This window comes from Macaca mulatta, chromosome 11, assembly GCF_049350105.2.
Source record: "Macaca mulatta isolate MMU2019108-1 chromosome 11, T2T-MMU8v2.0, whole genome shotgun sequence".
In the NCBI taxonomy this organism is placed as follows: domain Eukaryota; kingdom Metazoa; phylum Chordata; class Mammalia; order Primates; family Cercopithecidae; genus Macaca; species Macaca mulatta.
In genome coordinates, this window is record NC_133416.1 from 118,715,608 (window position 1) to 118,959,400 (window position 243,793).

Below are 243,793 nucleotides of genomic sequence, written 5' to 3' on the forward strand. Positions count from 1 at the left end.
CAAAATGTCACCTCCTCAGTGAGGTTTTCTCTGACTCTATAGGTTATGCTAGCTCCTCCTCATTCTGTATGTTCCTAGTGTACTTTGAACATGCCTTTAACCAAGCAAATCATATTGTACTGCTGTGATTGTTACACGTATCCCCTACCAGACCACTATTTTAACAAGCTCTTCAAGACCTTGGATTGCTCACCGTGATATACCACAAAGCTTACTCTCAAAAGCATATTTTCCAAGATTACCATAACCTTCTCTCTAACAGATCTTAAACCAATTCTACTTGCATTCTCTACCTAAGCTATATTAAAGGAAGAGGAAATATAGTAACAATACACCGTCTCACACAGACCTTGAGTTGTGTATCCAAAATACTGCATCATGATTTCCTTTAAATACCTAGTGTTTATGCTGTGCCCCTCACGTTCACTGGAATTTCTCTGAACTGCTGTGTATTTTTCTTCCTCACTCCTATCATCATTTTCCAGGGCCACTCGAGCTTTGTACTGGGCACTTGACTCAATTTCTTCTGCTAACTGGTTTGCCCTTGCTTCCCGTTTTAAAAATTCTTCTGAGTTATCTCTTTCTAAGGGCACCCTGAAACATGAGGAAAAGAAAAGCAAAATGAGTACTTTAAAGCCACAGTTTATATATCTGTCATAATCAACTACTAAGAAAGTTTAGAGTTTAGAATACTGGTTAAAAAACAAACAAACAAAAAAAAAACACTAAAACTAAAAGTTATAGTGATCTGTTTATTTATAAAACAAAATTCTAACCTTTTTTCTGTAACTTTTTCTCCAGAGGAACATATTTTAAAAACTAGTTCAACTGTTCATCATAATCTCTGCCCTTGCAAATTTTGTGTTTTTTAACAACTTAAAAGACAAAACCAGCCAGGCACAGTGGCTCACACCTGCAATCCCAGCACTTTGGGAGGCCAAGGTGGGTGGATCACGAGGTCAAGAGATCGAGATCATCCTGGCTAACATGGTGAAACCCCGTCTCTACTAAAAATACAGAAATTGGCTGGGCATGGTGGCGCACGCCTGTAGTCCCATCTACTCGGGAGGCTGAGGCAGGAGAATCACTTGAACCCGGGATGCAGAGGTTGCAGTGAGCTGAGATTGTGCCACTGCACTCCAGCCTGGCAACAGAGCGAGATTCCGTCTCAAAAGAAAAGGAAAAAAAAAAAAACCAAAATTTGTTTAGAGGATAAAAATAGGGTATAAGCAAACTACATTTATTCCCTTTTTTTAATGGAAATTTATCACACGTGGTAATAAGAGAAAAATTATTTCACGTAATTGTTTAACTTAAAAACTAATGGAAACATTTATTCATCATAAATTAAGTTGATGAAAATCAAAGACAAATGCACTAAAATAAAAACAAACTTTTTAAACTTACGTATATGAAGATAAACTGCTATCATATGTAGACACTACACCATAATTTTCTTCATTATATCGAAACATATCATTGGGATCCCATCCATTAGACTAGAAGAAAATGAAGCTTGTTTTTCAAAATGACAAAGTATTTGTTCCCTTTCATTCAGTTATAACCAACATCTATATTAACAATATCTAACAAGCTACTTGAGCAAAATTAGCAAATTAGAAAACAGGAAAAAATTTCCTTGAAAATGTTTTAGAAAAATACTTACCAGCCCTTACAGTTGATAAATAACTATACAACACAATTATTTGAGCAGTTATTTTTAAAGTTTAGAACATTTTAATCACTTCATAAAATAGCCTTCAGATCAGGGTTCTCTCTTTAACCTGTAAAAGCCATCTTTCAGTAGAGACATCTGCGTTTACCTGTAACCTTGAGATCACTGGTCCTCAGGTCTGTGGAGGACAGGAGGTACATATTTTACTTCTTTTAAACAAAGGATTCCACATGGAACAAGGGGTGCTATTTAATAGCCAAAAATATTTCCAATATTTGGGAGAAAAAAGGGAGAAGCCAATGCTTTCCCCCATGTTCAACGATTCCAAGGTGGGACCACGGTACTAGGTCCCTGGCAACCTCCCCTTCCTCCTGGGAATTCTCAAATGGGAAGGCAGCATGAAACGGTGAACAGGCAATCACTGGACAAAGTCACAAGAACTGGGCTTTAGAACTGGTTTTACCATTAGCAGTTGTGAGACCTCAGAAGTGGCAACTCTGGATCTCAATACCCTAACCTATAACCTCAGCATAGGTAACTCCACAATTCTACGAGGAAACTATAGGAAATTACCATTTGCAAAAGGGAGGCTGCCTTCTTTTTATGGTGGCGGGGAGCCGGGGGCAAGCAAGTTTATTAAGAAAGTAAAGAAATAAAAGAAATCTACTCCGTAGGCACAGCAGCTGAGGCCGCATTCTTAAAAGTAAAAGAATCAACCAGTTGAGCCACAGGCTGGAAGATTATTTACCAGTGAATATTAATGTCTGGAAAATCACTTCTCTAATGTTTCAACTCCTTTTTTAAAGCCTTACTGGTGAAAACTATAAAGTCCAGTAAAGGTTGTAATCCATCCCAGAAGAACGAACACAACAACCAAGCAATGCTGATGGCAACCTCAATGCTAAGGCTTGCCTCAAAGTTCACCTATTAACCTTCGGTCCTCCTGTGCTACTCCAAATAAGACTATAATGTAAGTCTACCACCAACACAATTCCTTTTGCCAAACACATGGGCAGGAAATTACAATTACTTATGGAGGCTTTAAAATTACTTACGTAATGTATGCCCTACATAAAAAAAAAGCACACAATACAGAAAGACATCCAGTAAAAAGTAAATGTCTTCCAATCCCACTACTACTAACAGTTCCGGCTGGGCACAGTGGCTCGCGCCTGTAATTCCAGAACTTTCGGAGGCCAAGGCAGGCAGATCACGAGGTCAGGAGATCGAGACCATCCTGGCTAACAAGGTGAAATCCCGTCTCTACTAAAAATACAAAAATACAAAAAATTAGCCAGGCGTGGTGGCGGGCACCTATAGTCCCAGCTACTCCTGCTGAGGCAGGAGAATGGCGTGAATCCAGGAGGCAGAGCTTGCAGTGAGCTGAGATGGCGCCACTGCACTCAAGCCTGGGCGACAGAGCGAGACTCTGTCTCGAAAGACAAAAAAAAAAAAAAAGAATTTCAGCGGGGGGCAGTGACTCACGACTGTAATCCCAGCACTTTGGGAGGCCGAGGTGGGCAGATCACCTGAGATTAGGAGTTCGGGACCAGCCTGGCCAACATAGTGAAACCCCATCTCTACTAAAAATACAAAAATTAGCCAGACGTGGTGGCGGGAACTTGTAGTCTCAGCTACTCAGGAGGCTGAGGCAGGAGAATTGCTTGAACAAGGGAGGCGGAGGTGGCAGTGAGCTGAGATCATGCCATTGCACTCCAGCCTGGGCAACAGAGTGAGACTCTGTCTCAAAAAGAGTTTATCGGCCGGGCGCGGTGGCTCAAGCCTGTAATTCCAGCACTTTGGGAGGCCGAGACGGGCGGATCACGAGGTCAGGAGATCGAGACCATCCTGGCTAACCCGGTGAAACCCCGTCTCTACTAAAAAAAATACAAAAAACTAGCCGGGCGAGATGGTGGGCGCCTGTAGTCCCAGCTACTCGGGAGGCTGAGGCAGGAGAATGGCGTAAACCCGGAAGGCGGAGCTTGCAGTGAGCTGAGATCCGTTCACTGCACTCCAGCCCGGGCGACAGAGCGAGACTCCGTCTCAAAAAAAAAAAAAAAAAAAAAAAAAGAGTTTATTGGGTGTAATTTCAGACATCTTCTATGCAATAAGAATATGAACAGCTCTTTTTAAAAAATACATTCATGGCCAGGAGAGGTGGCTCATGCCAGTAATCGCAGCACTCTGGGAAGCCGAGACGGGCAGATCATGAGGTCAGGAGTTCAAGATCAGCCTGAACCAACATGGTGAAACCCCATCTCCACTAAAAACACAAAAATTAGCCAGGCATCGAGACAGTTACTCAGGAGGCTGAGGCAGGAGAATCGCTTCAATCCAGGAGGCGGAGGTTGCAGTGTGACAGAGCGAGACTCTGTCTCAAAAAAAAAAATCAAATAGGATCCAAGTGTTCTGCAATGTGCTTTTTCTTTCAGTAAATCTTAGATATCTTTCCCTATTGGAACGCCATTCTTTTTGGGAGATGTGTAGTGTTTCAACTGAATGGTAACATCAGAAATCTAACTCATGGTATACTGATAGACACTTAGAATGTTTCCAGTTTTCACTATTAGAAATAATGCTATGGCCAGGCATGGTGGCTGACACCTATAATCTCAGCACTTTGGGAGGCCAAGGCAGGCAGATCACCTGAGGTCAGGAGTTCAAGACAAGTCTGGCCAACATATAGTGAAACCTCGTCTCTACTGAAAATACAAAAATTAGCTGGGTGTGGTGGCACACACCTGTAGTCCCAGCTACTTAGGAAGCTAATGCAGGAAAATCACTTGAACCCAGGAGGCGGAGGTTACAGGGAGCTGAGATCACACCACTGCACTCCAGCCTGGGTGACAGAGTAAGACTCCATCTCTCAAAACAACAACAACAACAAAAGAAATAATGCTGCAAAAAATTAATTAATTAATTTAATTAAATCCTGGTTGGGCATGATGGCTCACACCTGTAATCCCAGCACTTTGGGAGGCTGAGGTGGGTGGATTACCTGAGCCCAGGAGTTCCAGATCACCCTGGGCAACATGGTAAAACCTCGTCTCTGCAGGAAAAAAAAAAAAATATTCTCACATATAATTATTTGCATGTCTTATGGATATATGAGGGCAAAAATAAATTACTAGAGGTAGAACTGCTGGAACAAAGTGTATGTGCATTTTAAATTTTGATGAGCATTGCCAGATTCTCTCCAGAAAGCCTCTATCAATTTATCCACCTCACCAATAGTGTAAAAGAAGTCTCTGTTTCCTCACATTTTTCATACAGGTGATGTGATATACACACTTGAGAACCATTATATTTGGTTATATATGATTCGTTAAAGTTTGAAAATTAATGACATGTTGCCTGTGTATGTCCAGTTTTATTACTAGACTTGAGGTCAAAGTAGGACATTTTAGGCTTCTTGTCTGAGGAAGAGTGTCATTATTAAGCTGATTAAGTTTGATGCCTTAAACATCAAACACAGATATGTTACAAATTCTCTTTCTACTCAATGGAAGGTTCTTCATTCTACTCAAATTTTGCTACCATAACTCTCATTTTTGGCAAAAGACTGCTTTGCATCTCTATGCTCTCTATCCTAAAGATAGAGTCTTTATTAAGCATTTGTTTTTATTTTTATTTCGTAGAGAAGGGGTCTCATGGCCGGGCGCGGTGGCTCAAGCCTGTAATCCCAGCACTTTGGGAGGCTGAGATGGGTGGATCACGAGGTCAGGAGATCGAGACCATCCTGGATAACACGGTGAAACCCCGTCTCTACTAAAAACACAAAAAACTAGCCGGGCGAGGTGGCGGGCACCTGTAGTCCCAGCTACTCCGGAGGCTGAGGCAGGAGAATGGCGTAAACCTGGGAGGCGGAGCTTGCAGTGAGCTGAGATCCGGTCACTGCACTCCAGCCCGGGCGACAGAGCAAGACTCCGTCTCAAAAAAAAAAAAGAGAAGGGGTCTCATTATGTCGTTCAGGCTGGACTCCAAATCCTGGGCTCAAGTGATCCTCCTGCCTCAGCCCCCTAAGTAGCTGGGACTACAAGCATGTGCCAGCATACCCAGCTAAGCACTTCAAGTACAGATAATGCATTAAAGAGAGAAGCAAAACTAGTATGTGACAAGAAGCATTTTAGAAATAAGAGTTCTGTTGAGAACAATCCCAATTTAAGACCAATAAATTTATGTAATGCTTTAATTCCAATGTAACCTAATTATCTTAATAATGACAACCTTTTCTTCAGACAAGAAGCTTAAAATGTCCTACTTCAACCTCATCTCTAGGTGAAGTCAACAATTAAGACACCACTTTCCTTAGGCTACCTTATTTGGCAGGGTGTTAAAGCAAAACACACTGGCATTTCCTATGATTTCTAATTTTAACTTAAGTTGCTTATTATTACTTAGTTTAATCACAAAGAAGTAATTCATGAGCATCCACGAGAACAGACAGTACTCCTGCTTAATCCCTACAAGTAAAATAACAAACATTTTTCTTTATATACTGCTTGGGAGAAAGTCTCTAGTTATACAACAAACTTGCTGCTCTAAATACACTCACTACAATAACAACAACAACAAAAACACACTTCAATTACAACCAAGTGATAGGATGTCATATGCATACCACACTGACCACAGAGTCTAGCACTAATTACAAAGATCTTACTTACTACGTCATTTTCCAAAGCCTCAAGTTCCTCATTGGCTGTGAGTTCGCCTGCATCCCAGGGCTCCAGGTCCTTCTCTTTGTGTTCGCCGTTCACTTTAGCACTGATAGCAGAGTCAGTAAAAGCATCTGGAAAGAATGGTTTTGGTTGAAAGTTCATATAGTCAGGCAATCAGCTACACTCACACATATGAATCACCAACAAAGACATATGTTAAAAAACAATTACAGGCCGGGCGCGGTGGCTCACGCCTGTAATCCCAGCACTTTGGGAGGCCGAGGCGGGCGGATCACAAGGTCAGGAGATCGAGACCACGGTGAAACCCCGTCTCTACTAAAAATACAAAAAATTAGCCGGGCGCGGTTGTGGGCGCCTGTAGTCCCAGCTACTCGGGAGGCTGAGGCAGGAGAATGGCGTGAACCCGGGAGGCGGAGCTTGCAGTGAGCCGAGATTGCGCCACTGCACTCCAGCCTGGGCGACAGAGCGAGACTCCGTCTCAAAAAAAAAAAAAAAAAACAATTACAAAAAATGAATTTCACATAATTGTTTAACTTAGAATCTAACAGAAACATTTATTCAACATAATTTAGGTTGATGAAAACAAAAGACAAATGCACTATAATAAAGGTAAACTTAAAACGTACGTATGTGAAGATAAACTGCTATCTAAACTGATACGGAATATATAACATTCAGTAAGAGTATGCTTTCACATTTAATCTAGCAAATGGAATCATAGATGACTATCAGTAAAGGTATTTTCTTCTCATAATGCCACATGAAGTCTTTTTTTTTTTTTTTGAGATGGAGTCACATTCTGTTGCCCAGGCTGGAATGCAGTGGCACGATCTCGGCTCACTGCAACCTCCACCTCCCGGGTTCAAGCGATTCTCCTGCCTCGGCCTCCCAAGTAGCTGGGACTACAGGTACGTGCCACCACGCCCAGTTAATTTTTTGTATTTTTAGTAGATGTGGTTTCACCATGTTAGCCAGGCTGGTCTTGATCTCCTGACCTTGTGATATCCCCACCTCGGCTTCCCAAAGTGCTGGGATTACAGGCATGAGCCACCGTTCCCAGTCCACATGAAGCGTATTTTAATGTATTGACATAATTTATTAAATTATATTACAGATAATTACTCTGTGTGTCTCAGAAGTGATCAAGAAAATTTCTGGCCAGATGCGGTGGCTCATGCCTGTAATCCCAGCACTGTGGGAGGTCGAGGCAGGTGGATCACTAGGTTAAGAGATCGAGACCATCCTGGCCAACATGGTGAAACCCCGTCTCTACTAAAAGTATAAAAATTAGCTGGGCATCGTGGCGCACGCCTGTAGTCTCAGCTACTCGGGAGGCTGAGGCAGGAGAATCGCTTGAACCCGGGAAGTGGAGGTTGCAGTGAGTGGAGATCACACCACTGCACTCCAGACTGGCAACAGGCTGAGACCCCATCTCAAAAAAAAAAAAAAAAAAAGAAAAGAAAAAAGAAAATTTCTATCAATACATCAGAAATAACTCTTTTTTTTTTCTTTTTTGAGATGGAATCTTGTTCTTTCACCCAGATTGGAGTCCAGTGGCACCATCTCAGCTCCCTGTAACCTCCACCTTCCAGGTTCAAGCAATTCTCCTGCCCCAGCCTCCCGAGTAGCTAAGATTACAGGCGCTCACCAACAAGCCAAGCTAATTTTTGTATTTTTAGCAGAGACAGGGTTTCACCATGTTGGCCAGGCTGGTCTCGAACTCCTGACCTCAGGTGATCCACCCACCTCGGCCTCCCAAAGTGCTGGGATTACAGGTGTGAGCCACCACGCCTGGCCTAAAATATCTCTTTTGTTTAATGGATGTACTAATTAGATATATCTTCAAAATACTTGCGGCCAAATATATGTGGATTTTGTTTTTAACTTTCCATATTCATGTCTATGTGCAATGGTCAATATCCAAGCAAACTCTTGCCATTATTAAAGTAAAGCCATTCTAAGTGGTTTTAACCCCTCCCAGAACCCACTTCTTCATATATAACCACTCTGCTAAAAGTTCAGGCCCTACAGTATTACCTGTCTCAGAAAGTTCAGGTGGCAGGCGTATCTGGACTTCCTATTAACACACTCTCACTTTGTGTCCTCTTCTCTTCTACTAATGTTACTGAAGAGTACTGACTTACGAAAGCAAATGTACCATCCACATGTTTAGCTGACCATACTGCTGTCTGGCAAAGGAAATTTTCTCTAGTTGGGAGTTAGACTCAGCTAAATAAAGGACCACTGGGCAATGACGGCATTAGGAAATGCTCTGTAGATATAGGTTTGCATTTAAATGACTGGACCCATAGGGTACCACCTACTACGAACTAAGGAGTAATACTTCTGCTGATCTGGCTCTGCTGAGGAAATTAAGCTCCCAGCCACTGTTTCCTCCCAGTACTGCAAGTTGCCACTAAGAGGAGGAAGGGACGAATCAACAACTAAACACACAATACTCCTAACAAGAGGTTACTCCAGAGGAATTTTTTATTTGGCAATGCTTCTATAACTGTCATTGTCTCCCTAATGGGCAAAGTGATGCCAAAATAAGAAATTTGAGCCAGCAAATGTAAGCACGGAACTTCAAGCCTAACTAATTCTAACCTCTTCTTATCCCAAACTAGGTGTGGGTAGGTATGAGTGTGTGTACCTGTACATCAGGAAATAAAAGCATCAATCCACCTCTGGGCTTAGCTGCCAGCTCCACCAGCAGCACTACTCCCACTGCTAGCAATTCTAAGAGCCAAGAGTGTGCTGAGGGAGTTCCCCAGAGTAGCAGGACTCAGATGGGGGTGGAATGGAGCATTCACTAGAAATGGCTGAATTTTGGAAAATCTCCGTAAGAGATTCCAAGAGACTAATGCTATCTTACCAACACCTCATCTTTGCTGAAAGCTACTGATGGCACTAAAAATATGATCTTATTTGATACTAACCTGAATCAAGTCCTACTCTACACTATCTTAAAGTTATGTGGATTGTTGGCAAAAATTAATTTAGCCACGTGTATTTTCAAGAATGTAAAATGTTCCAAGAAAACATCAAATAATAACCTACTTTAAGATCCTGAAATTCCTTTAATTCTTACAACACTAGACAAAAAACTATACTACAGGAAAATTTCAAACCAGTCATATTATCTTCTGGAAGAAGCAACAGGACTGTTCCTTTACATGTAAGATCCTGTTAATGTTTTAATCTTACTAGTTTTTGAAAAGCACACATTTAAGTAAATAAAGCATTTATTTAGATAGAAGCTCAGCATCAAAGACAATACACTTTTGATTCAAGAAATTAAAGCTCAAAGCAGTTAGAGATTTTTATAGAACCATATAAATAGATGAATTTTTCTCACTACAGGGTATGTATGTGTGTGAAAATATTTAGAAAATCTTGAGTCAAGCTATCTTCAAATCAAAAGACACCAAATTTACACACAAAGTAGCTTAAATATGTTTTTATGATATTATTATAAACGAATTTCTAAAAGGATCCCCAAGTAAGAACCAGTGTGGAAAAGCAAGTAAGCATCTAAAACTTCAGTGGCCCAGGCTTTATTCCACTGACCAGAATTTAAGCTGTGTTAAGAGGACATTATTAATAAATCTATTTTTCTCAATGCTACATTTTAATCTTAAATTTTCTGTTAACAATACCAAACTTAAAAAAAAAGTATTCACAGGTTATGGAGCAGTCTGGTCTGGTTTCGAGGCAGAAATGGGGAAGGGGAAACACATAAGTGTGATTCTATAAAGAATATTCCTTGATTTTAAAATTTCACCAAAAGTAGCTCTTTTTAAAGATGAGTAAAGACTTAGGGGAAGATGTGCAGAAGTGGAGAGTTAGTACAAAATGAGGCTGTAGCATCAGGATGCTGAGGAAAACCCTGGCTATATAAGTAATGCATTTCAGGTCAACATTGCATCATCAGCTAGAAAGGAAGCAAGATCTGGGTATCCAGGCCGGGCGCGGCGGCTCAAGCCTGTAATCCCAGCACTTTGGGAGGCCGAGACGGGCGGATCACAAGGTCAGGAGATTGAGACCATCCTGGCTAACACGGCGAAACCCCGTCTCTACTAAAAACACAAAAAATTAGCCGGGCGAGGTGGCGGCGCCTGTGGTCCCAGCTACTCGGGAGGCTGAGGCAGGAGAATGGCGGGAACCCGGGAGGCGGAGCTTGCAGTGAGCTGAGATCTGGCCACTGCACTCCAGCCTGGGTGACAGAGCGAGACTCTGTCTCAAAAAAAAAAAAAAAAAAAAAAAAAAAAAAGATCTGGGTATCCATTCTGCACTATTACCAATATCCACTATCGTAAATTCTGATTTATTTTACAATGGTTACAAGTCTGGATTTTTGTTTCTATTTCTTAAATTTTTTTTTAAGAGATGGGATCTTGCTCTGTCACTCATGCTGGAGTGCAGTGCCTCAATCACTGCAGCCCTAAACTCCTGGGCTCAAGCAATCCTCCCATCTCAGCCTCCCAAGTCACTGAGATTACAGGCATGAGCTGCCATGCCCAGCAAGTCTGGATTTTAAAAAAAACATTGTTGGCAGTAAATAGTACAATGTTGTAACCAGGATTCCTGCAAAGTTCAGAAAAAACAACTGGCTCTAATCTACAGGTAACTGTGGGAATTTGCATGCAGATTTTACCAATGCCCTAAGTCAAAGTATATTAATTTTCCATCATCCCCTATGGTGAGAAACAAAAGCACTGTAAGAACAAGATGCAAGAATACAAAGTGACTATTAGAAACGTGTTACCTGTTTCTGAAGAAACTACAGGCATAGAGAGAAAAAAGGAAAAACATAAAAACCATCAGATGAGATGATAAAAGAATTAGTTTTTCAATTTATAAAAGCCTCTAGACTAGCAGGCGACGTTGGAGGAAAGAACGAAATTGTATCACCTCCACCCCCTGTATCCTACCTCCATGCTACCCCCATAGCAGCGGGCTCTCAACACCTTCCCTTCTGATTCTGGGCAGAAACCCAGTCATTTTGGGCCAGTGGTGCCACCTGGTGGTGGTCGTAAAGAAATGTCTGAACCAATGTGTGAAACTCTTCTGAGTATCCCCAGCCCCATACCCAGGAAACAAGAGTACGTATTCAGCTTCTCAATCTTCCCTCTTTTACCTCTGAGCCAATAATGCCTCTGAAAAACCATTCAAACTTGTCTGAGCATCTCTTAAAGGGCCAGAATAATGGTCAAATAACTAAAATGCTAGTGTTTAAACATTAGAAATAAATATAAACTTAAATGTATAAAAACTATAAAATGACATAAAACTGGATGAAATAATCATTAACATCAGATTTAACATCAGAAACCCTCAAATGTGCTTCCAGAGAAGTCATCAAAATCCTCAGCTACCCATTTCAATTCAATTAAATCAGCCTTTTCTCAAACATCAAAATTCTAGATAAACCTAAAAAAATCATATTGTTTTGATCAATTACTATTCTTGTGGCATTTTCAACAACTTTTTAAGACAGTTTCTCATTATGTGTCATCAGTTATATGTGGACCAATCTATATACTATATAAAGTATCAGTATATAGATTGGTATCAGTGGGTGACAACCTGGCAACTGGGACTACTTACTCATTTTTAGCACTTACTGAGTACCTACAATGCACTCATAAGTCTGGACAAGGCGGGGATTCACATTTGACTGATACAATTCCCAGCATTTCCTGTAGGAGCTCCTGGGTGTGACAGATTAGTTACAGAAACAAAGCAAATCTTTTAGAATCGAATACAGTGAATGCTACCATACAATTAAGAACAAAGTTCTGAGGAACAAAAGGCTCTGGCTTTCTAAAGTGACAGTGACAGCCTAGCAGCAGCAGCTGATCCAGGCCTTCAAGAATACAAGAAGAAAATAAGGGGAAGTAAAATGAGTCCAACACAGACTGGAGTGGCATTAAAAATATGTGTATAGGCGGGGGCGCAGTGGCTTACACTTGTAATCCCAGCACTTTGGGAGGCCGAGGCGGGCGGATCACCTGAGGTCGGGAGTTCGAGACCAGCCTGACCAACATGGAGAAACCCCCATCTCTACTAAAAATAGCTGGGCATAGTGGCGCATGCCTGTTATCCCAGCTACTCGGGAGGCTGAGGGCAGGAGAATCACTTGAATCCGGGAGGCGGAGGTTGCAGTGAGCTGAGACTGCGCCATTGCACTCCAGCCTGAACAACAAGAGGGAAGCTCCATTTAAAAATTAAATAAATAGGCCGGGCGTGGTGGCTCACACCTGTAATGCCAGCACTTTGGGAGAATGAGGCAGGCGGATCATGAGGTAAAGAGATCGAGACCATCCTGGTCAACACGGTGAAATTCTGTCTTTACTAAAAATACAAAAATTAGGCAGGCATGGTGGTACATGCCTGTAGTCCCAGCTACTCGAGAGGCTGAGGCAGGAGAACTGCTTGAACCTTGAATTGCTTGAACTACTAGGAAGGCGGAGGTTGCAGTGAGCCAAGATCGTGCCACTGCACTCCAGCCTGGCGACAGAGTGAGACTCTATCTCAAAAAATAAATAAATAAATAAATAAATAAATAATATGTGTATAAACATTTTCTGAATTGTACACAAGACCACAGGCTTCCCAGGGAAGTGGGACTGGGGATTAGAGGGGAGATTATTTTTTCATTGTATACTCATCTGTTCTAACTGCATTGTATACTACGAGCATATACTACATCACGTATTATACAGATTATATTAAAGACTATAATACTGAAGAATAACATAAACAAGTTGGGGATAAGAAACACAGTAAGGGTGCAGGATGTATGAACTGGAAAAACAAAACCAAGGGCACAGGATGTATGAACTGGAAAAACAAAACCAAGGGCACAGGTGGAGCCATGCTCCTCAGGCTAGAATGGGGTACGGGTATGACGACAAAACAGGACTGTGGGGAGCCTCCAGATTAGGAATTCTCAGCCTTTTTCTTAATACATGGGCCCTTTGACATTTTAGGGAAGCCTATGTAACCGTATTCAGAATGTACTTAAATTCATAAAATACACAGGAAATCAAATGAGAACAATTAACAATGAAATGCAGTTATCAAAAACTAAAAAAATCTGTTGGCATAGTAACATACATGCTTCTTAATTAAAGCATTAAATATTAAGATCCAGTAACAGGTTTAATAACTACTATAAATTTAAAGAGGTGATGAACATACATAATTATTTGAAGCCGGGTGCAGTGGCACATGCCTATAATCCCAGCTGCTCGGGAGGCTGAAGTGGGAGGACTGCTTGAGCCCACAAGTTCAAGGCCAGAGTGGATAACATAGCAAGATTCTGTTTCTAAAAATAACTTGAGGCCGGGTGCGGTGGCTCACACCTGTAATCCCAGCACTTTGGAAGCTAAGGCAGGTGGATCACTTGAGGTCAGGAGTTGGTGACCAGCCTGGCCAACATGGTGAAACCCCATCTCTACTGAAAATACAAACATTAGCTAGGCATGGTGGTGCGCGCCTGTAATCCCAGCTACTCAGGAGGCAGAGGCAAGAGAATCGTTTGAACCCAGGAGGCAGAGGTTGCAATGGACTGAGACTGCACCACTGCACCTCCAGCCTGAGAGACAGAGCGAGACTCCATCTCAAATATATATATATATAAAAAATAATAATTTGAGATATCCATAACATCAAGCAATATGGAATTAACTGAGTTCTATACGTGCTTAAGTCATAAATACTGTTAACACTAGTTGTTTGTTGCCTATATTTTTAAATGGGAAAAAATGCTAAATTTCACTCGAAGGTTAGTGTAAATAAAGATGTAAATTCCTCTTCATCCAAGGTCATCAATGCCCTGAATTCTCTCCACAAATTCCTTGAGAATCCACAGATCCAGGTTAAAAATCCTGCCTCTTTGTACTGACAAGCAGGAAGAAAGAGCCTCTGCCATGAATAAAGCAAATAGGTGAGGGACTAGAAGGAGTGGTCATCAAGGTTGCAGAAACAGGTTTAAGGGAGAAAAAAAAAAAGTCTGCTGAGCTCTCCTGAGGCAAGAGCTGGAAACTAATCAGCCCTCCAGTGGGACTTTCTCCAGCCACACCCAGCAGGCTGGATTAGGAGTAGACAGAGTTTAAGATCTCAGAGGAACAGAGAGCGCTGTGAGGGGCAAGAAGAGAATAGAAGTGTAGTTTACAGCTGTGGTCAGAGTAGATCTTGGAAGGCATTCTGGAAGAGAAGCAGTCCCTTCCGAGTGATGACACAGTCATGAAAGCAGGATGCTACAACGCCATGGAGGTGAAAGGGACGGATGGAACAGAACTTAGGAGGCTATGTTTCCTAAAGAATAGTGTTCTCCAAATGATCCATTTGAAAATAAATTATTGCAACACACACTACAGTCGTCTTTCAGTATCTATGGGCGATTGGTTCTAATACCCCCTGGGGATACCAAAATCCATGGATGCTTAAGTCCCTGATACAAAATAGTATATAATATTTGCATACTCTCGCATACTTTAAATCTCTAAGTTACCTATAATACCTAATACAAAGTAAATGCTATGGAAATAGCAGTTGTACTACATTGTTTAGGGAATAATGACAAGAAAAAAAGTCTGTACATGTTCAGTATAGATGCTTTTCATTTCCCATATAATTTTCTTTCCTTTTTTTTTTTTTGAGACAGAGTCTCACACTCTGTTGCCCAGGCTGGAGTGCAGAGGCACAATTTCAGCTCATGGAAACCTCTACTTCACAGAATCAAGCAAATTTCTTGTCTCAACCTCTCGAGTAGCTGGGATTACAGATGTGCACTACCATGCCCAGCTAATTTTTTGTACTTATAGTAGAGCTACGGTTTTGCCATGTTGGCCAGGCTGGTCTTGAACTCCTGACCTCAGGTGATCCATCCACCTCAGCCTCCCCAAGTGCTGGAATTACAGGTGTGACCCACAGCCCCAGCATATTTCCCATATTATTTTGGATCCATGGTTGGTTGAATTCACAGTATGTAACACATGGATAGAGAGGGCTGACTGTATCTGCAAACTAACATTTGAAGACATCAGGGTCCCAGCCACAAAACTAAGAAATGAATGATAATTACAATTTTAATCATTGTCTATGGTACCATGCCTATGTAAGAGAAAAAAAAAAGTTCTTCCCTGGTTTAGGAGTATAAAATTGGGTCTAGTGAGTATAAAAATATATTTTAAAAAATTAAAAACATAAAAATATAGTAAATATAAGTAAATTAAGTTTAAAAATATAAATATTTCAGTGGTGGCTCACACTTGTAATCTCAGCACTGGGAGGCCATGGCGGGTGGACTGCCTGAGCTCAGCAGTTCGAAACCAGCCTGGACAACACAGCAAAATCCTGTCTCTACCAAAAATATAAAAAATTAGCCAGGTGTGGTGATGCGCACCTGTGGTCCCAGCCACTCGGGAGGCTGGGGTGGGAGAATCACTTGAGCCTGGGAGGAGGAGGTTGCAGTGAGCCAAGATCTGTATTACCACACTCCAACCTCAGTGACAGAGTGAGACCCTGTATATAAAAAATATATATATGTAAAGTTTTCAAAAATCAATCAAAGGAATACATGTATGTTGAACACCTAGTAACTGTAAGTCACTGTATATATACTAGACACCATGGTTGGGGGGACATTTCCTTAATTCTATAAATTTGTTTTCTAAACTCCAGAAAAGTTTAATGCATTGGGAGAGATAAAATATACTGGCAAAAAGATACTACACACTGCTTCGTAAAGATGAGTGTTTGATACATGACGGAAAGCACTGGTTCTCCAACTGTACTTCATGACATCCTATGATGTCTTCAGGACACCCCAGAAGACAAGGGAAAACTGAGTACGTAGGGAGCTAGGACACCACTAGCTCTTCTTCCAACCACGCTTGTTTTAACTAAGAGTCAGCATGGGATCTCATCAGAGGGAAAAAACTGACCTATTCTATGCTAAAAAGAAAATGTTAAAGTCTGGGCATAGTGACTCACACGTGTAATGCCAGCACTTGGGAAGGCTGAGATGGGAGGATCACTGGAGCCCAGGAGTTCAAGATTAGCCTGTGCAACACAGTGAGATATCTGTCTCTACAAAAGCTAAACTAAAAAAACAAACAAAAAAATTAGCCAGGTAGGGTGGTACATGTACTTGGGAGGCTGAAATGGGAGAACAGCTTGAGCTCACGAAGCAGTAACCCATGATGGCAATACTGCATTCTAGTAGGGGTGACAGAGAGAGACCCTTTCCCAACAAATAAATACATACAAACATAAATTAATTTAAAATGTAAAGTTTAACAGCCATTGTTATAGGCAATAAAAACAAACCACAATGAGCAGGGAATGTGAGAGAAGACTCTAAAAAGGACAGATGTGGGCTTGGTTTTGAAAAAGTATCTAAAACTCCAGTTAATAAGGTAGGTTCTTGAAGTTAGGATTAAATCCAGGAGTAAAAGAAGAAGGCACAGGCTGGCCACGGTGGCTCACGCCTGTAATCCCAGCAACTTGGGAGCCCAAGGCACGTGGATCACAAGGTCAGGAGTTCGAGACCAGCCTGGGAAACAGTGAAATCCGTCTCTACTAAAAATACAAAAATTAGCAGGGCATGGTAGCACGCGCCTGTTGTCCCAGCTTTTTGGGAGGCTCAGGCAGGAAAATCACTTGACTTGAACCCAGGAGGCGGAGGTTGTGGTGAGCCAAGATTGCGCCACTGCACTCCAGCCTGGGCAACAGAGCGAGACTCTATCTCCAAAAAAAAAAAAAGAAGGCACAAAGTTGGTGATGTCTAACACACAGAACATGCCACAGTAGGTCAGTAAGTGGATTAACATTGGGAAATAATGAGAGGTAAGGTTGAAAAAGAGAAGTTCCACTGGGAAGAGTCCTGTATAGCATCCCAACTTTATTCTGTAAGCAATAGTGGCCACTGAAGATTTTGAGCAAGGGATGAGATGATCTAATAAAAGCAATGTCTAATAATTTCTTTACGTCAATGCCCAGGACTGACTGAAAATGAGAAATCTGGCAGACAAGTTGTTTAGAAGATTATAACAATATTTGCCTTGGTGGAAGAAAACAGGGACCACCCTTATTTTCTATTTTCACTGTTAAATCTTTTGGTATACACTTTTTGAAATTTTTACCACGTGTGCATATATAATTTTTTAAAGTAAAGTTGTAAACAGAAAAAAAATCTACAATGAGATACTACTTCTTACTCTCCCACGAGGATGGCTATAATCAAAGAGACAGACAATAACAAATGCTGGTGGGGATGTGAAAAACGTAAGAAACCTCATACACTGCTAGTAGGATTGTAAAATGATACAGCTATGTTGGAAACAGCTATGTGGGATTGTAAAATGATACAGCTACCATGCCCAGGAGACCAGCCTGTGCAACACAGTGAGACCTCACCTCCATTTTCAAAAAAATAATAAAAAGGAAAGAAACAGCCCAACAGTTACATAAAAGCTTCAACACAGATTTAGCATATGAGCCAGCAATTATCTTGCAGGTATGTGTGTGTATGTATGTATGTATGTATGAGTATGCATACACACACATCCCCATGAAAATTGAAAACCTATGTCTACACACAATTTTTTTTTTTTTTTGAGATGAAGTCTCACTCTGTCACCCAGGCCGGAGTGCAGTGGCATGATCTTGGCTCACTGTAGCCTCAGCCTCCTAGCTTCAAGTGATTCTCTGCCTCAGCCTACCTAGTAGCTGAGATTACAGGTGCACGCCACCACACCCAGTTAATTTTTATATTTTTAGTAGAGATGGGGTTTCGCCATGTTGGGCAGGCTAGTCTCAAACTCATGGTCTCAAGTGATCTGCCGGCCTCAGCCTCCCAAAAAGCTTGGATTACAGGCATGAGCCACCACACCCGGCCCACACAAAAACTTTAAAAGTCAATGTTAATAGCAGCATTACTCATAAGTCAAAAAGGTGGAAATAATGAAAATATCCACCAACTGATGAATAAACAAAACGTAATGCGCCTGTGTACCTGTACAATGGAATATTTGGCCATGAAAAAGAAGTACTAATACATGCCACAACACGGAAGAAACATACCAAGTGAAACAAGCCTATCATAATATATATGGCCAGGTGCGGTAGCTCATGGCTGCAATCTCAGCACTTTGGGAGGCCGAGGGGGGCAGATCACTTGAGGTCAGGAAATCAAGACCAGCCTGGCCAACACAGTGCAACCCCGTCTTTACTAAAAATACAAAATTAGCCAGGTGTAGTGGCAGGAGCCTATAGTCCCAGCTACTCAAGAGGCTGAGGCGGGAGAATCGCTTCAACCTGGGAGGTAGAGGTTGCGGTGAGCCGCGATCATGCCACTGCACTCCAGCCTGGGCAACAGAGTGAGGCTCTGTTTCAAAAAAAAAAAAGAAAAAAGAAAAAAAAAAAGAGGCTATATATGATTCCATTAATATGCAATGTCCAGAATGGGAAAACCTATGAAGACAATAGATCAATAGTTGCCTAGAGCTGGGGAAAATTGAAACAAACAGAGAGGAACTGCTAAGGGGTTCAGAGTTTCTTTTCAGAGTGATGAAAATGTAAATTGATTGTAGTGATGGTTGCACAATGCTGTGAATATATTTAAAAAAAAAAATGGGCTGGGAGCAGGGTTCACGCCTGTAATCCCAGCATTTTGGGAGGCTGGGGCAGGAGGATCATTTGAGGCCCAGAGTTTTGAGACCAGCCTGGGCAACATAATGAGACCTCATCAGTACAAAAAATAACAAAAATTAGCCAGGAGTGGTGATGCATATCTGCAGTCCCAGCTTAATCAGGAGGCTGAGGTGAGAGAATCGCCTGAACCCATGAGTTTGAGGTTATGGTGAGCTATGATGGCGCCACTGCACTCCAGCCTGGACAACAAAATGAGACCCTGTCTCAAAATAGAACGGAAAAAAAAAACAAACCTAATTTTCTCCCTATCTCAAATGAATGATTAAATATTCTAGCACTATGATAAAGTGAGATAAAAGGAAAAAAAAAATCCGTAAGAGAAAAATATATCCTGTTTAAGTAATAAAAACCAGTATTTATTTTCCTTACTAATAAATTGTTTGTGAGAGGTACACATTGGATTCTTCAGTTAAAATTCAAGGGAAAACATTTATAAGATAAAATACATCATCTTAGTTTGACTAAGCCCACTACATAAGAAAAAAGGCACTACAATTAGTAACTTTTCTTCTTGTTGTTGAGACAGGGTCTCACTTGGCTCACCACAGCCTCAATCTCCCTGGGCTCAGGTGATCCTCTCACCTCAGCCACCTGAGTAGCTGGGACTACAGGTGCACAACACCATGTCTGGCTACTTTTTGTATTTTTTTGTAAAAACGGGGTTTCACCATATTGCCCAGGATGGTCTTGAACTACTGGGCTCAAGCAATTCATCTGCCTTTGCCTCCCAAAGTGCTGAGATTACAGGAATGAGCCACTATACCCAGCTGGTAATTTTATGTTTTTATAGCAATTTTCTTAAGCTCTAAATTAGCTAACTTAAAATTTGAACTAAAAATTGTTTAGAAATGGTATCACTTAAAATGGTGCTGCATTTTACTTCAAAATCAACTAAAAAATAAAAATAAAAAATTCAAACTTACTAATGAGGTTCCTCTGAAAGCTGAGTGAAGATCAATAGCCCACGCTCTACAGAATCAAAAATACATCAAATTCTACAGCAAAGCGTGAGTGGTGCAAAACAAGAACAAGACAAAATACGGAAATTCACTTCATGAGGTTTGCTGTATTTAAAAAAATAAGGTGATAGATTCCATGTATGTAATACTAGATTGCTGATTCCCACACTATCTCCTAAAAAGATCAAAATAAGTTTTAGAAAAGATTCCAATATAAAGATACTGCTGTTTTCATTTTCTCCATTAGGCTTCTGGATCAGGATCTATTTTAAGTGGGGAGGAGGAGGAAAAGCCACCTGAAAGAAATTTCTGCCATCTCAAAATATGAAATTAGCCTAGGCCTGGTGTGATAGCTTAAGCCAGTAATCCCAGCACTTTGGGAGGCTGAGGCAAGAGGATCACTTGGGCTCAGGAGTTCAAGACAGCCTGAGCAACACAGTGGGACCTTGTCTCTATTTTAAAAAGAAGAATTCTAAAAATAGAGAGTAAAAGAGACAAAGAGAAAGAGAGAAACAAGGAGAAATTAGTCCAATCATTGTTTGAGCACTTCTTTATAAAAAGTACTATTTTCAGCTCAAAAATTAAAGAAAAAAAAAAAAAAGAAAGTGATTCTGTAGAAGAGCTAAGACAAAAAAAGTAAATTTAGAAATGCTCAAGAATCAAAAAAACAGAATTTAGGAACTGAAATGTCCATACTATTAGCGAAGAATAGTAGTCTTTTTATAACAACTTATTCTCAAACCTATGGCAAAAGTGTTCAGAATTAGGTTAAGGAAAAGTCAGTAAAATGAAATGAATTCCAATTCTTACAGCTATACAAGTATCTTGTTTCCCTGGCAAATATGTAAAACATTTTATAGATTCGGATTCTTTTCTAATAAAAAACAGAACAACTATTCAAGTACATATGCCCACTTAATATTCTTTCCCAGGAGTATGAAATAGAAATAGAACAAAGTAGAAATTAAACTGAGATAATTTATTCACATTCCTTCTCTTGCTTTATTACTAGTTTTAATATATCTGCTATGCATAAGACTCCACTGAGACCATCCAAGGCAAGAGAAAAAAATAATACTAAAACCAGACAGTAAGTATATTAGCATTACACAACCCTGCCAGTAAAGTCTTACTGAAAATGTCCTGAAAACATGAGTTACTTACCTAAAAAAGAGTTTAAGAATGCTACTTGTTTTACTTAAACTATCCCACTAGCAGAGTGTTAAGTGTTTTTGCAACTCCCTCAGTACCACTAAGTAGTATTAATCTTTCTCACATTTACCATTCAGCACCAGCTGATAGACAATCTGAATTTCTTAAAAATAAAATAAAAATAAACTACACTTCTCAAATCATTACAAGTGAGGAGGGCCACCTTTTCTTATGTTCACTGGCTATTTTAAAAACTTTTCTTCTACTTTTCCCAGTTTGTGGCAGGTCTTTTTAAATGTACGGTTACTTTTGGACACATCTAAGTATTTCTGTTTTTGTTTTTTTGAGATGGAGTCTTGCTCTGTCACCCAAGCTGGAGTGAAGTGGCACAATCTTGGCTCACTGCAACCTCCCCTTCCCAGATTCAAGCAATTCTCCTGCCTTAGCCTCCTGAGTAGCTGGGATTACAGGCATGTGTCACCACGCCTGACTAATTTTTTTCTATTTTTAGTAGATACGGGGTTTCACCACATTGACCAGGTTGGTCTCAAACTCCTGACCTCAAGTGATCCACCCGCCTTGGCCTCCCAAAGTGCTGGGATTACAAGCGTGAGCCACCACACCCAGCCTAAATCTTTACTTTTTTAATAATCAAATATATCAATCTTTTATGTTTTTTTTTTTTTTTGCTCTGGTAGTCATGCTTATAAAGTCCTTCTCCACTCAAAATTATACAGATTCACAGATCTGCTCCAGTGTAGTTTGAGTGTTGTTTTGTTTAATTATAGTTCTCTCATTAATCTATTTGATTTTATTTTAGTTATCAGTGTGAAGTAGGAATCTAATTGTCCCAGAATCATTTACTGAATAATCCACCTTTCCTCCAGAATTAAAGTGCTATGTTTATTGTATATTAACAAAATACCACATAAACTCAGTTTTGGATTCTCCATATGTAGCCACTATGACAGTTATGTTTTAATTCTTTTTTTTTTTTTTTTTTTTAAAAACAAGAGTTTTGCTCTTGTTGCCCAGGCTGGAGTGCAATGGCGCAATTTTGGCTCACTGCAACCTCCGCCTCCCGGGTTCAAGCAATTCTCCTGCCTCAGCCTCCCGAGTAGCTGGGACTACAGGCATGTGCCACCATGCCTAACTAATTTTGTATTTTTAGTAGAGACGGGGTTTCTCCATGTTGGTCACGCTGGCCGTGATCTACGCACCTCAGCCTCCCAAAGTGTTGGAATTACAGGCATGAGCACTGCGCCCAGCTGACAGTTATGTTTTAATTCTGACATATTTTAATATTTGGTAGGGCAAGTCCTCCTTTATGACTCTTGTCGAAAGAAATTTCCAAAATTCTTCTGTTACTACACATAATCTAATAAACTTTAGAATTATTTTGTCAGTTTCTACAAAAACAGAGATATGTATGTGTGTGTGTGTGTGTGTGTATATATAAATATATTGCGGCCGGGCGCGGTGGCTCAAGCCTGTAATCCCAGCACTTTGGGAGGCCGAGACGGGTGGATCACGAGGTCAAGAGATCGAGACCATCCTGGATAACACGGTGAAACCCCGTCTCTACTAAGAAATACAAAAAACTAGCCGGGCGAGGTGGCGGGCGCCTGTAGTCCCAGCTACTTGGGAGGCTGAGGCCGGAGAATGGCGTGAACCCGGGAGGCGGAGCTTGCAGTGAGCTGAGATCCGGCCACTGCACTCCAGCCTGGGCTACAGAGCGAGACTCCGTCTCAAAAATAAATAAATAAATAAATAAATAAATAAATAAATAAATAAATAAAATAAAATTCTTTAAATAAATAAATAAATAAATATATAATTTTCTTTTTTTTTTTTTTTTTTGAGATGGAGTCTCGCTCTGTCACCTGGCTGGAGTGCAATGGCGCAATCTCAGCTCACTGCAATCTTCACCTACAGGGTTCAAGTAATTCTCCTGCCTCAGCTTCCTGACTGGCTGGTACCCGCCACCATGCCCAGCTGATTTTTGTATTTTTAGTACAGACGAGGTTTCACCATGTTGACCAGGCTGATCTCAACCTCCTGTCCTCAAGTGATCAGCCCACCTCGGCCTTCCAAAGTGCTGGGATTACAGACGTGAGCCAACACACCCAGCCAAAACTGAATATATTTAAAGATTTCTTTGAGGAAAACTGATAACGTTGTAGTATTAAATAATTCCATTCAAAGTATGGCATGTTTCTCCATTTAGCCAAACCTACTTTTATTTCTCCTTCAGTAGTGTCTTCATAAATCTTCAGTTTATCCCCATGTCCTATGCTTATTTGTTTTTGTTTTTGAGACACAGTCTCGCTCTGTCACCCAGGGTGGAGTGCAACACGGCCATCTCGGCTCATTGCAACCTCCGTCTCCTGGATTCAAGCGATTCTCCTGCCTCAGCCTCCCAAGTGGCTAGGATTACAGGTGACCGCCACCCCACCCAGCTAATTTTTGTATTTTTAGTAGAGCCATGTCGGCCAGGCTGGTCTCCAACTCCTTAACTCAGGTGATCCGCCACACCAGGGTGCTTTGTTTTTGAGACAAGGTCTTGCTTGTCACCCAGGCTGGAGTGCCGTGGTACAACCACAGCTCACTGCAGCCTTGACTTCCTGGCTGCAAGTGATCCTCTTACCTCAGCCTCCCAAGTAGCTGAGTCTACAAATATACACCACCACACCCGGCTAATTTTTGTACTTTTTGTAGAGACGGGGTTTCGCCAAGTTGCCGAGGCGGGTCTTGAACTCCTGAACTCATCCTATGGCCTCAGCCTCCAAAAGTGTTACAGGCATGAGCCACTGCACCTGGCCTATTTCTACACTTTGGATTCTGCTCCCATGTATCTTGAATCAACCTTACTCTTATTAGGACCAAACAATATTTTTTTATTGTCTAAATAAAATTCTATTTTATGTTAGAGGTTTTTCTTTTTTATATTTAATAAATGAAGTTATTGTTTTGACTTTGGCAAACGTGATAGGGCAGAGAATTTCTATATACTCTAAAAAATATAAAACATAACTTGAATAAATGGAAGATGACCATATCTTCATAAACAAGTAATACTATCTACTGTGTACCACCAACTATTCTGTTTAGCTTTCCATCACATAGTTCCATTCCACCTATTTCTTTCTTTTATCTCAGTAATCTCTGTACTGCCTCCATACTGGCCTCAATAAATGCCACTCTCCATTTACTGCTTGGCCCCCGAATGAACACATATCTGTGTCTTAATAAACCACAGCAAAGTCGAGGCTGTAAACTTTCTAATGGGTCAGTTTTAAGAGAAGAATATTGTACCACTGAGAGTTCTAGCTAGCTCACTAGAATGACAACTCCCAAAGTCCATGGCCCCAACTCAACCTCCTTTCCTGCCCACTGATCTGGACCAACCTAGCTACAAGACTACCTGTGTATCCATTATTTCATCTGTCTATGTACCACAGGGCACCTCAAAGGAGAGACTATCCATCCTGATCACTTGCCCAGCTTTAGTGCTGCCTGCCTGCCTGCCACATCTAAAGCCTACTGCATGCACTCCTAGCTACAAGGATATGCCTACTTAGCTGCAGGGCTGTGGCCTACCTGCCCTAGCCCTAGTAAAGCATCATCCATGAATGAACTTGAAACACATTTAGACTTCTCAGGCCCCAAGGCTTCCTAGGTCATATCCTGCTCTGCGATCTGCCTCTTCATTACATGACTGATACAGCATTTCTAATGTCACACCCTTCTGAAGAGATCTCTGTTTGTTACTCGTATTCTGTTACTTAACACAAAGAGCTATCAGACCAAAAAGACAACCATATGAGAACACAACAGCACAACACCAGAATAAAACAATCTGTAGAATTTCTCACTGTTCTATAATTACACATTCATACTCCAACTTCTTCCAACTACTAAAATCTACACAATTCTTTTATTTTTTTTTTTTTATTTTTGAGATGGAGTCTCGCTCTGTCGCTCAGACTGGAGTGCAGTGGCATGATGTCAGTTCACTGCAACCTCCGCCTTCTGGGTTCAAATGATTCTCCTGTCTCAGCCTCCTGAGTAGCTGGGATTAGAGGTGCACGCCACCATACCAGGTTAATTTTTTTTGTAAAATCTACAGAATTATTTGCATCGCTGACTCCATTTGTTATTCAATGTCACGTAGTTCAGTATTCCATTTTTCTTGAATTCATTCACATGCTTTTGTATCTCTAACTCTAAAAATGCTTAGAATAGAGTACGTGGCGTATATGAACTCCCTGAAGAAACCGTGAACACCATGAAATTACATATAGTGTGGGCACGGTGGCTTGCACCTATAATCCCATCACTTCTGAAGGCCAAGGTAGAGGACTGCTTGAACCCAGGAGGTAAAGGCCAGCCTGGGAAACATAGTGAAAACCAGTGTCTAAAAAATATTTTAAAAATTAGCCGGGCATAGTGGTGCGCACCTGTAGTCCCAGCTACTTGGGAGGCTGAAGTGGGAGAGTTGCTTGAGCCAGGAGGTTGAGGCTACAGTAAGCCATGATCACACCACTGCATTCCAGCCTGAGTGACAGAGCATGACCCTGTTTCTTTAAAAAAAAAAAAAAAAAAAAATTAATTTTTAAAAGACTTACATTACATGTAAAATCTACATGTGTGGTGTAAATTTTTCTAGGGTGAGGATATACAGATTCACTAGGTATACAGTTTCACAAGGTTCTCAAAAGGGACCCAAAATAGATGCTTATATTTCTCTGTACTGTCCATAGCAACAAGCACAGCAAGGAACACATCCCAGAGCTCTCTAAGTATCTGTTGGATGACTATATATGTAAGACCACTTACAATTTTTTCATTCTTTCCATAAAATAATGCTTCTACAAAAGTGTATTAAGGCACTGAATTTCATTTATTCAAACACATTTATATTGAGCCTGTACTATGTGCCAAAGCACTATACCAAACCATGAGAATAAATAATACAGTATCACTGTCTTACTTTGAGCACAAGGAACTCAAAGTGTAACAGGGGAGACAAGCACATAATTTTAATACAACATGGAATAAGGGCAATGATATACACATGATAGGAGGGAACTTGTGTGTGGTAGCTGGCAGTGTGTAAGTGTCATGTGGCAAAAGCAGCAGGCAAAGAAACAGACACTGGGGACACACATCTAAGGGGGGTGTGAAGGAAAAGCAGCCCAGGAATGAGAAAGGGAAGGAATGATCAATAAACATAAAAAATACAGAAGAGCAAATTCTGAAGGAGGGTGAAACGAACATTTAAGTGCAGCAATAAAGACAGAAAAAGATTCCACAGGACCTGGCAGTTAGAGGTTAACGGTAGCCTTAGGCAGGATAATGGCTAGAAGAATTCAGGATTAAAAAGAATCCTTTTGGGCCGGGCACAGTGGCTCACGCCTATAATCCCAGCACTTTGGGAGGCTGAGGCAAGCAGATCAGGAGGTCAGGAGATCGAGACCATCCTGGCTAACACGGATGGTCTCTACTAAAAATACAAAAAATTGGCCGGGCAAGGTGGCGGGTACCTATAGTCCCAGCTACTCGGGAGGCTGGGGCAGGAGAATGGCGCAAATCCATGAGGCGGAGCTTGCAGTGAGCCGAGATGGCGACGTTGCACTCCAGCTTGGGTGATAGAGTGAGACTCTGTCTTTTAAAAAAAAAAAAAAAAAAAAAAAAGAATCCTTTTTAGGATGAGCAGGAAGCGAATAGGTTTTCAGGCTAAAAGGAAAGATTAAGTAGAAAGGAGGATGTTGAAGAGTCCAGAAACAGAGAAGTGGTATAAAAGAACAAGGAGAAAATAAGATGGCCGGGCATGGTGGCTCACGCCTGTAATCTCAGCACTTTGGGAGGCCAAGGCAGGTGATCACTTGAGGTCAGGAGTCCGAGACCAGCCTGGCCAACATGGTGACACCCCGTCTCTACTAAAAATACAAAAATTAGCCGGGCATGGTGGCAGATGCCTATAGCCCCAGCTACTCAGGAGGTTGAGGGGGGAGAATCCCTTGCACCTGGGAGGTGGAGACTGCAGTAAGCTGAAATTGCACCACTGCACTCCAGCCTGGGTGACAGACGGAGACTCTATCTTTAAAAAAAAGAGCGAGGAGGTAGGTAGAAGGGAGAGCGTCAAGGACATGATTGAAGAAGTTGGCTTAAAAATCGTCTCTACTAAAAACAGAGGAAAAACAATAACGAGGCCAGGTGTGGTGACTCATGTCTGTAATCCCAGGATTTTGGGAGGCCAAGTCTTTTGGAAGACTCTTAGGCCCAGCAGTTTGAGACCACCCTGTGCAACATGGGGAAACTCCATCTCTACAAAAAATATAAATATAAAAAATTAGCTAGGCATAGTAATATGCATATATAGTCTTAGCTATGTAGGAGGTTGAGGTGAGAGGATCACCTGAGCCTGGGAAGTCGAGGCTGCAGTGAGCTGTGATTGCATCACTGCACTCCAGCCTGGGCAACAGAGCAAGAGCATCTCAAAAAAAAAAAAAAAAAAGATGGCACGGAGGAGGAAGATAAATTTGTAGATAAGGAAGGGAGTGGTCAGCTGATGGAGATCTTTTCCATTAACCAACCTTTTCCTTACATGATTTTTCACTAAATGTGACAAAGAATCTGTTAAGCGAAAGTAATTCTTCAGACTAAATCCAATTAGAATGGTCATGAATAAGGAATCGCAGGATATTATATAGTATTAGAATCAAAGCATGCAATTAGTTATAAGTTTAAAGGACAGAACATGTTCTGTGTTACTTCACCAAAGCCAGTATAGCATGTATTTTTGATCAGTCCTAAATAGCCCTAAATGCAGTGGAAAATATGATTTAGGCCAAGGGCTGGCAAACTTTTCTGTAAAGAGACAGTCAAATTTTCTGGCTCTGCAAGCCCTACAGTCAGCTACAACTATTCAACTCTACGGCTACAGCCATGAAAACAGCCATAGATAATGCACAAATGCATGGGCATAGCTATGCTACAATAAAATTTATTTACTGATGGGTAGATCTGCTGACCCCTATCATCTAGGCTGAGAATCCTACTAAGAAAATGAAGCAGTAGGAAAAAGTATGAGGAACAATGGAATAAGAAAACAGAAGTAAAGCCATAGTTGAGTTGGAGTCAAGAGAAAAACATGAATAATAGTGCAACAGGAAGAGCAGAAAGAAAATGAAGGAAAAAAAATAGAGGAGAAAGGAATACTGGAAATGGATGGAAAATCAAGTAAAAAACAAGCAGAGATAACAGGACAATTCCAAAGGTACACGAACACAGAGCGAAAAGCGGCTGATAAGAAGTTTTGGCAAAATGAAGAGAATCTCAGATCTGTCTACACTGGAATTCAAATAAAGGATAAATAAAAACTGATTTTCCAATGATAATCTGATGGTCTCCTCTAATTATGAATGTGCCAAGGGGACTCACAGCTCATAAGATGTAAAGCTACTTTCAGTTTGTCAGTAAATCAACTGGAACATGTATAACATTCAAGAGACCAAATGAAATTTATTCATCATACCATAAGAAGTCACTATTTCTAAGCCTTTTACTCATTTGCATATATGCATGAGTATAACTTTTAAACTTTATTGAAATCAATGATGTTAGCATCAAGAACTTAAAAGTCACACTGACCTTACTTATGTTAAAAGGTTTCCCCAGCAGTGGCTCACGCCTGTAATCCCAGCACTTTGGGAGGCCCAGACGGGTGGATCATGAGGTCAGATCAAGACCAACCTGGCTAACACGGTGAAACTCTGCCTCTACTAAAAATACAAAAAAATTAGCCAGGCGTGGTGGCGGGCGCCTGTAGTCCCAGCTACTGGGGAGGCTGAGGCAGGAGAATGGCATGAACCTAGGAGGCGGAGCTTGCAGTGAGATGCAATCGCGCCACTGCACTCCAGCCTGGGCAACAGAGCGAGACTCCATCTCAAAAAAAAAAAAAAGAAAGAAAGAAAGAAAGAAAAGGTTTCCCCAGCAGCTGGGTGCAGTGGCTCACACCTGTAATCCCAGCACTTTGGGAGGCCAAGGTCGGGGGAATCAAAAGGTCAGGAGTTTGAGACCAGCCTGGCCAATATGGTGAAACCCCGACTCCACTAAAAATACAAAAATTAGCCTGGCATGGTGGCAGGCGCCTATAATCCCAGCTACTCCAGAGGCTCAGGCAGAAGAATCGCTTGAACCTGGGAGGCAGAGGTTTCAGTGAGCCAAGATCATGCCACTGCACTCCAGCCTGGGCGACAGAGCAATACTCCGTCTCAAAATAAAGGTTTCCCTGGCCGGGCACGGTGGCTCATACTTGTAATCCCAGCACTTTGGGAGGCCTAGGCAGGTGGATCACCTGAAGTCAGGAGTTCAAGACCAGCCTGACCAACATGGAGAAACCCTGTCTCTACTAAAAATACAAAATTAGCTGGGCATGGTGGCACATGCCTATAATCCCAGCTACTCGGGAGGCTAAAGTAGGAGAATCGCTTGAACCCAGAAGGCGGAGGTTGCGGTGAGCGAAGATTGCATCATTGCACTCCAGCCTGGGCAACAAGAGAGAAACTCTGTCCCAAGGAAAAGGAAACAAAAAGGTTTCCCCAAAAATAAAGTCAAAGATTTAAAACACACACACACACACAATCTTGAAAAACATAATAGTCTGCATCTTGTATTTCTTGAGGTTTTTTTTTTTTTTTTTTACTTTTAGTTTTAATTTGTGGAAAAATCCTTTAACAACCATGCAACTTACTTGGCTGGGCACAGTGGTTCACGCCTATAATCCCAGTAATTTGGGAAGCCCAGGCAGGCGGATCACTTAAGGTCAGGAGTTTGAGACAAGTCTGGCCAACATGGTGAAACCCCATCTCTACTAAAAATACAAAAATTACCCAGGTGTGGGTGGTGTGTGCCTGTAATCCCAGCTACTAAGGAGGCTGAAGCAAGATAATCACTTGAACCCGGGAGGCGGAGGTTGCAGTGGGCCAAGATCATGCCACTGTACCCACCCTAGGCAACAGAGCAAGACTCCGTCTCAAAACAAACAAACAACTGAGATAAACAACAAACCACATAACTTATGTCACTGCAGTATAATGTTAAGAACATGAGTTAGAGTGGAAAAGCTAGATTTGTGTCCTCACTTTAGCAAGTTTCCTAAATATGCCTCTGTTTCCTCATTTATGATGTGGATAATAGCTGTACCTGCTACGGAAACAAGTTGTGATGATTACGTGAACAAGTGTAGGCAAATCTGTTAGCACAGAGTCTGGCACATAGAATATGCACTCAAATTGTAGTAATATTATCAACCTTAAGAATCTAACAGCACTATTACAGAAGAGAATTATAAGATAAAAGCTCAGAAACGAAATCAATTCCTAACTTTTAGGAAACTACAATGTCATATTAGTATACTCTAATCATTCACCCACTTCTATTATAAAAAACACTCAATCCATCTATCCATTCAAGATGTAGAAAAGTACTACCAAATGATAACAGCAGAGACTATTTCAGGCAGTTGCCGATTCTGAGACAGAAAGGGGACTGTGAGGCAAGAAAAAAAAGCACAAATTCTTTTTTTATTCTGTTGCCTGGGCTGGAGTGCAGTGGCGCGATCTCACAATCTCTGCCTCCCAGGTTCAAGCAATTCTTCTGCCACAGCCTGCCCCTGAGTAGCTGGGATTATAGACATGTGCCATCATGCCCAGCTAATTTTTTAATTTTTTAGTAGAGATGGGGTTTCACCACGTTGGCCAGGCTGGTCTCGAACTCCTGACCTCAAATGATCTGCCCACCTTGGCCTCCCAAAGTGAGATACAGGCGTGAGCCACCGCACATGGCCTAGAAAGCACAAATTCTCAAGGCCACAAAACAGAGCCACTCCTGGGATCTCATCACATGAAGGCCATAGCTCACACCCTTGACTGCCCAGAGCCTCATCCAGGCTAATTATAATTAAACCAAGATCTTTAGAAGTGAAAACATTTTTAAAAACTCCCCACGTGACTAAACGTGAACCTAGCATTAAGAAGCATTGATTAAGCCATACCTTCCTTTACTTTGGGAGTAATCTGAGTAAGTCTCTAACACAAAATAATAAAAATCCAGATGCAGTACTAAATGCCTTAATTTTGTTATTAATGAAACCATGCAGCCTGGCCAACATGGCAAAACCCTGTCTGTACTAAGAACACACACACACACACAAAAATTAGCAGGGCGTGGTGGCATGTGCCTATAATCCCAGCTACTTGGGAGGCTGAGGCAGGAGAATCGCTTAAACCCAGGAGGCAGAGGTTGCAGTGAGCCGAGATTGCGCCACTGCACTCCAGCCTGGGCAACAGAATAAGATTCCATCTCGAAAAAAAAAAAAGAGACAGAGAAAATCATGCCAATTAATAACTCTAAAACGGATTTATCCATACTGATTGTACTTCCAAATTAATACTTTTCTTCTTTTATAGAAGAGAGCAATTTCTGCCTGGATAGTCTTAACTTAGCTTAAGAGACCTGAAAAGTCCTAAACACATGACTTAATACTATTTTCAGGATACTATACACTGGACACAACTGTATAATTCACTAAAGCACTCTAAGTTTTGAAATAAGATACCTGGCCAGGCGTGGTGGTTCACACCTGTAATCCCAGCACTTTGGGAGGCCAAGGCAGGTGGATCTCGAGGTCAGGAGTTCAAGACCAGCCTGGCCAACATAGTGAAACCCCCTCTCTATTAAAAATACAAAAATTAGCTAGGCACGGTGGCACACACCTCTAGTACCAGCTACTTGGGAGGCTGAGGCAGGAGAATCGCTTGAACCTGGGAGGTGGAGGTTGTGGTGAGTTGAGATTAGGCCACTGCACTCCAGCCTAGGCAACAGAGCGAAACTCCATCTCAAAAAAAAAAAAAAAGAAAAGAAAGAAAGAAAAGAAGAAATAAAATACCTGAAATTACTCCAATAGTAGATGTCCTCATCAAGAAAACTAATTCTGTAATATATGGCAAAATATACCCATCCCCTTATGAGTATAGTGAGATTTTCTAAGTTGTCACTCTGATCTGTATTTTCTTGCCTTTCTATAATGAACTAAAATTATCTGAAAAATAAAGACATAAAGTAATAAAAATTTAATGACATTAATTTTGAAGAGGAGCAAGGAATGGACCATCACAAACATCTCAAAGTAATATTCAGTCTTCCACATTTGGGAAATGCCAATTCATCATAAAAACAAAAAGACAATGCATACTGTAAATGGCTATTAAATGACCTGATACCCAACAGAGTAAGGAACCTTTTTTTTTGTTGTGGCCAATACTCTTTCTAGAGTGTTATGTATTAAATTCAACTAAAATTTTATCTTCCAAAATCAATTTTTGAATTTATAACAGTGGAATATTTCAATAGTATAAGTATAAATAATTTAGTACTCATAGGCATAAACAAAAATCAACTCCAAAGGTAGCTGCTAAAAAAAGACTTGTTTATTTGTATAGGATGCTGAAGGCCTCTTAAAACAAAGAGTTGTGAATCAAAGACAAGGACATTTGAGAAGATTCAAAAACAGAACACTGTGCTTTCATCAGCATATCAAGACAGTTAAAGAATACCCAGTACTGTTAGCCTCTGAAAAAGCAAGCCAAGAGAAAGACTCCTAAGTCTAAGAAAAAGAATCCTGGTATATTATTATTTCCATGTAACAGTGTAGAAGAATCAGCCCAACAAAAAACAGCTCTTGGTATAGATTTGAATACTGAAAATCAAATTGCACTGAATTACAATTTACAACAGAATTACATATTTCACTACAGAATTTGGCATATACAAATAAATAAAAGAATTTTAGAACCGGCTGGGTGCAGTGGCTCATGCCTGTAATTCCAGCACTTTGGAAGGCCGAGACGGGCGGATCATGAGGTCAAGCGATCGAGACCATCCTGGCCAACATGGTGAAACCCCGTCTCTAAAAAAAATACAAAAATTAGCTTGGTGTGGTGGCACACTCCTGTAGTCCCAACTACTCAGGAGGTTGAGGCAGAAGAATCGCTTGAACCCGGGAGGCAGAGATTGCAGTGAGCTGAGATCGCGCCACTGCACTCCAACCTGGGGACAGAGCAAGACTCCGTCTCAAAAAAAAAAAAAAGAATTTGAGAACCAAGTTCAGGATTGCCCAGAAGTGCCTTGCAATATGTTACTGAACATTCAATAATGCTCTGCAAATGAGTAACAGGAATTCCCACTTTGTTCGTCAATGGACACTTAAAAAAGAGACTAAATTTTTAATATAACCACATAATCGCTTTTAAATTCTCAAAATTTTGCCTCATATTCTATTTTTTAAATATACATGTTCTACTTCTTTACCCTTTTTCATTTTCATTAGACAACTGTTTTCTACCAGCCGTTCTCTACCTTTCTTCCTTAGCTCTATGCTTTGATTTCTTTCCAGATTTGCCACATGCCCACTTATAAACGAAAGCATTGTAGGACAAATGGGACAAAAAATTTTCAGTTGAATATAATCAGTAGCATTCTTGACCACAAAACTGTAGAAAATGCTTTACAAACTTAATTTTTTAAGAGATCACAAAAACTCTATTTTTCTCTAAAGTACTAAAAGTTTTTCCAACAAAAATGCATTAAAATTCCCATTTTTCGGCCGGGCGCAGTGGCTCAAGCCTGTAATCCCAGCACTTTGGGAGGCTGAGACGGGCGGATCACGAGGTCAGGAGATCGAGACCATCCTGGCTAACACGGTGAAACCCTGTCTCTACTAAAAAATACAAAAAACTAGCCGGGCGAGGTGGTGGGCGCCTGTTGTCCCAGCTACTCGGGAGGCTGAGGCAGGAGAATGGCGTGAACCCGAGAGACGGAGCTTGCAGTGAGCTGAGATCCGGCCACTGCACTCCAGCCTGGGCGACAGAGCAAGACTCCGTCTCAAAAAAAAAAAAATAAAATCCCATTTTTCTAAAAAATTGCCTTACTTGGGTTATTCCAGAAAGCAGATATTTCTTTTTTCTTTTTTTTTGAAACGGAGTCTCACTCTGTCACCCAGGCTGGAATGCAGTGGTGTGATATCAGCTCACTACAACCTCTGCCTCCTGGGTTCAAGCAATTCTGTCTCAGCCTCCCTAGAAGCTAGGACTACAGGTGCACGCTACCACTCCCAGCTAATTTTTATATTTTTAGTATGTTGGCCAGGCTGGTCTTGAACTCCTGACCTCAGGTGATCCACCTGCCTCAGCCTCCCTAAGTGCTGAGATTACAGGAATGAGCCACCATACCCGGCCCAGATATTTCTTTTAAAAAAGTTTGTAATCCCAGCACTTTGGGAGGCCGAGGCGGGCGGATCACAAGGTCAGGAGATCGAGACCACGGTGAAACCCCGTCTCTACTAAAAATACAAAAAATTAGCCGGGCGCGGTTGTGGGCGCCTGTAGTCCCAGCTATTCGGGAGGCTGAGGCAGGAGAATGGCGTGAACCCGGGAGGCGGAGCTTGCAGTGAGCCGAGATCGCGCCACTGCACTCCAGCCTGGGCGACAGAGCGAGACTCCGTCTCAAAAAAAAAAAAAAAAATAAAAAAGTTTGTAACATCACTGTGGAAATCTATGCTTGAATAAATTTAGTAAACCATGAGGCATATTTAGGAAATCAAAACCCACCTCTTTTTGCATAACTGGAGTCCATATCTTTAAACTGTACCACAACAAAGTCTGAACATTTGAACAAGATACTCTCCATTATTTCTTCACGTTTTGGCCCCGAACTGGATTCTGTACTTTTCTCATGTGCAGCATCAAGTACCAAATCACACTAAAATGAAAAACACAAGTAAGTATTCAAAACATTTACAAAATAACATTTGTTAGGAATTCTTTAGCTCATCAAGGTACCAGTTCTTATATGCCTTTGACAAAAATAATCTCAAGAGAACCTGATAATCACATCCTTTTTCCAACGAATATGATTTATTATCCATCATTTTAAAAATCCTCACTTCTAAATGTTTTTTGTTGCTATGGTTTGTCTTAAGTACATTAATAATAATTTTTTAAGAGGAAAAAATAAACCACTACATCCCTCTATTAGATCACAATGCTTAAAAGTGATTGAAATATTTTAATAAGCACACACATCAAGAAGTCTTTCTGATTACACAAAGCAGTCTATAAAATAATCAGTATTTGAAACTGAGGAGTAAAATCATTCAAAGTGGCTTTAAAAACTAGGTAAAGCACTGACTATGAATATGTTCTTTTACTTTGTAAGAAAAAGAAAAAAAAGTAAAAATTACCTTCGGACTGTAGGTTTTAAAAACTCCTTCATATATACCTCCATTTTTCACTTGTACTTCACATTTGGAGCCCTAAAAACACATAATTAATTTATCAAAGAAACAGTATATTATCTGGTCACCAGGGATAATTGTTTTCATTTTACTTTTTATACCTCATCAGGCTTCCTTCAATATTAGGTATTCACTAACAAAACAATACAAAAATTTCAAAACATTAACAATACACTGAACTCTCGAAATTCTTCAGGAGGCTCTACTCAGAGCTTGCAGTACGAATTTTAATACTGAAGCCAAACATGTCTGACCCCAGCTATTTTGACAAAATAATGTACAAAAGACAATCAACTACTAATACTATTTTACACACACCGCAGGGTTAACAAGAATACAGTTGTCTGTTGTTATTGGTAGGGGAATGGTTCCAGGACCTCCTTCAGATACCGAATTACATTATACTTAAGTCACTTACATAAAATGTAATAGTATTTGCATATAACTAAGCACATTCTCCCAAATACTTTATCCCTATATTACTTATAATATCTAATATAATATAAATGATATGTAAATTGTCATACTGTATTGTTTTGGGAATAATGACAAGAAAAACGTCTGTACATCTTTGGTTCAGATGCGACCTTGCATCTTTTTTCTCAAAAAAAGAAAAAAAAATTTATTTATTTATTTTTTTTTTTTTTGAGAAGGAATCTGGCACTGTTGCTCAGGCTGAGTGCAGGGGCATGATCTGAGCTCACTGAAACCTCCATCTCCCAGGCTCAAACAATCCTCCCACGTCAGCCTCCCAAGTCACAGGGACTACAGGCACGCACCACCAAGCTCGGCTAGTTTTTTTACTTTTTGTAGAGATGGAGTTCTGCCGTGTTGCCCAGGCTGGTCTTAAACTCCTGAGCTCAAGCGATCTGCCCACCTCGAACTCCCGAAGTGCTGGGATTATAGGCGTGAGTCACTGTGCCTGGCCTTTTTATCAAATATTTTTGATCCAAGGTTGGCTGAATTCATAAATATGGAACTCACAGATGCAGAGGACCAACTGTACTGTTACAATGATTAGACTGGATAAAGGGAGTTCTAACCTATTTCTCTAAATCATCCTGACTAAACATGATCTAAGCAATGTTGCTTTGACAATCATTTATCCATATTTTAACTTCATGGAATTACTTTATTCTACCCCCAAGGCAGTTTATCCCCAATAATCTAATAACTTACAACAACTGATGTAAGTATATGAACCATCCTCATATTTGCATAGATTCCGTCAAAAGAAATCTGGAATATTAAAAAAAAAAAAAAAAGACTATTAGAAATTAGTACAAATTGAATCTCCCTTATCTAAAATGCTTGGGACCAGAAGTATTTCAAACTGTGGATTTTTTCGGATTTGGGGATACTGCATTATACTTAGTGCTTGAACATCCCTAATTCAAAATGTGAAATTCTAGAGCATTTCTGATTAGGGATATTCAGCCTGTATTTACACTTGCATATAAAGTTAATGTTTATTTTGTTGCAAAATGTTTAGTTAGGTTTATGATATCTTACGTGTATTAAAGGAAGATTCTGTTTATTTAATACTCTGCTTCTGTAGAGAACAGAAGGAACAGAAGGTCAGGTTTTCAAGTGTTATCAGTCATACCAACTAACGATATTTTGACTAAACGTGATATAAAAAAGCAAAAGTCAACTTCCATAAAGGAGGAAGGACACAAACCATAAGGATGGAAGACAAATCAATGGTTGGAGAGGAGGGTTCACTAAAAAGTGATTTGAGGGATTTTGGTGGGCAATGAAACTGTTCTATTATCTTGATTGTGGTGGTAGTTACACTGATTGTATGGATTTGTTAAAACTCACAGAAATATACCCTAAGAAGGGTAAAGTATAAATAAACGGGGTAGGAAGCCAGGTCATACCTTCACAGAAAAACCCTGACTAGGTTCTCCCAGCATATCTGCATCAATGACAGTGCTTAAGTCTGATCAACCACACTATTCCATATTACTACTATATACGTGTGTATCTTCCTGACTCTTGTAAAACAATCTGTCTAATAAAGGCAACGTCTCAAAAATGTGTAATAGCTTCTCATTTATTTCTTCCATTACATGGAACTTATACCGTCTGCCCTTTAGGTCCAGTTCAATTTCATTGGTAACATTCCAAAATTTAGGACCAGAAAGCCAAAGTAGAAAAATGAAAGCAGCAGAAAAAAAGCACATTAATTCAAAATAAAAAGCATAAAGAACTCTGCAGACTCCACTCTTGGTGTTCATAACATGTATCTTGGAGGTTTTTCACTTAGATTTGCACTTAGTCATTTAGAAAAGAACAAATGACTTGTTCTTATTATTACGCATGAAAAAAATACTATTTACAAATGATATGGTTTGGTTCTGTGTCCCCACCCAAATCTTATCTTGAATTTTAATAATTCTCATGTGTCAAGGGCAGGACCAGGTGGAGATAACTGAATCATGGGAGCAGTTTCCCCTATGCTGCTCTCATGATAGTGAGTTCTCAGGAGATCTGATGGTTTTATAAGGGGCTTTCCCTGCTTTGCTCAGCACTTCTCTCTCTTCCCGCTATGTGAAGAAGGATGTGTTTGCTTCCCCTTCCACCATGATTGTAAGCTTCCTGAGGCCTCCCCAGCAATGCAGAGCATGAGTCAATTAAACCTCTTTCCTTTATAAGTTACCCAGTCTTGGGTATATCTTTATTAGCACTGTGAGAATGGACTAATACAACAAATAATTTTACATTTTATGCATAGAATCATTAAAAAAAAAAAAACACATGTAGGCTAATAATCATATACTTAAACAGTCAAGTTATCTGTGATAAAATTCAAGAGAAGGGAATTTTTTGCCTTGGCATTTGGTCTGTGGTTAGAGATCATGTTTTAGCTACTAATTTTCCCCAATAAGTAACATTAAAGTTACTCACCGTAGACTGAGGCAGTCCTTTGTTACTGTTTCGACCTCTGAAAAGATTAAATATTATTTTTATTAAATTCAACAGGCTAAATAAGCTGAAAAATATTTCCAAACTTAAAATATAATTCCATTCAAATAAAGGAGAGGCTATCTGTGGGAAGAGCTCACCTAATATTAAGTCTAAAGGTTACCTAAGGATGGCTCTACCTGTGCACTGCTTGTCTGGAGACCCAGAATGGGTAGGGGTCATAGAAGGAAGGAAACTAGAAATAATCAAACTTTATCAAAATCAAATAAATAAAGTAAAATAGCCTACTGGAAGAAAAAAACTAATGTTAAACGCAAATTAATAATAATCATAGCCAGGCATGGTGACATGCACCTCTAGTCCTAGCTACTCAGGAGGCTGAGGCAGGAACACCAGAGTCCAGGAGTTTGAGGCTGCAGTGGGCTATGATCATTCCACTGCAGTCTAGCCTGGGCAACAAAGCAAGACCCTGTCTCTAAATAATAATCTTTACTCCCAAAGTAGCCAATCACTGTTATAAAGAGCTACTCCGAAGCAAAATACAGATTATATTTTTGATTTAACTAACACAGATGACTGACACCAAGCCACTTCCCATATTTCTCCCCCATCTATAAAAGAGAAACAGGTCATATGGGCTGGGCACGGTGGCTCATGCCTGTAATCCCAGTACTTTGGGAGGCCAAGATGGGCAGATCACGAGGTCGGGAGTTCAAGACCATCCTGGCTAACACAGTGAAATCCCATCTTTACTAAAATTTAAAAATTAGCTGGGTGTGGTGGCATGTGCCTGTAGTTCCAGCTACTAGGGAGGCTGAGGCAGAAGAATCACTTGAACCTGGGAGGCAGAGGTTGCAGTGAGCTGAGACCGCCCCATTGCACTCCAGCCTGGGTGACAGAGCAAGACTGTGTCTCAAAAAAAAAAAAAAAAAAAAAAAAACCCATAACAAGAAAAACAGGTCATATGATTACAACCGCAGGGAAAAAAAAAAAAAAACTGAAAATAAGCTAAATCATTCAAAGCACTTTCATTTCTAAATAATATGTGTCTATATGTGTGGATTGTTATAACAAGTGCCTTTCCTTGCCAACTCTCTCCCTCAGAAAAGATGCAGTACACAAAATTCGGCTGTCAAGTAAAGATGAACTCTATTTTTATGTGAATTACAGAATATAATACAACCTAAAGCTTATTCCACTGAAAAAGATTAGGGCCCTTAGAATAATTTTAAAACACCGTTAAAGTGAAATGTTACATTTCTCATAAACATTAGTCATGACAATAGGACTGGAATCTTGTTTTAATAAAATAATCACAGCACTCAAACCAAAATTCAAAACATTCAAGGAAAAGCACAATTCAGGGTCCAAAAAGTCTAGTAATATGACTGGTCCATTCCTAGAAGAGTACTCTAAACATTCTGAAGGCCAGTCCCAGCTTGGTCTCCAACTCTGTCACTTTCCTTACTTTCTTCTCTCATCCAGAAAACAATGACTTGAATCAAATGATATCTAGGATTCCTTTCATTTCTAACGTTCTAATTCTGTAACTGTTTGCCTCAAACATGGCACAGAGATAAACTTCTGAAGTCTAAGGAACACGACTAATAATTTATCTTTCATAGATCTCACTACAAAAAAAGACACCATACTAAGTACCTCACATGGAACATGTCTAATCTATCACCTCTACCTTACAGGTGAGGAAACTGAGCCTTACCAATCAAATATCTTGACCAAAATCATCCAATTCATGCGCAGTAGAGCTGGTATTTAAACCAGGTATATCTGATTCCATGTCTAAGTTTTTCATTTCTAGGTTATGCTGCCTCTTTGAAACTGTATCACAAGGAATAAACTACCTCATCTAACAGAAATTCTGTACTTTTTCAAACATCATTTGAATTCATGGCTTTAGTGGGGGGTAGCGGGTGGTTACTTATAGCCTGTACATGAAGGCAAAAATGCCTAAATCTTACTTAGAAGGATGATCTGGTATCCTGGTGGTTGCTGAGATGCCAAGTTACAAAACCTTGAACAAATGCCACGAACTGTCCTTAAATTCATATGGCCTCCCTACAAAGCTATATAAAAGACTTAAAAACATAATCCCCTTTAAATAAGTCACATTGTTCTTTTTAGTGATTATGTGGTTACATCTTTAACTAATAAAAAGTAATTGTTTGACCATGGAGTTTACTCAACAGAACATATCATTCAACCAGGAAAGTATTATCATATAAAAAACAGTACAGAATACAGAAACCACTGATTTCCACTGATCTATGACATGGTTGGACACCCAAGAAGAATGTTAGCATATCGAAGCAGTATTCTCTGAAATCCATTAAAGTCTAAATTCTTGTTTCTTTTTGTATCCCTTCAAGTTATGCTTCACTTTTAATCTTTTCATTAATATCTCAAACCAAGTATTTTACTATTTAATAGAGAAACAAATACTGAATTGCAATAAAAAAAGGCCAAGAGCACATTTTAGACCTAAGTATATTTATGGTTAGATAGATCAAGTTTAACAAAACACTAATATCCAGGACTCTATGCTTTCAATAGTTGCCGAATATGAAATTCAAGTGTCACTTAAAATGTCAGTCAAATTAATATAAAGAAATTTACATGCTGAATGTGGTAGCTCATGCTTGTAATCCCAGGACTTTGGGAGGCTGAGGCAGGAGGATTACTTGAGTGCAGGAGTTTGAGATCAGTCTGGGCAACAAAGCAAGACCCCGTTTCTACAAAAAATAAAAAATTAGCCATGTGTGGTGGCACAAGCCTGTGGTCCCCGCTACTCGGTAGGGAGAGGTGGGAGGATCACTTGAGCCCAGGAGGTCAAGACTGCAGTGAGCTGTGATCATGCCACTGCACTCCAGCATGGGTGACAGAGCAAAACCCTGTCTCAAAAAATAAGTAACTAAATAATAATAATACAGAAGGGAGAAATCAATGGGGTTGTAAATCAAACAAGAATGGTATGAGCTCATAACTATTAAAGCTGGGTGATAGGTGTTCAGGGGTTCACTTTACCATTCTACTTTCAAACAATTTCCCTTAAAAAAAAAAAGAAAAGAAAAAAAACCCACCTTCTGATGTGATACAATAGGATAGACCTAATCAAGTTTACGGATCTACTACCAGTTTACGAGAAACATTAAGATGGAAGGATATATTAACTGATACCATGAGGTTACTCACAGTTTAAATCCAGAATGTAGTAAATGCAACATAAAAAATGACAGTTTTTCTTTTTTTTTTTTTTTTTTTATTTTCTGAGACAGAGTCTCACTCTGTTGCCAGGCTGGAGTGCAGTAGCACAATTTGGCTCACTGCAACCTCCGCCTCCTGGGTTCAAGCGATTCTCCTGCCTCAGCCTCCAAGTAGCTATGACTACAGGCGAGCGCCACCATGCCCAGATATTTTTGTATTTTTAGTAGAGACAGGGTTTCACCATGTTGGCCAGGATGGTCTCGATCTCTTAACCTTGTGGTCCACTCGTCTCAGCCTCCCAAAGTGCTGGGATTACAGGCATGAGCTACCACGCCCGGCCAAAAATGACAGTTTAACAAATAAATCGGCCGGGCGCGGTGGCTCAAGCCTGTAATCCCAGCACTTTGGGAGGCCGAGACAGGTGGATCACGAGGTCAGGAGATCGAGACCATCCTGGCTAACACGGTGAAACCCCGTCTCTACAAAAAAATACAAAAAACTAGCCGGGCGATGTGGCGGACGCCTGTAGTCCCAGCTACTCGGGAGGCTGAGGCAGGAGAATGGCGTGAACCCGGGAGGCGGAGCTTGCAGTGAGCTGAGATCTGGCCACTGCACTCCAGCCTGGGCGACAGAGCGAGACTCCATCTCAAAAAAAAAAAAAAAAAAACAAAAAAAAACAACAACAACAAATAAATCACGTAGTACAAAAACACCATAGGAGGAGAACTTATAAATTTTAAAATACATATAAAAGCAATACATAAGCTGGGCGTCATGGCTCAGGCCTGTAATCCCAGCACTTTGGAAAGCCGAGGTGGGTGGATCACAAGGTCAGGAGTTCGAGACCAGCCTGACCAACATGGTGAAACCCCGTTTCTACTAAAAACACAAAAATTAGCTGGGCGTGGTGGCACGCACCTGTAATCCCAGATACTTGGGGAGGCTGAGACAGGAGAATCACTTTAACCTGGGAAGTGGAGGTTCCAGTGAGCCAAGATTAGGCCACTGAACTCCAGCCTGGGCGACAGAGCGAGACTCCATCTCAAAAAAAAAAAAAACAACTTAATGCGCTTAAAATTGTTGAAATGGTGTATTACATATATTGTACCAAAATTTAGGAGAAAAAAACTCACAACCTCTTCCCAAAGAAATTTCATTTGCAACAAGGTATGAAAGAGTTCATGATGCTTTCAAAGGCACTTGGTAGGAGGAGATTGGTAGAATCACTGGAGATAAGTGCTAAATTGTAGCTTGCCAAAACTAGGGAAAGAGAGCTGGGAGGACTCCTCCGTGGATCAGAACAAATTTAAAACACTGATCTCAGAAACTATCCCTTCAAAGAAGCTAAAATTTGATCAGATCAGTCTGTGGAGCAGTTTATGCCCCAAAGCATCACTGAAAAACAATGCAGGCCCTCCACATCTGAGGATCTCACACCCTCAGATTCAACCACTCGAGATGAAAAACACTTAAAAATAAATACGATAAAAACAAACACATAAAAAATATATAACAACTATTTACCTAGTATTTACACCATATTAGGTACTACAAGTAATCTAAAAATGACAAAGTATACAGGAGGATGTGCACAGGTATATGCAAATACTGTGCCATTTTATGAGGGACTAGAGCATCCATAAATTTTTATATCCAACAGGGGGGTCCTGGGACCAATCCCCCAAGGACACCAAGAAATGACTCTATAGCATCATCTAGTAATTAGTGTAGCTTAACAGCTGGGTACAGTCGGGAAAAGAGACAAAGCCATGCCAAAATCACTGTGATTCCAGAATGATGGTAGGCATACCCAAGGCTGCATCCCAAGAAAAGCAGCATCAGATGCGTCACACTGTACGGGGAGGGAAGAAGGATAGAACACTAAAATCATTCAGCCAGTCATTAGACAAATAACCAAATAACAGTAACAACCACCCCCCCCAACCATAGGCTAATGAGGACCAGTATCCAGAGTTACTACATTATTCAAAATGTCCAGTTTTCAACAAAAAATGACAAGACAAGCTAAGACACAGGAAAGTATAACCCCACCCACTGGAAAAAAAAGTAGGCAATAGAAATTGCTTGTATAACCAGATGTCTGATTTAGTAAGAACTTCAAAAGTGGTCACTATAAACAGGTTTAAAGAACGAAAGAAAACCATAATTAATGCAGTAAAAGAAGGTATGATTGGCCAGGCACAGTGACTCATGCCTGTAATCCCAGCACGCTGGAAGGTCAAGGTGGGCTGATCACAAGGTCAGGAGATCGAGACCATCTTGGCTAACACGGTGAAACCCAGTCTCTACTAAAAATACAAAAATTAGCTGGGTGTGGTGACATGCACCTGTTGTCCCAGCTACTTGGGAGGCTGAGGCAGGAGAATCGCTTGAATCCACGAAGCAGAGGTTGCAGGGAGCCAAGATCCAGCCTGGATGACAGAGCAAGACTCCATCCAAAAAAAAAAAAAAGATATGATTATCATATTGCATCAAATAAAGAATATTAATAAAGAGAAATTATTTTAAAGAAACCAAATGGAAGTCAAGTTGAAAATACAGTAACTAAAATGAAAAATTCACTAGAGAACTAAACAGATTTGAACTGACGAAATAACAATTTTGCAGACTGAGACAGATTATGCAATCCAAAGAACAGAGGGAATAAAGTATGAATAAAAATGAACAGTCTCGGTCGGGTGCAGAGGCTCACGCCTGTAATCCTAGCACCTTGGGAGGCCAAGACGGGTGGATCACGAGGTCAGGAGATGGAGACCATCCTGGCTAACATGGTGAAACCTCATCTCTACTAAAAACACAAAAACAAAATTAGCCAGGCGTGGTGGTGGGCACCTGTAGCCCCAGCTACTTGGGAGGCTAAGGCAGGAGAATGGTGTGAAAACAGGAAGCGGAGCTTGCAGTGAGTCGAGATCACGCCACTGCACTCCAGCCTGGGCAACAGAGCGAGACTCTGCCTTCAAAGAAAAAAAAAAAAGAACAGTCTCTGGCCGGGCATGGTGGCTCACGCCTTAATCCCAGCACTTTGGAAGGCCAAGGCAGGTGGATCACCTGAGGTCAGGAGTTCAAGACCAGCCTGGCCAACATGTTGAAACTCCATCATTACTAAAAATACAAAAACTTAGCCAGGTGTGGTAGCAGACGCCTGTAATCCCAACTATTCAGGAGGCTGAGGCAGGAGAACTGTTGAACCCAGGAGGTGGAGGTTGCAGTGAGCCAAGGTCGTGCCACTGCACTCCAGCCTGGGCAACAGAGCGAGACTCTGCCTCAAAAGAAAAAAAAAAAAAAGAACAGTCTCTGGTCGGGCATGGTGGCTCATGCCTTAATCCCAGCACTTTGGGAGGCCAAGGCAGGTGGATCACCTGAGGTCAGGAGTTCAAGACCAGCCTGGCCAACATGCTGAAACTCCATCATTACTAAAAATACAAAAACAGCCAGGTGTGGTAGCGGACGCCTGTAATCCCAACTATTCGGGAGGCTGAGGCAGGAGAACTGTTGAACCCAGGAGGTGGAGGTTGCAGTGAGCCAAGGTCGTGCCACTGCACTCCAGCCTGGGCAACAAGAGCAAAACTCCATCTCAAAAAAAAAAAAAAAAAAAAAAAAAAAAAAAAAAATCATAAAAAATGCTACATTAGCAAATATTCACTTGGCCAGGCGCAGTGGCTCACATCTGTAATCCCAGCACTTCAAGAGGCCAAGGCAGGTGGATCACCTAAGGTCAGGAGTTCTAGACCAGCCTGACCAACATGGAGAAATCTCATCTCTACTAAAAATACAAAATTAGCCGGGCGAGGTGGCACATGCTTGTAATCCCAGCTACTCAGGAGGCTGACGCAGAATTGCTTGAACCTGGTGGGGCAGAGGTTGCAATGAGCTGAGATTGCGCCACTGCACTCCAGCCTGGGCAATAAGAGGGAAACTCCGTCTCAAAAAAAAAAAAATGTACACAGAGTGATGGAAGAAAGGGGCATCACCACTTGGTAACACCATAGTAAATAACTGTTTCAGGCAAAGTGTTCATAGACGCTAAATATAGTAAGGGAAAGTAGAAACAGAGTATTTATATAACCACAAAGTAACTCCCCACAAGATACTGATGAAATGACAAAGTGAAAAATAACTTTATAGTGAAGAAACTTAGTAGACACAACCCTAACCAAGTGATCAAAGTTAACAACCCCAGTAATGGGACAAATATATATAATGCACTTTCTGATATCATGCAATGAGAAAAACACACAAATCATTTCTGTTGTATTCCTGCCAAAAATAAATATCTGAATCTAATGATAAGGAAACCTAAAATAAACCCTAATTGAGAGACAGTCTACAAAATAACCTATAATCTTCAAAAGTGTCAAGTCATAAAAGACAAAGGAACTGCTATGGATTAAAGGAGACCAAAGATACACGATAACTGAAGGTAACAATCCTGGATTGGTTCTTGGACAGGGGGAGTAAATATATATATTCTACATATATATAGGTACATATATATGTAAAATACAGATATATAGAATACATACATATGTACACATAGCGCATATACATATATGTAGAATATATGTATTTACTGGTTCTCGGACCAGAAAAAAATGTTGATTTGTTGACTGTTTTAAAGGACATTAGAAGAAAAGGTCTGTAAACAGCATAACAGTTTGACACATATTAATCTCCTTAAACTGTACTGTGGTTTTGAAATAGAATGCCCTTGTTATTAGGAAATACAATTTGAAGTATTTAGGGCTAAAGAAGCATCATGTCTCTCATATGTTTAATAAGGTAATTTTTATTTTACATTAAACCTTATATATACAAATACCAATAAAGAGAAAACGTAAAGGTGAATATGGTAAAATGTTACTTGAAGAATGTAGGTGAAATATATGAGAATTATTTGTAGTATCTTTGCAATTTTTCTAAAAGTCTAAAATTATGTGTAAGCAAAATATTTTTAATTGGAAACTGTAAGTGATATGACTTGTTAACTCTACTTAGTGCACTGTCCAACACATTTTTTAAGTAATAATACTTAATCCTACTCAGCCTTGAAACTCAAATGCCATCTTTTCAGGAAGCCTTCCTTAGATTATCTCAATCAAATACACAATGCTGTTTTCAACTCTCCAGTTTAGATCTGTATTATAATTACCAGTGTATCTGTCATATGCCCACTACTCAGGACCATCACCTGACCGTATTATGCTTCTGTGAAAATCAGAAAATGATGCCTCTTCCAGGGGGTCATAGCCTCACATTAGGGAAAACAGTGTGGTTGGCAAGCACTGTCTTTGTGAAAATTAAAAGGAGGCACCAGAAGCACATAGATATAGCCACAAAGGCACATTGTGTGGCCAAAGAAACAACTTGATTTCAACATCCATTTACACTTGGTCAGGAACTCTTGGACAAATGAAAACCTGAACAACCAAGCTTGGCGAAAAGTATCTTTCTACCACTACCAAAATTAGCAGAGGAATCATGCCTCATATGATATACACTCAGTAAATATCCAATGAATTAACAGCCCAATCAGAACAGGGGAAAGAAAAAAAGAAGAAAGTTAAAAACTTTCCATTTCAGGCCAGGCGTGGTGGTTCACGCCTGTAATCCCAGCACTTTGGGAGGCTGAAGCGGGTGGATCACGAAGTCAGGAGATTGAGACCATCCTGGGTAACATAGTGAAACCCCGTCTCTACTAAAAAAACAAAAAATTAGCCGGGCGTGGTGGCAGATGCCTGTAGTCCCAGCTACTTGGGAGGCTGAGGTAGGAGAATGGCGTGAACCCAAGAGGCAGAGCTTGCAGTGAGCCGAGATCATGCCACTGCACTCCAGCCTGGGCGACAGAGTGAGACTTCATCTCAAAAAAACCCCCACAACTTTCCATTTCAAAGCAATCAATCTTTAAGTCAGGGGTCAGGAAACTACAGCCCACAACCTGTTTTGGTCTGGCTTCTGGACTAAGAATGATTTTTAAGTTATTCAAGAGTTGCTTATGGTAAAAGGAATTTGAGGGGAAATGGAAGAAAAAAAATAGTAAGGATTGTTTAAAGAAAAAAGGATATGCAACAGAGAAGTTATATGGCCTTAAAGCCTAAAATACTTATTATCTGAGACTTTACATAAAAAGTTTGCCCATCCTTGCACTGAAGAAAAAAAAAAAAAAGAAACCATAGCTGCAACAGCAACACAACAATTAAAAATCAAGCAGAGCCAGGTGCAGTAGTGCAGCCTGTAGTCTCAGCTACTCACAAGGCTCAGATGAGAGGATCGCTTGAGCCCAGGAATTAAAGGCCAGTCTGGGCAACATTACAAGACCCTTTTTTTAAAAAAATGAAAGATAAAGTTGTTTATTATTTTACATGAATCAGTATTTACTACTTCTGCATGGGGGCATTTCTGGTAAAGACTGGAAAACCTGCTAGACAAACTCTGTAAGAGCTGTAACACTCTAGTACTTCTTTTCTCTTTTGTAGAGACAGGGTCGCACTACATTGCCCAAGCTGGTCTCCAGCTCCTGAACTCACGTGATCCTCCTACCTCAGCCTCCCAAAGTGCTGGGATTACAGGCATGAGCCACCATGCCTAGCCTCCAGTACTTACTTCTAAAATAAACTGCTGGATAGCATTAAATTATTTTCATGGAAATTTTATGCACACACAAGTAAGAAATGTCATGAAAGTCCCCATGTTCTCATTTAAGTAATGCTTCATGGCCGGGCGCGGTGGCTCAAGCCTGTAATCCCAGCACTTTGGGAGGCCGAGACGGGCGGATCACAAGGTTAGGAGATCGACACCATCCTGGCTAACAGGATGAAACCCCGTCTCTACTAAAAAATACAGAAAGCTAGCCGGGCGAGGTGGCGGGCGCCTGTAGTCTCAGCTACTCGGGAGGCTGAGGCAGGAGAATGGCATGAACCCGAGAGACGGAGCTTGCAGTGAGCTGAGATCCTGCCACTGCACTCCAGCCTGGGCGACAGAGCGAGACTCCGTCTCAAAAAAAAAAAAAAAAAAAGTAATGCTTCATATTAAAATTTGAGGTTGATCCACCTACTGAAGAAAAAACGGTATTTTACTAGTGTACATATGATGGCAATACATGCACACCTCATTTTATTCTGCTTTGCTTTATTGAAATTCACAGATGCTGCATTTTTGACAAGCTGAAAGTCTGTGGAAACCTAGAGTCGGGCAAGTCCATTAGTGCCGTATTTCCAGTAACATGTGCCTTCTTTGCGACTGTGCCACATTTTCATAAATCTCACAATATTATCAAACTTTGCCCAATTGTAACACTTTACAATTGTACCTGTTAGAATACAGATTGTATTTTACAATAATTGTAAATAATAATTTACAATTATTATTGTATCTGTTATAGTAATCTCTAATCTGCAATCAGTAATCGTTGACATTACCCTGATTTGTTTTAAGGCACCACAAACTGTCCATATAAGACAGCAATCTTAATAAATGCTGTGTGTTATGACTACTCCACGAACCAGCAGTCAGCTTGTCTCTCTCCTTTCTCCTCGTGCCTCTCTATTCCCTGAGACTCAACAATATTGAAATTAGGTCAATTAGGCCAGGCGTAGTGGCTCACACATATAATCCCAGCACTTTGGGAGGCCAAGGCAGGTGGATCACTTGAGGCCAGGAGTTCAAGACCAGCCTGGCCCACATCGTGAAACCCCATCTCTACTAAAAATACAAAAATTAGCCAGAAGTGGTGGTGGGCGCCTGTAATCCCAGCTACTCCCAAGTCACTTGAGCCCAAGAGGCGGAGGTTGCAGTGAGCTGAGATCATGCCACCGCACTCCAGTATGGACAACAGAGAGTGAGATGCTGCCTCAAAAAGAAGGGGAGGGGGCCGGGCGTGGTGGCTCACACCTGTAATCCCAGCACTTTGGGAGGCCGAGGCGGGCGGATCACGAGGTCAGGAGATCGAGACCACCCTGGCTAACAGAGTGAAACCCCGTCTCTACTAAAAATACAAAAACTTAGCTGGGCATGGTGGCGGGCACCTGTAGTCCCAGCTACTCGGGAGGCTGAGGCAGAAGAATGGTGTGAACCCGGGAGGCAGAGCTTACAGTGAGCTGAGATGGCGTCACTGCACTCCAGCCTGGGGGACAGAGCGAGACTCCGTCTCAAAAAAAGGGGGGCGGAGGGGAGGAGAGAAAGAGAGAAAGAGAGACAGAGAGAGAGAGGGACAGAAAGAGAGAGGGAGAAAGAGAAAGAGAGAAAGACAGAAAGATATTCTGTAAGGTTACTGTTGCCATTCATAGTCATTCTCTGATGGATCTGGGCAAAATAAATTGAAAACTTTCTGAAAAGTATTCACCATTCTAGATGCCATGGAAAATGCCATCCATGAGCATGGGAGGAGGTTAAAACATCAATATTAGCAGAGTTTTAGAGGAAATTGTTTGTTTGTTTGTTTGTTTTTTTAAAGGTGGAGTTTCGCTCCTGTTGCCCAGGCTGGAGTGCAACCTCCGCCTCTCAGGTTTAAGCGATTCTCCTGCCTCAGTCTCCCGAGTAGCTGGGATTATAGGTTCCCGCCACCATGCCTGCCTAATTTTTGTATTCTTAGTAGAGACGGGGTTTCATGACGTTTGTCTGACTGGTCTTGAACTCCTAACTTCAGCTGATCTGCCCTCCTTGGCCTCCCAAAGTACTGGGATTACAGACGTGAGCCACTGTGCCCAGCCAGGAAATTGCTTATAATCCTCATGAATGATTTTGCGGGGTTCAAGACGTCAGTAGAGCAAGTAACCGCAGATATGGTAAAAAAAAAAAAGCAAGAGAACTAAAATTAGAAGTGGGGTCAGAAGATATAACTGAATTGCTGCAATCTCATGATAAAACTTGAATAGATGAGGAGTTGCTTCTTATGGATAAGCAAAGAAAGTGGTTTCTTAAGATGGAATCTACACCTGTTGAAGCTGCTGTGAGCACTGTTGAAATGACAACAAGATTATTAACATTCCAGAAACAGGCCAGGTGCGGTGGCTCACGCTTGTAATCCCAGCACTTCGGGAGGTTGGGGCAGGCAAATCACGAAGTCAGGAGTTCAAGACCAGCTTCACCAATATGGTGAAACCCCATTTCTACTAAAAATACAAAAATTAGCCTGGCATGGTGGCATGTGCCTGTAGTCCCAGCTACTCAGGAGGCTGAGGCAGGAGAATCACTTGAACCCAGAAGGCAGAGGTTGCAGTAAGCTGAGATTTCGCCATTGCACTCCAGCCTGGGAGACAGAGCGAGACCCCATCTCAAAAAAAAAAAAAAAAAAAAAAAAGAACTTGAGGTCAGGAATTCAAGACCAGCCTGGCCAACATGGTGAAACCCCATCTCTACTAAAAAGACAAAAATTAGCTGGGTATGGTGGCGTGCACTCGTGGCTCCAGCTACTCGAGAGGCTGACACAGGAGAATCGCTTGAACTTGGGAGGCAGAGGTTGCAGTGCGCCGAGATTGTGCCATTGCACTCTAGCCTACGCAACAGACTCTGTCTCAAAAAATAAACGTACATTTTCATATGTTTGTCTGTCTTATTCACTGTGTTAATTAACAAGCAAAACAATATATACAAACAATCTAATGCATCCTGATAACTGACAAACATTAAATAATCTAAGAATAAAATTACCTTCCATTATTGTTTCAACAACTGGGGGAGGCCAGACGTAGTGGTTCACACCTGTAATTCCAGCACTTTGGGAGGCTAAGGCAGGTGGATTGCCTGAGGTCAGGAGTTCAAGACCAGCCTTGCCAACATGATGAAATCCCCTCTCTACTAAAAATACAAAAATTAGCCGGGCGTGGTGGCACACGCGTGTAATCCCAGCTACTTGGGAGGCTGAGGCAGGACAATCGCTTGAACCCGGGAGGCGGAGGTTGCTGTAAGCCAATATTATGACAATGTACTCCAGCCTGAGTGACACGGCAAGACTCCATCTCAAAAAAAAACCAAACAAAAAAAAAATTGGGGGGAAAAAACGCTGCAATTTCTACTGGTGCTGTCACCATACAATATAAGTATAGAGCTTCATGTCTTTTTATTTTTCACCATTCTGCTCATCCATCACCATTTTTCAACACTACTCCTCTATATGTCCTTCAGTAGTTTCTAATGCTATTTCAACAAGGTCTGGGTAACAGATTTTTTTATATAATCAAAATATTTCATTGATCCAGGTTTCTAGAATCACACTGGTTGTATAGAAGTAACTAATTTTCTTTGGCATAAGGGTACTACATACCTCTAACCCCCTTCCAGTAAAACTGTAAGAATGCTCTTCCCTCCAGCTATTCACACGGTTGCCCCTTTCTTGTTAGTTACCAACTTAAATGTCACCTCCTGAGAGAGGCCTTCTCAAACTATCCCATCTACAGCAGCTCCCCAACTACTATTATGTCTACCTGCTTTAATACTTAAGTAACTAATATTTAGTACATCAATTAGACAATTAACTAAAATCTAGAAATCAAGTTCCACCTCTCAAGGTTAACTCACTTAGATGAGTCATTTTGTTCTTCCCATTTCAGGCTTCTTGTTGTTGCTGTTTAAATTATTATTAGAAAGGGAAATCCTATACCACTTATTGAATATTTTCTCCCTAAAAAGATGAGTCAAATGAAGTGGCAGCAGGGGGTGGGCCATGACAACCCAAACATAGTAAAGCTAGAGGTTTTTTGTTTTTTTTAAGCAAACTGAGGTGGGAAGGCAACTCTAAATTCACACAGAACTGCCAGATTATAATCATTTAGGATCATTGTTTCAAAACAATTACCATTCACACAAGAACTAATATCAGCATTAATTGCTTGGGTTCAAATTCCGACCCCATCACTTCTCAGCTCTGTGGCCTTAATCCTGTGACTTCAGCTCTCCGTGTTTCAATTTCAACATCTACGAAATGAAGATAAAAATAGTACCTTCTCAAAAGAAAAAAAAATAGTATCTTCTCATAAGGTTGTGGAAATTAAGTAATATTCCATACAGACAGCATAGCTTAAAACAGTGCCTGGTACGTTAAGTGCTTAATAACTGCTAGCTAATATAATTATTTTCCTCATATTCCAGCATAAACTAGAGTAGTAAAGGAGAAAAAAAGGCCAGTTGCAGTGGCTCACACCTGCAATCCCTCTGGGAGGTCAAGGTGAGTCCAGGAGTTTAAGACCAGCCTGGGCAACATGGCGAAACCTCGTCTCTACAGAAAAATTTAAAAATTAGGCAGATGTGGTGGATCATGCCTACAGTCCCAGTTATTTGGGAGCTGAGGTGGGAGGATCACTAAGCCCAGAATGTCGAGGCTACAGTGAACCAGGATCACACCACTGAACTCCAGCCTGAGTGACGGAGCAAGACCCTGTCTTAAAACACCACCACCACCACCACCCACACCCTCTTTATATGAAGTTTTACCCCTTCAGTGCCTTTACCCCTTGAGTCCCTCTAGAGAAAGGGATAAGAGGCTTAGTCATGAAGCCATGAACAATTAGATCTACCTAGACACACCAAAAAATCCAAACAACTCCAGTAGAAAAGGATCTTAGGGCTCTAGTCCCATGCTGTCCAACAGAACTTTGTGCAATGATGAAAATGTCCTATGTCATGTTCTCCAATATTGTAGCCATTAGGCATATGTGGCAGCTAAGCACTTGAAATGTGGCTAGTATGGCTGAGGAACTGAAATATTTAAATTTTACTCAACATAATTTTAAATTTAAAGAACCATGTGTGGAAGTAGCCACAGTACTGGACAGTGCCCATTCCCATTTTCTCAAGTTCTCCAGATAGCAAGCCACCCACCTTCCACGGCATTCATATCACCTCTGACTTACACACCAACAATGCTTCCTGACAGGAAACTCAAGTCTCTCCCAATGATCTACCCATTGCTCATAAATGTATCCCTTCCTGGAGGCCACAAAACAACTGTATTCCCCTTCAAAAGACTATCAGTGGAGGAGAGGAGAGTATAGCTGACACAAGGTTGGCCATTTACTGATAATTGCTAAAGCTGAGTGACAGGTACATAAGATTCATCCAACTGTTCTCTTTTTAAATACATTGAAATTTTTTATTTTAAAAACCTTATTAGTGTTTACTTCAAGCTCATTTCATTTTCTAACTGAAACATATTCTTTCAAATTTGTTTCCTTACTTTTAGTGAGGACCCCCTCCAATTCTTTTATCACACTATGAACCAAATTTTTTCTACATACACCAAGTATATAGCATCCCCGTGGTTTAGCACAAACTCTTCCCTGCCTGAACTTCCTCCTCTCTTACATGGCCTCACTGAAAACTGCTTATCATCCTTGAAGATCCTTCTCAACTCTCACCATTTTGAAGCCCTTTTTCTTCACTGCCCACCCATGGCAGTCCCCTCCCAGTGCTACCAGTTTAAACTATCTGCACACCTGCCTTCTCTACATTGGGTAACCTGGAAGCACAGATAATGTTTCATTCATCTTTGTCTCTGTACTAGTCTGACAGCGTCAACTGTGTAATGAATTAATGAATATACAAACTCAATGAAATGCTAAACTGCATCCATTCATACTGTACTACCCCAAGCCCATCAATACCACTTTTCAACCTTAACTTGCTGGTGTAGTTACTACTGGTTTCCAAACACGCTAATAAGAACAGCTAAAAGTTACTGAGCACTTATTATTTGCCAGACACTGATTTAAGCGTGTTACACGTTTAATTCATTTAATCCTCTTCCATCCCCTTTTTACAGGGGAAGAAACTTAAGCTAAGTGAAAATAACTCGCCTTACATCACCAAATATGAAGCAGCAGGGATGCGAATACTAGTTGTAAAGTCCCTGCTCCTGTGTACAATAAAGAAGTCAAATCATAACGATCTCAAACACAAGCTTCCAATCCCAAAATTCAGATTTGGGAAAAGGAATTAGGATGCGAAATAGGAATACTGACCTGTAAAAAGAAAAAATAACTTTAGGCATTCTCCATAAAACAGTGTGAGGGAAAATGATAATCTTTTTATTCTTGTAATTTATAGTAAGCTACTATTGAATAAGAAAGCTAACTTGTACCAGACAAGGTTAAGTTCTACAGGAACTTTTTTTTTTTTTTTTTTGAGACGGAGTCTCGCTCTGTAGCCCAGGCTGGAGTGCAGTGGCCAGATCTCAGCTCACTGCAAGCTCCGCCTCCTGGGTTCCCGCCATTCTCCTGCCTCAGCCTCCCGAGTAGCTGGGACCACAGGCGCCGCCACCTCTCCCGGCTAATTTTTTGTGTTTTTAGTAGAGACGGGGTTTCACCGTGTTAGCCAGGATGGTCTCGATCTCCTGACCTTGTGATCCGCCCGTCTCGGCCTCCCAAAGTGCTGGGATTACAGGCTTGAGCCACCGCGCCCAGCCAGGAACTCTTTTTTAATTATTAGAATTAGTTTCATGGAAGATTTGGGCTAGATCTTAAAGGGTAAGTATGAGGATCTCGAATGGCAGAACAAGGATGGAGAAGCAAGCAAGAGGCAGACGCTGGGCACTGAACCTCCACAAGCAGTGAGGAAGGAGACCATCTTGATTTAAATGGAGGTCTTATTTTTGAAGAGTTAATGGGAAACATGATCAGAAAGGTAAAATGGAGTTCTACCAGGGGTCAGCAAATGCCCATGGGCCTATGGCCTATTTTTATATGGCTTAAAGCTCAGAACATTTTTTACACTGTAAAGAGCTTTTAGGTCAGGCGCGGTGGCTCACGCCTGTAATCCCAGTACTTTGGGAAGTGGAGGTGGGCAGATTACCTGAGATCAGGAGACTAGCCTGGCCAACATGGCAAAACCCCATCTTTACTAAAAATACAAAAATTAGCCGGGCATGGTAGCATGCACCTGTAATCCCAGCTACTCAGGAAGCTGAGACAGGAGAATCGCCTGACCCCAGGAGGCAGAGGCTGCAGTGAGTCAAGATTGTACCACTGCACTCCAGCTTGGGCAACAGAGCAAGATACTGTCTCCAAAAAAAAAAGAGCTTTTAAAGTATGTAAAGAAAAACATGCAAACACTCACAAAAAGGGGACTATATATGGCCTGCAAAGCCTAAAATATTAACTATCGGGCTGGGCACGGTGGTTCACACCTGTAATCCCAGCACTTTGGGAGGCTGAGGCAGGTGGATCATCTGAGGTCAGGAGTTTGAGACCAGCCTGACCAAAATGGTGAATCAACCCCATCTCTATTAAATACAAAAAAAAATCAGTCGAGCATGGTGGCACATGCCTATAACCCCAGCTACTTGAGAGGCTGAGGCAGGAGAATCGCTTGAACCCGGGAGGCAGAGGCTGCAGTGGGCCAAGATGGCACCAATGCACTCCAGCCTAGGCAACAAGAGCAAAACTCCATCTCAAAACAACACAAAACAAAACAAAACACAAATTTACTATCTGGCCCTTTATGAAGTTTGCCAGGCCTTGGATTAGGTCATAGAAAGCTGTGGAGAAGACTCCCTCAGGCTTGGGAATAGGGTGATTTTTAAGCAGAGGGGTTACCCAACACAAGTAGAGTTGAAGCCTAACAGCAAAAGGTAGGCTAGGCTAAACCCATGGATAAAATCAATGTATCGTAGTAATTAACAATAAAATGTACAACCACCTGATATTATTGTTTGGCCCAAATAAATAACAGTATAGCCAGGAATTTGCATAAAGCCACAAAGGAAAGAAATTATTTCCTCAACTATTACATTCATTCCCTCTGGAAGACTAACACGTACTGCTGAAGTCTTGTTCAGTGTCCTTCTAGCCCCAGACTTTGCAGCCTACCAAAATGGACTGAGACAGGGAAAGCATGGGCAAGTGAGTTCCATACTCTAATTTTCCTACAAAAACATCCTAAGTGGTGTGTGGGTTCTTAGATCAAGTCGCAAACACATTCACAGCCCATGATATCGTACAACACTACTTTTAGTTCAAATTAATTATGAGTAACAATGGACTATCTGCCAAAATAGGCAGCTGCAGAAAACTAACCATCATTTATGATGCTGTTTCCAAATTTCAAAATTAAAAAAAAAAAAAAAAAGAATTATAAATAAACTTTTTGACTGAAACTCACTGGCAGAGAACTGCCAGGACTAAAGCATGGTTGACAGAAGAAATTTTATGGTGGACAATATTGACTGGATTGTTTTCTTCATTGTTTTTTTTTGAGATGGAGTCTTGCTTTGTCGCCCAGGCTGGAGTGCAATGGAGCAATCTCAGCTCACTGCAACCTTCACCTCCCAGGTTCAAGCGATTCTCCTTGCCTCAGTCTGCCAAGTAGCTGAGATTACAGGTGCCTGCCACCACGCCTGGCTAATTTTTTTGTATTTTTAGTAGAGATGGGGTTTAGTCATGTTGGCCAGGCTGGTCTCAAATTCCTGACCTCAGGTGATCCACCCGCCTCAGCCCCTCGAAGTGCTGGGATTACAGGCGTAAGCGACTGCTCTCAGTCTTCTTCACTAATTTTTAGTGGCTTTTGTCATATCTCTATATTACAGGCAGTGGAACAGTTATTAAAAAGCAAAGACTTTGAAATCTCACAAGGTTAAAAATCTCAGCTTTGTCACTTCCTATCTCTTTGACCTAAGGGCAATTTCCTTAATTTCTCATATCCATCACTTCCTCATCTGTAAAAAGGATATGGCACTACCAGTCTGACAGGCTGGGCTGTTATAAGACTTAAAAGATATACAAGTAATGCTCTTGGCACAGCTCTCCTGAAACCTAATAGGCACACAATAAATGGTATTTATTTTATTACATAACATTTATTACATAAATAAAATGTTCATCATCTCTTTTCACATCATAGATAGCTAAATGTGGTTTTTTTCTTCAGAAAAAATGGCCACTACTACCACTTGGCTCAGAAATGCTAGTTTTTTTCTAAAATGTTTTATATAGAAAAAATTTTAATAATCAATAGACATTCTTATATATTTCCTCACCCTTTTAGATTGGGTTAAAAAGTATGGAGACTTCCAGCCGGGTGCGGTGGTTCACGCCTGTAATCCCAGCACTTTGGGAGGCCAAGGCAGGCAGATCACGAGGTCAGAAGATCGAGACCACGGTGAAACCCCACCTCTACTAAAAATACAAAAAATTAGCTGGGTGCGGTGGCGGGCGCCTGTAGTCCCAGCTACTCGGGAGGCGGAGGCAGGAGAATGGCGTGAACCCGAGAGACAGGGCTTGTAGTGAGCCGAGATCGCACCACTGCACTCTAGCCTGGGCAACAGAGCAAGACTCTGTCTCCAAAAAAAAAAAAAGTATGGAGACTTCCTATAGCATTTATAGACTATGAATAACTAAATTCCCTATCTGTCACAAATGTAAATTCCTCGTTTTCTTTATTTCTTCCCTTTTTTTTGGCAGTGGGGGGATAGGGTCTCTGTCACCTGGGATGGTAAACAGTGGCTCAATCATAGCTCACTGCAACCTCGAATTCCTGGGTTCAAGTGACCCTCCTGACTCAGCCTCCCAAGTAGCTGAGACTATAGACATCCACCACCATGCCCAGCTAATTTATTTTTGTAGAGATGGGACCTCACTATGTTGCCTAGGCTGGTCTTGAATTCCTGAGCTCAAACAGTCCTCTTCCCTTGGCCTCCCAAAGTGCTAGAATTATAGGTGTGAGCCACTGCATCTAGCGAAAATTCCTCATTTCTTTCCATTTTTCACATTGTTGAAGTATAGTCCTTCACCCAGAGAAGCTAGTGACTCAAGTTCCTGACTGATTAAAAGAAACTAATCATAACATTTTTTAATACCATCACTAGTTTTCTTGTCCTGTTCTCACTTGCATATACCTTTCAGAGATCCAAAACACAATGATAGTAACTCATTCATTCCATCTCTGCCACTTTCTGAGTGAATCTGAATAGGTCACTTAACCTCTCTGGGCCTTCATTTCCTCATGGGTAAAATGGGGACAGGATAACGGATGATCTAACAGGGCTATGTGGTAATCACATGAGATTATGTATGTCCTGGGAGAATAAACTCAGGGTAGGGCCTGGTCCACTCAATCCTGTTTCCCTCCTTTTTAATTATGACCCTAATCAATTTTTACAAGCTGAGGTCAGAAAGCTTCTCAAACATACTTATTTTTGTGCCTAGCCAGTGGCTGTCCCTGAAGCACTAAAAAGAACAAGACCCTTAGCAACATACCAGACTGCTGATGAGAGGGGCTGGAACGCAGTGATGTGACCATAGCTTCTGCAATCTTGAACTCCTGGGCTCAAACAATCCTCTCGCTTCAGCCTCGTGAGTAGCTGAAATTACAGGTGTGTGCTGCCATCCCCCATTAATTAAAAAATATTTTTTGTAGAGATGGGGTCTTGTTATGTTTCTCAGCCTGATCTTGAACTCCTGACCCTTCCCACTTCAGTCTCCCCATGGCGTGGGGAGGTTTACAGACATGACCCAGACCCATTCTTCAGATGGTTTTTCTTTTTTCTGGTTTTGTTTTGTTTTGTTTTTCTCTTCATCTAAAAGAACTCCTTTTAAGATTTTATGAGGCAGAAGTAAACAGTACCATCTCAAACACCTCAATACCATAAGGTGGCAGGGGTAATGTGAACTTTCTGTCTAGTCTATACTATCACATAAGCTCCAGAAAGAGAGAGACCTCATCTGGCTTATTCACTACTGTATTCCCAAGCCTCACAAGCAGGAGGTATACCAAAAATAAAAAAAAGGGTAGGGAATTAAACGTGGTATGCCTCTAAATGCCATGCTTTCTACATGACAGCTTTTTCTTGACAGGGTCAACTCCTACTGCCTAATAATAAAACCAACAGCCGGGCACGATGGCTCACGCCCGTAATCCCAGCACTTTGGGAGGCCGAGGTGGGTGGATCACTAGGTCAGGAGTTTGAGAACAGTCTGGCCAAGATGGTGAAACCCCATTTCTACTGAAAATACAAAAATTAGCAAGGCACGGTGGTGGGTGCCTGTAATCCCAGCTACTTAGGAGGCTGAGGCAGGAGAATCGCTTGAACCTGGGAGGCGGAGGTTGCAGTAAGCTGAGATCATGCCACTGCACTCCAGCCTGGGCGACAAGAGAGAAACAAACTCCATCTTAAAATAAATAAAGTAAAATAAAATAAAGTAAAACAAAACAAAACCAATAGTCTGGCTGGGCACCATGGCTCACACCTATAATCCCACCTCTTTGGAAGGTCGAGGTAGGCAGATCACTTGAGACTAGGAGTTCGAGACAAGGCTGACCAACATGGTGAAACCCCATTTCTACTAAAAATACAAAAATTAGTCAGGCACAGGAGTGCATGCCTGTAGTCTCAGCTACTCGGGAGGCTGAAACAGAAGAATCACCTGAACCCAGGAGGCAGAGGTTGCAGTGAGCTAAGATTGCACCACTGCACACCACTGTACTTCAGCCTGGGCAACACAGCGAGACTCCAGCTCAAAAAATAAAAATAAAACCAATAGTCACATATTCAACAAATTATTATTATTATTTTGAGACGCAGTCTCGTTCTGTCGCCCAGGCTGAAGTCCCCTGGCACGATCTCTGCTCACTGCCTCCTGGGTTCAAGAGAATCTCCTGGCCGGGCGTGGTGGCTCACGCCTGTAATCCCAGCACTTTGGGAGGCCGAGGTGGGCGGATCACAAGGTCAGGAGATCGAGACCATGGTGAAACCCCGTCTCTACTAAAAATAGAAAAAATTAGCCGGGCGCAGGGGCGGGCGCCTGTAGTCCCAGCTACTCGGGAGGCTGAGGCAGGAGAATGGCGTGAACCCGGGAGGCGGAGCTTGCAGTGAGCCGAGATTGCGCCACTGCACTCCAGCCTGGGCGACAGCGAGACTCCGTCTCAAAAAAAAAAAAAAAAAAGAGAATCTCCTGCCTCAACCTTCTGAGTCACTGAGACTATAGGTGTGCCACCACAAATAGCCAATTTCTGTATTTTTAATAAACACAGGGTAGGCCAGGCGCAGTGGCTCATGCCTGTAATTTCAGCACTTCGGGAGGCCGAGGCGGGTGGATCACAAGGTCAGGAGATTGAGACCATCCTGGCTAACACAGTGAAACCCAGTCTCTACTAAAAATACAAAAAATTAGCCAGGCGTGGTGGCAGGTGGCTGTAGTCCCACTCCTGCTGAGGCAGGAGATGGCGTGAAACCAGGAGTCGGAAGTTGCAGTGAGCCGAGATTGCGCCACTGCACTCCAGCCTGGGCGACAGAGTGAACTCCATCTCAAAAATAAATAAATAAACAAACAAACAAACACGGGGTTTCACCATGTTGGCCACGCTGGTCTTGAACTCCTGACCTCAGGGGATCTGCCCGCCTCGGCCTCCCAAAGTGCTGGGATTATTAAAGGCGTGAGCCACTGCACCTGGCCACAGCAAATTGATAACTTACTAAGCATACAAAGTTGTACAAGGCACTTGTTCCTACTGTCAAGATGCTCTAAATCTAGAAGGAAGATAATGCAAATACTTCCACATAAGTCAGATCCCAAATAAAGACATGCACTGCATGTTTCAGTTAACAACAGACCTATATACAATGATCAACTAGTAAGTTAAATTAAATTTATTCTTAAAGAAAGGTATTTTTGACCAGGCACAGTGGCTCACACCTGTAATCCCAGCACTTTGGGAGGTCAAGGTGGGTAGCTCACTTGAAGTCAGAGGTTACAAGTCTTAACTCCTAACCACACTGAACTTTCTGTCTGCAGAGAGTACTGGTCAAGAGTTCACAAAACGGCTAGGCATGATGGTGTGCACCCACAGTCCCAGCTTCTTGAGAAGCTGAGGTGGAAGGATTGCTGGAGCCCAGGAGTTCAATGCCCTGGGCAACACAGCAAGACCTCATCTCTGGCCAGGTGCGGTGGCTCACATCTGTAATCCCAGCACTTTGGGAGGCCGCAGCAGGTGGATCACCTGAGGTCAGAAGTTCGAGACCAGCCTGGCCAACATGGTGAAACCCCATCTCTACTAAAAACACAAAAATTAGTCGGGTGTGGTGGCACACACCTGTAATCCCAGCTATTCAGGAGGCTGAGGCAGAATAGTCGCTTGAATCTGGGAGGCCAAGACTGCAGTGAGCGGAGATAATGCCACTGCATTCCAGCCTGGGCGACAGAGCAAGACTCTGTCTCAAAAAACAAACTAAGAAAGATATTTATCAATTTAGTGTATCCTAACTGTACAGTGTTCATCTATGGTAGTATACAGTAATGTCCTAGGCCTGCACATTCACACACCACTCATACAATGACTCATCCCAAGCAACTTCCTGTCCCGCAAGCTCCATTCATGGTAAGTGACCTATTCAGATATACCACTTCTATCTTCTATGCTGTATTTTTACTTACCTTTTCTATGTTTAGATATGTTTAGATACATAAATACTTAACATTATGTTACCACTGCCAACAATATTCAGTACAGTAACATGCTATATAGATTTGTAGCCTAAGAGTAATACTGTGTACCACAGCCTATGTGTGTAGTAGGTATACCATCTAGGCTTGTGTAAGTATACTCTATATTTGCACAATGATGTGATCACCTAAAAAATTTCTCACAACACATCCCCATCATTAAGCAATGCATAAACACAGTTTCTCATCACCAAAGATGGTATGAATGTCAAATAAACACATGAAAAGATGCTCAATATCACTTTGCATTAGGGAAATGCAAAAGAAACCCACAATGAGGCCAGGCACAGTGGTTAACTCGTGTAATCCCAGCACTTTGGGAGGCTGAGGTAGACGAATCACTTGAGCCCAAGAGTTCAACACCAGTCAGGGCAACATAGTGAGACCTCTTCTCTACTAAAAATCAAAGCAAATTACCAGGTGTGGTGGTACACACCTGTGGTCCCAGCCAGGAGGCTGAGGCAGGAGGATCATTTGAGCCCAGGAGGTCAATGTTGCAGTAAGACAATATCGCACCACTGCACTCCACCCTGGATGACAGAGCAAGACCCTGTCTCAAAAAAAAAAAAAAAAAAAAATTAATACACTGTTAGGGGAAGAAAATATAGTACAGTCACTTTAGCAAACAGTTTAGCAATTACTTTTAAAATTAAATAAACACTCACAGGATTATATGTACCCTGGAAAAATAAACACTTTCCACAAAACCCAGCAATCTCATTTCCATGCATGCCAACCAAGAGAAATAAAATCGTATGTTCACACAAAACTTGTACATAAATATTCACACCAGCTTTATTTTTGTCTTTCTTTTTTTTTTTTGAGACAAGAGTTTCGCTCTTGTTGCCCAGGCTGGAGTGTGCAATGGTGCAATCTCAGCTGACTGCAACCTCCACCTCCCGGGTTCAAGCAATTCTATTGCCTCAGCCTCCTGACTGGGTTTACAGGCATGCGCCACCACGCCTGGCTAACTTCATATTTTTAGTAGAGATGGGGTTTCTCCATGTCAGTCAGGCTGGTCTCAAACTCCCAACCTTAGATGATCCGCCTGCCTCGGCCTCCCAAAGTGCTGGGACTATAGGCGTGAGACATCGCACCTGGCCTCCAGCTTTATTTTTAATAGCCAAAACCTGCTAACTCAATGTCCACCAGTAGATGAACAAACTGGTACATGCATATAATAGACTACTACTCAACAATAAAGAGAAAGAAACTACTGAGTAACATGCAATAGTACAGATGACTTCCTTTTATTTTGAGACAGAGTCTCACTATGTCACCCAGGCTGGAGTGCAGTGGCTCCATCTTGGCTCACTGCAACCTCTGCCTCCTGGGTTCAAGCGATTCTCCTGTCTCAGCCCCCTCGAGTAGCTGGGATTACAGGAGCGCGCCACTGTGCCCAGCTAATTTTTGTATTTTTAGTAGACATGGGGGTCTCACCATGTTGGCCAGGCTGGTCTTGAACTCCTGACCTCCGGTGATCCACCCACCTCAGCCTCCCAAAGTGCTGGGATTACAGGTGTGAGCCACCAGGCCCGGCCAGAGATGACATCTTGCTGTGTTGCCCAGCGCCTTGAACTCCCAGGCTCCAGCGATCCTCCCACCTCAGCTCCCCAAGTAGCTGGGACTATGGGTGCACGCCATCATGCCTAGCCATTTTGTGAACTGTTGACCAATGCTCCTCTCTGCAGACAGAAAGTTCGGTGTGGTTAGGAGTTAAATGGGAAGAAAGAGGAGGCTGGGTGCAGTGGCTTATGCCTGTAATCCCTTCCAACACTTTGGAAAGCCAAGGTAGGAGGTTCACTTGAGCCCAGGAGTTCGACACCAGCCTGGGCAACAGAGCAAGATCCTGTCGGGGGGGGGGTGCGGGGGAAGAAATTAGCTGGACATGGTGATACACACCTGTAGCCCCAGGCCAGGTACTCAGCAAGCTGAGGTGGGATGAATGCTTGAGCCCAAGAATTCGAGGTTACACAGTTACAGTAAGCTATGATCGTGCCACTACACTCCACCCTGAGCAACAGAGAAAGACTCTGTCTCCAAAAAAACAAAAGATGACAATGGGAGGTGGGTGTAGTCCCAGCTACTCAGGAGGCAGAATCATCTGGGCTCAGGAGTTAAAGGTCAGCCTGAGCAACATAATAAGACCCTGTCTCTTAGGAACAAAACGGCAGGGGGAGAGAGTAGGTGGGGGGTGGGGGAGAGAGGAAGGGGTGGGAGAGACAGAGAAAGAAAAATAAAAGAAGAAATAAAAAGAGGTAGAGAAAGGAAGGAAGGGGGGGAGGGAGTGAGGGGAGGAGGCAGCAGGGAGGGGAGAAAAGAAGAAAGGAAAGGAAGGATGAAGAAAAAGAAAAATGACAGTGAAAGGCCAGGCGTGGTGGCTGATGACTGTAATCCCAGCACTTTGGGAGGCCGAGGCAGGTGGATCACCTAAGGTCATGAGTTCGAGACCAGCCTGGCCAACATGTTGATACCCCGTCTCTACTAAAATATAAAACTTAGCTGACCATGGTGGCAGGTGCCTGTAGTACCAGCTACTTGGGAGGCTAAGACAGGGGAATAGCTTGAACCTGGGAGAGGGAGGTTGCAATGAGTCAAGATTGCACCACGGCACTCCAGTCTCGGCAACAGAGCGAGACTCCATCTCAAAAAAAAAAAAAAAAAAAAAAAAAGCAATGTATTAGAAATAGAAGTACATCAGATTCTAATGTCAGTTATGCAGCCAATGATGAGATACTCTGGCAAATAACCCTCTTGGTCTCAATTTATTCACCTGTAAATAGAATGAGTACTAAAAAACCACCAGAGCCAGAGAAATCCAAACTATCAGGCAAAGGGAGGGGCCCACTGAGAACCAGCCCAGCAACCCGACCACAGCTGGTCTTCCCTGGACACCATGAACCACACTGTCCAAACCTCTTCACTCCCACCAACATCGGCCATCCCCCTAACTATGAGATGCTCAAGGAGGAGCAAGAGGTGGCTGTGCTGGGGGTGCCCCACAACCATGCTCCCCTGATGTCCACCATGATCTACATCCACAGCAAGAACTCCATGCCCGACCATGTTGTCTGGTCCCTGTTCAACACCTACTTCATGAACTCCTGCTGCCTGGGCTTCATAGCACTGGTCTACTCTGTGAAGTCTAGGGACAGGAAAATGGTTGGCGACCTGACCAGGGCCCAGGCCTACACCTCCACCGCCAAGTGCCTGAACATCTGGGACCTGACTGTGCACATCATCATGACCATTCTGCTCATCATCATCCTAGTGTTGATCTTTCATGTCTATCAATAGATCAGGAGGCATCATCTAGGCCAGGAGCTCTGCCCATGATCTGAATCCCACATACTCCACCTTCCATTCCTCGCCCTGCCCCCAAAGCCAAGTCCTGTATCAGCCCTTTATCCTCACACACTTTTCTACAATGGCATTCAATAAAGTGCTCGTGTTTCTGGTTAAAAAAAAAAAACAAAACAAACACTAGAGTCATTTCAACTCCAAATGTGTTTGACTCTACATTGTTGAACATCTACTATGTGCCAAGAACAGAACATAAGAATAATCTAGGCTGAGTGTGCTGGCTCACAGCCTTAACCCCAACACTTTGGGAGGCCAAGGCAAGAGGACTACTTGAGGGCAGAAGTTCAAAACCAGCCTGGGTAACAGTGAGACTGTCTCTACAAAAAATTTTTTAAATTGTAGGGAGCAGCACTTTGGGAGGCCAAGGCAGGCAGATCACTTGAGCTCAAGAGTTTGAGGCCAACCTGGGCAACATGGTAAGACCCTGTCTCTACTAAAAATACAAAAAATTAACCAGGCATGATGGTGCACGCATGTGTTACCAAGCTACTCAGGAGGATGAAGCATGAGAACTGCTTGAACTCGGGAGGTGGAGGTTGGAGTGAGCAGAAATTGCACCACCGCACTCCAGCCTGGGTGACAGAGCGAGACAGTGTCTCCAAAACAAAACAAGAAAACAAAAAAAAAAATTGAAGGGTGTAATGGTGCATGTGCCTGTGGTCCCAGCTACTCAGGAGGCTGAGACGGGAGGATCACTTGAGGCTGCAATAAGCCATGATCGCAATACTGTACTCCAACCTGGGCAATAATGCAAGATCCCATCTCAAAAAATGAATACATAAAAACAGAAAATATTAAGACTTTAGTATCTCACTTTATAAAGAAGGTATTGTTTCCCTTTTTTTTTTTCCGAGACAGAGACACGCTCTGTCACCCAGGCTGGAGTGCAGTGGCGCGATCTCGGCTCACTGCAACCTCCACCTCCTGGGTTCAAGCGATTCCCCTGCCTCAGCCTCCCAAGTAGCCGGGACTACAGATGCATACCACCACGCCCAGCTAATTTTTTGTATTTTAGTAGAGATGAGTTTTCACCATGTTGGCCAGGTTGGTCTTGATCTCCTGACCTCATGATCCGCCCGCCACGGCCTCCCAAAGTGCTGGGATTACAGGCATGAGCCACCATGCCCAGCCAAGGAAGGAATTCTTTCTCTTTTAATAAATAAACTAAGCCTGAGAGCGGCTGAGTAACTTGCCCAAACTTCTGACCAAGTAGTAAGTGCCAACCATCCAAGAAACAGGGATACAATCAATAGTGAATAAAACAAAGTTCCTGCTTTCATAGAACTTAAATTTAATTACTAAAGAGTGAACCATGGCCGGGAGCGGTAGCTGATGCCTGTAATCCCAACACGTTGGGAGGCCGAGGCGGGCGGACCACCTGAGGTCAGGAGTTCAAGACCAGCCTGAACAACATGGCAAAACCCTGTCTCTACTAAAAACACAAAAATTAGCTGGGCATGGTGGTGGGTCCTTGTAATCCCAACTATTTGGGAGACTGAGGCAGGAGAATCACTTGAACCCAGGAGGCTGAGGTTGCAGTGAGCCAAGATCACACCATTGCACTCCAGCCTGGGCAACACAGCAAGACTACGACTGGAAAAAAAAAAAAAAAAAGAGTGAGCCATGATTCCAGCTTAGACTGGAGCTGCCAGATAAAATACAAGATGCTCAGTTAAATTTCAACTTTAGATAAGTAACTTTCTTCTATGCAATTTGATACACAATTATACTAAAAAATTAGTCAATGTTCATCAAAAATTCAAATTTAACTGAGTGTCTTGTATTTTTATTTGCCAAATCTGACAACCCTAGCTTAGATATAACCTCAAAACTCTTCCTCAAACCTTTAACTGCATTTCTGTAGCTCTAAAGCAGTAACTTTCTGACTGTATCAATAAAAAATTACTTTAAAAAATTTTGGGCTAGGTGCGGTGGCACATCCCTGTAATCCCAGCATTTCTGAATGCCAAGGTGGGTGGATCACCTGAGCTCCAGAGTTCAAGACCAGCCTGAACAACATGGCAAAACCCCATCTCTACAAAAAATACAAAAATTAGCCAGGCATGGGGGCGTGCTCCTGTAGTCCCAGTCACTCAGGAGGCTGAGGTGGGAGGATCGCTTGAGCCCAGGAGACAGAGGTTGCAGTGAGCCGAGACTGCACCACTGCATTCTAGCCTTGGTGACAAAGACCCTGTCTCAAAAAAAGGAAAAAAAAAAAAAAATTAATTGAACCACTGCTGCTCAAGGCAGAGCAGGACTAGTCCATAGGCAATGTGCCTAGAGTTGGCCAAAAACTACATTTTGAATTACAATGCAGTATATATACATTAACTCAAACCAAAGCTTAAAACAATTCTTGGCAGCTGGGCGCAGTGGCTCACACCTGTAATCCCAGCACTTTGGGAAGCTGAGGCAGGTGGATTCCAAGGTCAAGAGATCAAGACCATCCTGGCCAACATGGTGAAACCCCATCTCTACTAAAAATACAAAAATTAGGTCAGGCATGATAGCTCACGCCTGTAATCCCAGCACTTTGGAAGGCCGAGGAAGGTGGATCACCTGAGGTCAGGAGTTCGAGACCAGCCTGACCAACAAGGAGAAACCCTGTCTCTACTAAACTACAAAATTAGCCAGGCGTGGTGGCCCATGTCTGTAATCCCAGCTAATCAGGAGGCTGAGGCAGGAGAACTGCTTGAATCCAGGAGGCAGACTGGGCCACTGCACTCCAGCCTCGGCAACTAAGAGTGAAACGCCATCTCAAAAACAATTATTTCAATAATGCAGTGTGTCCTAACACTTCCTATTCATTTTTCTAAAAATGCTTGTCATAATCCACTAATGTAATTTCACAATCTACTAAGGGGTCATGACCCGCCGATTGAAAAATACTTCTCTGGGAGATATAAAAAAATCATTTAACCTGGCGTTATGAGTCACCATTATGAGCACATTAATTAACTACATTGTGCTATAAAACAGTAGTGCCCTTAGGGCCTAAAGTATACAGCTACAAACTTAGTCAAAACTCCCAGGCCAGGAGTGATGGCTCATGCCTGTAATCCCAGCACTTTGGGAGGCCTAGGTGGGTGGATCACCTGAGGTCAGGAGTTCAAGACCAGACTGTCCAAAATGGCAAAACCCCATCTCTACCAAAAATACAAAAATTAGCCGTGTGTGGTGGCGGGCACCTGTAATCCCAGCTACTCAGGAGGCAGAGGCAGGAGAATCGCTTGAAGCTGGGAGGCAGAGGTTGCAGTGAGCCAAGATTGTACTACTGCACTCCAGCCTGGGCAACAGAGCAAGATTCTATGTCAAAAAAAAAGCCAGGTGTTGGCCGGGCACGGTGGCTCAAGCCTGTAATCCCAGCACTTTGGGAGGCTGAGGCGGGTGGATCACGAGGTCAGGAGATCGAGACCAACCTGGCTAACATGGTGAAACCCCGTCTCTACCAAAAATACAAAAAACTAGCCTGGCGTGGTGGTGGGCGCCTGTAGTCCCAGCTACTCGGAGGCTGAGGCGGGAGAATGGCGTGAACCCGGGAGGTGGAGCTTGCAATGAGCCGAGATCGCGCCACTGCACCCCAGTCTGGGCGACACAGCGAGACTCTGTCTCAAAAAAAAAAAAAAAAAAGCCAGGTGCATTGGCTCACGCCTGTGGTCCCAGCATTTTGGGAGGCTGAGGCAGGCAGATCACCTGAGATCAGGAGTTCAAGACCAGCCTGGCCAATGTGGGGAAACCCCGTCTCTACTAAAAATACAAAAATTAGCCGGGCATGGTGACCAACGTCTGTAATCTCAGCTACTCAGAAGTCTGAGGCAGGAGAACTGCTTGAACCCGGAAGGCAGAGCTACAGTGAGAGGAGATGGTGCCACTGCACTCTAGCCTGGGTGACAAGAGCGAAACTCCATCTCAAAAACAACAACAAAAAAAAACCTCCCAGAATGGTGTATTTTTTGAGCTCTTGTGTCCTTTTTTTAGTAATTCTCCAGTCTCTTTGTTTTGTTTTTTGAGACAGGGTCTCATTTTAATGCCCAGGCTGGAGTGCACTGGTGCAATCACGGCTCACTTCAACATCCAGACTCAAGTGAACCACTCGCCTCGGCCTCCCAAGTAGCTGAGACTACAGACGTGCATGACCACGCCCAGCTAAATTTTTAGTATAAATATTTTTTGTTGAGACGGGGATTGCCTTTGTTGCCCAGGCTGGACCTGCACTCCTGGGCTCAGGTAATCTGCCTGCTTCAGCCTCCCAAAGTGTTGGAATTACAGGTGTGAGACACAATGCCCAGCCATCAGTCTTCCAAATGTGTTTTTTGTATTTTTCAGAGAGTCTCGCTCTGTCACCCAGGCTGGGACACAGTGACACAATCTGAATCTGAGCTCACTGCAACCTTCGACTCTGAGGTTCAAGCGATTCTCCTGCTTCAACCTCCCAAGTAGCTGGGATTACAGGCGCACGTCCTGCCCCACGCCCAGCTTTATTCTTTTTTTTTTTTTTTTTTGAGACAGAGTCTCCCTCTGTCGCTAGGCTAGAGTACAGTGGCCCAATCTCGGCTCACTGCAACCTCTGCCTCCTGGGTTCAAGCAATTCTCCTGCCTCAGCCTCCTGAGTAGCTGGGATTATAGACATGCACCACTACGCCCAGCTAATTTTTTTGTATTTTTAGTAGAGATGGGGTTTCACCCTGTTGGCCAGGATGGTCTCAACCTCTTGACCTTGTGATGTGCCCTCCTCAGCCTCCCAAAGTGCTGGAATTACAGGGGTGAGCCACCAAGCCCAGCCCTTTTTCTGTTTTTTAGTAGAGTCAGGGTTTCACCACATTGGCCAGACTGGTCTCAAACTCCTGACCTCAAGTGATCCACCGTGCCCAGCCAAGTCTTTCAACTTTCTATCACGCTACTGTTATTTCTCATTGTGGTTAATATATCTGCCTCTGAAAATATTACTTTTCTACTTGCTGCCAATATGTATATCACAAAAGAAAGCTAGATAGAATCATGTGTAAAGTAAAAGTAAGTTCTCAAAGAGGCCATAAAGAACTCTCCAGACCAGAGGCTGAAGCAGGAGGAGTTTAGGCCCAGGAGTTGGAGGCCAGTCTGAGCAACATAACAAGACCCCCATTTCTACCAAAAAAAAAAAACAAAAAAAACAAAAAAAAAAAACCTCTCCTTTCTATAATTTGCTCAAGCTTCAGTGAAAAGACATTTAGTCTTTAATTCCTGATTTCCAAATGCGTTTCAGGAATGAAAATAGTTAACTGCACAAAGTCCACAATAAATGTTTATAAACCCGAAAAGAAAAATGCAGTCAGTACGTGTTTCAAAACCAGCCCTTTATAAAAAACTAAAATTATAATCAAGATTAATTCCACTTAGAAAAATTATTAAGAACATTTTAACATGACTTTAAAAAGCAATATGAAAAATGTCAACGAAAAATATTTGACCTGGCTAGCCACGGTGCCTCACGCATGTAATTAAAGCACTTTGGGAAAACTAGGTGGATGGATCACTTGAATTTAAGAGTTTGAGACCAGCCTGGGCAACACGGCTAAACCCTGTCTCTCCAAAATATACAAAAACCGGGCATGGCTGCATGTACCTGTAGTTCCAGCTACTCAGGAGACTGAGGTAGGAGGACTGCTTGAGCCCAGGATGTTGAGGCTGCAAATGAGCCATGACCATACCACTATACTCCAACCTGGCCAACAGGGTAAGATCCAGTCTCAAAAAAAGAAAAAAAAAAAAATTTTGATCATTGGCAACACAGTTCAATAAAGCCTCTCAAGGCAATGGCTTCAGGAGACCAATATTCTAAAGCTCTGATACAGTTAATAAAAATAAACCATGTTCACTTATATTGCCAACAAGCCTCATACCACAACTAATGAGTTTTAAAAAGACTTCATTACAGAATGACATTTTATTCCATTCCCAAAATGTAGTTAGCTATTAATCATGGCACAAAACTGACATTTTCGGGCTGGACACAGTGGCTCACGCCTGTAACACCAGCATGTTAGGAGGCCTAGGTGGGTGGATCACTCGAGGCTATGATTTCAAGATCAACATGTCAAAACTCCACATCTACTGAAAATACAAAAAAACCAGGCAGGCACTGTGGGGCACACCAGTAGTTCCAACTACTCAGGAGGCTGAGGTGGGAGGATGGCTTGAACCCGGGAGACAGAGGTTGCAGTGAGCCATATTTGCAGCACTGCACTCCGGCCTTAGCAACAGAGTCAGATCCTGTCACGAAAATAAATAAATAAATAAATAAATAAAAGAAATTGACATTTTATAGTCACTTGACACAACTTCAGGGTTTAAATTACAAGCAATCTATGTAAGTATCGTTAAACGTTAATGAGAATTTCAAATTTTCACATGAATGCAAACACAGATAATTACCAGCAAATAAAAAGTCAAGGTTGCCAGGCGTGGGAGGCTGAGGCAGGTGGATCACTCGAGGCCAGGAGTTTGAGACCAACCTGGCCAATATGGTGAAACCCAGTCTCTACTAAAATACAAAAATTAGCTGGGCGAGATGGCGCATGCCTGTAGTCCCAGCTACTCAGGAGGCTGAGGCAGAAAAATGTCTTTAACCCAGGAGGCAGAGACTGTAGTGAGCCGAGATGGCGCCACTGCACTCCAGCCTGGGCGACAAAGCGAGACTCCGTCTCAAAAAAAATAAAAATAAAAAATAAAAAGTTAAGGTTAACAGCTGTGACAAGTTTTAATTAACAACCCAGACTCATAAAAATACTAAACCAGGCCAGGCATGGTGGCTCATGCCTGTAATCCCAGCACTTTGGGAAGCCGAGGCAGGCGGATCATGAGGTCAGGAGATCAAGACCATCCTGGCTAACACAGTGAAACCCCGTCTCTACTAAAAATACACAAAAAAAAATTAGCCAAGCATGGTGGCGGGCACCTGTAGTCCCAGCTACTCGGGACGCTGAGGCAGAAGGATGGCATGAACTTGGGGGGCGGAGCTTGCAGTGAGCCAAGATGGCACCACTGCACTCCAGCCTGGGTGACAGAGCGAGACTCCGTCTCAAAAAAAACAATAAAAACAAAAACTAAACCAAGCCGGTCACGGTGGCTCACTCCTGTAATCCCAGCACTTTGGAAGGCCGAGGCAGTTGGATCACCTAAGGTCAGGAGTCCAAGACCAGCCTGGCCAACATGATGAAACCCCATCTCTACTAAAAATACAAAAATTAGCCAGGCGTGGTGGCACACACCTATAATCCCAGCTACTCGGGAGGCTGAGGCAGGACAATCACTTGAACTATGGAGGCAGAGGTTGCAGTGAGCCGAGATCACACCACTGCATTCCGGCCTGGGTGACAGGATGACACCCCGCAACACACGCACACACAAATAATAATAATAATTTAAATCAGCCAGGCATAGTGGCTCACACCTGTAATCCCAGCACCTTGGGAAGCCAAGGAGGGCAAATTGTTTGAGGTCAGGAATTCAAGGCCATCCTGGGCAACAAGTTAAAACCTCTGTCCCTACAAAAAAAAAAAAAAAAAAAAAAAAAAGCCACGCGCAGGGGCTTACGCCTGTAATTCCAACACTTTGGGAGGCCAAGGTAGGTGGATCACCTGAGGTCGGGGTTGAAGACCAGACTGACCAACATGATGAAACCCCATCTCTACCAATAACAAAAAAAATTAGCCAGGTGTGGGGGTACATGCCTATAATCCCAGCTACTCAGGAGGCTGAGGCATGAGAATCACTTGAACCCAGGAGGCAGAGATTGCAGTGAGCCGAGATCCTGCCACTGCACTTCAGCCTGGGCAACAGAGTCAAACAAAAATTTTGCTGGGCATGGTGGCACATGCCTGTGGTCTCAGATACTCAGGAGGCTGAGATGGGAGAGGATCACCTGGGCCTGAGAACTTGAGGTTGCAATGAGCCATGATGATGCCACTGCACTCCCTCCTGGGCGACAGAGCTAGACCCCGTCTCAAAAAATAAATAAGGCCGGGCCCAGTGGCTCAAGCCTGTAATCCCAAAACTTTGGGAGGCCAAGACAGGCAGATCACCTAAGGTCAGGAGTTCAAGACCAGCCTGGCCAACATGGTGAAACCCCATCTCTACTAAACAAAACAAAAAAATACAAAACTTTGCCAGGTGTGGTGGTGCACGCCTGTAATACCAGCTACTCAGAAGGCTGAGGCAGGAGAATCACTTGAACCTGGGAGGCAGAGGTTACAGTGAGCCGAGATCATGCCACTGCTTTCCAGCCTGGGTGACAGAGTGAGACTCTGTCTCAAAATAAATAAATATCCGAGGATTTAACATTTAAGTAGATTTCACACCACATAAGTACAGAACTACATACATTAAAAACAAAGATAAGAAAATAGACCTCCTATTTTAGCAAGCCAAAATCAAGGTTACAAAAAGATATCCTGAAGGTCAAGGACCGTCCGTGACTGTATTCTTAAAACAAGACTGTTAGGGGGCCGGGCACAGTGGCTCACGCCTGTAATCCCAGCACTGGGCAGATCACAAGGTCAGGAGATCGAGACCATCCTGCCCAATATGGTGAAACCCCGTCTCTACTAAAAATACAAAAATTAACTGGGCATCGTGGCATGCGCCTATAGTCCCAGCTACATGGGAGGCTAAGGCAGGAGAATCACTTGAACCTGGGAAGCGGAGGTTGCAGTGAGCTGAGATGGCATCACTGTACTCCAGTCTGGTGACAGTGAGACTCCGTCTGGAAAAAAAAAAAAAAGAAAGAAAAAAAAAAGAAAGCCTGTTAGGAACCAGACTGCACAACACGAGCTGTGTGAGCATTAGCACCTGAGCCCCACCTGTCAGATCAGGTGCAGTGTTAGGCTCTCACAGGAGCACAAACTCTACTGGGAACTGCGCATGGCGAAGGATGTAGGTTGTGTGCTCTTAATGAGAATGAACCTAACAAATGCGTAATGATCTGAGGTGGAACAGTTTCTTTTTTTGTTTTTGTTTTTTTTTGAGACGGGGTCTCACTTTGTCCCCCAGGCTGGAGTGCAGTAGCTCGATCTCGGCTCACTCCAAGCTCCGCCTCCCGAGTTTCATGCCATTCTCTGGCCTCAGCCTCCCCAGTAGCTGGGACTACTGGCGCCCTCCAACATGCCCAGCTAACTTTTTTGTATTTTTAGTAGAGACAGGGTTTCACCGTGTTAACCAGGATGGTCTCGAACTCCTGACCTCATGATCCGCCCGCCTCAGCCTCCCAAAGTGCTGGGATTACAGGCGTGAGCCACCGCACCTGGCCGGTAGAACAGTTTCATCTCAAAATCATCCCCTGCCCCTGTGGAAAAACCATCTTCCATAAAACTGGTCCCTAGTGTCAAAAAGGTTGGGGACCATTGCCTTAAAATACACAGCAGGATCTTGTGTATATATTATGTCTCCATTTATTTCAAGGGAGGGGCCCTGGAACTTAAAATTTAAAAATAAAAATAAAAATAAAGAGGGGGGCACTGTGCAGTGGCTCACACCTGTAATCTCAGCACTTTGGGAAACTGAGACAGGAGGACTGCTTGAGTCCAGGAGTTTGAGACCAATCTGGGCAACACGGCAGGACCCTGTCTCTACAAAAAATTTAAATGTTAGCCAGCTGGTGTGTACCTGTAGTCCCAGCCACGCAGGAGGCTAAGGCAGGAGAAATGCTTGAGCCCCGAAGATTGAGGCTGCACTCCAGCCTGGGTGACAGAGGGAGACCTTGACTCTAAAAGAAAAATAATAAATGGAGAGGTGTAATAAAATCCTACAAATGTTGCTTTGGGCAAGTTCCCTAATCTCTCAAAGCTTAGGGTTTTTGCCTTCCATTTTTAAGATTTAGGAATTTTTGTTGTTGATGTTACTGTTCTTTGAGAAACAGAGTAGGCCGCGCACAATGGCTCACGGCTGTAACCCCAGCACTTTGGGAGGCCAAGGCGGTGGACCACCCAAGGTCAGGAGTTCGAGACAAGCCTGACCAACATGGTGAAACCCCATCTCTACTAAAAATGCAAAAATTAGCTGCGCGGGGTGGCAGGCACCTGTAATCTCAGCTACTCAGAAGGCTAAGGCAGGAGAATCACTTGAACCCGGGAAACAAAGGTTGCAATGAGCTGAGATTGCGCCATTGCACTCCAAACTGGGAAAGAGCAAAACTCTGTCTCAAAAAAAAAAAAAAAAAAAACACCTTAGCTCACGAGGCTGGGTGGGGAGGCTCACGCCTGTAATCCCAGCACTTTGGGAATCACCTGAGGCCAGGAGTTCAAGACCAGCCTGGCCAACATGAGTGAAACCCCGTAACTACTAAAAATGCAAAAATTAGCCGGGCATGGTGTTGGGTGCCTGTAATCCCAGCTATTCGGGAGGGCTAAGGCAGGAGAATTGCTTCAACCCCGGAGGCGGAGGCGGAGGTTGCAGTGAGCCAAGGTCACACCACTGCACTCCAGCCGGGCGACAAAGACTCTGTCTCAAACAAAAAAACCCTTAGATGGGTCGATTGTGGGCTCACGCCTGTAATCCTAGCACTTTGGGAGGCCGAGGCGGGAAGATCATGAGGTCAGGAGATCAAGACCATCCTGGCTAACATGGTGAAACCCCATCTCTACTAAAAATACAAAAAATTAGCCAGGCGTGGTGGTGGGCGCCCATAGTCGCAGCTACTCAGGAGGCTGAGGCAGGAAAATGGCGTGAAACTGGGAGGCGGAGGTTGCAGTGAGCCAAGATGGCACCACTGTACTCCAGCCTGGGCGACAGAGCGAGACTCCGTCTAGAAAAAAAAGAAAAAAAAAAACCCTGAGATGGTAACAGTCACGTCATAGATGACCCAGATAATCTTAGAAAAAAAAACAAAAAAAAATAAAACCCAAGTACTTTCATTTAAAAAGATACAGTAGCAGCCAGGCATGGTGGCTCACCCCTGTAATCCCAGCACTTTGGGAGGCCGAGGTGGGTGGATCACCTGAGGTCAGGAGTTTGAGACCATCCTGGCCAACATGGTGAAACCCAATCTCTACTAAAAATACAAAAATTAGCCAGGCGTGGTGGCGTGCACATGTAGTCCTAGCTACTTAGGAGGCTGAGGCAGGAGAATCACTTGAACCCAGGAGACAGAGGTTGCGGTAAGCAGAGATCGTGCCACTGCACTCCAGCCTGGGCAACAGAGCAAGACTCCACCTCAAAAAAAAAAAAAGACAGTAGCAGGTGTGCCTTTAACAAACTGTTTACATCTCCATTGAAGTTGTCACAATTACTTGAAATACCTAAAAAAAAAAAGTAGGGTTTTGTTCATGCTTAACTTTTACACAACATCAAAATACTATCACTATCTAGTCAAAATAGAAAATTGTAATTCTCGCCGGGCGCGGTGGCTCACGCCTGTAATCCCAGCACTTTGGGAGGCCGAGACGGGCGGATCACGAGGTCAGGAGATCGAGACCATCCTGGCTAACACGGTGAAACCCCATCTCTACTAAAAAATACAAAAAACTAGCCGGGCGCGGTGGTGGGCGCCTGTAGTCCCAGCTACTCGGGAGGCTGAGGCAGGAGAATGGCGTGAACCCGGGAGGCGGAGCTTCCAGTGAGCTGAGATCCGGCCACTGCACTCCAGCCTGGGCGACAGAGCGAGTCTCCGTCTCAAAAAAAAAAAAAAAAAAAAAGAAAATTGTAATTCTCGAGGACAATCTTCTAAAATGTTAAAATTCCTTTCAAAGCAAAAAACTGTACTTTGCTAAGGTGACAGTTTTAACACAGCTGTAGCTATTTAGGACAAAGAAAATGAGATCCTCCTTTGTTTTTTTCTTGTTTGTTTTGAGACAGAGTCTCACTCTGTTGCCCAGGCTGGAGTGCAATGGCATGATTTCGGCTCACTGCAACCTCCACCTCCTGGGTTCAAGCAATTCTCCTACCTCAGCCTCCCAAGAAGCTGGGATTACAGGCACCCACCACCATGCCTGGCTAATTTTTTTATTTTTAGTAGAGACGGGGTTTCACCATGTTGGCCAGGCTAGTCTCGAACTCCTGACTCCAGATGATCCACCTGCCTCTGTCTCTTAAAGTGCTGGGATTACAGGTGTGAGCCACCGCACCTGGCCTTGAGATCCTCCTTTAAGTCAAAACATACAGCTACTATATAGCTACAATATGAGTTAATATCCCTTATGTAAAATTATATACCATCGCTAGAGTAACACTGAAAATACAAGTTTACATTTAACCAAAAAAAGGAACACCATGACTGATCCCATAAATGTTTTCACTGTTTCAGAATGTGAAATCTTTAAGCAACTACAGACTTACTTTTTTCTCTTAAAAAAAAAGAAAAAGAAAACCAATGCAAGTTTTGGCAACTTAAAAAGTTTATTTTTTCCACATACTTGAAACAAAAACTAAACTAATTAGGTAAAATATATAAGCCCAAAAGAAAAACAAAACATGCCTCTTTGGTTAGTAATAGCCATCTACAATTTACCTCTAATGACCCTCAATGTCAATTAACTTTTTTGGTCTAACTTCAGAGATGGTTAGTATCAATATGCACATAAAAGAATAACAAAGGATGATGCCATTTAAACCTTATAAATTACTAATGAGGCCACAAGACTAATTAATCTAGATAAAAAGCAAATGGCTAAATACCTGACCTTCAAATCTTTGCTCAAATGTTAGCTCCTCAATGAAGCTCCCCCTAATCCATTTAAAATTGTAACTCATTCCCCTTCCCACACTCCCTATACCTTTAATCTGCTTTCTTCTAATCCCATAGCTCTTATACACTATTATACACAGGCTGGTAATTTAATGTCTCATTGTCTACCTAGTCACATTAGAATGTAAACTCCAAAAGGACAATATACTTGCTTTGTTCACTGATTAATCCCAAAAACCCTGTGTACATAGATGCTTCACTAGAGCTATGTTCAATGTAGATATTTTAGGTCCTTCTACAAGATATTTAACTGCAAAAGATGAACGGTCTCATTGAAATTTAAATGGAAGCATGATGAACAACTACATTAAACCACAGCACACTTTTTTTTTTTTTTTTTTTTGAGACAGAACTCACTCTGTCTCCCAGGCTGGAGTGCAGCGGTGCGATCTCAGCTGACTGCAACCTCCTCCGCCTCCTGGGCTCAAGTGATTCTCCTGCCTCAGCCTCCGAGTAACTGGGATTACAGGCGCCTGGCTAAACAGCACAATTTTTAAGTTGCAATGCTTCAAGAGAAAGAAGCAGTAAAAATACTAAGCTGAAAATCACTAAAAGAAAAATATTTTATTCACACTGAATCCTGTATCCCAAGCAATTCTAATGTCATATTATTTAGGTTTAGGAATAGAGTAACAGAATTGTAAATCCCTATTTTTATTTTTAATGGGGAAGGGAATGTAGAAGAAGGAGAAGATGAGTTAACCAGTGAAAATTCCCAACAGTGCCATGAAATTACATGAAAGTTACCAAAAATAACTTGGTCATAGGCTAGCAGCTAATAAAAAACACTTTCAGATGAAAAAGAGAGGTTAACAACAACAACAAAGCTTTAGAACAGTTCCTCAGGAATTTCATTCCTGCACTTAACTCAGTACTATAACAATAGATAAACCAAGTATTCTCATTAATAACAGTGGTTACAGGTTTCAAAACATCTTCACATATATTACCTTATAAAATCCTCAGAGGAACCAAATTAAACTCAAACATAAATAATCCAGTAACAAAAGCACTTAATAATGTATGCACTTGACAGTAAAAACGCAATTTTTCCTTTGAAAATTCCCCACAATATTTGAGAAACTACAAAGAAACCATTCTATGGACGAGCAACCTTCTTGGCACTGGAAGTAATACAAGTCTTCTAAAGAATAATAGAGCACCGTGGACGGGCGCAGTGGCTCACACCTGTAATCCCAGCACTTTGGGAGGCCGAGGCGGGAGGATCATGACGTCAGGAGATCGAGACCATCCTGGCCAACATGGTGAAACCCCGTCTCTACTAAAAAATGCAAAAAATTAGCTGGGCATGGTGGCAGGCTCCTGTAGTCCCAGTTACTTGGGAGGCTGAGGCAGGAGAATGGCGTGAACCCAGGAGGAGGTTGCAGTGAGCCAAGATCCAAGATCGCGCCACTGCACTCTAGGCTTGGTGACAGAGCAAGACTCTGTCTCTTAAAAAAAAAAAAAAGAAGAAGAATAGAGCACTGCTAGCAAAAGCCATCAAAATCCTGAAACCCTTTGACCTAGTAAAACCACTCTTGGGAACTTTCTCTAAGGAAATAATTACACTGAAGCAAAAAGCTATTTAAAAATGTTCACTGCACCACTATCTATAACAAAAAAGTGGAAACCCAATTCCCAACAATAGAATGGTTAAGTAAAAACCTTACAGCCAGGCGCAGTGGCTCACACCTGTAATCCCAGCACTTTGAGAGGCAAGGGCGGGTGGATCACCTAAGGTTGGGAGTTTGAGGCCAACATGGCGAAACCCTGTCTCTACTAAAAATACAAAAATTAGTCAAGCATGGTGGCATGTTCCTGTAGACCCAGCTACTCAGGAAGCTGAGGTGGGAGAATCGCTTCAACCTAGGAGTCAGAGGCTGCAGTGAGCTGAGATCATACCGCTGCACTCCAGACTGGGCAACAGACTCCGTCTCAAAAAAAAAAAAAAAAAAAATTTACATTTACAATACAATGTTCAGGAGAAAAAAGCTAACTACAAAATAACATACACAATCACCTCTACTACATAAAAACAAAAAGGTAAAAAACAAAAATAAGAATTAGACGGATGGTTGGGGGCAGTGGCTCATGTCTGCCTGTAATCCTGGCACTTTGGGAGGCCAAGGCTGGCAGACCACTTGAGGTCAGGAGGAGTTGAGACCAGCCTGGCCAACAAGGTGAAACCCCGTCTCTACTAAAAATACAAAAATTGGCCAGGGGCAGTAGCTGACACCTGTAATCCCAGCACTTTGGGAGGCCAAGGCAGGTGGATGACTTGAGATCAGGAGTTCGAGACCAGCCTGGCCAACATGGCAAAATCCCGTCCTCACTAAAAATACAAAAAAATTAGCCAGGTGTGGTGGCACAAACCTGTAATCCCAGCTACTCGGGAAGCTGAGGCCGGAGAATCACTTGAATGAACCCAGGAAGCAGAGACTGCAGTGAGCTGAGATCAGGCCACTGCACTCCAGTCTGGGCTGTAACAGAGTGAGATTCCATCTCAAAAAAAAAAAAAAAAAAAGAATTATATTGAAGTAAAATTATGTTCTAATATTGTGCTTACATTATCTTTCCTAAAACAGCCACCTTCAAACATGTGTATAACAAAGATAGAAGAAATCACTTTTTTTTTTTTTTTTTTTTTTTTGAGACGGAGTCTTGCTCTGTAGCCCGGGCTGGAGTGCCGTGGCCGGATCTCAGCTCACTGCAAGCTCCGCCTCCCGGGTTTACGCCATTCTCCTGCCTCAGCCTCCCGAGTAGCTGGGACTACAGGCGCCCGCCACCTCGCCCCGCTAGTTTTTTGTATTTTTTAGTAGAGATGGGGTTTCACCGTGTTAGCCAGGATGGTCTCAATCTCCTGACCTCGTGATCCGCCCGTCTCGGCCTCCCAAAGTGCTGGGATTACAGGCTTGAGCCACCGCGCCCGGCCAGAATAAATCACTTCTGAAAGTCATGAAAAACTATTCACACACACAAGAAGTCAAATTATGAGATGTTTCTTAAAGCAGATGTGAATTTCCAGACTTTCAAGAATATTTTGCTATCTCGAAACTTGTCAAATCCAATGCTGCGTTTTCTTTTTTCACCCTTGCTCTCAGAAACTTATTTTCACTGTTGATACACACAAACATAAGTCAGAAGATTCTAGAAGCTGAAACTTATTTATAAGGAACGGAGGAAAGTGATTCAAATTCAAAGTAATACTACATTAACGATCTGTACAAGAATAAAATTTCACATTATGCAAATCCAACTCAGTAAACAAAATTTCACCTATTCATCAAAAAGAATAAGGGCTACCATTTAGGTCTCAAGTAAAGGAACTTAAAGCAAGGAAAAATCTTTTTTTTTTTTTTTTTTTTTTTTTTTTTTTTTTTTTGAGACGGAGTCTCGCTCTGTCACCCAGGCTGGAGTGCAGTGGCCGGATCTCAGCTCACTGCAAGCTCCGCCTCCCGGGTTCACGCCATTCTCCTGCCTCAGCCTCCCGAGTAGCTGGGACTACAGGCGCCTGCCACCTCGCCCGGCTAAGTTTTTGTATTTTTAGTAGAGACGGGGTTTCACTGTGTTAGCCAGGATGGTCTCGATCTCCTGACCTCGTGATCCGCCCGTCTCGGCCTCCCAAAGTGCTGGGATTACAGGCTTGAGCCACCGCGCCCGGCCGGAAAAATCTAAATTAACCTTAAACTGTTGTAAAGCCTCAAGGAACAGAAAAAAAGACCTTGTAGTACTAAAATATTCCAAATATCTTTGATCACTCCAACTACTCAGGTGCAAATTCTATTATAGTCTAATTTTTAAGCCTCATAGTCAATGCAACTTAACGACGTTAGTTTTAACGTTTATATATTTGAACATGTTGAATATATCTGCCAAATCTCTTGCTAATACCTAAGAAAGTAAAAACAGAATGCATCCTTTTCTATAAACATTGTATTTTAAATTTTTTTGCTAGATGCCAACGAAAAAAGGAAACTGAATTTACCCTCTACCTGGGGAAATGATCACTTCATCTGAACTAGTTTGGCTAAGCAGTGTTTGGGATGCTTCAGACTCACAGAAGGGGAAGGGTGGGCGGGGCGTGTAAAGTCAAACAACCGACTGTTTCCGCCCCCTTTGAAGGCAGCAGAATTCCTTAAAAACCAGCTGATTCCTCTTGATGGGGAATTTCTGCTGTAAATAAAAATTCTTTGGAAAGGGGTTGCTGAAAATGTGTTTTCAAAAAGAATACTCAGGTGAATGAAAAATCCTCTTATTCCACCTTCCAAAGCCCAAGATGCCTATTTAAGGAGGACGCCGGTCACCGGCCCTGTCAAGACGGCGGCCTAGGCCTAAGGAAGGCACAGCAGTGCCTGCAACACGGATGGACTTGAGGCACAGGGGAAATGGACTTGCGTGCCCTTGGTAAGCTCTGGCGGCTCTCCCGAAGTTAAGGACACCGGCCACAATGGAATGGAGTCTATTGACGTTTGCTTCTCCCTTTGAACACTAAGCATTTTCTTAGTTCGCGAAATACGAACTGACAACCACCCGCCACCCCCAACAGGCGCTCCTGCACAAACACACCCTCGAGTCAAACCCAGCTAGCCGGGACAACACTGAGCCCCCAGTCCCTACCACAACCCCAGCTTAGGAGGAAAAAAGACGCCAGTAAACACCCGCATTTCTGCCTTCAGGATCCCCACCACGTCCCCTGCTGCAATCTCTCTCTCCTAGCATTTCCGAAATTGGGGCGGGGGTTGGGATAACTGCGCAGGGTGCCCGCCCCCTGCCACCAGCACTGCCGCCCCGGATCTCCCCGGTCCAGCCTGGGTCCGGCCCTCGCCCACCGCTGTTCAGAGGCGCCTTCTCCACCGTGGCCTCGAACAGCAATGCGGATTGGCCACCACCCGCGCGCCGGAGAGGCCTGGCGGGGGAAGGAGGAAGGCCGGGAGGGGGCCGGGCACTCCCCACCCCTTCCCTTCCCCAAGTGGGGGAGGGCGGAACGTTGCAGGAGGCCACACGGAGCCCCACGATTCCAAGAGAGTTCGGGAGCCCCCGCCGCGCCCTCGGACTCGAACGCGGAGAGGTGCGGGGGCCAAGGCCCACCTGTCTCCACCTGGTCCTCCAATCTTTCCCAGGACTGGGAGGGGGCGGGGAGAGAGCCCAGACAGACCCTGATGATTCCGGAGAAGCCCGGTGCCTACCCCTTTAACAGGCACGAGGGACGCAGACCTAACTTCTCCCCTCCCGAGATGTCTCCCATGGCGGGTGAGGGGGGAGACACATGTTCCAGAAAACGACATCAAAGCCTCTAGACCCCTCCAACGTTCACATCTGAACTGGTAGTGGGGGCGCTGCCCGAGCATCCCCACGCTGCGGTCGGAGGATCGTGGGGAAGGGGGATCCGGGGCTGACCATCGCCGCTACCCGAAAACCCCTCCCAACACGCGTGGGGAGGGGAGGCCGCCCGCTCCCTCCATCTTGACCGCTGGGGGAGGGGGCGCGGATGCTGCGGGAGGCTGGACAAGCCTGACAATCCTAGAGGACCCCGGCTGCGCCCCCCGGCAGAGCCTCGGGGCTCAGGCCCAAGCGAGTCCCCCTCGCGCTGCCGGCCCCCGGCCCACCCCGGGCAGCCCGGCGGGTCACGGGGCGGGGACGGCGGCGCGGGCCGCGGGGGAGGGGACGCCGGGACCGGAGCGGAGGGGGCTGGCGTGCCGACACCCACCTGCCCAGGCCGGGCCTACCGCCGCCGGAGGTCGCCGCGGCCGCCGAGGAGGGAGTCGTGGCCGAGGACGAGGAGACCGAGGACGACGACGGCGAAGGCGAGGCGGCGGGCGACGCTAGAAGGCCGCTGCCGCCGGGCTTGCGGACATTGGCAGCCGCAGGCGGCTGCTGCTGCTGCTGCTGCTGCTGTTGCTGCTGCTGCTGCTGCTGCTGGGGCTTCAGCGACATGGTGAGGGGCCCATACACCGGCTCGCACGCCGGGCGGGGACAGCCGGGAGCCGGGCGCGCCGAGGAGACGCCGGAGCGCGGCGGGGACGCGCGGGCGCCGAGCAGGGAGGCGCGGGTTGGCGCGGCCGGGGGGGCACCCGGGCTGCCGCGGGGGAGAAGGAGGACGACGAAGGGGCGGGGAGGCCCGCCGAGACCGAGGAGCTGCGGGGAGCCGGGCCGGAACGCGCCACCGCCGTTGCCGTTGCAACCAAAACAGTCTGAGGCGGAGGGAGGCGAGCGCTGCCGGGAGGGAGGGGGGCCAGGGCCGGGCGGGGGAGGGGCGGCGGAGGGATACTGTCCAGAGGCCGCGCCACCGCCGCCCCGCCCGTTCCGCTGCGCCGGCCGCTGGAGCGAGCGCCACCCGGGCCAGTTGGCTGCGGCGAAGGGGCGAGACTGGGTGCCCGCCGCGGGACTCCGAGGAGCTGCGGCCACTGAGCGCATCGGAGGCCGGGCGCGCCGAGGCGCCGGGGGAGCGCGGAGGTGCGGTAGGGACTCTTTACCGGAAGTCGGAGGGGTCGGGCGGAAGCAGAACGTGAGTGGCCCCGGGGCCGGGAGGGACACGTGAGGGCGCCGCGCTGGGCCGCTTTCGCGGGGGTCGGCTGAGGGCCCGGCCGCGGGCCCTACCCGGATCCGCCCTCTTCGAGGCGGGTCTGCCCTTCGGGGAGGGCGTGTCGGTCTTAGCCTCTGGGGCCTGCCTGGTGTGTAGGACGAGAGGGAAGCATTTCTTTCCCCTACTGTATTCCTTCAGCGTCCTCACTTCTGCGGGGACCTGGTTTGCCCCCACCTGATGCAACCCAGAAAACGGACTGCGAGTGCCTTGAGGCGGAGAATGTGTCTTGCTACGTGTAAAGCACCTAGAACCCTGCCAGACTCAGGGGACACAGCATCCCGCCGTTTTCCTGCCGTCCCCACCTGGCACATAGTAGGCGCTCCAGTGGCTCTGGGCATCTCCCAGGCAGGCCGCGCTCTCCTGCCCTTGCCGGGGCTGGAGTGGAGCAACCCTCCGGGGCCACCCACATCTGGGTACCTTTTCCCCACTTTTTCCACCCCAGCCGCACACAGTCACCAGAAAACTCTTTTAGGTATCTGACCTTCATTTGAACCTACGTTCCCTCGTTTGAACTTCTTTTTCCTCATTCGTGACATTCTAAAGGAAATATATGGGACTGGGACTGCTAGCACCACGGATAATAGGATCTCCCTCGGTAGAGCCAGAGCCGACCTCACAAGAATGTGTGAACTTTAGACCTTGCACCCTTTAGAAGTTTTAATTTAACTTACCAGCCAGCACAGTAGACCCTTTTAAAAATGTGTTGCAATTAAGCTGGAAGCAAGTAGAAAGTAGATAACTTTTTATTTTTTTAGCAGTGAATCTATTGTTTTTTTAAAGTGAAAGGACTTCAGGAAATAATAGGGGAAGAAACACCAAAATTCCCCTCAATGTCCTAGAACTGCCCAGATAAAGGTAAAGACTTAGATAAACGTGGAGAATGATTGAACCAGCAGTTTTCAGTAGCCCAACTGAAATTAACCTCCTAGATAGTCCGGGCAAAACTGATCATCGTACTCTGCCAATGTAGGAAATCAGTGTTATTTCCCGTCTAAGGTAAAAAGATCAAGGGACCATTGCAAAACCCTTTAAAAAGTAACCGAGCCTAGTCAACATGGTGAAACCCTGTCTCTACTAAAAATACAAAAATTAGCCGGGCATGGTGATGGGCGCCTGTAATCTGAGCTACTCGGGAGGCTGGGGCAGGAGAATTGCTTTAACCTAGGAGGCGGAGGTTGCAGTGAGCTGAGATCACGCCACCCCATTCCACCCTGGGTGACAGAGCGAGACTTCATCTCAAAAAATAAATAAATAGTAACCTAAAGGAAATTGGGGGAAAAAAAACAGTTGAGGAAACAAAAAAATAGAAGGGCCTTAATAGAAATACAATCACTTGGCCTGGCGTGGTGGCTCACACCGGTAATCCCATCTCTTTGGGAGGCCGAGGCAGGTGAATCACCTGAGGTCAGGAGTTCAAGACCAGCCTGGCCAACACGGCGAAAGCCCGTCGCTACTAAAAATACAAAAAAAATTACCTGGGCGTGGTGGCGGGCATCTGTTATCCCAGCTACACAGGAGGCTGAGGCAGGAGAATCGCTTGAACCTAGGAGGCGGAGGTTACAGTGACCCAGACAGCACCACTGCACTCCAACCTGGGCGACAAGAGCAAAACTTTATCTCAAAAAGAAAAAAAAAAAGAAATCACTTTTCTCTGATTGGAATCAAGGTCCCAGAATACAATCTTTTTTGTTTGTTTGAGACAGAGTCTCATTCTGTCGCCCAGGCTGGAGTGCAGTAGCGCGATCTCGGCTCGCTGCAACCTCCGCCTCCCAAGTTCACGCCATTCTCCTGCCAAGTTCACGCCATTCTCCTGCCTCAGCCTCCCAAGTAGCTGGGATTACAGGCGCCCGCCACCGCGCCCAGCTAATTTTTTAAATAGTTTTAGTAGAGACAGGGTTTCGCCGTGTTAGCCAGGATGGTCTCAATCTCCTGACCTCGTGATCTGCCCGCCTTGGCCTCCCAAAGAGCTGGGATTACAGGCGTGAGCCACTGCGCCCGGTCTCCAGAATACAATCTTAAGAACAAGTTTTGGCCAGGCGCTGTGGCTCACGCCGGTCAGCACTTTGGGAGGCAGAGGCAGGTGGATCACCTGAGGTCAGGAGTTCGAGACCAGCCTGGCCAATGTGGTGAAACTCCGTCTCTACTAAAAATACAAAAATTAGCCGGATGTGGTGATGCACGCCTGTAGTCCCAGCTACTTGGGAGGCTAAGGCAGGAGAATGGCGTGAACCTGGGAGGCGGTGCTTGCAGTGAGTGGAGATAGTGCCACTGCACTACAGCCTGGGCAACAGAGCAAGACTCCATCTCAAAAAAAAAAAAAAAAAGAAAAAGAACAAGTTTCAGGCCAATGGAAGGGAAAATGGAAGTTGAATAAGAAGGCCTAGGCTGGGTACAGTGGCCTATACCTGTAATCCCAGCACTTTGGGAGGCCAAGGCAGGCAGATCCCTTGAACCAAGGAGTAGGAGACCAGCCTGGGCAACATAGTGAGACCCTCCTCCACATAAAAGTTAAAAAAAAAAAAAAAAAAGAAGGCCTGAAGCTGACGTAGCTGAGAAAGCTTGTTTTAACTCACTACAATTGAATAAAAACTTAAGTTTTATCAAGATATAATTTACATACTATGAAATTTATTTTGTGTACAATTTAAGATTCTCAGTAAATTTACACAGTAAATTTGCACAACCATTGCCACTAATTTCAGAACATTTCCATTACCCCAAAAAGATCCTTCTTGCCCGTGGGCAGTTTGGTTCCAATCTTCAGCCCTAGGCAACCACTCATCTATATTTTCTCTCTATGGATTTGTCTGGATTTTTCATATAAGTAGAATCTTACAGCATGCGGCCTTTTGTGTCTGCCTTCTTTCATTTGTCATAATGTTTTTGAGGTTTATCTAAGGTTGTTGCATGTAGCAGTATTTCATTCCTTATTATTGCTACATCATATTCCATGTATGGACATACCACATTTTGTGTCCACTTTCCAATTGGTGATGTTTAGATTGTGTCAACTTTTTGACTATTATGAAAATGCTGCTGGGGCTGAGATTGGTGGCTCACTCCTGTAATCACAACACTTTAGGAGACCGAGATGGGAGGATCACTTGAATGCCCAGGAGTTTGAAACCAGCCTGGGCAACACAGAGAGAGACCTTTCTCTATGAAAAAACTTTAAAAATAAAAAATTAGCTGATTGGCCGGGCGTGGTGACTCATGCCTATAATCCCAGCACTTTTGGGGGCTGAGGCGGGTGGATCACCTGAGATCAGGAATTCGAGATCAGCCTGGCCAACATGGTGAAAACCCATCTCTATTAAAAATACAAAGGCCGGGCGCGGTGGCTCATGCCTGTAATCCCAGCACTTTGGGAGGCCGAGGCGGGCGGATCACAAGGTCAGGAGATCGAGACCACGGTGAAACCCCGTCTCTACTAAAAATACAAAAAATTAGCCGGGCGCGGTTGTGGGCGCCTGTAGTCCCAGCTACTCGGGAGGCTGAGGCAGGAGAATGGCGTGAACCCGGGAGGCGGAGCTTGCAGTGAGCCGAGATCGCGCCACTGCACTCCAGCCTGGGCGACAGAGCGAGACTCCGTCTCAAAAAAAAAAAAAAAAAAAAATACAAAAAATGAGCCAGGCGTGGTGGCAGGCACCTGTAGTCCCAGCTACTCGGGAGGCTGAGGCAGGAGAATGGCATGAACCCGGAAGGCGGAGCTTGCAGTGAGCCGAGATTGCACCATTGCACTGCAGCCTGGGAGACAGAGCAATACTCTGTCTCAAAAAAAAAGAAAAAAAGAAAAAAGCTGGTCATGGTGGCATGCACCTATAGTCCCAGCTACTAGGGAGGCTGAGGCAGGAGGACCGCTTGAATCCAGGAGATGGAGGTTGCTGTGAGCTATGAATGCACCACTGCACTCCAGTCTGGGCAACAGATCAAGACCCTGTCTCGTTCAGTTAATAGAATTGCTAAAACACAAAGAACAAAAGAAGAAGAAAGAAAAATAATAATGCTGCTATGAACATCTGTGAACATATATCTTCATGTGGATATATGTTTTCATTTATTTTGGATAGGTTCCTACAAACGAAATTGTTGGGTGATATGGTAAGTTTATTTATTTATTTTTATTTTATTTATTTATTTATGGAAACTACCTTTTCTCTGGACTTCAGGAGGCTTAAGCTTTATGTGAAAATATCAAGAGTAGGGTGGGCCGGTGGCTCACGCCTGTAATCCCAACACTTTGGGAGACCAAGGTGGGCGGATCACCTGAGGTCAGGAGACTGAGACTACCCTGGCCAACATGGTGAAACCCTGTCTCTACTAAAAATACGAAAATTGGCCAGGCTTGGTGGCTCACGCCTGTAATCCCAGCACTTTGGGAGGCTGAGGTGGGCAGATAATGAGGTCAGGAGATGGAGACCATCCTGGCTAACACGGTGAAACCCTGTCTCTACTAAAAACACAAAAAATTATCCAGGCATGGTGGCAGGCACCTGTAGTCCCAGCTACTCAGGAAGCTGAGGCAAAAGAATGGCGTGAATCCGGGAAGCGGAGCTTGTGGTGAGCTGAGATGGCGCCACTGCACTCCAGCCTGGGCAACAGAGCGAGACTCTGTCTCAAAATAAAAAAATATATAGAAACTAGCTGGGCATGGTGGCGCACGCCTGTAGTCCTAGCTACTCAGAAGGCTGAGGCAGGAGAATCGCTTGAACCTGGCAGGCGAGTTTGCAGTAAGCCAATATCATGCCACTGCACTCCAGCCTGGCAACAGAGTGACACTCCATCTCAAAAAATATATATATACACACACATATATATCTGTACATACATATATATACACACATATAGATCAGAGTAATGCACCTTAAAAGAAGTGGTGTGTCAGGCAGCCTCTATGGTGGCCCCAAATGATTCTTGCCTCCTAGTGTTCAGACACTGTGAAATCCTCCCCACCTGAATTTTAAAACAAAACTTTTTTTTTTTTCCCCGGAGACAGGGTCTTACTCTGCCACCCAGGCTGGAGTGCAGTTCCACAGTCTGGCTCACTGCAGCCTCTGCCTCCCAGGCAGTCCCGAGCAATCCTCCCATCTCAGCCTTTAGAGTATCTGGGACTACAGGTGTGCACCACCACATCCAGCTATTTTTGTTAGTTTTGGGGATTTGTTTGTTTGTTTGTTTTTAGGCAGAGTCTTGCTGTCTTGCCCATGCTGTAGTGCAGTGGTGCAATCTCAGTTCACTGTAACCTCCACCTCCTGGGTTCAAGTGATCCTCCCCGCTCAGCCTCCCATGTAGCTGAGATTATAGGCATTCACCACCATGTCCAGCTAATTTTTGTATTTTTAATAGAGACAACGTTTTTTAATGTTGGCCAGAACTCCTCACCTCAAGTGATTTGCCTGCCTTGGCCTCCCAAAGTGCTGGGATTACAGGTGTGAGCCACCACACCACCCAACCAACAAGTGAACATTTTGAATGCTCTCCTTTCCCCCAAATTATCATCAGACACCCCTTTAAATAAAAGCAAAGAGTTAGAGAGTTGTCTGCAAAGGCAGTGAACAGTACTCTCCTGAAAGAGTTCTGATATTGGGAAGTGTTGCTAAAATTTAAACTTCAAAAATAGCTATGGTCATTTCAGCCACTATTTCAGAAATGAAAAAATATCTCAAGTGAGAAAGCTTAGAGACAGACCTGCAGACTTGGGAATCTAGTCCTGTAGATTCTGTACTTGCTTTCTGATTTTCATTGACCCTTCAGCAAGCCACAGGGTCCTTTTATTAGCCTGTTAATAATTTTCTTTTCTTTTTTTTTGAGACAGAGTCACCCAGGCTAGAGTGCAGTGGCACAATCTCAGCTCACTGCAACCTCCACCTCCTGGGTTCAAGTGATTCTCCTGCCTCAGCCTCCCGAGTAGCTGGTACTACAGGTGTGCGCCACGACACCTGGCCAATTTTTTTTTTTTTTTTTTTTTTTTTTGAGACAGAGTCTTACTCTGTCACCCAGGTTGGAGTACAGTGGCACGATCTCGGCCCACTGCCAGCTCCGCCTCCCAGGTTCACGGCATTCTTCTGCCTCAGCCTCCCGAGTAGCTGGGACTACAGGCACCCCCCACCACACCCGGCTAATTTTGTCTATTTTTTGTAGAGACAGGGTTTCACTGTGTTAGCCAGGATGGTCTTGATCTCCTGACCTCGTGATACGCCTGCCTCAGCCTCCCAAAGTGCTGGGATTACAGGCGTAAGCCACTGCGCCTGGCAATTTTTTTTATTTCTAATAGAGACAGGGTTTTGCCATGTTGGCCAGGTTGGTCTTGAACTCCTGACCTCAGGTGATCCACCCTCCTCGGCCTCCCAAAATGCTGGGATTACAGGCATGAGCCACCATGCCCAGCCAAGCCTGTTAGTTTTTATCACTTCAGTGATTAATCAAGTCTCGGAATTTGGGGATGACAAACTGATGGAGCCATGTGAAGCAGAATTGTGAAGAGTGATTTGCTTGCACTCACTACAGAAGCACATATCACGTGATCCAGTATTTCTGGCAGTTCGCATTTCTGCAATCATGTCTTTTCATTTCTCTTCATTTGATCTTGCTTAATGTATGATGATATATTATTCACTAAATACTCTTGATTTCACTTTCGAAAGCATGACAATTAATTCAAATCAGAACTAACTTGCATCCCCCCAAATTCATCGTCTTCAAGTTTTTGTATAGACCAATCCTCATTTATTAAAAAAAAAAAAAAAAAGATGTAATGTCAAAAATAGGACCATGGCTAATTAAACCAATGTTTTTTTCCTAACCACAGTTACTCAGAATTCATAGAGGCTCATCTATTTGTAGACACTCCAGGAATCCCAAAAGAGTAAATGCAATAATAAATGTTATTTTTAAAAAAAGGAAAAATGTTTGGGGGTGGGGGCTTCCAGGAAGGCATTATTTATATACCTTGTGTGCAAAGTAATAACTTTCCCATAGCTTTGATAAAACTGGAGGGTGGGGGGCTGCAAAATTGTAGAGAACACAGCAATATTATTTAAAGAGCTTTTAAATGAGCCATTCCCTCCAAACGAGCACACTCCTGGTTGTTAAGTTGCTCGTTTTGTTTTACCTTGTGGGATAGAATAATGATGCAGTAACATTATTCACAAGGCAAAAGCTGGTTGCCAGCTGAAATAGACACAGAAGAAAGAATTCTTTATTTTTCATTGGAAATGCTTGGGCTCTGCAGAGCCAGAAATTTAAAGAAACTCAGCCTTTTGTTTTTCCTCTTTCTCCCTTTTTTGTTTTTATTCACTGTCTTTTTGGGGGTGAGTTTGGTGAGCAGCCTGTTGTTTCAGGGCCACAGATTTATGGAAAGCCGAAGATCTGAAGTATGCACGATTTGCAGAATGCAGGAAGGGATTTAAAATGGATGTGTGCAGACCAGTGACAGCTGAACTGGCCATTAGCATGGGATCTTGTTTGTTTGCTACAGGGTACAGTGAGTCCTACAGTGGAGCCCCAGAGGAGTCAGACTCTAATGAATACTGACATTGCTGACCTTTGATCTCAGAATAGGGACTTGGATACTTGGTCCACAGTAGAATCACATATGGGCTTAACAATACACACCGTTGTGCTTAAGCCATCATGTTATCAAAAATATTTATTTTCCACAAGGTAAGGCAGGGGTAGAGAACAATAATGAAAATAGTAATTGTAGACCTTTACATGGCATTTACTATGTGCCAACCATGTTCTAAGTGCTTCCTGCACAATAACTTGCTCATTGAATCCTTGCAACAACCTGCTGCTTCTCAGTGCCAAGGACAGTTTTGCCCCAGCTCCACCGCCCCTCAGGAGACATTTGGCAATGTCTAGACACATTTCTGTTTGTTACGATTGGAGGGGAATGCTCCTGGCATCTTAAGAGTGGAGACCAGGTATGCTGTTTGTGATATTGTTAAATATAGGTATTTGGTGTTTGTTCTGGTTTTCTGGCACACAACTCCTAAAATACTCAAAATCTGCAAAGTGATGGACAGCCTCACTATGAGGGCTGGTCACAGGAAAGACAATAATGACAGGGTTGGGACTCTTCAGCCCCATCCCCCAGCATCTGGGGAGGGAAGGGAGGCTGAAGGTTAACTTGATCACCAGTGGCCAATGATTTAATCAATCATGTCAAGAGAATGAAGCTTCCATAAAAAGCAAGAAGAGCTGGGTTATGAGAGCTTTTATTTATTATTATTATTATTTTGAGATGGAGTCTTGCTCTGTCACACAGACCGGAGTGCTGTGGCGTGATCTCGGCTCTCTGCAACCCCTGCCTCCCTGGGTTCAAGTGATTTTCATGCCTCAGCCTCCTGAGTAGCTGGGATTACAGGCATGCGCCACCACACCCAGCTTATTTTTGTGTTTTTAGTAGAGATGGTGTTTCACCATGTTGGCCAGGCTGATCTCGAACCCCTGGCCTCAGGTGATTTACCCACCTCGGCCTCCCAAAATGCTGGGGTTACAGGCATGAGCCACTGCACCTGGCCTTTTTTTTTCTTCTTTCTTTCTTTGAGATGGCATCTCGCTCCATCACCCAGGCTGGAGTGCAGTGGCACAATCTTGGCTCACTGCAAGCTCCGCCTTCTGGGTTCACGCCATTCTCTTGCCTCAGCCTCCCAACTAGCTGGGACTACAAGCACCTGCCACCATGCCTGGCTAATTTTTTTTTTTTTTTTTTTTTTTTTTTTTTTTTTGTATTTTTAGTAGAGTCAGGGTTTCACTGTGTTAGCCAGGATGGTCTCGATCTCCCGACCTTGTGATCGCCCACCTGGGCCTCCCAAAGTGCTGGGATTACAGGCATGAGCGACTGTGCCCGGGCTTTTTTTTTTTTTTTTTTTGAGACGGAGTTTCGCTCTTGTTGCCCAGGCTAGAGTGCCATGGTGTGATTTCAGCTCACCACAACCTCCGCCTCCCAGGTTCAAGCGATTCTCCTACCTCAGCCCCCTGTGTACAGCTGGGATTACAGGCATGTGCCACCACACCTGGGTAATTTTTTGTATATTTAATAGAGAAGGGGTTTCTCCATGGTGGTCAGGCTAGTCTCGAACTCCTGACCTCAGGTGGTTTGCCCACCTTGGCCTCCCAAAGTGCTGGGATTACAGGCATGTGCCACCACACCTGGGTAATTTTTTGTATATTTAATAGAGAAGGGGTTTCTCCATGGTGGTCAGGCTAGTCTCGAACTCCTGACCTCAGGTGGTTTGCCCACCTTGGCCTCCCAAAGTGCTGGGATTACAGGCATGTGCCACCACACCTGGGTAATTTTTTGTATTTTTAATAGAGAAGGGGTTTCTCCATGGTGGTCAGGCTAGTCTCGAACTCCTGACCTCAGGTGGTTTGCCCACCTTGGCCTCCCAAAGTGCTGGGATTATAGGCATGAGCCACTGTGCCCAGCAGTGCGTGGCCTACTTTTTGAGACAGGGTCTTGCCCTGTCACTCAGGCTAGAGTGCAGTGGCATGATCATGACTCACTGCAGCCTCAACCTCCCAGGCTCAAGTGTTTCTCCCACCCCAGCCTCTCTAGTAGCTGAAAGTGCAGGTGCACACCACCACTAAAAATTAGCCTGGCTAATTTTTTATTTAATGTTTTGTGGAGTTGGGAGTCTCTCTATGTTGCCGAGGCTGGTCTTGAACTCCTGAGCTAGAGCAATCCTTCTGCCTAAACTGTCCAAAGTGTTGGGCATACAGGCATGAACCACCATACCCATCCCTGAGAGCTTCTAGATAGCTGAAAAGGTGGAGGTTCGTGGAGTGTGACTTGCCCCTTCCCACATACTTTGCCCTGTACCTGTCTTCCATCTGGCTGTATCTTTTGTAATAATGGAAGTGTTTCCCTCAGTTCTGTGACCCACCCTAGCAAAGTAATCAAACATGAGGAGGGGATCGTGGGAACCCCAATCTCTTACTGGGGCCCTGATTTACAGCCTGTTTTTGTGACTGGCATTTGAAGTCGGGGTTGTGATCCGATGCTATCTCCAGGTTGATAGTGCCAGAATTGAATTTTTTTTTTTTTTTTTTTTTTTTTTGAGACGGAGTCTCGCTCTGTCGCCCGGGCTGGAGTGCAGTGGCGCGATCTCGGCTCACTGCAAGCTCCGCCTCCCGGACTTACCCCATTCTCCTGCCTCAGCCTCCTGAGTAGCTGAGACCACAGGCACCCGCCACCTCGCCCGGCTAGTTTTTTGTATTTTTTAGTAGAGACAGGGTTTCACCGTGTTCGCCAGGATGGTCTCGATCTCCTGACCTCGTGATCCGCCCGTCTCGGCCTCCCAAAGTGCTGGGATTACAGGCTTGAGCCACCGCGCCCGGCCTCAGAATTGAATTAGAGGTGCCCAGGTGCGCACTCCAGAAGTGCCTGCTTGACATGTGGCAGGGAAAAGCCCCCACACATCTGGTGTCAAAAGCATTCTTTTTTTGTTGTTGTTGTTTTGAGGCAGAGTCTCCGTCTGTCACCCAGGCTGGAGTGCCATGGCGCAGTCTCAGCTCACTGCAACCTCCACCTCCTGGGTTCAAGCAATTCTCCTACCTCAGCCTCCTGAGTAGCTGGGATTACAGGCACGCACAAAATTACTGTATTTTCACCATGTTGGCCAGGCTGGTCTTGAACTCCTGACCTTAGGTGATCCACTTGCCTCGGCCTCCCAAAGTGCTGGAATTACAGCCGTGAGCCACTGCCCTGGCCCAGAAGCATTCTATGTTGTGTTGTGAGAGTGTAGGATAAACCAAATTTTTTTTTTCTATATCCTTATACTGTTAAACACCCTACAATGCACAGGACAATCCCCCAGCACAAAGAATTATCCAGCCCAAAATGACAATGGTGCTGAGGTTAAGAAACCTTGCAGTAATCCTAAGAAGTAGATAGGATTATTATTATTATTATTATTTTGAGGGAGTCTCGCTCTGTCACCCAGGCCGGAGTGCAGTGGCATGATCTTGGCTCATTGCAACCTCCACTTCCCGGGTTCAAGCAATTCTCCTGCCTCAGCCTCCCGAGTAGCTGGGACTACAGACACCTGCCACTACGCCTGGCTAATTTTTGTATTTTTAGTAAAGACAGGGTTTCACAGTGTTGGCCAGGCTGGTCTCCATCTCCTGACCTCGTGATCCACCTGCCTCAGCCTCCCAAAGTGCTGGGATTACAGGCATGAGCCACTGCGCCCGGCCAGAAGTAGATAGGATTCTTATGCCCCTTTTACAGATGGGGAGATGGGGCATAGAGCAAGTGAGTCACTTTGTCTAAGGGCACAATTAGTAAATGGTAGAGCTGGGATTCAGTCTTTTTCCAACATCTGGGCTCTAAACTGCTTTCCTATATGAAATAGTAAAGGCCTGACCACGCATGGTGGCTCACACCTGTAATCCTAGCACTTTGGGAGACCAAGGCAGGAGGATTGCCTGAACTCAGGAGTTCGAGACCAGCCTGGGCAACATGGTAAAACCCCATCTCTACTAAAATCCAAAAAAAATAAATAAGCCAGACATGGTGGCTCGCGCCCATAGTCCCAGCTACTCAGGAGACTGAGGCAGGAGAATTGCTTGAACCCAAGAGGCGGATGTTGCAGTGAGCCGAGATCATGCCACTGTGCTCCAGCCTGGCGACAGAGTGAGACTCCATCTTAAAAAAAAAGAAAAGAAAAGAAAAGAAAAGCCTAAGGTGGGTCTCTTGAAAAAAATCAGCTTCTCTCCTGTGTCTCATCAAACACAGGGCTCTAGTGAACTGTCACCACTGATGACTGCCAGTTTCTTGATTCAAGGAATAAGTGATTATTGTAGAAGTCACCACCTGCAGGGGACAAGTTGGCAGTGCCTTAAAACCTGACAGTACATGCATGTTGGTTCCTATAGGGAAAAAATTAATTAAAAATAAATAAATAAACACCAGGCACGTGACTCACACCTGCAAATCCCAGCACTTTGGGAAGCCAAGGTGGGTGGATCACCTGAGGTCAGGAGTTTGAGACCAGCCTGGCCAATGTCGTGAAACCCTGTCTCTACTAAAAATACAAAAAAAATAGCTGGGCATGATGGTGGGCACTTGTAATCCCAGCTACTTGGTAGGCTGAGGCACAAAAATTGCTTGAATCCGGGAAGCCAAGGTTGCAGTGAGCCGAGATCACGCCACTACACTCCAGCCTGGATGACGAAGTGAGACTCTTTCAAAAATATAATAAAAATTAAAAAATAGGCCAGGCGCAGAGGCCCACGCCTGTAATTCCAGCACTTTGAGAGGCCGAGGTGGGTGGATCAACTGAGGTCAGGAGTTCGAGACCAGCCTTACCAACATGTAGAAACCCCATCTCTACCGAAAATACAAAATTTTCAGTGGCACATGCCTGTAATTCCAGCTACTGTAATTCAGGAGGCTGAGGCAGGAGAATCGCTTGAACCCAGGAGGTGGAGGTTGCAGTGAGCCAAGATGGTGTGATCGTACTCCAGCCTGGGCAACAAGAGTGAAACTCCATCTCAAAAAATATATAAAAATAAAGTAAATGGGCCGGGCGCGGTGGCTCAAGCCTGTAATCCCAGCACTTTGGGAGGCCGAGATGGGCGGATCACAAGGTCAGGAGATCGAGACCATCCTGGCTAACACGGCGAAACCCCGTTTCTACTAAAAACACAAAAAATTAGCCGGGGGAGGTGGCGGCGCCTGTGGTCCCAGCTACTCGGGAGGCTGAGGCAGGAGAATGGCGGGAACCCGGGAGGCGGAGCTTGCAGTGAGCTGAGATCTGGCCACTGCACTCCAGCCTGGGCGACAGAGCGAGACTCCGTCTCAAAAAAAAAAAATAAATAAATAAATAAAGTAAATGAAAAAGAATTAGCTGGGCGTGGCAGTGCATGCCTGTGGTCCCAGCTACTCAGGAGGCTGAGGTGGGAGGATCACTTGAGCCTGGGAGGTCAAGGCTGCAGTGAGCCATGATTGTGCCACTGCACTCCAGCCTGAACAGCAAAGCGAGACCATGTCTCAAAACAAAAAAAGAGACTGGGCACCATGGCTCATCTCTGTAATCCCGGCACTTTGGGAGGCTGAGGTGGGCATATCATTTGAGGTCAGGACTTTGAGACCAGCCTGGACAACATGGTGGTGAAACCATGTCTCTATTAAAAATACAAAAATTAGGCCGGGCACGTGGCTCACGCCTGTAATCCCAGCACTTTGGAGGCCAAGACGGCCGGATGACGAGGTCAGGCGATCGAGACCATCCTGGCTAACACGGTGAAACCCCGTCTCTACTAAAATACAAAAAAAATTAGCTGGGCATGGTGGCGGGTGCCTGTAGTCCCAGCTACTCAGGAGGCTGAGACAGGAGAATGGCGTGAACCCAGGAGGCAGAGCTTGCAGTGAGTGGAGATCGCGCCACTGCACTCCAGCCTGGGCGACAAAGCAAAACTCTGTCTCAAAAAAAAAAAAAAAATTAGAGCTGGGCTTGGTGGCTCACACCTGTAATCCCAGCACTTTGGGAGGCCAAGGCAGGCGGATCACAAGGTCAGGAGTTTGAGACCTGCCTGGCCAATATGGTGAAACCCTGTCTCTACTAAAAATTAGCCGAGTGTGGTGCCGCGCGCCTGTAGTCCAAGCTAATTGGGAAGCTGAGGCAGGAGAATCACTTGAACCCGGGAGGCAGAGGTTGCAGTGAGCCAAGATCATGCCACTGCACTCCAGCCTGGGCAATAGAGTGAGACTCCATCTCAAAAAACAAAAAACAAACAAACAAACAAACAAAAATTAGCGGGGCTTGGTGGTGGGTGCCTATAATCCCAGCTACTTGGGAGGCTGAGGCAAGAGAATTGCTTCAACCCAGGAAGCGGAGCTTAGTGAGCTGAGATCGGGCCACTACACTCCAGCCTAGGTGACAGAGAGAGACTTCGTCTTAAAAAATGAAAAGAGCCAGGTGCTTTGACTCATGCCTATAATCCCTTTGGGAGGCTAAGGCAGGCAGATCACGAGGTTGGGAGATTGAGACAACCCTGGCTAACATAGTGAAACCCCGTCTCTACTAGAAATTCAAAAAAAATTAGCCAGGCGTGGTGGCATGCACCTGCAGTCCCAGCTACTTGGGAGGCTGAGACAGGAGATTCACTTGAACCCAGTAGGCAGAGGTTGCAGTGAGCCAAGATCACACCACTGCACTTCAGCCTGGGTGACAAAGCAAGACTCCATCTCAAAAAAAAAAAAGAAAAAAGAAAAGAAAAAATATCTTACTGTCTATACCACTTTACTTTTGTGTTATTCAAACAGAAACTACCATTTTCAAACTCTAGGCAGGAAATCCTAAGTCACACAGAAATAGAAAGGAAAGGCCACTTTCAGAAAGTTTTTGTTGTTGCTGTTTTTTTGTTTGTTTGTTTTAAGACAGAGTCTAGACTCCAGCCCAAGCTGGAATGCAATGGCATGATCTCAGCTCACTGCAACCTCTGCCTCCTGGGTTCAAATGATCTCCTGCCTCAGCTTCCTGAGTAGCTGGGATTACAGGCACGCGCCACCACGCCCAGCTAATTTTTGTATTTTTAGTATAGATGGGGTTTCACTGTGTTGGCCAGGCTGGTCTCAAACTCCTGACCTCGTAATCCGCCCATCTCAACCTCCCAAAGTGCTGGAATTACAAGCATGAGCCACCATGCCCAGCAGGAAAGTTAATCCTGCATGCTTTTCTGCCACATTTGGATTTTTTTCTGCTGAAATGTCATATTGGCCAAATATAGGAGCAGCAGAAGCAGGCAGAGCCCTCTGCTCCCACTGCCACCTACATAGAGTCAATATGAGCATAGTAGGTACTTAATAATTTGATTTGAGACTAATTCTCAGTTTTTGCAAGTATGCTTACTTGGACCTGCAATGGCACATGCTTCCTATGCACCTGCTAACGGCTGTCAGCCATGGGCCAGGATGATGGGGCGAACATCCCGCGCTACCCACAATGACCCAAGCAATTCCAGGCAGTGAGGGGACCTTCTTTACCCAAGCATTTCCATCATATGTGATTTCAGTGGAGAAGTTTCCTTTTTTTTTTTTTTTTTTTTGAGACAGGGATTGGCTCTGTCACCCAGGCTTGAGTGCAATGCTGCGATCTCAGCTCATTGTAACCTTCTCCTCCCAGGCTCAAATGATCTGCCCACCTCAGCCTCCCAAGCAGATACATGCGCACAGGGACAGGGACCACAGTTGCACACCACCACGCCTAGCTAATTTTTTTTTTTTTTTTTTTCCTGAAACGGAGTCTCACTCTGTCGCCCAGGCTGGAGTGCAGTGGCGCGATCTCGGCTCACTGCCAGCTCCGCCTCCCGGGTTTACGCCATTCTCCTGCCTCAGCCTCCCGAGTAGCTGGGACTACAGGCACCCGCCACCTCGCCCGGCTAGTTTTTTTTGTATTTTTGTAGAGACGGGGTTTCACTGTGTTAGCCAGGATGGTCTCCATCTCCTGACCTCATGATCTGCCCGTCTCGGCCTCCCAAAGTGCTGGAATTACAGGCTTGAGCCACCGCGCCCGGCCTAATTTTTGTATTTTTTTGTAGATACATGATCTCACCCTATTGTGCAGGCTAGTCTCAAACTCCTGGGCCAACGTGATCTATCTGCCTTGGCCTCCCAAAGTGCTGGGATTACAGGTGTGAGCCACTGTGCCTGGCCCAGAATTTTCATTCTCCCACTGGATGAAGCCAATTTTTCTTGCAGTTAGTTAATAGCTTGTGATGTCAACTTGCAGGCATTGGGAAAATCATCGTTCTAAGTTCATCAGAAGACACTGGAACCAAGAAATCGCAGGAGCCTTCAGGAGTCTACTCTTGGTCACTAGCCTTCTGCAGGCTTGAAAGAGGTTAGAACTGAGGCTGTCTGTGAGTTGGTCTCACTCTTCTTTGATCGGGGTTCTTGTTCCTTTCCATGTACATGTGACTAATTTCTATCCTCAGAGGGTCAACACAGGACAAATCTTGATGCAGCAATAAACAATTTATAGTCTCCTGGTGTCCTGAAAATGACTCAAGAAATCCTGTTACTGTGATTTCTAATGATCTTGACATGTTAATTTATTTTTCAGTTATGTAACCCCTTTTAAAAACTTCCTGATGGCCGGGCGCGGTGGCTCAAGCCTGTAATCCCAGCACTTTGGGAGGCCGAGACGGGCGGATCACGAGGTCAGGAGATCGAAACCATCCTGGCTAACACGGTGAAACCCCGTCTCTATTAAGAAATACAAAAAACTAGCCGGGCGAGGTGGCGGGCGCCTGTAGTCCCAGCTACTCGGGAGGCTGAGGCCGGAGAATGGCGTGAACCCGGGAGGCGGAGCTTGCAGTGAGCTGAGATCCCGCCACTGCACTCCAGCCTGGGCGACAGAGCGAGACTCCGTCTCAAAAAAAAAAAAAAAAAAAAAAAAAAACTTCCTGAATATTTGTGTATTGGTTAGCTTCTGCTGTGTAACAAACCACTCATCCCCAACATAGTGGCTGAAAACAACAGATGTTATTTCTTTCTTAAAATTCTGAGAGTTGGCCGGGCATGGTAGCTCACACCTGTAATCCCAGCACTTTGGGAGGCCAAGGCAGGGAGATCACCTGAGGTCGGGAGTTCAAGACCAGCCTGACCAACATGGAGAAACCCCGTCTCTACTAAAAATACAAAAACATTCACTCTGTCACCCAGGCTTAAGTGCAGTGACAAACCCCGTCTCTACTAAAAATACAAAAAAGCCGTGCATAGTGGCGCATACCTGTAACCTCAGCTACTCAGGAAGCTGAGGTGGGAGAATAGCTTGAACCCGGGAGGCGGAGGTTGTGGTGAGCCGAGATCGCGCCATTGCACTCCAGCCTGGACGACAAGAGCAAAACTCCATCTCAAAAAAATAAAAATTTTCTGAGAGTCAACTGGACACTTCTCTTCTGAGCTAGTTCAACTGGGGTTGGATGGTCTAGGATGTTCTCACTGACATGTCTGGCAGTTGGCTGTGGGTGACCTGTGGATGATAGGGGCAGCATAGCCACAGGTCTGTAGTCATCTAGCAGGCTTGCCTGGACATATTCACATGGCCGTACATACTAGGTTCCCAAGAACAGCAAGAGAAGGCAGGACCCACTGCCCAACTGCACAGGCATTTTTTTTTTGGAGACAGTTTCATTCTTGTCGCCCAGACTGGAGTACAATGGTGCAATCTCGGCTCACTGCAACCTCCACCTCCGGGGTTCAAGCAATTCTCTCCTGCCTCAGCCTCTTCAGTAGCTGGGACTACAGGCACACGCCACCATGCCCAGCTAATTTTTGTATTTTTAGTAGAAACAGGGTTTCACCATATTGGTTAGGCTGATCTTGAACTCCTGACCTTGTGATCCGCCTGCCTCAGCCTCCCAAAGTGCTGGGATTACAGTTGTGAGCCACTGCATCTGGCCCAACTGGACTGCATCCTTTGCCTCCCAGGTTTAAGCAATTCTCTGCCTCAGCCTCCTGAGTAGCTGGGATTACAGGCACCCACCACCATGACCAGCTAATTTTTTTTTTTTTTTTTTTTTTTTTTTTTTTGTATTTTTAGTAGAGATAGGGTTTCACCATCTTGGCCAGGCTGATCTTGAACTCCTGATCTTGTGATCCACCCTCCTCGGCCTCCCAAAGTGCTGGGATTATAGGTGTGAGCCACCATGCCCGGCCGCCATGGACTATTTTTTAAACAGCTTTATTCAGGTATAAGTCACACTCTATACAATTCACCCATTTAAAGTATATAGTTCAGTGAGTCTTTTAGTATATTCACACAGCTTTGCAACCATCACCGTAGTATAATTTTAGAACATTTTTGCCAATCATGGTGGCTCACTCCTGTAATCTCAGTGCTTTGAGAGGCTAAGGTAGGAGGATTGCTTGAGGCCAGGAGTTCAAGATCAGCCTGGACAATGTAGCGAGACCCTGTCTCCACAAAAAATAATCAGAAAAATTAGCCAGGCATTGGGGTGCATGCCTGTAGTCCCAGCTGCTAAGAAAGCTGAGGCAGGCTGGGTGCAGTGGCTCATGCCTATAATCCCAGCACTTTGGGAGGCCAAGATGGGCGGATCACGAGGTCAGGAGATCGAGAACATCCTGGCTAACATGGTGAAACCGCGTCTCTACTAAAAATGCAAAAATTAGCCAGGCGCGATGGCGGGCACCTGTAGTCCCAGCTACTCAGGAGGCTGAGGCAGGAGAATGGTGTGAACCCCGGAGGCGGAGCTTGCAGTGAGTGGAGATCGCGCCACTGCACTCCAGCCTGGGCGACAGAGCGAGACTCCGTCTCAAAAAAAAAAAAGAAAGCTGAGGCAGGGGCCGGGCGCGGTGGCTCAAGCCTGTAATCCCAGCACTTTGGGAGGCCGAGATGGGCGGATCACGAGGTCAGGAGATCGAGACCATCCTGGCTAACACGGTGAAACCCCATCTCTACTAAAAAATACAAAAAATTAGCCGGGTGAGGTGGCGGGCGCCTGTAGTCCCAGCTACTCGAGAGGCTGAGCCAGGAGAATGGCGTAAACCCGGGAGGCGGAGCTTGCAGTGAGCTGAAATCCAGCCACTGCGCTCCAGCCCCAGCGACAGAGCAAGACTCCATCTCAAAAAAAAAAAAAAAAGAAAAAGAAAGCTGAGGCAGGAGGATCACATGAGCCCAGAAGTTGGAGGCTACGTAGAGTGAGTTGGGTTGGTGCCATTGCACTGTAGCCTGGGTGACAAAGCAAAATTCTTTTTTTTTTTTTTTTTTGAGATGGAGTTTCGCTTTTGTTGCCCAAGTTTGAGTGCAATGGCGTGATCTTGGATCACTGCAACCTCCACCTCCCGGGTTCAAGCAATTCTCCTGCCTCAGCCTCCCGAGTAGCTAGGATTACAGGTGCGCACTACCACATCTGGCTAATTTTTGTATTTTTAGTAGAGTCAGGGTTTCACCACGTTGGCCAGGCTAGTCTCAAACTCCTGACCTCAAATGATCCACCCACCTTGGCCTCCCAAAGTGCTGGGATTACAGGCATGGACCACCGAGCCTGGACACATGAAATATTTTGATACAGACATGTGATATGTAATAATAACATCATTGAGGCAAGGAGCTGTTTCGTTTTATTTTGTTTGTTTGAGACAGGATCTCTCTCTGTCACCTAGGCTAGATTTCAGTGGTGCAATCTTGGCTCACTGCAGCCTCCACCTCCCAGATTCAAGCAATCCTCCCACCTCCGCCTTCCAAGTAGCTGGGACTATAGCCATGTGCCACCACTCCCAACTAATTTATTATTTATTATTTATTTATTTATTATTTGAGACACAGTCATGCACTGTCACTGAGGCTGGAGTTCAGTGGCGTGATCTTGGCTCACTGCAACCTGTGCCTCCCTTGTTCAAGTGATTTTGGTGCCTCAGCCTCCCCAGTAGCTGGAGCATGTGCTACCACACCCAGTTAATTTTTTTTTTTTTTTTGTATTTTTAGTAGAGATGGGGTTTCCCTGTGTTGGCCAGGATGGTCTCAAACTCCTGAGATTAAGTGATTCACCCACCTGGGCCTCCCAAAGTGCTGGGATTACAAGTGTGAGCCACCATGCCCAGTCTTCCCATTGAGATTTCTTTTTTTTTTTAATTTTATATTTAAATATTATTTTTTTAGAGATGGGGACTTGCTACCCAGGCTGGCCTCGAACTCCTGGCCTCAAGCAATCCTCCATCTCAGCCTCCCAAAGTGTTGGGATTACAGGCATGAACCGCCCAGCCCCCGCTAAGATTTCTTTTTTTTTTTTTTTTTTTTTTGAGACAGAGTCTCGCTCTGTCGCCCAGGCTGGAGTGCAGTGGCGCAATCTCGGCTCACTGCAAGCTCCGCCTCCCGGGTTCACGCCATTCTCCTGCCTCAGCCTCCCGAGTAGCTGGGACTACAGGCGCCCACAACCGCGCCCGGCTAATTTTTTGTATTTTTAGTAGAGACGGGGTTTCACCGTGGTCTCGATCTCCTGACCTTGTGATCCGCCCACCTCGGCCTCCCAAAGTGCTGGGATTACAGGCGTGAGCCACCGCGCCTGGCCTCCCCGCTAAGATTTCTAATGGACTCCTTGAATTTAGGACGTAGAGCTCCAGTCTCCTCTTCCCACTTTCCCCATCTCAGGACACTCTACCTCCAGTCTTCCAGTTGCTCAATAAAACAACAACCTAGACCTAGACTTGTCCTTGGCTCCTCTTTTTCTCATTCCCTCTCACCAATATATCAGCAAATATGATTGGCTTGGCTTTCTGCAATTTCTCCCACTTCTGTCACTAACACCCTTGTCCAGCCACCACCATCCTCCCCACTGAAGGTTGCTGGAACCTTCTAACATGTTTCCCTGTTTCCAATCTTAGCCCCACTAAGTCCATTTTCCAAACAGCAGTCAGAGCAATCCTTTTAAACTGCCAGTCATAGGACATGCATCCCCTGCTAAGAACCTCTGAATGTTTCTCATGTCAGAGTAAATGCCACCTTTTTTTTTTTTTTTTTTTTTTTTTTGAGATGGAGTCTTACTCCGTTGCCCAGGCTAGAGTGCAATGGCATGATCTTGGCTCACCGTAACCTCTGCCTCGACTCCCAAAGTGCTGAGATTACAGCCGTGAGCCATGGCGCCTGGCCAATGCCATCTGTCTTTTTTTTTTTTTTTCTTTGAGACTGAGTCTCACTTTGTGGCCCAGGCTGGAGTGCAATCATGCGATCTTGGCTCACTGCAACCTCCCCCTCCCGGGTTCAAGCGATTCTCCTGCCTCAACCTCCCAAGTAGCTGGGACTGTAGGTGTATGCCACCACACCCGGCTAATTTGTTGTATTTTTAGTAGAGATGGGGTTTCACCATATTAGCTAAGGATGGTCTTGAACTCCTGAGGTCAAATGATCAGCCTGCCTCGGCTTCCCAAAGTGCTGGGATTACAGGCGTGAGCCACTGTGCCCGGCCAATGCCACTTGTCTTAACATGACTTAGAAGGTCCTAGATATCTGGTCCTTCACTACTTTCTCAGCCTTCACCTTCTTCCCCTCTGCACCTTGTGCAGAGCAGGCCCTTTGCACTTGCCACTCCCTCTGCCCAGAATGCCCTTTCCCCAGGTATTCACATGGCTCAGTCCTTCATTCAGGTTCTTGGCCTTATTTTATTTTATTGTTGAGACAGGGTCTCCCTCTGTTGCCAGGCTGGAGTGCAGTGATGCAATCTCGACTCACTGCAACCTCCACCTCCTGGATTCAAGCAACTCTTGTGCCTCAGCCTTCTGAGTAGCTGGGACTATAGGCACGTGCCACCATGCCCAGATAATTTTTTTTTTTTTTTTAGATGGAGTGTCGCTCTGTCGCCCAGGCTGGAGTGCAGTGGCACGATCTCGGCTCACTGCAAGCTCCGCCTCCCGGGTTCATGCCATTCTCCTGCCTCAGCCTTCCAAGTAACTGGGACTACAGGCGCCTGCCACTACGCCCGGCTAATTTTTTGGGTTTTTTTGTTTTTTTTTTTTTTTAGTAGAGACGGGGTTTCACTGTGTTAGCCAGGATGGTCTCTATCTTCTGACCTCGTGATCCGCCCACCTTGGCCTCCCAAAGTGCTGGTATTACAGGCATGAGCCACCCCCCTGCCGGCCACCCAGCTAATTTTTGTATTTTTAACACATGAGTTTTCACTATGTTGGCCAGGCTGGTCTTGAACTCCTGACCTCAAGTGATCCACCCTGCTTTGGCTTCCCAAAGTGCTGGGAGTATAGGCATAAGTCACCTTGGCCTTATTTTATTTTATTTTATTTTATTTTATTTTATTTTATTTTATTTTATTTTTGAGATGGAGTCTCGCTCTGTTGCCCAGGCTGGAGTGCAGTGGTGCGATCTGGGCTCACTGCAAGCTCCACCTCCTGGGTTCATGCCATTCTCCTGCCTCAGCCTCCTGAGTAGCTAGGACTACAGGCACACACTACTATGCCTGGCTAATTTTTTTAAAATTTATTTTTAGTAGAGATGCGGTTTCACCGTGTTGGTCAGGATGGTCTCGATCTCCTGACTTCATGATCCTCCCACCTCAGCCTCCCAAAGTGCTGGGATTACAGGCGTGAGCCACTGCACCCGGTCTATTTTATTTTTTCGAGATAGAGTCTTGCTCTGTCGCCCAAGCTGGAGTGCAGTGGTGTGATCTCAGCTCACTGCAACCTCCACCTCCTAGGTTCAAGTGATTCTCATGCCTCAGCCTTCCCAGTAGCTGGGACTACAAGCACTCGCCATCACGCCCAGCTAATTTTTTATATTTTTAGTAGAGACAGTGTTTCACCATGTTGGCCAGGATTGTCTTGAACTCCTGACCTCAAGTGATCCGCCTGCCACAGCCTCCTAAAGTGCTGAGATTACAGGTGTGATCCACCGTGCCCAGCCTCTTTTCTTTTCTCTTTTTCTTTCTTTTTTTTTTTTTTTTTTTTGAGAGAGGGTCTCCTATTACCCAGGCTGTACTGCAGTGGCACAATCATAGCTTTCTGCAGAGTTGACCTCCCTGGGCTCAGGTGATCCTCCCACCTCAGCCTCCCAAGTAGCTAGAACTATACCTTCACACCACCACACCTGGCTAATTTTTTTGTTTTTTGTAGAGATGGGGTTTCGCCATGTGGCCCAGACTGGTCTCGAATCCCTGAGCTCAAGCGATCCACCTGCCTTGGCCTCCCAAAGGGGTGGGATTATAGGCGTGTTTTATGTTTTGAGATGGAATCTCACTCTGCCATCCAGGCTGGAGTACAGTGGCAGAATCTTGGCTCCCTGCAGCCTTATCTCCCTGGCTCAAGTGATCCTCCCACCTCAGCCTCCAGAGTAGCTGGGACTACAGTTGCCCGCCATCATGCCTGGCTAATTTTTTTGTATTTTTCGTAGAGATAGGGTTTCACCATGTTGGCCAGGCCAGTCTCAAACTCCTGACCTCAAATGATCCGCCTACCTCAGCCTCCTAAATTGCTAGGATTACAGGCATGAGCCACCGCCTCTGGCCTGATCATCCTTTTTGTTGTTGTTGTTGATTAGAGACGGGGTCTCACTCTGTTGCCAAGGCTGGACTGTAGTGGTGTGATCACAGTTCATTGTGGCCTCTAATTCCTGGACTCAAGTGATCCTCCCACCTTAGCCTCCCGAGTAACTGTGACTTCATCGTCCTTTTGGATGCATTTCGCGAGTGTGAAAGCACTGTCCAGTCCAGCTGATGTAATAGGTGCTAGCATTGTTGAGATGAAAATGCCCAATTGCTGCCTTCAATTATGCAATGTCTTCTTGGTTTTACTCTGCCTGGCCTCTGTTTCTTCATGCATTCCTTCATTTTCCAACAGCCCTTTGTTAAAGGGCTTCTCTGAGTGAGGCCTTGCGTAAATGGAGGAAAGTTGTCCCCACTTTCAAAATGCACACCATCGAGCAGGGGGAGAATGATGGGAGCCACTAACACTGCCTGCAGGAGAGCAGGGATGGGAAGGCTCCAACACAGAGACTCCAACAGTGCTCACTGAGCTATGCTAAGCACTAACTCATTTAATCCTGTCTAGGCGGGGCAGATACACTTATTATTGGCCTCATTTTATAGGTTGAAATCAGAAATGTTTAGAAATGTCAAGTAACTCTCCCTAGATCACAGAGCTGGGCAGTAGCAGGGCTGGGATTTGAACCCAAGAAGGCCAACTCCAGGACCATGCAGATAACCCCTGCACCACACTGTCCTGCCTTGATAGCACACCTGGTCCCTGGAGGTAGCGACACCATGCTGCTCATCTGTGACCCCCCAGGGCACCTTGGACTTAAACTAGGCCCTAGATGCATATTTAAGGAAATAGTTTATTTCCTGGCCAGGCGCAGTGGCTCACGCCTGTAATCCCAGCACTTTGGAAGGCTGAGGCGGACAGATCACCTGAGGTCAGGAGTTCAAGATCAGCCCAGCCAACATGGTGAAACCTCGTCTCTACTAAAAAATACAAAAATTAGCCAGTGTGGTGATGCATACCTGTAGTCCCAGGTACTTGGGAGGCTGAGGTGGAAGAATCGCCTCAACCTGGGAGGCAGAGGTTGCAGTGAGCCAAGATTGCCCCACTGCACTCCAGCCTGGGCAACAGAGCAAGACCCTGTCTCAAAAAATTATTATTTCCTTAGTATTAATTAATATTGACTTGAGAGCTCCTCTCCTGTTTCTGTGTGCCTAACACTGAACCCTGTGCTAAGAATTTCACAGGCATTAAGTCATTTGAGGTTCATATCAGCCCTATTGAGTGAGTATTATTACCCCCCTGCTTTTTTTTTTGAGACTGGGTTTCACTCTGTCACCCAGGCACAATCATACCTCACTGTAACCCTGAACTCCTGGGATCCTCCCAGCTCAATCTCCTGAGTAGCTGAAACTACAGGTAAGGGCCACCACACCTGGCTTATTATTATTATTATTATTATTATTATTATTATTATTATAGAGATGGGGTCTCACTCTGTTGCTGGTCTAGAACTCCTGACCTCAAATGATCCTCCTGGCTCAGACTTCCAAAGTGTTAGGATTACAGGCATAAACTCCCACACCTGGCCAACCTACATTTTACAGAGTGAGAAACTAAAGCACAACAAGAGTAAGGAATTGGTTGCAGTTCACACAACTAGAAAAGGGAGAAAGAAGCTGGGATTTGAACCCAGGTAGCGCATGCACTTAATTACTTGTTTGTAATGACTATGCAAAACAGCCTGTTTAGAGGCTTATTTCCTAGTAGAGAGATGATTTTGTAGAGAGGGAATATGGAAGGACACAGAAATTAGGAGGTAGGGCTGGGTGCAGTGGCTCATGCCTATAATCCCAGCACTTTGGGAGGCCAAGGCAGGCAGATCACTTGAGCTCAGGAGTTTAAGACCAGCCTGGCCAACATGGTGCAACCCTGTCTCTACTAAAAATACAAAAATTAGCCAGGTATGGTGGCACATGCCTGTAGTCCTAGCTACTTGAGAGGCTGAGGGAGGAAAATTACTGGAACCTGGGAGGTGGAGGTTGTAGTGAGCCAAGATTGCACCACTGCATTCCAGCCTGGGCGACAAAGCAAAAATCCATCTAAAAAAAAAAAAGAAAGAAAAAAAAAGAAATTAGGAGGTAGGAGATCTAGGGTATGACCCTAGCTCTGTAGTGTGACCAGGTAAACTCAACTTTTGCTCTGTCGTTTAGTCCACAAACACTGGGGATACAGTGAGGAAAGAGGCATAAACCCTGGCTTCTGGGAGTTTATAGTTTAGTGCAAGGTGGGAGGAAAAATACATGCATATAAATAAACAGAACTATTGCAGTGAAGGAAACAGTGTTGTGGCAAAGCGTAATAGCAAATGGCCGGGCCAAGGATGCTTCAGGGAACACTCATTTATTTAGTGCGAGAAGGGAGATTTGGGGAAAGCCTCTCTTAGGAGAAAACATATAAGCTGAGGTCTGAAGGAAGAGAAGGCCTCAGTCATTCAAAGGGTTCAGGAGGGCATTCCTGCAAGAACAGCACATGCAAAGGCCCTGAGGTTGGAAAGAACTTAAAAAGTCAGAGCTGGCTGGCCGCGGTGGCTCATGCCTATAATCCTAGCACTTTGGGAGGCCCAGGGGGTGGTGGATCATGAGGTCAAGGGACTGAGACCATCCTGGCCAACATGATAAAACCCTGTCTCTACTAAAAATACAAAAACTAGCTTTGTGTGGTGGCGCATGCCTGTAGTCCCAGCTACTCAGGAGGCTGAGACAGAAGAATCACTTGTACCTGGGAGGCGGAGGTTTCGGTGAGCCAAGATTGGGCCACTGCGCTCCAGCCTGGTGACAGAGCGACACTCGGTCTCAAAAAAAAAAGTCAAAGCCATGTGTAATGGGTTGAATTGCATCTTCCCCAAACTCATATGCGGCAGTCCTAATCCACAGTACCTCACAATGTGACCTTATTTGAAGATAGGATTTTTCTTGTTTTGTTTTGTTTTGAGACTGAGTTTTGCTCTTGTTGCCCAGGCTGGAGTGCAATGGCCTGATCTCGGCTCACCGCAAACTCCGCCTCCTGGGTTCAAGCGATTCTCCTTCCTCAGCCTTCTGAGTAGCTGGGATTACAGGTGCCAACCACCACGCCCAGCTAATTGTGTATTTTTAGTAGGGATGGGTTTTCTCCATGTCGGCCAGGCTGGTCTCGAAACTCCCGACCTCAGGTGATATGCCCGCCTCGGCCTCCCACAGTGCTGGGATTACAGGCGTGAGCCACTGTGCCCGGTCGGAGATAGGGTTTTTAACGGAAGTAACCAAGTTAAAATAAGGTCATTAGGATGTATCCTGACCTAATATGACTGGTGTCTTAAAAGAAGGAATAGACACATGCACACAGGGGGAACGCCTTGTTAACATCAAGGCAGAGATCTTTGCTGGGTACTTTTCAGGAATTTGGCTGGGATAACTGGGCTTGGCTCGCATCCATGTGATCTCTCATCCACCAGCAGACTAACTTGGGTTTGTTTTCCTAGAGGTTGGGCAGGGTTTTGAGACAGAATAGAATTTTAAAAGGCCTCCTGAGGCTCAGAACTATCACAGTATTGCCAGGTGTGGTGGCTCACGCCTGTAATCCCAGCACATTGGGAGGCTGAGGCAGGCAGATCACCTGAGGCCAGGGGTTTGAGACCAGCCTGGGCAACATGGTGAAACCTTGTCTCTACTGAAAATACAAAAATTAGCTGGGTATGGTAGCACATGCCTGTATTCCCAATTACTCGTGAGGCTGAGGCAGGAGAATTGTTTGAACCTGGGAGGCAGAGGCTGTAGTAAGCTGAGATTGTGCCACTGCACTCCAGCCTCGGCAACAGAACGAGATTCCATCTCAAAAAAAAAAAAAAAAAAAAAAAAGCAAAGAAAAAAGAACTGACCAGGTGCGCTGCCTCACGCCTGTAATCCCAAAACTTTGGGAGGCCAAGGCGCGCAGATCACCTGAGGTCAGGAGTTCGAGAGCAGCCTGACCAACATGGTGAAACCCCATCTCTACTAAAAATACAAAAAAATTAGCCGGGCATGGTGGTGTGTGCCTGTATTCCCAGCTACTCGGGAGGCTGAGAGAAGAGAATCACTTGAACCTGGGAGGCAAAGATGGCAGTGGGCTGAGATCGCACCACTGCACTCCAGCCTGGGCGACAGAACAGGACTCCATCTCAAGAAAAAAAAACTATCGGGCCAGGCACGGTGGCTCAAGCCTGTAATCCCAGCACTTTGGGAGGCCGAGACGGGCAGATCACGAGGTCAGGAGATCGAGACCATCCTGGATAACGCGGTGAAACCCCGTCTCTACTAAAAAATACAAAAAAAAACTAGCCAGGCGAGGTGGCGGGCGACTGTAGTCCCAGCTACTTGGGAGGCTGAGGCAGGAGAATGGCGTAAACCCGGGAGGCGGAGCTTGCAGTGAGCTGAGATCCGGCCACTGCACTCCAGCCTGGGCGACAGAGCGAGACTCCGTCTCAAAAAAAAAAGAAAAAAAACTATCGGCTGGGCGCGGTGGCTCAAGCCTGTAATCCCAGCACTTTGGGAGGCCGAGGCGGGCGGATCACAAGGTCAGGAGATCGAGACCACAGTGAAACCCCGTCTCTACTAAAAATACAAAAAATTAGCCGGGCGCGGTGGCGGGCGCCTGTAGTCCCAGCTACTCAGGAGGCTGAGGCAGGAGAATGGCGGGAACCTGGGAGGCGGAGCTTGCAGTGAGCCGAGATCGCGCCGCTGCACTCCAGCCTGGGCAACAGCGTGAGACTCCGTCTCAAAAAAAAAAAAAAAAAAAAAAAAAAAAAAAAAAAAAAAAACTATCACAGTATCACTTGCTAAAGCAAAAATTGTTGTCTAAAGCAAGTTAGAAGACTAGCCCAGATTCAACGGGGTGGAGAAGCTGCAGAGTCATGTTGTGGGGGTAATAGTGAGCCATTTTTTGCATACAGTCTACTGTCGTGGCCTTCCCTGACTATCCTACCTAACATAGCCCTCCCCTCCATCCCAATTACACTGTTTTACCTTTTTTCCTGGCACTTACCATTATCTGAAATTTTATGTATTAATGATTTTGTTTGTTTTTAGGATGGCAGTGCCGGGACGGCATTCATTGCCATATTCCCAGAACCTAGGCAGTGTCTAGCACTTAGTAGGCCCTGATGGAATTTTTGAGAGAACAAAGAAATCATGTAAAAATAATATGCATGCTGGGCACAGTGGCTTACACCTGTAATCCCAGCACTTTGGGAGGCCCATGTGGGCAGATCATTTGAGGTCAGGAGTTCGAGACCAGGATGGCCAAAATAGTGAAACCTGGTCTCTACTAAAAATACAAAAGTTAGCTGTGTGTGGTGGCACACGCCTGTCATCCCAGCTACTCAGGAGGCTGAGGCAGTAGAATCACTTGAACCTGGGAGACAGAGGTTGCAGTGAGTTGAGATTGTGCTACTGCACTCCAGCCTGGGTGGCAGAGTGAGAATCTGTCTCAAAAAAAAAAAAAAAAAAAAAGAATATGCATAGAAGATTAGCTGGGTGTGGTGGTGTGTGCCTATAGTCCCAGCTACTTGGGGGGCTGAGGTGAAATAATTGCTTGATCTTGGAAGGTCAAGGCTGCAGTGAGCTGTCATCGCACCACTGCCCTCTAGCCTGAGTGACAGAGCAAGACCCTGTCTCAAAACAAACAAGCAAGCAAAAATACCAGAAGAAACATACTGTAAAGTGTTAATAACTTCCTCTGTTGAGATAACCATGTAATTTTCTTCTTTATGTTTTTCTGTTTAGAAAATATAACATTGTATTTTAACAGGGGATATAGAAATATTCTACACACCTTGATTTGGGTTGTGATTACATGGGCATGTACAATTCTCAAAACTCTTTGAACTGATCACTTAAGATCTGCATTCTATTGTATGTTTATTGTTGTTGTTGTTGTTATTATTATTTGAGACAGAGCTTTGCTCTTGTTGCCCAGGCTGGAGTGAAATGGCACCATCTTGGCTTACTGCAACCTCCGCCTCCCAGGTTCAAGCAATTCTCCTTCCTCAGCCTCCCAAGTAGCTGGGATTGTAGGCGTGCACCACCATGCCCGACTAATTTGTTTTGTTCTATTTTTTGAAACAGAGTCTCACTCTGTCACCCAGGCTGGAGTACAGTGGCGCAATCTCTGCTCACTACAAGCTCCGCTTCCTGGGTCCACGCCATTCTCCTGCCTCAGCCTCCCCAGTAGCTGGGACTATAGGCGTCCACCACCACGCCCGGCTAATTTTTGTTGTATTTTTTAGTAGAGACAGGGTTTCACCACATTAGCCAGGATGGGCGCCCAACTAATTTTTTTGTATTTTTAGTAGAGATGGAGTTTTGCCATTTTGGCCAGGCTGGTCTTGAACTTCTAACCTCAGGTGATCCGCCTGCCTTGGCCTCCCAAACTGCTGGGATTACAGGTGTGGGCCACTGTGCGGGGCCTATTGTATGTTAATTATATCTCAATAAAAAATAAACACACAAGCAATATACTTTTGTACTTGCTATTGTCTAATAGCATTTGAAATATATAAGTAGGGGCTGGGAGCGGTGGCTCACGACTGTAATCCCAGCATTTTGGGAAGCTGAGGCGGGTGGATCACGAGGTCAGGAGATGGAGACCATCTTGACTAACACAGTGAAACCCCATGTCTACTAAAAATACAAAACATTAGCCGGGTGTGGTGGCGGGCATCTGTAGTCCCAGCAAACTTGGGAGGCTGAGGCAGGAGAATGGCATTAACCCGGGAGGCGGAGCTTGCAGTGAGCCGAGATCGCACCACTGCACTCCAGGCTGGGTGACAGAAGACTCCATCTCAAAAAAAAAAAAAAAAAAAAAGAAAAAAAAAGAATATATAAGTAGGATAAGTGGACATAAGTGAAAATGTAAGTTCAGTAGCACAAATATAGCTATTAAATCAGATCATAGGCCAGGTGTGGTGGCTCACGCCTGTAATCCTAGAATTTTGGGAGAACGAGGTGGGTGGATCATTTGAGGTCCGGAGTTCGAGACCAGCCTGGCCAACATGATGAAACTCACCTCTACTGAAAATACAAAAATTAGGCCAAACGCAGTGGCTCATGCCTGTAATCCCAGCACTTTGGGAGGCCAAGGTGGGTGGATCACCAGGTCAGGAGATAAAACCAGCCTGGCCAACATGGTGAAACCCTGTCTCTACTAAAAATACAAAAATTAGCTGGGCATGGTGGCGCATGCCTATAATCCCAGCTACTTGGGAGGCTGAGGCAGGAGAATCACTTGAACCCAGGAGGCAGAGGTTGCAGTGAGCTGAGACTGCGCTACTGCACTCCAGCCTGGCAACAGAGTGAGACTCCATTTCAAAAAAAAAAATTATCCAGGCGTGGTGGCAGGCACCTGTAGTCCCAGCTACTTGGGAGGCTGAGACAGGAGAATTGCTTAAACCTAGGAGGTAGAGGTTGCAGTGAGCCGAGATCATGCCACTGCACTCCAGCCTAGACAGCGGAGCGAGACTGTCTCAAAAAGGAAAAAAACAAAAAATCAGACCATAAATTGAACTTATAATTTTTTTTTTTTTTTTAGACAGAGTCTCGCTCTGTCGCCAGGCTGGAGTGCAGTGGCGCAATCTCGGCTCACTGAAACCGCCAACTCCTGGGTTCAAGTGATTCTCCTGCCTCAGCCCCCCAAGTAGCTGGGACTACTTGTGCATGCCACTACACCCAGATAATTTTTGTATTTTTACTAGAGACGGGGTTTCACCATGTTGGCCAGGATGGTCTCAATCTCCTGACTTGTGATCTGCCCGCCTCGGCCTCCCAAAGTGCTGGAATTACAGGCGTGAGCCACTGTGCCTGGCCTAAACTTGTTATTATATAATATTTTTTTAAAAGGCCAGGTATAGCGGCTCATGGATGTACTTGCGGCACTTTGGGAGGCTGAGGTGGGTAGATCGCTTGAGGCCAAGAGTTTGAGACCAACATGGTGAAACTCCATCTCCACTAAAAACACAAAAAATTAGCTGGGTGTGGTGCCGCAAGCCTGTAATCGCAGTTACTTGGGAGGCTGAGACAGGACAATCACTTGAACCTGGGAGGCAGAGTGTAGTGAGCCAAGATCGGACCACTGCACTCTAGCCTAGGAGACTCCGTCTCAAAAAAAAACAAAAAAACAAAAAAACAAAGAAAAAGCTCTTGAACACATTTGCACATAGATATACACATAGCACCAATTTACATCTGCCAAATTAATACTGCTTTATAATATCCTCTAGTAGTTTGTGAGATTTTTGTTCTAGGCTTTCTCTCTCCCCTATTTATTCTGTAATAAATTGAAGCTGCAAATTAAGCCGATCCTTCCAGAATCTCCAGTTTCCAGTTAGCCTGTTTATGCCGTTTTGACTGTACCTCTCAGGGCACTGGCAGAGTCTGCACTCTTACAGAGAGAACACCTTAGAGCCTGGATAGTCTTGTTCCAGAAGCAGCTTTTCTAATGGAGCGAATGTCCATGAGGCTCTGGATAAAGGAACTGAGATGCCAGTGTAAATGGCTGCTGTGGACTGAGCCCCAAGCTCCCCAGGGTGAAGGGGCCAGCACAGTCCATTGAAATGAATTCCCAAGACCAGCCTTTGGGTATAGTGGGGGGAAACCCTGTGGCTTTCTTCTTCCTTTCTCTTTATCAGCTCAGGCTCAGGCACCCCATTGAAGTGGGAGAGGAGAGAGGGAGAAGTTAGAAAACTCCATGAGAAGACGCCAGGCTTGGTGGCTCACGCCTGTAAGCCCAGAATTTTAGGAGGCCGAGGCGGGCAGATCACCTGAGGTCAGGAGGTCCAGACCAGCCTGGCCAAGATGGTGAAACCCCATCTCTACTAAAAATACAAAAACTAGCTGGGCGTGATGGCGGGTGCCTGTTAATCCTAGCTTCTCAAAAGGCTGAGGCATGAGAATTGCTTGAACCCTGGAGGTGGAGGTTGCAGTTAGCCGAGATCATGCCACTGTGCTCCAGCCTGGACAACATAGCTAGAGACCCCTTCTCAAAAAAAAAAAAAAAAAAAGGGAAGGCTGGCAGAGGGTGGATATACAGGACCCTGGACTCACACAAAAGTAGCCTCAACTCAGCACTCTCCTTTCCCAAAACAACAAAATCGGAACTAGGAGCTGTGTCTTTTACATTCCCAAGTCCCAAAGTTAGGGGAGATAGTAGAGCAGAGTGGTGATGAGCCCAGGTTTTGGGGTTAGATGATGTCAAGATTGAGAATTGGCTGAGTGTGGTGGACTGCAACTGATTCATCCCAGTGCTTTGGGAGACGGAGATGGGAGGATCACTTGGAATTCAAGGTCAGCCTGGGCGACGTAGCAAGATTCCATGTCTACAAAAACAAACAAACAAAAATTAGGTGGGCATGGTGGTGTACCTGTAGTCCCAGCTACTCAGGAGGCTGAGGCAGGAGGATCACTTGAGCCCAGGAGTTTCAGGCTGCAGTGAGCTATGATCGCGTCACTGCACTCCAGCCTGGGTGACAGACAGACCCTGTTTATAAAAAAAAAAGAAAAGAAAAAGGGCTGGACACAATGGCTCACACGTATAATCTCAGCATTTTGGGAGGCTGAGGCAGGAGGACCACTTGAGCCCAGGAGTTCCAGATCAGCCTGGGCAACATAGGAGACCCCCAAAATAAAAAAAAGTTAGCCGGGCATAATGGCACGCTCCTCTGGTCCCAGCTACTCAGGAGGCTGAGGCGGAAGGATCACTTAAGTCCAGGGAGGTTGAGGCTGCCATGAGCTATGATCACACCACTGCACTCCAGCCTGGGCAACAGAGTGAGACCCTGTCTCTAAAAAAAAAAAAAAAAAAGAGAGAGAGAGAGTGAGAGGGCTGGGTGTGGTGGCTCACGCCTGCAATTCCTGCAATCCCAGCACTTTGGGAGGCAAAGGCAGGTGGGTCACCTGAGGTCAGGAGTTTGAGACCAGCCTGGCCAACATGGAGAACCCCTGCCTCTACTAAAAAAATAAAATAATTAGCCGGGTGTGGTGGCAGGTGCCTGTAATTCCAGCTACTCGGGAGGTTGAGGCAGGAGAATCGCGTGAACCCAGGAGGCAGAGGTTGCAGTGAGCTGAGATCCTGGCATTGCACTCCAGCCTGAGTGACAAGAGCAAAACTCTGTTGCCAAAAAAAAAAAAAAAAAGAGAGTGAGAGAATGGCCTTTATCACTTATCAGCTATGTGACCTCAGTCAGTGCTGGCCAAGTCCCATCCTGTCTCCACTGCACCCTGTTTTCTTGCTGTGTAAAATGGGTTCACTGTAGGACCTGACAGGATTGTGGTGAGGACTGGATGAAACATAGAAGGCAAGTGCTCAGCATGACGACTGTGGGTGGTGGGTTGTGCGAGCCAGCAGTGTCCTCAAACACATCAAAACCGCAGGACAGGACTTTCTTCCACTTTTCATTCTCAGCAAGTGCAAGGGGGCTCTCTTGGCTGTGTCCTACTAAAATCCAAAACAGGTTTGGGGTCTCTAGATTACCACTCTGGCTTGCCTGATTAGACAACCAGTGCTGGAAAAGAGGCCCCTCATAGGGATGTCCTGCTGGGATTTTCCTAGTCCACTTGGGTTCACACAAGCTAACGGTAATCCAGTGAGGCTCATTAGCATCCCTTACCTCCCTTCCCACGAGAATGTTATGTCTGAAGGTGAAAGGGAAACTTTTAAAAGAGTTAACCAAAAAGTCAACCGTCTCCTGTGGGCCATAACAGAGCTAACCGAGAAGGAGGAAGGGATAGTGTGGGTTATTTTTTGGGGGGACTGTTGTTTTTGAAAGCGGCGGAGCATTCTGATTGACAATGGTAAGGGGCAGAGGCGCTGCACAGAGAGGAAGAAAAGGACAGGAGTGAGCCGTAGCATTACTCCAGCCAAACAGTCAGGAATCTCGCCAGCGAGAAAGTGCAGGATTGGCAGCCACCGAGAGATCCTGCATGGACTTTTAGGAAAGATTCTAGGCTGCAGCACGGGGCCTCCTCCGTCGCAGCCAGGATAATTCTGGCATCAGCCCCCGGCCCAGGCGTGTTCCCACATAATTGAAGTCGAATGTGCTCGGGGAGAGGCCTCTGCATTCTTCCTGGCTGCGGAATCCTCAGTGCCCTGCAGTTGGCCCTGTTTGGGATCAAAGCCAGTTCGTGTTGATTTTCCGCAGCATGGAAACAAATGCGACCAAGCTGTTTTCCTGACGAAGGCATTTTGAAAAGAGGATCTTAATTTTTTTCCCCAAGGACAGGTGGGGTGGGGAGGTGGGGGAGTGCCACGTGGCTCCTCTCTTGCTGTCCCTTTTGCAAACAGCTGGGCTCATAGCGTCTGCGTGAGCAGAAACTGATCAGTTAGAATAGAATACAGCTACAGCTAAGGTTGCTTCTATCACAAAAGATAATTCCTAAAAAAATGCTGCTGGAAGACCCGCTGGCTGCGTGTGATAAGTCACAATTTGGTTGCTCTCTGTTGGAGTGCTTCCAAGACGGCAACTCCCCTTTTTCCTCCTAAAATTTTCCGCTTACATGTCTTCACTTCTAGGTCTTTCTCTGTAATCTGCTGTGCCTTCAAAATTAATTCTGTCCCTTCCTTTCAGTTAGCACTGAAGCCTTTTAGTGCTAAGCATTATGCTAATGATGTAAACTGATACAGGCGAGTTTCTTAAGTTGTGGAAACATCTTTTTTTTTTTTTTTTTTAAGACGGAGTCTCACTCAGCCACCCAGGCTCTAGTGCAGTGGCATGATCTCGGTTCACTGCAACCACCGTCTCCCTGGTTCAAGCAATTCTCCCGTCTTGGCCTCCTGAGTAGCTGGGATTAGAGGCACCCACCATCATGCCTGGCTAATTTTTTCTTTTTTCTTTTTTTTTTTGAGACAGAGTCTCCCTCTGTCACCCAGGCTGGAGTGCAGTGGCCCGACCTCGGCTCACAACAAGCTCTGCCTCCCGTATTCACGCCATTCTCCTGCCTCAGCCTCCTGAATGGCTGGGACTACAGGCGTCCGCCATCACGTCCGCAAATTTTTTCGTATTTTTAGTAGAGACGGGGTTTCACCGTGTTAGCCAGTATGGTCTCGATCTCCTGACCTCATGGTCCGCCCGCCTCGGCCTCCCAAAGTGCTGGGATTACAGGCATGAGCCACCACGTCCAGCCACGCCCGGCTAATTTTTGTGTTTTAGTAGAGATGGGGTTTCACCATGTTGGTCAGGCTGCTCTCGAACTCCTGACCTCAGGTGATCCACCCACCTCGGCCTCCCAAAGTGCTGGGATTACAGGCGTGAGCCACTGCACCTGGCCGGAAACATCTTATTCTTTTATAGGGGACTTGAGTTCTCCCAGTTCTCTAGGGAAAACCTGAACTTTTGCCTATTGGGCCGTAACCAAGGGATTGAGAATTACAATCAGGAGTTGATATAGCTGGGAGAGCAGTGGTGTGATCATAGCTCACTGCAAACTCGAACTCCCGGGCTCCAGAGATCCTCCTGCCTTAGCCTCCTGAGTAGCTGGGACTACAGGCATGTGCCACCCCTGGCTAATTGTTTTTAATTTTTAGTAGAGACGAGGTCTGTGTTGCCCAGGCTGGTCTCGAACTCCCAGCCTCAAGTGATCCTCCCATCCCGGCCTCCCAGAGTGTTGGGATTATAGGTGTGAGCCACAGCACCTAGCCTGGGCTTTTCCTTTTTAAATTAGGAAACACATGTACAAGGAAATCTGGTCTGGAACCTGCTGCTGCTTCTGGGCAAAAAAATGGCAGAAGACATCTTCACAGAGGCCAGAGGCCAAGTTGGAACTGTTTTTCCTATTTGGCATTTATGCTCAGTGCTATAGGTTTACTTTTATCTTTTTTTTTTTTTTTTTTTTTTTTTTTATGGAGTTTCACTCTTGTTGCACAGGCTGGAGTGCAATGGCATGATCTCGGCTCCCCGCAACCTCTGCCTCCAGGGTTCAAGTGATTCTCCTGCCTCAGCCTCCCGAGTAGCTAGGATTACAGGCATGTGCCACCATGCCCGGCTAATTTTGCATTTTTAGTAGAGACGGGGTTCCTCCTTGTTGGTCAGGGTGGTCTCGAACTCCCAACTTCAGGTGATCCTCCTGCCTTGATCTTCCAACGTGCTGGGATTACAGGCGTGAGCCACTGCATCTGGCCTGCTTTTATCTTTTGAAAATACAACACCCAGGCTGGGCGTGGTGGCTCACGCCTGTAATTCCAGCACTTTGGGAGGACAAAGTGGGTGGATCACTTTAGGTCAGAAGTTCAAGACTAGCCTGGCCAACATAGTGAAACCCCCGTCTCTACTAAAAACACAAAAATTAGCCAGGTGTGATGGTGGGGACCTGTAATCCCAGCTACTTGGGAGGCTGAAGCAGGAGAATTGCTTGAACCCAGGAGGCGGAGGTTGCAATGAGCCGAGATCCAGCGACTGCACTGCACTCCAGCCAGGGTGACAGGGTAAGACTTGATCTAAAAAAAAAAAGAAAAAGAAAAACCACCACCCAAATTTATCTTGAGTGTGGTCAACGTTCATGTCTTGGGATCTTGCGTGTGATTTCACTCTTGGACTTCCCCTCCTGGACAAACCTCCCTGCATTTGTTTCGAGGCAATCTTGAGCTGGATGGGAAAGGAGTCTTGGGTCAGGGGATTTAGAACAAGGTCTGAAAAGAAACAAAGCTGCTTCAGTTCACTTAGTAAGTGTGGTAATTAGCCTTGGAGTAACAAATGTTATCTGCACCGGTGCAGCTCCGTGCCAAGTACCAAAACCACATTTTCCAGATGATTCCAGTGAGTTTTTCACTCGAAGCAATTCAACATTAGGCCCCAAAGACTGCAGTCATCTTGTATAAAACAATAGATAGTTCATCTCTTCCTTTCATGCAGCAAGAATGCAAAATCTAGATTAAGAACCAACAGCAGAACCCCTTGCATGTCCTCCTAAGCTTCCAGAATTACAGGGAGAGACTACTCAATATTCATGAAAAGCATACTAGCTACAATAATTCTGAAATAGTTTTGGTTTCTGGAAGTACAAGTTTCCAAATTAATGTCTGATAGACCCTATGGTCATAAATGTCTGTGAACATGTGAGTTTCAGGAATACAAGGTAAATAAAGGTTATCATTAAAACATGAAATATGGCCAGGCGTGGTGGCTCAGGCCTGTAATCCCAGCACTTTGGGAGGCTGAAGCAGGCAGATCACTTGAGGTCAAGAGTTTGAGACCAGCCTGGCCAGTAGGGTGAAACCCCATCTCTGCCAAAAATACAAAAATTAGCCGGCATGTAGTGTGCGCCTATAATCTCAGCTACTTGGGAGGCTGAGACACAAGAATCACTTGAACCCAGAAGGCAGAGGTTGCAGTGAGCTGAGATGGCACCACTGCACTCCAGCCTGGGGGACAGAGCGAGACTCCATCTCAAAAAAAAAAAAAAAAAAGTTGTTGATTATGGCATTAATCAGGATAGAGGCCAGCCCCCACTCCAGTAAAAATTAAAAGCCTTATGTAACTTCCCTGAAGTCCACTAATGCCCAAATGCAAAGAATGCTTTTCACTTGCTCCAGGGAGACTACAGAACAGGGTTTGGGGGAGGCCAGTGCGTGGGGGTGGGAGGTGCAAAATCAACTTCACCTTGCAGAGGAGGAGACACTTGGCCTTGGCTCTAGGATAAAACTTGGGATTCCTAAAGGACAAGCTTTTCTCCCTTTTACTGCTTCAGTCTTTACTGTCAAAGCCATATCTGGGCTGGGCGCATTGGTTCACACCTGTAATCCCAGCACTTTGGGAGGCCGAGGTGGGCAGATCACTTGAGGCCAAGAGTTTGAGACAAGCCTGGCCAAAGTGGCAAAAGCCCATCTTTACCAAAATACAAAATATAAAAAATACAAAAAATGGCTGGGCACAGTGGCTCATGCCTATAATCCCAGCACTTTGGGAGGCCGAGTAGATGGATCACTTGAGGTCAGGAGTTCGAGACCAGCCTGGCCAACACGGCAAAACCCCATCTCTACAAAAAATACAAAAATTAGCCAGGCGTGGTGGTGTGTGCCTGTAATCCCAGCTACTTGGGATGCTGAGGCATGAGAATTGCTTGAACCCGGGAGGCGGAGGTTGCAGTGAGCTGAGATTGCGCCACTGCACTCCAGCCTGGGCCATAGAGTGAGTCTCTGCCTCAAAAAAAAAAAAAAAAAAGCTGCATCTGTTGATGTAACCATTATATAGGTATTCTGGATCTCCTATTTCAAGAATTTTCACAGGCAAGCATGAAAATAACTGGCCAGCAGAAAAAGTCTGCCACAGAATACTCGGTAGCTTCCTAAACTCGATTAAGGTGACAGCCTGGTCTCTGGGTGGTAGTTTAAAGGACCCCAGCACTGTTAAGCTGCAGGAGCTGATTCTTAAGAGACTTTTAATTTCCCTTCTGCTGCCAAGAGAAGTGATGCAGCAGAGTCACTATGCAGCAGTTAATTCAGCTTTATCCTGGAGAAAACAAGAGTGACTTTTTCCTTTTTTAGATAAGCCCATGGACTTCATCGCACAAGCCAAAATATGCCACCAGCCCAAGCAATGTGGCATCGTGCATGGCAGCAGCCAAATCTCATGGATGGTATTTGTAGCTTGTGGAGCCTGACTGTACTAGGAGAGGGGTTTCTAAATGATGACAGAAGGTTGTTCATTCGTGATTTGCCAAGTTCTCCACACTCTACTAGGTGGCTGTGGAAATCAATTTCTCAGCCCTTTTGAGGAGGACAACTTTGTCATGCAAGCAGAGAGTGGGTAGTTGCTTCGGTGTTTATATATTGATCAATGTATCCTAACGAGTCACATTAATGACGGTTTCCCACCAAGAACAACCACCACCACCCCCCACCACCCCGCTAAACAATCTCAGCTTAGTGTAGGGCATGGGAAATAGTCTCAGGTGTAAAAATTGCTTTTCATGGCTGGGCGCGGTGACTCACGCTTATAATCCCAGCACTTTGGGAGGCTGAGGCAAGTGGATCACTTGAGAGGTCAGGAGTTCGAGACCAGCCTCGCCAACATGGCAAAACCCCATCTCTACTAAAAACACAAAAAATTTAGCTGGGTGTGGTGGCACATCACAGCTACTCAGGAGGCTGAGGCAGGAGAATCACTTGAACCCAGCGGGTGGAGGTTGCAGTGAGCCGAGGTGGAGTCACTGCATTCCAGCCTGGGAGACAGAACAAGACTGTCTTAAAAAAAAAAAAAATCTGCTGTTAGTTTGCAAGAGTTGTGTGCCTAGGACGTCGCCTGCCCAGTTCAGCTACTTTTCACTAGTTTGGGAATCTGGAAGAAGGGAGTGGAAAGATGAATAATCTAGATGCAGGCTGGAGTACAGTGGTACAATCACAGCTCACTGCAGTCTTGAACTCCTGGGTTCACGCAATCCTCCCACCTCAGCCTCCCAAATAGCTGGGACTACAGGTGTGCACCACCATGCCCAGCTAATTGAAAACAATTTTTTTTTTTTGGTAGAGATTGGGTCTGGCCATGTTGCCCAGGCTGGTCTTGAACTCCTGACCTCAAGCATTCCTCCCACTTCAGCCTCCCAAAGTGGTGGGATTACAGATGTGAGCCACCACACCCAACCAAGGGGTTGATTTTTATGTTGCTTTTTAAATTAAGGCCATTGACATTTTTTTTTTTTTAAAGACGGAGTCTCCCTCTATCGCCCTGGCTCGAGTGCAGTGGCGCAATCTAGGCTCACTGCAAGCTCCGCCTCCCGGGTTCACGCCACTCTCCTGCCTCAGCCTCAGAGTAGCTGGGACTACAGGCACCCACCACCATGCCCGGCTAAATTTTTTGTATTTTTAGTGGAGATGAGGTTTCACCATGTTACCCAGGATGGTCTCGATCTCCTGACCTCATGATCTACCCACCCTGGACTCCCAAAGTGCTGTGATTACAAGAGTGAGCCACCACGCGCGCCCCTGACACTTTTTGAGATGGAGTCTCGCTCTGTTGCCCAGGCTAGAGTGGCGCGATCTCGGTTCATTGCAAGCTCTGCCCCCCGGGTTCATGCCATTCTCCTGCCTCAGCCTCCCGAGTATCTGGGACTACAGGCGCCCGCCACTACGCCTGGCTAATTTTTTTTTTTGTATTTTTAGTGGAGACAGGGTTTCACCGTGTTAGCCAGGATAGTCTCGATCTCCTGACTTCGTGATCTGCCCGTCTCGACCTCCCAAAGTGCTGGGATTACAGGCGTGAGCCACCGTGCCTGGCCCACTTTCTTTTTTGAGATGGAGGCTTGCTCTGTCGCCCAGGCTAGAGTACAATAGCACGATCTCAGCTCACTGCAACCTCTGCCTCCCAGGTTCAAGCGATTCTCCCACCTCAGCCTTCCCAGGAGCTGGGATTACAGGAACCCACCATCATGCCCCGCTAATTTTTGTATTTTTGTACAGGCAGGGTTTCACCATGTTGGCCAGGCTGGTCTTGAACTCCTGACCTCAGGTGATCTGCCCACTTCAGCCTCCCAAAGTGCTGGGATTACAGGCGTTGAGCCACCGTGCCTGGCTGACACTTTCTTAGATTATTAGAGACATGCTCCCAAGTAAATGTCAGTCAGAGACACAAATTTCACACAGGGCAGAATAATTTCCAAGTTTGGCTATTTTAATTCAATTTCACTGTTCAAGGTAGTATGGATATATTAAGTGGTTCATTTCCATCCTGAAGAAAACAGCTTCTGTCTGATGTGATATTGTGAAATTCAAACATGACTCCTTGTTTTTATAACACACACACACACACACACACACACACACACACACTTTCTTTACGTATCTTGGTAAGATTTTTTGTTCTTGAACTTTTTTTTTTAAACCTTCAAGTAGTTTGGAAACATTTGCCTATTTGCTCATTCCTCTGGGCACAGCCTTTCAGAGCATTTATCCCACCTGTGCTGAAAAATCTGTTTTCCCAGGTGGTGGTGGAGCCGCTGGATAGAGGGGATCACAGAGAAATGAGTGAGCGAGCTTTGTAAACTACTTCTAATTCTCTTCATTAGTATGCTATGATCCACCGCAGCTTCTGCAAGGTCAGACATGCAAGACAACTACTTGGCCAAAACAGCAGGATTCTAACTAGTGTAAAAATAGATTTTAAATAAAATAGAATCTCTATAGGAAAGAGAATTAGGTTATGCTTTACATTCCCACTCTTAAGATATCTGTATATATAAGTCCAAGAGAGACTCAAAGAGTTGGTCTGCCCTAAGTAAAAATTAATGTCTGAGTACATTCATTTTGCAACATTACAGGTAAAGTTTTTTGGGAAATGCTGCAGCATATCCCACAAAAATGGACGGTGATTAGCAATACAGTTGAGGTGCTAACAAGTAACATGTAAGACATTTAGGTCAAAGGGGATGAGGTCTAATTACAGGCTAAAAACCTATTCTGAAATGTGATCATTTGAAAACCTTTGGCTAATTAGAAAGCAAAAACCAAAACCCCTCATTTAACAATACATCTTGCTAACCTATCCCTCTACCTCTTCAAGAAACTAAATTCTAACACAGGTCTTAAGTTTGCTCAATTACTGCAGGTTATGAATTACTTGACATTTATGGTTCCAGAGAGAGTACACAGCCCCTCTGTTGGCCCACACAAGCGTTATATGACTGTTGTAAAGGGGGCTCTGTTGAAATTCTAATTTTAGGATTTAGAAACAGCCTTTGGTTATATCTTGAAAGCATAATTGAAAATCTGCCCAAGCTCCCTCTAGCTGCAACCTGAACATGCAGCCCAATATTTTGTAAACATTTAGAAAACACTGAACCCAGCAAAATACACAATTAGCTAGTCAGAGGCCTCACTCTACATTTTCACATGGATGAGAAATCTCCCCACTCAGTCTTGCTAGATGCTAGGATATCCACTCTGAGATTTGAGTTTGGGAACAGCCATTAAGCCTACTCCTTAATTGCGGTTCATAATGACGTATGAAGTCACCAAAAATAAACAGTGGAGCTGCCACCATTTTTCCTACACTGAGTCTACCTAATGTGCCCCGGGTTGTTTGTTTTTCCTGGCTAGCCCCAGAGCAAGAAGAGATGACTGCTGGTAAAGAGCCAGGGCCCGGTTTACTACCAGGCCTCTTTTCAGATAACATTCAAGCAATTCCTCCACTCCCTAGAGGAAGGGGGAGATGATAATGATATGACACTATTGCTAGGGAATTTTCATAACTCCTTAGTAGCCAATGGAAACCTCTCTTTAAAGCAGCTGTCATGACCTCAGAGAGGTTTGGTGCTTTAGTGCTAGATAACCTTACCTTTGAGGTTACAAGAAATAACTTAACATCTTAAACCTACCCCAGAACTGAATGTCAAATACACCAACTCCATAAATACAACGGAAAAATGCACAGCAGAGTTGGGGTTTCTACCAAGCAGGAAGGCAAAATGGTCATTAGAATGTCTGAGGTTAGGGAACTCTTAAGACCTTTTCAAACGCAGCCCCTTTCCATCAGCTCTCCAGTCAGCACCCTCTACATTCACTACATCACACAACAGCAAATGAAAGAGCCAAACAACTGTGGCTTGATCCTCACTTGTACTTATTAGGGCCCACCCTCACATTTAGCTGAAGGTCCCAGCACACCCTCACGGTGCCAGGGAGAAGAGTCTCGGGGATGTCTGTTGCTCTGAAGGTCACTTGCCCCTCTTGCTGCGGCCCTTCCTGGAGGACAACTTCCCACTGCCGCCAGAAGAGGCAGGGCTCGAAGCTGAGGCCATGGCGATGTTGATCTGTCCCTCCTGGATTTCCTGCCGGGTCTCGGCAGGCAGATGGTTGATCTTCTGCTGTGTCTCCAGGTAGAACATGACATCACGCAGCTGCTCCTGGATCTCGGTGATCTGCAGATCTTTTTGGTCACAGGTCTCTTTCAACACCCTCTCCTCCTCTTTTAACTTGTTCTGCAAGAGGACTTGGTTGGCTCGCAAACACTTGTTCATTTCCTGCTCCTCTTTGAGCTCGTTGGTGAGTTTGGCCACTTTCGTGTTTAGCTGAGTGCACCTTTAGAAAAACAAAGGAAGACAAAAGCACATTTTTCATTTGCTGACACAGTCCCCTTTCTGCTCTGGGATTGAACAGAGAAACCATGACTTCAGAATCCCTTTAGGACAGACCCCTTTCTCCCATGATGAGGGAGACTGGTTTGTTGCCATCGCAATCAGCTACGCAAAGCAAGAATTTTGCTTTACTTAACACAAGCGTATTTTTTTTTTTGAGATGGAGTTTCGCTCTTGTTGCCTAGGCTAGAATGCAATGGCACGATCTCAGCTCACTGCAACCTCCACCTCCTGGGTTCAAGTGATTCTCCTGCCTCAGCCTCCCAAGTACCTGGGATTACAGGCACCCGCCACCATGCCTGGCTAATTTTTGTATTTTTAGTAGAGACTAGGTTTCGCCATGTTGGCCAGACTGGTCTTGAACTCCTGACCTCAGGTGATCCACCTGCCTTGGCCTTCCACGGTACTGGGATTAAAGGCATGATGTACTGCGCCAGTCCACAAGTGTACTATATATTTATTTATTTTTTGAGATGGAGTCTCACTCTGTTGCCCATGCTGGAGTGCAGTGGCGTGATCTTGGCTCGCTGCAACCTCTGCTGCCTGGGTTCAAGCAATTCTCCTGCCTCAGCCTCCCAAGTAGCAGGGATTACAGGTGCCTGCCACTGTGCCCAGCTAATTTTTGTATTTTTAGTAGAGACAGGGTTTCACCATGTTCCCAGGATGGTCTCAATGTCTTGACTTCATGATCCACTGCCCTCAGCCTCCCAAAGTGCTGGGATTACAGGTGTAAGCCAGCGCGTCCAGCCCACAAATGTACTTTTAAGACACTTTTTAAAAAAGCATCAGAAATGTTTCAGTAGCAGAAACTATTCTGTGACTGATGGTAAAAATTCTACTGCTTGTTTTGCAGTCAGTGGTTAAATAGGTGCCTTGCAGATGATAACTGTGATAAGGAAGTTATGAGGAAAAGTGGCATTCTTGGAGAGTCAAGTACTCTGACTTCATTGCATTTGCTGAAGGGAAAAAAAAGTACACTTATTCTAACCAAAGGGCTTTAGACTTGGGAGTGCCCTCTTCTTGATGTCCAGTCTTACTCATAAGTAAAGAATTGCAGCTCTTCCACAAGAGGCCTACACACCGCTGCTTGTGCTGCCGCCGTGTCTCTAGTGATCCCTGAAAAGTTCCAGCATATTTTGCGAGTACTCAACACCAACATCGATGGGCGGCGGAAATAGTCTTTGCTGTCTGTTATTAAGGGTGTGGGCCGAAGATATGCTCATATGGTGTTGAGGAAAGCAGACATTGACCTCACCAAGAGGGCGGGAGAACTCACTGAGGATGAGGTGGAACGTGTGATCACCATTATGCAGAATCCATGCCAGTACAAGATCCCAGACTGGTTCTTGAACAGACAGAAGGATGTAAAGGATGGAAATATAGCCAGGTCCTAGCCAATGGTCTGGACAACAAGCTCCGTGAAGACCTGGAGCGACTGAAGAAGATTCGGGCCCATAGAGGGCTGCGCCACTTCTGGGGCCTTCGTGTCCAAGGCCAGCACACCAAGACCACTTGCCGCCGTGGCCGCAACGTGGATGTATCCAAGAAGAAGTAAGTCTGTAGGCCTTGTCTGTTAATAAATAGTTTATATATCAAAAAAAAAAAAAAAAAGAATTGCAAATGAAACCATCATTTGAGGCCAGGTGCGTTGGCTCATGCTTGGAATCCCAGCACTCCAGGAGGCTGAGGCGAGAGGATCGCTTCAGCAAATGAAAGAGGAAATGAGTTCGAGACCAGCCTGGGCAACAAAGTAAGACCCTGTCTCTACACAAAATCAAAAAAATTAGCCAGGTGTGGTAGCGTGCACCGGTGGTCCCAGATTTACAGGAGGCTGAAGCTGGAGGATTGCTTGATCCCAGCAGGTCAAGGCTGAAGTGCGCTGTGTTCATGCTACTGCACTCCAGCCTGGGTGACAGAACGAGACCTTGTCTCAAACAACCCACACCATCTGAGACCCAGTAGAGTGGCTCATGTCTGTAATACCAGCACTATGGAAGGCAAAAGTGGGAGGGTCACTTAAGGCCAGGAGGGTCGCTTTGAAACCAGCCTGGTCAACATAGTGAGACACCATCTCTACAAAAGAAACATTAAATAAATTAGCTATTTAATTTAAAGTGTGGTGATGTGCACTTGTAGACCCAGCTAATTGGGAGGCTGAGGCAGAGGATTGCTTGAGCCCAGGAATTTGAGCCTGCAGTGGGCTGTGATTGCACCACTGCACTCCAGCCTGTTTGACAGAATAAGACCCTGTCTCAAAAAAAATAACAAAAAACAAAAGCACACACACACAAAAAACACAAACAAAAAAACCCCACTATTTAAGATACTATTTTTATGTATCAGAACACCCAAGAGCTGAGACATGAGAAAAGAGGCACTTACATACTGGCACAGGAGCATGAACTGGTATAAACTCTTTCGAAGACAACTTGGCAATATCTATAAAAATTAAAAATTTGGGCCAGGCACGTTGGCTCATGCCTGTTATCCCAGCACTTTGGGAGGCCAAGGAGGGTGGATCATGAGGTCAGGAGTTCAACATCAGCCTGGCCAACATGGTGAAACTCTGTTTCTACTAAAAATACAAAAATTAGCCGGGTGTGGCAGTGTGTGCCTGTAATCCCAGCTACTCGGGAGGCTGAGGCAGAAGAACTGCTTGAACCTGGGAGGTGGAGGTTGCGGTGAGCCAAGATCATGCCGCTGCACTCCAGCCTGTGCGACAGAGCAAGATTCCGTCTCAAAAAAATAATAATAATAAAATAAATAAATAAATAATTGCATTCCCTTTGACACAGATACTTCATTTCTAGGAATTTATCCCATAGAATATACATACTCAGGATTGGGCAAAAAGAGACATGGAGAAAGATGCTCTTTACAGTATTGCTTATAGTACTGTGAGATTTGACACAACCTGACACAATCAATAGGGAACTGGTCAAAATTACTATGGTAGGCCAGATGCAGTGGCTCATGCCTATAATCCCAGTATTTTCGGAGGCCAAGACAGGAGGATCACTTGGGGCCAAGAGTTCAAAACTAGCCTGGGCAATATGGCAAGACCCCATCTCTACAAAAAAATTTTAAATTGGGCAGGCATGGTGGCACACACCTGTAGTCCTAGCTACTCAGGAAGCTCAGACTAGGAGGATCACTTGAGCCCAGGAGCTGGAGGTTGCAGTGAGCTATGATTACACCACTGTACTCCGGCCTAGGCAACACAGCAAGACCTTATTTCAACAACAACAACAACAAAAATAATTATGGTACATCCATGCAATGAAACAGCATGCAGATGTTACACAAAGATCAGGACAGATTTAGATGTGCTAGTATGAAAAAAAGTCCAAAAACATATTTTATCAAAGATAACACCTACATTCTATTTTTGCAGAGAAAAGATTATGCATGTGAGATATTTATGTGGGCAGAGCTAAACATCTAGAATAAATATTCACTAGTACTGGATAATAATGGTTAACACTAGATAGCAGGATCTAGGGGGTGAAAAAGAACTTCCTGTTTTGCAGGGTGTGGTGGCCCACACCTGTAATGGTAAAACAGTCTCTACAAAAAATTAGCCAGAGGCCAGGTGCGGTGGCTCACGCCTGTAATCCCAGCACTTTGGCGGGTGGATCACCTGAGGTCGGGAGTTTGAGACCAGCCTGACCAACATGGAGAAACCCCGTTTCTACTAAAAATACAAAATTAGCCAGGCATGGTGGCACACGCCTGTAATTCCAGCTACTCCGGAGGCTGAGGCAGGAGAATCGCTTGAACCTTGGAGGCAGAGGTTGCGGGGAGCTGAGATCACGCCATTGCAGCCTGGGCAACAAGAGTGAAACTCCGTCTCAAAAAAAAAAAAAAAAAATTAGCCAGGGCTGATGGTGCACAGCTGTAGTCCAGCTACTTGGGAGGCTGAGGTGGGAGCATCACCTGAGCCTAGGGAGGTGGAAGATGTAGTGAGCTGGCCGAGTGCAGTGGCTTATGCTTGTAATCCCAGCACTTTGGGAGGCTGAGGCGGGGGGATCATGAGGTCAAGAGATCCAGACCATCCTGGCCAACATGGTGAAACCCCATCTCTACTAAAAATACAAAAATTAGCTGGGCGTGGTGGCGTGCTCCTGTAATCCTAGCTACTTGGGAGGCTGAGGCAGGAGAATCGCTTGAATCCAGGAGGCGGAGGTTGCAGTGAGCTGAGATCGCGCCATTGCACTCCAGCCCGGGTGACAGGGAGAAAGACCCTGTCTCCAAAAAAAAAAAAAAAAAAAAACCCTTCCAGTTTAAACTCTATTCTTTATTCTTTAACACAGTTGTTCAATTTGTTAGGGTGCTGAAAGTATAGGGTAATTTAAAATTTTTACTTCTATTAATTTTGTAGTGTTGTTTTTACAATAGCTTAAAAAAAATTTATTTTTGTTGAGACAGGGTCTCGCTGTTGCCCAGGTTGGAGTGCAGTGGTGAGATGTTGGCTCACTGCAGCCTCTGCCTCCCGGACTCATGTGATCCTCCTACCTCAGCCTCCTGAGTAGCAGGGACTACAGGTATGCACCACCATGCCCAGCTAATTTTTGTATTTTTAGTGGAGATGGGGTTTTATCATGTCGTCCAGGTTGGTCTTGAATTCCTGGGCTCAAGCAACCTGCCGGCCTCAGCCTCCCAAAGTGCTGGGATTACAGGCGTAAGCCATCATGCCTGGCTGGTAATTTCAATCAGTAGCAACTATCTTCCTAAATAATAGTAAATAAGGAATGTTATTGCTATGCTGTTTATGAGTTTTATGCTCCATATTCAACATCTTTTGCCTTTAACTCCTGCCCAAGGCCACAGTATATAACATTTCCAGCTTAGACACAGTCTCCTTCCTAACTGCCAGTTCACAGCCACAATGGCTCAAAGAAGCCAAAGGCTCTGGATGGAAGAAAATTGCTTTTCACAGGCAAAAATGGAAGATATCTGCACACACTTCAGGCGCACAGACATCAGGAGAGAGCATTGCATTCCACATGGCATCCATCTGGTATGAAACCCCACATTTTTTAATAAATGAGAAGCCTGTTCCATACATAGGGAGACTCCTGAAAACCTGGTGATACGTATATTTGAAAATGAGGGTGTTTCCATAGGAATGAAAGAAACTGTCTGTTTATAGAGCCTGTTACAACAGAATAGACCAATTGTACCTACCTTCTTTCCACAGACTGCTTTTCCTTTAGGAGATCATTTAGTTTGTGCTCTAGATTATCACACTTCTCAATTGTTTCTTTAAACTTGGTCTTCATGTTGTTAATCTGAGGGAGCAAACAGAAATCAGATTCATTTCACAAAGGTAATGTGGTGTGCTCTCTGGGGCTAACATCATATTTTCCCCCCCCAATTATATGTATGTAACTTTGACAAATCAAAATTAGAAAAGGTAATGGCAGTTTCCAGACAGGGAAAAAATATAAAGAAAAGGTGAGGTAATCATTTGAAAGAATTTCTGTAATAAGATTAAAAATGCCGGGAGATCTTTTTTTTTTTTTCTTTTTTTGAGACGGAGTCTTGCTCTGTCTCCCAGGCTGCAGTGCAGTGGCATGATCTTGGCTCACTACAATCTCTGCCTCCTCGGTTCAAGCGATTCTCCTGCCTCAGCCTCCCGAGTAGCTGGGATTACAGGCACGTGCCACCATGCCTGGCTAATTTTTGTATTTTTAGTAGAGATGTGTTTTCACCATGTTAGCCAGGCTAGTCTTGAACTCCTGACCTCAGCTGATCTACCCGCCTCGGCTTCCCAAAGTGCTAGGACTACAGGTGCCTGCCACCATGCCCGGCTAATTTTTGTATTTTTAGTAGAGACAGGGTTTCACCATGTTGGCCAGGCTGGTCTCAAACTTCTGACCTCAGGTGATCCACCTGCCTCGGCATCCCAAAATGCTGGGATGACAGGCATGAGCCACTATGCCCGGCCTAATTTTATTTTTATTTTTTTTGAGATGGAGTCTCGCTCTGTTGCCCAGGCTGGAGTGCAGTGGTGCGATCTCGGCTCACTGCAAGCTCCGCCTCCCAGGTTCACGCCATTCTCCTGCCTCAGCCTCCTGAGTAGCTGGGACTCTAGGCGCCCGCCACCACGCCCGGCTGATTTTTTGTATTTTTAGTAGAGACAGGGTTTCACCGTGTTAGCCAGGATGGTCTCGATCTCCTGACCTCGTGATCCGCCCGCCTTGGCTTCCCAAAGTGCTGGGATTCTAGGCGTGAGCCACCGCGCCTGGCAATTTTTGTATTTTTTAGTAGAGATGCCATGTTGGCCAGGTTGGTCTCAAACTCCTGACCTCAAGTGATCTGCTCACCTCGGCCTCCCAAAGTGCTGGGATTACAGGTATGAGCCACCACGCCTGACCTAATTTTTGTATTTTTTGTAGAGACAAACATTGGTAATATAAGAAACTTGTGACAGTTGACTCTAGTCGTTTATTTTTTCCAATTCCCAATAATTTTTTCAAGTATCACGAAGCCACATGTAACATAAGCAGTCCATGGTCTTTTGAGTCTATTTATAAAATCAACATACATAGACTAATTCATATTACACAGCCTTAAAAACATAAGAGAATTTAAAAATTCTGATGTATAACATGTCAGATGGCAGCAATCCTATCCCAGAGTATTTTGGAGTCTGGCTAGGTAGATACTGGATCCACTCCTGTGTGAAGATCTGCGAACTTGGGAATTTCCTCAACTCCACTGGTATGAGGACACTGGCAAAAGATTAGGTGGGAAGGCAAAGTCGGGAGGCTGGGTGAACCACAAGGCAATATAACAGGAACTGAAAGTGGCTGAGAATTTAGGTCATACAGCCCAGGGATCAGCTGGACCTTTCTTTTTAATCATTTTCTATACAGCCTGCCTAGCAAGTCTCTAATAACACTAGCTTTAATAATAATAATAATAATAATGATAATAAGCCGGGCACGGTGGCTCACCCCTGTAATCCCAGCACTTTGGGAGGCCGAGACGGGTGCATCACGAGGTCAGGAGTTCGAGACCAGCCTGGCCAAGATGGTGAAACCCCGTCTCTACTAAAAATACAAACATTAGCTGGGCACGGTGGCAGGTGCCTGTAATCCCAGCTACTCAGGAGGCTGAGGCAGGGAGGGGCTTGAACTAGGGAGGTGGAGGTTGCAGTGAGCCAAGATCTCGCCACTGCACTCTAGCCTGGGTGACAGAGCAAGACTCCATCTCAAAAAAAATACAATACAATACAGTAAAACAAAAATAAATGTTCCATTCAAATTAACTTTACAGTCAACCTCCATTGGAAGAACACGGAAGAGAGTTTTTTTTTTTTGAGACGGAGTCTCCTTCTCTCACCCAGGCTGCAGTGCAGTGGCACTATCTTGGCTCATTGCAACCTCCATCTTCCGGGTTCAAGTGATTCTCCTGCCTCAGCCTCCTGGGCAGCTGGGACTACAGGTGCATGTCACCACGCCCAGCTAATTTTTTTATTTTTAGTAGAGAAGGGGTTTCACCATATTGGCCAGGCTGTTCTTGAACTCCTGACCTCATGATCCGCCCACCTCGGCCTCCCAAAGTGCTAGGATTACAGGCGTGAGCCACCACGCCCAGCTGGAAGAGAGATTTCTAAATGTTCTTCTATGTCATAAAAATCAAAATAGCTTTAAAATTGCTCAAATTCTAGTTAGGTATCACTTTTCTCTTCAATATTGTTTTAAAATAACAGAGCACTAGATCCTTTTGAAATTTTCTCCTAAACTGACTTGTCAGTTAAAGGAAGTTGAAAAGACAGAAATTACTATCATAAGGAACCAAATGGTGCATGTCTTGGACAGTAAAGATACTTAAGCTAAACACATTTAAATCAAGATGAAAATATAAAAGTAACCCTAAAAAGGCTTTTTTGTTGTGTGTGTGTTTTTTTTTTTTCTTGAGATGGAGTCTCGCTCTGTCGCCCAGGCTAGAGTGCAGTGGTGCAATCTCAGCTTACTGCAAACTCCGCCTCTCCTGGGTTCACACCATTCTCCTGCCTCAGCCTCCCAAGTAGCTGGGACTATGGGCACCCGCCACCACACCCGGCTAATTTTTTGTATTTTTGGTAGAGACAGGGTTTCACCACATTAGCCAGGATGGTCTTGATCTCCTGACCTTGTGATCTGCCTGCCTTGGCCTCCCAAAGTGCTAGGATTACAGGCGTGAGCCACTGCGCCTGGCCAAAAAGATTTTTAATATTGCTACAGACAAATGTTAACGATTTAAATTAGTGCTTTTTAAAACATTTCTGGTCCAGTGCCATGGCTCACGCCTATAATCCCAGCACTTTGGGAGGGCCGTGGCAGAAGGTTTGTTTGAGCCCAGGAGTTGGAGATCAACCTGGGCAACATAATAAGCGCTCCCCATCTCTTCTTTTTTTTTTTTTCTTTGAGATGGAGTCTCGCTCTGTTGCCTAGGCTGGAATGCAGTAGCGCAATCTCAAAAAACAAATGAAAAATTCTGACCATTAGCCCACAGTAAGAAACATCCATGCCACACACAAACCTGAAATGAGTTTCACAAAACAATATTGTCGGCGGGGCGCAGTGGCTCATGCCTGTAATCCCAGCACTTTGGGAGGCCGAGATGGGCGGATCACGAGGTCAGGAGATCGAGACCATCCTGGCTAACACGGTGAAACCCCGTCCTACTAAAATTACAAAAAATTAGCCGGGTGTGGTGGTGGGTGCCTGGAGTCCCAGCCACTCGGGTGGCTGAGGCAGGAGAACGGCATGAACCTGGGAAGTAGAGTTTGCAGCAAGCCGAGATGTCACCACTGCACTCCAGCCTGGAAGATAGAGCAAAACTCCATCTCAGGAAAAAAAAAAAAAAAAAAAAAAGTTAATTGTAATACACCCTAATATTTACATCTACACTATTTTATCTAATAAAAATGCTAGTTGTGGTCCACCAAACTCATTTTACAATCCACAGCTGGCAAAATACTGATTAACATGAAGCTAGACATCCACAAGAAAAGATATACTTCTAGAGGAGTTCACCTTACGACTACCTCTACCTACCATGTGTTCTTCATATATGGCCATGAAAACTAAGAACCTTTGAGTGTCTGTGAGCTTCGTCACCTAGAATAGGCTCTGCTCACATGCTACTATAACAGCCCTACCTAAGGCACTGGGGGAAAGAAACAGTGTTTATAACTGAAGCCTACAACGAATTTCAACCTTGATCCACACCCCTCCTTCATACCAACAGGAGGCCCACAAACAAGAATCTCTGTCAGTGAGACCCAGGGTCTGGGTTACTGGTACTCCCTGAACATGTTCTACTGCTGGGGGTGCTAACGGACAAGAGACTGGCCAAAAGAAGGACAGTGGTGGAACAAAAGGTTTGCATCATCAATTAACTTATGGATAAATGACATTTGTTACCAGAAAACAAAAGCATCCTTTTTTAAGCACCTCAAGCGTTTTATTTAGAGCTGCTCTGGCTTCCATTTCACCTGACCTAAAAGCAAACATGAGTTTCAGTGTTTCGTTTCCCTGCCCCTTGACTTGCTTTTCATTGGCATGTTTTAGGGAATGAAGTTAACCCTAAAGAATCCTACAGGGCAGAGAGAATCCTGAGCTTAGCTCTCAAGCATCTGGATGAAGCACTTGAGATAGTCACGCTGGTATATCCCATGGAAAAACCCATGAGTGCAGCTGCAGCAGAGTTGCCAATGCACTTCCTGTGAGCCATGACTTTACAGTATGCGGCAGTGACCTGTGCTCTGCCTCCATCAAGAGCATTGGGAGGCGGTCCTCCCTGCACATACTCTAATCAAGCCCTATTCAGAACTAGTAAAGTCAAGTGACCTTGAGTGCCTTCGGAAGGGCACTTGCGTTGATTAGAAGGCTCTTGTAAGAATTTCATCCATAACTTTTAACTGCGAATCATTTTAAAACTGATTTTTTTTTTTTGAGATGGAGTCTCAGTTTGTTGCCCAGGCTGGAGTGCAGTGGTGTAATCTTGGCTCACTGCAACCTCTGCCTCTTGGGCTCAAGCAATTCTCTTGCCTCAGCCTCCTGAGTAGCTGGGATTACAGGCGCCTGCCAGCACGCCTGACCAATTTCTGTATTTTTAGTAGAGATTGGGTTTCGCCATGTTGGCCAGGCTGGCCTTGAACTCCTGACCTCAAGTGATCTGCCTGCCTCAGACTCCCAAAGTGCTGGGATTACAGGTGTGAGCCACTATACCAGGCCTAAAGCTGATGTTAAGCATTAATTTTTACAAACCCTGATTTTGCCCACTTATGGCATATCCAGAAACTGGGGCCCATGGCCCTGCCTGCTAAGATCCAGGATATTCCTAGCCACCTCAGAGGTGGGCCCCAAGCCCAGCTCTGTACTGCCTATCTGAAGGCCCAAGTACAGGTGGGGACTCACAAAGTTACTAAAGTAATCGAGAAATTTTACAAGATTTTATTTCATACTAAGGTAATCACTGAATTACAGACAGTGTCCCTAGGTCCAAAGAAATGTTCCTAGAGCCATAATTATACACAATTATACACAGGTGCTTACTAGTTTTCAGACTACCTTCTTTGGAAGTCACAGGGTTCCTTGCACATACTGGAGACAGAGCTCTGGGCCTTCCATCTAAGTTTCCACCAAAATCATACCACTGTTTAATTTTGCTAAAGTAGTGAATGGCATCTTTTTTAAAGGACTATTTCATTAAAATTTGAAAACTGCTGCCCTAGACCTTCAGGGTTAATAATGAAGTGCCAATATCTCTGCCCAATTTTATTTCCTTCCATTTAAAAGGGCTCTGCGCCATTTCACTGCCTTAGAAGTTCATGTTTAGCTCCCAAAGGCAACGGTTCCCAAGTGCCTGACTCAAAATGACAAACCCTTAAGTAGATACTTCTGTCTTTTTAGTGGAATTTCACTAAAAAACTAGAAAACCAGATTGAGGTTTAAAAAAAAAAAAAAAAAAAAGCAAACAAAACCCCCTAAGACCCTAAAATATCAAAACAGTCAAGCCTTTAAATCCAAAGTTTCTTTTTAGTGGCAAAAGTTTTCCACCTGTTACCAGCCTGAGACGGGAAGATGGTAAGATTCCTCTTTCCCTGTACTCTGCCTTCCACACCCCCCATCAGAGTGCCCTGCCATGTGGCATTTCAGCAGTCACCAAACCAAACAGACTTACTTCCTCTGCTGTGTCCTTCTCTATCCGAACTATCTTGTTTTCCCAGTAGATTCGCTGAGATTCCAGCTGACTTGTTAGTAAATATGAATACTAGAAACATAGAGAATAAAGACCAAAATGTAAGTCACTGTTGTCAATCTCTGAAATCCAATTTAAAAATCTGATCTTTAATGATCCACAGAAAACTAAAACTAACCAACAGAATGTATATTTACACCGTGGTTCCACTTTTCTCAATATATACTGGACGAGGGGACAGAAATGACATTATGCTTCTGTCCTCCTGCGGTTTACAATCTAGTCAGAATAAATGTACTTATAAAAAAATGTATTCTGGTCAAGCTGACTTTAACAAGAACCACAGTGGTTTTAGATCTATGTATAACTCAAACTTACCTGTCTCCCTGCCCCCATGAAGCAGTCCTGTCCCATCCTGTCCCACCCAGCACTTGAGTCAGGCGCCCCCTTTCAGCTCCCTTAGCACTGTGCCTATCAGTAACAGCACTCAGGACAGCAATACTTCATCACCAATTTACCTGCCTGTCTCCCTGACTGGACTGTGAACTCTTTGAAAGTGAGGGTTATATCTCTACTGCTGTATCTCCAGTGCCTGGCACACGGTGGACGTCAAGAACTGTTTGCTGCGTGACTGCATGAATCAATGAACAGTGCTGTGTAACCACAGGGAAGGGACAGATGGCATATGACAGTAAGATCTGAGAGAAGGCGAGATTTGAGAGGGCACTAACAGATAGGAGGAGAACAGATAAAGACAGAGATCCGAGTCCAGAGAACTACTTGGCCAAGACAGAACTGTGGACATTAGAATCTCTTCAGAAATGAACGAGTAACACTAATAAGGCTGGTGTGCCAGGTTAGAAGACATGGCGCCAGTGGAAGGCTTTGGGGTATTATAATATCGACAAATATGGGCAACGGGGAACCCAAGGCCAAGGAGTGGTAAGGTCACATCTCCATTTTGGAAAAACCATTCTAGAAGACTAGAAGAGATATAAACATGTCTGCAGGCTACAGAGAGGGCAAGGAGAAGAATGTCTATGCTACTGAACCCTAAGCTCCACAAGAGCAGGGAGTTTGTTCAATGCTGTGTTTGCAGCACTAGCACCAGTGGGTGAGAGCAAATATTTTTCTTTTTCTTTTTTTTTTTTTTTTTTTGTTTAAACGTGGGTCTCACTCTGTTTCCCAGGTTGGAATGCAGTGGTGCAATCATGGCTCACTGCAACCTCAACCTCTTGGGCTCAAGGGATTCTCCTGCCTCAGCCTCCTGAGTAGCTGGGACTAAAGGTGCATGCCACCACACCTGGCTAATTTGTTTTTAAATTTTATTTTTAGTAGAGACAAGGTCTTGTTATGTTACTGAGGCTGGTTTTGAACTCCTGAACTCAAGCGATCAAGCCTTGGCCTCCTGAAGTGGTGGGATTACAGGCATAAGCCACCACGCCTGGCTAATAAATATTTCTTTCTTTTGGAGACGGCGTTTCGCTCGTCACCCTGGGCTGGAGTGCAATGGTACCATCTCGGCTCACCGCAACCTTCGCCTCCCAGGTTCAAGAGATTCTCCTGCCTCAGCCTCTCAAGTATCTGGGATTATAGGCGCCCACCACCACACCCAACTAATTTTTGTATTTTTAGTAGAAGTGGGGTTTCATGTTGGCCTGGCTGGTCTCAAACTCCTGATCTCAGGTGATCCACCCACCTCGGCCTCCCAAAGTGCTGGGATTACAGGCGTGAGTCACCGTGCCCGGCCAGTATTTCCTGTATGAACAGAATGCATGTACATACTTAATGTGGAGGATGTACTTATTCTAAATACTTAAAAGTGTTTGATCTTTTTTTATTAATACAAAAATTTATTAAAGATAACAATATAAACCTCATTTTAGGCCATTTTACAGACTATCAGACTTTTAAAAGTCTTGAAATAAGCAAGTTTTCAAACGTCCATTTCCTCCTAAGGTTAAGGTATGTTTCTAAAACAACCTTTTTCAAAATGTATATAAAACATGACTCGTGGCCGGGCGCGGTGGCTCAAGCCTGTAATCGCAGCACTTTGGGAGGCCAAGACGGGCGGATCACGAGGTCACAAGATCAAGACGATCCTGGCTAACACGGTGAAACCCCGTCTCTACTAAAAAAAAAAAAAAATACAAAAAAACTAGCCGGGCGAGGTGGCGGGCGCCTGTAGTCCCAGCTACTCGGGAGGCTGAGGCAGGAGAATGGCGTAAACCCGGGAAGCGGAGCTTACAGTGAGCTGAGATCGCGCCACTGTACTCCAGCCTGGGCAACACAGCGAGACTCCGTCTAAAAAAAAAATAAATAAAAAAAAAAATAAAAACATGACTCGTTGCCAGGTACAGTGGCTCACGCCTGTAATCCCAGCACTTTCGGAGGCCGAGGCAGGCAGACCACGAGGTCAGAGGTCAGGAGATTGAGACCATCCTGGTTAACATGGTGAAACCCTGTCTATACTAAAAATACAAAAAATTAGCTGGGCATGGTGGCACGCGCCTGTAGTCCCAGCTACTCAGGAGGTTGAGGCAGGAGAATTGCTTGAACTCGGGAGGCAGAGGTTGCAGTGAGCCAAGACTGTACCACTGTACTCTAGCCTGTAGCTATGGGAAGACAATCTCAACACTGAACTTGAGACAACTACAGATATCACAATGAAAGATGAAAGTAATAAGTCACTAACAGTGAAACTTAAGACTTTTTTTTTTTTTTTTTTTTTGGAGACGGAGTCTCGCTCTGTCGCCCAGGCTGGAGTGCAGTGGCCGGATCTCAGCTCACTGCAAGCTCCGCCTCTCGGGTTCACGCCATTCTCTTGCCTCAGCCTCCCAAGTAGCTGAGACTACAGGCGCCCGCCACCATGCCTGGCTAATTTTTTGTATTTTTTAGTAGAGACAGGGTTTCACTGTGTTAGCCAGGATGGTCTCGATCTCCTGACCTCGTGATCCGCCCTTCTCGGCCTCCCAAAGTGCTGGGATTATAGGCTTGAGTCACCGCGCCCAGCCTCTTTTTTGTTTTTTTGAGACAGGGTCTTGCTCTGTCGCCCAGGCTAGAATGCAGTGGCACAATCTCAGCCCACTGCAACCCCTGCTTCTCGGGTTCAAGAAATTCTGGTGCCTCAGCCTCCCAAGTAGCTGAGATTATAGCCATGAGCCACCACGCCCGGCTAATTTTAGTAGGGACAGGGTTTCACCATGTTGGCCAGGCTGGTCTCGAACTCCTAACCTCAGGTGATTCACCTGCCTCAGCCTTCCAAAGTGCCGGGATTATAGGCGTGAGCCACTGCGCCCAGCTGAAATTTAGACTTTCAAAAAAGAAAAACAGAATAAAAATATTTTAATAACACTTCACAGCAATGACCGAACATTTTTTTTTTTTTTGAGATAGACTTTCGCTCTTGTTGCCCAAGCTGGAGTGCAATGGCGTGATCTCGGCTCACTGCAACCTCTGCTTCCCAGGTTCAAGCGATTCTCCTGCCTCAGCATCCCAAGTGGCTGGGATTACAGGTGTGTGCCACCATGCCCAGCTAATTTTTTGCATTTTTAGTAGAAATGGGGTTTCACCACGCTAGCCAGGCTGCTCTTGAACTCCGGACCTCAGGTGATCCGCCTGCCTCAGCCTCCCAAAGTGTTGGGATTACAGGCATAAGGCACCGCGCCCAGCCATGACCAAACTTTTTTAAAAAAACGTACATCCAGGTAAATGACAAATATTTCAAATTAGAATAGTAAACAGCAGTAGAAACAGATATTGAGTGATAACTCATTCAGTCTCTTACCTCTAATTGTAAGGCATCTATTTTCTCTTCCTGGCAAGTATCCCCCTCACATTCATACTGTACTATTTTTCCGTCTGTTTTACTGGCAACCAGTCGATGAACATAGTTATCTAAAGAAAGAATCAATAAAAGTGTGTTTCTTTATAATGAAAAGGGTCTCACTTTTAACTCTGACAAAATTTTTGTTTTTTTCAGATCAAATTTAAATGCTTTATAATATTTCTTTAAAAGTGTCAAATCATTTGAATTTTAGAGGGGAGGGAGAAAGGAAGAATGGAAGTATTAACTCCCTTTATAATGTGTATGATTCAAGCCATTCCTAGAAAAATAGTGCCCTCAGGGAAACTGAGAATTTGGGTTTGCAACAGCTGTCAGAAGATGACATTTCAAGCTGGGAGGGAAAGTGAAGAGGTTGCAAAGGCAAAGTTTCCACATAGAATGAGTCCAAATTAGAAAAGAGAGTGGTGTTCACCTCCAGCATAGTCCCAGACTCGATGGTTGGTAAGCTGCATGGCATACGTGTGCTGTGTTTCCTCAAAGTGCTTATAAGCATGTCGACTGACATACCGTCCACATCCTATGTGGCCGCATATTAAACAAATCCAAAGATTCTGCCGGAAGAGGTAAGATCTTAATTAGTTAAATAAAAATAAGTGATCTGGCCGGGCGCGGTAGCTCAGACCTGTAATCCTAGCACTTTGGGAGGCCAAGGCAGGTGGATCACCTGAGGTCAGGAGTTTGAGACCAGCCTGGCCACCATGGTGAAACCCCCATCTCTACTAAAAATACAAATATTAGCTGGGTGTCGTGGCTGGTGCTTGTAATCCCAGCTACTCAGGAGGCTGAGGCAAGAGAATCGCTTGAACCCAGGAGGTGGAGCTTGCAGTGACCCGAAATCATGCCATTGCACTCCAGCCTGGGCGGTAAGAACAAGACTCCGTCTTAAAATAAACAAACAAACAAACAATCAATCCAGCTCACTCAGAGTGGGAGGGGGCCTGAGGCACAAGAAGACAGAATTGCTGGTCTGGCACAGTGGCTCACACCTGTAATCCCAGCATTTTGGGAGGCTGAGGCAGGAGTATCGCTTGAGCCTAGGAGTTTAAGACCAGCTTGAGAAACATAGCAAGACCCCAACTCCACCAAAACAAAACAAAACAAAACAAAAACACTAGGCCATGGTGGCACGCACCTGTGGTCCCAGCTGCTTGGGAAGCTGAGATGGGAGGAAGGCTTGAGCCCAGGTATTTGAGGTTACAGTGAACTATGATTATGCCACTGCACTCCAGCCTGGGTAACAGAATGACACCCTGTCTCAAAAAAAAAAAAAAAAAAAAAAAGAGAGAAAGAAAAATCTATTCCTACAGGAGCCTGATTAAATGTATGTTTAAAACCCAACAATCAAGGATGCTTTTTTATGGGTCATTTTTTTGCTGATTTCTAAGAAGCACTTATATGAACAGCAAGAAAAAAATTCACAATTCATCAGTAAAAGCCTAACCCTTTCAAAAGTGCAAAGAAAAAAGGAATAAATTTAGCTCAGGAGTAACATAATTTGTGTATTCATGTCTTGCCCGACCCTAGACAAAAAGAAAAAAAATCAGTCTCAAAACTTTAAAAGAATTTAGGCTGGGTGCAGTGGCTCACACTTGCAATCCCAGCACTGTGGGTGGCTGAGGTGGGAGGAATGCTTAAGACCAGGAGTTCGAGACCAGCCTGGGCAACAGAGTAAGCCCTGTCTCTTAAAATATAAAAAAAAAAAAAAATTAAAATAAAGAACTTAAGTCATACCAGGCAGAAGAAAACTCATGACAATTAAAGCTGCGTTCTTTGTTCTTTTCCATCACCCATTACTTACTTCCTGAACACCACACTCAAAACACTTATTTTCTTCTACTGGCTCGGGCGTTTGACAGTACCGGCAAACAGGACACCTATCCAGGACACCAAAAGATAATGGTGCAGGTTAAATATAAATGACAGCTGTTACAGAACCCAAAAGTCAAACACTGGATTTTATATCCTCCTCCTCTTATATGCTATTTTTATCATAACTAAGGATATCACTTAAAATATACAAAATAAAAACATACAAAATCTTGATAAAACAGAGAAGAACAGAGAAATTGGGATCTGCCTCATGTCCTTTTCTGCTCTTCTGTCTAAAGGTTAGATGATCAAAGAGTTAAGTATTTGCAGGTTACAATTAGGACTTCATTTCATGTCTGATTATTTATAATGGTTTTTTTTTTTTGAGACAGAGTCTTGCTCTGTTGCCTGGCCTGGAGTGCAGCGGCGTGATCTCAGGTCACTGCAACCTCTGCCTCCCAGGTTCAAGTGATTCTCCTGCCTCAGCCTCCCGAGTAGCTAGGACTACAGGCATGCGCCACCACACCCAGCTAATTTTTCTATTTTTAGTAGAGATGGGGTTTCACCATGTTGCCCAGGATGGTCTCAATCTCTTGACTTCATGATCCACTGGCCTCAGCCTCCCAAAGTACTGGGATTACAGGTGTGAGCCACCGCTCCTGGCTTGTATTTTTTTTTTTGAGACGGAGTTTTGCTTTTGTTACCCAGGCTGGAGTGCAATGGTGTGGTATCGGCTCACTGCAACCTCTACCTCCTAGGTTCAAGCAATTCTCCTGTCTCAGCCTCCCGAGGAGCATGTGCCACCACACCAGCTAATTTTGTATTTTTAGTAGAGACGGGGTTTCTCCATGTTGGTCAGGCTGGTCTCGAACTCCCAACCTCAGGTGATCTGCCTGCTCAACTTCCCGAAGTGTTGGGATTACAGGCGTGAGCCACCGTGCCTGGCCTATAATGTATTTTTACTCCAAACAACCTGCCTTATCCCCATTTCCCAAAGATTTAAATCATTCAAAAAGTACCCTGTCTTCTCCAGGTTGCTCCTAAGAATTGGATTTAAAATCTGTAGTAAAAAACAAAGTTTTTTTTTTTTTTTTTTTAAGACACAGTCTTGCTCTGTCACCCAGGCTAGAGGGCAGTGGTGCGATCTCAGCTCACTGCAGCCTCTGCCACCCAGGTTCAAACGATTCTACTGCCTCAGCCTCCCAAGTAGCTGGGACTGTAGGCGTGCACCCCCATGCCCAGCTAATTTTTGTATTTTTAGTGGGCATGAGGTTTCACCGTATTGGCCATGCTGGTCTTGAACTCCTGACTTGAAGTGATCCGCCCACTCGGCTTCCCAAAGTACTGGGATAATAGGCATGAGCCACCGCACCTGGCTAAACACAATGTATTAATATACTTATTGAAATGCACATGATATCTCACTGCACCATGAACATCATGTGGAAGATATCAGTGGTCTATCAGGCATTCATGTCTCAATTTACAAAAAGCCAATAAAAACAAAGTTGAAAAAGTCCATTAACTGTTTTCTATTATACTCCACATAATTAATGTTAGGCTGGGCACGGTGGCTCAAGCCTGTAATCCCAGCACTTTGGGAGGCCAAGACGGGTGGATCACGAGGTCAAGAGATCGAGACCATCCTGGCTAACACTGTGAAACCCCGTCTCTACTAAAAAAATACAAAAAACTAGCCGGGCGAGGTGGCAGGCGCCTGTAGTCCCAGCTACTCGGGAGGCTGAGGCAGGAGAATGGCATAAACCCGGGAGGCGGAGCTTGCAGTGAGCTGAGATCCGGCCACTGCACTCCAGCCTGGGCAACAGAGCGAGACTCTGTCTCAAAGAAAAAAAAAAAAATAATAATGCTAAATACTAGTCATGAGTATTTTTGTCAGATGGGCAACTAGGACAGAAAGTGGGTTATAGCTGAGGCTGATTGAACTGGCACCAGGAAGAAACAATTTTCAAGATATAACTAGTGGCTGGGCTCGGTGGCTCACGCCTGTAACCTCAGCACTTTGGGAGGCCGAGGCGGGTGGATCACCTAAGGTTGGGAGTTTGAGACCAGCCTGACCAATATGGAGAAACCCCGTGGTGGCGCATGCCTGTAATCCTAGCTACTTGGGAGGCTGAGGCAGGAGAATCGCTTGAACTCGGGAGGTAGAGGTTGTGGTGAGCTGAGATTGTGCCACTGCACCCCAGCCTGGGCAACAAGAGTGAAACTCCGTCTTAAAAAAAAAAAAAAGATATAACTAGTAACAGTTTGTTACCCAACTGAGTAAATAAAACCAAGAAAAGGGAATAAACAGGAAGAACACTAAGTGTGCGTCACAGATGATGCAGCTCTATCTGCGTAAAAGAAAGGAAAGGATCTAGTCCACTTCTTCCTTCAGCATCAGAAGAGAAGGCAGAAGACAAACTCACAGAAAGAAATGGTAGCCAGAAAGCAGAATGCAGTCTTATTAGAGATGGAAATTGGTTTTGTCTCATTCCTTCGGTCTGTGTGGTGGCTGTGAAAGTGGTTGAAAAAGAAAACAGGCCAGGTGCAGTGGCTCACATCTATAATCCCAGAACTTTGGGAGGCCAGGGGGCGAGGCAGGAAGATGGCATGAAGCCAAGTCTACCCTGGCCAATGTAGAGAAAGCCCTTCTAAAAACAACAACAACAACAACAACAACAACAACAACAACAAAATTAGATTTCAGAACTGGTTCTGAAATCCAGTTCTCTACACTGTGCCCAAATGATCAAAATGATCTTTCTGAAATGTAAATTTGATCTTGAAAAGAAAAAAAATTACAAAAATAAACTTATAAATAAACAATTAGCATTCTATGATATACCAGCTCATCTATCTACTAAAAAATAATCAACAGTTTATCAGCCAGGCACAGTGGCTAATGCCTGTAATACCAGCACTTTGGGAGGCTGAGGTGAGTGGATCACCGGAAGTCAGCAGTTCGAGACCAGCCTGGTCAATATGGCAAAACCCCATCTCCACTAAAAATATAAAATTAGCTAGGTGTGGTGGTGCACGCCTACAGTCCCAGCTACTCGGGAGGCTGAGGCATGAGGACTGCTTGAACCCGGGAGGTGGAAGTTGCAGTGAGCCGAGATCGCGCTACTGCACTCCAGCCTGGGTAACAGAGTGAGACTTTGTCTCAAAAATAATAATAATAATAATAATAATAATAATAATAATAATAATAAACAGTTTATTAAATTCTTCCTGCCTTTCTCTGCAAAAAATAATTTTATCTTATTTTCCTGATGAGATCTTTGGGAGCTCTTTCCAGAATGGCCTTCTCTGACATCTCTCTGTATCAAAAAGACGAACACCGCCTCCTACTGCAGCCCTTCCTGAGTACTCCTGGTTAGGGATGCCATCATTCTCTCTTCCAATCTCCACCCTGAACCACACGCATTTACGTACAAGTGTAAACTCTCTTAGACCAAACCACCCCAAAGAGGACCTGAATTTGCTTCCTCTGTCTCAGCATCTCTCACAGTTCTATGCTTATACCAAGGCTCAAAACTCACTAAATGAACTGCATGATTTTGAGGGCAAATGGCCTGTCTTACACCCCATATGAGAGGTTGAATTTTAGTCCCAGTTCCGGCATTCTCCGGCCATGACACTTTTTGCTTGCAAATTCTTATCTCTGGGCCTCAGTGTCCTCCTCCTGTATAAACTCAGGTGGTTGGAAAAAATGGTCCCTGAGGAAACTTCCAACTTTAAAATGCTATGGTTCTAAAACAGTTAATTTATATCAAAAGGTATACTGGGGATGGGTATCGTGGCTCAAGCCTATAATCCCAGCACTTTGTGAGGCCAAAGCAGGGACACTGCTTGAGCTCAGGAGTTCAAGATCAGTCTAGACAACATAATAAGACCCCATCTCCATAAAACAAACAAAAAAACAATTAGCTGGGTGTGATGGTACACACCTGTAGTCCCAGCTATTTGGGAAGCTGAGGTGGGAGGATCACTTGAGCCCAGGAGTTTGAGGCAGCAGTGAGCTGTGATCATACCACTGCACTCCAACATGGGTGACAGAGCAAGACCCTGTCTCAAAAAAAAGTAAAAGTGGAATGGTGGGGAACAAAGAAGTGCCTAGAACTTAACTGGTATAGCGGATGGACTGAAGATACAGATAAACACTTTAAGGAATGCACATATCTCAGTATGGCTTTGTTCAAGGCAACTGGACAATTCCTTGAAAAACTCCCAAATGATACCCAAGAATTGACTGAGAACTCCATGGAATTGGAGCAAGACGCTTGTCCAGCTAAATAAGCAGGGCAGTGATAAGCTGCAGAAACCCAGTTTATTTATCCTTAGTGTCCACCAAGCTCCTCCTGTGTGCCACGTCCCCTACCAGGTATGAGAGGTACAGCAATGAGCAAGCAAGGCACAGCCCCTGCTCTGTGAAGCTGACATTCTTCTTCCAGCCACCAGGCCACTTGTGGGTAGACAAAGATTCCTGTAGACTTTCACCCCTCATCACTTCCGTGCTTGGGAACATGATCTTCCCCTTCCCTCACTGCCTTCTCTGGGTTCTGCTCTTTACCCGGCTTAACTCCTAATTATCCTCCTGGAGATGCCGCTTCTCAGGCGGTCCTGGCTTCATCAGGGCCCCAGTTCTCAGTCCCAGTGCTGCACACTGCTCTTCTGTAACACTGGTTATGGCTGTGATTTATTTACTTGTGTGATTTCATTCTGGGTTCTCCTCTGTGCTGGGAAATCCAGAAGGCCAGCATCTGATACACCTTTCTGGTTAAGTCCCACAGTGCAGTCTGCAAAGGGAGCAACCACTCTGGATTTGGGGGTAAAAAAAAGGTACAGGACTCACCTGTTCTTTGTCTGTAGTAACATCACCTATGACTAAGACCTGGTACGTTGGGAATCAGGAGACTGTAGAGTAGATCTCATACTTAGTAACTGCTATTTCTACTGGCTGCCAAGCCATCAAGAGCCCAGTAGAGCTAAAATATTAGGCTGCTGTAGCCCAGCTGATAAGAAGCCCAGAGTGAATGGCAGACACCAAGTGCAGCTGATACAAGAGATTCCAGATCTAGATTTCATTGCAGCATGAGAGCCTCAAACTAAGCTTTGCTTTTTTTTTTTTTTTTTTCTTCACTCTCTGGCTCTTGGAAGGAAAGAACAACTCATGCTGCTTTGGGGAATTCCACAAGGGTTCAGAATCAGCATACAAAAAAAGGACTTGGTCTCAGAATGCTGATTCCCTGAACTTAGGATACGGAAGGAGAAAAAGGACCTCTTGAATAAAGTCAAATACTTGGAATGGTTCATTTCTGCTGGTGGCTCTTTTTATTTTTATTTATTTTTATTTTTTTTTTTTTTTGAGACGGAGTCTCGCTCTGTCGCCCGGGCTGGAGTGCAGTGGCACGATCTCAGCTCGCTGCAAGCTCCGCCTCCCAGGTTCACACCATTCTCCTGCCTCAGCCTCCCGAGTAGCTGGGACTACAGGCGCCCGCCGCCATGCCCGGCTAATTTTTTGCATTTTTAGTAGAGATGGGGTTTCACCGTGTTAGCCAGGATGATCTCGATCTCCTGACCTCGTGATCCGCCCGCCTCGACCTCCCAAAGTGCTGGGATTACAGGCGTGAGCCACCGCGCCCGGCCCCTGGTGGCTCTTTTTAATTCTGGGAAGGGTTACAATGGGCTTGTACACAGTGGGGTTCGGCCCCTGCACTCACGTGGTGTCGTCCCAGCGCTGTAGACACTGGCTGTGGAAGCTGTGGTTACATAACGTTGTGAGGATGCCATTCACAGACTCGTCCATGCGCTCCAGACACACCGTGCACTTGGGGAGCTCAGTCAGGTCCATCACTGGGAGGCTGGCGCCCTACAGGAAACACCTCACATAAACTTTACTCTTCATCTACCAGCAATACTTTATTTTTCCTTCTTTTTTTTTTGAGACAGGGTCTCGCTCTGTCACCCACACTGGAGCCCAGTGGCACAATCATGGCTCATTACAGCCTTGACCTCCCAGGCTCAAGTGATCTGCCACCTCAGACTCCCCGGTAGCTGGGACTACAGGCATGAGCCACTGTGCCAGGCCTTTCTTCTTTTAATACTAATTTTCTAGTTGCTTTTTTGACTCCTGGCAGGATATCCTCAATATCATTGCTCTAAGCAAATAATTTAAATTGGTAATATTTTCATTCATTTATTCATTCATTCAAGAAACACGCCAAGTACCTCCTATATTCCAGCACTGTGCCAGGTATTGGGAATACAGTGGTGAACAAAACAAAGATCTCTGCCCTCACAGAACTGACATTCCAGGAAGGGAGACTGCTGCCAAAACCTTAACATATAAATCTCAAATGTGACCAGACTCCTAGCTCAAGCTCTAAGTGTCTATGACTATAATAGAATACAAAGGAACAAAAGAATAGCTAGACCTGAAGGATTTTTCCATAAAGTTATAACTTAACACTTTCTACTCAGTGATAACAGCACCAACAACACTGATTTTTCTTTATTCCCTCATTTGACAGGTAAAGATTGAGCCCCTGCTATGTGCAGCAGACAGACACTGTTCTAGGTATGGAACAGTGGTGAGCAAAAACAGATTCATTAAGTCCAAAAAACTGTCAGTTCCTGTCCCCACAGAGCTTAGAATCTAGTGGAGGGAGAGACAAAAATCAAATTAAAAAGCAAACAGTACAGGAAGCCACAACAGGGTGTGAATTACGGGGCATGACAGTCTAGATGGTCAGGAAGGGCATTCCTAAGACATTGCTTGACTTGACGTTTCCAGCCAGAAGAGGAGAAGGAATTACTTAGGCAAAGGTCGGGGAGCACACACTTATGGACAGAGAAAAAGCACATTAACCTATAGTCCCTGAAGAGTAGATACTTACAGGAAATCTCTCAAGAAGCCACGTTAAGAAAGGAATCTCTAAAACTGAGGCCTCGTGCAGCATCCAGCACAAAGGATGCCCAATTTTATCACGTCAAATTTTTTTTGAGTTTGACAAATTTACTGGTATTTTAGTAAAGACATTCATCTCAGTTGTTTCTCTCTCCCAGCTTGACCTTAGGTTAATATTTCATTTGGGTCAAGAAAAGAGTATGTAGGAGAGTTATGTTAACAAACAGGAAAATGGACAAAAATGGATAGTTTGCCTACATTAAAGTAAGTTAAATTCATGTATTTTGATATAATTAAATCATGTAAGAACTAAGAGTTCTATATACATTTCCATTGTTTTACTTGGGGCTTATTCTAAACTTAAATGCTAGTGAACAAGTGTTAGGAATACACACAGCATGCTTCTCTGTAGTTATTACCAACTAAAAGAGCTCAGCGAGCAGTTACCACCAATAAAACAGTCTGAAGCTGCCTCCAAATATAATATTGTAGGAGTTTTCAAGGAAATTTTTATACTGTATGCTTCTTCTGTGACTATGCTTTTAAAAATGTGTTTAACTGTCACATTAAGAAAGATGCCAGGCAGGGTGGCTCACACCTGTAATTCCAGCATTTTGGGAGGCTGAGGCAGGTGGATCACAAGTTCAGGAGTTCAAGATCAGCCTGGCCAAGATGGTGAAACACTGTCTCCACTAAAAATACAAAAAATTAGCCGGGTGTGGTGGTGGGTGCCCTGTAATCCCAGTTACTTGGCAGGATGAGGCAGAGAATTGCTTGAATTTGGGAGGCGGAGGTTGCAGTGAGCTGAGATCGTGCCACTGCACCCCAGCCTGGGTGACAGAGTGAAATTCCGTCTCAAAAAAAAAAAGCATATGCAATACAAAATACAAAAACAAACACCCTACGATACACAAATCTCACAAAGCATATGTGGTGAAATTCCAAAAAAATGTTTGAAGATGCATTTTCTTTCCTTCTATTCCAGTATCTAGCATGTGCTTTTTGAGAGGCCATTTATTATTTTATATATACATTTAAAATAAATCACGTAATTTTACTAGTAAGAAAGCCAGGTCAGCATGGTGGCTCACACTCGTAATCCCAGCACTTTGGGGGCCAAGGCAGGCAGATCACGAGGTCAAGAGACCAGCTTGGCCAATGTGGTGAAACCCCGTCTCTACTAAGAATACAAAAATTAGCTGGGTGTGGTGGCACGTGCCTGTAATCGCAGCTACTCAGGAGGCTGAGGCAGGAGAATCGCTTGAACCTGGGAGGCATAGGCTGCAGAGAGCCGAGATTGCTCCACTGCACTCTAGCCTGGGTGACAGAGCAAGACTCCATCTGGGTCGGGGAGGAAGCCAGTAGTTAAGTTCAATTTAAACTGGATTTCACAAGTTAGTAATTTAAATCCTTAGACAAAGTTAAAGAAAGTGCATCTTCTTGTTTTCCATCTTCATACAATGTTAAAATTTTTTTTTTTGGTGTTTATACTTTTAAATAAATAAAAACAGCCAAATGCTTAATATGTACATTTAATTTTTTGGTGGTAGTGGTTCGTATTTTAAAAGAAAAGCTTCCTTATGATTTGCCTCAAGTTCTGGTGGAAATGTTTACAGCAACTAGTTAATAAACAAAAAACAAGAGAAGCACATTCAAACTACTGATTTACTTTGGTAGCAAATGGTTTTTCTTTGAAGACTAATGAAGATACACAAGACCCATTAAGGTGAAGTGGGCTATTTCAAATATTCAACAGGTTACATTTTTAAAATATCCTTTATTATTATTTTTTTAATCTCGGTTCACTGCAAGCTCCGCATCCCGGGTTCATGCTATTCTCCTGCCCCAGACTCCCGAGTAGCTGGGACTACAGGTACCCGCCACAATGCCTGGCTAATTTTTTGTACTTTTTTTTTTTTTTTTTTTTTGAGACGGAGTCTCGCTCTGTCACCCAAGCTGGAGTGCAGTGACCGGATCTCGGCTCACTGCAAGCCCCGCCTCCCGGGTTTACGCCATTCTCCCGCCTCAGCCTCCCGAGGAGCTGGGACTACAGGCGCCCGCCACCTCGCCCAGCTAGTTTTTTTGTACTTTTTAGTAGAGACGGGGTTTCACCGTGTTAGCCAGGATGGTCTCGATCTCCTGACCTCGTGATCCGCCTGTCTCGGCCTCCCAAAGTGCTGGGATTACAGGCTTGAGCCACCGCGCCCGGCCTTTTTTTTTTTTTTTTTTTTTTTTTGGGACGGAGTCTCGCTCTGTCACCCAGGCTGGAGTGCAGTGGCACAATCTTGGCTCACTGCAAGCTCTGCCTCCTGGGTTCACACCATTCTCCTGCCTCAGCCTCCCAAGTAGCTGGGACTATAGGTGCCTACCACCACGCTCAGTTAATTTTTTTTGTATTTTTAGTAGAGACAGGGTTTCACCATGTTAGCCAGGATGCTGTTGATCTCCTGACCTTGTGATCCGCCTGCCTCGGCCTCCCAAAGTACTGGGATTACAGGCGTGAGCCACCGCGTCCGGCCAAAAAAAAAAATTCTATTAAGAGCTAAACGTCTGTATCCACTGATAGCAATGCAATACCTAGTTTATGATGACTTGAAACAAAACAAATGCGTATAAGGAAAAAAGCTGCATTGTAATTTTATCTAAATTTACTTTCAGTCAATAGTTCAGCAACATTTTCTTCCCAATGCAATACTCCCTGTCTCCATAAGGCTGTTCCTGGGAGCCAGACAAGTTTAGGTAATAAGCGAGTTAAGAGAGTAACTGCTTGCAGTTTTAAACAGCCAATAACGTTTTGCTTCTCTCTTTTTTGAGACACAGTTTCACTCCTGTTGCCCAGGCTGGAGTGCAATGGCGTGATCTTGGCTCACCGCAACCTCTGCCTCCTGGGTTCAAGTGATTCCCCTGCCTCAGCTTTCTGAGTAGCTAGGATTACAGGCATGCGCCACCACGCCTGGCTAATTTTGTATTTTTGGTAGAGATGGGGGTTTCTCCATGTTGGTCAGGCTGGTCTTGAACTCCTGACCTCAGGTGATCTGCCCACCTTCGCCTCCCAAAGTGCTGGGATTACAGGTGTGAGCCGGTAATGGCTCACTATAGTCTGGACCTCCCCCGACTCAGGGGATCTTCTTGCTTTAGCGGCCCGAGTAGGTGGGACCAAAGGTGCTCAGCATCACACCCAGCTAATTTTTGTTATTTTTTGTCGAGACAGGGTTTCATCATGTTGCCCAGCCTGGTCTCGAACTCCTACGCTCAAGCGATCCATCACCTCAGCCTCCCAAAGAGCTGGGATTATAGGTATGAACCACCACGCCCAGCCAGGGTGATCTTGTCTCCACAAAAAATTTTAAAAATTAGCCAGGTATGGTGGTGCACGCTTGTAGTCCCAGCTACCGAGGAGGCTGAGGCTAGCAGATGCTTGAATCAGAGAGATCGAGGCTGCAGTGAGCCAAGATCATACCACTGTGTTCCAGCCTAGGTGACAGAGCGAGACCCTGTCTCAAAAATAAAAGGCAGAAACAAGAGTTAGGAAGACAATTAAGGGTTACTATTGAAAACAAAAACATTTATTTTCAGCTTCAGGCTTCACTGATCTAGAATTGATAAACACTCAATTTCAACAATGCAGTATCATTTTTTCTTTTTTTTACGTTTTTTGAAATTTTAGAAAATGAGATGAAATTCAATAAAATTCTCTATTTTAAAGTGTACAGTTCATTGGCTTGTAGTATATTCATAATGTTGTGCAACTGTCACCACTATCTAATTCTGGAACACTTCCATCAATTCCAGAAGAAATCCTGTATACTGTTAGCAGGCACTCCCCATTCGTCTCTTCCTGCAGCCCTGACAACCACCAGTCTACTTTCTGTGTCTATGGACTGGCCTATTCTGGGTATTTCACAGATACCTTAGCATTCAATTTTATACCAATCTGATATATTTTAATTAAACATAGGAACAATTCACACTTACATCTTCAGATTTGAGCACTTCAGCTCTTTCCACATACACTAGCTGGCAAACATCATCTTCTATTGAGTTGAACTGGCGACCATTGCATGCCATGTAAAAACTATCTGCATCAGCCTATGTACACCAATGGGGAAAAGGAAAAAAATTAAGACAGATACCCTGAAAATCTGCTTTATATTCAATATGCATGGCTCTATTCATTCTCGTCAGCTTTAAAATTTATACATAGGAGAGAAAGCAACCACCAAAAGTCACATCTACTGAAGCTGATTGGTAGGCAAATCGCACTCTGTAAGTCAATAGTCTATGTTTACAATATTTCCTGGGCTACAACAGAGTTTTTACTTGAATTGGCAGAAGGTACTGAAGTGCAACAAGCTGAAAGCTGGTACAATTTTAATATTCAACCAGCAACAGTCAACATTTCCCTTAATAGCATTTTTTTTTCCCTCTAGTCATCACTTGTGCAGCTGCAAGTAAATACTCATTTCTGCAAAGCCTGGAACCAAATAAGTGACGCTTGTTATGAAAGAACTCTTTAAGGAAAGAACTCTTTAAGGAAATGTCAGCATTGGGCTGGGCACGGTGGCTTAAGCCTTTAATCCCAGAACTCTGGGAGGCCGAGGCGGGCGGATCACCTGAGGTCGGGAGTTTGAGACCAGCCTGACCAACATGGAAAACCCTGTCTCTACCAGAAATACAAAATTAGCCAGACATGGTGGTCCATGTCTGTATTCCCAGCTATTCGGGAGGCTGAGGCAGCAGAATCGCTTGAACCCAGGACGCAGAGGTTGCAGTGAGCTGAGATCGCGCCATTGCACTCCAGCCTGGGCAACAAGAGCGAAACTTCGTCTCAAAAAGAAAAAAAAAAAAAAGTCAGCATTTATGTTAGAAAAAGAAAAAAGACCAGGGGAAGTGGTATGAGATGAAAAACCAACTACTCTTTAATAAACCAAGTAAGTCTTAAACCGCCACCTAGTGTCCAATACCAAAGGCAAAGCTCTTGGTCAACGTCAAGAAGCCCAAGATGGACCAGCCTTTAAAATACTAATAGTCGCATTCCCTAGAGGTAGAAAATGGCTGAAATGTGGAGAAACAGCCCCCTTGAAGCAAAGTTGCAAAGGCACATGTGTGTCTATGAAATGGACACAGGTAAACAGAACCTCCTAGTCTAGCCTTAGTAGAAAGCAACAGAGATGACTCTAGTTTTTAAACTCAGCCAATTTTCTGAGGCAAGCAGGGAGGCCAAGGCTTGTCTGGATTTAATTCCCACACAGGCATTAGCCCAAACAGAGAAAGTTGTGTGCTTTGGCCCTACCAACATTGACAGGCTGCTTCTGGGAATTCTGCAAAAGGAAACGCTGCATCATCAACCTTAACGAAGAGATTCAGTGCTGCACCAGGCAAAAATAGTCCTGCCTGTCCACCCTCACAAGATTCTGAATCTCACAGACACTGTAAGCTTCTCGGTAGCTTTTAATTCCCCCCCAATGAGGTAAATGAGGTAATTGTGAATTCTTGATTACTTATGCTTCCCCCCAACATTTTTTTTTTTTTTTTACCTGAGATAGAGTCTCACTGTCACCCAGGCTGGAGAGCAATGGCACAAGGTCAGCTCACTGCAACCTCTGCCTCCTGGGTTCAAGCAATTCTCTTGTCTCAGCCTCCTGCGTAGCTGGGATTATAGGTATATGCCACCATATTCAGCTAATTTTTTGTATTTTAGTAGAGATGTGGTTTCACCAAGTTGCCCAGGCTAGTCTTGAACTTCTGAGCTCCGGCAATCCACCCGCCTCAGTCTCCCAAAGTGCAAGGATTACAGGCGTGAGCCACCGTGCCCGGCTACTTATGCTTTCTTAACATGACCAAGTGAGCTAAGCAGCTGAGGAAGGGTGATCAATTCTGAATGTACTTTTATTTTGGAGGGGCAAATTGGCGGCAGGTTGGGGTGGAGAGGCTTTACTTAAGGAAATAATCAGTGTATTGAGCATAGCGCATTTTAATTTCAAAATGTTTTATGCCAGCTGTTGGACAAGAAGCCTCTTTAATACTAAGAGGTTACAACCTAATATGGCTTCCCCCATTCTTCAGGAGCAACAGCTTCTTCTTGAAATGCTTTTGGCTGAGTAAGCAGCAAGATCAGCACATGGATTCACCAGGAGAAAACCGACTGTCTGAAAGTCAGGGCCTTCTCTCATCTCTTCAGAGCCTCAGGCACCACCAGGGGCTGGCAGAGACCTCCTGGGGTCTAAGCTCTGCAAATGCTCAGTAAATGACCAGGCCTCCTCAGAGGAAAGGATAAGACATGTGACCAAAACCATTCAATGAATTATTCCTTTCTGCTACCTGAGCCCAGGAGTGTGAGACCAGCCTAAGTGACGTGGGGAAACCCCATCTCTACAAAAAATACAAAAATTAGCCGGGCATGGGAGCGGAAGCCTGTAGTCCCAGCTATTTGGGGGCTGAGGTGGGAGGATCACTTGAGCCCTCCCACCTCAGCCCCCAAAGGAGGTGGTGAAAGTTGCAGTGAGCCGAGATCGTGCCACTGCACTCCAGCCTGTACAGCAGAGCGAGACCTTGTCTCCAAGTAAATAAAGAAATTAATAATTAATTAAATAAAATAAAAAAGGAAAAGAGGCATGCAAGTGAGTCGCCATGGTGGCCTAAACTAGGATGATTGTGGCAGAAATGAAAAAAGTAAAAAAAAAAAAAAAAAAGTACTTTTTTGAAACGACAACATCACTACACAGCTGAGATTTCCCAGTTAACATATTGATCTCTTCTTTAAAATCTTGGTATTAGAAATGTACCTTCTCCTGTTTATGTATTTTCTGAGCATCTGGTATGTGCCAGGCCCTGTGCCATGTATTAGGTAGAGAATAGGGAACAAAATTCATATGGTATCTACTTCAACTCACCACCTAAACGCACTAAACAAAAGCCTGAAGCTAACTGCAAAGAACATAGAAGAAACAGCTTTTATTGAAAATGTTTGCATTGTATGGACCCAAAACTTTAAAGAAACCTGGCTTTTGTTTCCTTCTAGTCTTTTGGTTTTATTGTTCTCTTCTGAGGATGAACTCAGAAAAAGACAAATCCATTATGATCAAGGTCCTTCACTGTCACAGGAATCAACTACAGAGTTGAGAACATACCTCTACTTCTCCAAGGAGGCGTCTGCTAAGGCTGTGGTAACTAAGCATGCATGTGAAAAGGAGCCAACATACTCTATTAAGTGGTCATCTGTCCTTTTCTGCCCCCCAAATCAACAAAATTGAACTTCCTTCTGCTTTTCCTATGTCCTGAAGAATTGTTAATTCTTTACCCAAAGACCAAGTTTCCTAACGGTCACACTACAAGTTTGTAAGCACAACCCCCCTGCTTTTTTTTTTTTTTTTTTTTTATCTTTTAAAAAAATTTTTTTAAGAGACAGGGTCTTGCCATGTTGCCCAAGCTGGTCTTGAACCCCTGGCCTTAAGCGATACTCCTGTCTTGGCCTCCCAAGGTGTTGGGATTACAAGCATGAGCCACCACACCTGGCCTCACAACTCTTCCAGCTAAAGCTAAGGCCAACAGAAATTCAAAAATTGCCAAAGATACAGAGAAGGCTTATGAGTCCTTAATTAAAAATCTGTGGTGAGGAAAAGAATAAAAACATAGTTAGCTGCCCAGGCTATGGAGTCAGGCTGCCCAAGTTTGAACCCTAACTCTGACACCTACTAGCTGTTTAGCTGTGGGCAAGTGACATATCTGTGCCTGTTTCCTCAACTGTAAAAAACACGGCATCTTTTTTTTTTTTTGAGACAGTCTCGCTCTGTTGCCCAGGTTGGAGTGCAGTGGTGTGATCTTGACTCACTGCAACCTCTGCATCCCAAGTTCAATCGTTTCTTCTGCTTCAGCCTTTCAAGTGGCTGGGATTACAGGCATGTACCACCACATCCAGCTAAGTTTTGTATTTTTAGTAGACATGGGCTTTTGCCATGTTGGCCAGGCTGGTCTCAAACCACTGCCCGCAAGTGTTCTACCCACCTCAGCCTCCCAAAGTGCCGGGATTAAAGGCATGAGCCACTGCACCCAGCCAACATGGCATCGTTGAGAGAATTCAAGGAGACAATGCATGGAAAGCACTTGGCACAGGATCCGGTCTCTAGTAAGTGCCTCATAGTTGGTAGCTACTGAGCCCACTATTCTCATTACAGTCGATATTAGTTGAACTTCCAGTCTTACACCAAGAGGGTATTATTAGGTCTTAGAAAATCCTTGATGGGATGATAGGGATCAGTCCCTAAGATCCAGAGTTAGCAATAAACAATACAACTCATGATACCAAGATAAAGGGCTCTAGCCCCATGGGGAAGAACGTGCAGCAACCTGTTTCACAGTCACAGAAAAACATCTGTCAACTTGAGCAACCTTCACTTGATCAAAAGACAGAAGGGGAAGGACAGTGCAGAAATACAAGGAAAATCCATTCACAGTAAATATTCACAGTATTACCTGCACATTACGAAGGGCAGTACTTGTTATAGGGAACTGTGTGGGTTTATTAAACAGGTGAGTGTGGTGCATTTGTAAGACTTCAGACTATTTTAAAAGCCTAAATGTTCTTGAACATTTTTGTCTGGGTCTTTTCCTTTGTTATTTGCTTATTGCCCTAGTTGTTAAGTAGAAACTATAACAATACTGCTGTCATCGAATGTCTCACAACCAACTGCCTCCCTTCCCCACACCTTCATCCCACTTCCTACTAGAAGAGGAACGCGTCCCTGGAACTAAAAGTGAGGATGCCACTCTTGCTTGCCATTTATGTCTAGCTATGTAACCCTGGGCAAACCACTTATCTCCCTCTGCAGTCACCCCCCACATCTGTAAAACAAGGATAACAATACCGTTTCCGCAAGGGATTGTAGTGAGGATTAAATGAGACAAAGTGTATTGAACACTTAGCATAGTGAGTGATACAGAAGCCATCGATAAACGCTGGATATTATCATCGTTATCCTTATTATTACATGTGCTACCAGACTGAAATGGCTCAAGGCAGGATTTTCTCATGGTTTGCAAAGCTCCTTGGCAACCCTGGAAGGCTTTCTGACGGTCAGTGAAAGGAGCTATTCAAGTGCTTTTCTGTTCTTAATGTCAACTTGTAAACTTTAAATCTACAGGATAATTGAAACGTGTTTTAAATGTCTCCCTAAATGATAGGGTACTTTGTAAAGATAAAACATATTAACTGTGTACTCTCTTGTAGACAGAACTCCACACTAAAGCTTCTCTCTGGGGCTCACAGAACAGGTACACTCTTCCACTTCATTAAAAAGACAATGAGGCCAGGCACGGTGGCTCACGCTTATAATCCAAGCACTTTCAGAGGCCGAGGCGGGCAGATCACCTGAGGTCTGGAGTTCGAGACCAGTCTGACCAACATGGAGAAACCCCGTCTCTACTAAAAATACAAAATTAGCCGGGCGTGGTGGTGCATGCCTGTAATCCCAGCTACTTCGGAGGCTGAGGCAGAAGAATGGCTTGAACCTGGGAGGCAGAGGTTGCTGTGAGCCAAGATCGCACCATTGCACTCCAGCCTGGGCAACAAGAGCTAAACTCTGTCTCAAAAAAAAAAAAAAAAAAAAAAAGAAAATGAAAGAAGTGGGGTTAATGGAAAATAATAAGATGGTGTTAACTTCAAAAAGTTTGGGAACTACTGCTTTTCTGGAATAGTTACCACTTGTTTAAAAAAACAAGCAGGCCGGGCATGACAGCTCATGCCCGTAATCCCAGCACTTTGGGAGGCTGAGGCGGGTGGATCACGAGGTCAGGAGTTCGAGACCAGCCTGGCGAACATAGTGAAACTCCGTCTGCATTAAAAATACAAAAATTGGCCAGGCGCGGTGACTCAAGCCTGTAATCCCAGCACTTTGGGAGGTCGAGACGGGCGGATCATGAGGTCAGGAGATCGAGACCATCCTGGCTAACACAGTGAAACCCCATCTCTACTAAAAAATACCAAAAAAACTAGCCGGGTGAGGTGGCGGGTGCCTGTAGTCCCAGCTACTTGGGAGGCTGAGGCAGGAGAACGGCGTAAACCCAGGAGGCAGAGCTTGCAGTGAGCCAAGATCCGGCCACTGCACTCCAGCCTGGGCGATAGAGCGAGACTCTGTCTCAAAAAAAAAAAAAAAAAAAAATACAAAAATTGGCCAGGCATGGTGGTGCATGCCTGTAGTCCCAGCTACTCAGGAGGCTGAGGCAGGAGAATTGCTTGAAACCGGGAGGCGGAGGTTGCAGTGAGCCAATACCACACCACTGCACTCAGCCTGGGTGACAGAGTGAGACTTCGTCTCAAAAAAGAAAAAAAAAAAAACAACTAGGGTTGTTTTTTTTTTTTTGAGACGTTGTCTCACTCTTGTCACCCAGGCTGGAGTACAGTGGTGTGATGTCAGCTTTCTGCAACCTCTGTCTCCTGGCAAAACCTTAGATTTCATACCGAATCTGATCTATAAAAAATCATGGGCATAAGGCCAGATGCAGTGGCTCAGAGCAACTGTAATCCCAGAACGTTGGGAGGTCAAGGCAGGAGGACTGCTTGAGGCCAAGAGTAGCCTGGAAAACATAGCAAGATCTCATCTCTACTGGAAAAAAATAAAAAAAATAAATAAAAATACCATGGGTATACGTTATAATTGTATTTCTGCTAATGAATTTAGAAATACATCTAGAATTAGAATTATATCTTAGAAGACATATCAAGAATCTTAAGTGCAAAATGCCGTAAATCACAACAGCTACTATCATACAGTTTCAATAACACAGTTTCTGTGGCAAAGAGATTTTTAATAACTTTAATAACTTTTACCTGTGCACTAAACTTTATCAGCACCATATATTGGTTGGGAGTAGAGTCTCTGATGATTTTCATTTGTTCAATTACTTCATTAAATGGGGCGACAAACTTCATAAGGTCATGACTGGTCATTGCAGCAGGGACTGTGAGAATACACAGCATGGCACTGCGCCGCACATCTTCTTTTAAGGAGGTCATCTTACTAACAAAACAGTAATTAGAGGGTCGTAAATAGATGAGGTATGGTTAAACAACAGCAGACAACTTTTATGTCCAAGAAAACAGGAAAAAATAAAATTTTAATATTTCATTAATGAATTGTTCTACATTATACCCCCCCACTGGACTTTTTAATCTTCACTTCAATGTTTATTATGGTTAGAAATCTGCATTAGGCAAATTTGCAGTGTTTTACTCTTATCTATGTTTGAATAATAATCTGTCACTGGTGGCTAGGCGCGGTGGCTCATGCTTGTAATCTCAGCACTTTGGGAGGCTGAGGCAGGCAGATCATGCGGTCAAGAGATCGAGACCATTTGGCTAACATGGTGAAACCCCATCTCTACTAAAAACACACAAAAAATTAGCCGGGCCTGGTGGCGGGTGCCTGTAGTCCCAGCTACTTGGGAGGCTGAGGCAGAAGAATGGCATGAACATGGGAGGTGGAGCTTGCAGTGAGCCAGATCGCGCCACTGCACTCCAGCGTGGGCGATAGAGCAAGACTCCGTCTCAAAAAAAAAAAAATGTCTGTCACTGATTAACTTAAAAGCACAACTCTGGCTATGGACCTCTCTTAAAGGGCCTAAAAAAAGAGCTCTAAATATAAGAGAGTTCTCTATCTCTCTCTTTTTTTTTTTTCAGCTGGAGTCTTGCTCTTGCTGCCCAGGCTGGAGAGAAATGGCACGGTCTCGGCTCACTGCAACCTCTGCCTCCTGGGTTCAAGCAATTCTCCTGCCTCAGCCTCCCAAGTAGCTGGGATTACAGACGTGTGCCACCACGCCCAGCAAGAGAGAATTCTAAACTATGAGGATGTAACTGAGTATTACAGGAAATGTTACCAAGTTGGGATAGCTGGAATAGAGAGGAAAGAAAATCCTCCCACAATGCAATTTGTTTTTTAAAATGCTGTAAAACTCACTTGACAGTTGTGATCCAGAATGGCTACCTGGGCTGGGCGCAGTGGCTCACACCTGTAATCCCAGCACTTTGGGAGGCTGAGGTGGGCTGATCACTTGAGGTCAGGAGTTTGAGACCAGCCTGGCCAACATGATGAAACCCCGTCTCTACCAAAAATAAAAAAATAAAAAAAAATTAACTGGGCATGGTGGTGTGCACCTGTGGTCCCAGCTACTCTGAGGTGGGAGAATTGCTTGAATTCGGGAGAGGAGGTTGCAGTGAGCCTGGATTGCACCACTACACTCCAGCCTGAGTGACGGAGTGAGACTCTGTCTCAAAACAAAACAAAACAAAAAACAAAATGGCTACCTGAATAGTCACTGTTTTCCCAGTAGGGATCCGGCAAATGAGTTAGCACAAGAATGGCTTTAAGGTATCAGCCACTGATAACCCAAGGAGGTAGTGGCTGGGCTTGTGGATTATCTAGCCAAATGCTTCCTTTCCTTGGGGCTCCAGCAAGCTTTATTTGAACCACAGAAAATGGTAAAAAGAGGTAATAAAATTGAAATGAGTTAACTGACTTCTTAGCAGCCTCTTCAGTAAAGATTTGGTGGGGACATGAGACTACAAAGATGCTGTGGATCATTTTCTTTGTCCTTTCAATTCCCCATCACCTTCCATGCCTATCTGCTAATAAAACATTTTCTGGCCGGGCGCGGTGGCTCAAGCCTGTAATCCCAGCACTTTGGGAGGCCGAGACGGGCGGATCACGAGGTCAGGAGATCGAGACCATCCTGGCTAACATGGTGAAACCCCATCTCTACTAAAAAATACAAAAAAACTAGCTGGGCGAGGTGGCGGGCTCCTGTAGTCCCAGCTACTCGGGAGGCTGAGGCAGGAGAATGGTGTAAACCCGGGAGGCGGAGCTTGCAGTGAGCTGAGATCCAGCCACTGCACTCCAGCCTGGGCGACAGAGCGAGACTCTGTCTTAAAACAAAACAAAACAAAACAGAACATTTTCTTGGCAGGGTGCAGTGGCTCACGCCTGTAATCCCAGCACTTTGGGAGGCCGAGGCGGGCGATCACCTGAGGTCGGAGTTCAAGACCAGCCTGGCCAACATGGTGAAACCCCATCTCTACTAAAAATACAAAAAATTAGCTAGGTGTGGTGGTGGGCACCTGTAATCCCAGCTACTTGGGAGGCTGAGGCAGGAGAATCACTTGAACCCAGGAGGCAGATGATGCAGTGATCCGAGATCGCGCCATTGCACTCCAGCCTGGGCAACGAGAGCGAAACTCCGTTTCAAAACAGAAAAAAAGAGAACATTTTCCCCACATATTCCCTTAAGTGTATTTATAGGCACTTCTTTTATAGGGAAAAGCTTTGACCCAATCCACAAGATTAATCAAATGTAAAACATCTGAGAATTCTCTAACACACAATACACAAAAGTATTATTTTGAACCTTAAAATACCCACTTTCCTTCAGGGCAAGAGATTACACTAAAGCAAAAAAAAAATTAGACTAACCCCCAAGAAAAAACGATTTTCTTACTTTGTCTTATATAGGTGCATAATACCATGAACTATTTCAACTGACGGATTTCCACTGAAGAATGAAATCTGGTCTGGAAGCTGTTTGGATGGAGAATCTGGGGCAGTGTTTATGCATTCCTTACTGTGATCTTTACTTGTTTGTGCAGTGGGGGAGGCTTCTGAAGACTTCCTTTCTTCCACTGTAGTTTTTAGTTCATCTTTCACCAATTAAAAAATAGCAGATTATAAATGGATAGGACACATGCTCAAGGACCTGAACTAGATTAAAATTTCAAGTCAGAGGAATAAACTTTGATAATTATAATGTAATGCATTTAGAGCTATTACTTATAGAACAGCTGAGTTTATGAGAGTATCATACTTTAAAGCTCTCTTTGCCCCATAAAAATCTCATTAACACCCTCAGAAACTTAAGGATGGCTATTACATTTGGCAATACCATAATGCAAGCAGGTGTCTTCTATCATGAAATCCTAACTGGGACAAACATGCAGGGTTACTAAGTTTGAAATCCAAACCTACCAGTTCTGAACACCTCCATGTTGGAGATGTAGTACTATCTACACATCCACTTCCACAGATGAAATGAGCTGGCTGGCCGGGTGCAGCGGCTCACACCTGTAATCCCAGTACTTTGGGAGGCCAAGGCGGTCGGATCACGAGGTCAACAGATTGAGACCATCCTGGCCCACATGGTGAAACCCTGTGTCTTCTAAAAATACAAAAATTAGCTGGGTGTGGTAGCGTGCACCTGTAGTCCCAGCTACTTGGGAGGCTGAGAGAGGAAGGAGAATCGCTTGAAACCGGGAGGTGGAGGTTGCAGTAAGCTGAGATTGTGCCACTGCACTCCCACCTGGCGACAAAGTGAGACTCCGTCTCAAAAAAAAAAAAAAAAAAAAAAAAGAAAGAAAGAAAGAAAGAAATGAGCTAGCAAAGCAGGGGAAGGCACAACATGTTTATTTGGACACATTAATGATCTGCCACTGAACTAGGTGGTAAGAAATTCTCCCCAGTGGCCGGGTGTGGTGGCTCACACCTGTAATTCCAGCACTTTGGGAGGCCAAGGCAGGCAGATCACTTGAGACTAGGAGTACAAGACCAGCCTGGCTAACATGGTGAAACCTTGTCTCTACTAAACATACAAAAATTACCCAGCTGTGGTAGAGGGCATCTATAATCCCAGCTACTTGGGAGGCTGAGGCAGGAAGACTGCTTCAGCCCAGGAGGCAGAGGTTGTAGTGAACCGACATTGTACCACTGCACTCTAGCCTGGGCAACAGAGACCCTGCCTCAAAAAAAAAAAAAAAGTCCCCCCCGCACTGAACTGAACTGTCAACCCTGACTGTTAGGATTAATTTGGAAGAAATATTTAGAAACACTAAAATGTGACTTAACAGTGTCATATAAAGCACCCAGGCAGTGAAAGATAAAAGTATGCTAGATGTTGAAATCATAGGCTCATTAAACACCGTGTATAAAATAGGCAAGCAGGGTTCACATTACAAAAGAGAGTCCAGGGTTTTAAAAGCATACCTGGGTTGGACTTCATGGTCTCAATGATCACATCTGTCATTTCTCGACGGCCGAGATGCTGATGGATAATTGCTACTTTCTCTCCTGGTGACTTCCCTTCTAAACAAGCTACAGCTGAAGCGAGTGTCGTCTTTTTTATCTCCTCATCAGACATTTCCCCGGCTAAAGAATACATGAATGATTAATACAAGGTAATAAAACAAGCTCCTCTCTGTTCTCTATTCCTCCATCATTAGGTTTCCCTTTTCTTTCTCCTGCCTTCCGCCAAGATGATAAAAAGCCTTTGTAGTATCCATCTCACTCACCTCTGGGACCACTGCAGTACCCAGCAAACAGTCAATAAGCAGCCAGGACAATATACTCAGAAATGCAGGGCTGTTCTGAAATCATGCACTTTATTTTTATTTTTTGAGACAGAGTCGCACTCTGTCACCCAGGCTGGAGTGCAGTGGCGTGATCTTGGCTCACTACAACCTCCACCTCCCAGGTTCAAGTGATTCTCCTGCCCCAGCCTCCCGAGTAGCTGGGATTACAGGCACGCGCCACCACGGGCCTGGCTAATTTTTGTACTTTCAGTAGAGATAGGGCTTCATGTTGGACAGGCTGATCTAGAACTCATGGCCTCAAGTGATCCGCCCACCTTGACCTCCCAAAGTGCTGGAATAACAGGTGTGAGCTACTGCGCCTGGCCCGAAATCATGCACTTTAAAGCAAATTGCCAAAGGGGGAGCCTTAGAGAAGGTTCAACAGTGATCATGCCCAGAAGAGCTAACATTTTAGTAACACCTGATAAAATGAAATTGTGTTCAGCCCAAAATGAAGATATCAAGTCCATTAATAAACAAAATTTCAAAAACTTGTAGGGGTAGTCTTAAACATCCTGGCTTATGCTCATGCCATGAAGCAAACCATGAAAATCTGTGATTACTGTCTTAAATCAATGAAACACATGAAAAGGGAAACGGTATTTGGAGGCTTAACTTAAATATCCCGAATATAGGCTCTGTCAGGGCAGGGACAAGGCCTGTTTTGCCCACCCCTGTATTCCCAGCACTTATACCACAGTGCGGAGCACATAGAGGAAGCTCTCTAAATATTTGATGAATAAATAACTACATGACTGACCCACACGGATGTCTATATGCGGCTAATATCAATTCAGCTGACTTTCAGAACTCAGAAGCCACTTTTAGCCTTTGGAAAGGTGCTCATAAGCTATAAAATCATATTCAATCTTTAATTTGCAGCTCCAAAGGTCATATCCTCAGAAAGTTTCCAATGACACCATCTCTACCTGACCCCATCCCTCTCTCCAAACCAAACACATCTTCTTGTAATAGTTTCCCAAACTGTTTCTCCTTTCCTTCACAGCACTTACCACAGTTGTAATTCTACACGTATTCTGCACTTATTTAAATAATCTGTTTCCTCCACGAAACTGCTGCTGCCATTAAAGCAGAGACCCTGTCCGATTCAGCACACAATAAAAGCTCCAGCAAATATGAGAGTAAGTTTTTTTTTTGTTTTTTGTTTTGTTTTGAAATGGACTTTATCTCTTGTCACCCAGGCTGGAGCGCAGTGTCACAATCTTGGGTCACTGAAACCTCCACCTCCCGGGTTCAAGTGATTCTCCTGCCTCAGCCTCTCTATGAGCTGGGATTACAGGCACCTGTCACCACGCCCAGCTAATTTTTGTATTTTTAGTACAGACAGGGTTTCACCATGTTGGCCAGGCTGGTCTCGAACTCCCAACCTCAGGTAATCCGCCCGCCTCAGCCTCCCAAAGTGCTAGGATTACAGGTGTGAGCCACCGCGCCCGACCAAGTATTTATTGAATGAATGTTATTATTAGTTAATTATCTGAGGACCAAGGAACAGAGCCAGAGCTGCATTCCCCACTAAGGAGCTTCCTTGTGTTACTGATGTGAAAAGCTCAGACTCAAGTCCAGCTCACTGAGTGAGAATCCCAGTTTCACCCATCATTTCACCTTGGGCAAATGATTTAAATCACTAAACTTCAGTTTCCCAATGTGTAAGAGGCACATGCCACACCCATCTGCCTCTCAGAGCTGTTGCAAAGATAATTAAAGAATACAATACACAAAAGGTGCTTAGTACAGTGTTGGGATATAGGGAGTGTCTAAATTTTAGTTATGACTATGGTTAGGGGGCACTTCAATGGATATCCTTCCAAAAGGGAACAATTTAATTAATCCAGGGACAGTCCAGCGTTGCTGGGGACCCAGTCCCTGCCTTTACGAAGCCCAGAAGGAAGCAAGTGAGACAAACACACCACTCGACTCTCTCGAGAGGGAGCCGTGCCAGGTATAAACGGAATGCCCTCAGACGGCACAGGGAAGGAGGTTCAGGGGCAGGGCTTCCCTGAGATAACAAACGGGAAGGCCTCTCAAGGGTGGATGGGAAAGAGAGGGATCCTGATCACCTCTCCATGTCTTCCTGAGGCAAGAGCCCTAGCCGCGGGCTTTTCCCGGGCCAGTACTTTGGGAGAGGGAGCCCTCCGGACCCAGACCCGGCTACAGGGAATGTGGCGAGGCCGCGGGACTCACCCGCGGCGCTGAAGCCGAAGCCGGCGGGGACGGGCGAGTGTTCCGCGAGCTCCAATCGGATGACAATCAGTGACACACTCATAGGGCAGGCGCTGGCCGGCGCGGGCCCCGGCGGGCTCAGGCGAGGCTGGAAGGCGAGCCGAGAGGCCGAGCGGCCCGGGGCCGGCAGCCCCGCCACCGCCTCAACGCAGTGGCCGCCGCCTCAGCAGCAGCAGCTCCTTGAACAGCACTCGGAGCCACAACAACCTCCACTTCCGCCTCCCGGCCGCCGTCGCTGACCCGCGGTTTACGCATGCGCGCAGGACCGCGCACCGCGATTGGGCTGCGCGGCATGGGGTCAGCCACTTCCCTTCCGTACGGGATCTCGAGGAGGTCGGAGCGGAAGGACGTCGTGGCGATTGCTAACGCTGGGGTCCCGCACTTAGGCCGAGCTGCGTGTTTTCGTACAGCCGCGAGTTAACCTCTGCCTGCCCTAGAGGCCTGGTCCTAACCCACCTCGGCTGACGGCGCGGGATCCCTGGCTCCGCGAGGTCTCCGAATTGTCCGAGCTATCTGTTATGCAGAACTTTGCCCCTTTGGTTGTGTTTGACTCCTCTCTCTAACCCTAGCATGGGTGGTTTTGTTTCTGTCCCACTTTACAGATAGGTACAACGAGGCTCAGAGAGGTGAAGTTGCTTCTAAGGGGCCTTAGAGAGTGGTGACTCGATCGCTATTCAGATGGCGATCTGGCTGGGCGCGGTGACTCACGCCTGTAATCCCAGCCCAGAGGCTGAGGCGGGCGAATCACCTCATATCAGGAGTTCGAGACCAGCCTGGCCAACATGGTGAAACCTCTCTACTAAAAATAGAAAAAATTAGCCGGGCGTGGTGGCGAGCGTCTGTAGTCCAAGCTACTTGAGAGGCTGAGACAGGAGAATCGCTTGAACCCGGGAGGCAGAGGTTGCAGTGAGCCGAGATTGTGCTACTGCACTCCCACCTGGGCAACAAGAGCGAAACTCCGTCTCAAAAAAAAAAAAAAAAGAAAAGAAAAGATGGCGATCTGCTGGTTAGGAGCGCAGTGCTGCAGTTAGACCTGGGTCCTCCTCCCCACTTTGACTCCTCCCCTCGCCTAACTCCTAACCACCTAAACTCCTGGCTTTAGTTGATCTGACCTCCTTGGTCTCCCAAAGTGCTATCACTTCACAAATGTTTACTGAGAGTCTAGACACCCTTGAGATGCTTGAGATACATTGGCGTATAAGATAAACACAGTTCCTGTCTGTGCTGTGAGGTCGACCTACATCAGCAGTTGTGCAGTCTTGATAGTATAGTCATTGCATAAAGTTGGCATGATATATCCTCATGCAGTTGTGAGGATGAAATGGAATTATGTATATGGAGATAACATTAGCTTTTCTGAGGCTCAGCATTCTTTCCAGTATGTCAGACTGGCTTTTGTATGTAGATATTGACACAATTAATGCATATGGGACACGTACATGACAGGATGCTACTCTAGGTACATTGTATAATACATATATAAGTACATAGTACATTCTAGATGTGTGTGTATGTGGACTATATGTCTATGACATGACTACAAGATATATGTGTATATAGATCTTGTGACTACATCCTATGAAATACGTTTCCACATGCCCTGTTTAAATCAGGGTTTCTCAACTCTGCAGTATTGACATTTTGGGTCCTGATTACTTTTTTTGTTTTTGGCAAGGGGGCGGGGTGTCCTCAGCATTGTAGAGTGTTTAGAAACATCCCTGGCCTGACCCAGTAGATGTTAGTAGCACCTCTCCCCAGATAGTGACAACCAATGATGTCTCTGGACCTTGCCAAATGTCTTCTTGGGGTTAAAAAACATAACCCCGTTGAAGAATCACAGGGTTAGGTGAAAGTGCATAAACCATACACACATACTATATGCATAAAACCTATGAGACCTCTTGTGAACTTTTTTAGTATATTACTGTAGTAGATAACATTTCAATGTGTGCCAGGTACTAATTTGAGTGTTTCATATACCTTGTCTCATGCAATGGTAACAACAACTTTATGAAACTGGTACTATGTCCCTATTCTACAGAGGTGTAACCTGAGGCTCAGAGAAAGAGTAACTGGCTCAGGATTACACAGGTAGTAGTGGCAGAGCTGGAATTGAAATCCAGGCAATCTGAATCCAGAACCAACACTCTGTATCTCTTTACTAAACAAACCTTTTTTTTTTTTTGAGACAGAGTCTCACTCTGTTGCCAAGAGTGCAGTGGTGTGATCTCGGCTCCCTACGATCTCGGCTCACTGCAAACCTCGGCTTCCTGGGTTCAAGTGATTTTCCTGCCTCAGTCTCCCAAGTAGCTGGAGCTACAGGCGCGCAGCACCGCGCCCAGCTGATTTTTGTATTTTTTTTAGAGATGGAGTTTCACCATGTTGGTCAGGCTTATCTCGAACTCCTGACCTCGTGATCTGCCTGCCTCGTCCTCCTAAAGTGCTGGGATTACAGGCGTAAGCCACCGCGCCTGGCCCCAAGCATCTTCTTTTTTTTTTTTTTTTGAGACGGAGTCTTGCTCTGTCACCCAGGCTGGAGTGCAGTGGCCGGATCTCAGCTCACTGCAAGCTCCGCCTCCCGGGTTTATGCCATTCTCCTGCCTCAGCCTCCCGAGTAGCTGGGACTACAGGCGCCCGCCACCTCGCCCGGCTAGTTTTTTTGTATTTTTTAGTAGAGACGGGGTTTCACCGTGTTAGCCGGGATCGTCTCTCAATCTCCTGGCCTCGTGATCCGCCCGTCTCGGCCTCCCAAAGTGCTGGGATTACAGGCTTGAGCCACCGCGCCCGGCCAGCATCTTCTTAATGTATGACAACACACACTGTGTGTGCATTTTTATGAGAACATCATTTAGGTAGCAAGTCTGCATTATCATGCTAATCCCATTTTGAGTGTCAGAAAGAAGACAAATCTTTTTTTTTTTTTTTTTTTGAGACAGTGTCGCTCTGTCGCCCAGGCTGGAGTGCAATGGCACCATCTTGGCTCGCTGCAACTTCCGCCTCCTAGGTTCAAGTGATTATCCTGCCTCAGCCTCCCGAGTAATTGGGATTACAGGCACCTGCCACCATGCCCGGCTAATTTTTGTATTTTTAGTAGAGATGGGGTTTTGCCTTGTTGGTCAGGCTGGTCTCGAACTCCTGACTTTAGGTGATCTGTCCGCCTCGGTCTCCCAAAGTGCTGGGATTACAGGCGTGAGCCACTGCGCCCAGCCTGACAAATCTTCTTTATGGTAGATACCAGTAACAGATAACTAGAACTGTTAGCCAGAGTTGGGCAGGTTGGGAATGTTACAGCTCTTTGTGGCTGCCAAGGATTAAACCTGTACCCAGCTTTTCCCTATTTTCTGATATCTCCAGTTTATGCATCCTTCCAACTCATATGAAGCACCTGCTATGTGTCTAAAACCTGTACTAAGTCCCAGGGGATGTATATATATAGAGAGAGATGAATAAGATAGTCCTTGTCTTAAAAGGAGCTTATGAGTTCAGGAACACGTAGACGTGAAAACAGGCCGGGCACGGTGGCTCTTGCCTGTAATCCCAGCACTTTGGGAGGCTGAGATGGGAGGATCACTTGAGGTCAGGGGTTCAAGACCAGCCTGGCCAACATGGTGAAATCCCGACTCTACTAAAAAAAAGTACAAAACCTTGTATTCCCAGCACTTTGGAAGGCCAACGTGGGCGGATCATGAGGTCAGCATATCGAGACCATCCTGGGTAACACAGTGAAACCCCATCTTTACTAAAAATACAAAAAATTAGCTGAGCGAGGTGGTGGGCGCCTATAGTCCCAGCTACTCAGGAGGCTGAGGCAGGAGAATGATGTGAACCTAGGACATAGAGCTTGCAGTGAGCCGAGATTGAGCCACTGCACTCCAGCCTCGGAGACAGAGCAAGACTCTGTCTCAAAAAAAAACAAACTTAGCCGGGCATGGTGGTGCACGCCTGCAGTCCCAGCTACATGTGAGGCTGAGGGAGGAGAATTGCTTCAACCTGGGAAGCAGAGGCTTCAGTGAGCCAAGATTGCTCCACTGCCCTCCAGCCTGGTCATCAGAGCAAGACTCTGTCTCAAGAAAAAAAAATGAAAGCAGTTACTGCGTAATGGGGTAAGTGCTCTGCCGAAGATTTGGAGAAGAGGCAATGGGAGTGAAAAAAAAAAAGTCCCACACTCTACCTGGAAAAAGAAAAGAAAAGGCTCCCCAGAGGAGCTAAAACTGAGGTTATGATGTCAAAGTGAATGGAAATTCATCTAACAGATAAAGCAGGGAAAGGTGTTCCAGTCAGTGAGCCCAGCAGGTACCAAGGCCTAGAGGTATGAGAAATGACAGCATTTCCTGCCTTGGGAAGTGGCTAGAGCAGAACAGTCTTCTGTAGTTGAAGGAATAAGCAGACTGCTTGTGGGAACATTTCCCACATGTTGGTTAGCGGGACTACGTGGAGGATAGTGTCCTCCATAAGGATTAAAGTTGCCCCTTCAGGCCCCAAAAGCATTTTTCATCTCCACTAAGCCCTCACACAAAATGTATTGACCACTTTTACAAGTGTGTAAGTAAATTTCTCCTTCTATCATAAACATTGGCCTTGGCATAGGAACGTAAGTAAAACTGAAAATACGAATGAACCTTGACATTTTTAGTTTCAAATATTGCCCCCAAATTGAGCAAATTTCCACTTACTGTCATTGCATGGTGGTATCCTCAGCAGATGGTTGCAGGACTCCCTGCAGATACCAAAATCTGTGGATGCTCAAGTTCCTGATATTCAATGGTGTAGCATTTGTTTATAACCTATGCACACCCTCCTATATGCTTTAACCCATTTCCCGTTTAGAAAAAAAAAGTACTTGGCCAGGCACAGTGGCTCATGCTTGTAATCCCAGCACTTTGGGAGGCCGAGGCAGGTGGATCACTTAAGGTGAGGAGCTCAAGACCAGCCTGGCCTACATTGTGAAAACCCCTCTCTACTAAAAATACAAAAAACTAGCTGGATGTGGTGGCAAGCCCTGTAGTCTCAGCTACTCAGGAGGCTGAGGCAAGAGAACTGCTTGAACCCGGGAGGTGGTTGCAGTGACCCGAGATCACGCTACTGCACTCTAGCCTGGGCGACAGAGCGAGACTTTGTCTCAAAAAAAAAAAAGAGCAAAAAATGTGCAGCACGCTGCCAGCACAGTATTCTCAGGGCAAGCAGGATATGAGTTAAGTAATCCCTAGATTACTCATAATACTGGCCGGACATGATGGCTCACGCCTGTAATCCCAGCACTTAGGGAGGCTGAGGTGGGTGGATCACGAGGTCAGGAGATCGAGACCATTCTGGTCAACATGGTGAAATTCTGTCTCCACTAAAAATACAATAATTTGCTGGGCGTGGTGGCGCACACCTGTAATCCCAGCTACTTGGGAGACTGAGGCAGGAGAATCGCTTGAACCTGGGAGGCGGAGTTTGCAGTGAGCCAAGATCATGCCACTGCACTATAGCCTGGTGACAGAGGGAGACACCATATCAACAAAAATATATATTTAATATATATTATATGTATCAAATTTTTTTTTTTTTTTTTTTTTTTTTTGAGACGGAGTCTCGCTTTGTGGTCCAGGCTGGAGTGCAGTGGCCGGATCTCAGCTCACTGCAAGCTCCGCCTCCTGGGTTCACGCCATTCTCCTGCCTCAGCCTCCCGAGTAGCTGGGACTACAGGCGCCTGCCACCTCGCCCGGCTAAGTTTTTGTATTTTTAGTAGAGACGGAGTTTCACTGTGTTAGCCAGGATGGTCTCGATCTCCTGACCTCGTGATCCGCCCGTCTCGGCCTCCCAAAGTGCTGGGATTACAGGCTTGAGCCACCGCGCCCGGCCAATATGTATCAAATTATACTCATATCAAAATATATAAATATATACATACATATATATGTATACCTAAAACAGTGTAAGTACTATGTAAATAGTTGTTAGCCTGTATTTTTTGTTTGCATTTTTTGTTGTATTGTTATTTTATTGGGTTTTTTTGTTTGTTTGTTTTTGAGATGGAGTCTCGCTGTATAACCCAGGCTGGAATGTGGAGTGCAGTGGTGCGATCTTGGCTCACTGCAACCTCCACTTCCCGGGTTCAAGTGATTCTCATGTCCCAGCCTCCCGAGTATCTGGGATTACAGGCGTGCACCACCACACCCAGCTAATTTTTTTTGTGTGTATTTTTAGTAGAGACGGGGTTTCACAATGTTGACCAGGTTGGTCTCGAACTCTCAACCTCAGGTGATCCGCCTGCATTGGCATCCCAAAGTTCTGGGCATTACAGGTGTCAGCCACTGCGCCCGTACTGTGTGTGTGTGTTTTGTTTTACTTAGAATATTTTCTATTGTGGTTGGCCGAATCTGCAGATGTGGAACTCACAAATACAGAGGGCTGACTATACATGAGAAACACATTATATTCAGGATTTACCACTTAAGAGTCCTTTCTCTAGGTGCTTATAGAGGTTGAGTATCCCTTATCCCAAATGTTTGGAACCAGAAGTAGTTCAGATTTTGGATTTTGGTATATCTGCATATGTATAATGAGATATCTTGGGGTTGGGACCCAAGTCTGAACATGAAATTCACTTATGTTTCATATACATTGTATACATATAGACTGAGAGTAATTTTATACAATATTTTAAATAATTTTGTGCATGAAACAAAGTTTGTGTTAAGTACTTACGTGTGGAATTTTTCACTGTGGCATCGTGTGGGGGCTCAAAAAGTTTTGGATTTTGGATCACTTTGAGTTTTGGATATTTGGATTAGGGATGCTCAACCTGTGCAGTTTTTTGAGTCCTGGCCGGGCACTGTGGCTCACGCCTGTAATTCCAGCACTTTGGGAGGCCAAGGTAGGTGAATCACCTGAGGTCAGGAGTTTGATACCAACCTGACCAACATGGCGAAACCCCATCTCTACTAAAAATACAAAAATTAACCAGGTATGGTGGTGCCTGGTACCACCTGTAGTACCAGCTACTTGGGAGGCTGAGGTAGGAGAATCACTTGAACCCGGGAGGCAGAGGTAGCAGTGAGCCAAATTCATGCCACTACACTCCAGCCTGGGCAACAGAGTGAGACTCTCAAAAATAAAAAAGTTTCTAATTTTGGAGCATTTCAGATTTCAGATATTTGGATGGGGGATGCTCAAACTATATAGTTATGGAGTCCTTTTGGCCCCACGGAATTGACTCCTCTAAACTCAGAGGCTGTCTTACCAACCTGTTTTGCACTCTCCTGATTTTTAGTAAGCTTTTTAACTGTAGAAATCACATCAAAAGCTTAAAAATTTTCATGAAGAAACTAGAATTTTCCTTTATTATTTTGGTTTTTTCCCCATCTTTTTATTTCAAGCTTATAGAAAAGTCGAAAGAACAATAATCTCCCGTTATACCTTTCATCTAGACTCACTATTAATGTCTGGCCATGTTTGGTTTTCTCTATACACAGGTGTATATAGGTATGCATCTGTATACGTGTGCATGTATGTGTGTTGTGTCTGTCTTTTTTTTTTTTCTGAACCGTTTGAAAGTAAGTTTGGGGAACAGTTACTAGGCTGCTGCAGTGATCTGTAAGTGGAAATGATAGTGTTTTGTGGTGTGAGGGTGTCATCGTAAGTGCTAGGAGGAGGCGAGTACAGGACATCTTAGGAGCACACAGGAGAAACTCCTAATGAGTCTTTTCTGACTTCCAGAAGAGGCTTCATGAAGACAGAGACTGGTAAACTACAACCCAAAGGACTGTTTGGAATTAGCCAGGCAGCTGGTGGAACACAGCATTGCAAAGGAGGAGAACATGGGTTTGAGGAAACTGCATGTAGATATGCGTGTCCAGATCATCCCAGGTTGAGGAGAAAAAATGGGGAGTTGCTGCAAAAAGGAATGAGGTTTTTTTTTGTTTTGTTTTTCCTAAGATGGGGTCTGGCTTTGTCAACCAGGTTGGACTGCAGTGACACAATCTCAGCTCACTGCAACCTCCGCTTCCCAGGTTCAAGCAATTCTCCTACCTCAGCCTCCCGAGTAGCTGGGATTACAGGCGCCCAACACCATGTCCAGCTTATTTTTGTGTTTTTTAGTAGAGATGGGGTTTCGCTATGTTGGCTGGTCTCCAACTCCTGACCTCAAGTGATCTGCCCATCTCAGCCTCCCTAAGTGAAGAGATTACAGGCCTGTGCCACTGTGCCTGATGGGAGTAGACCTTAGAGGGCCTTTTAAGCCAGGCTTAGGAATTGAGAGTTTATTTTAAGGGCAATGAGGAGCCATTGAAAGAGTTGTTTGTTTGTTTTTTGAGATGGAGTTTTGCTCTTGTTGCCCAGGCTGGAGTGCAATGGCACGATCTTGGCTCACTGCAACCTCCGCCTCCCGGATTCAAGCGATTCTCCTGCCTCAACCTCCAGAGTAGAGGGGATTACAGGCATGTGCCACCATGCCCAGCCAATTTTGTGTTTCTAGTAGAGATGGGGTTTCTCCATATTGGTCAGGCTGGTCTCGAACTCCCAACCCCAGGTGATCCACCCACCTCGGCCTCCCAAAGTGGTGGGATTACCGGCATGAGCTACTGTGCCTGGCCCAGATTTGCAGTTTTGAAAGAATACTCTGACTGGAGGGTGAAGAAAAAATTGGAGAGAGGTCTGAGAAGAGGCAAGGGGGCCAGTTAGGATCCATGGGCAAGATGGTGGCAGTGAGAATGCAAAGAGGTAGATGAGATTTTCAGGAGGAAGACTTGACAGCACAGAACTATATGGGGCGTGGTGAGGTAAAGACTGCGGAAAGTTACCAGGTGTGGTGGTTCATGCCTGTAATCCCAGCACTTTGGGAGGCCAAGGCGGGTAGATCACGAGGTCAGGAGATTGAGACCATCCTGGCTAACACAGTGAAACCCCGTCTCTACTAAAAATACAAAAAATTAGCTGGGCGTGGTGGCGGGCACCTGTAGTCCCAGCTACTCCGGAGGCTGAGGCAGGAGAATGGTGTAAACCCGGGAGGCGGAGCTCACAGTGAGCTGAGATTGTGCCACTGCACTCCAGCTTGGGTGACAGAGCAAGACTCCGTCTCTAAAAAAAAAAGAAATTGCGGAAAGTCAGGGCGAGTCCCAGCTTTCTAGCTTGGGCAGCCGAGTGAGCGATGGAGCCCTTGACCGGGTAGCCAGGGAGGGAGGAGACACTGAGGTCAGTTGTGGGTGTGATTCGAAGTGCCTGTTGGAGATGGGTTAGAGATGTCTGGCTGGCCCCTCTGACTCTAGGATGGAGGCCTGTGTGGGAGGCAGTGCAGGCACGTCACGCCCTGTGCCTTCTTCCCACACAGCCTCGGCTTCACCATGTGTGTAAGGAGCTGTTTCCAGTCCTCCTGTCTCCAGTGGGCGTGGAGGACAGCCTTCCTGAAACACATCCAGCGCAGGCACCAGGGGTCCCACCGATGGACGCACCTTGGAGGCAGCACCTATAGAGCAGTGATTTTCGACATGGGCGGAGTTCTCATTCCTTCTCCCGGGAGAGTCGCTGCGGGTGAGCTATTCATTCTGTTTCACTTTGGGGGACTAGGGTGGCGGTGGGAGAATGGAGGGTGATCAGGAAGGCAGAGGGGAACACTTGGGCAGCAGTGTGTCCTAGCAGGCCATGCTCTGGCTCTCGAGTCAAATTCCAAGCACCACTAGGGGGCTGAGTGTCTTGGGCGCATGGTTTAGCTTCTCCAGATCTTACTTTCCTCATCATTAAATGAGAGCTAATGGTAGTGCCTTCCTCCTTGGGATCTGGCGGAGAGTTATCCATGGGAAGCACTTGCTTAGCACAGTGATTGCTCAGTGCATCCTAAATTCTCAATCAATGATGAGCTGCCATGAGTACTGTGATTAGAATTTAACCACCAAGGCAGGGCACAGTGACTGAGGCCTGTAATCCCAGCACTTTGGGAGACCGAGGTGGGAGGGTCGTTTGAGCCCAGGAGTTCAAGACCAGCCTGAACAACATAATGAGACCCCATATCTGCAGAAATTTAAAAATTATCTGGGCACGTTGACATGCACCTGTAGTTCTAGCTACTTAGGAGGCTGAGGTGGGGGGATCACATGAGTCCAGGTGGTTGAGGCTGTAGTCAGCCGTGATCATGCCACTGCACTCCAGCCTGTGTAACAGAGGAAGACCCTTACTCAAAAACAAACAAACAAAAAACCCAAAGAATTTAACCACTTTTTCTTGGGAACTGTGCTGCTTCTGAAATCTAGAATGCTGAAAGTCCCCTTTTGATTACAGCCTTCCTCTGTTCTACCCCACTCCCTCTAAACCTGCTTCTGGACTGACAGGGTAAGAGTCAGCCCTCTGGTGTCTGGTCTTCTCTTTACCTGCCCCTTCCTGGTTTTACTTCTTTTCTACTCAGTTCAGCTTTTATTAGTTAGAGTCGTTTTGGCTTCAGGCAGTAGAAAACCTAAAAAAAATAGTGACTGAAACAAGCTAGAAGTTTCTCTTGCACATAAAAGCCCAGGTATGTGGTCTGGGGCACTGTGTGATGTGACTCTGTGGTATCAGGGACTCCAGCTCTTCCTAGCATGTTGCTCTACTGTGACTTTTCATTTCCACTCTCACCTCGTGGTCTGTCTTGGCTGTCTCACCTGCTGCTATCACATTCTCATGCCAGCCAGCAAGAAGGACAAAGGGGCAGACAGACAGCCATCCCTCTCCTTTTGAGCTTCTGCGGTGGCCAGCTGGCCAGTTCTCCATCCTGAATCAACCCAGGCACAGGTTTTCTATGCCTGCATGTCTAGGCTTTCCAGCACTGCTGACCAAATTACTCAGCCATGCAAACTGGCTGCACAAGCTAGTTTTGAGCTCCAGCCTCAGGTGGGCCCTTGGTGCTACACCTGAGCCTCTCTGTTCCTTCACTCATATCTCTGTCATGTTTACCTCAGGGGCTGTTCCAGACTGTCTGCTCCCCCTGCTCCTTACCACCCCCAAATATTCTTGTTCTGCAGACAGCTGAATCTATTCTTTTACAAAGAATGTAAAGACTAAGCCTGAGCAACACAGTGAGACCCCATCTTGAGCTAGGATTGCACCACTGCATCCCAGACTGGGCAACAGGCTTTTTTAGAGAACCTGTCTCTAAAAAAAAAGGCAGTGGGGAAGAACATAAAGATCAGTGAACAGAAAGTTTCTTGACTTTCTCCAGAATATCTTAAGAACCAATTCACTTCTCTCCATTCCCACTGCCTCCACCCTTGCCTTCTCTCACCCAAATGATGTCATCAGCCTCCTAACTCTTTCCCTGCCTCTGGCTTTCTGGATTTTACAAAATCTCCTCCCAGCTCCAGAATTACCTTTCTAAAACATAGATCTTGCTTCTGCGCTTAGCGGCTCACACCTGTAATCTCAGCACTTCAGGAGGCCAAGGTGGGCAGATCACTTGAGCACAGGAGTTCACGACCAGCCTGGCCAACCTGGTGAAACCTCATCTCTACGAAAAATACAAAAAACTTACCTGGGTGTGGTGGTGCATGGATGTAGTCCCAGCTACTTGAGGGGCTGTGGTAGGAGGATCACTTTAGCCCAGGCAGTTGAGGCTTCAGTGAGCTGAGATTGCACCACTGCACTCCAGCCTGGGTGACAAAGTGAGACCCTGTCACAAAATAATAAATAAAATAAAAATAAAGCATAGATCTTGTTCCTTTCATCCCTGGCTTGAAAACCTTGAATGCCTGCATGTAGTCCCCTAGATTAAGTCTGGAAGCTTTCGCCTGGGATTCAGGGCTCCTCTCAGTTCTAGTTTTCCTGGTATGGACTACCTGATGCTCCCCAGGCATGCCAGGCGCATTTGCATGTTTATGCCTTTGCAAGCTCTGTTTCCTCCCTGTCTCCTCTGCCTGTTCAAATCCTACTGATGCTTTTAATGGCAAATTTAAGGGGATATTATTCAGCAATGACTGGAATCTTTTGAACACTCAATAAATCTCATGGTTGTTATTAACTTCAAGAGTCCTCTTCTGTCAAGACTTCTCCAACCTCATTTGCAACCTGGGCAGAATGTTCCTGGATAGCCAATTCCCATGCAAGTTTCACCTTCACCGAGACATTTTAGTTTGCAGTGGGATGTGTTCATGTCTCCTCTATGGGGCTCTTGGATTCCAGGACCCCAGATCTGGGATTTCTTCACTTCACTGTTGCAGTGTTAGCTCTGCAGGCTGTCTCAGTCATTCAGGAAATATTTGATGGGTAGGTGTGTGAAAAAAATAGTGATGCCTTATACTTTGTCTTTTGCTTGACTGGAGCTTCTGATGTTTATTTCAAATGAACCATATCAAGGGTCATTTGATAAGAATATGCTAGAATTGGCAAGGTGCGGTGGCTCACACCTGTAATCTCAGCACTTTGGGAGGACGAGAGATGGGTGGATCACTTGAGGTCATGAGTTTGAGACCAGCCTGGCCAACATGACAAAACCCTGTCTGTACTAAAAATACAAAAATAAGCCAGGCATGGTGGTGGGCACCTGTAATCACAGCTACTCTGGAGGCTGAGCAGGGAGAATCGCTTGAACCCAGGAAACAGAGGTTGCAGTGAGCTGAGATCACACCATTGCACTGCAGCTTGGGAGACAGAGCAAGACTGTCACTGCAGTCTGAAACTCCTGGGCTCAAACAGTCCTGCCTCATGCTCCCAAGTAGCTGGACTACAGGTGTTAGCCACTGTGCCTAATTTTTGTTTGTTATAGAGATGGGGTCTTGCTATGTTGCTCAAGCTAGTCTCAAACTCCTGGGCTCAAGTGATCCTCCTGCCTTGGCCTCTTGAGTCATTGGAATTACAGGTGTGAGCTACCATGCCTCACCTGCTGTCTGTTTTTGTATGGCCTGTCAGCCAAGAATGACTTTTATGTTTTGAAATACTAATTGAAAAATATCAAAACAAGAATAATATTTTGTGACATGTGAAAATTATGTGAAATTCACATTTCAATGTCCATAAAAATGAAATTTTTTTAGAAAACTGTCTTGCCCATTTGTTTACATATTGTCCATGACTGCTTTTGCCCTGCACTGGCAGAGTTGAGTAATTTCAACAGGGTCCCTAATGCCTTCAAAGCCTAAAATATTTATCATCTGGCCCTTTTCAGAAAAGCTTGATTTAAGCTATTAGTTTACTATAAAATTAGTACACACAACAAAGAATTCAAAGTACAGCCCAAACATTTTAGTTTTTTATTTTTTATTTTACTTTATTTTTCTCCAAAAATGCATTTTCATACCAAAGCTCAAACACTTTAAGATTGAATTTAGGCCGGGCATGGTGACTCATGCTTGTAATCCCAGCATTTTGGGAGGCCAAGGTGGTTGGATCACGAGGTCAGGAGATTGAAACCATCCTGGCTAACATGGTGAAACCCTGTCTCTACTAAAAATACAAAAAATTAGCTGGGTGTGGTGGCAGGCGCCTGTGGTCCCAGCTACTTGGGAGGCTGAGGCAGGAGAATGGCATGAACCCGGGAGGTGGAGCTTGCAGTGAGCCAAGATCGCACCACTGCACTCCAACCTGGCCGACAGAGCGAGACTCTGTCTCAAAAAAAAAAAAAAAAAAATTAGTTGGGCATGGTAAACCATGCCTGTAATCCCAGATACTCAGGAGGCTGAGGCAAGAGAATTGCTGGAACTCAGGAGGCAGAGGTTGCAGTGTGCCAAGATGGCACCACTGCACTCCAGCCTGGGTGACAGATCAAGACTCCATCTTGAAAAAAAAAAATTGAATTCAGAGCGTATAATGATTTCGAAATTTCAGAATGTTTGACTTTAAAATTTTTGTTAGGCTGGGCGCGGTGGCTCAAGCCTGTAATCCCAGCACTTTGGGAGGCCAAGACGGGCGGATCACAAGGTCAGGAGATCGAGACCATCCTGGCTAACACAGTGAATCCCCGTCTCTACTAAAAAATACAAAAAACTAGCTGGGCGAGGTGGCGGGCGCCTGTAGTCCCAGCTACTCGGGAGGCTGAGGCAGGAGAATGGTGTAAATCCGGGAGGCGGAGCTTGCAGTGAGCCGAGATCCGGCCACTGCACTCCAGCCTGGGCGACAGAGCGAGACTCCGCCTCAAAAAAAAAAAAAAAAAAATTTTGTTAGTGTGGTAGATGAAAATTCCATCTTTGTGGTTTCTTTCCTTTTCCTTTTTTTTGAGACAGAGCCTCACTCTGTTGCCCAGGCTGAAGTGCGATGGCGTGATCTTGGCTCACTGCAACCTCCATCTCCCAGGTTCAAGCAATTCTCATGCTTCAGCCTCCGAAGTAACTGGTATTACAGGTGTGTGCCACCATACTCAGCTAATTTTGTATTTTTAGTAGAGACAGGGTTTCGCCATGTTGACCAGGTTGGTCTCTTTTTTTTTTTTTTTTTTGAGACAGAGTCTTGCTGTGTTGCCCAGGTTGGAGTGCAGTGATGCCATCTCGGCTCACTGCAAGCTCCGCCTCCTGGGTTCACACCATTCTCTTGCCTCAACCTCCTGAGTAGCTGGGACTACAGGCGCCTGCCACCATGCCCTGCTAATTTTTTGTATTTTTAGTAGAGACGGGTTTCACTGTGTTAGCCAGGATGATCTCAATCTCCGGACCTCGTGGTCCGTTCGCCTCAGCCTCCCAAAGTGCTGGGATTATAGGCGTAAGCCACCGGGCCTGGCCTTTTTTTTTTTTTTTCTTTCTGTTATTTTAATGTTCATTTGCCTGATTGTGACTGAGTTTGAGCCTTTTATTTTTTTTTTTTTTTTTTTTTTTTTTTTTGAGACGGAGTCTCGCTCTGTCGCCCAGGCTGGAGTGCAGTGGCTGGATCTCAGCTCACTGCAAGCTCCGCCTCCCGGGTTCACGCCATTCTCCGGCCTCAGCCTCCCGAGTAGCTGGGACTACAGGCGCCCGCCACCGCGCCCGGCTAGTTTTTTGTATTTTTTAGTAGAGACGGGGTTTCACCGTGTTAGCCAGGATGGTCTCGATCTCCTGACCTCGTGATCCGCCCGTCTCGGCCTCCCAAAGTGCTGGGATTACAGGCTTGAGCCACCGCGCCCGGCCTGAGCCTTTTATTTTTTATTTTTTTTGAGTCGGAGTCTCACTCTGTCACCCTGGTTAGAGTGCAGTGGTGTGATCTCGGCTCATTGTAACCTCTGCCTCCCTAGTTCAAGCTATTCTCATGGCTCAGCCTTTCTAGTAGCTGGGACTACAGGCGTGTACCACCATGCCTGGCTAATTTTTTGTATGTTTTTAGTAGAGATGGGGTTTCACCATGTTGGCCAGGCTGGTCTCGAACTCCTGACCTGAAATGACCCACCTGCCTCAGAGTTTCAAGGTGCTGAGATTATAGGCACAAGCCACTGCATCTGGCTGGCTTTGTTTTGTTGTTGTTGTTGTTGTTGTTTGTTTGTTTTCTGAGAGAGCATCTTGCTGTATTGCCCAGGCTGTCAGGCTGGTCTCAAACTCCTAATCTGAAGTGATTCTCCTGCCTCCTGAGTAGTGAGCCTTTCTTTTTTTTTTTTTTTTTAATATTATTGGTCGTTCAGTTTTTCCATGAATTGCTCACTTTTCTTGCTAATTTTCAGTAATAACCTTTTTTTCTTTTTGAGATGGAGTTTTGCTCTTGTTGCCCAGGCTGGAATGCAGTGGCGCAATCTTGGCTCACCACAACTTCCACCTCCCAAGTTCAAGCACTTCTCCTGCCTCAGCCTCCTAAGTAGCTGGGATTACACGCATGCACCACCACGCCCGGCTAATTTTGTATTTTTAGTAGAGACGGGGTTTCTCCATGTTGGTCAGGCTGGTCTTGAACTCCCTACCTCAGGTAATCCTCCTGCCTCTGCCTCCCAAAATGCTGGGATTACAGGCGTGAGCCACTGCGCCTGGCCAGTAATAACCTTTATCTGTTGTATCACTTGCGAATATTTTCTCATTTATGCATTGTCTTTTGATTTTATTGATAATGGTTTTAGCTGTACCAAAGTTTTGTTTTTCTTTCAAGATGAAATTTCACTCTGCCACTCAGGCTAGAGTAAAGTGGAGTGACCTTGGCTCACTGCAACCTCTGCCTCCCAGGCTCAAGCTGTCCTCCTTCAGCCTCACAGGTTGCTGAGACTACAGGCTTGCACCACCAAACCTGGCTCATTTTTGTATTTTTTGTAGAGATAGGGTTTCACTATGTTACCCAGGCTGGCCTTGGGAGTGTAACGGAATACCACACAGATGTTAAAACATGAACTTGAACTTGGGAGTGTAAACAATCTGTCCACCTCCACCTCCCAAAGTGCTAGGATTTTAGCCATGAGTCACCATGCCTAGCCTTCTGTATTGTTTTCAATTTTTTAGAATTTTATTTTTCTGACTTGGATATTTACTGTATTGGGAATTGGTTTTGTGATGGCCTGAAAGATTATTTAATTTAATTTTTATTCCATATTGAAACCTAGTTATGCCAACCCCATTTATTGAATAGTAACTGCTAAAAGAGTATAAAATACAGAGGAAATTTCCTGCTGCCACCTCAACCCTTTCCCAGTTGATTCCAGACTTCAGTGATTATCATTGTGAAAAGTTTCTTGTTTATTTTCAAAAAATTGCCCGTGTGTGTGTGTGTGAGTGTGTGTGTCTGTGTGTGTGTATACAAACTGGATCATATGCTGTAGACTGTTCCATACCTTTTTTTGACTCAGTATGATATTTTGCCATATTTTTCATATCAGTTGGCATATGTCTACGATCTAGTTTGGGGCTTAGCAAACTTTTTCTGTAAAGCGCTAGACATAGTGGATGCGATGGCTCATGCCTACAATCCCAGCAGTTTGGGAGGCCGAAGTGGGAGATTGTTTGAGGCCAGGAGTTTGAGACTAGCCTGGGCAACATAGTGAGATCCCCATTTCTACAAAAAATAAAAAAATTGCTCGGCATGGTAGCACGCACCTGTAATCCCAGCTCCTCAGGAGGCTAAGGCAGAAGGATCACTTGATCCTGGGAGCTTGAGGCTGAAGTGGGCCATGACTGTGCCACAGCACCCCAGCCTGGGCAGCAGCAAGACCCCATCTTTTTTTTTTTTTTTTTTTGCTGTTGTAAATGCTACTTGTATTTTAAGACCCCATCTTAAAAAAAAAAATAAAGAAAGGCTAGATAGGCCTTGTGAGCCATACTCTCAGTCATAACTATTAACTTCTACCATTGCAGCAAGAAAGCAATAATAGACAATAGTAAACAAGTGTGGCTGTGTTCCAATAAGACTTTATTTACGAAAATAGGTAGAGCCAGGCATGCTGGTGTGTGCCTATAGTTCCAGCTACTAGGGAGACTGAGGTGGAGGTTCATTTGAGCCCAGGAGTTCGAGGCCAGCCTGAGCAACACAGCAAGACCCCATCTCTTAAAAAAATAGATAGGAGACAGATTTGCCCCCAAACCATATTTTGCTGACCTTTGGGCAAGTTTATATGTTTTAACATCTGTGTGGTATTCCGTTATCTGAATATATCATAATTGATGTAATAAGCACCTTATTAATATACATTTAACTTTTCTAGTTATTTTTATTATGAACAATTCTGCACAAACAGCCTTGTACATAACCTTTGCTTACTTTCATAAATATATATGGAAGAAATTTCTGGAAGTAGAATTACTGCATCAAATGTATGTGCATTTCAGATTTTGACAGAAATTATCAAATTGCTGTGTCTGCAGAGGTTCTGCTTGTTTACGCTCCCATCAACAGCATATGAGGTGCCAGTTTCCTCACATGCTTACTAACTCCGGGGCTGTGAAAAATGCTATATGCTTTAGCTCTAAAATTAAAGAAGTATTTTTTGGATTGAGTTTTTGTTTTTTTTTTTTTTTTTTTTTTTTTTTTTTTTTTTTTTTTTTGAGACGGAGTCTCGCTCTGCCGCCCAGGCTGGAGTGCAGTGGCCGGATCTCAGCTCACTGCAAGCTCCGCCTCCCGGGTTCACGCCATTCTCCTGCCTCAGCCTCCCGAGTAGCTGGGACTACAGGCGCCCGCCACCTCGCCCGGCTAGTTTTTTGTATTTTTTAGTAGAGACGGGGTTTCGTCGTGTTAGCCAGGATGGTCTCGATCTCCTGACCTCGTGATCCGCCCGTCTCGGCCTCCCAAAGTGCTGGGATTACAGGCTTGAGCCACCGCGCCCGGCCTTGGATTGAGTTTTAACAGTCTCGTTATTTTCAAAGGACATATACCAGATTGTTAACGTTGGCTATTTCTGAAAGATAGGATTGCTTGTCCTGTTTCCTTCCTTCCTTCCTTCCTTCCTTCCTTCCTTCCCCTTCCTCTTCTTTTTTTTTTTTTTTTTTTTTAAGAGATGGGGTCTTGGCCGGGCGCGGTGGCTTAAACCTGTAATCCCAGCACTTTGAGAGGCCGAGACGGGCGGATCACGAGGTCAGGAGATCGAGACCATCCTAGCTAACATGGTGAAACCCCGTCTCTACTAAAAAATACAAAAAACTAGCCGGGCGAGGTGGCGGGCGCCTGTAGTCCCAGCTACACGGGAGGCTGAGGCAGGAAAATGGCGTAAACCTGGGAGGCGGAGCTTGCAGTGAGCTGAGATCCGGCCACTGCACTCCAGCCCAGGCGACAGAGCAAGACTCCGTCTCAAAAAAAAAAAAAAAAAAAAGAGAGAGATGGGGTCTTGCTCTGTGTCCCCAGGCTGCAATGCGGTGGCACCATCATAGCTCACTGCAACCTCAAACTCCTGGGCTTAAGTGATCCTCCCACCTCAGTTTCCCAAGTAGCTAGAATTACAGGTGCATGCCACCACGCCAAGCTAATTTTTAAATTTTTTCTAGAGACAAGGTTTCATCATGTGGCCCAGGCTGGTATCAGACTCCTGGCCTCAAGCAATCCTCCCACTTCGGCCTCCCAAAGTGCTGGGATTATAGGTGTGAGCTACTGTACTCAGCCTACTTTCTTTTGTATAGCTTTCTATGAAATATATTGTCTGAAAAATTTTCAATGCACAGGCACTACTTTATCAGAAAAAAACAACAAAGGTTTTTTAATTCCAAAACAAAAGCTATATGTAAAGTGTATTTTGTCTTAGATATATAATTATGAATGTTGTATGTATATATTTGCCCCCAGCATCTGTACTGTAGACAGAAAAAGCAACTGTGGATGGGGAGAAACAATCCTTGCACAAATGTTCCCAGTATTCCACAGATACTGATGCTGATCCATCCACTGCCTTATCTCTTTGTGGACAGAAATTTCCTTCTTGGCCAGGCGCAGTGGCTCACACCTGTAATCCCAGCACCTTGGGAGGCTGAGGCAGGCGGATCACCTGAGGTCAGGAGTTTGAGATCAGCCTGGCCAACATGGTGAAACCCCGTCTCTACTGAAAATACAGAAATTAGCCAGACTTGGTGGCGCATGCCTGTAATCTCAGCTACTTGCGGGGCTGAGGCATGAGAATCACTTGAACCTGTGCGGCGGAGGTTGCAGTGAGCTGAGATTGTACCACTGCACTCCAGCCTGGGTGACTGAGTGAGCCTTTTTCTGAAAAAAAGACGTTTCCTTCCTTATCTACAAAGACAGCATTTCAGGCAAACATTTCAGTGTATCCATTCCATGCTGTGAAGAATTACTATAGCTTATAGAAGGAAGGACATGATTTGGGGACCACCAGGATCTGGCTTATTCCTTCATGTGCTTCCATAGTCTCTGCCAGGTCCAGGTAAGTGACCTAACATATGGTCTGGTGAATATGAGACCAAGGAAGAAAATTCATCATGCAGTGCCCAGAGTCCTCTCAAGCAAGCACTAAGGACCTGATGCTTCACAGCAGTGTGCTCTCTGTCGTACAAATTAGTATTGTTCTTCCTCTGGGTGTCTAAGGTTGAGATTTTGCATTTTGTGAATGTCTGCAAATTTCCAACAGCATCCACCCTGGCAGTACGGCGAGGCCATAGGAACTGGTATGGTAATTTTCCTGAGCTCCCTAAACCCCATCATGTATCAATGTATTCCACTTTTGCATATTTTACTTCCTATAGAATGGGAGGTACAGAATCGTATCCCTTCTGGAACTATTTTAAAGGCCTTGATGGAAGGTGGTGAAAATGGGCCCTGGATGAGATTTATGAGAGCAGAAATAACAGCAGAGGGTTTTTTACGAGAATTTGGGAGACTATGCTCTGAAATGGTGAGTGATAAACATACCTACATTTCCATATTTTTCTTTTTGCCTTGAGTAGTGGTTGCAACATTCATGTATAAGTTAGTTAAACTGAAAATAAAGTGAAACCTTATAACCCATTACATGTTTTAAAGTTATTTCTTAGGCCAGGCGCTGTGGCTCATGCCTATAATCCCAGCACTTTGGGAGGCCAGAGGGTGGATCACCTGAGGTCAGAAGTTTGAGACCAGCCTGGCTAACATGGTGAAACCTCGTTTCTACTACAAATACAAAAAATTAGCTGGCTGTGATGGCGCACACCTGTAATCCCAGCTATTTGGGAAGCTGAGGCAGGAGAGTCACTTGAACCTCGAGGGTGGAGGTTGCAGTGAGCTGAGATCATGCCATTGCACTCCAGCTTGGGCAACAAGAGCGAAACTCTGTCTAAAAAAAAAAAAAGTTATTTATTTCACCCCTAGGTGTTCAATTTATATATGAATAACTAAAAATATTCTTAGCCAGGTGTGGTGGCTCACGCCTGTAACTTCAGCACTTTGGGAGGCTGAGATAGAAGAACTGTTTGAACTCTGGAGTTTGAGACCAGCTTAGGCAACATAGCCAGACCTCGTCTCTACTAAAAATCAAAAAAATTAGCCAGGCATGGTGTCACACACCTCTGGTCCCAGCTATTCAGGAGGCTGAGGCTTGAGCCCTAGAGACTGAGGCTTCAGCGAGCCATGACCATGCCACTGCACTGCAGCCTGGGCAACATAACAAGTCTCTGTCTCAAAAAAAAAAAAAAATTCTTTACTAAGTTCCTCCAGCATATACATATATATATATATATATATATATATATATATATATTTTTTTTTTTTTTTTTTTTTTTTTTTTTGAGACGGAGTCTTGCTCTTTCGCCCAGGCTGGAGTGCAGTGGCGGGATCTCGGCTCACTGCAAGCTCCGCCTCCCGGGTTCACGCCATTCTCCTGCCTCAGCCTTCTGAGTAGCTGGGACTACAGACACCCGCCACCTCGCCCGGCTAGTTTTTTTGTATTTTTTTAGTAGAGACGGGGTTTCACCGTGTTAGCCAGGATGGTCTTGATCTCCTGACCTCGTGATCCGCCCGTCTCAGCCTCCCAAAGTGCTGGGATTACAGGCTTGAGCCACCGCGCCCAGCCAGCATATATTTTTTTAATGTTTTCTAGTGTATTATAAAGGATATTATGAAGGATACGAAAGAACAGCCAGATAACAAGATACCTGGGGGCAAAGGTTTTAGAGCCATTGTACCCTTTCTGGGCCTGCCACCCTTCTCCCAGCACCTCCATGCATTCAGCAACCTGAAAGCTCCCCTCCAACAGATACCAAAACAGGAGCTGTCTACATAATGGCTTTGATAAAACAGCTTATTTAAAACAATAATAATATTGAACATTTTTTTCTGTACTGTGCACTGTTCTAAGCTCTTTATATAGCTCATGTAACTGTAATGGGTCTACTAAAATATAATTTAAAATATAGTAAGAAAAGTTCTGTAGGTAGATGGTGGTGATGGTGATGGTTGCACGACAACATGACTGTACTTAATGCCACTGCCCTGTATACTTAAAAATGGTCAAGTGTGGTGGCTCATGCCTGTGATCCCAGCATTTTGGGAGGCCAAGGTGGGCGGATCACCTGAGGTCAGGAGTTCAAGACCAGCCTGGCCAACATGGTGAAACCCCATCTCTACTAAAAATATAAAGTTTAGCCAGGCGTGGTGGTGGGCATCTGTAATCCCAGCTACTTGGGAGACTGAGACAGGAGAATTGCTTGAACCTGGGAGGCAGAGGTTACAGTGAGCTGAGATCGAGATTACACCACTGCACTCCAGCCTGGGTGACAGAGTGAGACTCCATCTCAAAAACAAAAAACAAGGTTAAAATGGTAAATTTTGTGTTACATATATTTTCTACAATTTATATATATACACATATATGTGTATATATAATAGGAAACCTTGAAAACATGCAAAGTGAAAGAAGCCAGTCAAAAAAGACCACATGGTATGTGATTCCATCTGTGTGAAATGTTCAGAATAGGCAAATCCATAGAGATAGAAAGTAGATTGGTGGTTTTCTAGTACAGGGAGACTTGGGGGAAATGAGGAGTGACTGTTAATGGGTATGGTTTACTGTTTTTTTTTTTGTTTTTTGTTTTTTTTTTGAGACGGAGTCTCGCTCTGTCGCCCAGGCTGGAGTGCAGTGGCGGGATCTCGGCTCACTGCAAGCTCCGCCTCCCGGGTTCACGCCATTCTCCTGCCTCAGCCTCCCGAGTAGCTGGGACTACAGGCGCCCACAACCGCGCCCGGCTAATTTTTTTTGTATTTTTAGTAGAGACGGGGTTTCACCGTGGTCTCGATCTCCTGACCTTGTGATCCGCCCGCCTCGGCCTCCCAAAGTGCTGGGATTACAGGCGTGAGCCACCGCGCCCGGCCGGTTTACTGTTTTTAAAAAAAATTTTTTTTTGAGACAGAGTCTCGCTCTGTCACCCAGGCTGGAGTACAGTGGAGCAGTCTCAGCTCACTGCAACCTCTGCCCCCCGAGTTCAAGTGATTCTCCTGCCTTAGCCTCCCGAGTAGCTGGACAGGCATGCGCCACCAGCCCCAGCTAATTTTTGTATTTTTAGTAGAGACAGGGTTTCACCATGTTGACCAGGAAGGTCTCGATCTCTTGACCTTGTGATCTGCCTGCCTCTGCCTCCCAAAGTGCTGGGATTACAGGTGTGAGCCACCACACCTGGCTGATTTGCTCTTTAGAGTAATGAAAATGTCCTAAAACTGATGGCAGTGATGGTTGCACAACTTTGTGAATATATTAAAAACCACTGAATTGCACTCCTTAAATAGGTGACTTGCATGGCATGTGAATTATATTTCAGTAAAGCTGTTCTAAAATCTGTGTGTGTATATGTATATATAAAATAGCAGGCTTGCCTTTGCAGATTTTGAAATGTGATAATATAAAAGTTTTCTTTTTTTTTTTTTTTTTTGAGACGGAGTCTTGCTCTGTTGCCCAGGCTGGAGTGCAGTGGCATGGTCTCGGCTCACTGCAACCTCCGTCTCCTGGGTTCAAGCTATTCTCCTGCTTCAGCCTCCCGAGTAGCTGGGACTATAGGTGCGTGCCACCACGCTTGGCTAACTTTTTGCATTTTTACTAGAGACAGGGTTTTACCATGTTAGCCAGGATGGTCTTGATCACCTGACTTTGTGATCCGCCCGCCTCAGCCTCCCAAAGTGCTGGGATTACAGACGTGAGCCATTGCGCCCGGTCTTATAAGAGTTTTCAAAACCCACACAGATTGAATTTAAAAACAAGAAAAAAATTGATCAGAAACTAAAGTTCATAATGGTGATGCTGAGGCAATACAAAAAGCATTAAATGACTTCTCAAGCATTAAAAATTAAATTACATATACTTAATATACTTTTAGAGTTCACTGTATGCTCTTATGATACGCTGGTTTTTTTTTTTTCGACTAGCAATCCATGAGCAGAATAAAGAACTCATTTAATTGTAATATTGGTATAAATAGCTCCATTCCCTACTCTGTTGCTCAGGCTGGAGTGCAATGGCTTGATCGTAGCTCACTGCAGCCCCAGGCTCCCAGGCTCAAGCCATCCTCCCACCTCAACCCCCTGAGTAGCTGGGACCACAGGTATGCGCCACCAAGCCTGGCTAAGTTAAAAAACTTTTTTTTTTAGATCTCACTTTGTTGCCCAGGCTGGTGTCAAACTCCTGAGCTCAAGCAGTTCTCCCACCTCAGCCTCCCAAAATGCTGGGATTACAGGTGTGAGCAGCTGTGCCTAGCCTATAACTCTAGTCCTAGGTAACTTTTTAAAATCTTATATGAGAGTTCAGCACAGGGGCTGAGGAAGTGAGAAACACAGTTCCTGCAGGCAGCAAGCTATGAGCCTCGGCTCCTGTAGCCAGAGAGCAGAAGGACTCCAGGAATAAGCTTATTTTTTTTTTTCTGTTGGCCATGAGTGTTTGTCACTCTTAATGATTGCTGTTCTCCCCTGCCCTCTCCTGTTTTTAGTCAAAAACCTCCGTGCCTGTGGACTCATTTTTCTCTCTGCTGACCAGTGAGCGAGTGGCAAAGCAGTTCCCAGTGATGACTGAGGCCATAACTCAAATTCGGGCAAAAGGTCTTCAGACTGCAGTCTTGAGCAATAATTTTTATCTTCCCAACCAGAAAAGCTTTTTGCCCCTGGACCGGAAACAGTTTGATGTGGTAAGCTTGAGCTAATTGAAAACCATTGGAACAGAATCTGTGCCCTCGCTTCAGGGTGCAGCGTTAAATGCTGCCTTCTAACAGGTCTTGAGTGAGGGAGTTTTTCCTTCAGACACTTGACTAAGTTAGGTTTAAATGCAATAGGTTGAAAACAGACCTTTTAAAATAACACTGTGTTCTTAGCAAGGTCAGACATTTATGGCATTTGATAACCGGTTGACACTTCAGCTTTACATTCTAAATTCGAACCTTAGTCTTCATATAACACAAGCATCTCTATCAGCCCTTACATCTTAATGGATCCTTTGGCCTTTTCTAAGACGAACTATGTTGCCTTCTATTTCTGTGACATTAATTCCTAGACCAGTGCTGTCCAATAAAACTTTACTGACTTCCTTGGCCTGATTTACTTCCATACTAAATCCATCTGCTCCATGTGTGTATCCCAACCTGTCATGTGATAAACCTATAGTTTTGACATGCTTGGCTGTATTTGGGTACTTTACTTATTTATTTATTTTTATTTATTTATTTTGAGATGGAGTCTCGCTCTGTAACCCAGGCTGGAGTTCAGTGGCGCAATCTCAGCTCACTGCAACCTCCGCTTCCCAGGTTCAAGCCATTCTCATGCCTCAGACTCCTGAGTAGCTGGAATTACAGACGTGTGCCACCATGCTTGGCTAATTTTTATATTTTTAGTAGAGACGGGGTTTCACCGTGTTGGCCAGGCTGGTCTTCAACTCCCAACCTCGAGTGATCCGCCCATCTCCGCCTCTCAAAGTGCTGGGATTACAAGTATGAGCCACCGTGCATGGCCTATTTTTATGTGTGTGTGTGTATATATATATATATATATTTTTTTTTTTTTTTTTTTCTTGAGACAATCTTGCTCTGTTGCCCAGGCTAAAGTACAGTGGCACCATCTCGGCTCACTGTAACCTCCCTCTTCTAGGCTCAAGCATTTCTCCTGTCTCAGCCTCCTGAGTAGCTGTGATTACAGGCATGCACTGCCCCTGGCACTACCACCCCTGAATTTTTAGTAGAGACAGGGTTTCACCATGTTGGCCAGGGAAGAAGGAGGCTTCCCCTCCATCTTCCTGGGATAGAGACTCCAAAGTTTGAACTCCTGACCTCAAGTAATCTACCCACCTCGGCCTCCTAAAGTGCTGGGATGACAAGCATGAGCCACCATGCCTGGCCCCTATTTGGGTACTCTCTTTGTTTTTTCCCTGAGAGAGGGTCTCTCTCGGTCGCCCAGGTTGGAGTTCAGTGGCTCAGTCTCAGTTCATTGCATCCCCACCTCCCAGATTCAAGCAATTCTTGTGCCTCAGCCTCTTAGTAGCTGAGACTATAGGTGCATGCCACCACGCCTGGCTAGTTTTTGTTTTTTATTAATATTAGAGAGCGGGTTTCACCATGTTGGCCAGGGTGGTCTCAAACTTCTGACCTCAAATGATCAACCCACCTCAGCCTCCCAAAGTGCTGAGATTACAGGCATGAACCACCATGCCCGGCCCTATTTGGATACTTTAAAAATGTTTGTTTTTGTCTTATAACCAACAGCAGTGATAATTCCCTTTAGAGACTCCAAAGCCCAGATTGGCAGTTGATCTTCCAACACCTTTTAGAGTTGTGATGGATCAGAAGAACCCTTCCCCTGGCCCATTGCTCCAAAGATATTCCGAGTCAGTGCAAAAGGGAACAGCTCACCAAATATAGTGAGAGTCATGGTAACCTCTGGAACACATTGGATGAAATTTCTCTGATAACTCAAGTATTGGACATTTTGCTACCAGAGCCCCTTTCTGATTCTTTCCATCTTTGGAAGAGCTACTTTGGCTGGACTCCAGGAAGTGGCATATTCCCTTAGCCCTACATCTGCCTATGCCTGGCTGTATTTGTACCCTTCGTTGGGCCAGTGAGATTAAAGATTTTCAACTCTGCCTACACATCACATGACCTGGAAGTTTGTAAAGATTCTGGGTCTGTTTCCCTGGAGGCTTTTGTTGAGTATGTCTAGTTGGGATCCAGGCATGTGTATTTCTTTTTTTTTTTTTTTTTTTTTGAGACGGAGTCTCGCTCTGTAGCCCAGACTGGAGTGCAGTGGCCGGATCTCAGCTCACTGCAAGCTCTGCCTCCTGGGTTCACGCCATTCTCCTGCCTCAGCCTCCCGAGTAGCTGGGACTACAGGTGCCCGCCACCTCGCCCGGCTAGTTTTTTGTATTTCTTAGTAGAGACGGGGTTTCACCATGTTAGCCAGGATGGTCTCGATCTCCTGACCTCGTGATCCACCTGTCTCGGCCTCCCAAAGTGCTGGGATTACAGGCTTGAGCCACCGCGCCCGGCCCTATGTGTATTTCAAAAAAGCTCCACAGGTGATTCTGCCGTGCAGCTGGGGTGAGACACCCCAAGATGCAGTGAGGGACTTGGACTTCGGATTCTGTCCATGCTTCTGTCTTACCACACAGCCTCCGTCATGCTTACCTTGAGAAGGAGGCTTCCCCTCCATCTTCCTGGGATAGAGCCTTGGTAAATAAAATCATTTTTATCTGATCCACATTTGGAAAAACACTGGCCTTGTTCCCACAGTTCCTGGTTTGCCAAGAAAGTAATAGAAACCCTGAATAAGTTCATGCCATCGTGTGCAAAATAGAACAGAAAAAGAAGGCTAGAGATCTTATCAAACAAATCTTAAGAATTTATTTTACTTCCCCCAAATGTAATTCACCTAGTGAGAGGAGCTGTCTGCTTCCTGGAACTTTGCCCCATCCCCCACAGTTCCCTCCACTTTCCTGTCTCTCGTCTCAGCCAGTACAGCTCTGCCGCTTCCATGTGGTACGTTACATCGATCGGTGTCTGAGACACCCTGCTTCTGTACTTCTCACTATTGACGTTTTCTTTAGGGTAGCTTCTTAGACTTTTTTTTTTTTTTTTTTAGCTCATTCAGGTCCTTAGAAGACAAGAGAAAGTAGAAAGGTCCAGTTTATTCGGACATTTATTTACCTGAAAGGGCAGTTCTCACCCAACCCAGAATGCAAGTGTGGGATAGAGAGAGGGGCCATTGGATTTGTCCTTGGCCTTGGAGAGCCTGGGTCATTCCAAATGGCAAGTCAGAGATTTAGTTCTGTTCTTCGGGCAGATCAGAGGGTATTGGTTATAGGCTATGTGGCTGTCTTGGGCCCACACTATAGGAGATTAAGCCCTGGGGACACTAAAAGGACTTTCGGGGAATCAGTGGATCAGAGACAGCCTGACACTGAGAAGGCTTTCCCAGGTTCTCCTGTACTCTCACCAGCACCCTCCACCCATTGCAGATCAGATACGTGGCTGAAGCAAGGTCATCAGAGTATAGGAGCCTCTTAGCATGTCAGGAACAGTGTCAGCCCTCCCATGGAATTTCTGTCTACATGGAGTATGGATGGGTTTTTAAACCTCTAAAATAAACACTAAGTTCGTATTTATTTTATACTTGTGACAGTGTCTTCTTTCTGAAAAAAAAAAAAAAAATGGTGAACTACTTCCCATAAAGCTGACATGTACAGCTTTTCTTCTGCTTTGTTTAGCCCCAAGATGTGACATTAGCCAAATGCTTTGTCATTTTGGAACTCAAGACTTAAGTTTCATTTAAGTTTCACAACTTACTGAGCTAAGATAGGTAAGATGACTATTAATATTCTTCCCATTTTGTTGATGATGACACTGAGGCCCATTATAGCTTTGCTTGTTTGCACAGGGTCACAGTGTCTGAAACAGACATTTTGGTTTCTCGAGTTTGCCCCCATGTTGTAACCCAGTATTGTCAAATTCCTCAATTTAAGAAGGCAACATCATTTTATATCATAACAATCTTAAATTACTTGTTATAATAAATCTCAACTGTCCTTCTTATGCTTTTCCTTTCAAAAAGTTTACCAGCATGCGTGTGGGAGCTCCACCTTTAGGGACATTCATCTCTCATTCCCGTCCCTCCATCAGGTCGTGGAGTCCTGCGTGGAAGGGATCTGTAAGCCAGACCCTAGGATCTACAAGCTGTGCTTGGAGCGGCTCGGCCTGCAGCCCTCTGAGTCTATCTTTCTTGATGACCTTGGACCAAATGTAAAAGCAGCTGCCAGCCTTGGTATTCACACCATTAAGGTAATAGTCACTATTTTTTGAACCCCCTCCCATGCACGAGCCACTAGTGCAACATATTTCTCTGTAATCTTTTTACATTTGTAGCTCTAGCTTTCCTTAAGGTTTCTCCCTACATTTCCATAGTCATCTTATTTTGTGTTAATTATGAAATCTATGTGACTAGCTGCTTGAATTTTCAATGAGAAGCAAGACAAACAGGTACTGAGAAGGCAGCTTGAGAAAAGAGATAGGAAAGGAGGTGAATGGTAGGCTTAAGACCTTTGTAGGGGTGTTCACCCAGGAGGCAGAGCTTGCAGTGAACCAAGATTGCACCATTGCACTCCAGCCTGGATGACAGAGCAAGACTCCATCTCAAAAAAAAATAATAATATTAGCAAAAAAAAAAAGATGTTTGTTTCATAATTAAAACTCAATATTGTACCTTCGTTCCTAATAATACTGTCCCTGATGGACTATAACAAAAGTGCTACAGTATTAACCTCCCTATCTGATAAACTTGCCAAAAATTCTAAAATAAATCACCCATTTTCTAAAATAATAAAACATTGGTTCAGTGGATAAAAAGAAGTTTTAACTTCAGTTCTCACCTCGTTTGCTCTTGTTATTGGTGTCCTTATTCTTGTAGGCTGTTATATTATTCCCGGCCTTCAAAGGTTTTTTTTTTTTTTTTTTTTTTTGAGATGGAGTCTCACTCTGTCACCCAGGCTGGAGTGCAGTGGCGCGATCTCGGCTCACTGCAAGCTCCGCGCCCCCCGATTCACGCCATTCTCCTGCCACAGCCTCCCGAGTAGCTGGGACTACAGGCGCCCGCCACCTCGCCCGGCTAGTTTTTTGTATTTCTTAGTAGAGACGGGGTTTCACCGTGTTAGCCAGGATGGTCTCGATCTCCTGACCTCGTGATCCACCCGTCTCGGCCTCCCAAAGTGCTGGGATTACAGGCGTGAGTCACCGCGCCCGGCTATTTGTTTGTTTTGAGACAGAGTCTCACTCTGTTACCTAGGCTGGAGTGCAGTGGCTCAATCTCGGCTCACTGCAACCTCTGCCTCCTAGGTTCCAGTGATCTCCTGCCTCAGCCCCCTGAGTAGCTGGGATTACGGTCGCACACCACCATCCCCGGTTAATATTTTTGTATTTTTAGTAGTGACGGGGTTTCACCATGTTGGTCAGGCTGGTCTCAAACTCCTGACCTCGTGATCTGCCTGCTTCAGCCTCCCAAAGTGCTGGGATTACAGGCATGAGCCACTGCGCCCAGCCTTTGAAGTTTTATACAAAATCTTGTCTCTGCCACTCTGTACAGAGTTAACTCCAAACTCTCCTCCACCCTATTTGGAAAAATTACTTCTATTAGAGGGACAAACAAAGCAATTAAATCAAAACGTATTAAACAAATTTGAAGAGAAATTATAAAATAAAAAGAGGGGGAATTGTAAAAAGTAAAGTAGAGGTTCCTCTTCAAAGACTTTCCTCCCCACTTAAGTAGGAATAAATAGTAACTTCTCTTAGAAGCAAAATGTATTTGAAGACCTGTGCTAGCATTCTTAAATATCTGCTAGCTGTGATAAAGAAATCAATGTGCTTTATGTTCTTTACTCCCACAATTTAGCCTAAATATTTGCCCTGGCATGCTTATACTGGTCCAAGCAAGCATTAGGTCATAGCCTGTTCCTCTTCCTTATTTGAAGGTGTTTTTACTTTTCTCAGCATTCCACAAGTTACTTCTTCCTTCCTTTGTTCTCCTCTACCTTTGCCTCTTTCAAAAAGTTCTAGGCCGGGTGCGGTGGCTCACGCCTGTAATCCCAACACTTTGGGAGGCCCAGGCGGGTGGATCATGAAGTCAGGAGATGGAGACCATCCTGGCTAACACGGTGAAACCCTGTCTCTACTAAAAATATAAAAAATTAGCTGGGCGCAGTGGTGGGCGCCTTTAGTCCCAGCTACTCAGGAGACCGAGGCAGGAGAATGGCGTGAACCCAGGAGGCAGAGTTTGCAGTGAGGCAAGATAGCGCCACTGCAGTCCGGCCTGGGCGAAAGAGTGAGACTTCTATCTAAAAAAAAAAAAAAAAAAAAAAATTCTAAGTTGCTCGCCAATCAGGATAAATACAGAATTTAAAAGTCCCATTCCAGTGAAACCAGACACAGCAGTAGGGTGGATGCGTCAGGTTATAAATGACCCTGTCTCCTTTGTTTGGTGTACTCTTGTGGCAAAACTGCTGGCGAGTGTACCCTTTCTGCAGGAAGTAAAAATGGCCTTCCTGAGTAAATTAAATTTGTGTTCAAGTGCTATGTCTTTATGGCACTGGGGAACAAACATTTCGGACACCTCCTAGGAAACAGATAGGAGCCCCCGGGGCCAGGGTTGACTGCTGGCACCTGTTCAATATATATTCTCTACACTTGTACTACCATGAATTGTAAAATTAAAAAAAAAATGTATATATATTCTCAACATTCTGTGAAAAGAAGGGAAAAATAACAACAACAAAATATATACATATACATATTCTCTCTGAAACCAGGTTAATGACCCAGAGACTGCAGTAAAGGAATTAGAAGCTCTCTTGGGTTTTACATTGAGACTAGGTGTTCCAAACACTCAGCCTGTGAGAAAGACGATGGAAATTCCGAAAGATTCCTTGAAGAAGTACCTCAAAGACTTACTGGGTATCCAGACCACAGGTATGTGGGTGTCTTTCATGTTTTGGTAACTCTCTCCGAGGCGAAGGTTTTGGTCTGTTTCTCACTTTTCAACCCTAATGGAATGGGCTGGAGACAAAGAAGCTTTACAGTGAGGAAAATAGCCATTGGGCCTGGTGCATCTGAGCACTGCTTTCAGTTTTGCTTGGGAAAAAGCATTAACTTCCCTATTTATGGATCTCCAAAAGTATACCTATCCCACTCTTACACCTGAGAGTGTGGTATGGCAGTGGTTGCCTGCTTTCAACAGGGAGAGGAACTTGGGGACTGCAGTATGTGCTCAGAGGATTTTACAGTTTCTAATGCTTTGAGACGACAGCCCATTTTGTGAAGATGACTTAGAAGTTACATTGGCAGGCGGGGTACGGTGGCTCACGCCTGTAATCCCAGCACTTTAGGAGGCCGAGGCAGGTAGATCACGAGGTCAGGAGTTCGAGACCAGCCTGGCCAACTTGGTGAAACCTTGTTTCTACTAAAAATACAAAAATTAACTGGGTATGGTGGTGGGTGCCTGTAATCCCAGATACTCAGGAGGCTGAGGCAGGAGAATTGCTTGAACCCAGGAGGCAGAGGTTGCAGTCAGCCGAGATTGTGCTGCTGTACTCCAGCCTGGGCAACAGAGCAAGACTCCATCTCAGGAAAAAAAAAAAAAGAATTTGCATTGGTGACCAGGGTGTAGTGGCTCACTCCTGTAATTCCAGCATTTTGGGAGGCCGAGGCAGGCGATCACTTGAGGCCAGGAGTTCGAGACCAGCCTGACCAACGATGTGAAACCTTGTCTCTACTAAAAATACAAAAATTAGCTGGATGTGGTGGTGCACAACTATAGTCCCAGCTGCTCTGGAGACTGAGGCACAACAATCGCTTTAACCCGGGAGGCAGTGGTTGCAGTGAGCCTATATTGCGCCACTGCACTCTAGCGTGGGTGATAGAGTGAGACTCCCTCTTAAAAAAAAAAAAAGAAAAAGAATAAAAGGGGGCCAGGCTCAGTGGCTCACACCTATAATCCCAGCACTTTGGGAGGCTGAGGCAGGTGGATCACCTGAAGTCAGAAGTTCGAGGTCAGCCTGGCCAACATGGTGAAACCCCATCTCTACTAAAAATACAAAAATTAGCCGGGCGTTTTGGTGGGTGCCTGTAATCCCAGCTACTTGGGAGGCTGAGGCAGGAGTATCACTTGAACCCGGGAGACCAAGGTTGCAGTGAGTGCCACTGCACTCCAGCCTAGGCGACAGAGCAAGACTCCATCCCCCCCCCCCGCCAAAAAAAAGGAAAAATACAAAAATTAGCTGGGCATGGTGGCACATGCCTGTAGTCCTAGCTACTCAGGAGAATCACTTGAACCTAGGAGGTGGAGGTTGCAGTGAGCTGAGATCGTGCCACTGCACTGCAGCCTGGGCAACAGAGCAAGACTCTCTCAAAAAAAAAAAAAAAAAGTTGCATGATTTTAAAATGCAACAAGTTGTCTCCATTTCTTGGAGAGAAGTTTTCTCTTTCCTCCTTCACATTCCGCCCTCAGAAAACCAGCTGCCTTGTGTGCTTTAGAGGACACTTTTGGGTCAGGGGTGGTGACTCATGCCTGTAATCCTAGCACTTTGGGAGACTGAGGTGGGCAGATCACTTGAGGCCAGGAGTTTGAGACCAGCTTGGTCAACATGGCGAAACTCCATCTCTACTAAAAATACAAAAATTAGCTGAGTGTGGTGGCGCATGCCTGTAGTCCCAGCTACTGGGGAGGCTAAGGCAGGAGAATCGCTTGATCCCAGGAAGCAGAGGTTGCAGTGAGCTGAGACAGTGCCACTGCACTCCAGCCTGGATGACAGAGCAAGACTCCATTTCAAAAACAAAAGAAAACAAAAAAAGAGACTTAAAAATTTTTTTTAATTTAATTTAATTTTTTTTGAGATGGAGTTTTGCCCTTGTTGCCCAGGCTGGAGTGCAATGGCATGATCTCAGCTCACTGCAACCTCCACCTCTTGGGTTCTAGTGATTCTCCTGCCTCAGCCTCCCAAGTAGCTCGGATTACAGGCACCCGCTACCATGCCTGGTTAATTTTTATATTTTTAGTAGAGATGGGGTTTCACTATGTTGGTCAGGCTGGTCTCAAATTCCTGATCTCAGGTGATCCACCCACCTTGGCCTCCCAAAGGGCTGGGATTACAGGCATGAGCCTCTGCTCCCGGCCAAAGAAGACATTTTTCCCAGGTGATAAAGGTTTCACCCACTTGCTCCTTGAAAAAGGCTTTTATTGATAGAGTTTCACATTAGGATGTTTTCCAGCAATTGGATTATTGGTAGTGGCCTCTGCACAGCTGTGGCACCCACTCTGGCTAGCCGGAAGAACTCAGGCAGACTTCTGTTGCTTGCCTGCTCTTCTAACCAAGTGAAATCAATCTACACCCAGGGTTCAGTCTTCTTATGGAGCTGAGAATGAATTACTTTCACCTCAGCCAGGATCCTGCAAGGGAGCCATGGAATTCAGCCTAGTGCAGTGGGAAATTGCATCTCATGAAAGCAGCTTTGTGTCAGGCCAAAGGCCTCTGTGTCACTCCTTTCAGCTGTCCCAGCAGTGTCAGGCAGAGGGACGTGCAAGGGCACCTTTCATCCTCAGGCTTAAAGCATTCTATTTAGCAAGATGGGTTGCCATGGCTGCATTTGTGCTTGATGAACAGAATGAGCATGTTTTTATTCATGGAGCAGGAGTTGGCAGGAAGGACAAAATTGGACACCTGCACAAAATGAGAAAATTACTGTGGTATAAAATGAATGGCCTTTGACAAACTGTAGTGGCATGTGATCCTGGACCTGAGTTGGCGGGGTGTAGACCTGGGACTCAGTCACTCCTGGTAGGCAGGTAAGAGGTGCTTTTCTTGCACTGCATGGCAGATGAGGATATTTTGAAGCCCAAATGCAGAACTCATTAGAAAGAAAGAATGTCTGCTCAGATCTGTCGTCCAGGGCTGGTTTGAGTTTTCTTTGTTTTCAAACTTGCAGGCCCATTGGAACTCCTTCAGTTTGATCACGGGCAGTCAAATCCAACTTACTACATCAGCCTGGCTAATCGTGATCTGGTTCTGAGGAAGAAGCCCCCAGGGACACTCCTTCCATCTGCCCATGCCATAGAGAGGGAGTTCAGGTAAGTTTTCAGGGCCAGGGGAGCACTTGCCCACTAGCCTCCACCGTGCACAAGCTCAGCCCTAAACAGAAAAGTCAGCACTCCATAAAAACACCCCAAGACATTTAAAACTACAGTTATGGACCAGGTTTTGTGGGTCACACCTATAATCCCAGTGCCTTGGGAGACCGAGGCAGGAGGATCATTGAGCCCAAGAGGTCAAGACCAGCCTAGGCAATGTGGCAAAACCCTGTCTCTACCAAAAAAAAAAAAAAAAAAAGAATTAGCCTGCTCGTGGTGGCACGAACCTGTAGTCCCACCTACTCAGGAGGCTGAGGTGGGAGGATTGCTTGAGCTGGGAGGTTGAGGCTATAGTGAGTTACTGTGGCGTCATTGCATTCCCGCCTGGGAGACATTGTGAGACCCTGCCCCAATCCCCAAAAAAGCCAAATGTAAATTAGAACTATTCTGGAAAACAATATGATACAATTTATTAAAAGCCTCAGAGTTTTCATACTTCTAGACCTAGTAATTCCAATTCTGGGTCTCTGTCTTAAAGAAATAATTCTGGCCGGGCGCAGTGGCTCACGCCTGTAATCCCAGCACTTTGGGAGGCCGAGACGGGCAGATCACGAGGTCAGGAGATCGAGACCATCCTGGCTAACACGGTGAAACCCCGTTTCTACTAAAGAATACAAAAAACTAGCCGGGCGAGGTGGCGGGCGCCTATAGTCCCAGCTACTCGGGAGGCTGAGGCAAGAGAATGGCGTGAACCTGGGAGGCGGAGCTTGCAGTGAGCCGAGATCCGGCCACTGCACTCCAGCCTGGGTGACAGAGCAAGACTCCGTCTCAAAAAAAAAAAAAAAAAAAAAAAAAGAAATAATTCTAAGTAGGGGGAAACAGCTTTATGTATTAATATGCTCACCACAAAGTTGTTTAATAAGAAGAATTTGGAAGGCCAGGAGCAGTAGCTAATGTAGTCCCAGCACTTTGGGAGGCTGAGGCAGGTGGATCACTTGAGCTCAGGAGTTTAAGACCAGCCTGGACAACATAGTGAAAACCTGTCTCTACCAAAAATACAAATAGTTAGATGGGTGTGGTGGCATATGCCTGTAGTTCCATCTACTCAGCAGGCTGAGGTGAGAGGATCTCTTGAACCTGGGAGGTGGAGGCTGCACTGAGCTGAGATGGCACCACTGCATACTCCAGCCTGTGTGACAGAGTGAGACTCTGTCTCAAGAAACAAACAAAAGAGTTTGGAAACTACTTAAATGTACTATAATCTGTACTATAATCTGTACCATAATCAGGAAATAAGTAAACCTTGGTATATCTACTCGTTGCAATGACAGAAATAGTAATAGCTAACATTTATTGAATGTTTAGTGTGTGCCAGGCACTAAAATAAATGCTTTGAATGTCTTGTTACTGCAGAGCATCCTCACAACTCTATGATATGTTACTGTTATAATCCTCATTTATAACTAGGAGGAGTGAGGCTTAAAGAAACCAAGGCAGGCAGATTGCTTTGAGCTCAGGAGTTCGAGCCCAGTCTGGGCAACATGGTGAAACCCTGACTACAAAAAATACAAAAATTAGCCAGGTGTTGGTGCCTTGCACCTGTAGTCCCAGCTACATGGGAGGCTGAGGCCGGAGAATCACTTGAACTCAGGAAGCAGAGGTGTAGTGAGCTGAGATCGTACCACTGCACTCACAAAGTGAGACGCTGTCTCAAAAAAAAAAAAAAAAAAAAAAAGATTAACCAGCATACCCAGGGTCATAAAACTAGTAAGCAAGTGCTAGAGTCTAGCTTTATAGCCAGTCCATCAGATTTCATAGCTCACCCTTAATGATTATGCTGTTATTGCAGCTAGTAAAACTATGCCTATAATAACAAATGTGTATGATAAAATTTTAAGATAGTAAAGGCAGATACAAATTGCATATATAGTATTAGCTGATTTTTTTTTTTAGGCAGAGAGTCACTCTTGCCTAGGCTGGAGTACAGTGGTGCGATGATACCTCACTATAAACTCGAACTCCTGGGCTCAAGTGATTCTCCTGCCTCAGCCTCCCAAGTACTACAGGCACATACCATCATGCCTGGCTAGTTTTACAAATTTTTTTGTAGAAATGGGGCCTTACTATATTGCTTGAACTCTTGGCCTCAAGCAGTCCTCCCACGTTGACCTCCCAAAGTTTTGGGGATTACAGGCAGGAGCCAGCGTGCCTGGCCAAGGTTTTTGATTATTAATTTAATAAAAATATTGTTACTCAGATATTTTATTTCATCTTGTTTTAGTTTTGGTAAGTTGTAATTTCTAAGGAGTCTGTTCATATCACCCAAGCTATTGAATTTATTATTTATCATATTCCCTTACTATCTTTTTAATATATGTAGGATCTATAGTGATATCCTTTTTTTTTTTTTTTCTGTCGCCCAGGCTGGAGTGCAGTGGCATGATCTTGGCTCATTGCCACCTCCACCTCCCAAGTCCAAGTGATTCTCCTGCCTTAGCCTCTCAAGTAACAGGGATTACAGGCACGTGCCACCATGCCCAGCTAATTTACTATTTTTAGTAGAGGTGGGGTTTCACCATGTTGGCGTGGCTGGTCTACAACCCCTGACCTCAAGTGATTCACCTGCCTCGGCCTCCCAGAGTGCTGCGATTACAGGCGTGAGCCACTATGCCCACCCTAGTGATATCCTTTCTTTATCACTGCTGGTATTGATTGATAATTTGTATTCTCTCTCTCGTTAGTCTAGCTAGGGGTTTATCAATCACATTGATCTGGGAACCACAGTTTGTTTTGTTACTTTTTTCTATTGTTTGTTTTGTTTTGAGGCGGAGTTTTTGCTCTGTCGCCCAGGCTGGAGTGCAGTGGCGCAATCTTGGCTCACTGCAACCTCCGCCTCCCAGGTTCAAGCGATTCTTCTGCCTCAGCCTCCTGGGTAGCTGGGACTACAGGCACACACCACCATGCCCGGCTAATTTTTGTATTTTTAGGAGAGATGGGGTTTCACCATGTTGGCCAGGATGGTCTCGATCTCCTGACTTCGTGATCCACCCGCCTCAGCCTCCCAAAGTGCTGGGATTACAGGTGTGAGTCACCGCGCCCAGCCTTTTGTTTGTTATTTTTTGAGACGGGGTTTCGCTCTTGTCGCCCAGTCTTCATTGCAGTGGCATGATCTCGGTTCACTGCAACCTCCGCCTCCTGGGTTCAAGTGATTCTCCTGCCTCAGCCTTCTGAGTAGGTAGAAGTACAGGTGTGAGGCACCATGCCTGACTAATTTTTGTATTATTATTATTATTTTTTTGAGACGGAGTCTCGCTCTATTGCCCAGGCTGGAGTGCAGTGGCATGATTTCAGCCCACTACAAGCTCTGCTTCCTGGGTTCACGCCATTCTCCTGCCTCAGCCTTGCGAGTAGCTGGGACTACAGGCGCCTGCCACCACACCTGGCTAATTTTTTTTGTATTTTTAGTAGAGACAGGGTTTCACCATGTTAGCCAGGATGGTCTCGATCTCCTGACCTTGTGATCCGCCCACCTCGGCCTCCGAAAGTGCTGGGATTACAGGTTTGAGCCACCATGCACAGCCCTAATTTTTGTACTTTTAATAGAGACAGGGTTTTGCCATATTGGCCAGGCTGGTGTTGAACTCCTGACTTCAGGTAATCCGCCCACCTTGGCCTCCCAAAGTGCTAGGATTATAGGTGTGAGCTACCGTGCTGGGCTACATTTTAATTTTTATTGAAATTTATTGAGATTTATTTTATGGACCAGCACATGACTTATCTTGGTAAACATATTGTGTTTACTTGAAAATAATGTATGTTTTGCAATATCTGAGTTAGTGGTATACAAATATCCATCAGATCAGGTTGGTTGGTAGTGGGTTCAGATATATGTCTTTAGATAAATCTAGTTTTGTCTAATTCTATCATTACTGTGAAAGGAGTGTTAAAATCTCAGCTAAGACTTGTGGATTTCTTCATTTTTTTCTCTTTAATTTTGATCATTTTTACTTGACGTATTTTGAAGCTCTGTTGTTCAGCATGTACATATTTATGATTGTAATACCTTTCTGATGAACTTGCAGTTGTATCATTTTCAAATGTCTCTCTTTGTCTCTGGTGGTACACTGTTGTAAAGCCTACTTTATTTGATATTAAAGTAGCCACACCAGCTTTCTTATGCTTAGTGATTGCATAATGCTTCCATTTCCATTCTTGTTTTTGCAACCTATCTATGTTTATATATTCAGCGCATATCTCTTGTAGACATCATATAATTAGGTCATGCTTTTCTGTCCAGACTGAAAACTTCTGTCTTTTATTTTTATTTTATTTCATTTATTTTTTTGATTTTTGAGATGGAGTCTCACTCTGTCACCCACGCGAGAACACAGTGGAACGATCTTGGCTAACTGCAACCTCCACCTCCTGGGTTCAAGTGATTCTCATGCTTCAGCCACCCAAGTAGCTGGGATTACAGGTGCACGCCACCACGCCTGGCTAATTTTTGTATTTTTAGTTGAGACAGGCAGGAGCCACCATGTCCAGCCAACTTCTGTCTTTTAATTGGAATCTATTCATCTATTGAGTTTAATGTAGTTATTGATATGTTTGATTTAGGTCTACAATTTCACCATTGGTTTTTTGTTTGTCCCATCATTTTTTTTGTTCTTTCTTACTTTTGGGTCAATTGAATATTTTTTAGAATTTCATTTTAATTTATGTACCATTTTTAATTCAGAAAAGTAATTTCAGGCCAGGCGCAGTGGCTTATGCCTGTAATCCCAGGACTTTGGGAGGCTGAGGCAGGTGGATCACCTAAGGTCAGGAATTTGAGACCAGCCTGGCCAACATGGCAAAACCTTGTCTCTACTAAAGATACAAAAATTAGCTGGGCGTGGTGGTGCACATCTGTAATCCCAGCTACTCAGGAGACTGAGTCCTGAGAATGGCTTGAACTCAGGAAGTGAAGGTTGCAGTGAGCCAAGATTGCGCCACTGCACTCCAACCTGGGCAACAGAGCAACACTGTGTCTCAAAAAACAAAACAAACAAACAAACAAAGAAAAGTAACTTGAAGAAAATCTCATCAATTCAGCCAGCGGTTTTGTTTATTTTCATTTGTCCTGGCAGGATTATGAAAGCCCTTGCAAATGCTGGAGTACCTGTACCTAACGTTCTTGATCTCTGTGAAGATTCAAGGTAAAGTTCAGATGTTTTTGCTATCGCACATTCAAGCTACAGGAGAGAACAGCCCATATGCTAACACAAATTCCAATTCGTTAAAGACAAATAAAATTTGGGTAGGAGGGCAAAGAAACTTTATAGCAACCTCTCCCAGAAGTTCTCAGATATTTAAGTTATCCTGCCAGGTAAGTATATGCCTGCTTTAGGGAGAATTGGTAGAAAACATCTTTTTTTAACATTCAAAAAATCCATATTTATCTAGTTTCATGTTGCTTGTTTTTGTTTATTCTTTTATAAGAGTCTTTCTAAACTGTTTGGTGTTTTGAGACGGAGTCTCATTCTGTCACCCAGGCTGGAGTCCAGTGGCCCAATCTCGGCTCACTGCAACCTCTGCCTCCTGAGTTCAAATGATTCTCTTGCCTCAGCCTGCTGAGTAGCTGGGATTACAGGCGCCCCCCACTACGCCCGGCTAGTTTTTTTATTTTTTGAGTAGAGACAGGGTTTCACCATGTTGGCCTTGCTTGTCTCCAACTCCTGACCTCAGATGATCCGCCCACTTCGGCCTCCCATGATGCTGGGATTACAAGTGTGAGCCACTGTGCCTGGACCTAAACTATTTTAAACAGCTTTGTAACATGCTTTTTGAGTGTCACTTCTTTCCTAACGTTTTAATTATGAAACATTTGAAACCTTCGGAAAAGGTGAAAGAAGAAAAAATAATATAATGAATATCTGTTTATATTTCATCTAGATCAAAAATTAAAACATTGTTAACATTTTGCCACATTTATTTTCTATATATGTGTGTGTGTATACATGTATACTTTTAACATGTATATAATGATTTTTTTTGGCTGAACCTTTTGAAATAAGTTTCAGACAGCATGCATCTCTCAAGAATAAAGACATTGACCAGGCATAGTGGCTAACGCCTGTAATCCCATCACTTAAGGAGGCTGAGGCAGGCAGATCACTTGAGCCCAGGAGTTTGAGACCAGTCAGGGCAACATGGCAAAACCCCATCTCTACAAAAACAAAAAAAAATTAGCCAGGTGTGGAGGTGCACACCTGTAGTCCCACCTACTTACCTGGAACAATTGAGGTGGGAGGTGGAGGCTGCAGTGAGCTGTGATCACACCACCGCACTCCAGGCTGGATGATAGAGTGAGACCCTGTCTTTTTTTTCCTTTTCTTTTTTTTCCTTTTTTTTTTGAGATGGAGTCTCACTCTGTTGCCCAGCCTGGAGTGTAATGGCGCAGTCTGGGCACACTGCAACCTCTGCCTCCTGAATTCAAGCAATTCTCCTGCCTCAGCCTCCCAAGTAGCTGGGATTACAGGCATGCACCACCACACCTGGCTAATTTTTGTATTTTTAATAGAGACGGGGTTTTGCCTTGTTGGCCAGGCTGGTCTCAAACTCTTGACCTCAAGTGATCCATCTGCCTTGGCCTCCCAAAGTGCCGGATTACAGGTGTGAGCCACTGCACCTGGCTGACATTGTCTTTCATAACCACAACACCAGTACACCTAAGATAACTAACAATTATTTAATAATAATACTGAATATCCAGCCCATGTTCAAATTTCCCCAATTCTCTTGGAAACATCTTTTGTAATAGTTTTTCAACTTGAAACATTTGTAATGGTAGAATTTTCTTTTCTTTTTTTTTTTTTCAGACGGAGTCTTGCTCTGTCACCCAGGCTGGAGTGCAGTGGCCAGATCTCAGCTCACTGCAAGCTCCGCCTCCCGGGTTTACGCCATTCTCCTGCCTCAGCCTCCCGAGTAGCTGGGACTACAGGCGCCCGCCACCTCACCCGGCTAGTTTTTTTGTATTTTTTAGTAGAGACGGGGTTTCACCGTGTTAGCCAGGATGGTCTCGATCTCCTGACCTTGTGATCCGCCCGTCTCGGCCTCCCAAAGTGCTAGGATTACAGGCTTGAGCCACCACGCCCGGCCAATGGTAGAATTTTCAAAACAATTTTTTAGAGTAGTAAACTGGAGCCTGAGGCAGATGGATCACTTGAAACCAGGAGTTTGAGACCAGCCTGGCCAACATGGTGGAACCCCGTCTCTACTGAAAAATACAAAAATTAGCTGGGCATGGTGGTACGTGCCTGGAGTCAGGAGAATCGTTTGAACCCGAGAGGCAGAGTTTGCAGTAGGCCGAGATCACACCACTGCACTCCAGCCTAGGTGATAGAGTGAGACTCTGTCTCAAATAAATAAATAAATAAAGTACAGTAGAGTAGTAAACTGATTGCTAGTAATGACCAAAAGATGGATTAGTGACATGTCATTGGGTCACCTTAGTACTGCTGGGTGGTATATACACCATTCATACCACCGAAAAATGATAAAAATAACCTCAATAACAAGAAGGGATACTTACTGAACCCTTGTTGGAACCAGAGACCATGCCAGGCACTCTGTATGTTTGTTGCTTAATTCATTTTTTTTTTTTAAGTAACAAATACCCTGGAAGCGCCCTTAATTCTTGCAATTACCCTTTGAAGTGGGTATGTCTTACAGATTAAAAAACAACAACACGGCTGGGCGCAGTGGCTCACGCCTGTAATCCCAGCATTTTGGGAGGCTGAGGCAGGCGGATTACGAGGTCAGGAGATTGAGACCATCCTGGCTAACACAGTGAAACCCCATCTCTACTAAAAATACAAAAAAATTAGCCGGATGTGGTGGCGCACACCTGTAGTTCCAGCTATTCGGGATGGTGAGGCAGGAGAATCGCTTGAAACCAGGAGGCGGAGGTTGCAGTGAGCCAAGATCATGCCACTGCACTCCAGCCTAGGCAACAGGCAACAGAGCGAGACTCCATCTCAACAACAAAGCCTAAAGAGGTTTAATAAGTCTCTCAGGGTCACTCTTCAACTAAGGGCAGAGTTGGGATTTAAACCTGGTTCTGACCAGGTGCAGTGGCTCACACCCATAATCCCAACACTCTGGGAGGCTGAAGCAGGCAGATTATCTGAGGTCAGGAGTTTAAGACCAGCCTGGCCAACATGGTGAAACCCCATCTCTACTAAAAATACAAAAATTAGTCAGGCATGGCGGCACGCACCTGGAGTCCCAGCTGAGGCAGGAGAATTGCTTGAACCCAGCAGGAAGAGGTTGCAGTGAGCTGAGATCGTGCCACTGCACTCCAGCCTGGGCAACAGAGCAAGACTCCATCTCAAAAAAATAAAAAAATAAGAAATAGGCCAGGCGCGGTGGCTCAAGCCTGTAATCCCAGCACTTTGGGAGGCTGAGACGGGCGGATCACGAGGTCAGGAGATCGAGACCATCCTAGCGAACACGGTGAAACCCCGTCTCTACTAAAAAATACAAAAAAACTAGCCAGGCGAGGTGGTGGGCACCTGTAGTCCCAGCTACTCGGGAGGCTGAGGCAGGAGAATGGCGTAAACCCGGGAGGCGGAGCTCGCAGTGAGCTGAGATCCGGCCACTGCACTCCAGCCTGGGCGACAGAGCCAGACTCCATTTCAAAAAAAAAAAAAAAAGAAAAGAAATAAAAACCGGTTCTGTGTGACTCCAGAGGTCCTTCTCTGAGCCTTGCTGCTTGCTACATTGTTACACTTTGAATCCATTCCTGTGGCTTATACAAAGGAACCAGGGAGAAGAGAAAAGCATGCTGTCCAAGAAGCACAGATGGGTGTGCATGTGTGTGTATGCACGTGTGTATGTATGTGGATAGATCCGTTGCAAGAAGGATACTTCTAATGCACTGTGCTTATGTGAAAGGAAAAAGGAAGTATCCAGTGCTCTGGGTCTGAACTCTTCTCCAGATCTCAACCCATACACCCAGGGACAGTGACAAAGAATAGGGTCAAAGAATAGTGACAAAGAATAGCCTGCCACATTATGACTCTGATCCCTGAAACCCCTTCTGTGTTCCTCCCAGTGTCGTTGGCACCCCATTCTATGTGATGGAGTACTGCCCAGGTCTCATCTACAAAGACCCTTCCCTGCCAGGCTTGGAACCCAGCCACAGGCGAGCCATATACACTGCTATGAACACAGTCCTGTGCAAAATTCACAGTGTGGATCCCCAGGCTGTGGGGCTTGAAGACTATGGGAAGCAAGGTGAGCAGGAGGCCACGTCTCCCATGCTGGTTGTTTCATCACTAGTGCTTCTGCTTTTAGGATCTGAATCATTTTGGGTATTAACACACCATGCGTAAGGCACACTTAGCTTCTTCCTTGGAAATCCAGTTTAGTTTTAATGGAGGTGTTGCTGACTTAGGTATTTGGGCCTTCGATAAATCCCTTTATGAACTACACAATCTTTCTTCCCTGCAACTTTTTTTTTTCATTTTTTCTTTTTTTCCCTGAAGTATTCTACTATCCAGTTCCCTGCTACTTTTATCTCACTAGACCATTTAAATTTTTTTTCTGATACTGACCAAAGGTATTTAAAATGTGTTTTTCTCTGTTTCTTTTTTTTTTTTTTTCCAGACAGAGTCTCGCTCTGTCGCCCAGGCTGGAGTGCTGTGGCCGGATCTCAGCTCACTGCAAGCTCCGCCTCCCGGGTTCCCGCCATTCTCCTGCCTCAGCCTCCCGAGTAGCTGGGACTACAGGCGCCCGCCACCTCGCCCGGCTAGTTTTTTGTATTTTTTAGTAGAGACGGGGTTTCACCGTGTTAGCCAGGATGGTCTCGATCTCCTGACCTCGTGATCCGCCCGTCTCGGCCTCCCAAAGTGCTGGGATTACAGGCTTGAGCCACCGCGCCCGGCCTTTTCTCTGTTTCTTACCCTTTTCCCTAAATACTCTTCAACAGGAATATATATTTTTTTTGAGATAGGGGTCTCACTATGTTGCCCAGGCTGGTCTGGTCTCAAACTTACGGGCTCAAGCCATCCTCCTGTCTCAGCCTCCCAAGTAGTTGGGACTCTGGGCATGTGCCACCGTGTCCAGTTTCAACAGGGATAGTTTTTTTGTTTGTTTTTTGAGACAGGGTCTCTCTCTGTAGCCCACACTGGAGTGTAGTGGTGTGATCTTGGCTCACTGCAGCCTCAACCTCTTGGGCTCAAGTGATCCTCCCATCTCTCCCTCTTGAGTAGCTGGGACTACAGGTATGGACCACCATGCCCAGCTAATTTTTGTATTTTTAGTAGAGACAGGATTTCGCCATGTTGCCCAGGCTCTACCCAAACTCCTGCGCTCAAGTGATTTGGCCTCCCGAAGTGTTGGGATTACAGGCATGAGCCACTGCAGCCAGCCCTCATATAGTACTTACCATATGCCAAGAACAGTTCTAAGGGCTTTACATATTTTATTCTCCCAACGGCTCTATGAGGACCATCTTAAGATGAGGAAACTGGCCGGGCGCGGTGGCTCAAGCCTGTAATCCCAGCACTTTGGGAGGCCGAGACGGGCGGATCACGAGGTCAGGAGATCGAGACCATCCTGGCTAACACGGTGAAACCCCGTCTCTACTAAAAAATACAAGAAAATTAGCTGGGCGAGGTGGCGGGCGCCTGTAGTCCCAGCTACTCGGGAGGCTGAGGCAGGAGAATGGCGTGAACCCGGGGAGGCGGAGCTTGCAGTGAGCCGAGATCGCGCCACTGCACTCCAGCCTGGGGCACAGAGCAAGACTCCGTCTCAAAAAAAAAAAAAAAAAAAAAAAGATGAGGAAACTAAAGCATAGAGATGCTAAGTAACCTGCCTGAGATCACACTGCTAGAGAACAGCAGAGCTGGGTTTCAAAGTCTGGCAGTCTGACTCCAGGGTTGATTTGCCTTCAGCTAACCACTGTGGTTTAGCCAAAAAGTGATTTATGAAAGGCTATTAGGAAGCACACAAGATCTTTTTTTTGGAGATGGAGTTTTGCTCTTGTTACCCAGGCTGGAGTGCAATGGTGTGATCTCGGCTCACTTCAACCTCCACCACCTGGGTTCAAGCGATTCTCCTGCCTCAGCCTCCCAAGTAGCTGGGATCACAGGCACCCACCACCACACCTGGCTAATTTTTGTATTTTTTAGTAGAGACGGGCTTTTGCCATGTTGGACAGGCTGGTCTTGAACTCCTGACCTCATGATCTGCCCACCTTGGCCTCCCAAAGTGCTGGGATTACAGGTGTGAGCCACCATGCCCGGCCATAAGGTCTTTAAGAGGAGCAGAGATCATATTTGGAGACCACACAGCTAGGAACAGCACCCAGACCACACTAATCCAGCCAAACAGCCGATGATTTCCACCTTGGGGCAGCAGGAGCATCATGTGGGAAATTCTCCAGTCTTAGGAACGTGTTCAAAGACACCGCAGCACCCACTGCAGAGCATGACAAAGGGTTTTACTGCACTGGTTTTTTTTCCCGTTACTTTCAGAGGTTGCTGAAATTGCATACCATGTTCTAATCATCTTTCCCACAGGGGCCTATATTCCACGCCAGGTGCGAACCTGGGTTAAGCAGTATCGGGCTTCTGAAACCAGCACCATCCCAGCTATGGAGAGGCTGATCGAGTGGCTCCCCCTCCATCTTCCCCATCAGCAGAGGACCACACTGGTGCACGGGGACTTCAGGTAGATGTGATGGCAGGGAGAGCTGAAAAATGACAGCAAGGACACTCCAAGGGGGAATTGAGCAATTGGTCTTGCTGCAATTTACAGTCGGGAATTATTCCTATTACAAAGCACCTGTCTGTGTGTGGCCTTTTCAGGCAGGGTTTCTCAGCTCTGGCACCGTGACATGTTGAATTGGGTACTTTTTTGTGGTGGGAGCTACTGTGCATTGTAGGATATCAGGCATCATCCCTGGCCTCAACCCGATGCCAGTAGCACCCCTCCCCGCAGAGTGTGGCAACCAAAAATCTTTGCAGACCTGGTCCAGTGTTCCCAGGGAGGGCAGCATTCCTCTGTTGAGACCCACTGTTTGAAAGTAAGGCAGAGTCTACGGCCCCTGAAGAGGCCTGATCTCATCTGAAAGTAAGGCAGAGTGAGGGTGCCACTCACCTCCCAAGAGGCCTGGGGATGGACATTCTCACTGGGTGTAGTGAAAGGATTGAAAGAGAGTGACAGAGTCTCTGGGGGTATGTGATGAGTCTGTAGCGCGGCTAAAATGGGAACTTCAGTATGCCTGGCATCCGGCGGCAGAGATGATAGCTTTATCTTATCATCTCTTGCTGTGAAAACTGCCCATTAGGTACTTTTATAGGGTAGTGTTTATTGTGTTTTCTGCTTCACAGCACCTGGAGACCTGCTTTTGATGCAAGAATGCCTTATTTGGCTTGTCTTTTTGCCCATGTGGGGACCCAGGCCTTTTATTAAACAAGGCTAGACAGTGAAGGTTAATTTTAAATTTTAAAGACCTTTCGGCTTCTTCTTTTTTTTTTTTAAAGACAGTTTCACTCCGTCGCCCAGGCTGGAGTGCAGTGGCATGATCTCAGCTCACTGCATTTTTAGAAATCCAAAAATACAATATATTTTTAGTAATACAAAAATATGAGATGGGGTTTTATCATGTTGATCAGGCTGGTCTCAAACTCCTGCCCTCAAGTGTTCTGCCCACCTTGGCCTCCCAAAGTGCTGGGATTACAGGTGTGAGCCACCGTGCCCAGCCTTAAAGACACTTCTTTGCCCTCCAGATTTGATTAGCCTGTCTTCATTGGCTTGACCTGTGTCCCTCGCTCCCGGCTTCTTCTGTTATCCAGCCACCTTTGGGAATCCCCCTGGGTCTGAGAGTGGACAGCTGAGCTTTCTTTGTCATGTGGTCATCATGGGAGCTTGAGGAACCTGCTCCTGCATCAGAGACTGATGGGGCCAAGTGCTTCCCCCACACTGCCTTGAACTTGGCAAGCAATTGGGCTGCATTTGACCCCCTCCTCCATCTTTCTCCACTTGGGACTCTAGAGCACTTGCCTGACAACACTTTCCTTGCCAGCTATTGCCATGTATTTCCTTTGGTGGGGAAGACCTCAGGTGGCCTTTGTGTCACCAGCCCATAACAGCTGCTCCGTGGACCTTGTCTTTGCTTCTCTTGGCACCTCAAAGATCTACGAATGTGATCAAGTATACAGCAGGCAGGAGATGTCCAGTGCAGTCTGAGCACCCCGTCCCCTAGCTATAGTGAAGTATGATGATCATTTAGGATGTTGCCTCCAGGAAAGGCATCCTCTGATTTTAGAGAGTGTGCTGCTGCTTATTGATCAACATAGTTGAGATAATTCTGATTTTTGATGGATGGAAGAATATTTCTTGCTAATGGAGTGAATCACCGGTGGTGAAAGCATAAACTGCCGCAGCTACTTTGAAAAGTAGTAGGCGACTCATGCCTGTAATCCCAGCACTTTGGGAGGCCGAAGCGGGCAGATCACTTGAGGTCAGCAGTTCGAGACCAGCCTGGCCAACATGCCAAAATCCCATGTCTACTAAAAATACAAAAAGTACCCGAGTGTGGTTTTACCCGTGTAATCTCAACTACTTGGGAGGGTGAGGCAGGAGAATCACTTGAATCCGGGAGGTAGAGGTTGCAGTGAGCCAAGACCGTGCCACTGCATTCCAGTCTGGGTGACAGAGTGAGACTCCGTCTCAAAAAGAAAAGAAAAGAAAAGTAATGGGCAGTAACATGGAAGATGGGAATATGCTGCAACACATCGTTTTTTGTAAAGAAGCATCTGCAGCTTTGCACCAAGAGACTCAGGCGAAGATGTTTGTTTTGGTCATGCTTGTAATTATAATACATGATAAATAAAATGTAGTTTGGCCATATGTTGGAATTCTATTTAGTGGGTAAAATAAACCAATTTGCTGTACATAAGTCATAAGTCTCAAACAGATAATGCTAAGTAGAAAAAAGTAAGTTTCAAAAGGGTAATAAATCATTTATGAAAACTTAAAAATAATTGAAAGAACACTATATGTGGTATATAGGTACAGGTATAGATAAGAGAAATATAGAAATGTCTGAGACTGATATATACTAACTTCAGGATGGCAGTTAATCTGTCATTTTTTAAAAAATCTGAAGCAAATATAACAAAAAAGCAGATATAATATCTGCTAAATCTGGAAGATGGACACATGAGTTCTGACATTATATCATTCTCTGTATTTTTCTGCATGCTTGATGTTTACTTTTTCTTTTAAATAAAGCATGCATTACAGACAGCCCTGGCAGGAAACAGAAAGCATGAAAGAGGCTATTTGGGGAGAGTTCAATATAGGGTTGTAGTGTGGTTTAGAGGAAACGCTGAAGAACAGTGTGGAGTCCCGGGGCCAGGAACAGTGAGGAGTCAGTCTGACAGGGCAAGCATGTGCTGTGGTTATTGCTACTCTACAACAAACTTTGTCAGAACTGAGTGGCTATCAACAACGACAGTAGTCATTTTGCTCATGAATCTTTGCAGTCTGGGGACAGGACAGCTTATTTCAAAGTAGGGCGGCTGTTGGGCGGGGCTGAATCTTCTGAAGGCTTGCTAGCATGCCGGCCCTGGGCAGAGAAGATATGAACAGCCGGGCTCCTTGGGCCTCTCTTTCTGTCTCTTTATGGTTCCCACATCGTCTCTCCAGCATGGCAGCTTCTGGGTAACTGGACTTTTTTCTTTGAGACAGGATCTTGCACTGTCACCCAGGCTGGAGTGCAGTAGCTATTCATAGGCTGGAACATAACTGACTGCAGCTGCCAACTCCTGGGCTCAGTGATACTCCCACCTTAGCCTCCTGAGTAGCTGTGACTATAAGCGTGCACTACCATGCTCAGCTAATTTTTAAATTTTTTTTTGTAGAGATAGGGTCTTGCTATGTTGCCCAGGCTGGTCTTGAACTCCTGAGCTTAAGCAGTCCTCCCAACTTGTCCTCCCAAAATGTGGGGATTACAGGCATGAGCCATTGCACTCAACCCTGGACTTCTTACCTGGCGGCTCAGGGCTCCAAAATAGTGTGTTTCAAGGGACAGAGGGCTGGGCAGAAGCTGTATCACGTTTTCTGACCTAGTCTAGTCTCGGGAGTCCCTCAGCATCACTTCCATGTGTCTTGTATCTGTTAGAAGCAAGATGCTTCACTGGGCCAAGCGTAAGACTCTACCTTTTGTGGGAGGAGTGTCAAAGGATTTACAGATCTGTTTTAAAACCATCACAGGGAGGGAGTAATTCCCTGAACCCAGAGAGGCTAGCTCTCTGGGGAGGGCTGCAGAGAAGGAACTGGGGAAATAAATAACCAGGCCCCTTCCCATCTCCTGCTTTTGATTGGCTGAGTCCAGCTGGAAGCCAGAGGGCAAGGGAGTCCTTGGAGCACACAGCCCAGGGAGCTCAGGCTCCCGGGCACAGAGGGGATGGGAGGGTGGGGAGCCAGTCTGAAAGGCAAACAGACCACGCAGAATCCTCCCTAGCCGGCAGTTTTCTTAGTGCTGTCTCTGTTCCTCCTGGGGCTTTTCAGGCTCGACAACCTGGTGTTTCATCCAGAAAAGCCAGAGGTGCTTGCTGTCCTTGACTGGGAACTTTCTACCTTGGGCGACCCCCTCATCGATGTGGCCTACAGCTGCCTGGCTCATTACCTACCGTCCAGTTTTCCCGTGCTGAGAGGTAGGAACTGCTGCTGGAGGATAGTGGAGGAGCAAGCCAGTTCTCAAAGCACTTGGGAGCAAACTCAGCTGAAGTAGTCCATGATTGGACAGGAAAGTGAAAGTGAGGTCCTGGTGGTTCTGGTGGGAAACATAGCTGGAATGCACTCCTGTCACATTTGCGGGGAAGTAGATACAGAATGTGTGTTAAGTGAAAAGTATGCTTGTATAGGCACCTCTTATGCTTTTACACAGCTAACTTCTATTTAGGGTTTTAAATTAAAAACACATTTATTGTGGCTGGGTGTGGTGGCTCACGCCTGTAATCCCAGCACTTTGGGAGACCAAGGCGGGCGGATCACAAGGTCAGGAGTTCAAGACCAGGCTGGCTAACATGGTGAAACCCCATCTCTACTAAAAATAAAAAATTAGCTGGACGTGGTGGCATGCGCCTATAACCCCAGCTACTCGGGAGGCTGAGGCAGGAGAATCGTTTGAACCTGGGAGGCGGAGGTTGCAGTCAGCCGAGATCACACCATTGCACTCCAGCCTGTGCAACAGGGCAAGACTCCATCTCAAAAAAAAAAACAAAAACAAGCCACATTTATTATAAAAATACTAGAGCCAACAGATAGCAACAACAACGAAACAGTTAAAATCATTAGTAGTCCCAGAGATAACCATTTGCTGACATTTCACTATCTATCCATGTCATCTTTTCTTGTGTGTATATGTATATTTCCTAAAACAAAAATGTAACATGATCGAATGACATGCTTTTTTTCACTTCATTGTATACTGTAGACATGTTTTCATGACATTACATATTCTACAGCATAATTTTTAATGAGAGCATATAATCTTATTGTATAGAATTAAGGGAAGATGGCTGGGTACGGTGGCTCACACCTGTAATCCCAGCACTTTGGACTTTGGGAGGCCGAGACGGGCAGATCATAAGGTCAGGAGATCGAGACCATCCTGGCTAACATGGTGAAACCCCATCTCTACTAAAAATACAAAAAAATTAGCCGGGCGTAGTGGTGGGCGCCTGTAGTCCCAGCTACTCAGGAGCCTGAGGCAAGAGAATGGCACGTGAACCCGGGAGGCAGAGCTTGCAGTGAGCCGAGATGATTGCACTCCAGCCTGGGCAACAGAGCGAGACTCCGTCTCAAAAAAGAAAAAAAAAAACAAAAGAGAATTAAGGGAAGACTTTTGGGTTAATTCCTATTTAGATATTCAATTTGTTTCCAATTTTTTTTTTTTTTTTTTTGAGACGGAGTCTCGCTGTGTCTCCCAGGCTGGAGTGCAGTGGCATGATCTCGGCTCACTGCAAGCTCCGCCTCCCGGGTTCACGCCATTCTCCCGCTTCAGCCTCCCAAGTAGCTGGGACTACAGGCGCCCGCCACCTCGCCCGGCTAATTTTTTGTATTTTTAGTAGAGACGGGGTTTCACCATGTTACCAGGATAGTCTCGATCTTCTCACCTCGTGATCCACCCGCCTCGGCCTCCCAAAGTGCTGGGATTACAGGCTTGAGCCACCGCGCCCGGCCTGTTTCCAATTTTTAAATATTACCTCCCCCACCCCTATGAAGAAAGGCAGTGAATATCTTTGTAGTAATATCTTTGCCTATATATAAAGTATACTCCTAAGATTAATTTCTATGAATAGAATATATTACATGCTTCTAAATCATGAAAATGTCACAGATGGAGCAAATAAGTGAATTTTTTTGAGACGGAGTCTAACTCTGTTGCCCAGGCTGGAGGGCAGTGGTGCGATCTTGGCTCACTGCAAGTTCTGCCTCCCAGGCTCACACCCTTCTCCTGCCTCAGCCTCCCGAATAGCTGGGACTACAGGCACTTGCCACCACGCCCAGCTAATTTTTTGTTTTTGTAGTAGAGATGGGGTTTCACTGTGTTAGCCAGGATGGTCTCAATCTCCTGACCTCGTGATTTGCCCGCCTTGGCCTCCCAAAGTGCTAGGATTACAGGCATGAGCCACTGTGCCCGGCCTGTGAAATTGTTTTATTTGCTATAATTATCATTTTCATAATTTGGTGAGATCTTTTTGTTTATTTTTATATTTATTTGTTTATTTATTTTTGAGATGGAGTCTCCCTCTGTCACTCATTTATTTATTTTTGAGATGGAGTCTCACTCTGTCACCCAGGCTGGACCACGGTGGCGCGAACTCGGCTCACTGCAACCGCCATCTCCCAGGTTCAAACGATTCCTCGGCCTCAGCCTCCTGAGTAGCTGGGATTACAGGCGTGTGCCACAACACCTGGCTAATTTTTGTATTTTTAGTAGAGACAGGGTCTTCACCATGTTGGCCAGGCTGGTGTTGACCTCCTGACCTCAAGTGATCTGCCCTCCTCAGCCTCCAAAAGTGCTGGTATTAGAGGCATGAGCCACTGCGCCCAGTCAATTGTTTTTTTTTTTTTTTTTTTGAGACGGAGTCTCGCTCTGTCACCCATGCTGGAGTGCAGTGGCGTGATCTCAGCCCACTGCAACCTCTGCCTCCTGGATTCATGCAATTCTCCCGTCTCAGCCTCCCTCCCAGGTAGCTGGGATTACAGGTGCATGCCACCATGCCTGGCTAATTTTTGTATTTTTAGTAGAGACAGGGTTTCACCATATTGGTCAGGCCAGTCTTGAACTCCTGATCTCAGGTGATCCACCTACCTCGGCCTCCCAAAGTGCTGGGGTTACAGGCGTGAGCCACTGCGCTGAGCCTGAGATCGCTCTTTCCACGTCATTTTTGATCAAATGACTGGTTGAAGATAATATGCATCCACCCTTAACTGTGGCCCAGATGGAGTTGGAAGCTCCCATTCCTTCCTTTACTGCCATTAGAGTCTGAAACCTGTAAGAGCCAATTTGTGAATAATGACTTCATGCCTGGATGCCCAGCCATCTAAGGGAATAAGAGCCAATGCAGGAATAAGCTAACCCCTGGAACTGGTCGTGAAACTAATTTTCAAGGGACATGGCAATTTTCAGAATTTAAATATTTGCCAGCTACAGGGGTATGTCAAGTCAGTGACTACCCATGAATGGCTCTTTCTCCCAGGTTTTAATGACTGTGACTTGACACAGCTGGGAATCCCTGCTGCAGAGGAGTATTTCAGGATGTACTGCCTCCAAATGGGACTCCCTCCCACTGAGAACTGGAACTTCTATATGGCTTTTTCCTTTTTCCGTTTGGCTGCAATCCTACAGGGAGTCTACTGGCGATCACTCACAGGTAATGGGATGGCTGCCCTGAAGAATCGCTTGGGAGTGAGTCACAGTGAGGACCGTGCCTCCACCTGGAAACCCTCTCAGGGCCACAGAGGCTTTGGAGCGACCGGTTTGGCCACGATTCTCTGAGATTCAGTTAATCCAACCATTTGTCACGTAAATATTTTCTTTACAATATTTATTATTTGTTTTTGAGACAGGGTCTTGCTCTGTCATCCTGGGTGGAATGCAGTGGTGCAATCCCGGCTCACTGTAGTCTCTACCTCCTGGGTTTAAGTGATTCTCCTGCCTCAGCCTCCCGAGTAGCTGGGACTACAGGCCTACACCACCACACCTCACTAATTTTTTTTTGTATTTTTAGTAGAGATAAAGTTTCACCATGTTGGCCAAGCTGGTCTCGAACTCCAGACCTCAAGTGATCCTAAAGTGCTGGGATTACAGGTGTGAGCCACCATGCCCAGCTTATTTAACAATATTTAAACTTGTTTTTTAATTATTAAAGTAATGCACAAAGAAATTTTTCCAGTTAAAGCATTCATGCTCATGATCAAAATTTGGTCATATAGAATTATGTAAAATTGTATTTCACCCTTTTCAACACCATTCCTCAAAGATAAATGTTACCGTTAAGAGTTTCCTGGGCCCTCCAGTTTTTCTGTTTATCTATCTTCTCTCTCTCCTCCTACTTTTGCGCAAACGTGATCATCCTATGTGTATTTTTCAGAACTTTGATTTTAAAATTTTGTATGCTTAAGAATTTCTATGAAATATGTGTGTGTCCATTTGCATATTTAACAACTATATTAGGCAAATTTCTTGTTTTGTGGGTTTTTTTGTTTGTTTGCTTCTGTTTTTTTTTTTTTTTTTTTTTTGAGACAGTTTCTCACTCTGTTGCCCAGGCTGGAGCGCAGTGGTGCGATCTTGCCTCACTGCAACCTCCACCTCACCAGCTCAAGCAATTCTCATGCCTCAGCATCCGAAGAAGCTGCGATTATAGGCACAGGCCACCATGCCCGGGTCATTTTTTTCTTTGTTTTTAGTAGAGACAGGGTTTCACCATGTTGGCCAGGCTGGTCTCGACCTCCTGACCTCAGGTGATCCATCCGCCTTAGCCTCCCAAAGTGCTGGGATTACAGGCGTGAGCCACCGAGCCTGGCCAGCTCCCAAATCTTTAGGTAAAACCGTTGTGGTCTTTGGCAACTTCCTTGCTTGCTGGTATGACAAAATGTTCCAGGTTCATCTTGGCTCTCCAGCCTATCCAACGTGGTGAAACTGTGTCTCTACTAAAAATACAAAAACTAGCCAGGCATGGTGGCGGGTGCCTGTAATCCCAGCTACTTGGGAGACTGAGGCAGGAGACTCACTTGAACCTGGGAGGGAGAGGTTTCAGTGAGCTGAGATCGTACTACTACACTCCAGCCTGGGTGACAAGAATTAGACTCTGTCTCAAAAAAAAAAAAAAGACTTGGGAGCCAACCTGAACAGGCTCCCACTTGCTAATAATAGGAAACTTTGGGCATCACCAAGGATGACAGCTGAAATGGATGAAACACATCAGGTATGTTTAAATCCAGGAGTAGTAGCCGGGCATGGTGGCTCAGGCCTGTAATCCCAGCACTTTGGGAGGCCAAGGTGAGCAGATCACTTGAGGTCAGGGATTTGAGACCAGCCTGGCCAACATGGTGAAACCCCATCTCTACTAAAAATACAAAAATTAGCCAGGTGTGGTGGTGGGTACCTGAAATTCCAGCTATTCAGGGGGCTGAGGCAGGAGAGAGAATCGCCTGAACCCAGGGGGCAGAGGTTGAAGTGAGCTGAGATCGCGCCAGTGCACTGCAGCCTAGGTGACTGAGGAAGATACTGTCTCCACCGAAAAAATAAAAATTAAATAAATAAATAAGTCCATGAGTAGTGATACAAAAACAGAGACAACAAAGTCTCATTGATGACCTCAGAGGATGCCAGGGAAGCAACTTATTATTCTGAAAATTAGTAAATGGGTTGGGGGGTGGGGAATCAAGCATTTGTCCTGTCTTTCCTAAACAAATCATACCTCAGGCTATCCAAATAATCGATGAGGGAATGTTTCTCTCTAGAGAAGTATCCTGGACAGAATAATATAGAATTTGCGTATCACCAATTTGCAACTCCTAATGCATTAATGCATGTGGGCAATAAGCTTCAATGAAAGCCAACACCACTGAGAGAGAGAGACAGCCAGACATTACGTTCCTCCTGATGCTTCCCTCAAAAGTCACACCGACTCTGCCCAGGCCTCCAGTGCCAGCTGCCAACTCATGGAAAACACAGGGTTCAGAGGGACATGTTCAGCAGCACGCTGGGCACAGCCCCTCACAAAATCCAGATTCTGGAAAACATCACAGGGCACACAACTCAGTTTCTTCAAACATACATTTCAAGGGGAGGAAAAGAGTGAAAAAGGAAGCTGTAGATTGAGAGAGACTTAAAAGAAACATCGGGCTGGGCACGGTGGCTCACGCCTGTAATCCCAGCACTGTGGGAGACCGAGGTGGGTGGCTCACCTGAGGTCAGGAGTTTGAGACCAGCCTGGCCAACATGGGGAAACCCCGTCTCTACTAAAAAACATAAAAATTAGCCAGGCCTGGTGGTGGGCACCTATAATCCCAGCTACTCAGGAGGCTGAGGTAGGAGAATTGCTTGAACCTGGGAGGCCGAGGTAGTGGCGAGCGGTGATTGCATCACTGCAGTTTAGCCTGGGCAGCAACATGAGACTGTCTCAGAAAAAAAAAAAAGGGAGAGAGAGACTTAAAAGATACATTAGCCAGTTACAGTGTTGGGACCTTATTTGGATCCTTTCTTAAACAAATTATTTGGAAAAAATTTTGATGATAGTCAGTGAAACTTGAATTCTGAGTAGATGGTCGATGATATGAAGAAGTTACAGTCAACGATTTTTTAAGGGTGATAATAGTATTGTGGGTTCTTTAAAAAGTACTTGTCTTTGGAGTTTTGAAAGAATCCTAGATGAGATATTTGGGATGCACTCCAAAAAATCCAGGACAGTGGGAGTGGGGATGGCAGGGAATGAAACCAGACTGGGCTGGCATCAATCATTGCGGAAGGTGAGCAATAGAACCCTCAGGCTCATTATTCTCTCCTCTCTACTCCTGTGTGTCTTTGAAATTTTCCAAAAGGAGGCCAGTCATGATGGCTTATGCTGGTAATCCCAGCACTTTGGGAGGCCAAGGCAGGTGGATCACCTGAGGTCAGGAGTTTGAGACCAGCCTGGCCAACATGATGAAACCCCATCTCCCCTAAAAATATAAAAAGTACCTGGGCGTGGTGATGCCGCCTATAATCCCAGCTACATGGGAGGCTGAGGCAGGAGAATCACTTGAACCCGGGAGGCGGAAGTTGCAGTGAGCAGAGATCATGCCACTACACTCCAGCCTGGGTGGCAGAGCGAGACTCCATCTCAAAAAAAGAAACAAAAACAAAAGGCCGGGTGCAGTGGCTCACACCTGTAATCCCAGCGCTTTAGGAGGCTGAGGCAGGGCGGGGGGATCACAAGGTCAGGAGATCAAGACTATCCTGGCCAACATGGTGAAACCCTGTTTCTATTAAACATACAAAAATTAGCTGGTCTTGGTGGCGCGTGCCCAGCTACTCGGGAGGCTGAGGCAGATGAATAGCTTGAACCAGGGAGTCAGAGGTTGCAGTGAGCCGAGATTGTGCCACAGCTCACTCCAGCCTGGTGACAGAGCGAGACTCCATCTCAAAAAAAAAGAAAAAGAAATTTTCCAAAAGTGAAACTTAAAAACAAAAGGCAAGGAGAAAGAAGGAGAGAGGAACTCATCATGGGGTTTGCTGGTGCTGAGGGAGTGTTTAGCTTTGCAGTCAGCGACTCCCCAAGCTTACTGGCAGCCTGTGTTCCCAGCCAGGTTGCCAGAGTCTTCTGAGAGAAGCAGTTGCAGTAGGAAAACTGATCATTCATTCCCAAGTATATGAGCCTCTACTAAAAGCCAGCACTGTGCTAGGTGGTCCTGGAAATACACAGTCGTGGGGAAAACTGTCTGGAGAAAAACCAGTACCCAGAGAATTTCTAGTTTAACTGTACCTGGTCTGATAAGCAGGGGATGCAGGAAGCAGGAATTTCTGGAAACAATATTTTCCCTCTTTTGGGAAAATACAGTATCAGCTGTAAGCCACCATTTCACATTTTTTTAATGGTTTTCCGATAAACACTAACCAGAAATATTTACTTAAACAGAATGGCTCTAAGTCCTTATGGTGATGAATAGGCCTGGTTGCTTCCGACATTTCCTAGCAGGCTGCCGAGTTTTCTCCCTGCTCTGCTCCAGTGACCTGGGAAGAGCTTAATAGACTTTGCCCATTTTAGAATCTCCACCACTGAGTGTCCTCAGCCTGTCTCTCAGGAAGCCCTTTGACATGTTTCTAAGATCCTGTGAGCCATCGTCGTGGCTTCTGGTTTCTCTCGGCCCAGAGCTAAAACACCCCACCTTTTGCCACCAGACAGAAAAATGTCTGTTTGTTCAAGCCTTTATTCCTCTTATCTTACTGTGCACTCTTTTCCCTCCCCCTGGGAAGCCATCCAGACACACTGAGGAAATGGCTTAGTTTTCTCACATAAAAACAACAAAATCCATTTTTTGAAAGAATAACATAAAAATATATGATGAATGGGGAAAAAACCAACTATATGAATATAAATATTACTTTTGTACATTTGTCTTCTACAGTTAGCTTTAAAATCACTTTTGTTTGAACAGCTGAAATATTTGGTACTACCCAGGGAAAGTGGAGCTTAGAGAAGGGGTATCTGTTTCCAAGACATTCTCTCTATGGTGTCATTTACAAAAGACCTCAGATCAGCATTAGATTGGGAAGGGGATGAGAGAGACCAGAGCCCACTGAGCAGAAGATTTACAGTATGTACCTGCCCAGCACATGTGTCCTTCTCCTTCCTTAATAAGTGGGTGCAGAAATTAGATTTCTGGCAGATGGCCACTGAAATTCTATAAAGTACTTACGACTGCAACTTAAGTGGACACCAGTGATGTGGTCTCCTGCCAGAACTACATTTGGGAAATATACCAGAAGCAATAGGTCGAAATCAATCCAAGCTTATACAAGTGACTTTTTCAGAGACAAAGTAGCAGTCTCAGAGTGCGAGCCAACTAAATAGAAGAAAATTAAGTATACACCTCTTACTCTGTTAGAAGAAGAAAATCCTTATGAATAACAGGGAACATAAGGGAAGTATCTTTCCCCTTCAATGTGCTGTGTGCAGTCCGAGGAATAAGGGGAAAATGCAGCCCCTTGTACTTCTCAGCCCCCACTGTGTGTCTGCAAGGAAGGGGCTATCTGGTTTCCCACTGACTTCCCTGGGTTAGGTTCATAGCGGAAGGTCCTCAGTAGAGACCTAGTGAGGTCCAGTGGGCTAATTCTCGGCAGGGTAGCAAAGAATTTGTGCCTAACTCTGTAAGGAATAGTTTAAACTATCTTTAACACCAAAGCTGCATGCAAATGGCTGTCTCAGCTGGGCATGGTGGCTCATGCCTGTAATCCCAGCAGTTTGGTAGACTGAGACAGGAGGATTGTTTGAGGCCAGGAGTTCGAGATCAGTTTGGGCAACATAGTAAGGCCCTATCTCTTATTTAAAAATAAATATTTATTTTTTTGAGACAGAGTTTTGTTCTTGTCACCCAGGCTGGAGTGCAATGGCATGATCTCACCCTACTGCAACCTCCACCTCCTAGGTTCAAGCGATTCTCCTGCCTCAGCCTCCCCAGAAGCTAAGATTACAGGTGTGCATCACCACACGTGGCTAAATTTTGTACTTTTAGTAGAGACAGGGTTTCACCATGTTGCCCAGGCTGGTCTCAAACTCCTGACCTCCGGTGATCCGCCTGCCCTCAGCCTCCAAAGTGCTGAGATTACAGGCATGAGCCATTGCACCTGGCCGAAATATTATGTATCTTGATGGCAATGGTAGTTACCCAACTATGGGTTTGTTAAGACTTGCAGAGTTCTACATTAAGGAGGTGTGTGTACACCACACCTTAATTTTTTTTTTTTTTTTTTGAGATGGGAGCCTCACTCTGTCACCCAGGCTGGAGTGCAATGGCACGATCTCGGCTCACTGCAACCTCTGCCTCCCAGGTTCAGGTGATTCTCCTGCCTTAGCCTCCTGAGTAGCTGAGATTACAGGCATGCACCACCATGCCTGGCTAATTTTTGTATTTTTAGTAGAGACAGGGTTTCTCCATGTTGGCCAGGCTGGTCTCAAACTCCTGACCTCAAGTAATCCACCCACCTTGGCCTTCCAAAGTGCTGGGATTACAGGCGTGAGCCACCGCACCTGGCCACCTTAATTTTTTTTAATGGAGAAAAATGTGTTTGTAAAAAAAGTCTTGATGCACATTTTAAAAGAAGAAAGAGACGGTGCGAGAGCCAAATAGTGAGTTGAGTGATGCTGGAGTTGATTCCATCCAGAGACAGTTGTGTCTAGAAATTGGCTCTTCCTCTAGTCAGTTGTGGCATTGCTGTTATCAATTTTGTAGCAAGGGTGGTCTAGGATGCAGGACTTCTTATAGCCCACTGGCAATGGCAGAGGTGATCTGGGATGTTACTGATTAAATGTAGTCTTTTAGGAAAGCAGAGATCAAGAGCAGGGAGCAGGAAGTCCTGAGTTGGACTCTGGCCCCCAGCCCCCTAACTTCCAGTTCGTCCAAGTCACCTCCTTCTCTAAGACTCAGTTTTCTTGCCTGCAAAGTGCAGGTGAAAGCAGTTGTATTGCTTTGGTGATTCAGTGAGCTATAGTGGCTCTTAGTGTTCGGTACTTAGCAAGGGCTCAGCAAATGACAATACCTGTTGAAGTGACAATGTCATCACATGTTAACATCCCTGTGATGGGTTGTGTGGGAGTAATCACTGTTTTTCTTTGATTCTGCTTAGGGCAAGCAAGCTCCGCGCATGCGGAACAAACTGGAAAGCTGACCGAATTTGTGTCTAACCTGGCATGGGATTTCGCAGTCAAAGAAGGGTTCCGGGTTTTCAAAGAGATGCCCTTCAAAAATCCGTTAACAAGGTCCTGCCACACGTGGGCTAGGTCCCAGTCCCAGTGGTACCCCATAGGTACCAGGAGTTATAGCTCCGTTCCAGAAGCTTCCCCAGCTCATGCCTCAAGGGGAGGTCTGGTTATCTCTCCAGAGAGCCTCTCTCCACCTGTCAGAGAGCTGTATCACCGGCTGAAGCGCTTCATGGAGCAGCACGTGTACCCTGCGGAGCCAGAGCTGCAGAGTCACCAGGCCTCAGCAGCCAGGTGGAGCCCCTCCCCACTGATCGAAGACCTCAAGGTAAAGCAGCCGTGGTGAGGTGGTAAGACCCCAATACCATGGCACACCCTCCCCAACCCCACCGGGCTCACCTGAGCCATCCCAGGCAGTGAAGATACAGGAGGGCCGAGTTGAATGATCTTTGCTTCCATCATCTCAGAAAGAGCCAGCTAGCTCTTCATGACTCAGTTTCCATCTCTTGCTTTTGCTGTGCCTGTGTCACAGGCAGATGGCTCAGGTGTGACTGCACAGCCCAGGCAGCAGAATGCTTGGCCTTAGAAAGCCAGGGCAGGTTGGGCCTATCTCATGCATATTTGAATTACATAAATTTGAAACAGTGCTGTATCAGCTAATACATCTCTCTCTAGAGAGCCGGTAATGTCACAGCTAGAGGGCCAAATCCACTGTGAGCTGAGTTTCTGTGTTGTCTCCCAGTGCTGTCACTTAAGCCGATAAACAGAAACACCTGCTGTTCCTTATCAGGTGAACCTTGGATTGTGTTAGTTTTGAAATTACTTGAGATCCTCAGGAGCATAATGCAATCATCATCTACTTTTCTTTTCCGCCCCCCCAGGTTCAAGCGATTCTCCTGCCTCAGCCTCCCGAGTAACTGGGATTATAGGCACATGCCACCGTGCCCAGCTAATTTTTGTATTTTTAGTAGAGATGGGATTTTACCATGATGGTCATGCTAGTCTCAAACTCCTGACCTCGTGATCTGCCCGCCTCGGCCTCCCAAAGTGCTGGGATTACAGGCATGAGCCACCATCTCATCTCTTTTTTCTTTTTTTCTTTTTTTTTTTTTTTGAGACAGGGTCTTGCTTAGTCACCCAGGGTGGAGCACAGTGGTGTGATCATAGCTCACTGTAGTCTCAAACTTCTGGGCTCATGTGATCCTCTCACCTCAGCCTCCTGTGTAGCTGGGACCACACGTGCAGCCACCACACCCAGCTCCTCATATCATTCATTTTTTTGGGCACACATGCATGTTTGGTTGTCTGCCTTGTTTCCTCCAATCCATTTCATTGTTTTCCGTGGTTCAAAATAAAATGAAATCTTCCACTATGGTTTCCTGACTTATTTTCCCCATGATAGGAGAAAGCCAAGGCGGAAGGACTTTGGAACCTTTTTCTACCCTTGGAGGCTGATCCTGAGAAAAAATACGGAGCAGGACTGACCAATGTGGAATATGCACATCTGTGTGAGCTCATGGGCACGTCCCTGTATGCCCCCGAGGTACCTTCTTTAAAGTTTTCCTCAGTGTGTGGGAACATCCTGATCTTCAAAAGAACTCACTCCTAAACAGATAGACCAGATTCAGAAGCACCAGCATGAACTTGAACTTTTTTTTTTTTTTTGAGATGGAATCTCGCTCTGTCACCCAGGCTGGAGTGCAGTGACGCAGTCTTGGCTCACTGCAACCCCTGCCTCCCGGGTTCAAGTGATTCTCCTGCCTCAGCATCCCGAGTAGCTGGGATTACAGGCACATGCCACCACACCTGGCTAATTTTTGTATTTTTAGTAGAGACAGGGTTTTACCATGTTGGCCGGGCTGGTCTCGAACTCCTGACCTCAGGTGATCCACCTACCTCGGCCTCCCAAAGTGCTGGGATTACAGGCGTGAGCCACCATGCCCATCCAACTTGAAGCTTGAAATATTGACATGAGAAGGCCAGGCATGGTCGCTCACACCTGTAATCCCAGTACTTTTGGAGACCAAAGTGTGGGGGATCACTTGAGGCCAGGAGTTCGACACCAGCCTCTGCAACATAGTGAGACCCTGTATGTACAAAAAAATAAAAAATTAGTCGGGTGTGATGGTGCACACCTGTAGTCCCAGCTGCTTGGGAAGCTGAGGCGTGGGAGGATGGCTTCAGCTGAGGAAGTCGAGGCTGCAGTGAGCCATGATCGTCCCACAATACTCCAGCCTGGGTGACAGAGCTTGACCCTATTTTTTTTAGAAGAGGACATGACAGTCATGGTCACGCTCCTTTTCCTTCTCAGATATGTAACTGCTCTGCACCTGACACGGGCAACATGGAGCTGCTGGTGAGGTATGGCACCGAAGCGCAGAAGGCTCGCTGGCTGATGCCTCTACTGGAGGGGAAAGCCCGCTCCTGTTTTGCTATGACCGAGCCCCAGGTACCTTGCCTGGGCTGCCACCCACTTGCCTGGCCCTGTTGTTGTCAGCCCCGCAGGAAACACGGGCTGTCTACTGGCAGCTCTGACTAGAATGTGCTCCCCACTCAGGTTGCCTCTTCAGATGCCACCAATATTGAGGCTTCCATCAGAGAGGAGGACAGCTTCTATGTCATAAATGGTCACAAATGGTGGATCACAGGTATTTGGCCTAAAATGCACTTTTCAAATGCACATCAGGGAGTCTGCACTGATAGGCACACCTCTCAATGCCTGGGAGGAGCCTCTGCTTTTTCAAGTTGACACAAAGGAGATTCTGTCACTTAGCGCCCCCAGCAGAGGCAGCTGGGAGAATAGGAGGGTTACTGCATGGAGCACGCTGTTCTCAGAGGCGGCACTTTGCAGGGCGGGGACGTTCCCCGGTGCCCACACATGGACGGATGCCTCCCTGCATGTGACCCCAGGAATCTCTCCACTTCCTGCTGTTCATTCTGCCTTGGGCAGCTCCCCTTCCTTGGTGGCTTCCTGGCTCCTTGATCAGATGTGTTACATCCTAAGGGTTAATGACAATGCTGACGCTTAGGGAGTGTCCAGTGTTACTTCTACAGGGCCCCCACAAGTAGCTATGGAGCTTACCTCCCAGAGCCCATACCTCCCTGGACATTAAGAATGAGCATCCCCATTTTTCAGAGGAGGAAACCACACTCAGACTTAGGTCCCTTGCCTGGGATATGAGCCCCTAGCTGGCACGTAGAGAACCCAGAGTCAAAGGTTCACCTGATTCCAAGGCCCAGGCCCAGAGCCATTATGTGTGCACACCTGTGGGAGCCGAGCCAGCTGGCAGGAATCAAGTAGCAGTTTTCGTCCTCTTATCTCTAAATTATATTTTCTGCTCTATGTGATGCTTTTAAAAACTTGCTCTTATGATGTTGGATTCATTCCTCACTGAAATAAGAGCAAAACCCAATTTGCTCTTATTTCTGGTCATCAGTCTGCAGATGCTCATCTGATTACATGGAGCCTTAAAGATTTGATCTGTCTGCTTCCTTGCTGTGCCTTTCTTGGGCCAGGACCACGTGTGTAGAGATTTGATGGCCCTGGTGTCAGATGATGAGGTCTGTCTCTCTCCTTTCCTGGCAGGCATCCTGGATCCTCGTTGCCAACTCTGTGTGTTTATGGGAAAAACAGACCCACATGCACCAAGACACCGGCAGCAGTCCGTGCTCTTGGTTCCCATGGATACCCCAGGGATAAAAATCATCCGGCCTCTGACAGTGTATGGACTGGAGGATGCACCAGGTGAGACGTCCAGGGGCGGTGTCACCGCTGGGTGTGGGTCTGGTCGCCAGGAAATGCCGTTGGGGAGCCCCTGCTCTTGTTCAGGACTTGCCACATCCCACGTCTGACAGTATGATATTTGGAGAGTCACATGCTCCTACATTGCATTTCCATACATGAATATCAACCATGCAGGCAGATTTCAGACAGGCATTTATGCATTTTTTCCCTCTTCTTTTTTTTTTTTTTTTTTTTTTTTGAGACGGAGTCTCGCTCTGTCGCGGCCCAGGCTGGAGCGCAGTGGCCGGATCTCAGCTCACTGCAAGCTCCGCCTTCCGGGTTTACGCCATTCTCCTGCCTCAGCCTCCCGAGTAGCTGGGACTACAGGCGCCCGCCACCTCGATCGGCTAGTTTTTGGTATTTTTTTTTTAGTAGAGACGGGGTTTCACCGTGTTAGCCAGGATGGTCTCGATCTCTTGACCTCGTGATCCGCCCGTCTCGGCCTCCCAAAGTGCTGGGATTACAGGCTTAAGCCACCGCGCCCGGCCATTTTTTCCCTCTTCTAAGCTTAGAAGGTAAGCAGGAGTCTGTGACGCAGGAAGCCATACAGGGCAGAGGCAGGAAGTGGACCCCAGACCTACTCTTCCAGGCCCCAGTGTGTACAGCTGACCTCTAGGTCACAGCCCTGGTTTGGTCCGCTCCCAGTTTGGTTCTCTGCTAACAGTGTTCACGTTTTTCCTTTCAGTGTTTTCATAGGATCACTACATTATCACAAACCACTAGGAGCTTCAGCTTAAGGTGGCATTATGTTTTTATAAAAGGAATCACAGAATATTCATTTGCCATTATAAATCAGTGATTCATTTTCTGTGTTTAACAGGCTCCTTCCTGCCATCCTTTTCCCTTTAACCATGTCCTAGTAAGAAAGCTAAATAAAGGGCAGGGACATTGCCAGCAGATAACCCAGACTAAGGTGAGGAAGAAACACATCCAAGGGAAATGACTATGGCAACTGCTCACAGTGATCATTTGGGTCTTTCAGGTGGCCATGGTGAAGTCCGATTTGAGCACGTGCATGTGCCCAAAGAGAACATGGTCCTGGGCCCTGGCCGAGGCTTTGAGATCGCCCAAGGCAGACTGGGCCCCGGCAGGATCCATCACTGCATGAGGCTGATCGGGTTCTCAGAGAGGGCCCTGGCGCTCATGAAGGCCCGCGTGAGTGCTTCCTCCTGCGCCTAGCACTGACTCAGAACCACCACCTTCTGCTTTGCTGTCGGGCTTCAATTCCTACCTGTTTTCTGAGTACAGTCCCAGCAGGTGAAGCAAGGTGATGTCCTTGCCAAGAAGTTGCATTCCTGTCTTTGCTTTGCATCTGCTACTTTGCTGCAGTTTGGATTCAGAGCAGGATAGAACCCACTCTGTCGAAGTGACCGGAAAGGCCAGGCTCTATAGCAGCAGAGGGCAAGGTTCCAAGGTGTAAAGGTCATGCTGCTAGCACATTATTAAAAATCAGTCTGGGTGCAGTGGCTCATGGCTATAATCCCAGTACTTTGGGAGGTCTAGGTAGGAGGGTTGCTTGAAGCCAAGCATTTGAGACCAGCCTAAGCAAAAAAGAAAGACTCAGTCTCTACAAAAAAAAAAATATTTATTTTTTTCTTTGAGATGGAGTCTTGCTCACCAGACTGGAGTGCAGTGGGGTGATCTTGGCTCATTGCAACCTCCACCTCCCAGGTTGAAGCAATTCTGCCTCAGCCTTCCAAGTAGCTGGGACTACAGGCGTGCACCACCACGCCCAGCTAACTTTTGTATTTTTAGTAGAGACGGGATTTCACTGTGTTGGCCAGTATGGTCTCGATCTTTTGACCTCATGATCTGCCTGCCTTGGCCTCCCAAAGTGCTGGGATTACAGGCATGAGCCACCGTGCCACCCGGCAAAAAAAAGTTTTTTTTTTTTTTTTTGGAGATGCAGTCTCGCTCTGTCACCCAGGCTGGAGTGCAGTGGCGCAGTCTTGGCTCACTGCAACCTCTGCTTCCTGGGTTCACACCATTCTCCTGCCTCAGTCTCCTGAGTAGCTGGGACTACAGGCATCTGCCACCACACCCGGCTAATTTTTTGTATTTTTAGTAGAGACAGGGTTTCACCGTGTTAGTCAGGATGGTCTCGATCTCACCGTGTTAGCCAGGATGGTCTCGATCTCCTGACCTTGTGATCTGCCCACCTCGGCCCCCCAAAGTGCTGGGATTACAGGCATGAGCCACCGCGCCTGGCCAAAAAGAAAGAGTTTAAGTGCCAGGCATGATGGCATGTGTCAGCTGGCATGTGTCAGACTACAGGTCCCAGCTACTTGGGAGGCTGAGGCAGAAGGATCGTTTGAACCTAGGAGTTTAGGGCTGCAGTGAGCAGTGATCACACCACTGCACTCCAGCCTGGGTGACAGAGTGAGACCCTGTCTCTTTAAAAATAAATAAACAAACAAATAAATAAATCAGACACCAGGGAGACCCCATGTGGCTTGTTTTTGTCCTTAGGGTTCCATCATCTGGCCTGTACCACCCTCCTCCACAGCATATCCAGAAAACTATTCTGCCATGACCCCACCGCCCCCAAAGTTTGGAAACCTAGGTTAAAAGACAGCTGCTGCCAGGACAAGAATTCAAATTGGTGATTATCAATTTCAGAAAGGTGACGCATACCATGAGACTAAAACCAGTGTCTCACAAGAACTGCTATTGAAAGAACAGAGGCAGTCTGCATTTTTGATTACTGAGCAAACCTGTGATTTACACCCTTTTTAGTTAAGACTGACCAGTTATTTTTTCTTTCTAAGTAAAATGCTCCTGTCTGTGGACTCAGGTATGGTGCTTCAGCCCCATGTGGCATTAAATTCAACCTGGCAGAACAATTGGACTGAATGAATCAGACAGAAGTCTCCAGAAAGTACATAGCATGAACATGGCACCTCCACTGAGGACTTGGTTGGAGTAATTAGGAATCTACAAAAGATTTGCTACTAGGAGGTTCACCACAGTGCTCATTCAGATAGCAAAATTCTGAACAACTTATAAGGATAACAATGACTGTTGGACAAATGAACCACGAGATGACATACAGTGAGACTTTAAATGATGCTGTGGAAATCTATTCCTTAACATGGAGAAATTGTTCACTATATACATTTAAATTTTTTGAAAAAAGACTGTGACCAGGTGTGGTGACTCACTCCAAGCACTCTGAGAGGCTGAGGCAGGCAGACTGCTTGAGCCCAGGAATTTGAGAGTAGGCTGGGCAATATGGCAAAACCTCATCTCTATGAAAAATAAAAAATAAGGCCGGGCGTAGTGGCTAATGCCTGTAATCTCAGCACTTTGGGAGGCTGAGGCGGGCGGATCACTTCAGATGAGGAGTTCAAGACCAGCCTCACCAACATGGTGATACTGCGTCTCTACTGAAAATAAAAAAAAAGCTGGGCCTGGTGGCACATGCCTGTAATCCCAGCTACTTGGGAGGCTGAGGCAGGAGGATCACTTGAATCCAGGAGGTGGAGGTTGCAGTGAGCTGAGAACGCACCACTGCACTCCAGCTGGGGTGACAAAGCAAGACTCTGTCTAAAAAAAAAAAATTAAAATTAAAAAATTAAAAATATTAGCCAGGTGGGGCTGGGCGTGGTGGCTCACACCTGTAATTCCAGCACTTTGGGAGGCTGAGGTGGGCAGATCACTTGAGGTCAGGAGGTCGAGTCCAGCCTGACCAACATGGAGAAACTCTGTCTCTACTAAAAATATATAATTAATTGGGCGTGGTGGCACATGCCTGTAATCCCAGCTACTCGGGAGGCCGAGGCAGGAGAATTGCCTGAACCTGGGAGGCGGAGGTTGCGGTGAGCCAAGATCACACCATTGCACTCCAGCCTGGGCAACAAGAGCAATATTCTGTCTCAAAAATAAATAAATAAATGAATAAATTAGCCAGGTGTGATGGCACGCATTTATAGTCCTAGCTACTCAGGAGGCTGAGGTGGGAGGATCTCCTGAGCCTGGGAGGTCGAGGCTGCAGCGACCTGTGACTCTGCCACTGCACTGCAGCCTGGGCAACAGAGCAACACCCTGTCTGGGGGGAAAAAAAAAAAAAGAAACAAGCTGTTAGCTTTGATGCAAAATAATGTTTTTGTTTTTTGTTGTTTTTGTTGTTATTGTTTTAAGCAGGCTGGCCGGGTGCAGTGGCTCACACCTGTGATCCCAACACTTTGAGAGGCCGAGGCAGGCAGATCACCTGAGGTCAGGAGTTAGAGACCAGCCAGGCCAAAATGGTGAAACACCCCGTCTCTATTTTAAAAATACAAAAATTAGCCGGGTGTAGTGGCAGGCACCTGTAATCCAAGGTACTTGGGAGGCTGAGGCAGGAGAATCACTTGAACCTGGGAGGCGGAGGTTGCAGTGAGCTGAGATTGCACCACTGCACTCCAGCCTGGGCAACAAAAGCGAAACTCCATCTCAAACAAACAAAAAGGCTACAAAACAATATGTAGAGTATGGCTCCTGTTTTTGGAAAAAATAAGTATATATACAAAAAGTCTAGAAGGATAGAGGAGAATATCTACCAAATATTAACTAGAGGTGACTAGATGGTGGGATTCTAAGTGTTCGTAATTACTGTCCTCTCTTTTTTTGTTCTGAAAACGGGTAGTTTTTCTGCCATGAGATAAATTATTTGTGTAGATTCTTTTAGTAAAAAAATTAAAAAACAAAAAAACTAGGCTGGGTGTGGTGGTTCATGCCTATAATCCCAACACTTGGGGAGACCAAGGCAGGAGGATTGCCTGAGTCTAGGAGTTCGAGACCAGTCTCGGCAATGTAGTGAGATCCTGTCTCTACAAAAAATCGAAAAGTTAGTTGGATGTGGTGGTTCACGCCTATGGTCCCAGCTGCTCAGGAGGCTGAGGTAGGAAGATTGCTTGAGCCAGGGGAGGTGGAGGTTGCAGTGAGCCAAATTCATGCCACTGTACTCCAGCCTGGGCAACAAAGTGAGAACCTGTCTCCAAAAAAATTAAAAAAAGAAGGAAAAATAATCAATAAAACAGGAAAAAAAAGGAATACCTAGAACCTTTTCTGATGCCTTGTGACTTTCAGAATTTAAAATCCCCATTGCAGATACAGCCGCCCACAGCAGAAGGCCGGGAGCAAGAGAGGGGGCTGAGGAGACCTTGCTTCCACTGGAGCTGCAGGGTAGGAAGGGGTGCTGCGGTCAGCAGAGGGCACCCTTCGCCTGCGCCGTGTGCAGTGCCTGCAGTCACTCCCTCATTTCCAGGAGTAGCCTTGGACCAGATGCTGGCTCAGATCTGTAACTGCTCCTGTCTGGTAGCCAGGCCTGCCCAGATGTACAATGGCTGGAATAAAGGGTTCTTGGAAGCAATTTGTTACAGGTACCCTGTGGGCTATGGCTGGCTGTGGCGCACATGAAGGTTGTGTGTCAGACCTACTCCCTGGAAATGGCCCATGGCTGCACACAGGCACCTTGGCTGAGAAGCTGCACGGTCCTGCTTTCACTCTCCTCCCCTGCTGTGTCCTGTCTGCTTCCACTCAACTCTTCAGGCCACCAGCCCCCACCTCTTGTGACCACCCCCAGCCCAGCGTGTCCTCAGCCCATCTCCTGTGTCGACAGGTGAAGTCCCGCGTGGCCTTTGGGAAGCCCCTGGTGGAGCAGGGCACAGTGCTGGCGGACATTGCGCAGTCGCGTGTGGAGATCGAGCAGGCACGGCTGCTGGTGCTGAGAGCTGCCCACGTCATGGACCTGGCAGGAAACAAGGTAGGGGCAGGGGCATGAAGGGGCCTCCCAGAGGCAGAGATTCTTCCTCCTCATTCAGCAAAGCATGAGAGCCTGGCTTCTTGACATTAGAAACTATTTCACCTCTACTTGGAGCTGTTTTGGCAGTTTTTCAAAAATTGAACAAGAAGAGAGGACTGGCCTTTGTGTTTTACTGACCTGGTGAGCTGCTTAGTCCAAGGCAGTGGGTTTGATGGGGCCACAGCACCCCTGGGTGGCCCTGGACTCCCAGGGCCATTGGTGGAGGTGTTGGACAACCTAACAGTAAGTCAGGGAAAAGGGACCCTCTACTGGCCTTCATCTGAATATCGAATTAGCAAAATAGAAGCTTATTTTCAAGTGTGACATTAGTCATTAACTAAGGCGCTTTTTAACCTTTTATTTATTTATTTTTTGAGACAGGGCCTCACTCTGTAGCCAGGCTGGAATGCAGTGGTACATCATGGCTCACTGAAGCCTCAGCTTTCTAAGTAGCTGGGACTCCAGGCGCACACCTCCATGCCCAGCTAATTCTTTTTTTTTTTTTTTTTTTTTTTGAGACGGAGTCTCGCTCTGTCGCCCAGGCTGGAGTGCAGTGGCCGGATCTCAGCTCACTGCAAGCTCCGCCTCCCGGGTTCACGCCATTCTCCTGCCTCAGCCTCCCGAGTAGCTGGGATTACAGGTGCCCGCCACCTCGCCCGGCTAGTTTTTTTGTATTTTATAGTAGAGATGGGGTTTCACCATGTTAGCCAGGATGGTCTCGATCTCCTGACCTCGTGATCCGCCCGTCTCGGCCTCCCAAAATGCTGAGATTACAGGCTTGAGCCACCGCGCCCAGCCTCTTTATTTTTTGTAGAGACCGGGTCTCACCATGTTACCCAGGCTAACTAAGGCTCTTTCTAAGTGCCTGTGATGACCAAGTACAATGCCATGTTGACCGTGCTTTGTCCAGCCTTCTGTGGGGCAGCCTCCACCCCCACCCAAGATCCTCAGCCGTCAGGGACCAACCCAGGTTCACAGTTCCTGGTTCTTTGACACTGGCGTGCTAGATATGGTAGAGGCTGCTGGGTGTCCCCCTTGAACACCCTGCCCCAGGGCAGATCACTGTAGCTCGGTTTCCCAGAGCCCTGACTGGCCTTGGTCCACTGCTGCTTGGAGGCAGAGCTGGCCATGACCCTGAGCAAAGCACAGGCCCCTCCCCCTTGTCCCTTCAGTGTGTGCTGGCTGTGTTCCCCGTCATCTGGGAAGACAGCCACATTCTCCCAGCACTTGCTTCACATCTTGCAACATAAGATAGTAGTTGCTAACATGGCGCCCTTCATCCCTGGGTGCTGTCTAGCCATATACCAGGCAGGGGCAGCCTCACCCAGCTCACATCAGCGAGACCTTGGGGCCTCTGTTGTGGACCCTGGTGTTTGACTTCCTCCTGGGAATCTGATCATTATTCCAAGCTTTCTGCCCTCGGGTCTTTTTTGTTGTTTGGTTTTTTGTTTTGTTTTTGAGAGATGGAGGCTCGCTTTGTCGCCTAGGCTGGAGTAGAGTGGCATGATCTCGGCTCACTGCAACCTCCGCCTCCCGGGTTCAAGCAGCTCTCCTGCCTCAGTTTCCCAAGTAGCTGGGACTACAGGCGTGCACTACCACACCCAGCTAATTTTTGTATTTTTTAGTAGAGACTGGATTTCACTATATGTTGGCCAGGTTGGTCTCGAACTCCTGACCTCAGGTGATCTGCCTGCCTCGGCCTCCCAAAGTGCTGGAATTACAGGCCTGAACCACCGCACCTGGCCTGTTGTTTGTTTTTGAGATGAGGTCTTACTCTGTTGTCCAGGCTTGAGTGCAGGGTTGCAGTTTTGGCTTACTGTAGCCTCGACTTCCCAGACTCAGACAGTCCTCTCACCTCAGCCTCCTGAGTAGCTGGGACTACAAGCATATGCCACCATGCCCAGCTAGTTTTTGTATTTTTAGTGGAGATGGGGGGCGGGGGGTCTCACTCTGCCACCCGGGCTGCCCTTGGGTCTTTTATAATCACATCTCCTCTTCCTTACAGGCTGCAGCCTTGGATATAGCCATGATTAAAATGGTCGCCCCATCCATGGCCTCCCGAGTGATTGATCGTGCGATTCAGGTGAGCACAGACTAGACAGTTGGCTTATTTGAACCATCAATACCAGATGCCAAACTCCCCTGTCTTCAGCCGCCCAGCCTCCCGTAGACCCTGGCAGACACCCTGTGTCACCCACTCACCATGCATGCGACTTTCCTTTTCCTCTTCAGAATGACCCAGCAAGGTGCGGGGTGCCATCCTACCCCCATTTTTAATGTGAGGAAACAAGCACAGAAAAGTAAAGTGACTTGTCCAGGTCACTGAGCTTGCAAGTAGCTGACCTCAAATTCACATGAACCTGGGTTTTCATAAGCCCGGAGCCCAAGCTCTTTACCATGCAGGGAGGCCGCCGCCTCAGATCCTAACCCCCGGCCCCAACATGGGGCAGAAGGCACCTGCAGAGTGGACCTGGGGAGTCTGGAGGCTGTGGGATGGCAGGTGTGGCCCCACGGAAGCCCTATGGAATATTAGTGATTGTATCACATAGGTGCCACGGGGGAAGTCTGGGAAGATGGTTGTTATGGCCCATCAAAAGCAGGCTATCATTCCTGGGGCCCTCAGAGACGAGGGCTCACCCAGGGCCGCCTCCCTCCACCCTGTGTCTGCCAGGCCTTCGGAGCGGCGGGCCTGAGCAGCGACTACCCACTGGCTCAGTTCTTCACCTGGGCCCGAGCCCTGCGCTTTGCCGACGGCCCTGACGAGGTGCACCGGGCCACGGTGGCCAAGCTAGAGCTGAAGCACCGCATTTAGAGGCTTGGGGCTGCAGGAGCCCAGTGTCCTGGTTGGACCAGCCATGCTCAGATCTGTCACTGACGTGCCTTGAAAGATCCAGTGTGTGTGGCTCCTGCACCCTGCTCAGCAGCTCTGTCCCAGGACAGTCAGGGTGCACTCAAGCTTTCTGGTTCTCCACAGAAGACATCTCTGCAAGAAGCCTAAAGTCTGTTTCAGGCCAGGAGGAGGGGATTTGCTGAGGGCCAAGGGGGTTCCAGGACAGAGTCTGGAAAGCTGGTCTTCAGGCTCTCAGTCCCGGGCTGGGCAGGCACGGTCACTTCACTTCAGCCTCTCAGTCCCTCTCTCTGCCTGTGGGGATCTGGACACATTTTGGGAGGCCTCCCGAAGGCTGTGGGACATGCTTGCTCTGGCAGCTGCAGGGTTCCTGTCTGGCCTCCCTGGTGAGCAGAGGGGTGGCCACGATGGGCAGCGGCCTGGAGACCCAGGGCCTGAGCGCCTGGGAAAATGGAATGCAACCCACATTGTAAAGCCACTGGCATCTGATTATCTCCATTTGAACACACAGCACAGAACACTCATTTAAATGTTGTTTTGGAAAGGGGTTTTGGGATCACAAAAGAATAAGAAAACACATCTCAGAGGCTTTGTGGACTTTCTGTGTCATACAAAGAGAATGGAGTGGAGAGGTTCCCTTCGTGCCTCCTCCTGCCTGTGTTTCCTTGAGGTCCAAGCTGTCATCTCAGTCTCATACATGCTGGGAGCACAGAGGCCACGGGTCCGATAACTCCCGAGTTGGCTGCCTTCCCTCACTATGTAGCCCAGGGCCCTGTACTCAAATACACTTCACCCAGGAGCTGGCATGTGAGGCCCCTGCAGCCTCCACCTGCTCCATAGTCAGAATCATATCTGGTGGAACAGGAGGTGGTGGCGCTTTCGCCATTACACTTTGGAGTGCAATCTCTCTTCTCTGAGGAAAGTGGAAACGCTCACTCACTTGTGGTCTGAGCTCCTTGAGAAACCCGGCGATATGCAAAGATGAGCCAGGGGCAGTGAGGACCCAGCCTACTGGTCTTACAACTCGTGGTGGTGTAGCCAAAACCTGTCACAGGTTAGACCAGACGGGCAGGGACCATCCCCCTGGCTGCCATGCTGAGATGACCCTGTGGGAACCGCCTTCCCTGAGAATGGCCAGCCAGGACCGCGCCCCTACACTATCGGCACCACGAGGGGCCCGTGAATGGCTCCTCAGACCCGTGTGCGCGGGGGTGTGGGGAGGCAGGTCCCCCTTCACCACACTTGAGAAACTGCTTGTTACTCAAGGAAGTTAAACCCCAAATGCCTGTCACAACGCCTGCCACACTGGCCTCCTGACCAGTGTGGCAGGAGCACAGCAGCTGAGTGCTCCCTTAGGCTCCAGGAGGAGGGGTTTTCTTCAAAAAAAGGAAGTGGTCATGGCCTGGCCTGTCTCGTGGGCCTAAGAATGTTTTTCATGGCCTCTGAGGTTAACCTTGCCTGTTCAGTAACACAGCTGCAGAGAGGAAAATGGGAGTCAGGCTGTGGGCACCCCCACATCTCCCTCAGATCCTCTGCCTTGAGGGCTGGAGGCCCTGGGGACCCTGGGAATGCTGCCTGCAGACAGGCAGGTCCCTGCAGGCCCTCCACCTTTGCTAGATGATTCTGCCCACCACTGTTGAGGGAGCCCCAGCTCTGGGCCCAGCACGAGTCCAAGCCTTGGGGGAATGTGCAAGTAAACAAATCAGGCCAACTGCTGGCCTTTGGGGTTTGCATCTCAAGTAGGGGATGGTGGTTAGTGCCTCGGAGGCCTGGG

General features: G+C 45.3%; 3 protein-coding genes, 8 long non-coding RNA genes, 1 other non-coding gene and 2 pseudogenes across 89 annotated transcripts in view; 8 read left to right on the forward strand and 6 right to left on the reverse strand.

Moving 5' to 3' along the window:
* Positions 1-84,446, reverse strand: part of ATXN2 (ataxin 2) — a 151,754-nt gene extending 67,308 nt beyond the window's left edge. For 34 of the 50 annotated variants that reach the window (XM_077955144.1, XM_077955139.1, XM_077955142.1 and 31 more), the window contains exons 1-8: positions 83,936-84,446; positions 38,467-38,503; positions 36,733-36,792; positions 35,500-35,571; positions 34,868-35,018; positions 6,343-6,467; positions 1,408-1,499; positions 397-594 (exon numbers count right to left, since the gene is read on the reverse strand). In XM_077955144.1, coding sequence (XP_077811270.1) covers positions 397-594; positions 1,408-1,499; positions 6,343-6,467; positions 34,868-35,018; positions 35,500-35,571; positions 36,733-36,792; positions 38,467-38,503; positions 83,936-84,162 — 962 coding nt within the window. In that variant the 5' untranslated portion in view covers positions 84,163-84,446. The remainder of the gene's footprint in view (positions 1-396; positions 595-1,407; positions 1,500-6,342; positions 6,468-34,867; positions 35,019-35,499; positions 35,572-36,732; positions 36,793-38,466; positions 38,504-83,935) is intronic. The other 16 variants (XM_077955140.1, XM_077955134.1, XM_077955121.1 and 13 more) reach the window with 1 other exon arrangement.
* On the reverse strand, positions 41,124-44,157 carry LOC144333102 (uncharacterized). The gene is made up of 3 exons (XR_013401460.1): positions 44,055-44,157; positions 43,517-43,558; positions 41,124-41,234 (listed from the first exon to the last, which is right to left on the reverse strand). It is a non-coding gene; the product is annotated as an uncharacterized LOC144333102 (long non-coding RNA).
* On the forward strand, positions 41,239-73,067 carry LOC144333082 (uncharacterized). Its single transcript, XR_013401434.1, has 3 exons — positions 41,239-41,940; positions 42,263-42,520; positions 72,338-73,067. It is a non-coding gene; the product is annotated as an uncharacterized LOC144333082 (long non-coding RNA).
* LOC114671166 (U7 small nuclear RNA) lies at positions 48,114-48,176 on the reverse strand. Its single transcript, XR_003721055.1, has one exon. It is a non-coding gene; the product is annotated as a U7 small nuclear RNA (small nuclear RNA).
* LOC144333091 (uncharacterized) lies at positions 58,080-64,831 on the forward strand. Of its 2 annotated transcripts, none has more exons than XR_013401447.1 (3): positions 58,080-59,588; positions 64,087-64,408; positions 64,472-64,831. It is a non-coding gene; the product is annotated as an uncharacterized LOC144333091 (long non-coding RNA). The 2 variants fall into 2 exon arrangements; XR_013401448.1 differs by having other exon boundaries at positions 58,081-59,588; positions 64,475-64,823.
* LOC144333076 (uncharacterized) lies at positions 59,184-74,291 on the reverse strand. Its single transcript, XR_013401428.1, has 2 exons — positions 73,155-74,291; positions 59,184-59,624 (listed from the first exon to the last, which is right to left on the reverse strand). It is a non-coding gene; the product is annotated as an uncharacterized LOC144333076 (long non-coding RNA).
* On the forward strand, positions 65,047-66,397 carry LOC107001016 (interferon-induced transmembrane protein 3 pseudogene; annotated as a pseudogene). The gene has a single exon (XR_001448216.3). The product of XR_001448216.3 is annotated as an interferon-induced transmembrane protein 3 pseudogene (transcript).
* A 2,464-nt stretch (positions 84,447-86,910) lies between the features above and the next one.
* LOC144333077 (uncharacterized) lies at positions 86,911-91,717 on the forward strand. The gene is made up of 2 exons (XR_013401429.1): positions 86,911-88,143; positions 91,020-91,717. It is a non-coding gene; the product is annotated as an uncharacterized LOC144333077 (long non-coding RNA).
* Positions 91,718-104,558: 12,841 nt separating this feature from the next.
* LOC144333096 (uncharacterized) lies at positions 104,559-114,657 on the forward strand. The gene is made up of 2 exons (XR_013401453.1): positions 104,559-106,125; positions 114,570-114,657. It is a non-coding gene; the product is annotated as an uncharacterized LOC144333096 (long non-coding RNA).
* Positions 114,658-125,412: 10,755 nt separating this feature from the next.
* Positions 125,413-169,496, reverse strand: BRAP (BRCA1 associated protein). 4 transcript variants are annotated; one of them, NM_001265936.1, is given in 12 exon segments: positions 125,612-127,835; positions 133,079-133,182; positions 139,073-139,162; positions 142,878-142,987; positions 143,350-143,488; positions 144,736-144,811; positions 150,470-150,618; positions 155,632-155,745; positions 162,482-162,671; positions 165,142-165,340; positions 166,677-166,838; positions 169,244-169,346. In NM_001265936.1, coding segments are annotated over 12 exon segments (1,779 nt in total). In that variant the 5' UTR covers positions 169,326-169,346; the 3' UTR covers positions 125,612-127,471.
* Positions 128,971-129,502, forward strand: LOC100423723 (small ribosomal subunit protein uS13 pseudogene; annotated as a pseudogene).
* A 90-nt stretch (positions 169,497-169,586) lies between the features above and the next one.
* Positions 169,587-242,603, forward strand: ACAD10 (acyl-CoA dehydrogenase family member 10). 24 transcript variants are annotated; one of them, XR_013401409.1, is made up of 23 exons: positions 169,587-169,773; positions 178,596-178,795; positions 189,277-189,425; positions 193,477-193,671; positions 197,647-197,805; positions 200,322-200,481; positions 203,494-203,635; positions 208,765-208,833; positions 212,733-212,914; positions 215,203-215,353; positions 219,203-219,348; positions 222,403-222,576; positions 229,533-229,933; positions 231,008-231,148; positions 231,917-232,054; positions 232,163-232,253; positions 233,192-233,350; positions 234,372-234,544; positions 237,533-237,604; positions 238,478-238,552; positions 238,989-239,132; positions 241,177-241,254; positions 241,843-242,603. XR_013401409.1 is itself a non-coding variant. In XM_015152820.3 (22 exons), exons 2-22 carry the CDS (start codon positions 178,609-178,611, stop codon positions 241,981-241,983), a joined length of 3,255 nt encoding a protein of 1,084 aa, XP_015008306.3. In that variant the 5' UTR covers positions 169,587-169,773; positions 178,596-178,608; the 3' UTR covers positions 241,984-242,603. The 24 variants fall into 24 exon arrangements, 20 of the variants coding, with proteins under 20 accessions (XP_015008306.3, XP_015008308.3, XP_077811277.1 ...); XR_013401408.1 differs by lacking the exon at positions 237,533-237,604 and adding an exon at positions 238,635-238,749; XR_013401407.1 differs by lacking the exons at positions 169,587-169,773; positions 237,533-237,604 and adding exons at positions 172,940-173,385; positions 238,635-238,749.
* LOC144333079 (uncharacterized) lies at positions 183,937-184,581 on the reverse strand. The gene is made up of 2 exons (XR_013401431.1): positions 184,323-184,581; positions 183,937-184,000 (listed from the first exon to the last, which is right to left on the reverse strand). It is a non-coding gene; the product is annotated as an uncharacterized LOC144333079 (long non-coding RNA).
* Positions 223,423-226,189, forward strand: LOC144333106 (uncharacterized). Its single transcript, XR_013401464.1, has 2 exons — positions 223,423-223,835; positions 225,140-226,189. It is a non-coding gene; the product is annotated as an uncharacterized LOC144333106 (long non-coding RNA).
* Positions 242,604-243,793: the final 1,190 nt, after the last annotated feature.

What these genes read in the sequence shown, in the direction of transcription:
- BRAP (XM_077952926.1), bottom strand. Translation starts at nt 169,325, where the DNA reads ATGAGTGTGTCACTGATTGTCATCCGATTGGAGCTCGCGGAACACTCG. An exon ending in TGATAAAGTTTAGTGCACAG is followed by an intron (nt 155,746 to 162,481) that starts GTAAAAGTTATT and finishes TGGTGTACATAG; the next exon opens with GCTGATGCAGATAGTTTTTA. An exon ending in TTGAGTGTGGTGTTCAGGAA is followed by an intron (nt 143,489 to 144,735) that starts GTAAGTAATGGG and finishes CTCTTCCGGCAG; the next exon opens with AATCTTTGGATTTGTTTAAT.
- ACAD10 (XM_077955145.1), top strand. An exon ending in TCCCGGGAGAGTCGCTGCGG is followed by an intron (nt 178,796 to 189,276) that starts GTGAGCTATTCA and finishes TACTTCCTATAG; the next exon opens with AATGGGAGGTACAGAATCGT. An exon ending in CAGTTTTCCCGTGCTGAGAG is followed by an intron (nt 219,349 to 222,402) that starts GTAGGAACTGCT and finishes TCTTTCTCCCAG; the next exon opens with GTTTTAATGACTGTGACTTG.